The sequence below is a fragment of the Ursus americanus genome, chromosome 17, assembly GCF_024610735.1.
Source record: "Ursus americanus isolate L20-20 chromosome 17, mUrsAme1.1.p, whole genome shotgun sequence".
Taxonomy (NCBI): Eukaryota; Metazoa; Chordata; class Mammalia; order Carnivora; family Ursidae; genus Ursus; species Ursus americanus.
The window spans coordinates 40,091,945-40,354,109 of NC_142143.1; the positions used below are offsets into that span (position 1 = coordinate 40,091,945).

The 262,165-nt window shown below is 36.6% G+C and overlaps 2 protein-coding genes, 2 non-coding genes and 3 pseudogenes across 19 annotated transcripts; 3 read left to right on the forward strand and 4 right to left on the reverse strand.

Annotated features, from left to right (window-relative positions):
* Positions 1–16,633: 16,633 nt before the first annotated feature.
* On the reverse strand, positions 16,634–66,156 carry LOC123801235 (14-3-3 protein theta-like; annotated as a pseudogene).
* A 9,322-nt stretch (positions 66,157–75,478) lies between these two features.
* LOC123801223 (RNA-binding protein EWS-like) lies at positions 75,479–77,608 on the reverse strand (annotated as a pseudogene).
* A 6,569-nt stretch (positions 77,609–84,177) lies between these two features.
* Positions 84,178–241,947, forward strand: OSBPL8 (oxysterol binding protein like 8). 16 transcript variants are annotated; one of them, XM_045811149.2, is made up of 27 exons: positions 84,178–84,591; positions 133,790–133,898; positions 147,921–147,959; positions 153,556–153,592; positions 162,814–162,951; positions 168,122–168,154; positions 192,126–192,196; positions 198,399–198,476; positions 200,534–200,635; positions 202,816–203,019; positions 205,560–205,644; positions 207,522–207,693; positions 208,125–208,172; positions 210,719–210,956; positions 211,555–211,739; positions 215,057–215,138; positions 215,434–215,532; positions 217,330–217,426; positions 221,685–221,783; positions 224,300–224,397; positions 226,121–226,210; positions 227,470–227,606; positions 229,133–229,318; positions 229,649–229,736; positions 233,312–233,417; positions 235,534–235,636; positions 237,684–241,947. In XM_045811149.2, exons 2-27 carry the CDS (start codon positions 133,857–133,859, stop codon positions 237,814–237,816), a joined length of 2,790 nt encoding a protein of 929 aa, XP_045667105.2. In that variant the 5' UTR covers positions 84,178–84,591; positions 133,790–133,856; the 3' UTR covers positions 237,817–241,947. The 16 variants fall into 16 exon arrangements, with proteins under 16 accessions (XP_045667105.2, XP_045667109.2, XP_045667110.2 ...); XM_045811153.2 differs by lacking the exon at positions 147,921–147,959; XM_045811154.2 differs by lacking the exon at positions 147,921–147,959 and having other exon boundaries at positions 162,823–162,951.
* On the reverse strand, positions 104,113–104,211 carry LOC123801239 (small nucleolar RNA U13). The gene has a single exon (XR_006782166.1). It is a non-coding gene; the product is annotated as a small nucleolar RNA U13 (small nucleolar RNA).
* Positions 177,702–182,814, reverse strand: LOC123801219 (ras-related protein Rab-5A pseudogene; annotated as a pseudogene).
* LOC123801238 (small nucleolar RNA SNORA41) lies at positions 192,937–193,069 on the forward strand. The gene has a single exon (XR_006782165.1). It is a non-coding gene; the product is annotated as a small nucleolar RNA SNORA41 (small nucleolar RNA).
* A 1,852-nt stretch (positions 241,948–243,799) lies between the features above and the next one.
* Positions 243,800–247,291, forward strand: BBS10 (Bardet-Biedl syndrome 10). Its single transcript, XM_045811142.2, has 2 exons — positions 243,800–244,047; positions 244,475–247,291. Exons 1-2 carry the CDS (start codon positions 243,863–243,865, stop codon positions 246,453–246,455), a joined length of 2,166 nt encoding a protein of 721 aa, XP_045667098.1. The 5' UTR covers positions 243,800–243,862; the 3' UTR covers positions 246,456–247,291.
* The last annotated feature ends 14,874 nt before the right edge of the window (positions 247,292–262,165 follow it).

Genomic DNA, 262,165 nt, shown 5'->3' on the forward strand with positions numbered 1-262,165 from the left:
GGGCCACCACAGAGGCTTGACTTGACTGCAGCTTGACTGCAGTTGGCTTGGGCTATCATAAGAAACTGTCACTAAGAGCTGCCTGAAGCCCAGTTCAAAATTGTTATTTTTGTTTTGTTTCTCCATGAGACATTTAGGGATGCCTAGGTGTCTCAGTCAGTTAAGCATCTGTCTTCAGCTCACATCGTGATCCCACGGTCGTAAGATCGAATCCCACATTGGGGTCCTTGCTCAGTGGGGAGCCTGCTTCTCCCTCTGCCTGCCACTCCCTTGCTTGTGCTCTCTCTTTCTGACAAGTAAATAAATAAAATCTTTAAAAGAAAAAAAATGAGACATTTAGAGTTTCAAATATGGTAAAGATTCTAAATACGAACTAATGGTTTCTATAAATTGTTTTGAACTTTTCCTTCCTTCCTTCCTTCCTTCCTTCCTTCCTTCCTTCCTTCCTTCCTTCCTTCTTCTATCAGCAAAAGCCTCTCTGAATTACCACAACTAGAAATGATCTGTTTCTCTAGCCACTATAGTATGTAGACACTTGAAATGTGCTCATGCTCTTTTATTGAATAAATAGCTGTATACTTCTCTTGTCTATCTACCACATCAGATGCAGTGGTAACATGTGGTCTTCTGGAGCATAATCTTCAAAAGTGGCTCCTTTACAACAAAATTTTAAAGGTAAAATATTGATATGACAAAGGGATCACTTCTGTGTCATTCTTGCATTCCCTACCACACTTCAACAATACCTTGGCCATAATGGACCACTTCATGAAGTAGGTCATCACAGCTTTAGAGCAGATATATTGAGAAATAGTTACCATGTGGAGCCAAGTAGCACAGCCTAGCGTGTTTAATCCCTGCACCTGGGTTACTTTAAAATGAAGGAAAGAGGTGTTAAGAAAAAATACATCCAAAACTTAGAAATAAGGCAAAGGAAAAGGAGCATGTTCTTTCGATATTAAATAGTTTAACAAAGCCACGCAAGGATTATTTAAGTATCTAAGAGAATATACCTTTGTTTGACTCACCATCTAGCACTGATTTAAAAAACCCAGATTTTGTGAAGCCACGTCTTAACTTACAGATTTTTTTTCCTCTGGGACAGATACAAACAATTTCTGTCCAGTGGAAGAATTATCAATTTTATTGCCTTGTAGGATATTAACCAGTTTTATATCTAACCTAACAATCTTATTCTAATATTCTCTTTTTCTAATGTCTTAAAATATCCATTTACTTAAATGATCTTTGAATCAGCTTTCACATTTTACTGTTTCCTTCACTAATGATTGAACAAATCTCTGACACATGGCCATTCTATGTATGAGAGACATGGTTTTAAGTTTTTGAAAATTATACTTTGCCCAAGCAAACTACAGAGACGGAAGCCTCGTTTTCTGATAAGAGTACCGGATCTGGTTTTGGGGAATACAGTTTGGACTCCCATTATTTCCTATCCAAATCACAGGGCTCTATGTCGAAGTAATATGTAGTCCCACCTGCCCAAGATGGCCAAGAAGTCCCACTAACCTAGAGGAATTTTATCTAAGTCGGTAGTGCATCTAGGAGGAGAGCAAAGGTACCAAGCAGTGGACATAGGCACTCTTCACTCTTAAGAGTAGAGTACAGGGGAGAGGGAGGAACCTAAGGGAAAAAGGAAGCAGGAAAAAAAATGGAAAAGGAGAAAGAAGGCAAAGTAGGGAAACAAAAAAGTTTCCCAGGGCCAACAAGGGCCTAAGGATGGTACAAATGACTGGATTTCAAGCTCTTTGGAGAGAATTTTTGAATAACCCTGGACATGGACATCATAAGACTCAATAAGAGTAAATCTCCAGTTTGTTTAGGTGAGCCAACAAAAAGTAAAGAGAGGCATGAAAGAAGGGGATTTCATATATGACTGCTCAAGACCCACAGGCAGTTAAAGAAATACAAGAAATTTGTTATTAGTTGAACACAAATTCAAATGTTTTGTTAATCTAGATATAATTTTATCCACAGCATGTACACTAAGTATTAATCTTTTTGAGCACTCATTCACCCTCCCCCCAGCAATTCAAAATAGTTCAAAATACTTAGGGAAGAATTATGTTATTAAAACAAAGCAAAACCTGAATCAGAGTGAATCATACCAGCTATCTAGTCACTAAACCGATGCTAGACAAGGAAAGATGATGAACATCTGGGTTTGCTTGCCCGCAGGGAAGGGAGGGAAGACAGCAGAAGGCATCAGAAGGTGAAGCAGGCACTGCACTTGTTTCTCCTGAGCACCTTCTCCAAAAGTGACTTACTTTCACCAGTCCAGTTTTAATGCGCCAGAAATCACTGCCTTTCAGACCATAATGAAAAAATGTTGGAGGAATCAGAGTCAACCTCAGGAAAGAAGAGTCCAAGGGAGGTGCCTTCTTTATGAACCTCACCCCCACATGTCTACACAAACTATCCTCCCTCTGATGACAGACCTTTAGTAAATCTCTGCTTACTAGTGGGTAAAAAAGGAAAGTGTCTATAAAAGAACTGATGTTCCAAAAGAAATATTCAACTGGCTTTAAAAAAAAAAAAAAAAAAGGCTACCCCACCCACCAAAAAAATTGAACAGTGTTTCAAAGGTGTTCTTCAATGCACTTAGGTTAGTAAAAGGTTAGAAAGCAAACCTAGGCAGGACCTTTGTCTACAAAAGAATGCCCTTGGTATCACTGAATTCAATACTCAGATAGTAAAATTCCTATTTGGTAAACATTCTTCTACATAAGAAGCATTTCTGATTCTATTTGAGGACTATAGATTGTTGATGAAATTCAGAGACCACTGTCTCTTCTCCTTCTTTAAAGGATTCAGATTACCCCATCTTTTAAGCATCCGGTACAGTCTTTTGTAATCCTCAGGATAATCCGCAGGGAGGGGGAGGGGGGAAGCAAAGCCTCAGAACAGGTAGAATTGCTTTTATTGTTCTTTGTTGCCATGATGGGAATTGCATATTCAGCTCCAAATGCTGAATTCACCAAAGCAATGTTTTTCTCCCTCATAGGAATAAGACAAACTATTAAATCATTATTTCCTTTCCAGCTAAGGGTCCTTGTTATCCTGACCAGCTAAATGGACCATGCAGTATCTCCTTGGAAAAAATGTGTGGCAGAAATGTAGGTAGTTAAATGGTCACAGAAGCTGGGCTCTATGAGCTCACAGCTGATTGCACAGTCACTGTTTGCAATTCGCCGCTGGCTTCTGTTACCGTTCAGTGCAATGTTAATAGGCCACCCCTGGGAGTTAGCTGACGCTTTCTGAATAACTCAGCTCCAGAATCACCTAAGAAGTGAAGCAATGTTTATCTGCCAGCCTGAATGATGCCGCTGGTAAAAGTCATGAATCCATGTTGTTAAACCAATGTGGATTTACTCTAGTTTTGCATCACTCAGATTAATCAGGGATAAAAGGGCAAGCTGCTGTCGAGGGCCAGATAGCAACAGCTTTGGCTAGAATTAAAGACAAAAGGGGCCGGGCTGGCTCAGTTGGTAGAGCATATGACTCTTGATCTCAGGGTCATGAGTTTAAACCTCACGTTGGGTGTAGCGATTACTAAAAAAGAGAGAGAGAGAGAGAGAAGAAAGGAAAAAAAGAGAAGGAAAAGAAAAGAAAGAAAAGAAAAAAAAAGACAACAGGTAATTATCTCTGCAGAGAGCTGCCGAAATCAGCACCATTCAACCACAGAGTCATTAGCATGAAAAAGAAGGGCTTTTGAAATCCCACTGGTTTCTTGACTCCCGGCCTTTATTGGCTTACCTACGGGAACTGTTTGTTTTCTTTTACTGTGCTTGGACTTTCCTCCAACGGTGTAATCTTTGCTTTTTTTTTTCACCTCACCTAATAGAGGAGAGGCTGTCAATTTCCCTTTCCTGTGCAACAGGCACTGTCCACACCTCACATCCTTCTCTTTTGCAAAATGGCGTTTGGCAAAGGGAAAACACATCAGGAGCTATTTCTTAAATCTTTATTGCACTGAGTATTTGTTTTTTAAGATTTTATTTATTTATTTGACAGAGATAGAGACAGCCAGCAAGAGAGGGAACACAAGCAGGGGGAGTGGGAGAGGAAGAAGCAGGCTCATAGCGGAGGAGCCTGATGTGGGGCTCGATCCCATAACGCCAGGATCACGCCCTGAGCCGAAGGCAGACGCTTAACCGCTGTGCCACCCAGGCGCCCCTGCACTGAGTATTTAAATCTTTATTGCACATATCTAGATGACTCTTCTGTGCCCAAACAGCAAAGAGATGGGCTTCAAGGTTTCCAATGAAATTTGCTATTTACAGCGAGGTTGGGGGAGGAGCTGTGGCTCACAGTCAATGTCAGAAAACAGGGAGTATAATTTAATCTGTGCCTCCTCCTTCCTTAACTTGCTGCTGGGAGGTGTCCCACTTTGAACTCAAGTGGAATTCAGACATTTCAGGGCTCTTCTGGTGAGCAACATGGGTGGGGCTTCAAGAATTTGCAAGAGGAAGAGCCCTCTGGAGAGAATCATTCCCAGAGAAAAGGGAGTAGACATCACAGCTGCAGGAGGGGAGGGGCAATTCCGAGTACTACATAGTGTCCTCAACCCAGTCTTGCCCATCGGATCAGGCACCAAAGACTCACATTCCACCTAGGAAGTGGGAATGGCTAGTAGAGAAAACCTCTAAGTAAAAACTATTTGTTCACAAAAATTTGATGAGACAGCAGAACTGTATTGGCCATCATTAAAAGGAGAGACAATTTCCACACACCCTTGGTACTTACAGGGCTTCACTCTATTAGAAGCATCAAGTTTGAGGGATCTGTATTGCCCAGTAGGCACAGCCAGTGGAAGTGAGGGCAGGGTCTCTAAGACAAGTTCCATCTAGAGAAGGAGGTTGACATGCTCAGTGGAGGTGAGAGGATGGTAAGAAAATGGCTGTTTCTGTAGGTGAACTGACCAGCGTTGTTTGGAGACACCCTTGGGACCCTCATAAATACTTGGTTTGAAAGGAACACTTACAGAACACTGAGCCAGTGAAACCAGGAAGACAGTTGATTCTTTTCCTAAGCTTGGTTTGACTTTGCAGGGAATAACCAAGCAAACACCCTTAACTGTTTTTCTTTCAAAGGACAGATGGAGATCCATGTTGCTCAGGCCTAGCTCCTGACGAGCTTTGGCACCAGGAGTCAAAAACTGGAATGTGCTGCTTGCTTTTGGGGTGCTGCTGACCCACTGAAGATGTCACTGAGAACATTGCCAGGACTACTGATAAATTTAGCACTCCACTGAAGGAATTAAACTACAGTTATTAGTTATGGAGTATTGTTGAAAATTTGTTTTAACATTTAATTTCTGTAGCTCTTTATGTGTTTATTCTTTTGAGAGACTTGGTTCATCATTGGTGTTCAGTGAGAGCATCTTCTAAGAGCTCATATCTGAATCAATTCTCCATGTTTGTCTTCTATTGTATTTTGTGTATTTTATATTGAAATAATTGGTTCATATTCCTATCTCTCTTGGTGAAGCTATAGGCTCTTCATGGAACTTACAGGGACAGGGATTGTTATCAGACATTTGAATTATTTGAACTGAACTCTTCACAGCTTTCATCATTGTCAGAGTAAGCTCTGCCCCCCAAAAAACTCAGATCAAATTTTTCTGTGAATGTTCTACATCATGGCTAAGACTAGTAGTTATCACCAAACACTATTTCCCTCTTCTTCAAGAGTAACAGAAATCTTAGGTGGGCATAAAACTATCCAGTAAATACACTTCCCAGATTTTCTTGTAGCTAGATGTGGTCTTATGATGAAGTTTAGGCCATTGTGTTGTGAGCAAAGTATGCACTGTCCCTGCAGGTTTGTGCCAGGAAAGAGGAGAATACCTTCCTTCCTCCACATCCTGTATCTTACTATTTGGATGAAGGATAGAGTGATGAACCACCTCCACCCTTAAAGACAAAGACCCTCCTCTAGACATGGTAGAAAAAAAAGCTAGAAGGATTTTGGGACTTGAGAACACAGTTATCATAATAGCTCTAGACTGCTCACCCCTAAACTATGTATTATGTGAGGGGAAAAATAAACTTCTCTCTCATTCAAATCACTGAATAACCACTTTGGTGTGTGGTATACATTAAAATATTTATTCCATGGAACTTGCCAGTGTTATTTTCTTATTTGTCATACCTTACAAATGCTCTTGGCACAAAATAAGAAGTTTAATATCTAAATAATCATACTGGGGCACCTGGGTGGCACAGTTGGTTAAGGGTCCAACTCTTCGTATCAGCTCAGGTCGTTATCTTGGGGTCATGAGATGGAGCCCCATGTAGGGCTCCATGGTTAGCAGAGTCTGCTTGAGATTCTCTCTCCCTCTCCCTCTACCCCTCCCACTTGTGCTTTCTCTCTCTCAAATAAATAAAATCTTAAAAAAAAATAATCATATTAAGTCAGCAGCTGGTACATGAAATTGTCAGGATCTCTTTGATAAGCTATCAAATTCCTAAAATTTAAATATTTTAATTGTGAAGTGAGAGAAAAACCTCCCCTTTTCACATTCATTTCCACAGCCTATTTGTCTACCACATAAATATCCATTGGTCCAATTCCAAAAGGGCAGAAGTCAAATGTTCTAGTTCCTGTCCTTCTGTTGCCCTCAGGTCATTCAGGTATGGCTGCCTTCCTACTCTCAACATGCTTACTCTGAAACTCACAGATTACATGTGAACTCTGACCAACTGTAATGAGAAACAAACTTTAGTTTTTGTCATAGTCACCTCTTTTACTCCTTTCTCATTATTTTATGCTCCTCCCTTCACTCTTTAATCCTCTATCACCCAAACTTCAATTATTTCCCATCACCTGCCACCACCATTGCCTTGTTTCAGAAAAACTTGCTCACAGTATCCCTAAGAGACTTTTATATCACCAACCAACCCTGAGACCCCTGCTTACCCAAGATACTTTCCATGTACTGAGTGGTTCCACTTGTAGGTCCTCTATAGCCCAGCCACAGTGCCAGCTATGTGGGCTAGGGCAGAGTGGTAGGTCCCTGAAGGTCCAGGAGTATCCTATCCTGAGGTAATAAACATTCGTGAAACTGAGGGACATGTTTGGTAGAAAATCCTTTACAGAGAGCAGAAAGTCAAAGGCCTAGGGCATTTGAGGTGACATCATAAAAAGGCAACAGAGCTGAAAAATTAAGAAAAAAAAAAAAAGAATGAAAACAATTCAAATTGAAGTTGGAATTAGGGTTCATCTGTTTCAGACCATTTCAAGTTGCTTGCTGGAATGTGATCAAATCTACACTTTGTTGGTTTTGGTTTTGAACCTAAGGTAGAGAGAACTTATTTAGTCATGGCATACTGCTATCATCAGTCGGGCAAGGACTCCCCCTTATTTGGTTTTGTTTGATTTTCCTCTTTAACCCTTGATTCCCACCCTTGTTCCCCTCTCCAACATAAGGACCCACCCTAAAGTATAAACAATATATGTCCTTAAGTATGTCTACATCCCTGTAAAATATATAGTATCATTTTGTGTATTTGTAATTTGTAAATTCCAAATTATGTAAAGTGATTATGTGAAAGAACTAAATAGAGAATGCAGAGTTCCACATGATTTAGATAAGACCCCCATTCTCCTGACCTTTACAGTTTCGTTGTCGATAGTAAATATGTCCTGAATATGCCCAAAGGAAGATGGCACCTTGTGCTCCAGGAATGAATATGAGTTCCCAGAGCCCTGTGCATCTGGAAAGATTTCCACTCCTTACCTCACCGTACTCACTATAGTCTACCTATAGATAGACCAACAGAGCTAATCCCACATACCTGTGAGGTTTTTTCTCTGGCCCACATAACTTTCTCCACTGGGCTTGGAGGTGCCTAAGAATGTTCATGTCAAAAATTGTAAGGGACTGAGATTTTACCCCTACTTGCAAGCTAAAAGTTACCTTGGCACAGTTTCATGGATGTTGGCAGAAGACATGAGTCTCCCAGGTCAGGGACAAAGGACAGTTTATTATTCACAGCAATAGTAACCGCCAGAGTATTGTTGGGTTTTTTTTTGTACCAGTTTCCCAAAGACCAATTCCCGTACGGTATTGAGGGTCAGGTAATACCTGCACACATGGGGATACAGTAGAGGAGAGGAAACCTGAGCTTAGCGAACACAAATCTTTTAAAATGGATAATAAGCCTTTCTGATCTTTCCCATATAGGGAAACAGTATGTTTATTATAATGGACAGTAAACAAACCTGCCTTTGTTACCTATCTTCCAAAACTGTTCAGAGAATAACATCCTTAAAAAGATAGTCGAGAACAAAGGCAGTCTGCTCACAAGATATGCAAAATTAAAGAGACACTTGGAGATTGTCTCCCAAATCTCCTTCTGTGCAATTTTCTTTCTTTCTTAAACACCCCTCTGTGAAGTTTATAATATCAGATAACCCTTTCTTGTTGCAATCATTTACAAGCCTTATGTTACTCCCTCTCATTTTCTGAAGATTTCTGAAGAAATCAGTGTATTGATGATCCTTTACTACAATGGCCTTTCGGTTCCATGACTTCTCCTCCAATGATCTTTTTTTTTTTTTTTTTTAATGATTTTTTATTATATTATGTTAGTCACCATACAGTACATCCCCGGTTTCCGATGTAAGGCTCGATGATTCATTAGTTGCGTATAACACCCAGTGCACCATGCAATACGTGCCCTCCTTACTAACCATCACCGGTCTATTCCATTCCCCCCACCCCCCTCCCCTCTGAGGCCTTCAGTTTGTTTCTCATAGTCCGTAGTCTCTCATGTTTCATTCCCCCTTCTGATTACCCCCCCCTTTCTTTATCCCTTTCTTCCCCTACTGATCATCCTAGTTCTTATGTTCCATAGATGAGAGAAATCATATGATAGTTGTCTTTCTCTGCTTGACTTATTTCACTTAGCATTATCTCCTCCAGTGCCGTCCATGTTGCAGCAAATGTTGAGAACTCGTTCTTTCTGATAGCTGAGTAATATTCCATTGTATATATGGACCACAACTTCTTAATCCAGTCATCTGTTGAAGGGCATCTCGGCTCCTTCCACGATTTAGCTATTGTGGACATTGCTGCTATGAACATTGGGGTGCATATGGCCCTTCTCTTTACTACGTCTGTATCTTTTGGGTAAACACCCAGTAGTGCAATGGCTGGATCATAGGGTAGCTCAATTTTTAACTTTTTAACTTTTTAAGGGACCTCCACACTGTTTTCCAGAGTGGCTGTACCAACTTGCATTCCTACCAACAATGTAGGAGGGATCCCCTTTCTCCACATCCTCTCCAACAATTGTTGTTTCTTGCCTTGTCTATTTTTGCCATTCTAACTGGCATAAGGTGGTATCTCAGTGTGGTTTTGATTTGAATTTCCTTGATGGCTAATGATTTTGAACATTTTTTCATGTGTCTGTTAGCCATTTGTATGTCTTCATTGGAAAAGTGTCTGTTCATATCTTCTGCCCATTTTATGATTTGTTTGTTTCTCGTGTATTGAGTTTGAGAAGTTCTTTGTAGATCTTGGATACCAGTCCTTTATCTGTAGTGTCATTTGCAAATATATTCTCCCATTCCGTGGGCTGCCTCTTAGTTTTTCTGACTGTTTCCTTGGCTGTGCAGAAACTTTTAATCTTGATGAAGTCCCATAAATTCATTTTATCTTTTGTTTCTCTTGCCTTTGGGGATGTATCATGAAAAAGGTTGCTTTGGCCAATGTCGTAGAGGTTGCTGCCTATGTTCTCCTCTAGAATTTTGATGGATTCCTGTCTCACATTGAGGTCTTTCATCCATTTGGAGTTTATTTTTGTGTATGGTGTGAGATAGTGGTCAAGTTTCATTCTTTTGCATGTAGCTGTCCAATTTTCCCAGCACCATTTATTGAAGAGACTGTCTTTTTCCCACTGGATGTTTTTTCCTGCTTTATCAAATATTAGTTGCCCAAAGAGCCGAGGGTCCATTTCTGGGTTCTCTATTCTGTTCCATTGGTCTATGTGTCTGTTTTTGTGCCAGTACCATGCTGTCTTTGTGATCACAGCTTTGTAGTACAGCTCAAAATCCAGCATTGTGATGCCCCCAGCTTTGTTTTTCCTTTTCAACAGTTCCTTGGAGATTCGGGGCCTTTTCTGTTTCCATACAAATTTAAGGACTATTTGTTCCAGTTCTTTGAAAAATGTCCTCGGTATTTTGATCGGGATAGCATCGAAAGTGTAGATTGCTCTGGGTAGCATGGACATTTTAACTATGTTAATTCTTCCGATCCATGAGCATGGAATATCTTTCCATCTTTTTACGTCTTCCTCAATGTCTTTCAAGAGTGATTTATAGTTTCTAGAATATAGGTCCTTTACGCCTCTGGTTAATTCCAAGGTAACGTATGGTTTTTGGTGCTTTGTAAATGGGATGGATTCCCTAATTTCTCTTTCTTCGGTCTCGTTATTCGTGTATAGAAGTGCAACTGATTTCTGAGCATTGATTTTGTATCCCGCCACGTTACTGAATTGCTCTATAACTTCTAATAGTTTGGGAGTGGCTTCTTTTTGGTTTTCCATATAGAGTATCATGTCATCTGCGAAGAGAGACATTTTGACTTCTTCTTTGCCGATTTGAATACCTTTGATCCCTTTTTGTCGTCTGATTGCTGTTGCAACGACTTCTAGTACCACGTTGAATAATAGTGGTGCTCCTTCAATGATCTTAGCCTCTCTTTTCTGATTATTTTTGAAGTTGAAATGAGTATCACTTTATATGTTAGTTATTAGTGTCTCCCCTTTTTAAAAAAAGATTTTATTTATTTATTTGTCAGAGAGAGTGAGAGAGAGCACAAGCAGGGAGAGCAGCAAACAGTGGGAGAAGCAGGCTCACCGCTGAGCAAGGAGACTGATGCAGGACTCAATCCCAGGACCCTGAGATCATGAGTTGAGCTGAAGGCAGACACTTAACTGACTGAGCCACCCTGGCGTCCCTTCGTGTCTCCCCTTATGTGAAGGTCATGTTCATATCCTTCACCCATTTTTCTCTTAGGTTCACCATATTCTTTTCTTTTTCTTTATTTTTTTTTTAAGTTATTTATTTGACAGAGAGATAGAGAGCATGAGAGTACAAGCAACGGGAGCAGCAGGCAGAGGGAGAAGCAGGCTCCCCACTGAGCAAGGAGCAGATGCGGGACTCTAGCCCAGGACCTGGGATCATGACCTGAGCTGAAGGTGGACGCTTAACCGACCAAGCCACCCAGGCATCCCGGGTTTACCATTTGTAATTGTAATTACATTGTAATTAACAAGATGTCTTGTTTATTGTAGATATTTATCCCTTATTGACTTTAGTTATTTCAAATATTCCTTTCCAATCTGTGGTCTGTATATGAACTTTCCCTATTATATTTTTCAATGAAGCAAAGTCTTTAATTCTAATGTCTTTTCCATCCATTTCTTTTTTATCTTAGAGTTTGTGCTTTGGGGAATTGGTTTAAGAAGTTCTCCCACACCCCAAAGCCAGAAAAATAATCTATGTTTCTCTTTTTTCTTTTACCATTGACTTTTCAGATTTCCATTGTCCATTTAGGACTTTAATCCAACTAAATTTCACTCTCCCAAGGCATATAAACAGATATAGATATATAAATATTTGCAGTATTAAAATTTCATTGGAAAAGGTAGAAAATTAGGGGGAAAAGTCTAAAAAAGTTTAAGTAGACTATAATAAAAAAGGGTTGAGAAACACTGCTTGCTATAAGCTAGGAATCCAGTATTACTTTTCTCCATAAAATGACACTTTCCTAATATCATCTGTTAAATGCTTTATCAATCCTTTCTCCACCTGTACATATCAGTTGTCTGATACCTGCAGTAAGGCCCCTTTTCAAAACGAGGGTTGCCAAGCAACACTTTTTCAAAATTGCTTGAATCATTCATAACATATTTAGTCTTCTTATACATGGCAGTATAAGTGTGTTGAATTCATTTTTTAAAAAGTCCTAATAGAATTTTAACTGGGATTGAATTGAATTTGCAGATTAGTTTTAGAGAACTGACATTTTACCCTGTTGTCATCCATTCCATGAGCATGGTATATAGCACTCCATTTATTTAAGACCTTTATGTCCTTAATAAATTTAAAATTTTTTCTCCATAGAGATCATATACATTGTTTATTCCGTTAAATTCATACTTTATAGTTTTGATTATTAGTAGGAACAGCATCACAGAATGTTACATTTTTAGTTAGCTATTGCTGATGCAGAGGAACATTGCTGATCTTTGTAAATGGATCTTGTATCTGACATTCTTGTGAAATCCTTATTAGATCTATAGTTTTTCTGTTAATTCAGTTGGGATTATTTCATCTGGAAAAAAAAAAGAGGGGGGGGGGATACTTACCTGTCAGGAGAGTGGTTTTCCCAGGGCAAGGCTTATCCATTTCACTCTGGATGTGCTGATTTCTCCAAATGTGGGAAACTTGGCTGCATAATTTGTGGTAGCAGCAGACTGCATTAGCACTCTCCCATCCCTGTGCCACCACACGACAAAAAAAAAAAAAAAAAAAAAAAAGGAGAGGGGAGAAGAAGGAAAGAAAGAGAAAAGAAAAACAATTGATACTTTCTCTGAAGCAGATAGGGAGAAACCAATAATCTAGTAACCTGTATGTAGCAAGAAGAACAGAGAATTGAACGCTTGTGGAACACACTATAATAATCAGCTGGTCTGGGATGCCTGGGTGGCTTCATCGGTTAAGCATCTGCCTTCAGCTTACGTCATGATCCCAGGGTCCTGGAATTGAGTCCTGCATCGGGCTCCCTGCTCATCTGGGAGCCTGCTTCTCCCCCCTTCTCTTTCTGATAAATAAATAAATAAATAAATAATCTTTAAAAAAAATAATCAGGGGCACCTGGGTGGCACAGCAGTTAAGCGTCTGCCTTCGGCTCAGGGCGTGATCCCGGCGTTATGGGATCGAGCCCCACATCAGGCTCCTCTGCTATGAGCCTGCTTCTTCCTCTCCCACTCCCCCTGCTTGTGTTCCCTCTATCGCTGGCTGTCTCTATCTCTGTCAAATAGATAAACAAAATCTTTAAAAAAAATAAATAAATAATCAGCTGGGCGGTTTAATGGCACAGGTAATTTCTGCTTTGCGTTTATATTGATCAGCTTATTCAATTCTGCCTAATACCTATAATTACTTTTGGCTTCCTTATTCATATGCTCAGCCCTTTTTGCCCTACATAATTATGAATTTCAGAAATGTATTGTTATAAAAGGTTAGAAACACTTGTACTGCCTTATCTTGGTGAGCAGAGCAGTAATCAATATTCTGTGGCTTTCTTTGAATAGCTGTACTTAATAACTCTGAACATTCTCACCAGTACTCACAATGAAGAAAAACTTTAAGCATACGTATTAGAGGAGGAGAAAATCTCTTAAGTAGTTTCCTAAATGATGACCAAAAATGGCTAAGTCAAAATGATCATTTTTGCCTGATGATTCAAATTTCTTGCTTAATAAGAGCGTCAAGAAATTAGTTGCATCAAAATATACACACCATTCCCTAAATCAACAATAGCTACAAAATAAAATTATGCTCCATTGTAACAAACTTGGACAAAGTTTCTATGTGTCTGTAGAATCTGGAAATTTCCCAAAATAGCCACAAGAAACCTAGATGCCTTTAGAAACAAATTCCTGAAAATGATCATATCAATTGAACTGAAAATTTCTTCACCACCTAAAAAATCCAAGAAATCACTTGACCAACAAGTAGTTTCTACCAGAATAAAAGTATAGCACTTGGCAAAATTTAAGTATGTGTATTTTAATTTTTATAATAAAAAATTATTATTAAAAAAATTGGGTTTTTGGGGCACCTGGGTGGCTTAGTTGGTTAAGTGTCTGCCTTCAGCTCAGGTCATGATCAGGTCCTGGGATCAAGGCTTGTATAGGGCTCCCGGCTAAGCCTGCTTCTCCCTCTCCCTCTGTCCCTCCCCCACCTCATGCTCTCTCTCGCTCGCTCTCTCTCTCAAATAAATAAATAAAAACTTTTTAAAAAATAAAATAAAAAATAAAAAATTGGATTTTTCAAAGAAAGCTATATGCCCAACGTAGGGCTTGAACTTAACCCTGAGATCAAGAGTCACATGCTCTACTGACTGAGCTAGCCGGTATCCTAAGCATATGTATTTTAAACAGCGTGAATTGGATTTCTACATAAAGTTTTTTGTCAGCTAAATTAAATTCAGAGCTAAGGCATAAAAAGAAACACTAAGACTAGCTCTTATTAAAGAGAACAGACTCCTCTGTGTCCATTAAGTGGGACAGAGAGACAAATGTATAACAATGGGATAATCTTAGTTGCCCTTAGTAGAGTAGGACTCAAAGTAAAATATAATGGCTTAGCAAGAAGGGAGAAAATCATAATAGAAATATCTTTTTGAAGGTGATCATGTGTAATTCTAACAGGAAACGTGAGAACATGAGGTTTAATGGAAACATTTTTCAAACAGAACAGTAGTGACTTAATGTAGGTCATCATTAAAGGCAGTGGAGCTGTCGATGGTATTGTTAACTCATTCTACTTTGTACATATCTCTATGAAAACACAAATTCACCCTATGTCATAATCTTGAGCAATTGGCAGTCAGAAATTATCTCTTTCTCTCCTGTTTTGTTTGTTTTAAAATTTCCTGCATTCAGCATGGTACATAGGTGTACAGTAGATGTTCAGTCTTGGAGATGCTTTGTGTTTTAAAGTAATGTGATTATATGATTTAGGACTTTGCACTATTTCTAGACGTATTCATTATCACCGGGTTTGTCTAATAGCCATATGACTTACTCCGCTTGAGCCACAATACCCTGCATTAGTTTAGTCTAGACCAATTATTCTAACCTCCCACTTGGACTTTTAACTCTGCCAGATGCTATTTGACAGTAGATTCTCCAATACTGAAAATCTTGCCAAGCATACATTATGTAGTTGTATAATTACAGCTTTCTAGTACTCAGTATGGTATTATTAGCTCAAGCTGTAGCTCATTTAGTGTACATAATTACAGCACACTCAGCCCTGAGCACTGACCTACAAAAGGGGGGTGGTGGTGGTTTCTCGTGCTATTTTTTTTATCTACTTCAATTGACAATATATGTAGTTATTACTGAAGCTCCCAGTTTTGAGAAAGTTTGATATACTACATTTTCATGTATCTTTGGAATATCTAACATCACACTGATATTTTAGAGCTATTATTTCTGCTAATGATTATTGAATATTAATATTATTTGAATCACACTTTAATTTTTTAAATTCTTTCCTCTGGTAGGTGCCTGGTGGAAAACACATAGGGACCAAATGATACAAAAGAGTGCAAGTCTTAAAGAAATGTTCTGCTGGAGAGTTATCATTTGTTAAATTTTTATAGTGCCTAGGGCATAGTCACACCTTGAGAAATGACACTTTCTTGTCATCATTCCATTTACATATTAAACGTTCAAATATCCCTCTTTAAGAGGCACAGGAGTTAGCTCTTAAGCAAATGGTAGTCATAGGTGTATTCGCATAGGGATTGGGATTGTTCTGGACATGAGGTATTAAGTCTTGGAGGAACTTGGGAGTGGCAAGAAGGAAGTTTCAGTTGTCTGGACCTTTCCTCTAGCTTCACATCTTTTCTCCTGTGTCACTATTACACATCTCAGCAGAACTACTTTTCCTTTGCCTCCACGTTCCTCAAGGATTTACTTGCATTACAAGAAAGTTTAGAAGCTTAACCCCAACATACAGCACTTAACTGAAACTCACAATATCAATAATTGAAGAACTTTAATTTTTAAAAAAGATGTCCTGAAGACCGTTCTTTTACCTTTCCTTAACTGAATTGTCATAAATAACAAGAGCTAATGCTTTTGCACATTATTTCACACTTATAAATCTCTGTGAAACTTGAGAAGAAATCACTATAAGTGTGCAATATATTTTCCACTTTATTCAAGCACTCAGTATTTTAATTCAAAGAAACCGATTTTTAAGAAAGAAGCTTCAGTTTTCAAACTATTCATAATTTACATTTTAATTGGAATTTTAAATGTCCTGAAGGTGAAAGCCATGGCTGCTTCAATATTAAAGACCTCTTTCCATTTCCAAATACACATAAAAGTAATTTTCATTTATGTGGTTGAAAGTTCACATGCTAATGTAGACAGGAGAATTGATTTTAATTCCATAAAAGTCTTTTTGGTATTATGTAAAAAGATTCTTACCAGCATAATCAGTTAACAAAGTTATAAAGAGCTTTTATTTTATGTGGGCATTTTTCAGACTGTGGTTTGACCAATAACACACACACACACACACACACACACACACACACTTTTCTTTATGCTAAACCATGTTATAATATAGTTCTACTTAAAACATCTTGACATTTCCTTTTTAATGGTCTTGTGACCATTATAGAACCAAATGACTATTAGGAAATTCAGTGATAAATACATAAACAAAATGGTCCTCTCTTGATACATGTCAAGTACAGATATGTTAGAGATGTTTGAGATCATTTGGACTAGCATTGTCATTTACAAACAAAGGCTCAGAGACATCAACCTAACTTGTAACACTCACGCTGTCTCTAAAGGTAAAGTCTGATATCATCATCATCATCATCATCATCATCATCATCAAAGAGATAGCTAAAAGGAAAATCAACTAGTCGTTTGCAGAAAGAACTACTCTTACAGTGTTCATGTAGACACACACAGTATAGTCTCTAATGATTAAGGCCTACTGTCTCAAAATGTTTAATGAGAATACTTGGGGTCAACATATCAGCCTGAAATTTATTAGAAATGTTTTACCGGAAACATGTATATTAGATGCCATGAATGATTTTTAAAGTTAATAAAAAGAAGAAGGGAGGGAAGCAGGGAGGGGAGGAAGGAGGAAGGAAAGGTAAAAGCAATGCCTGTCTTCCAAAAACTTATTTTTACTTGGAAAGAAGGTATTGCTTTAAACACTTTGTTTAGCCTCTATAAACATTTTGATATTATACCTGTCTCTGCCATTAAATGAAAAGCTCTTCAAGGGCAGAGAACGTATCTTGTTTACTGATTTATCTCCCAGAATAAGTACCTTCCATTAATAGCATTTGCTCAGGAAATGCTTCTTGAAATGAATTCTGTTACTATTATGGTGCATCCAAACACCAATGATAGAAGGAAACCTTCATCCTTTATATACTATTTCAGCCTCGTTAATGTACATCCAACACATCTTTTCATAAACAATAATTAATATCTTTTTATATTATCTTATATTCTATTACCTTATATTATTATTTTATATTATCTTATATTATTTTTTAATATTATCTTTTATAGTTTGTACAAGTGAGTGAAAATACTTGAGGGAAAAGTCAATGATGAAATAATGACTGATTAGAAATACCCTCATTGACACTCTTGTTAGTCATTTAATTGTGATTTTATAGGTAAACGAGTAATCTCAGTTGAAGATGAATGCTTTGTTTCTGCATTCCTTTATTAGATTACACCAGGTTGAGAGAGAAAATATCTAAGAGAAAGGCAAGGAAGGGTGTTATAAATTGCATGAGGCCCCTGAAGAGAGATGATTCATTGATAGGCATTTGGTGGAGTTTGGTTGTCAAAAAGGGGGCTCTATTAGGAATCAGTCAAAGAAAGAACAGGAGCAAAGACACAGAGGTGAAAGGGTCAGGTTTGTGATACAGAAACGTATATGATTTTTTATTAGCATAATAAATGACTCGATGGAGCGACAGACCTAATAACTTCTGAAATTGCCAAATTATGCTGCGAATGATATTTTAAGATTTCTGGAACAACTGGAATGTGATATATAAATAGGTGTAATTTCTGTTGACAAATTCATAGGAACTGTTAAGACGGCTGTTGTTTGTTGCCTTCATTCATAATTGAAGGAAATCTGAATTTAATTAGAGATAAATGAAAATAAAGATGTCATTTTTTTTCTCATCTAGGTTCATGGACCCCTGAAATGAATGCATAGTTATCCTTGGCTCATGCCTTCTTTTCACCCACGCTGTGTAAGGACTATAAGGACCTGGTACTAGACTCATTCTGTACCATTCAAAAGAACGAATTATGCTCAGTGGGTTTATGTTATAAAAAGACAGATTTCTACCTGAAACTAATACAACATTGTATGTTAACTACACTGGAATTAAAAAAAAAAAAAAAAAAAAAAGCCCACACCAACCAGTAAAAGCATTTGAATAACAATGTGTTTCATTTCCAATGACTATTTTAGAAATAAATACCAGGATTATATAACTACCCCCCCAAAAAGACAGATTTCAGTTCATCATAATGGAGAGCCTCTCAACAATTAAAAATCCTGAAAAATAATACACCACTACAAACTTCAAATAGGTTGAATATGATTAAATAGGATTTCTGCATTGGAAATGAAATTGGGTCCCAATTTCATAAAATATAAGGAGAACGATGTTTTCTAGAGACTTGCAATGCAGAAGGTCTGGTAACATTTGCCAGGCATGGTGCTTTACATTCATCAACTCATTCATTTTTTTTTTTTTTTTTCTGAGAGACAGAGAAAGAGAGAGAGCACACGCATGGGGAGGGGCAGAGGAAGAAGGAGAGAGAGAATCCCAAGCAGGCCCCACGTCCAGCATGGAGCCTGACTCAGGGCTTGATCTTACCACCCTGACATCATGACCTAAACTGAAACAAGAGTCAGACACTAAACAGACTGAGCCACCCAGGCATCCCACAACTTATTCAATTCTAACAGAATACTGGGAAATAGGCATTATCTCATGAATATTAGCTCAGTTATTTTCAAATATCTTGGCCAGGCCAAACATCTAAGACGTAAAATTCAAATCAAGGTCTCCCAGGCCCCAAAGGTTAGTAGTTTCCATTTGAAAACTGGAGTTAATAACATGTACTTCTAGAGTTGTTATGAAGACTTCAAAAAATAATATATGACAAGTGCATATGCCAGATGATCACGGATAATAATATTTTAAGTGCTTTACGTGTATACATTCATTTCATCTTCACAGCAACTCTATGAGGTAGATATTATCATCCCCATTTTACAGAAGAGAACACAGAAACACTAGGATGTTGAACAGCTTGCCAAAAGTTATACAAGCAGTAATTGGATTTGAACCCAGAAAGTCTGACTCCAGATTCCAAGTTGGTAACTATGTTACAGGATTTCTATTCCTTTAGTGCCCATAGTTCTTGGTCACCCCACTTTGAAGAATGAAGAGGTGGACCAGATGAAGAGTGTTGGGTAGCAAAGCAAAGTTTACTGAGCAAGAGTACAAAGTTCCTAAAGAGGGAGGGGACCTGAGAGGGTTGCCCTTGGAGTGTCTACGTTTAGGGGTTTTTATGAGCTCTTTTGCAGAACCATCTTAAGCAATCAGGGTATGCTGAGTCATGCCAAACAGGGCTTTGATCACGTATCTGTCTACCTATTAGGTTAATGTTTATGTGCTAATTGTCTTTTTGGACTGACATCTGGGGGCTTATATCTTAATTGCCCCTTGCTCGTGATAGTGACAAATGCTTTGTGGTTAATTGTTTTATTTTGGGATGTTTTGCAGAAGTCATTTCTGCAAAGGCTGCAAAGCAGAATGCTAGTGTGTTCCTGTCTTAGCTGCAAAACAGAATGTTAGTGCTGTTTTGTCTTAGCTGTCCCACCTCCATATTTTCTTGTTGGGAACCATGGCCCTGATTACCTAACTCTCCAACTATCTCCTAACAACTACTATGCTATGCTAGCAGACATGGCGCTAAGCAATTTGTTTTATGTGTTTGCAAGATTTCTCTCCCCAACAAGACAGTTATTGTTCAAGGTTTAAAAATGGAAGTGCCTTAATAAAACTAGGCTTGTTTGGGACATATAAATTCAAAAGAGGCCTATAGTTTTTTATTTGTCACTGCACATCCCATAAATGTTCTGTACTGAAGATCTCAGACTGTCATCCTAACCTACATTTACTTTACATGCTAATATCTAAGCAGGATAGAGTTTCTCACTTCTTGATTCTTATTCCTCTACTTCTGTCAGGGCTGTTGGATGAGTCAAAAACAAATGACTTGGAGACAAAGCAAAAAAATCTGGGAGATCTGCTCTCCAATCTAGAGGTAGATCCAGCAACAAATATCAGCTTTACCTAAATCCCTTTGCAACACAGACTATAATCATTTAAAAGAAACTTACAATTTCATTGGTAGATTCCCCTGCCCTCCTGCCATATTGGCCTTATTCCCTCACCACAGCAGGGAAGACTCTTCAAAAGGAAACATGAAAATTTCAAAATAATGAAATAAAAGTACAAGACTTTTCAGGATCCATTCCTATCAGTTTGATTCAGAACCAACTTGTTTTGCCACTGTTGCCTGTTTCTTTTAATCATTAATGTTATTATTTATAATCTCTGAGGACTTTTTGTTCATGGTTGGTCACGGACAATGTATTCTTAGGAAGAAACAAGAACCACCCACTCTCAGGGAAGCTTTGTAAATTGGTGCTTTGATTGTTGCTAAGCCCGGTTTCTTTGTCCTATAGGGGACTCCAGAATGGTGATTCGCAAGCTGAGATTTATGACTTGCTAAGTTCAAAGAGACAAGCAAAATATTTATTTCTGTCATTTTTCTCAAGAAGTTATTTGAGTCACTCACATGTCTCTCTTGGTACTTAAAAGCTATAGTTTTAAGTAATTATATGACAATCTTCATACATGGATATAAGCTGAGAGCAAAGCAGTGTTACAATTCTACTTGCAAAGCAGTGTGTTAACATTCACATACATCTTCTCGTTTGATCCTTATAAAAATTTTGAGGTTTTAATATCTTTGGTCCCCATTTTATATGAATGAAACAAACAAAGCAGTCAAGCAATTTACCAAAGGGCCTGCCTTTGTTGAGTGGTAGAACTGGAATTCAATCCATGTCTGTCAGATGCCTTGCTCAAGTTCTTAACCCTCTATTTTCAACTATCAGGGACGTTTCTCAATAACCCAGACAGGCCTCTGGCAAATACTGCTGAAACACTGGTTTATAACTATATACTAAAGTCCTCTACCCACCTATAAAAATGTACCCCAAGCTACGTTTCCAGACACGCTCTGTGCCTTTCAATCCTTTCAGAGTGTTATTTTATCTCCTGAGCACCATCCATGTGCTGGTTAGTGCAAGAACAGTTACTTTTAGCAAGAAGTCTTTTTTGGGGGTCAATTTCATAAATGCAGCCACATCAGCTACCCTTCAATGGGATCCAGTTGAGTCTGGCTGAATCATCACTGGGATAATGAGCTGAATGCTGGCTTTGTCTCAATGACAGCTAAGACATCCTACAATACCCATCTCAGGATCTCCTGAGAGGAGGGAAACCACTAGGCCAAGTCACTGGACAGAGTGATTGGCGGGGAGTGAGGGGGTGGGTGGGTGCTGGTGATGGAATTTGGATCCCAGTAATTAGATTCAGACTGCTCAGTGTTTTTGGAAACTGGCGTTCACCTGTGGACAATATTTTCTTTGAGGATTCTTCGAGAAAAATCCTTTTAGTGCCTCCAGCTGTTCCTTGAACTTCTGGTCAGGTCTTCACAATTCAAAAATAACTGCCACAAGTTATTCAGGTAATTTTTGTTAGTTCAATTCAAGTACTTGCTTCCTCTTAAGCACCCTGTGGCTGCTTCACTAAAGGACTGTTTCATCAATAAACACTGGACTTTACCTAACAACTCTGTTGGCAGTGCAAATATCCAGAAATTTAATAGGACACTTGGTAGTAATGATTGTACTAAGAAGAATTTTGTGGGAATTTATTCTCTTTTTTAAAAGAAATATAGGCTATAAATACTAGACTCTGCCAGAAGAAAAAGAGTAAATCTTAGGTTGGCTGAATTGGAGAATTTTTGTGTTTTTATATTTCACTGTATCATTTTGATTTCAGTTTGCAAAGCTTTAGAAGTCTTTAAACAAATACAATTAAGAAGAAAACCTTTTCTGTGAGCCAAAGAAGCATTTTAGTATTTGTTCAGGTTTACTTTTAATTTCTTGCCTACTAAAAAACTATGAAAGGTATTTTCTTAAAATAAGAAGTAGTAATGGCTGATAAATGCCAAAAAATGTGTTGTATCTAATTATTGCAATTTTTTTTTAACTTGCCAATTAAAAATAAGAGAGAGAATGAAAAAAAGCCAATAAAATATGTGTCAGTGAACTCAATCCCCCAGGGAACCTTCTGAAAAACTGTGTGGAACCCACCTTAGTTGTCCCACCAGGGAATAGGAAAGCTGGTCCCACTAGTTGAAGATGGTGTTGACTGCATTTCTGATTCCAGTAGTACTAAGAGCACCTGTGGGGCAGGAGAAAGGCCTCCTGTAGAGAAGCAAAGACATAGGATGTCAGGAGGTGTCAGTCAGATGGAAGCTGTTCCTACAGCTGCAGACAGGTGAGCTTAGAGGTGGGGTGGCATATGGGGTGGGGTGTTAACAGTTTCTAATATTTCAACTATGAATTATGCCTACTTAGCTGCTCCATCACTGGCCTCAGGCACAGGGCAGACTCTGTCCCAGTAAGCTTGCTCATGGAATGGAAGCAGAAGGCACCTTGCCTCAGGCAGGTGCATGCAAGAGAAAAGAGGAGTGGACTGAGGCAGGCTGCTTGCTAGTCAGGTAAATCGCTCCTTCCTGGAAGAGGGAGCGTCAGAGGAGAGAGAGGGAAGGCCCCAGCAAAAATCAACATATAAAAGCTAATACTGCAATTAAAAAAAAAAAAAAGAAGAAGAAGAGGGGCGCCTGGGTGGTGCAGTCCTTAAGCGTCTGCCTTTGGCTCAGGGCGTGATCCCAGCGTTCTGGGATCCAGCCCCACATCAGGCTCCTCCACTGGAAGCCTGCTTCTTCCTCTCCAACTTCCCCTGCTTGTGTTCCCTCTCTTGCTGGCTGTTTCTCTCTGTCAAATTAATAAGTAAAATCTTAAAAAAAAAAAAGAAGAAGAAAGAAAATAGTGGTATTCACATGTTATTTCAGATTATCAAGGTATACACCCCCAAATAGTTAAAAAATTGCAAAAGAAGTTACCTGTTGGAGAATGGGAATTGGGATTAGGAACAATAGAAGAGGGACTGCCCTTTTTCACTACAAACTAAATCATGCTATTTGACTTTTTAAATCGGAATCCATGTATTATTTTGATAAAACATTAAATTTGAAAAAACTATATAGCAGACCCACCACATTGAGGAAGAAAAAGGTTTTGTTTTTTTTTAACAGATATGACAATAATCCTAATTATAAAAAAATCTGCATGAAGAGTTGTTATATAATCAGTAAAATACAAATACATACTAAAAATACTTTAAAATACATAAATAAAGCATATGTGAGTTGGACTCACTGATATGGTGCTTCCATGTATTAGGCACTTATTAAATTTATTTTATTTCAGTGATTAATTCTAAGAAGCAACAGTGAAAATAAATTTAAGAACACATACTATGCTAGTTCAGACACCCCTGTTTGAAAAGTCTGTGGCCCATTGGGATGTAAATAAAACTAGTGAGATACCAATGTGAAATGCAAGAAACTCTGGTTCTGGAACTAAAAAAAGGGGGGGGGCTAAATTGGAGTTCTAACCTGCCACCCACTAACTCTGATATTGGTTATGTTCTTGAAAATCACTGAGCCTTGGTTTCCCTCTGTAAAGAGGGTTAACAACACTGATGTCACAGGGATTATTTTTGAGATGAAGTGAAATAATGTATGAAAGCACTGTAAACAGTTACATAAATATAGATATCTATTTGAAAACTCTGTTTTAAATATTATATTTAAAAACAAAAAAACTAGGGGCACCTGAGTGGCTCAGATGGTTAAGCGTCTGCCTTTGTCTCAGGTCGTGATCTCCAGGTCCCGGGATTGAGACCCACATTTGGCCCGCAGCTCAGCGGGGAGTCTGATTTTCCCTCTCCCTCTGCCTCTCCCCCTGCTCATGTTCTTGCTCTCTCTGTAGCCCTCTGTCTCAAATGAATAAACAAAATCTTAAAAAAAAAAAACCAAACCCAAAGCGGTAATCATAGATAACCTATTAAAAGAAGAATTATAAGGGCATATTTTAAAACTAAAACTTCATTAGAAAATATATTTCAATTTAAGGTGTATATGAAGATAAATATTTCTATCACTACGTGCTGGTTAGGTAGTACCTTGGCACACTTAAAACAATTGTGTTTTTCACCTTACAATTTTTTATCTGATTATAAAAGTAATGTGTATTTCTTAATATATCCTCAAATGTATCTTTCCCCAAAAATGACTTTTGATGGTTACAAATCATTCCATCAAGCAGCTGTGCAGTAATTTGACATCTTCCTGTTGTTAAGACTGTTCAGTTGTTTCCAATTTTTCAGTATTATAATTAACCTGAGTTCAGTATGCTACTACACAAACTGTTACATTCGAAGTCAGAATTGCCTATTTCCTCATCTGTTTCCCCCACTGGACAATAAGTTTTGTGAGGGCCTTTTTTTTCTGCCACTGTTACTTAGTGCCTAGTATTTTGTCTAGGACATAGTATCTACTAATATAAGTATGTGCTGTGTGAATGAACAAAGGAACAAATTAATGAATGCTAGTATTTGCCCACAAAAGTTAAGTGGTATTGCAGGGATGCCTAACAAAATGAGATAACCTTTATGAAAGTGCTTTGTGTGTTTTAAACTTTATTATCTTATAGTCAACATTATTTTTGCTATTTAACTGTTACCATGAACCAGAACAATAAGAAAGAGACATTTGAGGGGCAGATGTGGGCGTCGGTGGGGACATGATATGGGAGAGAGGCGCGACACATGCCTCTTCCTAGACACTGGCAAGCAGGCTTTATTTAGAGCCCTTTGTCTGCCTTGGCAAGTACAAAGCTTTCATCTTAATAGAATCCTCTGTTGGCCGTGCAGTAAGTAGCTGTTTCAAAGCAGGAAGGAACAAGAGAAAAAGGAATGGCTGTGGGGGAGGGGAAATTATTTTTCTCATTTTCTATAAAATAGGAGTTGGAAATACACAAAGGGGAATATATGGAAAGAAATGCAAACTGCAGCATTGACTCCCTCTGTATACCTAAGCTCTATGCTTGAGGCCAACACAAATGTATTTGCTAGAATTCGATACAGTGTGCTGCTCCAGAGCAGTGCATTGAAATAACTGCAGAGGTTAGAAAGCCTTGGAAGCAGTGTATATTCCAGGACGAGCACTATATTAGGGTAATTTCTGATTTAAAGGGGGCACAAAGGAACCTTCTGGGTGATGGAAATAGTTCATATCTTGTTTGGTGTTACCCAGGTGTATACAACTGTTGCAACTCTGTGTATTTTATTGAATGTAAATTGTGGAGGCTGCTTTTAGGCAATCCACTTGAGCAACAGAAACATGAGTAAGGTAAAAGGGTCCACAGGGGCCACTGGGCTGAATACAAACAGGCCCATTAGGCAACCCACCGCAAAATACCCATAAGCCCTAGCTGACCAATGGGTTACTTACACCCAGCAACAGGTACAAGAAAAGGAAAATTCCATACGTTCCCATACCTCCTCACCTTCCCCCTAAACTACAGCCCCCAACCCCTCACTGCCTCCTGGCAGACTGTTGTTCTTTTGCTGTCCTGCCCCCTATTCCCTCTCAGTGTATTCTGTAAATTTCTTTCTCTTTTGTTCTGCTTAGGTTGAATTCTTTCACTGCCAGCCTTGCCGGCCTCCACTGGATCAGGTCGTGTCACATAAATTATACCTCAAATTTAAAAATTATTAAGTAATAGAGTTTTTCTGGTTGCAAAAATAACATGCTTTCATTCTAGAACGTTTAGAAAATGCTTATATGCACAAAAAAGGAAATAAAAATTACGTGGACTTTTATTGCCTGGAGACAATCATCCTTAACATTTGTGTTGTTGTTATCTGAGTTTCCATTATTTCACCATCCCATTTAGGAGGCTACCTAATAAAGCGGTAGTTATCATAATATGCACATATTCAACTAATGACCTAACCACTTATAAAAATTGTCCCCACCCAACATCCTCTGTCTTAACACAGGTTTTGTCCCCACCCATCCTGTCAAAGTGCTTGTCCGGCCACCACTGCCTGAATGTTGGATGTAAACATCCACAAATGTAATGGAAACTGACCCTAAAGTGGATTGTGAATTTTTAAAAAACTAGGTATACTTCATAAAGCCAGTGAACATAATGTTGGAAAACTGTGGAATCACGTAAAAGTCATGGGAAAAGCAAGGAGTTCCACCTGACCTGCATGTACTAAAAGAAAATAAATAGGTATGACGACAAACACTTCAAAAGAGAGTGATTCAGCTACAAAGATTAGAAGAAGCTCTTTGGAAATAATGAAGCCCTCAAATTATTTTTGTTACAGAAGTTATGATAGTACTACAAAAGTCAGCCATAAAATGGTGACCAATATACCATACTGCCATAGGATTTTATTCAAGAGAAAAAGTTAAAATATCAATATTTTAAGTTTTTCCCCAAACATTTTCTAAAGGTTTTATTTATTTGAGAGAAAGAGAGTGTACACACACACACACACACAAACACACAAGTAGGGGGGAGGGACGGAGAGAGAGAGAATCTCAAACAGACTCTGCACTGAGTGTGGAGCCAGACACAGGGCCTAGTCTCATGATTCTGAGATCATGACCTGAGCTGAAATCAACAGTTGGGTATTTAACCAACTGAGCCATCCAGGCACCCCTCCCAATCAAACATTTTAAAAACTATTTTCTATAACAGCATCACAAATATTAATGTGCATAGAAATCACCTGGAGATCTTGTTAAAATATAGATTATGATTCAACTAGGTCAGCAGAGGGGCCCTACAGTCCACATTTGTAACAAGCTCCCAGGAATGCTGATGCTTGTAGTCTCTGGTCTTTACTTTGAATAGTAAGACTGTTAAATTGTAGTTTAAGTAAATTCACCTTAAATGGTCTTTATCCAATACTAATTATCTTTGAGTATTGAGAAACTCCTCCCTATCCTTCCAGCTATTTCTAATTTAACTGTTCTAGACACATACAATATATGGTTCTCCAATAAAATCACCTGGAGTGCTTGTTTAAACAGAAATTGTTGGGCCCTATACCCAGAGTTTTTCTTTTAGTACATCTGGGGTGTGGTCCAAAAATTTGCCTTTCTTGCTAGTTCTCAGGTGATGCTAATGTTGTTTGTCCAGTATATACTCAGTTAATCACTAGTTTAGAATGATTGCAAATAACTTCCAGGGAGTTGCTTACAATACCCAAATTAGACATTCTGCTTGTAATATTTTCAAAACAAAGAGCAAGATGGGAATTGTACAGATCACAGGACAAGCCTCAAACATTTAACTATCTTAATGTTCCTGCTGTTTGCTGAACTCGCTGATCCAGCTCACTGCCCAACGTTCGTTTTTACTTTATATACGATGTATGTCAGTGTTCTCTGTTTTGACTCCATAATTATTTTATTAATGATTTTCTATAATTTTGTATATTTTTAATTATATTTCTAAAGAGAATAATAAAGCTACATATATGAGATAGGCTTAGATAGATGATCAATTGTTTTATCTCATTGCTGTTCACTAAGGATTGTCCTTCACTTTACAAGGAGTGGCTCTGCCATCATCTTGTTGATTGTGCTTACATTTTTAGAATGTGCAAATATATACATATTCATTTGTATGAACTACTCACCACACACAGGTTTTTTGTATGGATCCTTTCAGACAATCTTCTCATTTTGAAAAGATTAGTTAAAAGCAGATAATACAATCTCCACTTCCTGTATTTGTAATCTGCAATACAACGCAACAGGCAAAAAATGAACAATCAACCTAAGACTTCACTATAAACCTCTGTCCTCTGAGGACCTACCACTCAGGATACTGCAAACTTTTAATCACTACTTTCAGTGTTGTTATTCAGTAGGCAATGTAGTCACGTAGCTGCATTTTCATCCAGCACACAGATTTGCTATTAGCCCAGAGTGAAACCATGGGAAGCTGTGGCAGATACCCCAGGAGGAAGCAATTTGTAGTGGCTAAGCGCTCTGGCTCTAGAGCCAGATAGTATAATTCAGATCCTGGCTCTACCACCTACTATAAGTTCTGCGGTCTTAAGCAAGTAACTGGATCACTCTGTGCCTCAGTTTCCTCATCTGTAAAATGCGAATAGAAATAGAGTGTATTTCACAGTGTCATTGTGAAACTCAAGTTAATGCGGGTAAAGCATTTAGAACAGTTCCTGGCACAAATTAAGAAGGCAATAAACATAGCTATTTTATTATGCCCTGAGCACTGAATTGGAAGTCAGAAACCTGGGTTCAAATCTTGGCTAGTTTTAGGACTTTACATAAGCCACTTAATCTTTCTGAGACTTGTCCGCAAAACAGGGCTCACAATCCCTGCTTTGCCAAGCTGATAGAATTGTGATCTCTAATAAAATAGTACATGTAAATGTGCTTTGGAAAACTATAAAGCACTATCTAAATGTAAGAGTCAAAGTCCTCCTTTATAATTTTCTTTTATCATAAATCTTATTTTAATGCATTTATATTATATGAAGTATTTTATAAAATAGAAACATGATGAAAGCAGGAAAGTATTCTTAGTGAATACTTTTTCTTGCATTTTTATAGTCACTCATTTAGCAATTTATTTTAATTTCTTTTCTGAGATTTAAAATGAAACTCACTAGAGGGTGCCTGGGTGGCTCAGTTGGTTAAGTGTCTGCCTTCAGTTCAGGTCATGATCCCATGATCCTGGGATCAAGTCCTGCATCAAGCTCCCTGCTCAGCAGGGAGTCTGCTTCTCCCTCTACTCTTCCCTCCTGCTCGTGCTTTCTCTCTCTCTGTCAAATAAATGAATAAAATCTTTATAAAATGAAACTCACTAGAATAAAATTTCTAGTGTCCTTTTATCCACTAAAAAAAAAGAATCATTTTGCCATCACTCATCTTCTTGCTATCTGGTATGCTATAAAGAGCATGGGCTTTGAGAACAGAAGACCAATCCAAGTCCCATGTGAGCCTTGTAACCTTGCACAAGTTATTTAAATATTCTGAGCTTCCATTTTATCACAGTGATAAGAGTAGCTGCACAGCCCACCTCCCTGGGTAAGACCTGGAGAGGACCTAATGAAATACAAACTTTCACAGTTGTCATGGATTAGAGATAGCATCAGGTAGATATCTAGCCCATGAATCAGTGACCTTTTTTTCATAAAGACTAAATAGTAAATATTTTAGACTTTGCAGGCCATAAGCCTCTGTCAAACTACCCAACTCTCCCATTGATGCACAAAGGCAACCATACACAGTATGTAAACAAATGGGCATGGCTGTGTTCTAGTAAGACTTTGTGGACCCTGAAGTTTGGTTTTCATATAAATTTCACATGACATATTCTTGTTTTGATTTTTTTCAAACAATTTAATTTACCATTCTTAGCACAAATACAGGCAGTAGGCTGAAACTGGCCTACGAGCCATACTTTACTGACCTTTGGTCTAGTACAATGCCTAACATGTAGCACATACCAGTAGCTAATATTAGACATATAAAGTTGCTTTATAAAATGTTAATATTAGGTATAATCTATTGGCAACTTTCTTGTTCTTCATCATGATTTAAAGACTATACAGCTGTTGTCCCATTATTACATCTGTCCTCTCCCAATACCTTAGGCTATAATTCATCTGGAACTATGGACTTGGCATCATCTAAAGCATTGATTTGGACTCTTGCTAAATCTTTTATATATATCGAATTTTAATTCCTTGCTTTTCACTAAAATATTAAAAATCTTTTTTTAAGTAAAAGAAAGGTAATACTCATTCTAAAACTTTCAAAAAATGGAGAAAAGTAAAAATGAGGAGGATCTCTCATTTTCCTACTTAGTTATGTTTTCTACCTTCCCCTTTGAAGACCATTTTCTTTACTTAAACAACAAAAAGGAAATAAAACAATAGTTAAGTGGTTATACTTTCTCTGCCATCTGTCAGCATTACATCATTTTCTTCCTCCAAACATAGCTTTGTTTTGTTTTAGCTGAACTGTTTTTTTATCCTCAACTTCAGCTGGTTTGTACTTTATCCTTCCTGAGTTTTCCCTCCATCTGTGTCTTGGTTGTGCACATCTCTATCATCAGCATCTATCACAACAGAGCCCATTCTCTTTAGCCACATGTTGTTTCTTTGGTATTTTCTTCCTCAACAGCTTTATGTGTGGTTGTAATTTCTTATCACCCATTTCCCTAGCCACACCAACCTAAGGATAAAATGGAATCATATAACAGTAATAAATAGTGTTTTTTTCTGATTTTCACCCCAACCCTATTGCGGGACTTGCAGTTATTCTTAAAGTCTCATCCAATTGTCTCTATGAAGCTTATAGGTGATACGACACATGTGCTCATCGACAAGTCATGTCAGCTGTCCCCTCTGTCTGCCATGATTCTCTCCCACCCAGGCCACATTTGGAGATACCTGCTGACAAAACCTTTGCTTCCCATGAAGTTACTTGGTAGTGCCTGACCATTGCCACTATGGCAGGTGATATTCCTGCTAAGGGTATTTTCTTCTGAAGCCACAAACTATTAAATTCTCTCCCATTCTTGGAACTGGTTTTCATTGCTGCAGGGTGATGGGGGCTGGCCTCTACTGGCCACCACTATCAGGGCTGGTCACCATTTCAGACTCATTGAATGTTGAAGTTGGAGGAAGCAAATTTTAGAATCTTTAATGCACTGAAGCCTGCTGCACCAAAGTAGGGTCAAGGCTTTTCTCCTTTGTGCATTAGCATTAACAGATGAGTAACAAGATCTTGTTATTGTAGTACTTTACATAATTTATTGAAACAGAGCTTTCATCTCTTGTATTCCCCTCTCCTTAGGATTCTGAGATGGGTTTATAGCCTCTGGGTCAGAGGCTAAACCTGAGAGATAGACATCATGCTCTACTAATTGCCCCTCCTGTGTGACCAGCTATTGGTCCAAACCTAAGAGCACTGCTTTCTCTTCCTTTAGAATGAATTCTTTCCCAGGGGACTCCTTTTCCTGTCATGCACAATAATGGAGGACTCATGCCCTGACACTACACATGCAGGCATGTCTGAATGCCAATGGTGATTAAAATTTAGGTTCAAGCCAGAATCCCCCACTGCATCAGAATTCTACCCCTTAGTCTCTCTCAGTTTTCTTAATCTATTGTCCTTTTTAAATGATTTTGGCCATAAAAACATAGTTGTCTTTCTCTGGGCTTTTAGAAATCCGTTTTTCTAAAATCTCCCATATGTTTTTGTAGTGGACATCTGTTGTTTTGCATGTCTTCTCAAGAACATTGCTCCATCAACTCTACCTTTACTCTCCTAAATCATTAGTTTCCTCTCTTCACTGAATCAGTCTATAACATATAAATTTCTCCCATTTAAAAAAAAAATCTTCTCTTGAAATCCCTCTTCTAGCTACTGCCCCATTTCTCTGCTCTGCTTTATTGCAAAACACAAATATATAAACTATGTTGTAGTTTTTAATATTTGCAATCTCCTAATTCCCTTCTTCTCATTGTCTCTTGAACAGACTCTGTAGGGTTTTCTCATCTTCAGATCATTTAAACTGCTCATGGCAAGTCCTCCAAGTAGTTAAATCCAAAGGCCAGTCCTTATTTTCACTTGACCTCTCTTCATTTGACAGTCATCTCTCACTCTTTGAAGCATATTATTCTCTTTGCTTCCAGGATATCTCATCCTCTTAGATTGCCTCTTATCTCATTGGCTGCTGCTTCTCAGCCTGCAGTCTTCTTTAGGGATTTCTTATCATCATCTTGACATCTGAACATTGAAGTACTTCATTATTGGAGTTCTTTCTTCTATACTCTCTCTCTCCTTCAGTGATCTCATGCAGTCTCACAGCATTAAATATCATCTGTATACTGATAGACTCTGAAGCCAGGAACTCTAACCTGAATTCTAGACTCATATATTCAACTGCCCATCAACATCTCCATTTTGAATCATTAACAAATATCTCAAATTTAATAAGAATGCAGTGGAACTCCTTCTTCTACAAACCTGTTCCTCTAACAGTTTTCTCCATCTCAGTTAATGGCAACTCCAGCCTTCTGATCACTCTTGCCAAAAACCTCAGAGTTATCCTTGATACTTTTTTTAAATTCTCCTGCCCCCCACAATTCACTACCTTGAAAATATATCCAGAATCTGACCACTTTTAATCGAGTCCACTGTTATCATTTTGGTCTAAACTATTAATATCTCTAATCTGGATTACTGTACTGATCTCTTACCTAATCTCCTGCTTCCTTCCTTTGGTTTACATTTTTAAATGTCAGCTAGATCTTGTCATTACTCTGCTCAAGCTCTCCAGTGGCTTCTCGGCTCATTAAAATCAAAGACAATAGCCTTCAAGACCTTTTACAATCTTTGATCTCATCTCCTACTCTTCCTTGGCTCACTTTTTCAAGATACAAACCCACATATGCACTGCTTTCCTTCTCCCCTTTTACCCGGATATTTACAGAGCTCATTCTCTTGTCTGCTTTGGCTCAAATGTTCCCTTCTCAATAAGGCCTTCTCTGATGACCCTACATCAAATTGCAGCAATTTCTATTCCTCTTCCCTGATATTTTCCTACAGCACATATCACTACCTGAAATATTACATATTTTATTAATGTAGCTGTTTATTGTCCTTTTCACCCCAACTAGAGGGCAAGGTCCAATAAAACAAGGATTTTTAAATTTTTGTCTTTATTATTCACCATTTATATATGGAATCTAAAATAAGCCTACACTTCTGAGACAAACAACCAAATTGTTTTCCTGAAAAGATGTCCTTATTTATATTTACTCCAACAGAGCACACAAGAATTTGTGTCACCATACCTAAGCCGGTATGGAATATTTATCTAAAACAATTGCTACTTTAATTGGTGAAAATTAAAGCTTTTTAAATTTACATTCTTCTGATTATTCTTAGAGTTGAATACGTTTTTCTTATGTTTATTAGTCATTTTTCAAAGAGGGGGTGAACTAGTCTGTTGGTACCCTTTACCCACTTATAATTGGGCTATCACTACTTTTTCCTCATAGATTTGTATGCAATCTATACATACTAATTACATTAAGTTTTTGTCTTTATTATATATGGTAAATATTATTGTCAATTCTTTGTATTTTATTTCTATTTTGTGTTTTGATGTGTAAAACCTCTACATTTTTATGTAATCATATCTATCATCCCTCTGTTATTCTTACATTAAATGTAAGCTTGGGAACCAGAAAAATAAATAAATCTTTTAAAAACAAAACAACAACAAAAATAAAATAAAATAAAATAAAATAAAATAAGCCTACATATAGTAGGCACTGAGTAGATAGTTATTGAATGAATGACTCCCCAGCACCTGTAATTCTTGAAATAGCACCTCAATTTTCCTTCGTGGAACTATTCCTTTTTCATCGATTAGTACTGACTTTAGTTCCTCAGCGTCAGATGTAGTACGTGCCTAATACATTCCTACTCCCATCCCTCATACAGGTCATATCATTAGTTTAGGGATGGGCCCATAACACAAGGCTGCCAAATGACTCTCAAATCCCACACTTCTGTGAAAAATGTTCAGAAAGAGATGTTCTCTTTCTAATGAGCTTGCTAACCTTGTAGGACATAAGCTCAGAGCTATTGGAGGTCATCTTGCCACTATGAGAGGTGACCCTGTCTTAAGAATGAAGTCAGCAGACAGGAAAGCAAATAATAACAAAAGAGAAATACTGGTTCTTGATGACTTATTTTGAAAACCCGGATCCAACTGTGACTGAGTCAATTTGAATTGGATTCTTGCCACTGACAACTAAAAAATACTAACAAATTCGGACTCTTCTCCCAGTGTCCAACTCTAATGTGACACTGCCTCTTTTATTGATCTTTTTGTAGCTTCTGTATACTTCACTAACTGGTTTTTCCTTATTAGTAAAAGTTAAGTCTAGAGTGTAAGTTTCCCTAATTGCTGCTTTAGGCTTCTGAGTAAAATAATTATCAGGTAGGCAAGTAAAGAATTTTTCTAATTCTTTGCCTTTAGTAAAATGGAACATTCAATACACATTGGAATAGTTGCAGTCCCTCTTCTAAATTGCCAGTTTTGTAACTGGAATTAGAAAGCAGGATCTCAAACATCTGTCTAGTTAGGTGACATGCAGCATAATCCTACAGTAATATCACTTTCATTTCTCCCTTTTCATACTGAACAAAATTATTTTCATTATCTCTATCCTTAGATCTCCTTATAAGTGAAGATTATTTTTGAACTCTGGAAACATTTATTGAATCCAAACTTCATGCCTGGTACTTTTCTAGATGCTAGGAATATAAAGATGAAATTTTATCTTGTTATATAGTATTACCTTATGACACAGTAGGTGTTTGGTAAACATTTGTTGAGTTAGTAAATAAGTGGATGCATTGATATGTAGAACAACTTGAATATTCTTTGGATCTATTTCCTTTGAACAAGATTTACCTTTCTATTGACATATTTTAGTCCATTCCAACAATTCTTGGCAGTGATGATGACAGCAATAACGTTGATTTATAAAGTACTAACTGACAATAAAAACAATGTTTCATTTATGTTTTCACTATTCCAGTCAGTAATCTTTGGGTGGATAGGAACAAAGACTAATTCAAGTTAACTTAATTGAAAGGGGTTTATAGTACATTGCAACAAAAGTGTTGTCATATCAATCCAAGAATACCCATAAGTAATCGCTGTAATAGTGTCAGAGAGGAGTTCTGGATTCATGGCATTTCTTGGGACCTCAACAGCAAAAATTCATAAACACGATCCTTTTGTATTATTGTTAATTACCATGACTCACTGGTATTCCACATGCCTGCTTCTTTCTCTAGTACTCTGGTCAATTGGCCACTCCTGGTTCAAGCAGCTTATGGCCAATACAAAAACATGTCATTAAACGGCAATCCGCACTCAATATGGGAAAGACTGACAGTGATGGAGATGGGGGTGAATTTAAGGGAATTAAAGCCTTATTTAAAGGGGACTGCCAGTTGTTGCCTTGTGGGAAAATGAATCTATCGTTGCCACAATATCTGACTTTTCACAAGGATCTAGAAATCCTGAGTGAAATTTCTTAATTTTTGAAGGATGGCAACTAAGTTAAAAAAGAGGAAGAAGAAGAAGGAGGAGGAGGAGGAGGAGGAGGAGGAGGAGGAGGAGGAGGAGGAGGAGGAGGGGAAAGTTTAAAAAGCAAAGGAAAAAAAAACCCTGCATGGGCAAACCCTGTGTGTGCCTGTGCAAAAATGGATAACATAGCAGGTCGACCTGCTTATTCTTAGAAAGGCCTACTTACAGGTTGACCGTTGGCTGGCATTTGGGAACTTGAACTTTGGGAGGGTTCCCACCATTTCCCAAAACTGGTAAGAATGACTCACTGTGCCTGAACTGTTTGTACAAACAATGTGGTTTATACCAAGCACCTGCTTTCCTTCTGAGAGTCTGGAATTTTGGTATATGCCTGGCAGAAGCTGCCTACATGACCGGTCCCCAGTAAAAACTCAGGTGCTGAGTCTCTAATGAGCTTCTTGCTTGGCAGCATTTCATGTGTGTTGTCATAACTTATTGCTGGGGCAAACAGGCCCGTCTTGTGTGACTCCATGGGAAAGGACCCTTGAAAGCTTATTCCTGGTTTACCCTGGACTTTACCCCATGTGCTTTTTCTTTGCTGATCTGGCTGCATATCCTTTGCCATGATAAATCATAGCCATTGAGTACGACTGTATGCTTAGTCCTTTTAGTGAATTATCAAACCTAGGGATGGGCTTGGGGACCCTGACAGAGGCCATAACAAAACTTATATCTGAGCCAAGTCAGCCCACAGGGTATTACATTTTAATCTCTAATCTAAGAATTGGTCATGGGCAGGACAAGCACCATTCCAAAATGGAGCATTTTTCCATGCCTTATCTCTTTAATCTTCACAACCCTGCAAAATAAACATTTTTATAATCCCATTTTATACATGGGGAAACTGAGACTCAGAGAGCTTAAGCTTGCACAAAGTCATATAACCTGTAAGTGGAAGAGGCGGGACTCAAACAGAGCTAAATCCCATTTTATTTCCATATTGCCTCTATGAAATTATGTTAAAATTTCAGAATCACTATTTTCCATTCCTACATATAACATTTATATTTCTGGAGCTAAAAGTATTCTTATCACTCCTCTTCCTTGCATTATCTACCTTTCTCTTATTCCATTCCAATCTTCCCTTCCTATCAGCCGTGAATGAGGCTTTCTGAGCCAGTATGGAAGGTAGAAATGGGCACAGACAAGGGAAGGGAAGGATAACTCAGCAGCTTGACGAGCGTTTGTTGCCCTGTCAGAAATCCCAATAAGAGTCTGAAGTGGTGTGGGGAATGCAGGGATCCACATCCAAGAGGGGATGTGATGATTATTCCTGTCTCCTAGACTACAGAAGTTTTTGTCAAAGGGACAGTGATAGTTGTTCCAAAGGGATCCATGGTGTTTGAAGCAGACTCTCATCTAGCAGACTCTTATCTAGCATCCAAAAAGTATCATCTTACTCATTCGGCTCAGGTCATCTAAGGAAGGAACAGTGGCATATTTGGGGTATCAGGATAAGAGGGTAAGAAATGGATAGGTAGGTTGTCAAGGCCCTAGCTGGGGGTCCAGGACTGAGTGACATTCTCAGGAAACATTGACATGAAAACTAAGCATCTAGGTGGAAGCCCCACTCTAAGACCTGAACTCCCAGAGTCAAAATTTAGGAAAGGAAAATGTAGCTTGATGGCTAAGCAAGTAGTCTAGAGTCCTCAACTGGTCCACTGACTATCAAGCTTAGAACAGGAAGACTAATTTCAGCCTCTCTTTTGAGTAGCCTTCTAGGTAATGATAGAACTGAATTCATTAATCTGAGCAGAATAGAGCTGAACATTGTAGGGACTGGCCTTCTTACCTGAGGAATAAACTAAAATAAGTTTGCCTAGCTTTGTAATATTGATACCACACCTCTCTGGAAAGATTCAATGAAGTATACATAAACTCTACATGATACTCAGGGAGATACCATTTCTTTTTTTCTTTTTCTTTTTTTTTTAAGATTTTATTTATTCGACAGAGATAGAGACAGCCAGCGAGAGAGGGAACACAAGCAGGGGGAGTGGGAGAGGAAGAAGCAGGCTCACAGTGGAAGAGCCTGATATGGGGCTCGATCCCACAACACTAGGATCACGCCCTGAGCTGAAGGCAGACGCTCAACCACTGTGCCACCCAGGCGCCCCCGGGAGATACCATTTCAATGGACTCTTGAGATTATATACTTTTTTAAAAAATATTTTATTTTTAAGTAATCTCTACACCCAACATGGGGCTCAAACACATAATCCCAAGATCAGTCACATGCTCTACCAACTGAGCCAGCCAGGCACCCTGAGATTATATACTCTTTAAAGTAAAGTATCATATTACCAATGTGAACGATTATTCCCTTACCAATATGTTCTACATATATTTTAATGCTAGGTAGTCTCTGAGTTGTAACTATCAGGCTTATGTCTCCTGTCCGTTTATGCATCCACTAATACCTGCTGATATTACATGTGCCTACTATGTGCCTCAAGGTCATTGTGCAGTCATTCTGACTAACATTTATTGAACACTTACCCTGCAATCTGCATTGTTCATTTGCATGCATTAACTCTTCATTGCTCACAATAATCCTATGAGGTAGCTATCACTGTTATATTCATTTTAAAGGGAGAAAAATAAAGCACAGAAAAGTTCAGTACAACTTTTAGCTGTATGTGGAAATGTTCCTAGCTTCAGGCAATAAACAATTTAGAGAGATAAGACATAACTAAATATAGACAACAAGTCACACTGCCTCCCCACACATTCACCCAAAGGCTGCCTTGATCCTGAATATTTCCACCCTCTGTTCTAGTTGGCATCCAAGCTACTCTGATGCCACCTGTTGACCAGCATGGGGAACTGTCTGACTCAGTACCTTTCCTATAATCCTATTCTAGTGGGATTTTGTCCTACATCCCCCTCACCCCTTTATTTCTAGTTTTAAATATCCACTTTATTCTCCATGATACTCAACATATATCATTTACATCTGAAGAAGAGATGGCTTATGAGACATCTACGGTAAAACACCAACTCTAAGAAACATAATCCATTGTGAAATATCAAATGGACGATTCCATAAACATGAATGGGTTTCTTTGCTATAAAAAATCCAAGTGGAGTGGGGCACCTGGGTGGCTCAGTCAGTTAAGTGTCCAACTCTTGGTTTCGGCTCAGGTCATGATCTCAGGGTCATGCGATATGACCCAGCATGAGGCTCCATGCTCTGCATGGAGTCTGCTTGAGATTCTCTCTCTCCCTCTCCATCTGCCCCTCCCCTCACTTGTGTGCTCTCTCTGTCTCTCAAGTGAATGAACAAAATCTTTTTTAAAAAATACCTGTGTGGCTCGGTTAGTTAGGCATCTGGCTTCGGCTCAGGTCATTTTCCCAGAGACCTAGGATCGAGTCTCACATGGGCCTCCCTGCTCAGCAAGGAGTCTGCTTCTCCCTCTGCCCCTCCCCCCTGGCTTGTGGGCTCTCTCTCTCAAAAATAAAAAATTAAAATCTTTAATAAAATAATAAAATAAAGAAAAAAAAGAAAATCCAAGGAATAGAGATGTGTAAAAAGGTTTCTTGCAGGAAAAAAGGATAATTGTGTATACATTTAGTATACATTTAGTTTTCTGCCTCTTCTGCACCTCACCTTCTTCTTCTGCATTGTCCAATGTCCATAATGTTAGGTTGTCACTAAGCTACTGCATGATAAGTGTGCTGTCTTTGTATGAGTCTTCTTTCAATGCATTAAGTTCTGTGATGGCTTCATCAAAAGTGGTTTTAAGCATGGCACAAAAATAGACACATAGATCAATGGAACAGAATAGAGAGCTCAGAAATAAATCCACACTGATATGGTCAATTAATCTATAATGAAGGAGGCAGGAATATACAATGGGGAAAAGAAAGAATCTTCAATAAATGGTGCTGGAAAAACTGGACAGCTACATGCAAAAGAATAAAACAGGACCAGTTTCTTATACCATACACGAAAATAAACTTAAAATGGATTAAAGACCTAAATGTGAGGCCTGAAACCATAAAACTTCTAGGAAAAAACATAGGGAGTAATTTCTTCGATATTGGCCATAGAAATATTTTTTTCTAGATATGTCTCCTCTGGCAAGGGAAACAAAAGCAAACATAAACTATTGAGACTACATCAAACTAAAAAGCCTTTGCACAGCAAAGAAAACCATCAACAAAATGAAAAGGTAACCTACTGAATGGGAGAAGGTATTTGTAAATGATAGGTCCAGGAAAGGGTTCATATCCAAAATATATAAAGAACTTATACAACTGAGCACCAAAAAGAAAACAACAATCCAAATAAAAAGGCAGCAGACTCATATAGATATTTTCCCAAAAAAGTCATAGAGATGGCCAACAGACACATGAAAAGATACTCAACATCACTAATCATCAGGGAAATGCAAATCAAAAACACAATGCAATATCATTATCTTATACCTGTCAGAATGACTAGCATTAAGAAGACAAGAAACAAGTGTTGACAAAGATGATGAGAAAAAGGAACTCTCCTGCACTGTTGGTTGGAATACAAATTGGTATAGCCATTGTGGAAAACAGTTTGGAGGTGGCTTAAAAAATTAGAAATAGAATTACCATATTATCCAGTAATTCCACTAAATACTGGGTATTTACCCATGAATTCAAAAGGATATATGCACTCCTATGTTCTTTGCAGCATTACTTATAGTGGCCAAGATATGGAAACAACACAAGTGTCCATCAATAGATGAATGGATAAAGAAGATGTGGGGTAAAATATTACTTTGCCAAAAAAAAAAAAAAAAAAGAATGAGATCTTGCCATTTGCAACAATATAGATGATGGACCTAGAGGGTAGAATGCTAAGTGAAATAAGTAAGACAGAGAAAGACAAATACCACATGATTTCACTCATGTAGAATTTAAGAACTAAAACAAATGAACAAACAAAGAAAAAAGAGGCAACAAAAAAACAAAAAATACAGACTCCTGAAAGCAGAGAACAATCTGATGGTTGCCAGAGGGGAGTGCGTGGGGAGATGAGAGAAATACAGGGGATTAAAAGTGCACCTATAGTGGTGAGCACAGAGTAATGTATATAAATGTAAAATGATATTGTACAGCTGAAACTAATATAACACTGTATGTTAATTATGCTTCTATAAAACAATAAAACAACAACAAAAGTAGTTTTAGCCAGTGTGCAGGCAAGCTTTGGGTTATTAAGGATCTTATAGTAGAGTACAGAAAAGTTAAGAGCCAGCCCAATGTGGACTGGGTGTATGGGTTGCATCTCTTTATAGTTTATATCAAATGCCTTTTAGAAAGTTCCTCCAGAATTATCTATAGTTTGTTTTCAAACACCACCATGTGCAACAAAGGTTACTAGAAGTAAACTCCATTTTCAGATAAAAGACTTTACTTTTCAGATTAGTTTATTGGTTATTAAGTACTTATCCAACAATTGCAGGACAGTGGTACAGATGAATCTCAGTTCAGACTCTTTCTCCCAATAGTTCTTAATCAGTCACAACTTCTTGTCAGAGGTGTTTATCTTTTGCTCCATATTTGAGAAAATCCTCTGGGGGCACCTGCAGTCCCTGAAGATGTTCTTATAGACCACCTAGAACAGGTTATATTCTTGACTGGGCAGCTTGGTGCCGGGCTCAGTCATGGCCTTCATGAAGATGGACATGTCAGAGCACTCAGCCTGCTCAGCCAGCTTGCCTTCTGGATTCCTCTGCTCTCCTTGGTGAGCAGGCTGCACGCAGGGCTGGTGGGGTTCCAGGACCAGGACACAGAGGACAGGGAGGGCAAGGCATCAAAGGTGTGAGCACCAATAGGTTATGGCAGAGTCCTCCTCAAGAGAACTTCTCATCTCTGCAGCCACTTTGATCTACATTTGGCTTTAGCAGAGGACCCTCCTGGAGGCAAGGGGCAGGCCATGGCCTACACACCATTTTCAACTGGTCCTTTTGCTTCCAAATCTTGGCTCACTCATAGAAAAATTCCACTCCCACTTTCTTTGCTCCATTTACAAACTCAAAGAGTACTCTCCATGTACCTACCACCTTGAGGATCATGCTCTTGACCTTTCTGAAGTAGAGTCTCAATATTGGGGGTAAAATCAATGATAACAGAAAATTCGAATCTAATATATTTGAAAGTTGTTTAGAGTCCCCCTCAGAATTATCATGAAGTCCTTACTGACCACTTCATTCACTTTCACTTAAATATATATTTTGCTAAATACCAACATTCAAGGTAAAGATTTCTTATCCATCACATCTTAGAATATTAGAGTTGGAAGGAGCCGTAGAGACCATTTAGAGCTCAACCTTTTTTTTTTTTTTAAGATTTTTATTTATTTGAGAGAGAATGAGAGAGACAGCATGGAGGGAGATGGAGAAGCAGGCTCCCTGCTGAGCAGAGAGCCTGATGCAGGGCTCAGTTCCAGAGGCTCCATGCCAGGACCCCAAGATCATGACCTGAGCCAAAGGCAGACGCTTAACTGACTGAGCCACCTAGGTGCCCCTAGTGTTCAACACTTCTGTTTAAGGTTCTACTCTGTTTGCCACCTAAAATATATTTCACAGGGAACTATTTGTTAATTGTCTGGCTGGGCTGCCTTCCTGATTCTACATTTTTCTTCAACTGGGTGTCCAGAGTTCTCATGAGCAGAAATAAGGTGGTGTCTACTTCCATCTATGACAACTGTAACTGTAGCCAGAAAGAGAGTAACAGTCATGCTGTTGCTCATACTATTTGCCAAAGGGGTAATCCCGTCAGGGCTGGAACTTGGCTTTGCTCTTTGCCAGTACCAGTAATAATTATTTTGAGTCATGTCAAAACCTGCAAAACTCTCCTGTCCAGCCGTTAGAAGTTAGCCATGACATGGGTTAAATGCTAGGTTTCCATGGCCTCAATTCTCACTCCTCTTGTTACATTAGGGACACCAAGCAATATGCAAAGGATGGCTGCTCTGAGCTTGGGGCTTCAGCATTGTTTCCACTACTGCCCTCTAAGTAGTTTCTAAGAAGAAAAAATAAATTTCTTTTTTACTGAAGGCTTTCTCCTCCTATCCTATTGTTTTTGGCAATGGCAGAGCTGAAAGGTACCTAGGGATTGCTGGTCCCATAATTTCAGAGATATCCTTTCCCCAACTCTTTAATATTGAACGTTGATGTTTCCTCAGTCTGATATAAAGTGCTTTGCAAAATCAGCTTTAAGGCTCCCCTTCTAACCAATCTGCAGCCTCACATCCATCCTAAATAGAACTTCTAGATATGCCATTGTCTCCTAGAGATCTTAGCAAGGTAATGACTCAGAACATTTTGAGCTGTTTTTTAGCTGTTGTTCCTGAGGGCCACCCTCACTCCTCTAAACTGAATAGAGTCAGAGGTACCTCAATCTTATCTACATGGTTTACATTTGTGCAAGAGGAAGAGAACCGTATAACATAGCCTGGCTTCTCCGATAACTTGTGGATACTGTTCTTCAGAGTTTGCAGTATGAAGTTAGGGCATTTCCAAGTTTCAGTGTGGATAAAGTTGCCCTAATTAGCTTCTTTGAGTTCCTTTTAGTGGGTGTGGAATGGGAAGGAATTTTTTTTAAATAAAATTTTTCCACAACGTTTCCTACACTTTCATTTTTTAAATGAAGAAATTGAGGGCCAGTGAGGTAAAATGATTTGGTCAGATTCACACAGCCAGAGAATAGCAGAAGAGAGGACTGAACCCAGGGCTCCTGCTTCATAGACAAAGCTTGTTGTATTTAAAACCAATATTGTAACAGTTTTTTATAACTGTCTTTTTATTTTGTAATATTTGATATTTCAACTACATTATGGACTCAGTTAATGGCCTCACTTCAGAAATGAATCATTATTTAAAGCAAGTTTCCTATGGGAAAATGCATTTCTAAATCCAAATGTTCAATTTCCTTAGTGTCAGTCAATTCAAGCCACTAAAATACTGTAGACTGGGTGGCTTAAATAACAGACATTTATTTCTCACAGTTCTGGAGGCTAGGAATTCCAAGTTTAAGGTGCCAGTAGATTCTACAGTTTGTGGATGGTTGCCTTCTTGCTGTATCTTCATATGGGGAGTTGAGGGGTTCAGGGAGAGAGAGAAAAGGAGAGAGAGAAGGAGCACAAGTACTAATCTCATCATGAGAACCCCACCCTCATGTGGTCTTTAAGTAGAGGTTTCTGACTATTCCCTAAACTGTCCTTTCCTTGAGCACTTATTTATAGTACAGGCCTATGCTTGTCCCTTTCCTGTGTGTATCGTTATCCTGTTTCATTTAAACTGTTAACTCCTTGAAAGTAATTATGACTGTATTGAGTTTTTTTAGTAGTTTTGCAAAAACATGTAGGATTATTAAAACTAAAATGAAGTGTAAAACTTGTTAGAATTCACATTTTTAAAAAATGATTGAAATTTGAAGAGAAAGTCAATGTAAATAACAGAAATGTTTTTTTTTCCAGAGAGTAATTAACCCTTGCATGAAATGGAGGATTGGACTAGATGACTTTTGAGGTTCCTTTTCGGCCTATGATTCCATCATGATCTTATTACCAAAGAAGAGGCAGAAACCAATGAGATAACAGATCTTGGCAGTCTTGTGACTTGCTTGTAATTAAAGACAGTATATGACTTCTGAGCCTAAGTCATCAAAGGTGATGCTGTTTCTGTCTTTTTAGCTGGAACACTCTTGTTTTGTAACCCTAAAATACCCCAAATACTGTTACAACTTCAGTCAGTGTCTGATGTCACTACCATGAGAGTCTCTGAGACCGATTCATAGAAACCATAATAAAATGATTGTTGTTGTTTTACTCCACTAAGTTGGAGGTGGTTTCTTACACAGCAATTATGACTGGAACAGGTATGTTAGTATTACTGGAGAAATAAGCACTGGGAAGACCTGGGAGGGAAAGAACTGAAAATGAGAGATGTTTGCACTTTGGTAGTTTTTAAAGAGCTAATTACAGCATATGTCATATAAAGAATGGATTTGTGTGTGTCTGTGTGTGTGAGTGTGTGTGTGTGTGTGTGTGTGTGTGCACGTGCACATGCCTGCTCATGGGTATGTGCTTAGTTGGGGAGGAGGGTACCAATCTGCATGTTCTACTTTGGGAACTTAAAAAAAAAAAAAAGGTTACCTAAGAATTCTGTTTTCATGTAGACCCAAAAATCTATAAGAATAACGTATAAAGAAGATTTGGAATTGATATTAAGGTTCATAGTATTCCACAATTAATACTTACTACAAGACAGTGATGAAACAAAAACTGTACCCACCCTGCCTTTGTTTTTTTTTTTTAAACTAGCCTGCTGTATTACCCCATCTATTCTCAAGAGGATCCCTGAACTGGTGTTTGGAATAACTGCACTGGAACCTTTCTCCTATCTTCAGTCCTCTGCCTCATGCCCATCCCATGTCTGTTCTTTAGAAGAGGTACTAAAGTGACTAACACTCTAGGCTCTAGAAAGACACTGCCTGGTTTTGAATTATGGCTTCTTCATCTATTAGATAGGTGGCCTTGAAACTCTCAAGAAATGGGAATTTTTTTTTAAGATTTATTTATTTATTTATTTGAAAGAGAAAGAGTGAGCACAAGTGTGAGTGGGCGGGGGGGGGGTAGAGGGAGAGAATTTCAGTCAGACTCTCTGCTAAGCGAGTTCCAGCTAACTACCCTCAGATCATGACCTGAGCTGAAATCAAAGAGTTGGACCTTAACCGACTGAGCCACCCAGGTGCCCTTGGGAAATTCTTTTTAAAAAAGAGAAAAAAATCAAGATTATTGTTCAGAGCCTACATGTCTGGGAAAAAGAGACTGGTTAAGAATAAGCTTCAATGGGGGCGCCTGGGTGGCACAGCAGTTAAGCGTCTGCCTTCGGCTCAGGGCGTGATCCCGGCGTTCTGGGATCGAGCCCCGCATCAGGCTCCTCCCTGTGAGCCTGCTTCTTCCCCTCCCACTCCCCCTGCTTGTGTTCCCTCTCTCACTGGCTGTCTCTATCTCTGTCGAATAAATAAATAAAATCTTAAAAAAAAAAAAGAATAAGCTTCAATGAGTAAGAGACTTAAAGTGTGTAAGTATACAGGCTCGTTACAAGCTGCCATCAAATGAACTTCATTCTGAACCCAAAAGTTAACCTAGAAAAATAGAGAATGAAAGAAATCTCACTTCCTAGGAAGTCAGGAAAAGTAAGAAAGTTCTCTATATGGACTGGAAGCAAAAGAAGAAATTAGTTGTGAATCAGATTACCTTTTTATAAGTGTGTCAAGATTTCCCCTCATATATATTACAAAAGCTTTGTGCTTTAATTTCATGATTAAGATGTAATAGGTAGATGACCCAGTATGGACCAAGAGTAATAAAGAAAGGAGAAGACAAAATCCATTCTTTGGATAAACATGGCAAAAACAAAAACAACACCTACATTTGAGAAACGCTAGGCAGCCTTCATTTAAAGGATACCTGTGCCTAGTTTTACCAAAGATCCAAGGCCCCAGTTCACCAACAACTTAGCCCCCTTCCTTACTTTGTGTTCCCTAGGCCTGGACCATGTATTCAAACAATCCTAGAACCAAGCAGATCTCTAAAATTCAGGAGACACCATTCAAGTACACCAGATAAGATAAATAATATTAGGAGATGCACCCAAAAACAAGTTTGCTCTCCTGATAAAATGATTTTACAGAGAGTTTTATGCTTTTCTAAGAGACTGCAAAAATAAAATTATTTTTTCTTCAAGTGGCACTCATAGTCAGCCCCCTAGGATCCTGATAAGCAGTAAGTTTATACTACAGATATAAAAACACTTGTCTTTTAATATTGTTTGGGAAATAATAGGAAATAAAGACCCATGGAACTAAAATATTTTCCTTAGTATTAGAGATCAGTTAATGAAAATAAATTGGGCGATAACAAGATAAGTTTGAATTGGGAAGCAGTTGCAACCTTGACTGGTCTCAGTTAATGAGACAAAAGCTCTCACTTATTTGAATAAGGAAACCAAGGGTCAAAGATGCTATTCATTTGTGCATAAAGGGGAAAAGACATCCTTTTTTTTTTTTTAAGATTTTTAATTTATTTATATGACAGAGAGAGAGACAGCCAGCCAGAGAGGTAGCACAAGCAGGGGGAGTGGGAGAGGAAGAAGCAGGCTCCCAGCGGAGGAGTCTGATGGGGGGCTCGATCCCAGAACGCTGGGATCATGCCCTGAGCCAAAGGCAGATGCTTAACGACTGAGCCACCCAGGCACCCCAAGGGAAAAGACATTCTTGGGACATCTGTGTGGCTCAGTCAGTTAAGCGTCTGCCTTTGGCTCAGGTCATGATCCCAGGGTCCTGGGATGGAGTCCTGCATCAGGCTCCATGCTCAGTGGGGAGCCTGCTTCTCGCTCTGCCTGCTGCTCCCACAGCTTGTGCTTTCTCTCTCTCTCTCTGACAAATAAATAAATAAAATCTTTAAAAAATAAAAAAATTAAAATCAAGAGAAAAAAACATTCTAAAACTCTTTTTCTGGTTTAACAAAGACACCTCACAAATATTTAATTACCTTTTAAAAAGTAGAGATGTCATTTTTAAGATATTTACTAGGGAAGCAAATTTTTAAGATAACCAGTTAGATCTGCAGAGTGTCACAGGTTGTAGAGAACTTTTCAGAGGATATAGCAATGTCTCCTCAAGTCTACCCGCCTTTAAAAGACTCCTTTGTATCAATATCTTTCAGAGAGTTTTGTAACAACAGAAAACAGTACAGGATTATGGTTTTTTTTTTGTTTGTTTGTTTGTTTTTTAAGATTTATTTATTTGAGAAAGAGAAAGAGAGAGCATGCGAGTGAGAGCACATGAGCTGGGGGCCAGAGGGAGAGAATCTTCAAGCAAACTCCCCACTGAGGCTGGAGCCGGAAGCAGGGCTCAATCTCATGACCCATGAGATCATGACCTGAGCCGAAATTAAGAGTCCGACGCTTAACCAACTGAGCCACCCAGGTGCCCCCCGGATTACATTTTTATAAGTATCCTCAAATGGAACAGAAAAATTAGACTGATACTTTCCTGAACATCATTCAACCTTTTATCAGAAATACCTTTATGTTGCTGAGCCATGTCTGCTTCTCTATAACAGAAAAAAGAACACGTTTCCCCATTTTTGCTTTTCAGAAAAATCTCAGGGATAGTTAGAGGGAAAAGGGCAAAACCTAAAAATTACTAAAGAAAGACATGTTTGTTAGAACCTTTGATGGCAGGGCGACTGGGTGGCTCACCATTAAGCATCTGCCTTAGGCTCAGGTCATGATCCCAGGGTCCTGGGATCGAGCCCTGCATCGGGCTCCCTGCTAGAAGCCTGCTTCTCCCTCTCACATTCCCCTTCCTTGTGTTCCCTCTCTCACTGTCTCTCTCTGTCAAATAAATAAATAAAAATCTTAAAAAAAAAAAAAAAAGAACCTTTTATGGCAATTGATAGAAACCCAACTGAGCTACATGAAGAGAGAAAAAAGGGAAAAAGAGCAGAGATACAGGATTAAGGGGCCACAACCACCAATGGGAAATCAAAACCGGCCCTCAATCCTGGAGGGGGTCTCTTCTTACCTTCCAAGTCTCCATTCTTCTCTCTCTCTTCCTGCACACTAGGTGTCTCTGTTCTGTAGGCCACAGGACAGAAAATATCCACCATCAGAAGAGGTGCTAGTTTAAGTAGAGAGAATGGTCAAGCAAACCTCTTTGAGAAGGTGATACTTAACACAAATTTAAAGGAAACAAAGTGAGTAAACTATGTTAATATTTGGGAAACAATGAGTTTTGAAGCTCTGAATTTTTTTGCTTGGTTCCCAAATATACTCTAACAAGCTTCTTAACATCATCAAGTGAATTTTCCTACAGGACAATCTTAATTTAAGCAGTGAATGTTATTGGTTCATGGGCCCTCCATCAGCTCTTGAGGTTTCTGGTTCTGCCCCCATGATTATTCTCCTGCTCATCTTTGGCCACAAAACACCACCAACAATGCTAAGTGCCTCAGTTCTTTATAAGACTTTCTGGAGAATTCCGCAGCTCTTTCAGCCAACCTTAGATGGTTATCCTAAGAGTGACAAGTGGGGAGTGGGGGGATGTGTACATATACATGGGGTCTTTTATTCTCATTCCTTTATCTCCATCAGCTACCCAGACAAGCCCCACAAATAAATTTACAATGAAGTCATAGTGTACTTACAAGCAACTTCAAAAGAAGCCCCCAAAGTAAGTTCCTCTCCCCCACCCCAATATCCTTACACACACACACACACACACACACACACACACACAAAAACAAAACAAAAACAAAAAAACAAAAAAAACAGAATGCTGCTCCCAATGTGCCCAAATGGAAATTCTGGCAACGACACTGACTGGCCTTATATGGTTACAGTTTATATGACTCTCACTAGCTAGTCTTCCCTACTAAATTTACAGTTCCCTTGTTGTAAGCTGGGTCCCCCAGGAGTCAACTCTAAGACTAAGTTAATGTGTATGATGTTTATTGAGGAATGCCTTGGGATTAGCACCAGTGGAAGGGAAGGAAGCAACAGTAGACAGAGGGAGAAGTTGAGCTGTGATGCAGTCCCAGTGACAGACTTGGCTGATGCTACAGGGAGCTCTAGAGCTGTAATGGCCCTTCTGCTCTGTCCGGTTTGGCCCAAGATGGTCTTTATGCTTCCACGTTGATCAATTGTTTTGAAGAAGCCCAAACCACATAGAAAGGACATGTGTAGTTCTGTTTCAACTATGCTCAAATGCACATGTTTCCATAATGAAAATATCAGAAGAGAGCAGTCCAGACAATGCCCTCTGGAACCCAAAGAGTGGTGTGGGCTGGAGGGGGGGGAAATAAGAGTACAATCCAAGTTACAAATGTGCTCCTTCATTTCTTGTTTAATCAAAGTGTTTTTAATTTCCTTTAGCATCTTAACAGATTATTGCTCAGCCTTGCAGAAATGAAGATGTGCCTTATTTGTAAGGTTGCTGTGAAATGTCTGCCATCTGGTGGGCATAAATAAATAAAATTTAAATATAAATTTACCTCATCTAATGGAATAGAAACATTACTGTCAAGTTGAGCAACTTGAAGTTTTATTAGAAATCTTTCTAATATCATTGTCTTGCTAACAAACATTTATATCTTTATATTTCTTATTAGGGAAAACTGATTGCCACATTTAAACCTAAATCACATCAAAGTGTGCAGCATAGAAAAGATTTATAAAAGGAATCTCCAGTTTGATAAAATATTAAAACCAAACATAGGTATAATTCCAAAAACTGGATTTTCTAGGAACTACATCAGAAAAAGTGTAGTCTTGGGGCGCCTGGGTAGCGCAGTCGTTGGGCATCTGCCTTCAGCTCAGGGCATGATCCCGGTGTTCCGGGATCGAGTCCCGCATAGGGCTCCTCTGCTGGGAGCCTGCTTCTTCCTCTCCCACTCCCCCTGCTTGTGTTCCCTCTCTCGCTGGCTGTCTCTCTGTCACATAAATAAATAAAATCTTTAAAAAAAAAAAAAGAAAGAAAAAGTGTAGTCTTTAGGCTCCTTAACAGAAAATAAATTAACATTTATCTTTCCCCAGATCACAGTCAGTGGGTGCTGGAGCCAGCTTTCACAGGCTCATAAGAGCTGATTGTGCACATTTCTTCCAACTCTAAGTTCAGTGATTTTAGGTTGGTAACTTGAAAGACTTGAAATCAGAGTTGTTGGGTTTTTGTTTTTCAGAAAGTCATTTTACCAGCATACCATACATATCTCTGTCCACCAATTAAAAAAAAATAAAAAGCATTCCATGGAACAGTTGCTAACATTTTTATAATTTTATTTAAATACACATTCCCAAATTTGGGACACTATGGAATCTTTTAGGAAATGCTATTTGAGTTTTTGTATTTTTCTCTTCTTTTAGTTGGAGAAGCCCAGACTGAATTTTTAAAAGGTTATTCACTATTAAAATTATTGCATAAAGGCATATATCTCAAATTGTTGGAGTCTTAGTCGAACCTTTACCGATGCTGACATTTGAATTTCTTATACTGATGATTGTCAGCTAATAAATGTGATGAATGACTATGTAGCTCCAAAATTGAGACCAGAAACCTAAATGCTCTATATGCTCTGAGACTTTCCTGGTCTATTTTTCAGAGATATAAGAGATATAAGTTCTTATTGTATTTGTCTAATGACTCAGATATAGTTCCTCTGATGTTTTTTGAGGGCAGTATGCTTACCTTTGCCTCTAGTTATATTGCCTTAAAGAGGTCTAAACTATAAATGTGAGGTAATTCATTTCTTACAATCCAAAACTCTTGTTAACACATTAGCATATGTCCTAGACATGAAACTATTGGACCAGGGTCTTAATGTTCAGTTCTTCACTGTGCCATTTTCTGAAACAGGCTTTTCAGATAAACCCTCAGATAAAAGAAAATGCAGCTTTCTGCTTTCTGGAACAGAAACAAATAGGCCTGTTTCATGTCAGCTGAGGTTCAATATGGCAGAGAAATTCTGTTCGGTGGAAGAATCCACAGGCCCTTTCGATTAGCTTTCAGTGGTAATAAGTGATAGTATTCTATAACAGGTGCAAGTGGATTGAGATGGGGTTTTGAACAGAAAGAGGATTTGAGATGAATCATGTTATGAGGTAATGGAAATGTCCAGCATTACTGGGCACTGAAAGTAACAATTAGCGAAGTTTTACCAATGTAATGCATTCCCATTGAGTAGATTCAACTTTCACTTTCTTAAAGATGGTGATTTTGGTATCTTCTACACCTAGCCTAAAACCTCAAAAGATATCTGTTCATTTTTTACAAAGTTATAGAGGTAAAAATGAATGCATTGTTTACGTAATGCCTATTTTCCCAAGGAGACTACAAGTTCCATGAGGTCAGGGATCATATCCATCTTATAAACACTGTATCCTCAGTGCCTGGCATATAGCAGGGAATTTATACATATTGATTGAATGAACTAATAGAATATAGATATTAGGTATGATATATAGATATTGGATCCAATGCAGATCTACTTAAACTTTTTTTGCATGTATTCTAGCTTACTTAGAATGCCATTCTATTTTTTCTAGGTGATTATATAAAAGAGACTAGGAGGCTTAATTTAACTATCTCATGATATACAGGATTCTGATTTTTAAGGGTCTGAATTCTGTGTAGTAAGGGAATTCTCTTTCCCAGTGTCAGACACTAGTTGAGAGAATTCACCCATACTGTTCTTTTTCTTTCTTTCTTTAAAAGATTTTATTTATTTATTTGACAGAGAGACAGAGAGAGAGCACAAGCAGGGAGAGCAGCCGGGAGAGGGAAAGGGAGAAGCAGGATCCCTGCAGAGCAGGAAGCCTAATGTGGGGCTCAATCCCAGGACCCTGGAATCATGCCCAAGCCGAAGGCAGACACTTAATTGACTGAGCCACCCAGGCGCCCCTGTTCTTTTTTTTTTCTCAAAAGATTTTTTTTTCTACACCCCAGGTGGGGTTTCACAATCCTGAGATTGAGAGTCGCATGCTCTAACAACTGAGCCAGCCAGGCACCCCAATCATCCATTCTGTTCTGAGAGTTACTCTTCCTACTCTCCTTTAGAGAACATGAGGTCTGTGGTTCTCCTGAGTTACTCAGTCATTGTGCTTTCCTTCCCTTTTCTCTTCACAGAATGAAGGTGCATGAAATAAAGGCATAAGAACATGTCTTAAGTATATGGCTTTACTTGTAAATAATTTCTTTCCTTCTTAATAGTCAAATGTTTCTTAAATACATTACAGTCAAAATTTATAATTTTCCTGGTCAGTATCTTCTATCCATCTGAACTTTAAATATCTAGTTAACCTCATCTTCTATTTTCCTTTATGCTGTTTGCATGCAGGTCTCCTATGTGTGACGTGATCACACCATGCTTTGCTTTTCTTCATGTCTGATACACTTTCAAAGCTGTTTTTAACTTACACAAATGCTCAGTTCTAGAAACTCCACCTTCTCCACCTCATATCTGAGACTTTCTATAAGACTTTCTTTGAGAACTCTGTCGAATTAAACAACTGGTATATTTTTGCACTACAAAATGTTACCCATTCAACCCTAGGGATAAAGGGACTAACAGTAGTGTCCTCAGCCACTGCACAAGGGAAGTTCAGTGTTGTTACACAGAAAGTGTCTTGGGTCTTCACTTAAGTGGGAACCATGTTCAGTTCGGACTGTAAACAAGAAGAACTGTCCTATCAGACTTTCTGTCATTATCACAGCTAAGTGGTCAGAGGGACGCATGATCAATTCCTACATGATCAATCTAATAAATCTGGAACATTCAGTTTAGAGAGACCGAACTGCAGAATTATCAAGTTATTCTCAGCCTCAACACATAAAGATTCTTATATATCAGTACAATAAGAATAATGGTTTATTCCTTGGGATTTTCTTTTTAATATATAGAAAAATGAAATGAGATGTGTGGAAGTATTTTGTAAAATGCAAAAGGGAAAGGGACTTACATCCCTTGAGCACCAAATGCCAGGTGACGCATGTAAAGGACATAGCACAGGCATGTCTTTCTTGGATCACTGCTCATTGCACTCTGTGGGAGTATCTAAACATAATGTTAATTTCTAGACTCATCATCCTCTGTCTAGAGGAAGACTTCCACACTTGAATGTTCAAACTTGTTATTAAGAGCATTCTCTATTATTTGCCTAAATTTAAAGTGGCTTTAGAGGAACTTACCTAGCCCTTTATTATTTTCTAATGACTTTACTATAGTCATATTTTAAAACTTAAATAAAGGAGAGGAATTGTCATTCCAGTGGAAAAAGTGTGGTAGTTGCCCCAAGGACAGCCTCTCACTGGAGAAAAGAAAGTCTCTTCAATAAATACTTTTTGATATTCACATGTAAAAGATGATTCATTTTACATTCACATGTAAAAGATAAAAAAATTGATATTCACATGTAAAAGAATGAAACTAGACCCCTATCTTATACCATTCACAAAAATTAACTTGAAATGGATTTAAAACTTAAAAACAAGACCTGAAGCTATGTAACTCATAGAAAAAAAATTAGGATAAAAGCTCCTGTACATGGGTCTTGGCAATAATTTTTCAGATATGACACCTAAAGCACTAGCAACAAAATAAAAAATTAACAAGTAGAAATACATCAAACTATAAAGCTCTTGCACAGCAAAAATACAACCAACAAAATGAAAAGACAACACACAGAATGGGAAAAAAACATTTGCAAACCATATATCTGATAAGGGGTTAATATCCAAAAATATATAAAGAACTCATACAACTCAATAGCCATAATAATAATAATAATATCCAATTAAAAATAGACAAAAAATCTGAATAGACCTTTTTCCAAAGAAGATATATGAAAGGCCAAAAGGTACCTGAAGAGATGTTCAACATCACTAGTCATTAAGAAAATGCAAATAAAAACCGCAAATAAATATCACCTCAAGCTTGTTAGAATAGCCATCATCAAAAAGACAAGAGATAACAAATACTGGCAAGGATGCAGACAAAGGGGAACCCTTGTGCACTGTTGGTGAGATTGTAAACTGGTACAACCACTATGGAAAACAGTATGGAGGACTCTCAAAAAATTAAAAATAGAAATACCATATTATCCAGCAATTCAACTTCTGGGAATATATCCAAAGGAAACAAAAACACTAACTCAAAAGGCTATCTGTACCCCTATGTTCATCATAGCATTGTTTGCAATAGCCAAGACATGGAAACAACCTAAGTGTCCATCAATGGACGAATGGACAAAGAAGCTTGACATATATATACGATAGAATATGACTTAGCCATAAAAATGAGGGAATCCTGCTATATGTGGCATCATGGGTAGACCTTAAGGGCAATATGATATGGGAAATAAGACAGATTAAGACAAAGACTGTAAGATCTCACTTATATGCAGAATCTTTAAAAATAAAAATCAAACTTAAAAAAATTTAAAAATAGGGCGCCTAAGTGGCTCAGTCCATTAAGCGTCTACCTTAGGCTCGGGTCATGATCCCAGTCCTGGGATCAAGTCCTGCATCAGGCTCCATGCTCACTGGGGAGTCTGCTTCTCCCTCTGCCTCCGCCCCTCTCCTCTGCTCATACTCCTCTCTTTCTCAAATAAATAAATAAAATCTTCTAAAAAATAATTAATTAATTAAAAAATAAAATAAATTAATTAAACTCATTTTAAAAAATCAGATTTGTGGTTACCAAGGTAGGGGAGAAGGAGAAGGGAATTGGAGGATGATGGTCAAAAGGTAAAAACATCTAATTACAAGATAAATACTAACTAGAGATGTGATGTACATTATGATGACTATAGTCAACATGGCTGTATGATTTATGGAAAAGTTGTTAAAAGAGTAAATCCTAAGAGTTCGTCTCACCAAGGGAAAAAATGTTTGTTCATTTGTTTGTTTTACTTTCTCTTTTTATTTTATCCATATAAGATGATGGATGCTAACTAAACTTATTGCAGTAATAATTTTACAATATATGTAAGTGAAATCATTATGCCATACACCTTAAACTTACACAGTAATGTATATCAAATATATCTTGATAAAACTTAAAGGAAAAAAAGTCCTTGAGCACAAGCCTTTCTTAAGATAGATGTCCTAAGCAGGCATTAAATGTATCTCTGGATACAATCATATAGTAAGAACTAATAGTCCATGCTAAAAGGCACTATTTCTTTTTCATTTTGTGAAAAGGAAAAGGGAGAAAGGCAAATGAATACTTCAGCCACATAGAGTAGAAGAAACAAGAACTTTGAAACCACATAGAACCTGGTTTCAAATGTCATTCCACCATTTCTTGTTTGACCTTGAGAAAGTTACTTAACCTCTTTGCATCTTGATTTCTCTTATGAAAAATCCAGATACTACTACCTAAGTGTTGTTATGAGGACTGACTGGCAAAATTTAGCATAATAAATAATACATGCAAATCATTTGATAAATATGTATCACTTTATTAGAGCTATCTTTGTGTTACATGGACCACAAGAAAGCTACAGATGTCTAGAAAGAAACTCCACAGAGAATTAAAATACTGACTGCATTTTCCTCTTTACACTTATATTGTAAAGAGACAATATAAAGCCAGTCCAGCTATAACCACCATCTTCTAACATCCTAATATATTAGGTTTCAGTTCTTGTAAGTGCTATAAAATTAGCTCCCTCTTGAGCATAGCCACTTATACACCTAATAACCACAATCTTCTAATATCTGTTAGGTTCCAGTTCTTGTAAATGTATAAAATTAGTTCCCTTTGGGTATGCTACTTATATGCCTAATAGGTAGAAAACTGAACTCATCATTTTGCCTCACACAAACCATTCCTTTTTCTGACTTCCTGATTTCTGTGAAGAGCATCGCCGTTCTCCCAGTAACTCATACTTAAAGCTCTAATCATTTTTTCACAACCACTCTTCCCTCACCACCACTTACTGATCTTACTTCCTCACTGTTCTCAAAATCTATTTCCACACATCTCCACCTCTAGGGCCACCATCCTAGGTCAGGCCTCTAACCTGGTTTTCTTGCCTTAGGTCTCTTTTCTCCATCAAATTCTTTTCATCTGGAGTTGACAAATAAATCTTACACAAATAATGCTTTGATTATTGAGCCTGTTTTACCCCATTACCTCTGCCTCTTCTGAAACATCCCTGGTAGCTCCCCACTGCTTACAAAATGAACTCTAGGCATTCAACACCTTCCACGAGATGACCCCTTACTACCTTTCTGACTTGTCTTTCAATTATTCTATTATCTGCATCCTTCTTGCCTTTTCCTAAGCAGTCCCTATGCTTTTTTACCTTCGTACAACTATTATTATTTCTTATACTTTGAAAAAAGTACAGTCTCATTTCACCTGTCCAAATCATGTCACTCTTTAAGGCCCAAAGCAAATGCTATCTCTCTAGCAAGTGAAATAGTAGATCTGCAGAAAATTCATTTTAAAATCAATGAATTTATTCAATTCATTAAATACATACATACATGCATACATACAATGAAATAAAATTCTACCCTGAAGGGGTAGGTTGATTCCTGGCAATAAGGTTAAGAATTAAACTGGAATCATTAGAAAATAATGTGGGGTTTGATGAGGCAGACAAAAAGAGAGACCAGGAGTCTTTTTTTTGGCAAGAAGAATGGAGAGTTAGAAATGGGGAAATAAGCTAGAACCAGAAGAGAATATGATGGGTCATGATTACCACTAAGCAGAAAATGTTGGTGAGAGGAGTTAGGCCAGGACTGCTTAAAACACCATAGACTCTTCTCAGAGTGTGAAAAATTGTGTGTGATTGCAAGTTGTGTGAAAAATGGATTGCTACCACTTACAAGTTAGGTTTGCTCTTGGTCTCAAAATGGGTCTGTAGACCCCATGGAGTCCTTAAAAACCTTTCAAGTATCTGCAAGGTCAAAACAATTGTCAAAATAATACTAAGACATTATTTGCCTTTCAAGCTGTGTTGACATTTGTACTATAATACAAAGGTAATGGTGGGAAAAATTGCTGGTGCATTAATAGAAATCAAGACAGTAATACCAATCTAGACTAATAGTCATTGTATTGGTCACTGCTATATACTCACAAGAAAAAAAAAGAGTTTCATTTAATAATATGCTTGATAAAATAGCAACAATTACTAATTTTATTTAATTTGAACTGCTGATTCCATGTCTTTTAAAAATTCTATGATACAAAATGCACAAAACATTCCTGCTGAATACCAAGGCACAATGGTTGTCCTGAGAAAGAGGATTTATGTGACTCAGTTTTGGGGTTGAACAAGCCACTTTTTATATGTAACACCGTTTTTACTTGAAAGAATGACACACAAAATGAACTACTGGGACTTCATCAAGATAAAAAGCTTTTGCACAACAAAACAGTTGACAAAGCCTAAAAACAACATAGAGAAGGGAGAAGATATTTGCAAATGTCTTATCAGATAATGGGCTAGTGCCCAAGATCTATAAAGAACTTATCAAACTCAACATCCAAAAAACAAATAATCCAGTCAAGAAATAGAAGACATGAACAGATATTTCTCCAAATAAGACATACAAATGGCTGGGGTGCCTGGGTGGCTCAGTCGGTTAAGTGTCTGCCTTCGGCTCAGATTGTGATCCCAGGGTGCTGCTATCAAGCCCTACATGGGGCTCCTTGCTCAGTGGGGAACCTCCTTCTCCTTCTCCCTCTCCCTCTACTGCTCTCCCTGCTTGTGCTCTCTTGCTCTCTCTCAAATAAATGAATAAATAAATAAAATCTTTAAAAAAATATGGAAAAATTGTTCAACATCACTTGGAATCAGGGAAATACAGACCGAAACCACCATGAGATACCACCTCACACCAGTCAGAATGGCTAAAATTAACTAGTCAGGAAACAACAAATGTAGGTGAGAATGCAGAGAAAGGGGTATGCTCTTATACTGCTAGTGGGAATGCAAGCTGGTATAGCCACTCTGGGAAACAGCATGGAGGTTCCTCAAAAAGTTAAAAATTTGAGCTACCCTATGACCCAGAAATTGCATTACTAGGTATTTACCCAAAGGATACAAGCATAGTGATCCAAGGGGCATCTGCATGCCAATGTTTATAGCAGCAATGTCCACAATAACCAAACTATGGAAAGATCCCAGATATCTATCAACAGATGATGATGATGAAGATGAAAGAAGATATGTGTGTATGTGTGTGTGTGTGTGTGTGTGTCTATAATGGAATATTACTCAGACATCAAAAAAAATGAAATCTTACCCTTTGCAATGACATGGATGAAACTAGTGAGTATTATGCTAGGTGAAATAAGTCAATCAGAGAAAGACAGTTATCATGATTTCACTCATAGGTGGAATTTAAGAAACAAAAAAGAGGATCATAGGGGAAGGGAGGGAAAAATAAAATAAGACAAAATCAGAGACGGAGACAAACCATAACAGACTCTTAACTATAGGAAACAAATTGAGGGTTGCTGGAGGGTAGGTGGCTGAGGGGATGGGGTAACTGGGTGATGGGCATTAAGGAGGGCATGTGATGTAATGAGCACTGGGTGTTATATGCAACTGATGAATCACTGAACTCTACCTCTGAAAGTATTAATGAACTATATGATAACTAATTGAATTTAAATAAAATAAAAATTAAAAAAAGAATGACAGGCAAACAAAATATGGTTATTCAGACTTGGGTATTTGGCAGACATTGTCTCAAAACTTAGTGAAGTCTGTTACTTCAATGGAAACAACTTACAGCGTTTGTTGTTAAAGATAAAATTTGAGCTCTCAAGAAAAAACTCAGAATTTTGGAAAACTTCTATCTACCCATGAGTTTGACAATTTCCTAATTCTTAAGGACTTTCCTAATGAGATCAGTGGTGATAATCATGAATGTGAGTCTTGATATTTCAAATGAAATGTATCAACGTTTGGAAGATATGCATACCTCAGTAAACCACTATTTTCCAAATGACCAATGAATGATCTTACAAAATAATGCATAGGTAAAAGATCCATTCAAAATTCAAGATACACCATAATATATCAGTAGATTTTAATGTTACAGTATATAAGTGACCATACATATGATTTCAGATTCCACATTGCTACTAATCTTTAAGAAACTATCACTTGTAGGGTTTTCGCAGTATGATATCAAAGAAGAATATTCATAATTATATTTTTAAAAAACTATTAAAACATTCCTTCCTTTTCCAATTACATATATGTGTGAGACTGCATTTTCTAAACTTATTTCAACCAAAACAAATACCAGAACAGACTGAATACAGAAGTAGATATAAGAATTGAGTTGTCCTGAATTTGCTCTATGGCAACTGTACTCAGAAGGTAGCCTCATTTGGAAGTAAAATGTTAACAATACTCTCCTACTTAAATATTAACAATGATGATGTCTGAATAAGAATGATTTTAGGTTTCAGAAAGTAGAGTTTGCCAATAGGCAGGGGAAGATAGCAGAGTAGGAGGATCTTGAGCTGACCTCCTCCCATAGACATATTATGGCAAAAACTACATGTAATGTAATTCACTCTGAAAATGACCTGAAGGCTAGCAGAATGGATCTTCACAGTAAAGTCATAAAAAGAAGGTCATATCAAGAAGGATAGGAAGGGTAGAGACTTGATGAGGAACCAAACTACCAGTACAGCCAACCCACAGGTGTGGAGGAGCAAGAGATCAAGCCCCCCATTGAGCACCCAAGCGCTGGGGACCTGCACTGGGAAAACAAGCCACCACAATGTCTGGTTTTAAAAATCAGTGAGTTTACTTCCATGAACTATGAGAATCAGTGGGGCTTACCTCTGGAAGAGCCAGGGAACTACAGAAAACCAAGTCTCTGTTCCTAAAGGACCAGCATGCTGTATCAATAGGTCCGAGATCCAGGAGAGAAGCAGCAGTTTGAAACTGGCTACGTTATACATGGAGGAGATTTACTAATTTTAGGACATATGCCAGAGGGGCGGTAATTGCAAGAGTTTTTCTCAGGAACAGAAGTGCTATGGGAAATCTCACATAAATAATTTACCTTACATCTAAAGTAACTACCAAAAGAAAACAAAGTCCAAAGTTAGTAGAAGGCTCTAATTAAGTAACTAAAGATCAGAGCAGAAACAATGAAGTAGAGACTAAAAAAACAATAGAAATTGTCAATGAAACTAAGAGCTGGTTCTTCAAAAAGATAAACAAAATTGATAAACCTTTAACCAGATTCATCAAGAAAAACAGAGAGATAACATAAATAAAAACGGAAATGAAAGAATAGTTACAACCAATATCACAGAAATACAAAGGATTATAACAGACAACTATGAAGAATTATATGCCAACAAATTGGATAACCTAGAAGAAATAAACTCATAGAAACATACAATATCCCAAGACTGAATCAGAAAGAAATAGAGAATCTGAACAGACCAATTACTAGTAATGAAATCGGTTGGTAAAACAAACAAACAAACAAACAAACAAACAAACAAACAAACAAAAAAACCCTTTTGGGGACGCCTGGGTGGCTCAGTTGGTTAAGCATCTGCCTTTGGCTCAGGTCATGATCTCAGGGTCTTGATCCCACATCAGCCTCCCTGCTCAGCGGGGAGCCTGCTTTGCCCTCTACCTGCTGCTCCCCCTGCTTCTGCTCACTCTCTCTGACAAATAAATAAAATTTAAAAAAAGCAAATAAATAAAAATGAAAATAAAAAATAAAAAAAAAACTCTCAATAAACAAAAGTCCAGGACCAGATAGCTTCACAGGTGAATTCTACCAAACATTTAAAGAAGAATTAATGCCTATTCTTCTCAAACTATTTTTAAAAATAGAAGAGGAAGGAAATCTCCAAATTCATTCTACCAAAACCAGACAAAGAAAGAAACCAGTACAAAAAAAGAAAATTACAAACCAATATTCCTGATAAACCTAGATGCAAAAATCCTCAATAAAATATAATCAAACTGAATTTAAAAATATATTAATATGCTAACTAACTTGAATTATAATTAAAACTTTAAAAAAATACATCAAAAGGATCATTCAGCTTGTCAAGTGAGATTTAGTCTGGGGATGCAAGGATGGCTCAATATCAGCACATTAATCAATGTAATATACCACATTAACAAAATGAAGGATAAAAATCATATGATCACCTCAATAGATGCAGAAAAAACAGCTGACAAAATTTAACATCCACTCATGATAAAAAACTCTCAATAAAGTGGGTTTAGAGTGAACATGCCTCAACATAATAAAGGCCATATATGACACCCATAGCTAATACCATACTCAATGATGAAAGTTTGAAAGTGTTTTCTCTAAGATCAGGAACAAGACAAGGATGCCTACTCTCACTGTATTTACTCAACATAATACTGGAAGTCCTAGCCACAGAAATCAGATAAGAAAAGGAAATAAAAGGCATCCAAATTGGTGAGGAAAATGTGAAACTGTCACTATTTGCAGATAACATGATACAGGATGTACAGAACCCTAAAGACTCCACCAAAGACTATTAGAACTAATAAATGACTTCAGGTTGCAGGATACAAAATCAATTACACAGAAATCTGTTGCATTTTTAAACACTAATAACAAAGTAGCAGAAAAAGAAATTAAGAAAATCATCTCATTTACAATTGCATCCAAAAAAATACCTAGGAAAAAAATTAAGAAGGTGAAAGATCTGTACTCTGAAAATTATAAAACACTGATAAAAGAAATTGAAAATGACACAAATGAAAAGATACACCATGCTCATGGACTGGAATAATTAATATTGTTAAAATGTCCATACTACCCAAAGCAATCTATAGATTCAATGCAATCTTTATCAAAATACCAATAGTATTTTTTCACAGAACTAAAATAAATAATCCTAAAATTTGTATGGAATCCACAAATGATACTGAATTAGCAAAGCAATCTTGAGAAAGAAGAGCAAAGCTGGAGGTATCACAATCCCAGATTTCAAACTATACTGCAAAGCTATAGTGATCAAAACAATATGGTACTGGCACAAACAGACACATAGATCAATAGAACAGAATAGAGAGCCCAGAAATATGCTTATATAGTCTATTAATTTATGGTAAATATGACAAGAATATACAATGGGGAAAAGACAGTCTCTTCAATAAATGGTGTTGTGAAAACGGGATAGCTACATGCAAAAGAACAAAATGGGACCACTTTTTTACACCATACACAAAAATAAACTGAAAATGGATTAAAGACCTAAATGTAAGACCTGAAACCATAAAACTCCTAAAAGAAAACATAGGCAGTAAACTCTTAGAAATTGGACTTAGCATTATTTTTCCAGATCTGTCCCCTCAAGCAAGGGGAAAAAAAGTAAAAATTAAAAGTTGGGACTACATTAAACTAAAAAGCTTTTGCACAGTGAAGGAAATGATTTTTAAAAAATGGAAAAGGCAACCTACTGAATGAAAGAATATATTTGAAAATTATATATCTAATAGGAGGTTAACATCCAAAATACATAAAGAACTCATGCAACTCAACACACACATAAAAACAAATAATCCAATTAAAAAATGAGCAGAGAACCAGTATAGACATTCTTACAAAGAAGACATGCCAATGGTCAACAGACACATGAAAAGATATTCAACATCATTAATCATCAGGGAATTGCAAATCAAAACCATAGTGAGGTATTACCTTACACCAGTCTGAATGGTTAATATCAAAAAGATAAGAAATAACAAGTGTTGGCAAAGATGTGGAGAAAAGGGAACGCTTATGTATTATTTGTGGGAATGTAAATTTGTGGGAATGGACAACAGTATAAAGTTACCTCAAAAAATTAAAAATAGAAATACCTGGGCCGCCTGGGTGGCACAGTGAGTTAAGTGTCCAACTCTTGATTTTGACTTGGGTCATGATCTCAGTGTCATGGGATTGGCACCGGGTCAGCCTCCCTCATTGAGGAGGCTGCTTCTCTCCCTCTCTCAATACCCCTTCCCCCATTCATGTGCTCGCTCTCTGTCTCAAATAAATAAATAAATCTTTAAAAAAATAGAAATACCATACAACCCAGTAATTCCATTTCTGGGTATTTACCTAAAGAAACAAAAACACTAATTCAAAAAGATATATGCAGTCGTAGGCTTATTATAGCACTGTTTACAATAGCCAAGATATGGAAGCAACCTAAGTGTAAATAGATGACTGGATAAAGAAGATGTGATATATCTACACAATGGACTACTGCTCATCATAAAAAAGAATGAAATCTTGCCATTCACAATATGGATGGACATAGAGGGGTTTATGCTAAGTAAAATAAGTCAGAAAAAGACAAGTATCATATGATATACATGAAATCTAAAAAATAAAACAAACAGAAACAAACTCATAAAATGTAAAGAACAACTGGTGATGCCAGAGGGAAAGGGGTTGGGGGTATAAATGAAATAGTGGAAGAGCATTAAGAGGTACAAACTTCCAGTTATAAGTAAGTCACAGAAATGAAAATACAGCATAAGGAATATAGTCAATAATATTCTAATAACTTTGTATGATGAGAGATGGTAACCACATTTATTGTGGTGAGCATTTTGTAATGTATATAATTGTCACTATGTTGTACACATGAAACTAATATTGTATGTCAATTATATTTCATAAATATATAGAAGGGAGCACCTGGGTGGCTCAACTCTTAATTTCGGTTCAAGTCATGGTCTCAGGTTTGTGGGATGGAGCTCTGCATCGGGCTCTGCACTTAGCATCAAGTCTGCTTGTCCCTCGCCCTCCCACCCCCATGCTCTCTCTCTCTCTTTCAAACAAATAAATAAAATCTAAAAAAAAATAATAAAATAAAATAATAAAAGAATTGATCTGTCCTCTATAAAGCCAGTCATTAAAGGGACTTGCAAAAAAATGTAAAACCAATACTACTCTTTTCACTAAATTATTTTGGAAAATACAGTTAAATTTTATGAAATGTATGTTATTTATGTTAAAATATAATGGGTTTATTATTGTAAATTTTAAAGGAATCAATAAATTTTTTTAAAATTATGCTTTAAATTTATAACATGGTAAATATCAACAAATGTAATCCATATAAACAAAAGCTCTTTGGAATTCTCCATAATTTTTTAAAGTATAAGTGGGACCTAAGACCAAACATTTAAGAACTGCTGCCCTTGGCAGGCCTCCCCCAGCGCAGTCTTCTTAGGACTCTTAGGAAACAGAGGTTAAGGAATGGGTAGCTCCCCTGTGTAAATGACTATGTATTTTTGGTTCAGAAATTGTTCAAACTGGGGCGCCTGGATGGCTGAGCCGTTAAACCTCTGCCTTTGGCTCAGGTCGTGATCCCAGGGTCCTGGGATCAAGCCCTGCATTGGGCTCCCTGTTAGGCGGGAAGCCTGCTTCTCCCTCTCACGCTCCCTTTGCTTGTGTTCCCTCTCTCACTGTCAAATAAATAAATAAAATATTTTTTTAAAAAAAGAAATTGTTCAAATCTGTCTTTGGTCAAAGTAGCAGAGAGTCAGATGAGGTTAGGATTATCTGCATCCCCTGGTTTATTGATGTTTGATCCAAACTTTATCTCTATTTGGTCAGAGTTCTGATGCCCCCACCTCAAGGTAGCCCCTCCATGACAGACGGGGGCCTAGGCTTAATGGGAATAGAGCTCCCACACCGGCTGCAATGTGTGGATTTGGGTGCTGAGGTCCTAGGTCTGTTCTTCTGAAGCATACCCTTTCTAGTTAAGAAAACTATAATTATCTTCACTATAGTTAGGTGATCAGGTGGTCTAAGCTCATAATCTATATCATCCACTACAATTGGAGTGGAAATTGTGGGCTGCAAGAAACTGGGGTGCTTATCTTGCTTTAGAGGAAGACAGACTGATCGAATATGGGATAGATAGAGAAAATGAAGAGGAGTTTTAGCTTTATGATCTTGGTGGTGGGGAGGAGGCCCAAGAAGAGATTGGATAATGTATAGAGGGCTTTAGGAATGAGATTTTCATAACCAGCTCCAAATCTGGTCTCCTGTATGCAAGAGTTTCCCTGATATAAGTTGTAGTAGACCTTGGGAACTGCATCAATTTGATGCAAGAACATCTGTATGCCAGTTTAAATAGTTTGTTGCTCCCCAAACTAGTTGTACATGGCTAAAGTATAGCAAAAGAGATGAAGGACAAGGAAAATGGAAAATATAGGTAATGTGAAAAGGAGGGTTTGACATCTAAAGTGGTGGGCTATATTATTGCTATTGGGGGAATTCAATAATGAAAAGGAAAAATGGTCTAATTACTTGTCTTGATGGTAGACAATGGTCCCATCAATCAGACAAAGTCGATAAAGGAAAAAGCAAACGTTGACCTAAGATGTTAAAAAAAAAAAAAAACACTGACAAAAACAGGATAGAAATGGGAAGGAGGGTCTAATCTTTCATCAGAGAACAGACCAAATTAGAGCTGAGCTGTAACAAATTTCCAGATGTAAAAAGCTTTCTAAGTGCAGACTCTACAGTGGTCATTAGCCTATTTTCTCTCAGATCCATCCTTCCCAGACTCTTCCTTGCTCTACACTCTGAATCACAGGACATGACCAGGTTAAACCATACTTCCCAGTAACCATTTGCCAACTGGTTTCTAGTTAGGTTCAACCAATAGAAGGTACTGGTGGGAGACTAGAAGGGAGACTGAAGGGAGAAGTATTCTACCACTAGGAAAAAGGAACAGAGAACCGTCATGTACAACACTTGGGGTGACTTGGAAGGTTGCCAGTCTTGAGTAGACTCAGAAAAAGTTAGTTCCTGGGTACAATTACTCTTCATCTATGGGCCTGAGAAACTAAAGAAACAAGTGATCTGCCTCCAACATTAAGTGGTGGCACAGATTGAGTATAACAGTTAAAGACATTCAAGTTCAAACAGGGGAAATGAAAGGCTTAAAAAAAGGTAAAACGAAAGGTATATTTCTTGGTCCATAGCATTTTGTTTTGTTTTGTTTTTTAAAGATTTTATTTATTTATTTGAGAGAGAGCAAAATTGACTACAGAGGCAGAGGGAGAAGCAGACTTGTCACTGAGTGGAGAGCTTGATGCAGGGCTTGATCCCACGACCATGAGATCATGACCTGAGCCGAAGGCAGATGCTTAACCAACTGAGCCACCCAGGCACCCCCATAGCATTTTGAAATACAACTGGGTGAATGTTGGGAGTTTCTTGATTAGGTTCTTTGGCTTGGGAATAATCCTGCAAGGCTCCTGGCTCTGCCTCCTGGGTTCTTGGTTCAGCCCTCTGAGTCATCCTTCCTTTTTTATGGAAGGTAGCATGTGTTCACAGATGAGTAGGTTTATCAGACTACATCCTGCCAATAAAATTGGGGAGGGGCAGTCTGACAGCCTCCTTTTGTTTTACTCTCTTTCTCATTCCAAGCTGGCACTGCTTCTGCTGAAATAAATTTCTCAAGAACTTGGTGCGTCTTCAAGTATTTCAATGGGGTTCACTCTGTTAGACAAAGACCACTCAATCTACAGTTTGTTTCTATAAAATAATCTCATCTCTATCTTTGGCTCCTACTGAGAGCCTAGGGCTGAGGAAAGCACCTTTAAACTTCTTAGAGGCCCAATGGTTTGATTGAGAAGATCTGAGGCACAGCCTCAATCTCCTGAAATAGCCCTTTGTGTGAATAAGCACCTTGGTTTTTTATTTTTTTACTATGGCCAAGTTATTTGTCAAATCATAAAGGTGAAATGAGAAGACTGTCAGGTCATATGTGAGGTAGGGATGGAATTACAAAGAAATGAAAACTATGACACTTGGGGAAGGAGTTATGAGGAAAGAAAATCAATGAGATGCTTAAGAGAAGGACCTGAGTCAGAGTCATCTGGATATCATAGCTAGCACAGTGAATTATTCTCACGTAAAACTTCTAAAATGGTTGCCTTAAGATTACACTGGCTACATGGTGAAGGTTCTCATTTCCTTTTCTTAAAACTGGATTGGTGCTCTTTGAAATGTCTAGAGACATACGGCTACCATTGGTTGAGCGTATTATATTACAGGCCCAGCACTGAGCTAATTGTCTGCATGCAATTTCCCAACATCTTTATGGGGATAGATGATATTCTTATCCTTTCTCCTAAGTGTGGGAAACTGTTATCCTCGGAGTTAGGATGTTGAGTAACTTGACCAAGGTCACACAGCTAGTAAACAACATAGCCAAGACCCAAGCTTATATCTGTTGACTCTAAAGTTAAAGTCCTCTTTTTTAAGCTTTTTTTTAAAAGATTTTATGTATTTATTTGACACAGAGAGAGAGAACACGCAAAAGCAGGAGTAGTAGCAGGCAGAGGGAGGAGGAGAAGAGGGCTCCCCGCTGAGCAGAGAGCCTGATGAGGACTCAATCCTGGAACTCTGGGATCATGATCTGAGCTGAAGGCAGAAACTTAACCAACTGAGCCACCCAGGCACCCTCAAAATAAAGTTTTTAATATTTAAAAAGAATTTAAGTTTTTCCATACCTCATTTTAGTCTTTAAACTGGTGAGCTTAAAATTTGTTTTTCTCTGGAAGATGCAAAGTAATCTATAGTGACAGAGAGCACATCAGTGGTTACTGGAGGATGGGAGATGGATGGGAGGGGCAGGAGGCAGGAAGAAGGAAATATAAAGTGGCACAAAAAAACTTTTGGAAATAGGGTGTCTGGGTGGCTCAGTAAGTTAAGCCTCTGGTTCTTGAATTCAGCTCAGATCATGATCTCAGGGTCGTGGGATCCAGTCCTGCATTAGGCTCCCCTCTTGGCAGGGAGTCTGCTTGGGATTCTTTCTCTCCCTCTGCCCCTCCTCCTGCTCGCACGCACTCTCCCAATTTCCCTCTCAAAATAAATAATTAAAAAAAAAACTTTTGGGAATGATAAATATGTTCACTATCTTGAGCTATCTTTAACTATGGTAGCAATAGTTCACAGTTGAATACATATGTCAAACTTATCAAATTATACTTTAAATATGTACAGTTGATTGTATGTCAATTATTCTTCATATTACAGATGAGGAAATAAATACCAAGAAGTTAAAGTTCCTTGTCCAACATTAGCCAGAGAGGTGGTAGTAAAGACAGGATAAAAATAGTTTTTAAAATACTTAAACAAGGGGTGCCTGGGTGGCTCAGTCGTTAAGCGTCTGTCTCCTGCTCAGGGCGTGATCCCAGTGTTCTGGGATCAAGCCCCACATCAGGCTTCTCCGCTAGGAGCCTGCTTCTTCCTCTCCCACTCCCCCTGCTTGTGTTCCCTCTCTCGCTGACTGTCTCTCTCTGTCAAATAAATAAATAAAATCTTAAAAAAAAAAATACTTGAACAAGTGCTATTTTCCCCTCTCAATTTGATAATTTATCCCTACATGGTTCCAAAAAGGACCTGAAGAGACATAAAATATGAAATGCATATTATAGGAAGAAGATTGTATTTAAGAACTCTGGGTTAACTTATATATCTCAATTGAGCACTGGAAATCCACTGTGAATTCATTTGATGAAAAAGTTTAAAGCATCTCAGGAGTTTGTCATCACATGCAATCTGAGAAATACTTATCTTTAGGAATTTTATAATTATATGACCAGCAGGGGGCAACTAAATACTTCAGAAACAGCATCATGTATAGGAAAACACATTAAAATTGGAGAGACCCTGAGCATTCTCGGTTGTATAGAACTAAATTCCTTCAAAAATTATAATTAACACCGAGTCACACATTCTCACAATATTGAATTTGTGAAGATCATTAGAACACTCCCCTAAGTAAAATCTATATACTAAGGCCTATATTTGACAGATTGTTTTGGTTGTTCTTACAGTTCACAAGGTTCTTCGCAAAAATCTATATATTTCGTATCCAATGAGTTTTTTTTTAACTTTGTGTTGTAGAAAATACAATAAACATTGACTAATTTCTGTAGGTTATTCTAGGATTCTTCTATTTCAGTTGACATTCTAAGATCAAAGTAATTAAGATTTGCATAGGATCTCATTTTTAACTTAAAATTTAATAAAGTATCATTTCCTAACTTTCTTTTATAGAGACTAATTTTAAGGTTGTTGTATTAGTCATGGTTCTCCATAGAAATGGAAGCAGCTGTGTTGGAAGAGATCTATATGGTCAAATAATCCAACCTTCCTTCAGATGCAACTGCAATGACTGGCACAAAGAGAGCATTCAGTAAATGTATGTGGACTGAATTGAACTGAATTTATATAAATTGAATTAAATATCTCTAGTGGTGGTTGGACTCTGCCAGAGTTCCAGTGTGCAGTTGGGCAGTATTATAGGCTAGAGGTTAAGCATGAATTCTGGGGTCAGATTATCTAGGTTCACATAATGCTCCCTCTGCTTACTTTCTATGTAACCTTGAATGAGTTCCTTGACATTGCTAGTCCTCCATTTCCTCACCTATACAAAAAGAACAGTAATGATAGCTATTTATGGTACACATTGCTAATGTTAGTCAATATTCAGTTCTTTCTCTTCTGGGCATTCAGTGGATTGACTGTTCCTTCTCAGCACCCCAGCAACTGGATGGGTCCATGTGACTCAGTCTGGCAATGAAATACGGTGGAATTGACATGTGTCAGTTTCCGGATGAGGCCATGAAAAGCCAATATGAAACCCCCCAGTCCTTCTCCTACTGGGGCAATCATGGAAGAAGACTCATATATTACTCAGCTATCAAAAAGAACGATTTCTCAACATTTGCTGCAACATGGACGGCACTGGAGGAGATAATGCTAAGTGAAATAAGTCAAGCAGAGAAAGACAATTATCATATGGTTTCTCTCATCGATGGAACATAAGAACTAGGAAGATTGGTAGGAGAAGAAAGGGATAAAGAAAGGGGGGTAATCAGAAGGGGGAATGAAGCATGAGGGACTATGGACTCTGAGAAACTGAGGGCTTCAGAGAGGAGGGAGGTGGGGGAATGGGATAGGCTGGTGATGGGTAGTAAGGAGGGCACGTATTGCATGGTGCACCGGGTGTTATACGCAACTAATGAATCATTGAACTTTACATCAAAAAACCAGGGATGTACTGTATGGTGACTAACATAATATAATAAAAAAATATTATTAAAATTGAAAAAAAAAAAAAGATGGCGGCACCACAGGTTGAAAGAGCCTAGATTATCATGCCATTGCATGGAAGACAATTGTCTGCAGCCAGAGCCAACATTTTGGAGTAAGAAATAAATCTCTGTTCAGTTAAATCATTGACTTTTTTTTTTTTTCAATTCTGTTCTGCCTCATAGAGTTGTTTTGATGGTTCAATCAGATATGGTATGGGAATTGCTTGTTTGATAAACAAGTGCTCAGTGTTATAATTATGCTGAATCAATCATACTGGCTTTGAATATAAAGCATTGCTTTGTTGTTGATTATTATAATGATTCAAAACTCAGTCAAATTAGAGTACCAGGTAACTTTTTAAAAATCTATTTATATGAGAGAGAGAGGACATGAACAAATGTGCACTCAAGTGGGGGAAGGGACAGAGGGAGAGAATCTTCAAGCAGACTCCCTGCTGATCTCCATAGCCCGATAAAGCAGCGCTCAATCCCAGGACCCACGAGATCACAACTTGAGTGAAACACAAAAGTTGGGCACTTAACCAATAACCAGGCGCCCCATAGACTACCAGGTAACTTTTGTTTAAAGTATTCTAACTCTTTAAACTTCTTGAAACAATGCCTAACACAGAGTAGGCATTCGGGAATAAATGAACAAAGTCCTATTTTGCTGATTATCTGATAATTGCTATCATTTTATTCTAGGATCTTTTATTCCCTTGTTAGATTGGCAAGATTTCATTTTCCATTCCTTTTCTCAGACCTAGGTTCTCATTAAACAGCTATTTTTGGATAAAGTTGTCCTATCACTAGTGGGGCTTAGGCAGTGACAGCTGCTCCTATGTCTTAACTCTCTTCTGAATTCAAAACCAATTAATAGGGAGCCAGATAGAGAAAGATGAAAAACCACCTTCTTACTGATAAAGCTGCATGGACATTATGACTTCAATGTACAGCCACGACCGGGCTTTTCAATTCTCCTCCCCAAGTCCAAATGGGATATGGCATGATAAAAGGAAAATTGGGTCTGCAGGACAGATAAACTTGGGCAGAATCACTGCTCTCCACACTCAGTGAGGTCAACAGTGGAAAAAATGAGGGTTAGGACTCAGATCCGCCTCTAGAAGGCAAGCCTAGGCTCTGATCCATGTATGTTTAGTTTATTACATGGAATGAGAAACAGAACAGAACATAATCTGTCGTGGGTAAGTAGATTTGAAAAATATGGCAAGAAAGGGGCTGGGTCTTTATTCTCAGGGAAGGTGGCAGAAATAAAAATGGAAGTTACTCTTCCCTAAAGTTCTGAAAGTAGCATATTCCTATTCTAAGAGCCAGGCAGGGGAGCACCTCAATATGTAAATATATAAATTTATAAATATATAAATGTCTAACTAGAGAGTACAATAATTAGTGATTATATATATATGTATATATGTGTATATATATATATATATATATACATATATATATGATTTTGTTGCTCAGGAGAGAGGACGAGGCTAGAGCTACATATTAGATTAAAAAGAATCAGAACACAAGATCCATTTTCTCCTCTTTCCTAGGAAGAAGATGTAAAGTGGAAAGAGAAGAGGGCTGAGTATGAAATTTTGGAGCAACAAATAGCAGAGAAAGATAAACTTGTAGGAATGAAGAAGAGTCAGAAAGGTAAGAAAAAAACTAATATGATGACATAAAAACAAAAGGAGTTTCTGTCCAAGGCCAACAGAGGCACACAAATAAGCTGCCAATTTGTGAAGACAGCTACAGTGCAAAGGCTACATGATCTAGTGCTGAGGCAGCCCTATGAACCATGGGTAAGAGACAAAGGCAAAGGAAATCTGCAAGCAGAGAGGCTTTAAAGAAATAACCAGCTAGGCTGGTGCCCTGGTAGTCTCGCATGCTGGAATGTTTACAGTTTCATGTTGATGATGACTCAGAAGTTACATATAGGCCCAGTAGGAAATAGTGATTTTCTTAAAAAACAAACAAACAAACAAACAAAAACCGTCTGTTACTATGAAAGTAGTACATGCATGGTAGAAAGTTGGAAACTATATATAAGTAAAATAGAAAAATAAAAAAAAACATATTTCCCATCTATTACTATTGTTAACAGCTTACTGTATATCTTTCCATACCTTTATTTATCCCTATATATGCATATAAATATATATATGTATTTTTAACCAAAATGGTTTCATACCTGGTGTGCAGTTTTACAACATATTTACTTTTTTAAAATTAACAATCTCTACCTTTCCAAGTCAATGAATTTTCATCTTATCTAAAACCCAAATTCAGATTTCCCCATTTGTCTCCAAATTATCTTTACTCTGAAAATTACTAACTAAAAGTAAGGAATTATTTATTTTTCCTTTCCTGTATGAACCATATTTTAAGGTAATCAAACAGTTCTAGGTATAAAGGCAAGCTCTATTTTACTGGGAAAAAATGTCAGAATATAGAATGAATGACGGTATTAAAATTATTTTGCAATTCTGACTGAAATTATTGACTTGTACAAAGATTTTCAACAAGTGTTAAAACATGAGGTTTATGTTTGAAGAGGATCTAGTCATATGCATGGTATTAAAGTAATACCATACAAATTACTTCCTAGTCATGAGTTTATAAAGTAGGGATAAGACTGCCATATCAGGGGCGCCTGGGTGGCACATTGGTTAAAGCGTCTGCCTTCGGCTCAGGGCGTGATCCTGGCGTTATGGGATCGAGCCCCACATCAGGCTCCTCCGCTGGGAGCCTGTTTCTTCCTCTCCCACTCCCCCTGCTTGTGTTCCCTCTCTCGCTGGCTGTCTCTATCTCTGTTGAATAAATAAATAAAATCTTTAAAAAAAAAAAAAAAAAAAAAGACTGCCATATCATTATTTCAATATCAGTCTAAGCATCAATAATTGAGCATTAATCAAATAACATGAAAGATGCTATACAAAATATACTACATTACCTATAATTATTCTAGCCCAAAATGTTTAACTTGAATCCACCAAATCTTTACATCTAATATCTCTCAAAGGTTTCGAAAGGCCATTTTTATATCTACTGACTATCATAAATAAGATGTTCTGGATTGCTAAGTGACATTGCAAGGGCAGAAGAATAAGGAAATGTATACATTACTGCATTGTGCTTAGAGATGAATTTTGTTTTACTATGATTCATTGTACTTAAGAAATAAGTTTGGCAAGAGTGGACTGGCTTAGAGTGTTGACTTCATGTCTTGCAACACTCTAATGTCTGTTTGAAGTCTTATTTGAATGGAAAGTACAACTCTGAAATTGAGTCTATCTCCTGGCTGCCAAAGAAATGGCTTTCATTCTCACATCACATGTGAGACCTGATATTTGAATTGGGGATTGTAGAGAATCTTAAATAAATCTGCTTCCATGGCCTGAGGTTATGCCCATCTATGTATCTTCTATAATTCTCAGAATTAGGCCAGTTGCCACAAAGCTTTGGTATCAATGGAAGGTTGGTAGAGTATCGTCTGTAATTTTTTTACAACTGAGTAAAGTGAAAATACAGTTAGTAATATTGCGCATATTGTAATATTCCCCAAAGATAGTAATCATAACAGTTTATGTTTCTTGAGTTCTTTAATTCTTATTACAACACTGTAAAGTAAAAAAAAATTTTAATTCCACTTTACAGATGAGGAAAGAGCCTTGGTGAGGTCTCACAGCTAGTAAATGACAGGGCTAGGATTATATATCTGATGTTAGAGTTGGAGCTCAACCCCACTATACTATACTACTACAGTGAGTCAAATTTGTATTGATGAACTTTGTAATATTGATTACACTGATTTTTAAAAAAGATTTATTTATTTAGTTTTAAAGATTTTATTTATTTGTGAAAGAGAGAGAGAGAACACGAGCAGGGGAAGCAGCAAGCAGAGGGAGAAGCAGACTCCCCACTGAGCAAGGAGCCCAATGTGGGACTTGATTCCAGGACCTTGGGATCATGACCTGAGCCAAAGGCAGATGTTTAACCTACTGAGCCACCCAGGTGTCCCAAGACTTATTTTAAAGAGGGAAAGAGTGTGTGCATGAGAGAGGTGCAGAGGGAGAGACAGAATCCTCAAGCCGACTCCCCTGTGAGCATAGAGCCCAATGAGGGGCTTGATTCCAAGACCCTGAGATCACGACCTAAGCTGAAATCAAGAGTCAGTCATCTGCTTAACTGACTGAGCCACCCAGGTGCCCCTTTGATTAAATTGATTTTAAGATTTTCTTTCATCTTCATAGTAATATTAACTTATAACAGTTTCTGGATTATCACTGCTAACCTAATGGGAACATCTCTGCATAAACTGAAAGTACTTAGTTCTTGTCAAATATTAGCACCGAAGAAATAAAACATTAACAGAATACTTCCAACTATTTTCTTTCCAGAAAACAGTCAGTGCTAATCAAGGCAGAGCCTAAACTTTCACTTGACTTTTTTTGCTACTTTTTATGAATTTGACAGTTGTGCATTTGGAATCTGTTCAAATTCTATTTGTAGCTGAATCATGTGAATGCCAAGGAGATCAGTACATCTGCTTCTTAGCATCTCTAGAGTAATCTGTATTTGCAAATGCTTTATATAAATTTGAACATGTTAATGTGCTTAATCAGATTTATTTACCACACGTCATATGATATTTGGCCTTTCACAGTGGTTTAATAGAGGTCTGTAGCAAATAACAGATAGCATGAGTTGCTTTTGATTTGAATACTTTTACCAAAAAATAATCATAGACATGGGGCACCTGGGTGGCTCAGCCAATTAAGTGTTCAGTTCAGGTTGTGATCTTGGGGTCCTGGGATGGAGACCTGCATAGGGCTCCCTGCTTGGCAGGGAGTCTGCTTCTCCTCTCCCTGCTCATGATTTTTTCTCTTTTTCTCTCAAATAAATGAAAATCTTTAAAAAAAATGGACATGATAAAGAGGAAGTGATTACTATCTTAAAGGTAGAAAATAACAAGTAGTAGTTGTAGAGTACATTCCCATGGATTTGACCTATAGATAGAGAAAAGAAAGTGACATAATTTGAAGGTGGGTTTTTTTTTTCCCCTGAAGTAGGGGCCCAATTATACAGTATGTGTCTTTAAGAAATGAGACATTTAAATAAAAATAATCACATATCATTATCATGCCTAAGATGATTAATAATAATTCCTTGATATCATGTAATATCCAACCAGTATTAGTATTTCCCTGATTGTTTCATTAATGTCTTTTTATAAAAGTGATTTGAAACAGAATCTAAAAGAGGTCCATACATTGTGTTAGGTTGATATATCTGATGTCTTTTTTTTTTAAATAAACATTTGTAATTTTATTTAAAAAAAATAAAACATCACAACCATGAACATTATTACAGTTAGAGGCCCTCTTGGTTCTTCACAATGATACTGAGCATGTTCACAGGGGTTCCCATTGTTTAGTCTTAAACAACCATCTTTAAAAGAAGGAAAAAAACTCAGCACACTACCATTTAACTTGTTTTAATGTTTCTTTACAAATGATGAAAAATACTAAAGTACAGACAAGGAATAATCATAATGTTGTGGCCAACATTATATATATGGAATTATAAATTTAAAACACTTTCTGGTTTAAAAATAAATTTGGCAGTCAACGCAGCTGTGCGGGGTCTCTGTGTCTAGTAGGGCTGGTCTCTGCGTTCCTGACGGTGCTGGTCTTTTTCCATTTTTCCCGGTCCTCCATGCCCACCTCTTCTTCCTCCCATCTGTTCCATCAGAGGTCCAGGGGCCCACGAGGGCCGCTCCTCTTCCTCCACCAAAGCCACCTCAGTCCATGCCCCAGCCACCATGGAAGCCACCTCTTTCTCCACCATGACCACTTCTGAACATCCTACCGGGACCACCATGGTCCATGAGGCTGCCTCTTCCACCCTGCATGCCACCAGGGCCACCTCTGCCATGGTCACTGCCTAGGGTGTAGAAAGGGTGGTGGAAGGAAGCCTTCAGGCTTCAAGGCCTCACACTGGTTGCATTCTTCTCTCCAGGCCTAGTTCTGGTTTCCACAACCCAGACTGGGGCACTGTCAGTCTCTAGCTCAGTGCTGGACGTTTTCCTCCTCTGGGTGGGTTCCCTCAGGAATCCCGGGGCCCTCTTGGGGGAAAGCTACCTCTGTCTCCTCCATGGCCTCTTCTGTGACCCATGGGACCCCCAGGACCTCCACAGAGTGGCTGCAGCATCCCTCTGCCCTCACGGGGGGCATACCACCCTGCATGCTGTTCATCGGAGACTTCTTCTAGCAAGAGAAACCTTAAATTTGCTCCCTTGAAAATCTTTACCATCAAACCACTCCATGGCAACCTTGGCAGTTGGTGGGTCTTCATAGGACACTGTAGCAACACCTTTGGGCTTTCCTGTTTCCTTGTTCAAGTAGATATGGATCATGGGTTATCCGGTTCTCTTGTTTATCTTAACAACTCCACACTGCTTAACGAAGTCTGCCAGATCATCTAGGATCACATTGTCATTTAAGCCTTGCACATAAATTGCACTGTTGTCAGAGTCTTCATCTGGATCTACAGGTGGACCTAGATCAATATCTGGTCCTTCAACCATGGGTCCCTCAGGCTTACTGAAGCCACCTCGCTCTCCAGCACCCATTCCACTGTGTCCTCCTCCCTGTCCACCTCTGCACATGCCTCCACAATCAAATCCCCCTCTTCCCCTGCGCCGGTTATCAGGCCCACTCATGTTCCCATTCTCTCCTGGTCTGGAAAATCCTCCAGACTCCTGTCCATAAACACCCATGCTACTGGGGTGGTCCTGTCGGAATGAACTCTGCTGCCCATAGCTGCTGCTCTGCTGGCTATATTGATTTGGAGCCTGGCTGTAGGATCCAGTTTGTGGGGGATAACTAGTGGATGGCTGCTGTCCATAGCTGCTGTGTTGACCATAGCTACTCTGCTCTCCATAACTGCTGGGCTGCCCATAGGTGTTCTGCTGAGAGTAACTACTTTAATCATAACTAGTTGGCTATGGAATAGCTGGTAGGAGGAGTAGCTGGTAGGAGGATAAGAAGGTGGTGCCCTGACTGGCTCCGTGGGGTAGCTCCCAGGTACCTGGGGATACCTATTGTTACTCTGTCTGTATCCTAGGCTGGGCCGGTTTTAATCTCCTGTGCTAGATTGAGGTTGGCTCGTCTCAGCAGATTTGTTACATCCTGTGGTTTTGCAGGTTCAGTGGCCGCTGGCTGGTGCCCAAAGGCTGGGTAAGCAGCCTGAGTGCCATATGCGGACTGAGCTGCATAGGAGGCCTGGGTGGTAGTGACTGTAGCAGTGGTGGTATCATAAGCACCAATGCCGTACCCCTCAATAGGCAGACTGTACGCCTGGGGGGGCAGTCAGAGTAGTGTAACCAGCAGGAGGCTGTTCCATAAGAAGTTGCATAGGGGGTATGCCCATAGGTCACAGTGATCTGAGCCTGGGTATAGCTGACATCAGTGGGCTATCCATAGGTTCCATTACTTTGCTGCCCATATGCCTGGGTGGTCTGTGCATATCCTTGAGTGGGCTGCAGCTTGGCTGTAGGTACTGTAATCCGTGGAAGCCATTTTCTCTCCTTCCTTCTCATTGATGAGTCTATTTTAATACAAAATAGTGCCCCTTTTTCCCCTTGCTTTTGTTTATTGCATAAAGGTCTTTCTTTTAGAATTTTCCCTGTTTAGTTTAGATCATTGTATTCATATGGTATACTGCTTTTCTAATACTTTTAGGAAGGGGGGTTGGGAGGCAAATGATGTTAGGTCCAAGACTATTGGCTGACAGCAAAAGAAAGTTAGTCAAAGTAATCAACACAATGTCAGACCACAAGAGGCGAAGTGTTTGGCCATCTCTGGAAAGGAGTTGATATTTAAAAATAAAAAAAATAGATGTATCCCAACTCCAGTCCATTCCAGGAGGGTGTTATAGGGATTAAGGATTAAAGGAAACCGGGGGGGGGGATGGGATTGGGAGTCTGGTCTCAGCTGTCTGTGCATATAACACGGGCAAGTTAGGCTCCCATAGGAACTGAAAACAACTAGGGGAAAATATCAACAGGGCCTAGAACAAAGGGATGAACCTAACAAGAATGCTTTGGACAGACATTACTGGAATATAGGGTAGGTACCTTCTTTCTTCACCTTGTCACCTTTGGGCACCAGTGTTCTTAAGGAATAAGAAAGATAATAAATACCTAGGAGATTTGACAAAAGTCATCTAGGTAGCACTTGTCCTTGTTGGGAGGGGTGGATAGATGGCTGCTAGCTGATAATGTTGTATGTATGGCACCTTCATTGTCAGCAGAGAAGAACATAAATTGCAGTTTCGAAACACTGTTAGTTTATAGGGTGAGACCTCTTGCTAGCTTCCCATTTATTTCAGAAAAGAGGTGGAGCAACCTACAGATACTTAATAATTTTTTTGTAAACAGGATGGGCCTTGGACCCAGTAAAAACTGATAACTTATTAAATCGAAATAATTAATGTACAGTCTGGTTTATATGAATTACTTGTGAACTGTCAGAAAATTTATAGATGTATAAATACAGGTTGGACAAAGCTAACTGGAATTATCTATATTAGCAATATATAATCTCTTCTATGTTAAAAAATATAAAGTAATGAAAGTCATTTGGACATTATGCAGTGAAACTATAGATTTGGTTTTCTCAGGAAAGTATTATAGAAGTAAATATGTTTTGAATAATCTCATGTGGCTGAGGAAAAGAAAGAGTAAAACTTTGGGAAAAAAAAGTAAGGTATAATTTCTTTGCCTTGTAGTTACCACAACTTTGGAAATTTAAGGAATTATGTGTTCTATGCTTTTCATGTTTACATAATTGTGATAGCCACCTTTTTATATACTCTCTTGAAATTTAAATGAAAAACATAGTTACAACTGGGAATGTTTAGTCTAGGTAGATATCAGAAAGAAATGGGTCTTCTTCTTCTTCCTTTATAAAAATTTATTTGGAGTTCAGGTTGCCCTCTGAGCTGAATTAAAGCTCAGGAGTCAATCTTTACAGCCTGAGCATAGATTCCTAACTACTTCCAGAGATGGTGTTAAAAGTCATAGCATGCACCTAATTTTGAATAGGCAATGTGGGCGGAAACAGTAGGCAGAGCTTTTCAATAAGAGTTAATTGTTCTTAACCTGCGAATACATAATTATGTAATTTGTTATGATGAACTTTCATTTTTAGACTTCTATGGTGGGACTCATTAATGCTTCATAGTTATGTGAAAAATAGTATATAATTCTGTTTTTTGTTACTCTAAATCTCCTAAATATGTACTAATTTCTTAGCCTGATTATTAATAAACCATCTTCACTGGTACATTATGCAAATTTGAAATAAAAATGTCATGAAGAAAAACATTTAAAATGCTACATCAGTAGAGCTTTTAAAAAGAGAATACCAATAAAACATTAATACAGTTTTGCCCAAATGGATGAGAAAAGAGGGAAAAAAATGGAAATGTTTAGTATTTTTGCTTTTAAGGGCATATAGCAGATGGAAATAATAATACGAATGGATAAAATACTTGGTTTGGTGAGGTCTGTTTAATAGTAGGTATAAAGTGAAAATCTGATTGGACTTATTCTGATGTTAGGAATATGAGTGATTGCTATTTTTTCTTTTAAAATATTAAATAATTTTAACAATTCTGTTTTGCATAGTCAGTGGTTTTTAGATTCATGCAAATATTTAGCACTTTCAATGCTCTTCCTTTAGTCTTAACTTTAGGACCTTTTATCTGGGATCATTTCATTTTTTTCTGAAGAAAGAAATTTCTTTAGACTTTCTATTAGTGAGAATCAATATTAGCAGCAAACTCTGCTCTTGCTTCCTGAAAATGCCTTCGTTTTGGCTTCATTCTTAAAAGATCTCTTCAATGGGCACTGAATTCTAGGCCGATAGTCATTTTCTTTTAGCCCACTGAGGACAAAGTTATTCCACTATCTTCTGATTCTATTGTTACTGAGGAAAGCCAATTACCAGATACTTTGAGGATAATCTATTTTTTTCCTCTTCTACTCTTAAGTTTTTCTTTTTTTGCTTTTGGTGTTTTATAGTTTTATTATGATGTATATAAGTGTAGATTTATTATTCTTTAACTTGCTGGGGATTTCCTAAGTCTGTGGGTTAGAGTCTTCCATCAGTTCTCGAAAGTTTTCAACCATTACCTTATCAAATAATGCTTCTGCCACATTTTCTCTTTCCTATTCTTTTGGAGTACTGATTTATTTTAGACTTTCTCACAATGTTTTCCATGTCACTTAAAAGTCTCTTTTATATTTTTCTTTATTTTTTATATTTATATTATATATATTTTATATTTATATTTTCTTTTTTTTTCTATTGCATTTGGGCAATTTCTTCATCTCTGTCTCACAGTTCACTAAATTGTACTTCTGCTATGTCAAATAGACCATTAAATATGTCCACTTAGTTTTAAATTTTAATAATTTATATTTTTTAATTCTTTAAATTCTACTTTTTAAAAAAATATCTTATTCTTTGTACTTTCTTGTTCTCTGTACATATTTTCAAGGTTGTCTTTTATTCACATTTTATATAGTTATTTTAGTCTGTGTGTAATTTCAGTATCCGAAGTCCTTTTGAATATGTTTTTGCTATCTATGTTCATTGTTTCTCATTAATGATGTCTCATTTTCTTCTGTACTTGTTATTTTTTAAAATGTGAGGTGCTCGGGCACCAGGGTGGCTCAGTTGGTTAAGCACCCAACTCTTGGCTTCAGCTTAAGTCATGATCTCAGGGTCCTGGGATTGAGCCCTGCATCGATATGTACATATTTTGGAAGCAAATCTACAGATTTTATAAATAGACTCCTTTTTAATAGAAATTTTTAGTTGGGGGCTTACCAAATATCTAGGTGACTATTCTGTAGGTGCCTATTATTTTATTTTACTAAATAGGAGAATATTATTGTTCTACAGTGCATTTGGCCTTTGAACCATCTATCTGTTGGTTTACATTCACTTAAGCTGATTTGTGAGGTTATACTACATAATAATTGCAAAATCTCTGTGATTTAGAACAATAAATATTTATGATTTACTCTCGTTTCATGTTAGTAGCTGCAAGTCAGCTGCTGCTGTATTGCTCCAGGGTAAAGGTCAGTTGCAGGTCTGCTCCGTGTATTTTCTCATTCTGATAGCCTATTTGGAACATGCCTTTCTCATGGCAGGCAGCATGAGGCTAAGAGATTGACCTGAATGTTGCACTCAAATTTAAAGCAGGTAGCATGTATTACATCTGTTTATAAACCACTGGCTAGAGCAAGTTACATGGCCAAGAGTAATAATATAATCTACCACAGTCTTATTGTGTTGAATACCTTATTTATGTTTGAGGTTGCTCTTAATCTTCTCTGAGAAAATAAGGATTTTAACCTAAAATCCTCATCAGCAATTTTTGGCAACATAAATGTTTTAAATGGAAAGACTAAAGGTAAAACCTCAAGCCAATTTCTCTCATTCCAGGTCAAGGTTGATATATATTCTGTGGGAAAAATTATCACGCCTGTCAGTGCTTTCACTGATTTGGAAAAAGAACTTCTCATTCTCAGAAATGTATAATTAATTAAACACTAGGCAATAAGAGATTAATTCTCATTGGAGTTAAAATGGGGTAGTTATAATAAAAGTGGATAGTTTTAATAAAAAGTTTTGTTTAAAAATATTATTCTTAAAATCATTTTAAGAGTAGAAAACTTGTGGGGTATCTCAACATAGTAAATGGGAGTTACAGGGTATTTCTCAATTATAGTGCAGGATCACATATTACAGTTTCTGTTTATGTTGTGATTACATCACAAATGCTAGATTGAATGATCATTTCCTGGAATCATAGAATATTAGATTTGAAAGGATCTGAAAAGTATGTATTTCTGAATTTGAATATATTGATACATCATTTTGCTGCAATCAATTGTGAGGTATGTCAAAATCATCATTCATGGCAAGGAACTATTATTAGCAACAGTTAAAATACAGACAATTGCAAAAGATATACTTACATTTGTTGTTCTGTATCTTTACTTTCATGAACTTGCATTCTGATTTTTTTTTTTGGGGGGTGTGGTTGATAGGAGTTACAGCTAGTCTGACAAAAATTTGCACAATCCTGAGTATACAGTGACTATTTGTTTCAAATGTGAATATCATCACTGAAAAAAAAGGTTGAATAACGTTGGTTAAACAGCATATAGTCTGACTTCCTACTTTTATCAGAACTTGAAACGCAGAGAGTAATTCATCTAGGCAAACATCCGATTAACAAAGTCTATAACCTAGGCCACCTTGCTTCCAGAATAGTGCTTTCCGTTCCAGTAAAAGACCATTTATTTTCAACAGCCAATGTAAGAAATTTGGGCTGAGGCAGGAGAGGATTGTCAAGGCAATTTGCCTTCTCTTTCTAACCTTTAGTTTTAGTTCCCAAAGTAAAGGAAAAGCACCAGAGAAACACAGCCCAGAGCATATATTTTGCCTGTTACTTGTGCTCCAAGAACATTCTTCTTCAAATCTATTTGATTGCAACTCACAATAAGAAACAGTTTAAATCACAACATAGGACACACTCTTAACCTTCCCCACAAATGAAACAGAAATTTCACAAAGAAATTTCTTGTCCACACTAGATATGTACTCTGATCTTTATATTCTATTCCATTCTAGCTTATTTCATTAAAAAATAAAATTAATTTTTGAGTCAGTATAAAAAATACTGCTCTAGAAAATAGGAGACAGGTTTCAATCTGTTGACAAACTACAAAGTTACTAGCTTTGCTGAAGTAGTGTCATTCACAGAATAATAAATGGCTCTCATATTTATTTGAACTACAATATCTCAGACTTCAGAACAGAACCTGTAGAATCTTTTCCTCATTGGAACACCAGCTCATTACCAATCTCACAGATTCCAAGGCTCATTGTTTTTCGCGTTTTAACATCTCTGAATTCAAGATGTGTCCTAAAAATATCAGCGGCATGGCATAGTTTAATTGGCAGTGTTTTTCTGTCTTGAGTAACATGAAATAATGGTGAGTCTTAAAGTCCATGATTTCTTATTGTGCCCATAAAATACACAAATTATAACGATTATATAGGCCAAACTCTATTGCTTATTCATTTCAAACTATCCAGCTGATCAGAAAGCTTTTTGATGTCATGTTAAGAAAATGTAATGAGGGCATAAGACTTACTTAAGCAAAAACCCTTAGTTCTGGGCTAGAAGGAAAAATGACTTACAAACTGAGAAAGCTTTCTCATGTGCTTTCATTATCAGCAGGGTTTGATGATCTTTCTGCTTTTCTACCGCCTTATTTCTGTATTGTTGCTTTTCCTCTGATGACCAGCATATTCTTTTGTTCTCCTCACCAGGGTTGGTGGGTGGGGTAGAGAGTTCCTCGGACCATGGTTTAAAAGGAAGGCAAAAGGTATGTCCAGAAGCTAAGGTACTTGGGGGCGGGGGGAAGGATTAGTCTTTATTTTAAAAATGGAACGAACTGCCAAAATCCTGTGTTATCTGTTTAAACTGTCACCAACCTAACACATTGTAAGACTTAACGACTGTAAAACTGGCACGAAGGATGCTGAACCTGACTAGGAACAAAAATAAGTTTGCTAGGCTATTTTCATTCCAGCGTGATTGAAACGCACCAAACTTTCCTCAAAAATAAAAACCTCTAATGAGGAAAACAGTTAAATTAAATGCCACAATTAACGTGCTACAAGCCAGACACCATGATGCCTTCTTTTTCCCCATGTTCGGCTAAAACTTTAGTCAAGCCAGGGCTGAGGAGGCGGGTATCACGCTCGGGCCTCCGGGCCTCTGAGCCTCCGAGTGGGCGTGGGGGTCCTACGCTCTGACCAGGGAGCTGCATTGTGCAGTCTCCTCAGAGTAGGCAGGGCCCAGTAAGACAGGTCCAGAAGGCCTCGCCTTAGCAGGTCACAGGCGTGGGGCGGGCGGCGGTGGGCTCGGGTGTGCGGAGCCAAATCGGTGGCGATAAGACTCTGGCAGAACAAGGTGCTGACAGTTGCTCCCGCGCGACTCACTCCTGGCCCGCAGGGGAGGCGTCTCCGCGGCCGCCTCCGCGCGGTCACGTGACGGGAAGGTGGGTTGGCCGGCGCCCGCGAGCTGGGGGGCGGGGCGTGGAGGGGGAGGGCGCTCGGATGTGAAGGATCTTGGCGGCTCTAGGTGCCCAGAGAGGCGGCGACGCGGCCGATGACAACATTAGGCCGCGACACGCTCCGGGCCGGGCAGTGCTGGGAGCGGTAGCCCGAGCGGCTGCAGTGTTAGTTTTTACCGCGGCAGTAGCCGCAGCCAGTATTGGGCAGACGGGGGTAAGGTGGGGCCCGCCCTGGCCGGAGGATCGTGCGCCCGGAGTTCCCGTCCCCCTCGCGTGCAGAGGCGGCAGCGCCTCCGCGGCAGCGAGCCAGCGCCCTCGGTCTGGGCTCGCGCCCTAGCTACCGCCGGCGACAGCAGCCGAGAGAAGTTGGGGTCCGCCCGGGCGCGTGCAGAGCCTCGGAGGAACCGGCCCCCTGCTCCCCGCCTCTCCGGGGGTTCCGCAACGGTGAGTGTCACTCCGGTCCCTGAGTCGGGGTGGGGGGGGAGCGACGGGTCTGCACCCCTCCGGGCGGCTGCACTCCCTTATCCGCACGTTCTGAGCTCGGGCCGGCGGGGGCTCCCCGCGCCGGAGAGTTCCTTTTTGGCTCCTTTGTCCCCTTTTGGAGTGGGGGATTCCAAGGGTCGGCGGGGGTGGAGTGTTTTGGGGCCCACAGTACGTGCGTGTGCAAACCTTACAGAGCCGCGTCAGGGGCGGGGGGTGGTAAGAGCATTCTGACCGCCCTGAGTGCGTCCTCCCGAAGTTTGGGCGGACGGCGGGGTCTCGCCGGAAGCCCCCGCGCGGGGGGAGAGCTGGTGCTTTGTCACTTGGCGCGGTTAAGGCGAGGCTCCAGTTTTCCCTTGACAGCCCGAGGAGGCTGTGCCGCGCACCGCAGACCGCACCCGCCCTTGCAGAGACGAGTGACACGGTGTCGTTCCTCTAAACTGAGTTCCTGTGGCCCACTTGTAACGTAGGAGGAAGACGAAGCCTTTGCTGTACTTTTAAATGTAGTCCTTTCTCAGGAGTGGAATCAGGTTCTAAGGAGCTTCACAGGGAGCACGCTTCTGGTTCGTTGAGCCACCCACTCAAGACCAACTGAGTGAAGCAAGAGTATATGCAGATTTTCCATTCACAAAAGTCATTTAACACTCTTCTTTTTGAGAGACATTTGCGTTAGGGAACTTTCCTAATTTCATTTTATCTGAATACTGTCTGCAGTGATAGATAACTTGGTCTTCTCAAACAGATGGGAAAACTTATCTAACTGGTAAGTATATTTGCGTTAAATAATTTAATGAAGTTTTTGCCTTTCTAATGCTAGAGGACTTCAGTGACTTCTAATTAGTATGAGAGTACTATAGTAGGGTTATTAACTTCCCCTGAAACTTAGCCTCAAATTAGTGCCACTTTAGTAGGTCTTTTTAGATAATCATTTAAAGGTTTTTTTTGCCTCCCTTAGGATTCCCAGGAAAGCAAGGATTGTAGAGAGACTTGGGTGAATTGCTTCTTAGATTTTCTCCATTCCATCAGCTGTTGTCTAAACTTGATCATGTTGAGAGACTATGGTCAGTTTTTATGCTTGCTAGAAACCCGTTTTACAGTGAAGTTAAGATCATGCTAGTTTTATAAAACAGGTTGGGAAAGGACGAGTAAGAGTATGCAGTTTGTCCTTTATAGAAAGTACAGCCTAATTCAAGTGTTTGTTGCCCCTTTTTTGATAGCAGCTGTGTGTGGAATGACTACAAGATGCCTGTTCAAAGTACTGGGAAAAGGAATAGATGAAACATAAGTACTACCTTTAGGTCTTTAATTATGGAGATTAGGTTGTTGCGGTCAAATTCCATGTGAACTGTTTGAGCCACAATACATTGTACACAGCTGCTTAGAATTGGTTGTTTAATTAAAAAAGGTCATGGTTTCTTTCTTGCTGAGCGTTAATATGGTATCTGTGATCTGGAAAAGGTGCTGTCTTTTTTCAGTTGGAGTATTATTACATTTTAGAGGCAATCAAATATGTTTCTTACAGCAGCACGTTTATGGCACTTATAAATTTGGCAAGATCTAGTTTCTTGGTTCAATTTTTAATTGAAAACCCTTATACTCTGGGGACAAACATACAGTTCTGTGTAATGAAGTTATGTTTTAGTTTTGATTTAAGAAAAAAAATGATAAAATTATGATTTTTCCAAAGCTTCATCGCAAAAGGATGTCTTGTTAAAAGACAAATTGCAGAATTTCTTTAGTGAGTACTATTAGTACATTTATACTTGTTTTGGTTTATAAATAATTCTGTAAGAGCAGGTAACTTGGAGCATGAGTGACAGAATAAGGAATTGATACTTAGATGGAGTTTTCTGATTTTGTGGAAAAGTCTTATGCTAATAGCAATACCTGAAGTGTTATATTTGAATATATATAATATCCAAAGATGAACACAGTTATAGCAATGATCTTGGAGCATCAGGAGATTCAAAAGTAGAAGGCATAGGTCCTACCTTATTTTTATGAATCTGATGTACATGTAATCCATAAATACAACTTGAATTGAAAAGTCTCTGAGTACTGCATTAGTGCAAGGAGATTGGTGGAGATGCTTGATTGGAGCAATTGTGGCTGACGTATCATTTTCTTGTGGATGGAATTCAGGAAGGGATGTCTGGACCAATGTGTAGATGTACATTTCACATTCGTGTTTTGGAAACCCTTGAAAGATTTTAAATCTGTCCTTCTTTCTACCTTGGTTCCTCACTTCCTCATATTTCTTTGAAGGCCTGAAGTTGAAGGTCTCATCTGAAAGACATGATAGAAGGAATTTTTCCTCCCTGAAAAATGTAATCAAGTATGCAAGGGAGAAAGCTTTGTTCAGAGACCTTGTAGGGAAGGAATCCTTGTTGTAGAACATCATACCCTTATACCCCATGTTACTATCTTTTTAAAAGATGCAAACGACGTAAGTCATCTATGATAGCAAGGGTCTGTCTTTTTTGTTCGCCATTGACTCTAATTATGCTTAATAGTTAATGAAAAAATGTAGTTCCAGATATATTACAGGAGAACAAAGAGGAGTGTGTGATAATGTAGTCCAAAATAGATACAAGGAGTGAGATGATAAGGATGTTGGATTGGGAGGAAGGGAGCAGGTTATGACTGGGAAGCTCTTTTAGGGGAAGTAATTCTTTAATTAGGTTTTGCTTAAAGCTGTATATCTGAAGATAAGCAGGTGTTTTGAGGGGGTAGACAGCATTAGCAAAGCATTTACATCAGACTGGGTAATCATGTGGGATTAATAAGCACAGGTTTTTTTGGTGACATTATGAATAATATTTTTCTCCCCTTTGGTGGTGACATTGAATAATTTTTCTCCTCACGTTACGACTGTTGCCTCTCCCCGATGAAAAGATTGGTACACTTCATAAGAATTAAGATTTAGAGTACTTGAATTGTGGAAGTGATAGTGGTATAGTGAAAACAAGAGCATCAAACTGGGGCAGACGAAAATTTGAATTGGATTTCTGATTAAATCTTATATATGCAAGTGTAGGCAAATCACTGGGCCTTAGTATCCTCATTTGTAAAAGGAGGACAATAATCCTTATCCCATGTGGTTGTTGGGAAATAAAGTTACATAATGTATATGGAGGTGTTCTAACACCTAGGAGGACTTTACATTAAATTGTTTATTTTTTTATTTTTTTAAAGATTTTATTCATTTATTTGACAGAGATAGAGACAGCCAGTGAGAGAGGGAACACAAGCAGGGGGAGTGGGAGAGGAAGAAACAGGCTCATAGCGGAGGAGCCTGATGTGGGGCTCGATCCCAGAACGCCGGGATCACGCCCTGAGCCGAAGGCAGGCGCTTAACTGCTGTGCCACCCAGGTGCCCCTACATTAAATTGTTTAAAATAGATCTTGGTCAGGGGTGCCAGGGTGGCTCAGTCGGTTGAGTTCTGACTCTTGATTTTGGCTCAGGTCATGATCTCAGGGTTGTGGGATTGAGCCCCAATCCCTGCTTGGGATTCTCTCTCTCCCTCTCCCCCACCCCACCATGCTCCCTTGTGTGTGTGTGTGTGCGTGCGTGCGTGCATGCACGCACTCTCTCTCTCTCAAAAAAAAAAAATAGGTCTTTGTCTTTAGATTATTAAAAAAAATATTTTGGTGTATTTATCATGAACTCTAGTATTTACTTGACCTTTGAGTTGACCCTTTAAATTACCTTTAAATTTGTATCAAAATTTTAGATGCTTAGTTTTCTTTCAGTCAAGTATAATGTTTTCTGATAGAAATGAAGCTTAACTTTTTTACTTTAATGTTACCACAAAAAATGCTAGATGCCTCAGATTTTTAAAGCTTTTAGTAAGGGATGTGCGTGGCTGAAAATCTGAGCCTTTAGGCATTTCTTCTCTACAGAATTTGTTTTTGAAGAAATTGCCCATGCCTATCATGCTATCTATTCATTGTTGTGAAGAAACAGGGGATTTTCCTGCTAATAAGGAAAAAAAAATTACCAGAAGTATCCTCTATATGTTTTTAGTGATTTGAGTGACTATAAACCATGAAGGATCTCTACCTGCTGTGCTTTATTTTAGAATTCACTATTTTTTTGAGCAGGCTAATAGACTTCTGCATCATTTCTTATCTAAGCTTTTTGCTCTGGTAGCTGTTCTTTTATGAATCTCAAAATTTCATTATACTTTGTGAACTCTTTGTAGAGTTTATAATCCATGGAGCAATCTGCTTGTGTATAATATTTGGAAGGGAATTATTAAAAAACTAAAGAGAGTCTGGAGTCTTAAAATGAAAAAGAAGCCATTTACCCACCATCTTCCATATTCACAAAAGACTGAAAAAAAAGAGGAAATGGTTTTGAGCTTGAAGACTTTTCAGATAAAAAAGAGAAACTTTCTGATTTAGGGTTGTTAACATGATAGATTCAGAAGGAGATTGTTACAGTTCCCGAAGGTGTCTTAGTAGGCATTGTTGGTAGTAATAATAATAATAATAGCTCATAGGTGTTGATTACTATGTGTCATTTACTACCTCAGAAGTATTTGATGTGTTAGCACATTTAATCCTCACAATGGGTACTGCCCCCTCCCCATCAGATTATTATTTTTTCTTTTTTTTAAACCTCAGGCACCGAGAGATTAAGTGGTAGATAGTGGAGCCAGGATTTGGAATGTAAATCAGGGGGGAAGCTAAGTAGTGGGTGGTTGAGCCTACCGAAAGGATTTGAATGAGAAGTTTAACCTGAGGGGCGCCTGGTGGCACAGCGGTTAAGCATCTGCCTTTGGCTCAGGGCGTGATCCCAGCGTTCTGGGATCGAGCCCCACATCAGGCTCCTCCTCTATGAGCCTGCTTCTTCCTCTCCCACTCCCCCTGCTTGTGTTCCCTCTCTTGCTGGCTGTCTCTATCTCTGTCGAATAAATAAATAAAATCTTTTTTTTTTTAAAAAAAAAGTTTAACCTGAGCTTTAAGAGCCTGTCCATTTAACACCACATTATACTGCCTTGTATAGTTTATTTGCAGTTGTGTCACAAGACTTGTGACAAGTCTTGACCTTCATGATCTGAGTCTATTTCAGTTGTATGGTTTGATGAAAATACACTTCGTAAAAGATGCCGTATAGCCTCGTTTTTTTTTTTTTTTAATTTCACATGTATTTGGCATCCTATTTTTTTAAATCCTGGAAATATTTATAGTAAAACAAAAAATTCGTTATTGTTCATTCAGTTTCTCACTAGGAAATTCCAAACTAAACTGGAAATATAAGAACATAGTGGGTATGGTATTTTAAGGTGACTTCTTTAAGTTTTTAAAATTCATTCTTTCTAAGAGTAAGATGGATGCATAGACATGGTGTGGATAGGTTTTATGCAGTGATATTTGAGGGTCACAAATCTATGTAATTGAAATCTATTGAAATTTACACCACTAAAGTAACTTGTGTTTTGGCTGCCAAATGCCACATATTAGGAGGACTAGTTTATCAGATTACATAGTTTCATACGAAGAATTCTTGGCTCTGGCCTCTGTGGAAATTATGCAGTCTGGGTATGTAAGTTTTGATGGGGTGGGAGTATGGTAGATCTGGGGACAGAGCAGTCCACTCTAAGTAACATTATTACTGAGTAGGAGTAAGGAGGTGGAATGCCTTGAACATGAGGGCACAGGTACATTTTTAAAATACAGAGTGGGGTGAGGGAATCCCGAAGACCAGCTTTGCTTACTGTATAATTTTGCCTGTTGTTTCACTATAATAACATTTAAAATCAGCAATCCAGAAATAAAGAAAAATCGTGCTGTGCATCATAGTAGGGAATTTGTAATAGTTCCTAGATTGTTTGCAAGATGTGGATGCTTTGTAAATTGATCCTGGAAGGACTCTCTTACTACTATTATTTTAGAAATTTAAAGAGGCAGAATAACACAGGCTGTGGAGCTAGACTGCTTAAGTTCACAACCCGTATAGCCACTTATACTAGCTTATTGCCCAGTACCCAATAAAAAGATACCCCAGTATCTTTCCACCTGTGCCTGTAGTGGAAGAAGATGGTGTATTGAGGCAGAGTAAGGCCCAGAGATGTACCTCTTGAGTTTCCTGTGGTTCTTAGGTAGTATGAAAGAGATCTAGAAGTTCTCACAAAATCCTAGTGAAAGAAATAGAAATTGACAGAGTGGGGGGAGCCAGCAAGCTTGTTATTAGGTTACTATTGTGAAGGGAGAGACCACGCAGTAATGGTTGGGGGGAGGGCAGCTGCAGATTGAGCTCAATGCCCACCAGAATTTGTGTTTCCCCTTTCTGTAGTACAGTTAACACCAGGAAGTGGTTGCTCAGCCAGGCATACGTTTTTGTCATTCTCTCCTCTATCCTTGTTATCCCTCTCTGCATCTAGGTGGAACCATGTATGTGACTGATTTTTACTAGTGGAACGTGAATGGAAATGATGTGTTTTCACTTCTGGGTAGAAGTGACAGAAAAGCAGGTGTTCTTTCTCTAACTTCTTTATTCCAGTCCAAGGAACTTGGGGCACTTTGAGGGTGGAAGGATCTAGAGTCTTTAAATTACCATGTAGAAGAAAGTTGTGCACCAAAGAGGGGTACCCACAACAGATTGTAATTTTAATGAGAAATTTTAATTGTGTAAAATTACTGTGAGCATGGGCTGCGTAGAATGGGTAGTTGAGCTCCCAAGAATATTCATACCAACAGGAGCTGAGGCAGGCCAAGTTAATAGATCCCCTGAATGTTGTTCCAGTATATCATCAGCATGTGCCGTTATGACTCTCCTGAACCTCTGAAGCCCATGAGAACACAGAGGGCAGTCTGTGGATCTACATTCAGATCAATCATAAACACTTCCTGTACCCATGAAAACTTTCCTACTATGCCCAGATACCGTTATAAGAATGAAGAGCGGTGAGAAACTGTAAACATTTTTCTGTAAAAGTCTGAAAGTTCCTTTAAAGTAGGGTTTCTCCAACTTGGCACTATTGACGTTTTGGGGTGGTTAATTCTTTGCTGTGAGTGGCTGTCCTGTGCATTGTGGTATGTATAGCGGCAACCTGATCCTCTATCCATTAGATATCAGTAGCATCTCCCCTTAATTATACAACCAAAAATGTCTCCAGATGTTGTTAAATGTCCTCTCAGGGGCAGAATCGAATCACCCCTGGTAGAAAACCACTGCCTTAAAAATTGAGTTAACCTGAAAGAAATTATTTTAAGCTGAAAGACACTTATCTTTATTTAAAAAACCTTTTCTTCTCTTAGGAGATGGGTGGAGTTCATGGGGGAGGTTTGTTTGTGAATATGCAACAAAGGAAGCTCTGTTGTTTTTATAAAACACACTGCTTTTTGTTGAATGTTGATCTACACCTATTTATCGATTTAGACATTATCTGAATTTTCCATTTTTTCTTTCTTTCCTTTTCCTTCCAAACTTCTTATTGCCTAAACACATTACACCCTTTCCTCCCACCCCCATCTGTAACTCCAGCTGTCATGTCCACAGGTTCTCTTTAAATGATGAAAACCAATAAATAGTTTAAATATTATGACTATGTAAATATTAGTTAATGCTGGGTTGGGTAATATGCCCAGATTATGATTTCTACAGATTGTATTAAGCAGCCCTTGGGCCACCTAAAGGAACATGTCCATAATAACATCAAGGTCTAGTGGATTTTATTTTACTTATTTTATCAACTGCTCAAAATCTAGCAATTGAGTTAAAAAAAAAATTGGACGTGACTTACTGTTTTCTTGGTGTTTCTAACCACCCTTTTTCTTGTATGCCTTTATCATAGTTTCCCCCCTCCAACTCTTCAGCATATTGTTTTTTATATTGTGTTCCCTATTTTTCTGTAGTTGCCTCTAGTTCTGCCTCAGTTTGGACTAGCTGCCTTTTAAGTCCCTTCTGCGAACCTCCTTTTGCTGTACTCTTGAATTGAATCCATTTTATTTTAGATCTTTTTTTTTCTAAATTTATTTGATCTTTTTTTCAGGCACATTTTCTGAATTATTCTATGTACAAGTTGTCTTCATTCTATTCTAATATTTGATAGCTTGGCTGGGCACAGTACTGTAGGTTGCAAGTAATTTTCCTTTAGAACTCTGAAAGCACTGCATGGTTGTCTTGTAGCATCCAGGGATGCTGATTAGAAGCCATATGTCCTCTAATTCACTGTGGGCTTTTTTTTTTTTAAGGTGATCTGTTCTTTATTCTGTCTGAATAACGGTTTTTAATTTTGTTTTGGTTATTTGTTCTACGCACTCAGTTGTCCTTATTGTCTAAATGAGATTCTTCCAACTCTAGGAACTTCTCATATATTATGTCTTTGATATCTTTCTTCACTTTGTCTATTTGCTCTTCAGTAAGCAGATATTCTCTCTCTTGGATTCATCCTTTTTTCTCATTTTTACTTTCATATCTTGTGATTCTCTTTGCTCTATGTTCAGGGGAATTTTTTCCCCTTAGTTTTTTTGGCTGACTTTTTGGGGGCAGAAAATCTATGAATTTTCTTGTTCTCTTTCTTTTCTTCCTATCATTCCCTTCTGTTTTAGTTGTAATACTGTCTTTAGTCTTAGAATATGTAAAATAAAGGAACATGACAAGGATGCCCACTCTCGCCATTATTGTTCAACATAGTACTAGAAGTCCTAGCAACAGCAATCAGACAACAAAAAAGAATAAAAGGTATTCAAATTGGCAAAGAAGAAGTCAAACTCTCTCTCTTCACAGATGACATGATACTTCGTATGGAAAACCCAAAAGACTCCACTCCCAAATTACTAGAACTCATACAACAATTCAGTAATGTGGCAGGATACAAAATCAATGCTCAGAAATCAGTTGCTTTTCTATACACGAAGAAAGAGAAGTAGGGAATTGATTCCATTTACAATAGCACCAAAAACCATAAGGTATCTCGGAATAAACTTAACCAGAGAGGTAAAGGATCTATACTCTAGAAACTACAGAACACTGATAAAAGACATTGAAGAAGACACAAAAAGATGGAAAAACATTCCATGCTCATGGATCAGAAGAATAAACATAGTTAAAATGTTTATGCTACCCAGAGCAATCTACACTTTCAACACCATCCTGATCAAAGTACCAATGACATTTTTCAAAGAGCTGGAACAAACAATCCTAAAATTTGTGTGGAACCGGAAAAGACCCCGAATCGCCAAGGAAATGTTGAAAAAGAAAAACAAAGCTGGGGACATCACGCCTGATTTCAAGCTATACTACAAAGCTGTGATCACCAAGACAGCATGGTACTGGCAGAAAAACAGACATGTAGACCATTGTAACAGAATAGAGACTCCAGAAATGGACCCTCGACTTCATGGTCAACTAATCTTTGACAAAGCAGGAAAAAACATCCAGTGGAAAAAAGACAGTCTCTTCAATAAATGGTGCTGGGAAAATTGGACAGCTATATATAGAAGAATGAAACTTGACCACTCTCTCACACCATACACAAAGATAAACTCCAAATGGATGAAAGACCTCGATGTGAGACAGGAATCCATCAAAATCATAGAGGAGAACACAGGCTGTAACTTCTTTGACATCGGCCACAGCACCTTCTTTCATGACACGTCTCCAAAGGCAAGGGAAACAAAAGAAAAAAAATCAACTTTTGGGACCTCATCAGGACAAAAAGTTTGCATAGCAAAGGAAACAGTCAACAAAACAGAGGCAGCCCACGGAATGGGAGAAGATATTTGCAAATGAAACTACAGATAAAAGGCTGGTATCCAAGATCTATAAAGAACTTCTCAAACTCAATACACGAGAAACAAATAAACAAATCAAAAAATGGGCAGAAGATATGAACAGACACTCTTCTAATGAAGACATACAAATGGCTAACAGACACATGAAAAAATGTTCAAAATCATTAGCCATCAGGGAAATTCAAATCAAAACCACACTGAGATACCACCTTACGCCAGTTAGAATGGCAAAATTTGACAAGGCAAGAAACAAATGTTGGAGAGGATGCAGAGAAAGGGGAACCCTCTTACACTGTTGGTGGAATGCAAGATGGTACAGCCACTTTGGAAAACAGTATGGGGGTCCCTCAAAAAGTTAAAAATAGAGCTACCCTAGGACCCAGCAATTGCACTACTGGGTAGTTACCCCAAAGATACAGATGTAGTGAAGAGAAGGGCCATATGCACCCCAGTGTTCATAGCAGCATTGTCCACAATAGCTAAACTGTGGAAGGAGCCGAGATGCCCTTCAACAGACGAATGGATAAAGATGATGTGGTCCGTATATACAATGGAATGTTACTCAGCCATCAGAAAGAACGATTACCCAGCATTTGGAGCAACATGGACGGGACTGGAGGAGATTATGCTAAGTGAAATAAGTCAAGCAGAGAAAGACAATTATCATACGGTTTCACTCATTTGTTGAACATAACGAATAGCAGGGAGATCGGTAGGAGAAGGAAGGGAAGAATGAAGGGGGGTAAACAGAAGGGGGAATGAACCACGAGAGACTGTGGACTCTGGGAAACAAACTGAGGGTTTTGGGGGGGGGGGATGGACTAGCCCAGTGATGGGTATTAAGGAAGGCACATACTGCATGGTGCACTGGGTGTTCTATGCAAACAATGAATCATGGAACACTACATCAAAAACTAATGATGTACTGTGTGGTGACTAACAATAAAAAATTTTTAAAAAAAGAATATGTACAATAGATTTTTAAAAGATGTGGGGATGCTTGGGTGGCTCAGGCAGTTAAGCGGCTGCCTTCGGCTCAGGTCATGATCTAGGGTACTGAGATTGAGTGCCACATCAGGTTCCTTGCTCAGCGAGGGGCCTGCTTCTCTCTCTGCCTGCTGCTCCCGCAGTTTGTGTGTGTGCTCTCTCTCTCTCTGACAAATAAGTAAATAAAATCTTAAAAGAAAAAAAAAAGTGTTTCCTTAACTATCTGTTTTTCCACTCTGGCCACTTTCTATGTTTGTTTTTGTAATTCTTAATTTTCATGCTTAGTTTTCCTTAATATGCCTGATGTTTCCTGGTTGTCCATTCATGTTTCAGAAAGGACTAGGTTTCTGGTCTGGGTCTCCCCTCTCCCACCCTGTTCCTTGGACTGTTTTCTCTACTAGTTTTTCATTTGAATAGGAATTCCAGCCACAGCACTTAAGGGTCTAGACAGTACAGGGTAGGTAGGGCCTGTCTATTGGCAAACATTATTTTAGGGTAAAAGGGAAAGGAGCTAGCTTCAGACTGTGGGTCCTCTAAAATGCCAGATGAAAAGGGTTTATTACTTTGCCAGCATCCTCATTTTAGTCTTCTAGTCATTCATTTATTTTAGAGAAAAGCAGAGTATCTTTTTGCCTGGGGGTAAATGTCAGTTTTTTAGGTGTTGCCTGGAGATGGAGATAGGGGATGGGAAATGTAGTTGTTCTTATACAGTCAAGTAATATTTAATACTGGTTTTGGCCCTACCATTTTCACCCTTTGCTGTATCATTTAGTTTGCAAACATGCCTCTCTGGGGTCCTGTCAGACATATGGGTTCCCACCTTTTTGCATCACTTATTAGGGTATAAGAAGGGTGTAGTTTTCTCTGCTTGTTTGTCTGTCTGTCTGTCTGTATCTGTCCATCTACCTATCTATCTATCTATCTATCTACACACACACATATACATTCACATATACACATTGTACCCCAGTCTCCAATTTTAAATTTATTTGCTCTTAGGGTCCCCCCCCCCCCCGGTATGGATTGTTTTTATTTCAATGGGATAGTTGGAATAACTGGAGGGAAAATTTATATTTAGTCTACCATTTTTTATTAGAGTCCTTTTTTAGCTGCTTCTTAAACATAAGTTATATAGAACTATTGAACTATTTTTTAAATTTTTTAAATTTATTTTTTTGAACTGTTTAAAGCAGGCATATTCATAGGAATTATCATGATACTGTCAAAATACAGTCGTGTTTCTTAATTACTGATTTATATGGGTGTTTATATCTTTATGCCTGTTGGTCCTAAAACTTGTACTCTTTTTGAATTCTTGTTTGCCTCTTAGTTTTTCTGATTCCTCTTCTGTTGCCATGTACCCCAATTTGCATATGTCATTATGATTCTCTTGCCATTTCTACTTTGGTATTTGGAAACTGAGTAAGACCATTTAGAATTGTGCATAAAATAGTGACTTTGCTCTAGAGAATGGCCTATTAGCTTTATCACATGGCTTTTGCGATATTTTTATTATTATTATATCTTATTTTCTGTTTCTTAACTGTGTCCAGATAGGTGAAGTATTATTCTTTTTTATTTACTTCTCTGCCTTAATTGTTATAGCTACTTTGGTTCAGTAGTTATTCATATTTTTCTGTATTTTTCTTCTACCTTATAATCTCTGGTACTTTGTCGAATTTAAATTGCCTAGCTAGTTCATCCAAGGCCTTAGTTTTCATCTCCTCCTTTCATTTTATATTCATAAAAATTTCACAGCATTCTTATAAAATTTCTTTAACCTGTTCTCTTTTTTATTTTCCATTCTCCTTTCCTGAATCTTTAGGTACCACATTGATTGTAAATTATCCTGGGCAAATAAGTTTAAATTCATCTGTTTTTTTCTTCTCTCTTCTGTGGTATTGCTGCATTTCCCCATTAATCTTTTTAAGTCTTTTCTCATGAGACTTTGTAATTCTTTCTTCTATAGCTCTGGTTTCTACTGCCCGAATGTGTGTCTATGATTAGAGTTATAATTCTCCTGCAATCAGAAGTTTTTACAATCCAGATTTAAGAAATGCTGAGTACTTTGCAGTTGAAATCTTGTCAGAAGGGTTGTGTTCGGAAGGCTTGTTAAACCCCCAGATTTTGCCTGATTGTATAAGATATTATAGGACCTTCATAGTAAATACTTAATTGAAATTTAAAATAGTTTAGAAAATAAATAGGCTCTTGTGCAGTTTCTTTATTTGACTAATATAGAGGAAGTCAGTGTTGTAAGTATTCCCTAATGCAATGGGTATCTATTTACTGGTTATTTTGTGAATTTCTTTTACATTCTGTGAAACTCTTTATTTTTAGAATTCAGAGATTAGATTAGGTAGCGGTTGCCTTTCCTTAGGTCTCTTGCTTTACCCTTTTCACGTATCCTTAACATTTTTCCTTCCAGATATCTGTTGTCATCGTTAATTTCCTTCTTAATTCGCTCATTACAGTATCCTTTATTATTTGATTATGTTTATAGTTTTGGTACTTTTTCTTACTGTTCCTGAAATTTTAAAGTATAATCTTTAGCATTATATAGATAATATTTGACTATTTTCAAAGGATTGGTTGTTTGGAAAATTATGGTTTCTATATTTTCATTTTCCCAAGAATTTATCATTACGATGTAGGAATTAAAGAAAAAATAATACGCTGTCATTATTGACAAAAAATTCCTCAGGAAAAATAGAGATTCCTTTAAAAGGTTGATTACTTAACATATTTAGTATTTTAATGAGTAAAGTTTCATTTCTTTTGTTCTCTTAATTCATGGTAGTAGTAATTAGCCTTTTCAAACTCAAAAGTTGAAATTAATCAGTGATACATTTTGTGGCTATGAGGCAAATTATGATTTTAATTAAATTCAGAAAATATGTTTTTTAAGAATTCTCAAGAATTTTTTCATTGTCATAATGATCAGTTTTCTTTCTGGGACAGGATTTTAATATGAGAGTTATCTCCATAGTTTCACGTTTTTGGTAGTCATTCTTAAAGTATTAAAATTGTGTTGGTTCTCATAGATCCTTTTTGAATTGGCATGCAGAAGTGTAATTATGTGTCTTGGTTACTTACATGATAAATTAAAGATGATGAGTACTTTGGTTGTGGTAATTTATACCTAGAATTCAAAACCCAGGAGCATCTAGGCCAGAGTTTGGCACTCAGATACTCATTTGCTCTTTCATGTCCAAGATAGAAAGCCATTCTTAGTCTGTATCAAATATGAAGAAGCTGTTTTTGGGATTGAATATAAGAAAGTCAATAATAAAATTTTTTGAGATCATCTTGAGTTAATTTTAGATCTTGCATTTTAAGCTTTGATCCTTGATAAAGAACTCTTAGCTTAAGTATGAGCATTAATTTTACTTTTCGGAAGCTACGTAACTCTTTGGTTTATTATAACCGGTTACCATACTTAAAAAATGAGAAACACATTTATTTTTTTCCTAGAATCTTGATTTAAGACAAGGTGCATACTTTCCTTAGAAAAGAACCTTTCAAGAAAACTGAAAATTTATGCATAATCAGGTAGTTTTAGCTGTAATTTAGAATACCTAACTTTAAGAAAAAAGACAAAATCCAAGAGAGACATTTAATACATAGGACTAAATTATTAATATGTGATTGCCAGTATCATAATTGTAAGCACTGCCCTTAAGTGGTCTTGACTTATTACTGTCTAAGAAACCCTCTTTGAGACCCTCTGTCACGGGCTTGAGCCACATTAACATTACAAACACTAACTGATTTAGTAAACAGATGCTCTGGGAGAATAAGAAACCTGCCAAAGGTATTGTCTTTCCTGTGAAGTAACTGTGTGACCTTGGCAAACCACTTAAGTCGTGGGTCTTAGTAAAATGGAGAGCTTGGAATACATAGCCTCTTAGTTTCTTTTGAGGATTCCTTGAAGATGTCAGGGGCTGGAATTCCAATCGGACAATATACTATGTAATATCCTTATAATAGCTCTGAAATAGATGGCATTATTACCATTTTACCTATGGTATCATTCATGTTGTACAGACTTCATGTTCAAATAGCACGCTCAATCATGTAGCTACTAAGGGGCCAAGTAAGAAGTTGAACCTTGGCCTATCTCATTTTATATTCATATTCTATTTAATATGCCATATTACCTCCACAAGCCATGTTACAGTACACCACTGGATTTTATTCCTGAAACTTGTTTCATTTCTTAATCTTTTAGTTTATAGTAAATGTGCTTATGCTTTACTGCATCTATTATTTAGGAAAACCAGAAGTCATGGATCAGGCCGATCCATGAATTGTGCCCAAAGTGGAAATGGGACCAATTTTTAAATAAATATAGTAGAATTTATTTGTCCAAGAGATGATTGATGTGTTCAAAGTTATCTTGAATTTACTTCAGCAATGTCACTGTTGTTCAAAAACACTTTTGGAACTGTTCTTTCCTCAGCATCATTCTTTTTTTTTTTTTTGAGAGGCAGGTAGAGAGAGAGAATCTTAAACAGCTAGCGTGGAGCCTAGTGTGAGGCTCGATCTCACAACCCTAAGATCATGACCCTAGTGGAAATTAAAGAGTTGGATGCTTAACTGACTGAGCCACCCAGGTGCTGCCTTCTTCTTTTAATCTACATTCTGTGGTGGCAAATGAGATCTTTTGAGAATGGATTTGATCTGTGGAAAAAGTGGGAAGTCATTCTGAACCAAGTCTCAAACATAAAATTAGCATTCAAAATGAGGAATGCCATTTTTAATTAAAAATAAGTAGACCAAAGAAATGAAACCTGTTATCCTAATGTCACTTGTAAGGTGGTTAAGGAAGTAATTAGAGAAGACCAGTCCCAAAATTGTTTTGTGTGATGACAACTTGAAATAGCCTCTAAAAATGACTACTCTGAATGGAGTTTAACCTTTATTTGGCTATAAATTCTAGTATATTAAAGTTACATCTTAAGATGGTTACACCTGTTCTATATGCCACTTAGGTTAGTGCTGTGCTTGCTTAGCATGCACTTTAGAGAAGAAGAGTTGATGAATGAATTATAGACAGCAGATACTCTTTCCATTTTAAAGGAGATGAGAATCTATAGAACATTTGTTTGCATGGTAATTTAATTCTTGGTTATATTAATATTGTGTAATTTGTGGTAATCCACATATGGGTTTAATTCTAGACAGCTACCCCATCCCACTTCTTGGCATGAACTAAAACTACTTCTCTTGCTAAGCCTGAATATACTCTGATGCAAGTTTACATGTAAATTAATTTTTGTGCAAAAATTATCTTAGGCTGCCTTGTATACTTATATATTAGTGAATAACTTTTAGATATTAATACTTTATTAGTGCAGTTAATAAAGAGTAATTTATATATCTGGCTGCACAGAAACTTGTGGAAGATTTCATTTTACCTTTTGAAGGTATTATTTTTCTTGATTTTAAACTCCCAGATAGTGGAGTTTAATGAAGCTTCATCATTTGTAGGTATTAGAGGATAGTAAAAAAAAAAAAAGGCTTCTAATCCTTTTTTAATAATACTTTTCCTTTTGGGGTTTCAAAATAATGTTATAAGACCATTAATTCAACAGATATTTCAGTGCAGGTCACTGTGCAAGGGGCTAAAAATTCAGTGGGAACTGGATAGACATGTGACCTCTTTTAGCTTGTATGTGTGGGAAGGTGTGGAATAGATAGTAAACTAATTGCACAATTCACTGTGTAATTACCATGTGGAGAGTGCTAAAAGCAAGAAATGCAGGGCGGTGTAAGAATTTGCTGACCTAGTGGGGGAGGGGAGCCAAGGAAGATGACTTGAGCTGAGGAAAAAAAGAATATTTCTGGCAGAACATCTTGTTTAAATATCCTGGAACAGCAAGGAACTTGGCTTTTGCTAGGAACTGAAAGAGTCCACTGTGGCTGGGGTGTTAAAAAAAAAAGGAATGATAACAGTGTGGTGCAGTAGGCAAAGGTTGGGTCATGTAAGGCTTGATGGGTCATGTAAGGCTTGATAGATCATGTTAAGGATTTTGATTTTTGTCTCAAGATCCTTAGGAAACCATTAGAATATTTTAAACAAAGGATCATGAAATGATCAGGATTAGAATGATCACTCTGGATGCTGTGTAAAGAATGGTTTGGAGGCAGCCAGGCAGGATGCTGGGAGACCCATTAGGTTGTGTTGAAATTAAGGTGTCTGTAATTTATCTAAGGGAGAATCATGTAGGCCAGTGGTTCTCAAAGTGTGTGTCACCTGGGAACTAATTAGAAATGCAGATTCTTAGGTTTCTGCTCAGACCCACTGAATCAAAAATTTTGGAGGTGGGGCTCAGAAATCTGTTTTTTGAGCAAGCCCTCTAAATGGTTCTGATGCATCCTAAAAGTTTTTCAACTTCTGCAGGTGTCGTTAGATATGTAGCTTTGAATGTAGGGGAGAGTTCTAGGGTGGTAATATGGATAGGGAGCTACTGCGTGGGAGTGGTAGTTGAAAGTGAGGGAGAGGCTCCAATAGAATGAAACCCTGAGACACTTTAGTCCCGGACAGAGTGAAAGGAGCTAGTGAAAGAACCACAAAAGGATTGATTAGGGGGACTAGAAGGTCAGGAGAGTCTTCGGATAAGGGTATGGCAAATTAAGCATTAAATTTGTCAATAAATGATCTTTGTATAGTTGTAGTGGAATTACAAGGGTGGTCACCAGTGTCAACAGGTTGAAAAAGAAATGGGGAGAGGAGTGAAGGAAATACAATTTACTCATTTAAGACATCCCTTACTCTTTGGACAGATATTTAATATTCCATAATTATGGGAAATAAAAAATAACTTTGAGGGACACCGTAAATAACCTTGAGGGACAGCACAAGAGTCTGTGGAGAACTCTGTAATAAAATATCTTTGTTTGGACTTACCGATTCTGAAATTCATAATTTACATAGAGGAATGAGCTCAAGCTTATCATTGTCTTTACCATCTTGTGAGGAATACCATAGTAAAATAATAGTTAAACTATGTGGGGTATGGGGGCATGGGGAGGATGTTTAGCCTACCAAGAATGATGTTTTTTAACATGATTAAAACCACTTTAGCAGTATGCATTTATATAAAAATAATTTTTAAATTACAAGTACTCTTACTCATTACAAATAAATTCACTTTTTATTACTTCTGTGTATCTCAAGGAAAATGTCTTTAAATGAATTTTGTAATTCAGTCTTTTACTTAAATTACCTTAACTATTAATGTTATGCTATTCTTAGGGGAAGACCACATTTAATGTGAAGACAAATTAAGATGATTTGAAGGTGAACCCCAATTGCATAGTCATATCTTCGGAGTGAATGTGTGTGTGTGTGTGTGTGTGTGTGTGTGTGTGTGTGTGTGAGAGCATGCATGTTGTGCACATACACTAACATACAGCAGTGGGATGGAGGAGAGACAGAGAGAGAGGGAGACTGAGACTTAAACCCTTTCGAGATGCATTTTCTTTTCAGGGTGAATTATGTATTTGTATGTCTAAATTTTTTATTCATTTTTTAAAATTTTAGGTAGGCTCCATGCCCAGCCCGACTCAAAATCCTGAGACAGGAGTCTCATGCTCTACCAAATGAGCCAGCCAGGCACACTAATTTTTTTTTTTTTAATGAAAAAATTAGGTTATTACATCAACATGTGTTGACTATAAAATTCAGCAGCTACAGACACTCATAAAGTTAGTTTCTGCTGCTACTAGACCACAGTTTATGTTCAAAATAGCCATTTATTAGCAGTTTGGTATTCTTCTAGACTGTCTTACTCCCTACTCCCCATGCCCTGCCTGTATGGATACTTGTATGTTTAATTCTTTCAAAAAAAGAAAAGAACTAGTATTATACTATTCTGCAGGTTTTTCTTTTTCTTTACTTTTTTTTTTTTTAAGATTTTATTTATTTATATGACAGAGAGAGACAGCCAGCTAGAAAGGGAACATAGGTAGGGGGAGTGGGAGAGGAAGAAGCAGGCTCCCAGCGGAGAAGCCTGATGTGGGGCTTGCCCCACGACTCCGGGATCACGCCCTGAGCCGAAGGCAGACGCTTAATGACTGAGCCACCCAGGTGCCCCTCTTTTTCTTTTTTTAAAACCATGTACATCTTAAATCTAAAAGGCTAAATTCTAATAATTCCTTCCATTGACTTCATATTTTGTTCTTAGAATGTTAGTCCAGGACTTTAGAGACTTGCATTCTGGTTTCTTTTGGCTTCATGATCTTGGGCGAGTTACTTAGCCCTTCTGTTTTTAGTTTCTTCATCTGTAAAATTTAGAGATGGTGAGTGGTTGACTTGAAGGTTTCTAATAGCTCTAAAATTTGTTTAGGAATGCTAGGATTTCAAAGGGCAGACATTTCCTTCAATTTTATATGAAAAGTGATTATCTTAACCCACCTGTGAACGCCTCATGGGAGAAGTTCTTGCCAAGTTAAAAATATAGTAGTTCAGGGAGGAAGCATATTAGAAACAAGATTAAAAAAAATAATATCCCATCATTTACCAGTGTACTTAGTAGGCATACCTGATGCTTTTAGGGTAGCGCTGACCAAAGCAGAACAGAAACAAAAAGGCTTTCTCAGAACTGATTACGTTTTTGCACTAAAAATTTATATCACTTTTTTGGGGGGTGTGGGATGTAGGTGGGTCAGGGTTTGGTTGTACCCCCTGAGTACTAATGGCAGATAAGACAAATGGGACTTACGGCCTGCTCAGTACTTTTTTCCCCACATCAGATGGGTAATGTGCTGAGGTGGTAACAAGGTTTGAGGGAGGCACATGTCACACAATGGTGTGAGCATCCAGTCGTCATGCTTACTGCACAGCATTTTTTAAGGAATTGTGTCACCTTCTCACTTAAGTGTTTTATAAAAGCCAGGGTACTAGGAATAGGAGTCATTGGTATGAGGCTAGGAGCTGTGTTAAGTTTTCAGGAAACATTGAGAAGGCAAAGAAGTCTTTGTTTAAAGAATTTTTTTTTTTTAAGATTTTATTTGTCAGAGAGAGAGAGCATGCACAAGCAGGGGGAGCAGTAGGCAGAGGGAGAAGCAGGCTTCCTGCTGAGCAAAGAGCCGGATGTGAGACTTGATCCCAGGACTCTGGGATCATGACCTGAGCTGAAGGCGGCAGATGCTTAACTGACTGAGCCACCCAGGCATCCCTCCCCCGTTTTTGTTTTTTTTTTTTTTTTTAAGATTTATTTAGTTTTGAAGGGGGTGCGGAGGGGCAGAGAGAGAGAATCTCCAGTAGACTTCCCACTGAGCGTGGAGCTTGACATAGGGCTCGATTCCACACCCTGAACTGAAACCAAGAGTTGGATGCTCAAGCAACTGAGCCACCCCCACTTAGTTTAAAGAATCTTTGAGTGAAGGTGTTCAGCTCTTGAATTAGCATTGTTATGTTCTTATTATTAATATTATATTGATTAAAAGATAGTTTTTGTTTCTCTGCTCTCAGTGTCTTAAGTTGCTGATTTTATTTCCCTTTAGTTTTTACCTGTCTTTTGTTGCTTTCATCTTTTTTGTCCATAGTGTGTCCACTAACATTTTATGTACTCTTATTCCTAATCTTTAGCTTTTATTTTTCTAATATTTCTTGTTACTTTTATATATTTTAAATTTCTCTGCCCATTTTATTTGATTTTTTTGCTTAAATTCTTTTTTAAAATTTAAGGTTTTTTTTTCCCTCTCAAATAGGATTTTAGTAAGGCAAAACCACAAAAAGGTATGAAGAAGAATCATTGAGAAAACTAGTGACTCCAGCAGTAGCTTGCCCAGGGAGAGCTTTAATTTAATTTTACTTTTTATTGTGTGTATTCTTTTTTCTATATAGCTGGTTGTTGGGTGGCATGTTTCTACGATGAATAACCAAAAAGATACTTCACACCGTTAGCAAGAGAATCAGGCTACTTTTATTCCCCTTCCACTTATCTAATAGTAGCTTTTAGGGGTTTTTATAAGAGACTTTCTTATTCTTTTAAACTTTGAACCTCCTCCTCAAATCTTTAATCTGAGTAATGCAGATGCAACATGGGCAAATTTCCCACCCCTACATAAAATGTTTATTTACAGTGATAAAGCCTTTGCAGTACACTAAAAGAGACTGTTCTCATGTTGATTGTCATCCCTTTAGTCATTTTGAAGGTGCTTGACTTAAAAAGTTTTACAATCCTCATTTTAAAAGGAATATTTTTTAGCAGTATCAGCCTCCTAAAATCTTTCAACAAAGAAACAAAAACAGAAAAACAGTGGCAGGTCTTTTATTTTTTTTAATATAATTATTTATTTGAGAAAGAGAGTGAAAGAGCACGACTGCAGGGTGAGGGGCAGGGGGAGAAGCAGACTCCCCGCTGAGCAGGGAATCCGATGTGGGGCTCCACCCCCCCCCCAATTACGACCTGAGCTGAAGGCGGATGCTTAACCCACTGAGCCACCCAGGCATCCCAAACAGTGGCGGGTCTTAACTAATATTTTATTGCCAATCTTATTATTAAAAACTTTTTTAAAAATTTGTTTCTTAAAATAGTAACTTCCTTTTTTTAGTGTGTGTGTATGTATATATGAAATACTTTAAAAGGTATTTTAGAGTATAAAATATAATCATCAAAAGAAATTTTAAAGGGAAAATCATGATTCTGGATGATATAGCACATTAATAATTTTTTATGCATTCATAATTATTTCACGTATTACATTGATGTATATATCGTGGGCCCAAGAAAGCAAAAGTAGATAAGTTCATTCTTTAGTCTCTACATGTTCTACTTTGAGCCAAAGCCTCTAACTGGGTATTGCTTGGTGTAAATGGAGCAGATGAAATCTTGTGTTAGTTCATTGTCACTACATTACATCCTTCCTCAACAAAGAGACTTGAGTTAATTTAATCTTGTAGCTTTGTTGTCCTCGCCATAGCTATACTGCTGCTACTTTGTTCAAAGGTCAGTAGTATTGCCCTTTTATATTTCCTTTTTTGTGCATCTCATTCTTTTTCTACATTTCTGTACATTTCTCTCATTCTGGGAACTAAATTAGCCTAAGTTATTACTAGCGATCTTGGCTGTCTCTTCCCAGAATTAAAACCTGAAATGACACTTAAGTGTTTTATGTATAAAATATAGAAAGGAGTTACTCTGCTGAATATGTAAAATCTTAAGGATTTAAGTTAGTTTGAATGCTGCAAGAATGCTAACCCTGCATTCTTTTTATTAAACACACTTAAATGCATACATGTAATAACATGTCAGAATTATGTTAAGTGCTCAAGAATCCTGATCTTGGTCACTTCAGGTCTCTTGGAATATAACTCTAGCATTCTGACATTAAGTAGCATGCCATGAGATAATTTTTGTTGTAGCTGATTAGTTCTTTTGAGGAGATTTTTTTATATCTTGTTTTTCAAAGTGATCACTTACAGATTTTAGATTGTGGAAAGTGTAGCTTTCATAATTTTAGGAGTGCAATGACAGCTGCACAGCAAGTCCATATGTTGCTTTGCTATATTTATATTTTAATAATTTTTTCTTTAGGGAGAGAACTATGGCTAACCTCCAAGAGACTGAAGTTGATGATTGTAATCATTCATATTTTTCCAACAGAAAGACAAATTTTTTTTTCTTATTTTAAATAGTTGAATTTATTTTCCTTGTGAAGTTGAGTTTATTTATGTTGTGTCATAGCATCAACTGGATAAAGTTACTATTCTGGATCCTACTGTAAAATTTAAATGAATATTTATATCAGATGGGAAGATTACCCTGCTTTTTTTGTTATTCCCGTATATGGACTTGCTGCCATAGGCATGCTAATTTTTCCATCTCCTACATGCGACTTGCTTCTTGCCGCCTCGCCTCTGTTCTTCTGCATATTACCATTCCCTCGACCGGCAATGCCCTCCTTCCTTTTCATCCATTTCCTTTTAAAATTGACATCTAAAATTATTTCCTCTACAAGTTTTTTTATGATTTAATCCATGTAACTGTTACTTATTTTCTTGGTTTTACCTTAACAACATGGATAGATACGGAGTCAACCAATCTGTTTCTGTGATATACCAGGTACAGTGTTAACTATCTCGTTTAATTTTCGCAGCTATCCTGTGAATTATGCTCATTTTACATTGAAATTAAATAAATTCCATTACATTCCTGGTTTTAGCTATGCTAGAATTTGAGCTTTTCCTATCATTTAAAAAAGTTGCTTTTAACAGTGTCATTCTGCCTTATCTCTGTAGTCTTTCCTTTCTTGCTATCACTTAAGCTACCAACAGCACTTAAAAGAAAAAACCCAAACCAAACACTATTTTGATATAATTTGCATAGAATAAAATGCACCCATTTTATGTATATAATGTGATGCATTTTGACAAATGCATACGCCCCTGTAACTATCACTACCATCAAGATATAGAACATTTTCATTAGTCCCCAAAATCGCTTGTGCCCTTTTCCCACTTAATATTTCCCCATCTCCACGCTCCCCACTTTCCCAGCTCTTCAGGCAACAGCTGATCTGAGTTCTATACACTACACATTGTTTTTTGTCTGTTTTAGAATTTCATGTAAATGAAATCATAGAATATGTACTCTTATATGGCTTCTTTTGCTCAGAACGTTTTTGAGATTGTTCCTTTTTATTGCTGGATAGTATTCTGTTGTATGAATGTACTGCAATTTGTTTGTTCATTCGCCTATTGGTAGATAATTTGACTTGGCTATTACAAATGAAAATGCTATGAGGAGCACCTGGGTGGCTCAGTTAAGTCTGCCTTCGGCTCAAGTCAGGATCCCAGAGTCCTGGGATTGAGTCCTGCATCAGACTTACTGCTCAGCGGGGAGAGCCTGCTCCCCCCCCCCCCCCCGTGCGTGCACTTGGGAGCTCTCTACCTCTCTCAAGTAAATAAAATCTTTAAAAAGACTGCTATGAAAAATCCTTGTGCAAGTCTTTGAGCAGACATATTTCCATTTCTCTTGGGTAAATACCTAGGAAATGGTTCTACTGTTTTCCATTTCCACCAACAGTGTATGAGAGTTCAGTTGTTCCTCCTCATCAACAGTTTAAAACATTTTAGTGTTTCTAGTGGTTGTGTAGTAGTATCTCATTGTGGTTTTTCATTTGCATTTTACATTGAGCATCTTTTTGTTTGTTGGTCATTTGTCTTATTTATTGTTTAAATCTTTTGTCTATTTAAAAACTTTTGCTTTTTTTCTTATTGACTTTTAAAAGTTCTTCTTATGGTCTGGATCCTAGTTCTTTGTCAAATGTATGTATTGTGTATATTTTATCTGTGACTTACCTTTTCATTTTCTTAACTCTGTTTTTGAAGAGAAGCTTTTAATTTTTATGGAATCTAGCATACCAGTTTTTTCTTTTATGACTTGTGTTTTTTAGTCTCCTAAGAAATTTTTGCCTACCCCAAATTTGTGAAGATTTTCTCTATTTTATTCTTAAAGTTTTATATTGAAATATTTATGTTGGCTTTTATATTTAGGTCTGTGATTTATTTTGGGTTAATTTTTGTGTTTTAGTGCAAGTCAGGTTTATTTTTTTCTCTCTTTTAATGAGATTTTTATTTAAAATATTTTCCTTTTTATTGGGTTTCCTTGGCACTTCTGTTACAAATTAATTGACCATGGATGTGTGGCCATTTCTGGACTTTCTGTTCTGTTCCACTGGTAAATTATGGTATGCCAATATCACACTCTTTTGCTTTATTTTTTATAGTAAATTTTGGAGGTAGTATAAATCCCCTAACCCAGAATCATTTTGAAAATAGAAAAAAACTCTTTTGCCCTCACTGCTTCTGTTTGTGTACATGGTGATTTTTGTTTTCATTTACTTGTTTTTGTTGGTTTATGTTTTCAAAATGTTGCCACCAACAGGGCTTTTGTGCTTGATATTTTCTGGGGCAGATACTGTTTGTATTAAGGAAGATGCTAAGTACTTTCAGCTGGTGAGGAAGAATTAGCAGTTGATGTTCTTTCCTTTTCCTCAAAATCATTGGTAGTAAGCAACACTAGGTTTCAATGGTATATCTATATGATTTTGGATAAGGTCAGTAAATAGGGTCTGCAATAGCAAAAGCATGTGCAAGAAGCCAAGTGTTTAAATACCAAATCTGAAATCAGTTGGGAAATCAGTTGGGAAATGAAATTGTAACACTTTTCAGTTACTTTAAAATCATGTTTCTTTTTCTCCCTCTCCTGTCTCGTTAACAAAAACATCTTAGCTTTGCCTAAAGCAGTCTTTTGCATGAATATTTGAGAAACACTAATGGCAGTTGCCAAAACTTAAGTGTGTCTAAGTGGGAACATGTTGAATTGAAGAAAAATGTTAGATACAGATTGCATTTAATTTAACTACATGTAAATGGAAGTAAAAAAATGAATACTATTTGTGGTTTCAAAATAGTGCCCAGATGCTTTCATTTTTCTTCTTGAACTGCTTTACTTTAGAATAAAAATAATAGGAGAAATGATGAATGTAACATATTCAATTTTGTATTGATTTTTATTTATCAGTGTTTTGTTTCATTTCTCTCTCTCTCTCTCTCTCTCTCTCTCTCTCTCTGGTCCTTCCAGGTTCCCCCCGCCATTTTTTTGTTGTTGTTGTTGTTGGGGATTTTATCTTCTATTTATTCTGTATCCTTTTTCTTTACTTCTCACATATTGGAAATGTTGATGAGCCTTGATTATGCATTTTAATTAACTTGTTCTTGTGAGTAATAAGTCCTAGGCTATGGTAGAAATATGTGTGTATTTTTTCTTCCTATGGAAATCACAGTTATCATCTGAAAGATGTTTTTAAGCTTTGCACTTGACACAACTTAATTTTAGAAACCAGGTAGGTGATGAGATAGAGGTAGAGTTATAGCTCCCCTTTTTTTTTAAGTTGTTAGGATGGGTTAATTATGGTCTAGGGCCTTAGAAGGATTGGTCATACACTTTGTTTCCACTCTTGTTATTTACTTCACAAAGACTGCATAGATTATAAGATCAGTCAGACAAATGAAACTGTCAGCTACTCAAATAGATATTTTTAGATATGTTTCTCCTCTTAATACTAATGCAGTTGACCACAAATCCTTCATTTGATAGGGGATGAGAAAATAAGATGCAAGAATTCCAGAGGAGGCATTTTGGATAGTAAGACCGAACTAAAATTGAAGTAGAGATCACATTTCTGATTAAACACAGTTTTTTCTCCTTATCATTGTGGCCAAAACCTGGTCATGATGATGTTTATATGATTTTCTTATTAATGGAATTAAAACATCTAGCTAGAAACACATAGATGAATATTATGCTATTGTTTTTTTTTTTTTTCTTATAGTGTATATGGTGTTTTATATTTTCAGGTCTCACGTTTCACTTTGTGGATTCATTTGAAGTTAACCTTGACTTTTGTTATTCAAGGCTTATTTTAGTTGTACATGGCTGAAATGTGTTCATTTAGGGTTCTTTGGTTCAAGTGGTAAGAAACTTTTGCTAACTTAAAAAATATACCAGAATGATAAGCTCATTTTCTTGAAGTAAAGGTTGAAAAACCAAGTTCGAGATAGAACGGGCACTTAATGCAGCTCCAGGGATCTAGAGGGCAGGAAGTAATGGATAGTCTTTGTGGAGCCTCCATTAAGCTAGATAGTTCTCTAATTGTTTTCCATTCATGTGATCCGCTCTGCTCCTGAGTCAGATGTCTCAGAGAGTGAATCAGAGAGGGACCGATTTGACTTGGTTTGGGTTTATTGTTTACTCTTTGCTAGGAGAGAGCAGGGTACCAAGCAAGTTTGCATACATTGGAGGAGGGTTGCTTTCTTCAAGGGAAGATCAAGGTACATGTTATTACAGGAAGGGGAAGTGAATGTGTAAAGGTTTAAAAAATCCATTACTGCTATAGTTTCTAGGTTGACATAAGATTTCTTTAATCTTATAATGCAGTGTTAACATTTCTTGGCTGAATCCAAACCTTTCATCCTTTATAGATTTGCCATGATCATTTATTAAATGCCCATGAAGGCTACTCTGCTTTATACTTCAGTTGTTTTTCCTCTTTTTTTCATACCCTTAAGTGACTGAATGATTTAAACAATGTAGTCTTAATAACTTGTGAAGAAAGGTTTTCTTTGTTTCCATTATTCACTGAATGAATTTTTTTTCAGTGCTTGCTATGTGGCACATACTGTGCAAGAAGCTGAGGTTTCAAAAATGAATAAGAGCAGACATACCTCCCCAGCCTTGAGATATAATTGACATATTACATTGTGTAAGTTTAAGGTACACAGTGTGATGATTTGATACATGTATATGCTGCAGGGTGTTTACCACGATTATGTGTTAAACACATTCTTAATCTCACAGAACGCGGAATTATGTGTTAAACACATTCTTAATCTCATGGAACGCGGAATTACCATTTTGTTGTGTTGTTGTTTTAAGAACATTAAAGCTCTGCTGTCCTAGCAGGTTTCAAATATACAATACAGTATTGTCAACTATAGTCACCATGCTGTACATTATATTCTTGGAACTTACTCATCTTACACCTGGAAGTTTGTACACTTTGACCAACATCTCCTCATTTCCCCTACACCTGAGGCCCCTGGCAACCACCATTCTGCACTTATGAGTTCAGTGTTTTTAGATTCCACATATAATTGAGGTCATACAGTATTTGTCTTTCTCTGTCTGATTTGATTTCACTTAGCATAATGTCCTCGAGGTCCATCCATGTTGTTGCAAATGGCAGGATTTCCTTTTCTTAATGGCTGAATAATTTTATAAAAAAATTTCCATGTTTTGGCTGTTGTGAATAATGCTGTGTGAACATGGGAGCAATGCTGTAGTGAACATGGAATATCTCTTCAAGATAATAATTTTGTTTCCTTCAGATAAATACCTAGTAATGAAATTGCTGGATTGTATGGTAGTCCTATTTTTAACTTTCTGAGGAATCTCCATACTGTTTTCCATAGCGGCTGTACCAATTTATATTCCTGGCAACAGTGCACTGGGATTCCCTTTTCTCCATATCCTCACCAACATTTGTTGTCTTTTGTTTTTTTTTGATAATAGTCATTCTAACAGGTGCGAGATGATGTATCATTGTGGTTTTGATTTGTATTTCGTCTATGATTAGTGATGTTGAGCACCTTTTCATATAGTTGTTGGTCATTTTTATGTCTTTAGAAAAATGTCTGTTCAAGTCCTCCACCTGTATTTAAATCAGATTTTTTTTCTTTTTCTTTTTTCTTTCTTTCTTTCTTTCTTTCTTTTTTTTCTTTCTTTCTTTTTTTGCTATCAAGTTGTACAAGTTCCTTATGTATTTTGGATATTAATCCTTTATCAGACATATGGTTCACAAATACTTTCTCACATTTTGTAGATTGCCGTTTCATGTTTATTGTCTGTTTTGCTGTGCAAGAGCTTTTTAGTTTCATATAGTTCAGCCTTATACCTATAAAAATAAGGTATACCAACATATACCTTATTTTTGCTTTTGCTGCATGTGTATTTGATACATAGCCAAAAAAAAAAAAAAATCAATGCCAAGACTGATGTCAAGGAGCTTTTTCCCTTTGTTTTCTTCTAGGAGTTATTGGGTTTCAGGTCTTATGTTTAAGTCTTAATCTATTTTGAGTTGATTTTTGTATATGGTGTAAGATAGGGATCCAGTTTCATTCTTTTGCATAATGACTTTCCAGTTTTCCCGACATAATTTACTGAAGGGACTATTCTTTCCCCACTGGGTATTTTTGACTTCCTTGTCAAATAATTGACCACATGTGTGTGAGGTTATTACTGAGTTCTCTGTTCCATTGGTCTGTGTCTATTTTTATGCCAGGACCATATTGTTTTGATTATTAATAGCTTTGTAATGTAATTTGAAAAGAAGAATTGTGATGCCTCCGACTTTGTTCTTTCTTCTGAAGATTGCTTTGGCTGCTTGGGGTATTTTATAGTTCCATATGAATTTCAGAGTTGTTTTTCTTTTTTTGTGTTTGAAATAATGGTAGGGATTGCACTGAATCAGTGATAACTTTGGATAGTATGGACAGATAACAATATTTCTTCTGATCCACGAACATGGGATGTCTCCATTTTTTGTGTCTTGTTTGATTTCTTTCCTTGGTGTCTTACAGTGTTCAGTATATAGATCTCTCATTTCCTTGGTTAAATTTATTCCTAAGTAGCGTGCCTGGCTGGCTCAGTCAGTAGACCATGTGACTCTTGATTTTGGGGTCGTGAGTTCAAGCACCACTTTGGGTGTAGAGCTTACTTGAAAAAAAATAAGAGTAAAGTAAAGCCGGGTCACCTAGGTGGCTCAGTCATTAAGCGTCTGCCATTGGCTCAGGTCATGATCCCAGAGTCCTAGGATCGAACCCTGCATTGGGCTCTCTGCTCAGTGGGAAGCCTGCTTCTCCCTCTCCCACTCCCTCTGCTTGTGTTCTCTCTCTTGCTGTGTCTCTGTCAAATAAATGAAATAAAATCTTAAAAAAAATAAAACTAATTCTTTAAAAAAATTATTCCTAAGTATTTTATTCTTTTTGATGCTATCACAAATGGGATTGACTTCCTTGTTTCTTTTTCAGACAGTTTATTGTACTATAGAAATGCAACTGATTTTTGTATATTGATTTTTGTGTCTTGCAATTTTCCTGAATTTATTAGACCTATCAATTTTTTAACTAGAGTGTTTTTGATTTTCTATATACAAGATTATATTATCAGCAAAGACACTTTTTTAAAAAAGATTTTATTTATTTTCAAGAGAGAGTGAGAGAGCGAGCATGACAGGGATGAGGGGCAAAGGGAGAAGCCAACTCCCAACTGAGCAGGGAGCCTGACTTGGGGCTCAATCCCAGGACCTGGAAATCATGACCTGAGTCAAAGGCAGACACTTAACCATCTGAGCCACCCAGATGCCCTGAGACACTTTTGCTTTTTCCTTTCCAGTTTGGATGCCTTTTATTTCTTTTTCTTGCCTAATTGCTCTGGCTGGGACTGGAAATACTATATCAAATAGAAATCGTGAGAATGGGCACCCTTGTATTGTTCCCGATCTTGAAAGGAAAACTTTCAGCCTTTCACCACCGAATATGTTAGCTCTGGGTTTTTCATATATGATCTTTATGTTGAGATATGTTACCTTCTATACCCAGTTTGTTGAGCTTCTATTTTTTTAAGTTAATTATAGAAGGATGTTAAATTTTGTCAACTGTTTTTTCTGCAGCTGTTGAGATGACCATATGATTTTTGCCCTTCATTTTAGTAATGTAGTGTATCACATTTATTAATTTGCATATGTTGAACTATCCTTGCATCCTAGGGATAAATCCTATTTGACATTGTGTAGGCTCTCCTAAATGTGCTATTGAATTCTGTTTACTAGTATTTTGTTGAGCCTTTTTGTGTTTTTAGTCATCAGGATATTGGCCTGTTTTCTTGTAGTATCTTTATCTTTGGTATCAGGATAATGCTGACCTCATTAAATTAGTTTGGGAGTGTTCCCTTCTCTTTAGCTTTTTGGAAGGGTTTGAGAAGAATTGGTGTTATCTCTTTAAAATTTTGATAGAATTTACCTATGTAGGCATCAAATCCTAGGCTTTTCTTTATTGGGGGTTTTTAAATATTGCCTCAGTTGCCCTAACTTGTTACTTGGTCTGCTCAGAATTTTTATTTCTTTATGATTTGGACTTAGTAGTTTGTATGCTTCTAGGAATTGATCCATTTCTTGTAAGTTGTTCAATTTGTTGGTGTATAATTGTTCATCTTAGTGTCTTGTGGGCCTTTGTGTTTCTGTGGTATCTGTTGTAATGTCTCTTTTCATTTCTAATTTGTTTTTTCTTGTTTATTTTTTCAAAAAACCAATTCTTAGTTTCATTTGTCTTTGTATTGTTTTTCTATTCTCTGTTTCATTTATTTCACCTCTGATCTTTAGCTTCTTTCTTTCTTCTGCTAATTTTGGGCTTAGTTCTTGTTTTTTTCGTTCTTTGAATTGTAAAGTTAGGTTGCTTGAGATCATTCTTTTTTCTTAATTTAGGCATTTATCACTATAAACTTCTCTTTTGCTGTATTCCATAAATTTGGTATGTTGTATTTACGGTTTCATTTATTTCAAGATACTTCTTTATTTCCCTGTTAATTTCCTCTTTGACTTTTGGTTTTTCAGGAGTGGGTTATTTAAATTCCACATATTTGTGAATTTTCCACGTTTCTTCTTGTTACTGATTTCTAGTTTCAAACCTTTATGGTTAGAAGAGATACTAGCATGATTTCAGTCTTTTAAAATTTGCTAAGACTTGTTTTGTAACCTAACATATGATTTATCTTGGAGAATGTTACGTGTGCACTTGAGAAAAATGTGTATTCTGCTGTTGTTGGGTGAAATATTCTGTATATGTCTGTTAGGTAACATTTGGTCTAAAGTATAGTTCAGGGGCACCTGGTGGTTCAGTCGGTTTAAGCGTCTGCCTTCAGCTTGGGTCATGATCCCGGGATCTGGGATCAGGCCCTGCGTTGGGCTCCTGGTTCAGTGGGGAGCCTGCTTCTCTCTCTCCTCCCAGCTTGTGTTCTCTCTCCCTATCTCTGTCTCTCTCTCAAATAAATAAATAAAATCTTTAAAAAATATATGTATATAGTTCAAGTCCATTGTTTCCTTATTGATTTTCTATCTGGATGACTTATCCATTTTTGAAAGTGGGGTATTGAAGTCTCCTCTGATTACTTTATTGCTGTCTGTTACTTTCTTCAAATCTGTTAGTATTTGCTTAATATATTTAGCTGCTTCAATGTTGGGTGCATATATATTTACAATTGTTATATCCTCATAATGAATTGACCTCTTTTCTATTATATAATGACCTTTTTGTCTCATTACAATTTTTGACTTCCAAGTCTGTTTTCTCTGATATAACTAATTATAGCTACCCCTGCTCTCTTTTGATTTCCATTTGCATAAAATGTTTTTCCATCCCTTCTCTTTGAGCCTATGTGTGTCTTTGAAGCTGAAGTGAGTCTCTTGTAGGCAACATATAGTTGGGTCATTTCTTTTTTTTAATCAATTCAGCCACTCTATGCCTTCTCATTGGAGTGTTTATTTACATTTAAAGTAATTATTGATAAATAAGGACTTATTATTGCCATTTTCCAAATTGTTTTCTGGCTGTTTTATAGTTTCTTTGTTCCTTCCTCTCTTGTTCTCCTTCTATGTAAATTAATGATTTTCTGTAGTGGTACACTTTGATTACTGTCTCTTTATTTTGTGTGTACCTTCTTTAAGTTTTTGTTTTTGGTTACCCTGAGGCTTACTTGAAACATCTTATAGATATAACAGTCTATTTTAAGCTGATATCAACTTAACTTTAGTCTCATAAAAAACAAAAAGCAACCAACAAACAAAAAAAAAACTGCTTTCATTCCTCTCCCTCACATTTTGTGTTTTTGATGTCACACTTTACATCTTTATATATTGTGTATCAATTTACAAATTATTATAGCTGTAACTATTTTCGTCCTTCAACCTTTATATTAGAGTTAACAGTTAACACATGACCATATTACAGTGTTAGAGTATTCTGAATTAGACGACTTACTTGCCTTTACCAATGGGCTGTTTATTTTCATAAGTTTTCTGTGTTACTGGTTAGTGTCCTTTAGCTTCAGCTTGAAGAACTCCTTTCAGTATTTCTTGTAACACAGGTCTTGTGGTGAAGAACTCCCTCAGCTTTTGTTTGTTTGGGAAGGTCTTTATCTTGCTTTCATTTCTGAAGGACAACCTTGCTGGGTAAAACATTCTTGGTTGGCAATTTCTTTCTTTCCATACTTTGAATATATCACCCTGTTCTCTCCTGGCCTGCAAGGTCTCTGCTGAGAAATCCACTGATAGACAGGGGCGTTCCCTTATATGCAAGAACTTTTTTTTCTCTTGCTGCTTTTAAAATTCTCTTTGATTTTGCCAATTTTATTATAATGTGTTTGAAGAACATTGTTTGGATTGAAAATGTGGGTGACCTATTAGCTTAATGAACTGGGATGTCCAGATAATCTCCCAAATTTGAGTAGTTCTCAGCCCTTATTTCTTTAAATGAACTTTCTATTCTATTTTCTCTTGTTTTTCTTTTGAGGACTCCCATAATGTACACCTTGTTTCTCTTATTGGTGTCTTACAAGACCCAAAGATTTCGGCATACCTCTTTTTTTTTTTTTTTTTTTGCTTTTCTGACTGGATAATTTCAAAAAATCTGTCTTCAGGTTCACTGATTATTTCTTTTACTTGCTCTGGTCTGCTGTTGAAGCTCTCTTTTGGATTCTTTAGTTTAGTTACTGTATTCTTCAGTTCCAAATTTGTTTGTTCTTTTTTGTTTTCTCTCTCTTTGCCGAACTTTTCAACTTCTTGTATTGTTTCCCTGATATTGTTATATTTTTTTGTGTGTTCTTTTGTAGCTCTCTGAGCATCTTCAGAATGATTATTTTGAGTTCTTTGTTGGGCAATTCCTGGATCTCCATTTTTTTAGGGCCAGTTTGTTACTGGAGGTTTACTATATTACTTTGGTTGAGCTATGTTTTTTTGATATTTTGTAAGCCTTGTAGCTTTGTGTCTGTGCATTTGAAGAATCAGTCTCCCCTTCCTGACTTTATAGCCTGATTTCAGTAAGGGAAGACTTTCATCAACAGGTGGGGCATGCCAGAGCATGCTGTGTCCCTGAGCCTCATGGTATAGGGTACCAGGTGCAGGGGCATGTGGCAGCACTGGGTCCTCAGTGGCCATTGTGGCTCATTGGCTAAAGCCATTGGGGTCCATAGCATCAACAAATGTGTGGTTTTTGTTTAGCATTGTGGGGGATCTGGAGAGTCATTGAGGACTGTTGAGGTCCTCAGTAGCACCTCCAGGCTCAGCAGCGAGGGTCCAGGGCAAGCAGTGGTAGTGGCTGGAACTTGTGATATTCACACACTCAGTTGCAAGGACGAGCTAGGGGTGTAGCTAGTGGCAGGTGTGGTTGCAAACACACATGTAATGAGGAGCACAGGGCAGGTAAATAGCTGCAGGGGCCTTGGCTGTAGGTGTGTACTGTCATGCTTGCTGTGTTTTGCTATGGGTGCATGGCAGTGGAGGACAGTGATGGGATTGGGCCAGGGTGTGCAGGTGCACAGCTCAAGGGGCTAGCTGTAAGTGATTCAGTGGTACCGACCAGTGACAGAAGATAGGGCCTGATCTGGACCCACAAGAAGCAGTGATGGCCCTGGCTGTTGGTGTGCTCTTCTTTGGTTGCATTCTCCAAAATGGGCATGTTTGTGCATGTGATAGTGGAAGCTGGTACCAGCTGGTGCAAGTACACAACTGGAGGGGCTAATCTGAGCACATGCGTATCAGGAGAGGTTAGCCGTGGGAGTCTAGGCTTGTATCTTGAACTCAGCAGCCACAGATGCTTGGGCTGGCTGCTGGTGTGGTTCCCAGGCTCTGGAGAGGGCACGTGAGAGAAGGGGGAGTGTATGTGTATGTGGGGGACTCAGGCTAATTTCTGTGAACTCAAATACCTGTGGGGCAAAAGCTAGTGAAATCTGTCTCTGTGCTGGCTATTGGTCTGGTCAGCTTTGGTCTTGTCTTCTTTTATTTTTTTAAGTAGGCCCCACACCTGGTGTGGAGCCCAAAGAGGGGCTTGAACTCCTGACCCTGAGAGAAAGACTGAGCTGGGATCAAGAGTCAGATACTTAACTGACTGAGCCACCCAGGTGCCCTGGCTGTTGGTTTCTTCAATGGAGAAAGTTTTCTAGGGTCCTCTGCAGAGCAGGTCACTGCGAACTGTGGTTGATCCCACTGTATGGCTGCTATTGGTAGCCCCTGTTTTTCTTCCTTATTTCTAGCCATACCTGTATGTTTCAGCTTTGCCAGTCTCTTCTTGGGGTAAAATGGAAGCAGGTCCTTTGTGGAGTGTCCAGAAGGGCTGGGGAAGCTGATAGTTCACTTTGCTCTCCCTTTCCTGGCAAGAGGAATTCTTTCTAGCTAGGGAGTTCCCTCTTGGTACTGAGCAAAGCTGAGCTAGGGGAACGGATGATGCAGGCAAAATGAAACTCTTTTCCTTCCCTTTTTGTAAAGTTATTCTCCATTTTTCAGTTTTGTTGCTAAAGTTTTTAAAATAGATATAAGATCTTTCCTAAAGCTGTTTTTTATTCATAGATAGCTAGGTAGTATAAGATGAAATGTTAACAGAGTATTGTATTGGATGGTAGTGAAGTAGACAGGGATGAACAAGTTTTAGAAGACAATTCTCTATCGATGTCTTGTATTTCTGCATATCTTGTAAGTAAAGCACTAACTGCGCTTTGTTCTGGACTATCTTTTCGAGGATGTTTTTGTAATGAATAGTCTTGGAAGACAGAGATAGTGTCTTCCTTCCAAGGAAAGGGCAGGCATACTTATTCCCATTATAAAAAATACGGAATTCCTAAGCTCAGAGTTTACCTGCATTGTAACCCACTGTTTCTATAGGCATCTATTGTACCTATGCACATGGCTTCCTTGGGACTTGGTATGGCTAAGGTAACTAGATAACTAGAAAAAATGGGAAGAGTAATTGTAAACATTTAGGAGGATTCTCTAAATTGATGGCTGTACAAATACTTTTAAGTTTTCCTTCATTTTTAGAACTAACACTAGAGATCTCAGATGATGTACCATAGCTGTGGTTTAAGCAAGAATGATGCTCAGCTCTGATATGCAGACCCAGAATTTGAAAACAACATAGAAAACTGTAGTATGTTTATTGGTTTGTTGTGGCTATTGTAGGTTGCCTTGCATTCTTTTGTCTCATATATACATATAAATATTATATAGATAATATATGTATTATATGTGCATACAATATATATGAATAATATACATATATATATTATTAGACAAGTGGTAAAACCACTGGCTGTCGTGTTATAGAATATTAGAGTTGTAGGGAATCTCAGTAGTGGCCATTTTAGCTTCACAATCTTACAAGGGAACTGCGGTCCAGAGATAAATGTAAAATAGTTTGTCTAAAGGTCCATAGCTAGTTCTCAAAGAAATGTGGACTTGAAATGAGGTTTACTAATATTCTTTCTGTCTCATCATGCTACATCAGGACAGGGAAAGTGAATTCCCTGAGAATGGACCAAGAGATGAAACAGTCTGTGTTAAAGTCTACAATTTTTGGTATGGTGATGCGAGAGGACTTTAGTACATTGATGAGCATTTAAACTTTATAGAGTTATATATTATATGTATTAGAAAAAATGGAACTTGGACTCAAATCAGTAAATTTGTGGATTTTATTAGATAAGGCTAATTAAATTTAAAATCAAAGATGAGTAAAAAAATTAACTGTATGCTGGTAGTACTGGCAAAAATTGTGAAGTTGCTATACCGATGACTATTGAGAAACAGTGATAGAAAAATAGTTAAGTTCATATCTGGCAGCATAATTATGTGACTGATGGAGAAATAAACATTTTTAAAAATTCAGTTAATACTTTTGTGTTATATATTAATAGAATTCAGTGGTTATTTGCCTATTAATGGTAATATTCTTTTTAATACAGGCATCTGTTTTCTCCTCTTGGGTTATTTAAAACTTTGCCATCACAGTGAGACATGTAGTAAGTACCCTTTGGCTATGCCAGAAATTTGTTGCAAGGTTTCTATGAATTAAAATCAAAGTAGTATGTATAAGAATAGTTAGCAATAATAGAAGGCAACACAAATGAACTTTCACAAAAAAATTGATATACAGCTTACACTAAAGTGCACAAATTGTACGTGTACAGCTAAGTGAATGTTTATGTATGGATAAACGCAGGTCACCACTACACAGGTTGAGGTATAGCCCCCCAGTAGGTTTTCTTATGCCCCCTCTGGTCAGTAATCCCCCTCCAAGGACGAACATACTCTGACTAATTCTTAAGTTTCCAGAACAGTGGCACATGGTAAGTGTGCAATAATGTTAAATAAATGAATGAGGTCTTAAGATTTTATATGCTTAAAGGGATTTTTTTGGGGGGTATATTATGATTATTAAACTAATAATTTTTCTTTCTTTTTTCCTTTATAATTTTTATTATTTTTTAATGTTCTAAATGTTACTATATCTGACCATTTTCCTGTATTTCTTATGCACCCCTTAAAGATAGGCTGTTTCTTCATTCTTCATGCATTAGGTAAATATTCATTCCATTTTCAATCCCCTCTCATAATTTGATCTAAAATATTTGTCTTATTTGATCTGCAATTAATTTTGTTGTCCTAATTTTTTTTTCTTTCAATTTAAAAGTAGACATTTTAAAGTTCAAGTAAGTCAGGTATCACCTTAGGACCTTGTTCATATACCTTAACCATGTCACGTTTCTTTTCAGATGTTATAGTTGTATTTTATTTAGGCAATTTTTTTCTCCTTTAAAACTTCGGGAGTTTTAGGACTACTTAATTTATAGGCAGTTCTAAAAAGTGGCACAGTTACAGTTCAGTTGACTTGAAAGATTTAAGATTTAACCTGTGTATAGGAAGGGCAAGGTAATTTGCTCACAAATGAGACAAGAGGTCATTAAGTTCAAATGATTCAGTGTGAATAACTAGTTTATCATGGAAAGGGATTACAGTGCCACCATAATTGATTTATTTTTAAACAGAACCTGACAAATCTGTCGTTTTTGACGAAAGTTCCTATATCTTGAATCTGATCTCTAATTTTGGTATTTCTAAGTAGCTTCTAAATGGTTTTCTGTTGGTTTTATTTGATTGGGTAGATTTTCTTTTCTTTTCTTTTTTAATTATTTTTTTTTTTTATGGGTAGGTTTTCTTCTATTCAAGTTTGGTAAGAGTTTTTTGTCATGAATAGGTTTAAATTGCCCCAATTCTTTTCAGCATTTATTACAACAAATGTGATTTTTCTCATTTTATTATAATGTGGGTTGTATAGATCGATTTTTTTTTTAATTTTATTTATTTTTATGAGAGAGAGCACGTGCATGCACACTCACATGCATAAGTCTGGGGGAGGGAGGCAGAGGGACAAGCAGACTCCCCGATGAGCAGGGATCCTGGTTCAGGGCTCCATCCCAGGACCCTGGAATCATGACCTGACCTGAAGGCAGATGCTTAACTGACCCAGGCACCTTGATGGGTTTTGTTTTTTTTTTTTAAACAGATAAACCTAACTTGATTATAGTGGTGGCCCTTTTTATATATTACTAGATTTGGCTTTCAGATACTTTTTTTTTTTTTATAGGATTTTGACATCCATATCTCAAGTCATAATTTCCCTTCTTTCACATGTCCTTGTCAAGTTTTATATGTCTGATCAAACAACTTGGGTCATGTTCTTTCATTTTGTTTTTCTGGAAAAATTTGTGTAAGATTTCTATCCTCCCCATCACCCTGACCCCCATTGTTGGGTAAAATTCACTAGTGAAGTAAACTGATGATGAGAATTTTCTTTGTTGTAGAGTTATTATTATGGATTCCATACGATTTTTCTCATTTTCTGTTTCTTTTTGTGGAAGTTTCAATAAGTTGGATTTTTCTAGAAATTTCTTTTTCTTACAGATTTTCAAATTTATTGGTATAAAGTTATTTATAATTTTCTTTCAGGTTATCTTTAATGTTTGGAAAATTTTTTATGATGTCTCCTTTATCAGTCATAATATTGGTTATTTTTGCAGTCTCATTTTTTATACCCCTTGTTTTACCTAGCCTTCATCAATTTGAATCTTTTTAAAGAACTTCTGACTTTGTAGATTTTCTCTTTGTATTTTTGTTTTCTGTGTCATATTTATGCTCTTTGTTATTTCCTTCCTTTTACTTTTTTAGGTTTAATTTGCTCCTATTTCTAATTTTTTGAAATGGATGATTAGCCCTTTGATTTTCAAGCTGCATTTTATAGATATAAATTTTCTCTATAACATGGTCCTATCTTTGGCTCTTGGGAGCCCTTTTGAATTGGCTCCTAAGTCTTCATTATGTAACTCCCGAAATCTTTTATAGCATTTTTGCTTGGATATGCAAGATACTGGAATGTAAGATTATCTAGGCATACCTTGTGTATTTGTTGTCTTAGACCTAGAATATGCCATTTCTCCAAGAAGCCCTTGTGTCTTTTAATGAGAAATGATAGAGATCACAGACTGGGTGCTGGGTCTGGTTGCTGCTGGGTTGGTTATTGTCTCTGTGTGCTGTTTTGCTATTTCCTTTTATTTATTTATTTATTTATTTTTTATTATTATTTTTAAAGATTTTATTTATTTATTCGACAGAGATAGAGACAGCCAGCGAGAGAGGGAACACAAGCAGGGGGAGTGGGAGAGGAAGAAGCAGGCTCATAGCAGAAGAGCCTGATGTGGGGCTCGATCCCATAACTCCGGGATCACGCCCTGAGCCGAAGGCAGACGCTTAACCGCTGTGCCACCCAGGCCCCCTGCTATTTCCTTTTAAACCCATACAACTATATATTTCACTTTGGAATGATGATATAGTAAGAGGAGTCTTACACAGTTCTCTATAGATTGGCTTACTTTTAAGGAAACGTATTACCTTGAGTTACATTCTATCATTCATACTTTCTTCTCTGTATCCAACTCTGCAAAATGTCTATCTGTCTATCTATGTATATATTAGAATCTTGCTGTGACCAAAATTTGTATATTTTTAAACTAGGAAGTTACCTTTCTAATCTATTCCTTTTCCACATGTATTTTTTAGAAAAATTGTAAACTATACAGTAATCCGTTTGAGATTACTTCAGTTCTTTATTTTATTTTTTGTAGTATTAGGTATTTATTGGGAGATAAGGTATACAAATTTTGTTTCTAAGTCTAAAACCAAATAGATGAATCTCAAAAAAATGTAAACCAAAGTTCAAAATAGACTGCATAAGTTAAGAAAGCCATTAGATTATAAAGATTTATAAAAGATTCTGCATTAGTTAATCTTAGTTAGATTTATTTATATATTCTTCTGGTAGTTAATTTGTTTTATTTACTATAAAAGGGCTTTGCAAAGTTTTGTTTTTTGTGTTCTTACTCTACTACCTCCAGAAGGCTGAGTTTAATATCATTATGTGCTACTGTAGGTAACATCATGCATGTAGCTTTGTCGTAAGGCTCATTGCATTGTAGTATACTAGTCAGTTTATTTTGCCTTCTTTTGGCTAGGATAGGAATGATGTTTATTGTTCCACATATGTCAGAATCTTCAACAGTGTCTCTTACAAGAAGTAAATAAATATTTGATGAATGTGTTTTGAGCTCTACAAAGGACACATAATTGATGGTGAAGCGATATAGGTATAAAGGCTTATTTTAAGCCTTAAAAGTTATGAATTATGTATATTAATGGTTGGTCTAAAGAAAATGGGAAATGAAATTTGTTTTGTACCTTCCCAGAAATTTAGTAGTAGTGATTTTCCGCTTTTCATTGAACTTAGTCTAACGCTGTTGGTTTTCCTCTGGGCAAATTGCTAATGATATTGTTTTGGCTGAACTCTACATATTGTGTATTTTATCGTCATTGTTGTTCTTATTATCATTTTTAGATTGGGAGGAACTTTTAACATAATTCATAGGTGCCAAAGTATTATTATACTGAGAAACATATGTACTGCACTGTTCTGCAAGAATTTAGATGAAAGCCATTTGGATAGACGACTGCTTTAATCCAGCAATCTATTTACATAAATTTTTTTTTTTTTTTTTTTTTTGGTCAAAGTGCTTATGAATACGATGTTGGTGCTGGCTTGCTTTTTGGGAACTGTCACATTCATGTGATGACTTTCTCATATTAGGCTTTCCTTAAGGATTTGACTTAGTGTAGATACTGTAGATCAGGTCAGACTAGCTAAACAATTTTTTTCTTATTTGCAATCTATTTTTTTTTTTTTCTGGTCAAATTGGCAGTGAGTGAGGTTAAGATTATTGAATCTAATACTCCTTTCCAGTTATGTTATTCTTTAGAAGTATGGTGTGTTCATTGATAAGCATTCTTGCTTTTGAGAGTTTTTGTTTTTGTTACATATTCATGTAACAAAACAACAAATAACTTCTGGGGCATCCTGTGAAATAGGAAATACTAATCCTGTACAATTTGTTGATGCCTTCAGAGGCAGCCATCATTCATTACAGCATCATAAAGTTGTTAAGATTAAACAAGGGGCACTTGGGTAGCTCAGTTGGTTAAGTGTCTGCCTTTGGCTCAGGTCATGATTCTGGGATCCAGGTCCTGGGGCGGGGCTCCCTGCTCAGCGGGGAGTCTGTTTGTCCCTCTCGCTGTGCCCCTCCCCCTGCTTGTGCTCTGTCTCTCTCAAATAAATAAATAAAATCTTTTTTTTAAAGATAAATGACATGTGTTAAAGATGTTAGCCTTGCTTAGTAGTTTCTCCTTCCTTTTCTCTGTGACAGAAATAGCAATTTAAGCCCACAATAAAGAAGAATTATTATAAAAATTACTTTTTCTAGGAACTTTTTAAGTTTAAGTGTAGACAATGAGACACCAATTCCCCAAACAATGGCTAGAGTACTGATAACAAAAGGAACAAAAGAGGGAACAAAGTCTTCTTTAAACTTTGCATTTGACTAGTAATTATGTTTAAATTTGGATGCAGGCCTACCTTTAGCCTTGCAGTTTGGGGAAAGGAGTTTTTAGGATTATGACACATTGTACTCTTTTACAAGAATTTTATTACACTTTCTGATTGTATTTATAACATAGACTGTTTAAACATTTTTTTAAATGGCAGAAAAGGTTGTCTTCCCTAGTGCCTACTGCCATTAAGTTTGTGATTAATTACCATTTTTGACTTTAAGAAATAAACTTTTTAATTCTTAGATTATCATTTTGATGAGGGAGCAGGAGGCAAGCTGAGGACAAAGCACAAGCTGATAACCCCCCCCCCATGGGATATGCATGACATTCTTCCAGGAAACTTCCAACTATTTTAATGATAATGCTTTGTTAGACGGGAAAACAACCTTAGTTTGACAATAGCCAGGCCTCCAGTATCCTGAGAGTCTTCTTTAGCATATCAAAATCTTTTTGGACACCTCCCTTTTTCTTTACCTCCCCTAACTCCGTCATCAGCCATTCCTCACAACCCCAGTGTAGCGGCTCTTTCTGTCCATGTGTCCTGTCTCCAGGCTTTAATAAAATCACCTTTTTGCACCAAAGATGTCTGAAAAATTCTTTCTTGGCTGTTGGCTCTGGACCTCACTACATTCCAAAACGACATCAATTTATAAACATCTTTTGACTTTCACCTCTGAAAGATGGGAAAATTACTGTGCTTATCCTTTAAGCCTGTAATCAATCACCTTTTCCCTCTAGGATTTTTTTTGTTTTATATGTTGCAGTCTTTGGCTTCAGAGAAAATAACGAAAAACTTGTTTCTTGACATTGCTTTTTGTATTAGTTAAATCAGTCTTTACATAATGTGATTGATGTGAAATGTTGGTGTTTAAGAGCGAACAGTCAAAAAAGAATTCTTGAGATGTCTTAGGTGCAAAAAGGGTAGTTTTATTAAAGCACGAGGATAGGACCTGAGGGCAGAAAGAGCAGCACTGGAGTTATGAGAAGTGGCTGATTATATACTTTGAATTTGGGAGGGGGTTAGGGATAGTTAAGTCTCTAAGAAATTTGGAAGCAGGGTTTCCAGGACCTTGAGGGGCTAGCTGTTTTTTAGGAAAGGTTTCATTTACTACTGGCTAGTAAAACCGTCCTCCTGAGATCCCTTCAGATGTATATCAGTGTGCTATATGTTTGGATGATGATTGCTAACATATATCTTGGGGGGGGGGGTGTTGGGTAGAGATAAGGGAAGTTTCCAAAGGGATTTTTTTTTGTTTTTACGGGATCCTGGAGGTTGGGCTAATGTCTAGCCAAGGTTGCCTTTTGCCTTGGGCAAAGTGTTAACATTGAGGCAACTTAGCTAAGCTTCCTTGGGAAAGGTTGGTCTGCCTGTCTCAAAGAATTGTCTTGTGGGCTATAGTTATAAGGAAGTTTAATTTTTTTCTTTTGCCTTTATTCTCCACCTCAGTAATTACATGGAGTAATTTTGCAAATTGAGAAGCAAAAATTGGGATTCATTCATTCTATAAATATTGATCCTTTAATATTGAAGTACCCCAGGGATCTGAACTTGGTCCTTTTTTTCTACCTGCACAGATAACCCAGGAACTCTTATCCAGTTTTATGGTTTTAAAATTTTTAAATATGGGAGGGTGGGATGGGGGTAAAAATGATAAGCTTTACCGGATCAAACTTAAGTTGTTATCAATTTAAAATACACTGCTGTAGTTAGGAGTTGTTATATGTAAGCCTCACGACAACCACAAAATAAAAACCTATAGTAAATATACAAAAGATGATGAGAAAGGAATGTAAGCATTCCATTAAAGAAAGTCAACCAAACCACAAAGGAAGGGAGTAAGAGAAGAGAGGAATTACGAAAATAGCCAGAAAGTAGTTAACAAAATGTCAATAAGCACACACTTATCAATAATTATTTTAAAAACATAAAAAAATATTATTTTAAATCTGATTGGACTAAATTCTCCAATCAGAGATTGGAGAGTGGCTGAATAGATAAAACAACAATAACAACAACAAAAAAACAAGACCCATTGGTATGCTACCAGAAGAGCCTCACTTTAGTTGTTAGGACAGACAAAAGTCTGAGAGGGGAGGGATGGAAAAAGATATTCCATGAAAATGGAAACTAAAAGAAAGCTGGAGTAGCTGTACTCAAACAAAATACACTTTAAAACAAAAACTGTAATAAGACAAAGATGGGCATCATATAATGATAAAGGGATCAATCCAACAGGAGGATGTAACATTTGTAAATATTTATACACCAACATCGGAGCATTTACATATATAAAGCAAGTATTAACAAGACCTAAAGAGAAGTAGACAGCAATACAATAATAAGTGATGTTAATACCCCAATATCAGTGGATAGATGATCCAGACAGAAAAGCAGTAGGAAAACACTGCCCTTAAATAACATGTTAACCAGATGGAATTAATAAACATAATCAGAACATTCTATCCAAAAGCAACAGAATGCACATTCTTCACAAGTACACATGGAATGTTCTCCGGAATAGATCATATGTTAAGCTACAAGTGTTTTTTTTTCATTTATTTTATTTTTTAAATATTTTTATTATTATGTTCAATTAGCCAGCATATAGTGCATCATTAGCAAAACAAGTCTTAATCTATTAAAGAGTATTGAAAGCATATCAAGCATCATTTTTACCACAGTGGTTAAGAACTAGAAATTACATGAAAAAAACAGGAAAATTTACAAATATGTGGAGGTTAAACAACATGCTACTGAACAACCATATGAGTCAAGAAGAAATCAAAAGAGAAAAAAATACCTCATGACAAACAAAAATGGAAATATACTAAAATTTGTGGGATACATCAAAAACCATCCTAATGGGACTTCTCTGGAAGTTCACAGTGATAAATGCTGTAGCTCAAGAAACAAGAAAAATCTCACAAACAACCTAACTTTACATCTTGAGGAAATATAAAAAGAACAAACTATGTCCAAAGTTGTTAGAAGGAAGGAAATAACAAAGATTAGGGCAGAAATAATGAAATGGAGACTAAACGACCGTAGAAAAGATCAATGAAACTAAGAGCTGATTCTTTGAAAAGATAAACAAAATTGGCAAGACTTTAGCTAAAACTCACTAAGGGAAAAAGAGGACTCAAATAAATAAAATCAGAAATGAAAGAGGAGATATTATAGCTGATACCACAGAAAAACAAAGGATCACAAGAAACTACTGTGAACAATTATAACTATATGCCAACAGATTGGACAATCTAGAGGAAATGGACAAAGTCCTAGAAATATACAAGCTATCCAGACTAAATCATGATGAAATAGAAAATCTGAACAGATCATTTACTAGTAAAGAGATTGAATCAGCAATTTAAAAACTTCCTACAAATGAGAGTCCAAGATCATATGGCTTCACTTGTATATTCTCCCAAACATTCAAAGAATGAATATCAATCCTTCTCAAACTCTTCCAAAGTATAAAAGAGGAGAAAATTCTTCCAAATTCATTTTACAAGGCCAGCATTTCCCTGATACCAAACCAGACAAGGATGCCACAAGAAAAGAAAATTACAGGTCAATATCCCTGAGGAACATAGATGCAAAAAATCTTGAAAAAAAATATTAGCAAACTGAACTAAACAATACTTCAAAAGGATCATACACCATGATCAAGTGAGTTTATTCCAGGGCTGCAAGGATGGTTCAACATCCACAAATTAGTCAGTATGGTATACTATATTAATAAACTACAGTATAAAAAATCATCTGATCATTTCCATAGATGCAGAAAGAGCATTTGACAAAGTTCAACATTCATTTCATCTCAACAACGCAGATAAGTGGGACTATACCTTAGTATAATAAAAGCCATATATGACAAACCCACAGTTAACAATATATTCAGTGGTGAAAAGCTGACAGCTTTCCCCCTGAGGTCAGGAACAAGACAAGGATACCCGCTCTTGCCCCTTTATTCCATATAGCATGGAAAGATTCAGCTAAGTGAAAATTATATTGGGAGGAAATCTGCATTTCCAGACAATGATGGCTAAGGAAGGCTGAGCATTTTATTTGATCATAAATTGGGATAAAGTCAGGAAAACATTAATAAGTCACCAAAAGCTGTACATACAACAGACATACACATACATGCACATCTGTGCTTTGTATTAACCTAGGTGTAGAACCAACATAATGTAGGCATGAATGCAGGGGGAAGAAATAGAGGAAATGAATGTGTGAACATTTGTGAAATTTTCGAGTGGAAGTAAAACACCGGAGGGTAGCTTTCAGGAAAGTAGAACTGAGAGAGGACTTTTTTAACAGTCGGGGCGGTTTGAGCATTATGGACAAACAGAAGGACTGACAGGACAAATTCTTTTCGTAGAGCCCTGTCCTGTCATTAGGTGCTGGTCAAAAATGTGGGTAGAAAGCTTAGTCACAGAAAAGATGGTGGCTGATAGAGAAGAAATCCAAAAGGGGAGCTTATAAAATTGCTCTTTTTTAAAAGCAGTTGTTTATGTTATTGAACATTTCTTTGTTTTAGAAAGTGTTCTGTACAGGTAACTTTAAATCAGTCAGAACTTAAGTACTTACAGAACCTAGGCAGTTGGCAAAAATGAGTGAGGTGGTCAAAGTACAGATGCAGATATGGTGTGAGAGGTGGGTGCAAACTGGAGAATGTTGCCCCTTGTAAAGTGGATGACTGCTGCTCGGCTCTGATCAGTTATTGTTCAGTGTTGCCACATCTTCCAGAGTTTTAGGACAAGTCTTAAATCTACATTGTTAGATGTATAAGTTTTCACTCTTAAAATATTGGTTGCAAAGAAGAGCCAAAATCACAGCCGGTTGCCTTACATTTTGTTACCTGTTTTACCTATTGAATTCCTTGTCATGTATGGTTTCCTTACTGTTTTGTTCACATAAAGCTTTCGAGGAGGGCTGCTTATTGCTAAAGTATAAATATAAGCATAATGGAACCAAATCTCCTCTTATAAAATTATTGCAAAACCAAATACTGGTTTAAAAAATCATTTGAGAAATACTTAAATGCTATTCACAGGCTAACAAACATTTATCACATGCCTGCTACTAAGAATACATTCATGTCTTTAAAAATTAAATGTGTTCAAACACTTTCCTTCTCATTTTGTTATCTTAGACTTCACTGTGCTATATTTCCAGCTGCTTGCTCAACATGCCCACTTGAATATCAGATAGACATCTCAAACTTAACATACCTCAAGCTAAATGTGTTTACCCCCCCAAGTGCCCCCAAAGAACAAACCTTACCTCCCTCATCAGTCTTCCCCGTCTCATCTGATGGCCATCTTTTCAGTCATTCAGTCCAAAAATCTTTGTGATTACGGATTCCTTTCTCTTCCCACGTCATAGTCAGTCCTTTAGGAAATCCTGTTCCTTCTACTTTCTAAATATATATGGTATTCTACTTCTGAATATCTTTATGGCTGTCATTCATCCTAGTATCATTGTATCATCCTAGTATCTCCTGGATTACTGCAGTAGCATCTTAACTGAATTCCCAGTTTCTACCCTTTCCCCACTACTACAGTTATTGTCAACACAGAGAAACTTTAAAAATGTAAGTCAAATCATGTTGTTCCTTCCTCTGAACCCGCCAGTGAGTTCTCATATTACTTAGAATTAAAGGCCAAGATCTATAGTGGCCTGCTCAACCTACTGGATCTGCTTCTACTTTTGTTCCCTTACTTCTGTGATTATATCTCCCATTACTCTTTCATCCCTTTGCTCACATTGTTCTAGCCACATTGCTTTCTTGCTATTCCTCAGACTTACAGGTTAGGCACTTAAGACCTTCTGCACTGGCTCTTCCCTCTGACCTGAAACTCTTTTTCAGATATCTACATGGCTAATTCCCTCCCTACTTCAAATGTTTGATCAGATATCATCTTTTCAGTGAGACCTATCATGAACATCCTATATAAAATTGTAACCCTTTCCTCCCTGGTTTTTCTTAGCCTGCCTTATTTTTTTCTCATAACATCACCTCTAACATATAACCTTTTAAAAAATTTTTTACTTAGTTAACATATAGTGCAATATTGGTTTCTAACAAAAGACTTCTAATTTATTGTATTTATTGTTTGTCTCTTTCTAGAATATAAGCTCCATGAGATTAGGGTGTTTTGTTTATTGATGTATTTTATTATTTTAAAGATCCAGTTGGTTTTATTAAATGACTCATGAATCAGGCAGCATCCCATCTAGCAAGTAGAGGGGGACTCCTCCATTGATGTATTTTAAGTAACTAGTACAATGTCTAGGAATAAATAAACCCTTAAAATGGAATGGATAGGATGAAAAAAATTGGTAAAATACTTTTGACGTTGAAGCTTCCTATGGGTGTTTTATTATTTTGTTTTTAGTATTGCTAATTTCTAGCATAATGACTGTCAGTATTCAAATATGAATTTTAGTGTGCATTTCATAGGTGTAGTAGTTTTTGTATGATTTGTTTTGGATTATTATTTATTCATACAGGTAATTGAGGTGACAAGTGCAACAAGTGTTTCTTAAATGTCTACTGTGAACTAGCACTGTGAGTAGACAGATGAGTAGAATGCAGTCTTTGTCCCTGAAGAGAATTAGATCATGAGAACAAATAATTACAATGCATTGTAATACATATAGTAAGGAAGTGTACCCAAGGTTTATAAATTGAAAGTCCACTTAGCTTGGGCTAATTGTATTGGTTATATCAAAGAAACCAAAAGCCCAGTTAAAAAGTATTGTCTCCAGTGTTTATACTTCAGTGCAGCCTTTTATACTTGCAGAAACAGGAAAATGGTTTTCAAACTTCAAGAAATGACCAGAATTCTGCTGACTTACTGATTTTGGTTTTGTTAGCCCTTTTAAGGAAGGATTATTGGAGAGGTTATTAGAGACTTTTGAATATATATAGTTATTATAAGTTTAGTCTGGAGGTTTTGTTAGTTAAATAAGTTCAGAAGAAAAAGACTTGTGATGAAGACATGCTTCTAAGACTTCCAAAATAAAAACTATAAAAGTGATATATATTCCTTGTAAAAATGGGAAGACACAGAAACACAAAGAGTATTTTATATGTAATGTTCTATAATTTGCCTTTTCCACCTAATGTGGCCTTCTTTCTAGTTTATATATAAAGTAAATACACAAAGAGTATGTAAAGACCTACCTAATTTTTAGAAGTTGCTACATGGTATTCCATTGTATTTATGGTATAATTTAAGCAAACTCCTAATGATTCACATTAAGGTTGTTCCAGTTTTCTCATCATATCTATTACTTTGTTGGAAGTGTTTATATATCTTCGTGCATTTGTATAAACAAATAAATGTGGCATAATTATTAGCCTCAAAATTACTGGATTAAAGTATACATATTTTAAATTGCCCTTCCAAAAATTGTTATGATTTATATTCTTCTCACAAAAGTATATGAGAATACTTTTTCCTACATTCTTGCCAGGGTTGGCAATATTAGCACACTTTTTAGTTTTTGCCAGTGTAATCATAAAAAAAAGAGCATTTATTTCCTTAATTGTAAGTAGATTTAAATATCTTTTTAAACTTCGAACAGTCTCATATCTGTAACCTTTCTCTTGCTGTTCTTCAGTTGGTATATTTTCTTTTCTTCCATTTTTTTCTCTGAACCTTTACCATTCTTTGCCCATGTCAAAATCTGTTTTCTCCCTGATTGGATTTCCCAGTAACCTCATCCTAAAATGATTTCTCCTTCCTAATACACGTACTGCTTTATTTTCTAGTCCTAATACATACGATTTTTTTTTTCTTCTAGGTTTTTCAAATTTACAGGATGGCTAAACATTAACGGAAAGAGAAGCATAAACTTACCTTCTTTCACTATGGATGCAGGTTTGGCAGATGGAGAACTGGATCAAACTTTGGTGAGTGGTTCAAATATAGTATAATAAGGTACTATCACCTACAGCTGTGAAGTGTTTGATGTAAGCCATCATTTTATTTAAAAAAAATGTATTTAAAACTCAAAAAAATTTTTTAAATAATTCTTGAACTCCTGCTGATGTGAAAATGACAGATACTTTAAAGCTTGTTGAAGCCAAACCCAGTCAGTTTTCTGACATTTCTGTCCTATGTCTTCCTCTGCTTACTTGTATTAACTTGGTCCCAGCCCTTGGGATGGTAAATTCTTTGGGATAATGCAGAGGCCAACTTTTTTGTTTCATATTGCTATGAAATTATATTGAGATGCTTGTAAATTTTTAATTTAGTGAAAGTCCTTCATTCAAACTCAAATGTAGGAACAGTCTAATGATTGATAGCAAAATGCAATTTTGTTTACTTGTGTTAACTTGTTCCCAACCTTTTTTGAATTTCTGGTTCAAACTTGTCTTAGTTTCTTAAAGGGTCAAAAAAAGTTAAACGTTAAAATAACTTGTTAATAGAAAATAAAATGGGCATGGAAGTAATTTGGTTTACAAAGGTTATTGTCACAGCGATTATAAAAGGAAAACTGATGGTAGGTTATTTTATTTTCACTATGATTTCAGCAAAATCAAGATTAAAGCCTTGTCTTAGAACATGTATACTTTGCCATAAATATCTTATTTAAGGTTAATGGACTTTTTAAACTCTTTTAGCTGAAATATTTTTAATCTCTTACTGATAATAAAAATGCCAGTAATAACAACAATTGCTGTTCTCTAAGTGTATACTTTGTCAGACTGCCCTCACAATAGCCATTAAAGGTAGGTATTTGTTTATTCTCACATTTATAGTTAGAGAAAAGGGCTCTGAGCGGAGGTTAATTATCTTCTCTAAGAGCTCACAGCTTGAGGGGTGTTTCAATACTTTGCCACTAATGTGTTGACTCTGTGCCTGTCTTTCTGAATAGAATTGCTTAAAATTTACTGTTACCTTTTAAACTAATGTCTAAACAGATAGTATTAAATTCTATCCCAGAATACCTGTGCTGTATTAATAAAATTTTATTCATTTTTTATTCTAAATCCTGTTGATAGAGATTGGAGCAAGATATTTAAAAAGCAGTGAGAACAATTTTCTTTTTCTTGTTCATTAAATTTCTTTTGTGAAATATTGTAGCTTATTTTACCAATAGTTTCAGTTGCATTACTGAAATATTCTGTATTTGAAACTAATCTTGAGATCTGCTTTTGAGTTACCTATTTATAAAATACCACCTTTGAACTACACTGCCTAAGCTGGTTACTATTTAGACCTAGGAGAAGTGGATAAGAACATGGGCTCTATAGGTATTTAACTACATGTTAAAATCTAAGCTCTGTTGCTTAGTTGTACGACTTGGGTGATTAATTAAATTCTCTAAGTTTTCAGTTTCCTCATATATTATATAAAGATAATAGTAATATCTACCTTCCAGAATTGTTTTGAGGTTTTTTTTTTTTTTAAGATTTTATTTGTCAGAGAGAGGGAGAGAGAGAGAGAGCACAAGCAGGAAGAGCCATAGGCAGAGGGAGAAGCAGGCTCCCATCTGAGCAGGGAGCCCAATGTGGGACTCGATCCCAGGACCCTGGCATCATGACCTGAGCTGAAGGCAGACGCTTAACCAGCTGAGCCACCCAGGCGACCCTATTTTAAGTTTTGATTGAGATAATGTATCTGTAAAGTGCCTATTACAAAGCCACAGACATTATAAACATCCAATAAATAAAAGCTACTACTATTATTGTTGATATAACTAGTTGTATCAAGCCCTTCTCTCCAAAAAGATAAATAATTAGAAGGCAAGAGATGCAGTAAAACACATTGAAAAAGCCCTAGGCTATTCAGTAATTTTGGCTTTATACTTTCTCAGAATCTCAGTTTTTCTTCCTAAAATATTTAGGCAAATATTCTACTTCAGTAAAAAATACATAGGCAGGAATACTCATTCTGACTACTTGATAGAGACAGTATGATCTAGAGAAACCAGAAAGTTCTTTGAAAATATGAAGTAGTGTGTCAATATGAGTTGGTAGTGTTTTTAAAAAATTATTGCATGTACTAGTTTTTAAAATATCAGTAAACTTTTTTTTAATTGCAGCCTTTGTACAAAGTACTATGCCTGGTGAAGGGGATGCCAAGAGATGCACATTATAGTCTGTCTGAATTGGGTTTATTTTGGGAAGACTAAAGAGATGGATAAATAAGGCAATACAGATTTACTCAGTGTTAAATGATGGACATAAACAAGGCAGAGTTTACAAGCTGTGAAGAGTGGGTGGTTGTTAAACACTGGGGTAGTTAGAAAAGCTTTCTTAAGAGAACATACACTTTGACTAGCACAAGTAAATAGTGAACATAGGATTGAAAATGAGCAAGGAATGCATTCTAGGAAGGGAGGATAACAAGAGACAAAGCTAAATGGGGGAGGTAATTGCTTATGGCTTTTTTTTTGGGGGGGAGAAATGAATTAGAAAAATTAAGGTAGATTGGAAGGTGGTGTTATTTACAGGAATCATTGATTCATGAGGCAGATAGAGACCAAAATTGTAGAAGGTTTTGAGTGCCAGACCCGGGATTTTGAACTTGGAAAGCCATAGTATGTCACTGAATGTTTTTATGTAGATAGATGAATCTGGAAGCAGGATATAAAAAATTAGGAAGAGTAAAAGATATTAAGAGACTATTATAGTAGTCTTGGTGTGAGGTTGTAAAAACTTGGATTCAATATGACTGTCAGTGTCCATTAATTTAATATTCTTCTTCCATAGGAGATTACTTTTTCTATATATTTTTTTAAGTAAGCTCCACACCCAATGTGGAGCCCAACATGAAGCTTGAACTTACAACCCTGAAATCAAGACCTAAACTGAAATCAAGAGTTGGACAGTTAACCGATTGAGCCGCCCAGGCGACCCTACTTTCTCTTTTTTTAAAAACTTCTTTTGCCCATTCATTATTCCACTTGTGTATAGTTCAATTTTTGTGGTAGTGTTAAGTAGTAAATATTGAAAAATATGGATTGAATATCTGTACATGGAACTAATATATTTCAGAACACAAGTATACATTTAATATGTGTCTTAAATGATATTTTGTAAAAGTCCAGAACTTAGATCACTTTAGCAATTAACCACTAAGAAATGCTTTAAGTGCAGGAGTTACATTTTTATTAATAGATTGAGGTAGACTATGTGAAACCTTTTTTTATTAGGAAAATTGAATGTGTTTTTCATCTTAAGGACAGTCATTATATCTTTTGAATATTTTATATATTATTTCTGTTGCCAGAAGAAACCTTTCTTAAGAAGGTCTGTTAGAGGTAAAAATCTTTTGTTGTATTATAAATGAATTATATAAATGACTTTTCAGAAGAGAATACATTTTTTAAAATATGTGTGAATCTTTTGTATTGTAAGGCGCTCTCAACTGAAGTAATCTTTCTAAAGATTCTATTATAAATTGGGTACTTTGAATCAAAGGATTTCTGAAATGTAAGGAAATGCAAAGGTGATTTAGTTCAGTAATTCTTAGAATGTAGTAAATGAGTCTTTCTAATGGGCCTAGCTAGAGATTATCCAGCTTCCTGAAATTTTTATTTTTAGGTACTTACTAGGTGGGTGTTTCATGATTACTGTAATTTGGTGTTCACAAAGTAAATTGGTATGTTACTAGACTTAACTGAGAGCTTTAAATCATATTCTAAGAAGTGTGGCTACTGTATATAATATTTGGCAACATTATATAGCTTGTCTATTTGGCCATGCCAGTTAATGGAATTGCCCCAGTGTTTGGTAACATCAAGTATTATTTTGAGTGGTCCTAAATCATGTAAATTCTTAGGTTGCAGAAATCTTCTTACATAAAATAATAAAACAACTAGAAATTTTAGTCACCAATTTGTTACTTACATACTCATTCTCTCTTATATTAAAAGAGTTCTAATAGCTGCTTGCTAACTGTAAGAATTTATATTTTAATCACATTTAAGAATGATGCTATCTTTCTTGAACTTTTTATTATGGAAATTTTCAAATATATTTTTTTAAAAGATGGACTAGGGTAGTGAATCATCATGTACTTATCACTTGTCTTCAGCAATTACCAATTCTGGTCAGTCTTGCATCATCTGTAGTCCCACCTTCCCATCCCATGTTTTTTTTTGGAGCAAATCCTGGATAAATCATTTTTTTTTTTGTAAGTATTTCAGTAAATATCTCTAAAATATCAAGACTTTTCTTTAAACTTTAACCATAAATACCATTAGTATCCTAAAAACGAGTAATTCTTTAATCAAATAACTAGTCAATGCTTTAATTTCCCTGGTTGTCTCATAAATATTATTTTTTATAATCCTTATGTTGGCCTTGGTTGGTAAGTCATTGAGATCTTTTTTAATCTTGCGAGTCTCTCTTGTATCTGTTTTTAATTTTTCCTTTTCAGTTTATTGAAATAAATAAATAAGGTAATTTGTCTTGTAGAATTTCTCACAATCTGCATTTTCCCCCATGGTGATTATTTAATGTGTTCCTCAGTCACTTCTGTTTCTCACAAGTTGGTATTAGAGACTTGCTCAGACTCTTTTTTGACAAGTATACTTTATTGAGGGTCTTGTGTATTATACACCATCAGGAGGCATATAATGTCTGTCTCTCTTCTTGTGATAATAGCAGCCTTGATGATCATTGCCTAGATATGTTAATTCACTAAGGGTATAAATTAGTATCCTAAGTGGCTTACAAAAATGGGGGCTGGAGAGAATAACTGTGACTAGTCCCTACCTTTCACACGAACCAACCCACCTATATTTTGTCTTCTAGACTATTAATCTTTTTGCCATTTTATAACTTTATTGAACCTTCTAAAGGGAGACATTTTTTAAAAGGATAAAACAATTTGACAAATATGCTTTATTATCATCTTTAATTTATTAACCTTACAGTTAGTAGTATTTATTTATTTATTTTTCTCTCTCTTTTTTTTTTTTAATTTTTTTAATTATATTATGTTAGTCACCATACAGTACATCCCCGGTTTTCGATGTAAAGTTCGATGATTCATTAGTTGCGTGTAACACCCAGTGCACCATGCAATACGTGCGCTCCTTACTACCCATCACCAGTCTATCCCATTCCCCCACCATCCTCCCCTCTGAGGCCCCCAGTTTGTTTCTCATAGTCTATAGTCTCTCATGCTTCATTCCCCCTTCTGATCACCCCCCCTTTCTTTACCCCTTTCTTCCCCTACCGATCTTCCCAGTTCTTATGTTCCATAGATGAGAGAAATCATATGATAATTGTCTTTCTCTGCTTGACTTATTTCACTTAGCATTATCTCCTCCAGTGCCGTCCATGTTGCAGCAAATGTAGTTAGTAGTATTTAAATATTTGTAATGTTTGAACTTCCCAAGTGAGAAAATATCACTCAGTTATTTCTTATTGTATGGTACTTAGATTCTGTCTTACTATAGCTTCATTTTTTTGACTTGTTAAATGTTCTTATTAGAAGCTTGAATAATATAATGTAAAAACTTTGTAGATATATAACGGCACTCTAATAAACTCTAATGGGAATTGAAAAAAGAGTTAGCTTTTTTTAAATTAAGATTTTATTTATTTATTTGAGATAGAGCACAAGCAGTGGCAGAGGGAGAGGGAAAAGCAGCAGGGAGCCAGACTCCGCACGCTATGCCAGGACCCTGAGATCATGACCTGAGCCGAAGGCAGATGCTTAACTGACTGAGCCTCCCATGCACCCAAGAGTTAGCTTTGAAAAAGAAAAGTAGCCAGTGATTTACACAGTACGTCAGCAGAATTCTAAGCCAGAAATCTTTTGTATTTCCATTATGCATGGAGAGCTTCTCCAGTTAATGGTATCTGATGTTATTCACCCATTTTCTCATTCTCTCATGAGTGTACAGTGCACTTTTCCAGAGACTACATGAGGTGATGATGTCATCAGTCTTCTGGCTAATGGAGTGTGTGCTTGTATATTCTTGTGTTTTCAAGTTTTCTTAGTTTAATTTTTTCCTAAGCAGTATTTTTTTATTTAAATTAACTTTATTTTTTAGAATAGTTTTAGACATAGAAAAAAATTACAGAGTTCCCCTCTACTTTGTTCTCAATTTCCCCTATTACTAACACATTTATGGTACATTTGATATAATTAATGAATCTAGGTTGAGACATTATTAACTAAAGTCCATACGTGATTCAGATTCCCTTAGTTTTTACCTATTGTCCTTTTCTGTTCCAGGATCCCATTTGGAATAGCACATTATATTTACTAGTCATGTTTCCTTAGGGTCCTCTTGACTGTGATTTCCTTGTTTTTGATGACCTTGACAATTTTGAGGAGTACTGGCTAGATATTTTGCACAATGTCCTTCAGTTGAGATTTGTCTGTTTTTCTCCGATTAGACAGGTCCTTACGGGTTTTGGGGAAGAGACCACAAAGGTAAAATGCCATTTCATCACATCATTGCCAAGGGTATATACTGTCAACCTGCCTTGTCATTTCTGATGTTGACTTTGATTACATGGCTGAAATAGTGAGTTTCTCATTTTTAATTTATAATAGGGCAAATAACGGGTATAATGCACATTAAACAGCAGCTCTTTGGAGTCTTCAGTAATTTCTGGGACAGTGAAGGGATCTGGAGACCCAAAAGTTTGAAAATTCCTCAAGCCTTTAGCAATTAACACTTTAAGGAAGAATACTTTATAGCTACCTGATATGAAAGGAGGGATCCAGAAGGTGATGGGGGTGGGGGCAGGGTAGAAAGAAGAAATGATAGGGCCTTCAGGAATGAGGGAGTGATGATCAAGATAAAATCTGACTACTACAGAATTGTACCTAGCATTATGATCTGTATCTTTCAAGGAGTTTTGTTTTTGTTTTGTTTCTGTTTTCATTTTGACATTTACAGATATTGGTTGAATGCTTACCTATTTTGTCTTTTATGAGTTTTAATGTTTTGTCTGATTCATATCATCTGCAAATAATAGTTTATTTCTTTCCGGTCCTTATACAGTTAGGACTGTGGTTTTGTGTATGTATGCCTGCAGGTGAAAGTTGGTGGGTGTTTACAGCCTTTTATAGTTTTCCAGAAATTCATCTATTTTGTGTAATTTTCAAAATTATTTAAGATTCATTATTATATGAAGATAAAATTTGATTAAAAGTTCAAGAAAATCTCTGCCTGTTCAGCTATTTAAGAGAATAGAGCAATTAAGAGATTTTTATCCAGACCTCAAGTCACTTTAGTAGGTTTTCATTAAGACTGCTTCAGAAGTCACCTTAAGGTGAAAACACTTTATGGTGAAAACAACAGCAATGGTGCAAAAAAAAAAAAAAAAAAAAAAAACCATGGGAAGGGAAATGAATTTGTGTGTGTGTGTGTGTGTGTGTGTGTGTATACACATAAAACTTAATTTTACTTTTGGTCAAACATTTATTGAGTTTAGAAAACTAACCTACCTTCACAGAGCACATCTATGCACATGCTACCTTACACTTGTGTTTAGGTCTCACAGACAGTATTGTTTGCTGCTTAGGGTAATTGGTAGAAGATAAAACTATAAGATGGGGGCGCCTGGGTGGCTCAGTCAGTTAAGTGTCTGCCTTTGGCTCAGGTCATGATCCCAGGGTCCTGGGATTGAGTCCTGCATTGGGCTCCCTGCTCAGGAGGAAGCCTGCTTCTCCCTCTGCCTTTTCCCTCTGCTTGTGCTCTCTCTCTCAAATAAATAAATAAAGTCTTTTTTTTTTTTTCCCAAAAAAATAAAACTGTAAGAAGTGAATAGCAACTAACATTTATTAAATTTCTATCACATGCCAGAAACTATTCCAAGTGCTTTTCAGGTAAGCTTACATAATTTTCTAATAACCTTATGAGATAGTAGTATTACCCTCATTTAATAGAAGCGAACACAGAAATAGGGACGTTGCTCAGGGTCATACCACTAGTAAGTGGCAGAACTGGATACGTTTTGGCTCCATAGGCCAAGCTTTCATTATTTTCCTATACTGCATCTCAACCTAGTTAGAATCAGAATATAAAGATCCTTGAATACTATTTTTACACTTTGAAATTTTTGTTTTTAAGGTAACGTCAAACCAGAGTTTTTTGTTCTTGTTTTTTGGGAGTCAGTAAACAACCTGTTTAGAATTGTGACTTGGGAAAATGATCTTGGCAGAATTATGGAATATTGCAGGGACAACCAGCTGAACATTATAGAGCTATCTCTGAGGTATCTTGAAAAATCCCAGTGCCCAGGTTGCACCCCTGTTCAATTGAATTAGAGTCTTAGTAGAGGGTGAAATGCAGACATCAGTACTTTTTAAAAGTCTCGCAGGTGATTTTAATGCATGGCCAAAGTTGAGAACTATAGAAATAGAGGCTATTAGCCCAGGGAATAAGTTAGCATGCAGTTGTATAATCTAGGTAGAAGGCAGTTAAAACTTATACGGTAGTAGTAGCTGAATAGAAAATATGTCCCTTTTGGATTTTGCTTTTTTTCCTGGATTTTTAGAATTTGCACTTTCCATATTTGGTTTAATTTATTGGAACGGAGAACAACAACAACAAAAAAAACCAAAAACAAACCAAAACAACCTCCCCCCACCAAAACCCCAAAAAACAAAAACCAACCTTATTTTTGCACACTTACTGGTGTCCTGATCTTGGCTTGGTATCTCACATACTTTCTCATTTAATCTCCATAATACTGTGGGGTAGATATTACTCTGTTTTTAGAGGTGAAGAAATTGAGACTCTGAGGGAGTTAGTAATTTTTCTAAGGTCACATGGCTAATCAGTGGGCCATGTTAGGATTTAAATATCCATACTCTTAATTTTGTTATTCTTGTCATTGAATGCAAAGGCTAATGTTTTTATATTATAATTTGATCTGTGTCATACCCAGCCTTTTAAAATTTTTATGTGCATTACCTAGTATAATAGTATGCTTTGAAAAGTATGTGATACATGATCTATTTTATTTAACTCAAAGCTTTGTTCTCCTATAACTAATTTTGAGTTTTCTACCTGGAGTCAGTATTTTGGCATTTAGGCAGTATGTAGTTGAAGAATAGTTGCTAACTGCATTTTTATGTTTGGTAGATATTATGAGTCATGAAAATTGACATTTCCATAATATTAGCAGTCTTTCCTGTGGCTTGATACTGAACAACATGATACGCTGATCAATGATTTGTTAGAAATAGACCTCTAGAAGGAAAGAAGGTATTTGTTATACAGTCCTTATGTCCTAATTGAGATCCTGGTCATGATTCAATAAAGAATGTGGGCTTATATATCTGTGTGAGGAATTGGCCAAAATGAAATTCCAAGTAACATAAACTCTTATTTCAGACTGAAAATCAAAGTTATTTAAGTAGGTCATAATCTTAAGCATCATACACTGAAATATTTTTGTATATGAGCTGTTTCTTACAATCAGTTGTCATATCTAACCTGGCATTATTGTGATGTGATTACATGGTTTCTGTTGTGCTGATCAGGTGACTAAGTATGGTTAGATCAGACACAGAGGAGAATGTTAATGAGCTCAAAGGCCAAGGTTTAATTCCTTTAATGGACAGTTCACTTTTTTCTTGTTTCATAACCACAGACTTCACCAGTAGTCTCACCAGATTCATGACATTAGTTGCAACTGACACAATCGATTTTTGAACTTCCCCTGTATGTGAAGTCCTTGATGAATGAGGTTGGTTTCATCATGGCAAGAGACCACCATTACCAGAAGAAATATAACTTATGCTCCATTACCAAAAACAGGTGGTAAATCTGTAACAGTGTTATTTATGAAGGACAGAATTATTTAAGAAAAATGATGGGGAGGGGCACCTGGGTGGCTCAGTCGTTAAGCGTCTGCCTTCGGCTCAGGGCGTGATCCCGGCGTTATGGGATCGAGCCCCACATCAGGCTCCTCCACTGGGAGTCTGCTTCTTCCTCTCTCACTCCCCCTGCTTGTGTTCCCTCTCTCGCTGGCTGTCTCTCTCTGTCAAATAAATAAATAAAATCTTTAAAAAAGAAAAGAAAAGAAAAATGATGGGGGAATTCCTAACAAAGGAATGTGGACATATGATAGCCAGAGACTAATAGTGGAAGAAAATATGAATATGCTTTACATTACAACTAAAGATGTTCTCAGGCATGGAGGTGATTTTCTATGTTGAGTTGTTATTATAACAGAATTTGAGGACTATAATAGATCTTATGAGCAAATAAAAAAGCTAAATTCAAGATATTTAATCAGGTTTACCCAGGGAATATTGAGAGAGCTAGGCTTAGAACTTAGATTTCAGAATTCAAGTCCATATTAGTTCTTTGTGTATCTATGTTAAGCATGCAGAATGTTAAGGTTTGGAAAATACAAAGAGAGAAGTAAGACTTTTTTTTACTGTTAGAGAATTTAAACCAATTCATTTCATAAACGGAGGAGCTCAGCGAACTACATATAAGAAATTCTTTGCTAGGTATTAGAGTTATAATGACTAAATCTTTTTTTCATTCATGCATTTGTCATTCAGTATTTGTTGATTGCCTACCATGTGCCAGGCTCTGTTCTAGTCTTAAGGGATACAACAGTAACCAAAACAAACTAACTTCTTACTTCAGTGGAGCTAACCTTCCAGTGGAGGAAGACAAAAACAAACAAACAAACAACAACAACAAAAAAAACAAAACCAAACATAAATACGTACTGTTAAGTGGTGATTGTTGTGATGAAAAATAAAGCAGGGTAAGATGGATAGAGAATCCAGAATAGGGGATGGGTGTTGCTATTTTCTGGGAATACTATGGAAGTCTTAAGATGAAGTTACTTTTTTTTTTTTCCTAGAATGGGGGATGGGGCAGAAGGAGAGAAAGAATCTTTTTCTTTTTTCTAAGATTTTATTTATTAGAGAGAGAGAGCACAAGCAGGAGTGTAGAGGGAGAAGGAGAAGCACACTCACCGCTGAGCAGGGAGCCCAACACAGGACTTAATCCCAGGACCTTGAGATCATGACCTGAGCTGAAGGCAGACACTTAACCAACTGAGCCACCCAGGCGCCCCGAGAGAGAGAGAGAGAGAGAGAGAGAGAGAGAGAGCGCGTGAGAGAGAGAGAATCTTAAGCAGGCTCCATGCCCAGCATAGAGCCGCATGTGGGGCTCCATCTCAACAACCCTGAGATCATGACCTGAGCTGAAATCAAGAGTTGATGCTTAACTGACTGAACCACCCGGGTGTGCGTGATGAAGTTACTTTTGAACAGTCTTGAAGGATAAAAGCCAGTGCGGAGCTTGCAGGTCTGTTAGGCAGACTGTGGTGGTTAGGCTGTTAAGTGTTGAGGTTTGTGAGGAAGGTGAGTTAGGGGTCTTTTACCTCCTCAGTCAGGACAATGGCGGTGTGGTGCAGGGGCACTCTCCCTAGGAGCGCATGGAACTCTGCGGGCTCTTCCCTACAGTTCGGCTTGATAGAAAGATGCAGTGGCAACACAGATGTAGTATCCCTTTGTCTTACCTGGTGTGGGAGGTCAGGAAATCCCTGAGCGAGGATGTGATATTTTATCTGAGATAAGAAGACTGAGTGCAGCAGGAGGGTGATTGGGGAAACCTTTAAGGATCTGGAGTTCAGGAGAGGTTAAGGTGGGAAACTAATTTGGGAAGTCGTTAGCGAATAGAGCCCATTTGAAAATTAAGTTAGTGGAATCATCTGGAAAAAGCATGTTGAATGGGGACAAAAGAGATTCTAGGATGCAACCTGGGGGGCAGGGACAGAAGGGGAAGGGAGCCAAGCAACAAGAAGGAAGAAGAGAAAGGAGAGAAAATAGCTTGGAAACTGGGGAATGGGAGAGAGTTGAGAAAAGGAGTGATCAGTGGTGGCCAGTCCTAAAGAGTGGTCAGTTAGGTTTAGCTGGAAAAGGTAAGGTTGGCTAGACTTGAAATGTCTAATAGTATAGCCAGTTATGACTAATTTACATTCAAATTAAATAAATTCGGCTCCTCGGTTTTCACTAGCTGCATTTCAAGAATTTAACAGCTACATGTAGTTAGTAGCTACTCTATTGGATAGTGTGGATATAAACTATTTCCATCATTGAAGAAAGTTCTATTTGATAGCAGTATACTAGACCATTATAATATTAGGGAAAAGTTAAATAAAAATTCATTTCTTAACTTATTTGTGATAGCAATAGAGAAAATATTATGAGACCACTAATTATGTATTACCAAAGAACTGATGTTAGGAAGTCAGAGTTTTATCTTGAACTGTGGTAGCAGAATTGGCAATTTGAGTTGAGCCTTCAAGGTCAGGGAACTTTCAAGCTATTGAACATGGAAGCAGAAAGAAAGGGTGAAAATTGCAGATCGCTCTGAGCACAATCAATTTACTAGACAGAGAATTTAGGTAAGTTGCAAAGCTATCCCATGGGGGATCGGAATACCTCTGTGGCATGGATAATTGGTCCATGCTGTAGACAATTTAAATATCAGGGTTTGGGGCTTATTTTCTAAAGAATGGGTACTATCAAATGTTTTTGAGTGGAGGAGTAACATGGCCAGTGTGATAGTTTGTGGTTAATTTGGTAAATTAAGTTCTTGGTTTTTCTTAGTCTTTGTCACTTGTTGCACTCCTAAGTAATCCTGCCTATGTCTACATACTGCTTTAAAAAAAAAATCTATAAAAGTACACTCATGTAAACTGTACCACTCACGTAAACTATTATTAAGCCTCACAACGATTCTGGAGAGTTGTAACATTTATAATTATATGTTCACATAGAAAAAAAATCTCAGAGTTCAATAACTTGCTGCTGATGGCGCTAGCTTGAAGAATGAGCAATATTGGGTAGACAAGATAATTTACCTCAATTTCACATAAATTACTATACAGTACATACCATATATGTATATATGTATATGTATATGTATATATGGTCATCTTGTCGGCAGTAGGGACCATGTCTTTATTGTGTTTTTGAGTTCCAGTACCTACCAGAGTAAATGAGTGAGGTGAGACTTAATGCAGGGACATCTATTGAAAGGGAGATGAGAAATGAGATGATGTGGGTCTGGCCTAGGTAATAGTATTAATGAGAATTGAAGGAAAGGACTAGATGTGAGGTAGACATTTTCTAGGTAAAAATAATCAGAACTTAATAATTTCATGAGATGTTGGGGGGAAAGAGTCTCAATGACTCAAGGGTTTAGGTCTGAGTGAAAGAGAGATGCTACCATTGAAAGACTTGGGCAAATTGCCATGAAAACTGGTTTCTAAGAGAAGCTAGTGAGTGCTGTTTTTGACTTAAAGATGCTTTCTAAAACCAGCTTAGAGCCCTTCCTTTGTTTACAGAATTTTAGAACCAGAAGTTAATTTGTAGTAATGTCTGAACATATAGGTAGCAATGTCTTGGAGTGGAGTTTTGGAGCTAGGGAAGGACTTGGAAGTCGTCTGAATAAAGGTAATAAATTACGCCTTAAGCATGAATGCAATCTGCAGGAAAGGAGCAGATTGAGAGAAAAAAAAAAAAGAAAGTTGAGGACTGAGCACTGGTTATGGCCACTCACTTACTGAATGAGAAGATGAAGTGGAGCCAGGAAAACAGGAGAAGGGAAGGCAGAGGAGTAGAGTACTTTAGAAACCAAGAGAGGAGAAAGTTTACATGGGGAAAAGGCTGATAGAATTAAATACATGCAGGGAGGATAAGAACTGTGAAAAAGCCCCAGAGCATGCCAGAGAGGACTTCACAGATTGACAGATTGACTGGAATTTCCCAAAGCCTCAGAGGTTTTTTTGTTTTGTTTTTTAAAAGGATTTAGTTTCCAGTGTAAACATATTATTGCACTTTTTTTTTTTTTGCTACTTCTTAAAAGATTAATGCACCACTTAATTCATTTGATACACTGGGTGCTCTCTAAATTCAGATTCAAGTATTTGACATTAAATCACTCCTGAGAAAATTTGTTTTTTTTTTAGATCTTGCCATATTCAGAAGTTGCTGAAGTTCAAGAGACAGTGAGTAATATATGGTGCTATGTTTGAAATGTTAACATTTTTGCATTTTTTGAGGATTTTGGGTTGGATTCTTAAAATCTATTTTTCACTATATTTTATCATAGATGATTATGTCATTATACTAAGTAACTCATGTAGATTGAAAAGATCACTTGTAAAATGTTTTCATTTTTTCCAAAATGTGTATGGATTTTTTTTTTTACTGTAAAAATAATCCATACCAATGGGGACATAGTTAAACAATACAGAAGAATATAATAAATAAAATTCTACCTTCTGGAGGCAACCACTTTTAATATTCTGGTGGCCTCTTTACTAAGTTTCTTCATATGTATATGTCTTACACATGAAATTTTATAGAAGTGGAGTCATACAAACTTCTGTAGCCTATTTTTAAAAGTCAATGTATAATGAATGCTGTTCAGTCAGTGAAAAAAAAACTTTAACGGCTACATAGTATTTCATTGTATAAATGTACTATTTAATAATAGATGGCTGTTTTAGATTACTGTAAGTGATGTGATAAAAATCTGTGGACACGTCTTTTTAAATATTTTAGATGATCACCTCAGTGTACATTCCTAGAAGTGCATTTGCTGAATCAAAAGTCTGATTAGATTATTTTAAAATAACTGCCTGGCATGCCAGTTAATATTCTCTAAGAGTGATAAGCTCTAGTTCCTAGAAAATATTTCCATAAAATATCTCCTGTAAAACTCAGGGATAAAATGTACACAATGTGTGTTTTGCAGTTCATTGCAAGAATATGAAAAGTTGAGTGTAGAAAGAGGACTCCTGTAGGAAGAAGAAATAAATCTCAGCTGCTGCATCTCTTACTGAAGACTCTTACTCTAAGGGCCGAAGATAGCACTAAATAGAGCACTCTTAGGATGTTTTATATAATCCTCCTTCCAAATTGTGCCAGCAGCATTGCTTGTACAATGAACACAACTTGATGAACTTTGTTGGGGGAAGAGGTGCAACTTGCTTGAAACTTTATTTTCAAGTTGTATCAAAGCTGTTTGTGCTTTGGCATAAGCTCAAAAGATGGCCTAAGTCAAATATGTATGTTGAGAGGGAGGTGCTTTGCTTAAGGCAATGGAATCAAGCTATAGCTCTTATGGGATTGTTTCTGTGTTATAAGGTGGCCATCTGTCCTGAATTGCTTAGGACTGAGGGGTTTCCCAGGATGAAGGGTGTGATTATGAACTTACTCCGTTACACTTCTGAAAGATAGTGGGTTTTATGCTAATTATAGATGGCGTGGCAAATATTTAGAAGTACATTAAATAAAATCCCATTTTTGCGTAATGCTCTTTTCCTGAGATTTGTAGACTAAATTCAGTAAAGATTTAGGTAATGGCTGTACTTCATGCTTTTAGTTAAAATAGTTGATAGTATACTAAATGATAAATAGAAAAACTCTCTAGGCATGTTACTATTATTTTATCACTTTCAGCCCGTACTTTCTGCCAAAATAGAGTATCTGTTTATATGACAAAGAAATTATTGAAATGACTGTGTGGACATTGTTGAAGTGATAATGACAAATATGATGTTATTCAGTTAGAGAAAATGTTTCCATCATATCTTTAATGGTCTTTTTTTGAACAGGCTGAAAGAAAGTTCCTGGATTCTTTGAGTTTCTAGTAGTATTTTGGTTCTCTAAGAAAAGCCAAGAAGAGTTGGCTAGCTTTTTATTTTTTAAACTATCTAACAAGATACTTATGTAGAATGTTTCCACATCAGTAATTTCACATTGTCTTTATTCATGTGTTATACAACATGGAACTGTGCAAATTAGGCGCTGGTCCTAAAAGCAGTAAAAGTAAGAAGTGTAGTATGCAATTTAGCCGTGTACACAAGTGATACAAGTTACCTGATAAAATTAATATATCCCATTTCCCGTTGGCATTACTTACACGCAACTCTGGGAGGATAGTTTCACTGTCCCAGTTTAATGCCTTTGCATCCACAACGTTCTGGGAAGGTTTCTGAAGTCTTGCTTTTTTTTTTTTTTTTTTTTTTTTATGTATTTCCACTTTTATTTAGAGTGTTTCAGCTTAATTCTTAGTTCTATTGTTCCATTATAATGTATGTTTTCTTTATAATGCCAGTTCTTTTTATTCTGTCGCATTTTTTAGTCTCCTGTGATTAAGCTCTTCAGGTCATATAACCTAACTGTCACACATACCATAATTTATACTGTTTCTTACCAGCCTGAACCTTTCTCTGTGCAGGTTTGTATGTCCAATTGCCTACTTGATATTTTGACTTGGATGTCTAACAGACATTTCAGAGTTAATCTATCTCAAACTTAGGACTTTTGTTTCTTTCTGTAAATTCACCCCTCTCACTGTCCTTTCCGTCTCAGACAATGACAGTTCCATCCTTCCAGGTGCTCAGACCCCAACGCTTATATCACTTTAATTCCTCTTTTTTTTTTTTTTTAAATTCATACTTGGTCTGTTTGGAAATCCTATTGGCTCTACTTTCAAAATATGTTCAGAGAACTCAACCGTTTTTTCTCACCCTCACTGCTACCACCTGGATCAAGTCTCCTTCATCTCTCCCCTAGATTATTACAGTAACTTCCTAACTGACTGTACTCATGCCCCTCTAGTCCATTCTCCACATAGCAGCCAGAACAATCATGTTAAAACATAATCAGATTATGTCACTCCTTTTCTCAGAAATCCAGTGGCTCCCCATCTCATTCAGAATAAAGCTAAAGTCCTGACGAGGTCCTGCATAATCTGGCACCCATTTACTTCTTTGACTTCATTTCCTACTACTCTCCTACTTGTATTTCAGCCTCTCTGGACTATTTACTATCCTCCATGCCCTCCAGACTTGCTTCCATCCCAGTCCTCCACTCTATACTCATTCCTCCCTCTGCCTTGAATACTCTTCCCCTTCATGTCCTTCTGGTAAACTTACTCATTTTATTCAGTCAATTCTGTAGTGAAGTCTTGTTAGTGAAGTCTATCTTAAATTATAACTCCCTCTTCTTTAACATTTTGTGTGTCCTTGTTCTCTGCTTATTTTTTCCTTAGTATTTATATTATATAATATGCAACAAATTTTTACTTGTTTAGTATGGTATTGTTCATCTCTCCCGCTAGAACATAACTACCACAAAGGGTAAAATATTTGTCTTTTTTATTCACTGCTATATCCCTTGGTGCCTGAAATGACACCTGTCTATATAATAGGTACTTATAAATATTTGGATGGATCGATCAGTGATAGGAATAGACAGTGTTTACTTTGATTCTTGAGTGTCTCAATATGAAAAAAATTAGATTAATAGAATCAGATATATATGACAAACATGCTTGAAGTTATAATGTTGAAAACATTTGAAACGAATATCAGAAGTTGCTGTATATGCTAGGGATTATTTTCTGGAAGCAGACAGGCAAGGAATACAGCTGCAAAGAAGTTGACATAATGCTGTTAATTAACAAAATTTGAGAATATATATGTTGAAAGTGAACTTAATCATTTATCCTAAATAGAAGACCAACTAAAAAACCTTCAAAAATGACTGGCCTTGTGAAATTAGAAAGTCCCATTGTGCATATATGGTTAGAACCATTGTTCTCCTTCAAGAAATTCAGATTTACTGGTGATTTAAATCTAAGGAAATCAGTTAATTATTCATATCAATACAAAAAGATATATTTAGAGACTGTCTATGAAATATTTGTCAGGTTTACCATGGTTGACTCTCCGTTTCCTTCTTTCCGTTTTCCAGTATCACATTAGTTATTTATTGGTACATAGCAAATCATCCAAAAATTAAGTGGTATAAAACAACAAGTATTTGTTATTTTATAATTTCTGTGGGTCAGGAATCCAAGAGCGGTTTACTAGGTGTCTCTGGCTCAGAATCTCTCAAATGGTTGTAGTCAGGCTACTGGGGAGGGTGTGTCCTGCAGTCTCATTTGAAAGCTTGACTGGGTGGATGGGAGGGCAAGGAGGGCCAAAGCAGGAGATTTATTTACAAACTCAAGTAGTAGTTGTTGACAGACATCGTTCCTTCACCTCATGGGCCTACCTACAAGGCTGCCTCATGACTGCAGTTGGCTTTCCCCAGGGAGAGCAAGAGACTATAAATAAGTTGGAGGTCATAGTCTTTTTACTGCGTAATCTTGGAAGTGACATCCGTTCACTTCTGCCATATTCTATTCATTAGAAGTGATTCAGTGAGTCCAGAATACTCTCAAAGAGAAGGGATTATACACAAAGACATGGGATCACTGGACTTTGTAGAGATCTCCTACCACAAATACTTTATAATCTTTTCCCACATACTTGCTAGTTGTGGTAACATGGCCATCAGTTATAAGGACTTGAGCACAATTAGTTTATTGTCATTACAGCTGTATTTTTTTTTTTTTTTTTTTTTTACCTGTGAAGCTGAAATCAGTTTATAGAAGAATGGGCAACTACAGAAAAATGACTAGAGCAAATACCTTTAAAGGAATTAAAACACAATTTCGATCATTAGGGAAGCAACAGGGCCAAGATTTTTCCGAAGGAGGCAAAGCAAACAACTGCTACCTTTCTTTTTGGTCAGATAATTAGGATTCCTTCATTCCCTTTAAATAAAAAAGCAAACAATAATGTCATCAGTGGAAATTTTTAATTCTTGTTGTAACTTTGATTTTGATGTTACTATACTTGGTATTTGAAATGAAGGAACCCTAGGGACTCTGTTTCTACCAAGGGAGACCAAAACACTTGCCGTAGGCAACATTTAGGATAATGTTGTATGTTAAAATAGTTACTAGACAAATGGTCAGTCTTTTACCCTTTCTTTTAGTGGATTGTGAGTTATTCATTTCAGAATTGGGCCTTCTTACTTCCTAACGACCAGTAGTAGCTCCACGTGCTAACACATCATATTTAGTGGGTCCAAGAAAATTTGTCTGACAATAAAACTTATCAGTTTATCATTCTAATCAATATTCCTCTTTGTGTTTTTTTTGCCATTTGAGAAAAAATTTGTTCTGCTTTGTTGATGTCTTTGTAAAAGCTCTTTGCACAATGCTTGGCATATAATAAGCACTCAGTAAATGTTCCTTTCTTTTTATAGAAGAAATAGACTGAATTTCTATGTAGTGTTAAGTGCTTTCATGGCATGCAGAACTAATATTTAATAGTGCATGGGTGTTATAGATTTTTAAACCATTTAAATTTAAAGAGTGAACAACATTGGGCTGTCCTTTACGTTTCCAAATAATTTCACCACTCCTAACCCATATCTTGTTAAAATTGAAAGTAATTTTTGATTTGAGTAATTTTCAAAACGAAATACTTAGTTGATTTCATTTTTGTCTTTCCATCTTTGTTTTCCAAAATTTAAACAAATATTTGATAATGCTTAAGCCAAGATCTTTTTATGTGTGGCAAAGGAAATTCCTTGTGAATTATGATTATTAGGATTGATGTGCATGTGCTTTCTATTTATAAACTAATGCTTATTTTCCTTGTCCTTTCGTTTCACTGCTGCTTCAACCCTGATGCATTTTGCTTCTTCCTGGTTTGGATTGTATTTGTTTGCTGCTCAATTACCCTGCATTTAAAGCTTCTTGGTGATAGCAAAGATGTCCTTGGGCCATCAAGTAAGTAGCCAAAGTTTGGCATATTTGGAGACGTGATATTTTGCTGTGTACTTATAAAAAGCATACGGTACTTCTCTTTTGATTATTAAGTCTTCTGCTTTTCTTTCTAGGCACTGAAATGCTAAGCAAAGAATGTAAATGGTCATTCAGTGCCCATCTAAGATTGATAGTGTTTGTATATTTACTTCTTGATTGTCTAAAGATAGATTATTTACTTAGCTAATTATCTACTTCATAATTCAGGACCTCTTCTTCATAGTATTCCTTTCTACAATCATCATAAAGCATAGATCAGACTTCTTTGAGACTGGACGTGGTACAAGAAATTCACTACCATTTGAAAATGAGAAATATTGTTTTATTTTTTCATAATCTTTACATAATAATTTGGTTATGAAACACATTTATTTGTACTTTGGGGATTTCATAAATGAAACATGTTTCATCTTAGGGATTTAGAAGGTGTACCCATTAAATTTATTTCTGAAAAAAGTTTTTTTGACCAGACACTGTGCTAGCTTTGGGGAGGATATATGAATAAAACATGTGCCCTACCCTTAAGGATCATGATAGTCTAGCAGGGGAGTTATACTCATTAATATATAATTTGAGAGCATTGTAACAGAGGCAACTTTTGTATTGAAAAATCATAAAATTACTGAGGTGAAAGGAACCACAGATATCATCTAATAAATCATTAAGTTTGTAGATAAAGAGCTGGAAGCTAAGAACTTAAATGATCAAGGAGTTAGAATTGGGTACTAACCCAGTGTGTTCTTTTCTGGTTTTAAAACATCATCATGAAACCATCAGTTTGCTGAATTCACATCTAACCAAATAATTAAAATATTATTGTGTCATAAATCAGATAGAGACTTAAACTTTACTGAAGGGCAATGTAGAAATTACATTGATTTAGAAAATTTTAGTATTTATTCCTGAACAGGTATCTGACCACTGCAAGTCAGTTCTCTGGGGCTCTTTTTTTTTTTTTTTTTCCATTGACTAAAGAAGGAGACTTCTTCGCCACGGTAATGGCAGCATTTTTCTAGTTGTAAAATTCTTTGGTATGGATTGGTTGCTATTTGTCTTTAATACTGATTATAGTATGTATGTAATTTTTTTCTAAAAAGAGACAATTTAAAGTAATATGCTAAAATTCCTTTTAAAGGTGCGCCTAGCTGGCTCAGTCTGTAGAGATTGAGCATGCAACTCTTGATTTTGGGGTTGTAACTTTGAGCCCCATGTTGGGTGTAGAGATTACTTTTTAAAATTTTTTATTATTTTTTAATATTTATTTGAGAGACTGAAAGAGAGAGCACAAGCAGGGGGAGTGGCAGGCAGGAGACGGAGGCTTCCCACTGAGCAAGGAACCTGTTATGGGACTCAGTCCTAGCACCTTGGAATCATGACCTGAGCCGAAGGCAGACACTTAACCAGCTGAGCCACCCAAGCATCCCGGGTGTAGATACTACTTAAAAGTAAAAATAAAATGTTTAAAAAAAAAAATCCTTTTTAAAATTCTGAATTGCAGCAGTTCATAGTATTTTAAATATATTGTTTATTATACAACCAGCATTATTAGAATAGTAGAAATTTTAAAAGTTGAAAGAAGTATACAGACATCAGAATATTTTTATGTTTTCTTGGCAGCCTTACTTGTGATACCTGGCAGATATTTTTAGTGGATTTTCCAATTACTGTAATTACCTCATATATTTAGATGTCAGGTGAACTGATTGGCAGTGCTGAACTGAAACATAGAGTTGAATTTTTTTTTTTAAAGATTTTATTTATTTATTTGACAGTGAGAGAGACAGCCAGTGAAAGAGGGAACACAAGCAGGGGGAGTGGGAGAGGAAGAAGCAGGCTCCAAGCGGAGGAGCCCAATGTGGGGCCAGATCCCAGGACCCTGGGATCACGCCCTGAGCCGAAGGCAGACACTTAACGACTGAGCCACCCAGGCGCCCCAGAGTTAAATTTTTAAGACCAATTACAATGGTTCTGTTTTAGTAATTGGATTTTATAAACAGAGGTCTTTAATTTCTATTTGGAATAGAAGAGATTTATTGTGGGTACATATTTTCTGCATACACAAATAAGAATATGCAATATATATTAGAGATGAGCTTATATTATACTCTGCCAGCTACTAAAAGGCTGAAGCTATATAGTTATTTACTAGAGATCATATATCTTTTAGAGTGAAAAGTGATTTCCTTAATATTAGGATCTGTATTGAATGAAAAAAACTATAATAATATATACCCAAACATACTTAGATTCTTTAAGTATTTGAGAATAGGTACACCATCTGTAAGGGGAGTCTTAGGATTTACATAGAGATTATTTATGACTTTAATTAACTTTATCTTAGCTTCCTTAGATTAAGAGCAAACACCAGACTATGAAACAGATTTTATATTGATGACTTGACTTAATAAAGTAAAGATGGTAGTTATAGAATCATATTCTCCTTAGAAGTTACAGCTGGTATGTTAATTATCTAACTATTAATTATTCCAGCATGGTTAGTTTCTATTATACTTAAGATAATAATGCAATATGAATAGCAAAGGTTACTTTATTTCCACTATAAAGTAGAACCAGCAGAGGGCACTGTTATGCTATCTTTAGTAGGTGAAGCAATTGTGTCAGAAACTATTCTGACAACTAATAACGCAGTGATTCATTTGTCAACTATCTATCTAGTCCTTTAGCAAGTATTTATTGTCAGTTTTAGGCCAAGGGGTACAGATAAAAACAAAGTGAATGCCCTTCTCAAGCTTACATTCAAATAGTCTGAGATTGTACAAATGACGTAGGACATCAAAATGATTTTTATGTTTTGCAAATCCTGTTGTCTGTACAGTTAATGTTTGCAAATAGGGGTAAGAGAATAAATAGGGGAAAAAATCCTAAATTTTTTCTAAATATACAGCATATTCTCTATATTGCTATTTCTATAAACTCTGACTTCAAGGTTCTCAAAATCATAAATAGTAATACCTCAACTATTAAGGGTTAGAAAGAGATGAATACAACTAAATTTGCACTTCTCAGACTATTTCCTTCTTTATATGTGTGGTTATTCGAGATACAGATACCTATATCTTACTGATGGAATACTGAAGCATACTTTAATTCTATTAGTTGTTCTTCTATAATGTATTTTAAATTAGCCTAAAATGTACTGATGTCTGATACTACAAAAGAATATATGTACTACAAGAGATACTGCATATATAAATCATATATGATACTACAAAAGAATATATGTAGCATATATAAATTATAAAGCATAATCATCCAGAGAGTATGTGTTGAACCTACCACTCAAGAACTTGAATCTTTAAAATCCCTCATGTTCACCTGTGTGCTTCTTCTCTCCTGCTTCTTCTCTCCTCTATCCCTGTTGCCTGCCCCCCAAGAAGTGATGACTAGTTTTTATTTTTTATCATTTGCTTTTTTAAGAAATATATTTTTTGATATTTTTAAATTCCATATGTGTCACTAAGTTTTGCTTGGTTAATTTTTTGAGTGGTATCATGCTGTATGTCATATTCTAGAACTTGTTTTTTGTGTTAATACTTTGAAGATTCAACCGTGTTTTGGGGTATAGATATAGATCATTCCTTTTCAGTGCTATATGCTATTCCATTATAGGCATATGCCACAATCTGTTCATCCATTTTATTTTCAGTTGATGAGTATTTAAGTTTTGATTTTTGCTCTTATGAACATTCTTGTCTCTTGGTAAATGCAATAAAAGAGTACTGTTCTAGGTATAAAGCTAAAAGTGGAATTGTTGGACCCATAGGGTATACTGAAATTCAGTTTTGTAAGGTAGTTCTATATTGTTCTCCACAGTGCTTATATCCGTTTACTTTCCAGCAGCAGTGCTTCAAATGTCTCATTGATTCCCATCCCTCAGACTTACTAATTTTTGCCAGTTTTACTGAATTAAACATACTTACTTCATTGTGATTTTAGTATGTCTTTTTCTGGTTACCAAAGAGGATGAATATCTTTTTGCATATTTATTGGCCATATTTATTGACACTTCCTCTTTCATGAATTCACTGTTCAAGTCTATCCATCCCCCCATTTTTCTTTTTCTTTAATTAAAAAAAAATTTTATATTGAGATAAAAGTCTATTAGTTTCAGGTATACAATGATGATTCAGTATTTGCATATTTTGCAAAATGGTCACCACAGTAAGTCTAGTTAACATCCATCACCATATATAGTTACAGGTTATTTTTTTCTTATGAGAACGTTTAAGATTTATTCTCTTAGCAACTTTCAAATATGCAGTATGGTATTAACTATAGTCATCATGCTGAACATTGCATTCACATTACTTATTTATTCTATAACTGAAAGTTTGTACCCTTTGATTCCCTTCACCCTTGTTGCCCACTCACTACCCCGCTGCCTGTGCCTGTTCTCTGTATCTATGAACTTGGTTTTTGAACTTGAATCCTATCATATTTGACTGTCTCTGTCAGACTTATTTTAGTTAGCATAGTTCCCTCAAGGTCCATCCCGTGTTATAAATGGCAAAGTTTCATACTTTATGGCTAAGTAGTATTCCATTCATTTGTCAGTGGTAACTCAGGTTGTTTCCATGTCTTGGTTATGGTAAATAATACAATGCTATGGTGAACATAGGGGTGCATATATCTTTTTGAATTTGTGTTTTCATTTTCTTCAGAAAAATATGCAGAAGTTGAATTGCTAGATTATATGGTAGTTTGTTATTAACTTCTTGAGGACCTTCCATACTGTTTTCCATCGTGGCTACAACAATTTACAGTCCCACCAACTGTGCACAGGCAGTCGGGTTTCTCCATATCCTAGCCAACACTTGTTATTTCCTTTCTTTTTGATAATAGCCATTCTGATAGGTGTGAGAAGATAGCTCATTATGGTTTTGATTTTCATTTCCCTGATGATTAGTGGTGTGAAGCATCTTTTCATGTACCTGTTGGCTATTATTTCTTTGGAAAAATGTTTATTCAGCCCTTCTGCCCATTTTAAGTCAAATTGTTTGATTTTTGCTGATGAGTTGTATAAGCTCTTGATGTATTTTGGACATTAACCCCTTATCAGATATATCACTTGCAAGTATTTTCTCCCATTCAGTAGGTTGCCTTTTCATTTTGTTGATGGCTTCCTTTGTGGTGCAGAAGCTTTTTAGTTTGATGGAGTCCTATTGTTTATTTTTGCTTTTGTTGCCTCTGCTTTAGGTGTCAGATTTAAAAAGCCATCATCAATTCTGATGTCAAGGAGCTTACTGATTGTGTTTTCTTTCAGGAGTTTTAGGGCTTCAGGTCTTATATTCAAGTCTTTGATCCATTTCGAGTTAATTTTTTAATATGATGTAAGATAGTGGTCCAGTTTCATTCTTCTGCATGTGGTTGTCCAGTTTCCCCAGTACCACTTATTGAAGAGACTGCCCTTTTCCCCATTGTGTATTCTTGGCTCCTTTGTCATAAATTAATTTGACCGTATATGCATAGGTGTATTTTTGGGCCCTCTGTTCTATCTATTGTGTCTTGTTTTTATGCCAGTACCATATCGTTTTGATTACTTCGATTATTGTTTTGCTTAGCTCTTTTATAGTTTGAAAGTGGGGAGCATGATGCCTTCAGCTTTGTTCTTCTCCTTTTTTTTTTTTTCAAAGATTTTATTTATTTGACAGAGAGAGAGACAGCCAGTGAGAGAGGGAACACAAGCAGGGGGAGTGGGAGAGGAAGAAGCAGGCTCCCATCAGACGAGCCCAATGTGGGGCTCGATCCCAGGACCCTGGGATCACGTCCTGAGCCAAAGGCAGACACTTAACGACTGAGCCACCCAGGTGCCCTGCAGCTTTGTTCTTCTGTTTCAAGGTTATTTTGATTATTCAGGGTCTTTTGTGGCTCCATATAAATTTTAGAATTTTTTGCTCTGTTTCTGTGAAAAATGCCATTGGAATTAAAAAAAAAATTTTTTTTTAAAGATTTTATTTATTTATTTTAGAGAGTTCATGTGCAACCTTGGGAGGAACAGAAGGGGAGGGGAAGGGAGTGGGGAAAGAATCCCAAGCTCAACGTGGAGCCTGATGTGGGGCTCAATCTCATGACCTGAGCTGAAACCAAGAGTTGGACACTTAGCTGACTGAGTCACCCAGGTACTCTGTCATTGAAATTTTGATAGGGGTTACATTGAATCTGTAGGTTGCTTTGGGTAGTATGGACATTTTAACAATATTAATTATTCCATTCTATGAGCATGGAATGCTTTTCCATTTATTTGTGTCTTCTTCAATTTCTTTTATCACTGTCTTATTGTTTTCAGTGTACAGATCTTTAATCTCCTTGGTTAAATGTATTCCTAGGTATTTTATTCATTTTGATAGATCCCTAAATTTTCCTGTTGTTTGTCTTTTTCCAGTTGATACACAGGGTTATTATTATTTTTTAACATACTCTAGATACCAACCCTTTGTTAATTATATATGTTGCAAATATCCTGTTTTTCTTTTTAAATTTTTATGGTACCTTTTGATTAAAATCTTAATTTTAATATGGTGGAATTTATCAGTTCTTTCTATTTTGGTTAATGCTCTGTTGTGCCTTTTTAAAGGAATCATTCCCTACCCCAAGTTTATGAAGATACTCTTTTTATATATTCTTCTAAAAGGTTTTAAGTTTTGCTTTTTACATTTATGTCTTTAATTTTCATAAAACTATTTCTTTGTGCACGGTATGAGGATAGGGAGCTAATTTTCCAATACTCAGTTTTCCTAGTGTCATTAATGGAGTAGTCTTTTTTATCCGTACCTCTTTTGTTTGTCTAGGCTCAACATATGCATGGGTTTGATTATGAGAGCTCTCTGTTATGTTCTTTAGGTCAGTGTGTCTCTTCCTACATCAGTACCATACATATTTAATTTTACTAACAATTTTTAGGAATTAAATGGATCTTGGATTTAGTGACCAAAGGAGCTGCCATTTACTTTATGATAATGAAGTTTCATAAAAATATAAAATTTATTGATAGGTTCCTTCAGCAAGATTCTGTTGAACACCTTCACTATGCCAGAACTATACCAGGACTTGAGGATTTATGGAAATACAAGGCAGACAAAACTCCCTTCCCTTGTGGAACTTATGGTCTAGTGGAGAAGGCAGATAAAAAACAAACAAATGATATAATTTCAGACAGTGATAAGAGCTACAATGAAAATCATGTTTGATAAGGTGATAGATTATAATTGTGGCAGAGTGCACAATAACCAAAAATTTATAAATTGTATTATATTAAAATTAACTTATTTATCACAGGTACCATGAAGAGTTTTTCTGAAGAGATGACATTTGAACACAGACAACAAATGATGCGAGGGGTCAATAGTGTGAACATCTGGGGTGGGAGTTTTCCAGGTAGATGGAACCAGAGATTTAAAGGCCCAGAGCCTGGGGCAAAATGGCATATTTTGAGGAATACCAAGAAGGCCATTATAGCTAGAGCCAAGTGACTAAAGAGGAGAGAAGTAGAGAATGAGGTTGGAAAGGTACGCAGGGGGCCAGCCACTTTTGAGTTCTTATGCCATGGAATTTATTGCAAGTATAATAGCCATTTATGATATTTCTGCATGGTGTAAATCTGATTCATGATTTACAAAGATTGTTCAGGCTTCTACGTAGAGAATGAATTCTATACAAGCAAGGAGTGAGGCAGTAAGTCTGGAGACTAGGTAAAAATCTGTTGCTATGATCCAGTGGAAAAGCAATGGTTGGCTTAGAACAGGGTGGTAGTTGTGGAAGTGGGGAGAAGTAAAAGGATTCCATATAAATTTTGAAGGTAGACTACAAAGATCCCACAGATGAATTGGATGTGAAGCATGAAAGAAAGAGGAAAAATAGGAGAATATATCTAAGGTTTCTGACCTGAGAAAGGGGGGAGGAGAGTAGTAATTCCACTAACTGAGATGCAGCAGAGGCAGGTTTGGAGAATAAGCAGAATCAAGAATTATACTCTGGATAATAGATGCCTGTTAAGGAATAGAGGTATTATAAGGCAGGCAGTTGGACATGAGTTTAGTTCAGGAAGAGATACAAATTCAGGAGTGTATAGATTCTTTTTTTATGGACTTGATGGGACTATACATTTTTTTATATCTTGGGTGTTAAGTGAAAGTTTTTTTGAATTTTTACATTGAAATGTATAGAGCTAAAATATCATTCTTTAACTTTAGCACAATGGGACACAATTTGAATTTAAAGCAACTGATTTAAAAGATATGGTGATAAAAATGTGAATGTGAAATTCCAGTTAAGTTAAAAATTAAATCTGTAGTGAAGAGAGAATCATTCTCCCTCAAGATAAAGCTAAAGTTTTTGTAGGCAGAAAGCACAGAAACATAAAATGGAAGGACATGGAGACCCTAGGGCACTATTTGGTGACAATTTGCCCTATTCCTTCATTGAGTGTGTTTCTCTTTTCTGTCCTCTCTGCAACTGGGCATTGCTCATCTTTATTAGTAGCTTGGCCAAATAGGTGAATAACAACCTTAAACACTACTTAAATTGATTTTTGGGGCAGCAAGCTTTTAAGAGATTAGGCTTTGGAACGAAATGCTTCTGAGTTAGACATCTTACCTCTATTACATAGTCTTAGGCAGGACAGTCTCTGAATGAACCTCAAGTTTTCTAATCTCTAAAATGGAAATCATACCTACTTTTTATGAAAATTAGAAATTAGAGTAGAAATTATAGTGAATGTAAATATTGTATGCTGCTACTAATTTGTATTTTTTCTGATTACTAATGATGGTTGATTATCTTCATATGTTTATTAACCGTTTGTATTTCTTTTATGAAATGACTTTGTCTCTTGTTTATTGCTTTATTGGCAAATATAGTTAATAGAACAATGAAAAGTCCATAGTAGCCTTGGAGTACCTTTCATTATCAGTTGACTACGTATTTTCATTTTTATAATGTCCAGATTTTTTGTAATTTGACTCATGCATACCTATCAGTTTCTCTTGGGTTGATGGCAAACTACATATAACAGAAAACAAAGCAATTATGCAAACCAAAGTATGGAGTTGGTAAAATGAATATAACCATTGAGGCTCTTTCGATCTTAGTTCTATTCCATGTTATTAACTGTGCCATTTTGTAAATCTATAACATAGGTACTAATTCTTTTTTCCTTTTTCCTTGAGCTGTGGTAGCAAACAGTGACGAATCTCAACTTCTGACACCAGGAAAGATGAGTCAGCGCCAAGGGAAAGAGGCTTACCCAACGCCAACCAAAGATTTGTATCAGCCATCTTTTAGTCCAGCAAGTCCTCATAGTCAGGGTAAGAAATTGTGCTTTTAATTTTGTTGTTGTTGTTGTTGCTTAAAGGGGAGAATGACATTTTAGGTCTACCATAACTTTTTTCTTTATAACTGTTCGATTTTATAGTGTTTTTTTATTTGTTTTGGTCATCCATTATACTCTTGAAATGAGTTTATTTTTGTTTAGAGTGCTTTTAATTCCTCTTCTATTCTCCACTGTACTTGGTTAGTTACACTTTCCTTCTAATTGAGTGATTCTCAAACTTGGTGGTCTCAAGACTACTTTACAATGTGAAAAATTATTGAAGACCTCAAAGAACTTTTACATGGGTTAACCTATTGATATTTATTGTAAATTAGAATGAAGAAATTTTTAAAATGTTTAAATTAATTCATCTAAAATTATAATAATAAACCCATTACAGGTCAATATGAATAACATTTTTATTAAAAAACAACTATGTTCCTCCTTCCCTTTTCCTCAAAAAAAAAAAAAAATTGAGAAGAGTGGTATTCTTTTCCCTTCTGGTTGCTCAGATTTGGCACTTTTGACATTTTGGGCTGGATAATTCTTTGTTGTGGGGGGCTGTCTTGTGATATTTAGTAGCATCTTTGGCCTGTACCCACTAGATGATAAAGGCACTTTGTCCAGTTGTATACAATCAGAAATAGTTCTAGACTTTGCCAAATGTCCCAAATTGTCTTTGGTTGAGAACTACTGTCATACAATTTTTGCAAATCTCTTTAATATCTAGCTTAAGAAAAGACACCTGCATTTTCAGATCTGCTTCAGCAATTCATCTGTTATTATGTGATGATTTGATTGAAGCATATGAATAAAATCCAGCCTTATGTAGTCAGAAAAAGGAGGATTACATTAATGGCTTTATACATAATTGCAGATATTCTTCTTTGATACTACACCAAAATTTGACAAGTGGTAGTTTCTTAAATATTCGTTGCAAAATGGAATCTGAAACATATCAATAATCTTCATACTCTCTTAAGTTAAAGTCTATTGATCTGTGTTGAACTTTGAATGGCTCTTTACTCATGCATGAGCTTTTAACATCATGCATTAATCATTTGGAAAGTAGTTGCTTACGGAGTTATGCAGATCTATTAAGTGTTGACACATTTTAAAATACAATGCAAAGATGTGCCTTATGCATACTTCTCTTGTCATACAGAAATTAAAACCATGTGTACTCCAGGTTTAAGATTAATAATTTTTACTGTTTCATCAAGAACATCTATAAGTGAAACTGGCCTTTTACTTTAAGTGCATGGCAATGAAGAAATAGTGACTGCTACAGGTTGGTGCCTCTACCTTGATTTGTGCTAAGGTGCCAGCAGTTTTATCCAGCATTGCTTTTGTACCATCAGTGAAAATGTATTATGTTTTGACCTTGCAGACTCTCTAAAAGAGTCTTGGGGACTCCTGGGGATTATGGACCTCGCTTCCAAATTCATAACTGATAAATTTTGTGTATTGAATTCTGCTTCTTAGTAAAGTTTATTTGATCAAATGCTTTGAACTCTTGCAGTACTACAATAGGTATGGTGGAAAGACTTTTAAAACAGAGCACTTTAAAACGGAGCACTTAAATTTGGTGTTTGAAAGCTAATATACACTTATGTGTCTGTTTTTATACCAGTACATACTGTTTTGATTACCATAGCTCTGTTTATAGTTTGAAACCAGGGACCGTGATGCCTTCAGCTTTGTTGTTCTTTTTCAGGATATTTTGATTATTCAGGGTCTTTCATGGTTCTGTACAAATTTTAGAATTTTTTCTATTTCTGTGAAAAATGCCACTGGAATTTTTTTTTAATATTTTATTTATTTAAGAGAGAGAGAGCGTGCGTGAGGGGTTGGGAGGAACAGAGGGTGAGGGAAAGAGAGAGCAAAGAGAGTCCCAAGCAGGCTCCACTCAACAGAAGTTATCAAATACTTTAAAAAATTTAATTTGGAGTCTTAACTATCACAATATCTTTGTATAATTAGTCAGGCTTTGGTGTTCTGACTTTATTATCTTTGAAAGATTTTATTTGAGAGAGAGCGTGCATGTGCACACAAGCAAGGGGGAGAGGCAGAGGGAGTGGGAGAAGCAGACTCTCTCTGAGCAGGGAGCCCAGCACGGGGCTCCATCCCAGGACCCTGGGATCATGACCTGAGCTGAAGGCAGCCGCTTAACTGAGTGAGCCACCCAGGTGCCCCAATGGTGTTGTGACTTTATGAATTATTCTTTGAAAGTAGGATTAATTACTTCTTTTTAGATGAATATTAGTTGGTAAAAAGTAAGTTACATGATCATTTTCTGCTTTATTTCAGTGGAAAATGCTTTTCTAGTCAAGTGTTTGTTGGGAAATTTTTATTTACTATTGTTGGAACTGGAAAAGGTATATAAAAACAAAAATAATTACTTTGTCAACATTTATTGTATAGTTGTTGAATATATTTTGGAAAGTTAACATTTTTGTTGCCAAAATGCTTTTTGAAGCTTGCAAGTGGATATATGGTACACACTCGTATAAATAACCTTCATTAAGGTAAAATTCTCTGAAAGGATGTAGCTTATGTGGCTTTTCCATTCAGTGTGCCACAATTTTGACTGTAGTAGATTCATCTAATTCATGTATCTGCGTACTAGAATATTTAGAGGAATTCTTTAACTTGGGACTTAAGCAAGAAAGGTTAGTTACTAATAATTAAAACTACCCTCATTTATATTTATCATGAACATTTTCAGGCAAACAGAATTTGAGAGAAAATAGTACAGTGAACACTAATATACCCATTAGGTAGATTTAAGAAAATTTTAACTGTTTCTTGTATTTGTTTCATTTATTTGAGGGTGAGGCTGGAATATTTAGAGTAAGTTATAGATCTCATGATATTGTACCCCAAAATACTTAATGCAATTAAAAACATTTTCTTACATAACCATTCAAGTCTCTGTTTAACAGAATTAGTGATAATTACTTAATATAGGCTAATACCTAGTCCATATTCAGATTTCCCCAATTGTTCCCACATCTTTTTACAGTTGGCTTATTACAGTAGGCTGATCCAAGAAAGGTTCATAGATTATATTTGGTTGTTATGTCATTATATTTCCTTTAATCCCAAAGAGTCTCCTTGTTTACTTTTATTTTCTCTTGTTGCTTTTGACTTTTTTTTTATAAAACTGGGTCAGTGTTCCTATGGAATGTTTGACCTTTTACATTTAATCACCTTCTTGAAGGATTAATTTGTTTTTCTATCTTGTATATATTCTGTAAACTGGAAGTTAAATGCAACATTGATTACATGCAGGTTGAACATTTATGGCGAGATTATTTTGTAGGAGATGTGTACTGTGGGAGAATGTATGCTGCATCACATGAGAATTCACTTAATGTTTGATTGTCCCACTGTTAGTGACTTAAGATTGATCAGTAGGTTCAGGTGGTGACAGCGCTGTCCTCTTCATTGAAAGTTGCATTCTTTCTCCTCTTCTGACCTAAAAGTAAAATAGATCTAGTTGGCAGCTGATAAATAGTCTTTTTCCCCATCAAGTTTTTCTTTAAAGGTGTTAAGTACCCTTTGATGACCATTTAATCAGTTAAAATATTAGGGGTTGAAAAAATGGTGATTTTCTAATTCTGTCATTCTTTTTACATTTGTTACTAAAATTTTTCTGTAAAGAAGAGATCTTAATTGTCATAGAGTTACTTGGTAAACACTGAAATATAGTTCCTGTAGGAAAGGCAGGATAAATGGTTGTTTCCTCCTGAGAACCCGTTTTTATATTAAAGAGATGATATAAAGTCTTTTTCCAGTGGTGACACATAAATTTTTTTGTCCTTTAAAATTTTTTTAATATGATAAAGAACTCATACATTTTAATACATTCATTGTGTTTCAATCATTGGTTTTAAAATGAAGATAATAGTAGTACCTAGCACATAAGATTTTTATAAGGCTTAAAATGTTAATACATGTAAAAAGCCTAGAACATAGTGTAGTAAATAATAATTATGACAGCTGATTAATAAATGACTATTATTACTATTACTATTATTTTAAACAAATGATTTTGTTTGGGTTGAAAGCTGATATTTCAGTTGTTGCTGTACTTCAGCATCTTACAGAGGCTCATTTAGAAATCTTTTAACATGGATGGCCCATGTAAACCTCTAATTTTTGCATTTAAAGCAGCTGCAGTGTCAGTTATATCTTGATTTGCACCTTAATGTTCCTGCATTAATTATGGGTAAATTAATATTTGTGGAGTGAATTACATACTGAATGTTCTTATTTATTAAAGTCAACCTGTTGGCTTTAGAATTTGAGAGATATCTCCCTCTGGTTTAACTACTGAAATTCTGTATCATAGTTTCCAGCTGTCAAATTTGCTTAAAATAAGATATATCAATTAACTTTTAAAAAATAAAAGATCTGTTTGTTTATTTTAGAGAGAGCGAGAAAGAGTGTGTTCATGAGTAGGGGGAGGGACAGAGAGAGAGGGAGAGATATAATCTCAAGCCGTCTCCCCGCTGAGACGAGCCCCACACAGGGCTGGATCTCACAACCCTAATCATGACCAGAGCTGAAACCAAGAGTCAGATGCTCAACAGACTGAGCCACTCAGGCGCCCCTATATCCATAAACTCTTGATTATGATGAGGATAAACTGCTGGAAGAGATTAACAAATGTCCTGTGAACCTCTTTGAATTAATTGTCTACCATGTCTCAAATACTCTTGCTTAGTATTATCAGCTTCTGAATGGAAAGAATTAAGAGTTCCAGAAACTTATTGACAGTAATAATGACTAACATTTAATGATGCTCTTTATGTCTCTAAGAGCTTTTTACACGCATTAGTTCCTGGGATTCTTGCAAGAACCTTATGGTGTATAAATCATTCTCCCTGCTTCACAAGTGAGGAAATTGAGCAATTGGTAAGGATAATTTCCTTGCCCCAGTTCACACAATTAATATATGATAGAGTTCAAATTTGAACCTAGGTATGATTCCAGAACTTGTTTTTTATTGTTTTTTTAGTTTCAGTGAATTAGTGATTAGGTGTTTTGAGGCTTAAATTTTCTAAACTTTTAACTTTGGCTCCTGTGTCTTTTGATAGAACCCCATTATGTGTAGAATGCTTTCTGTGGAGATTTTGATTTTTTTTTTTTTTTTTGAGGAATATGTAACGGTGCAGTTTTGGAGTCAGGTGGTGAGTATATGTTTTACTTTATAAGAAATTGGCCAAACTAGTTCCAAAGTAGTACCATTTTATATTTCTATTAGCAGCATATGAACATTTCAGTTGCTCCGTATTCTCAACCTTTTTTATTTAGCCATTCTAGTGAGCGTGTAGTGGTATCACATTGTGGTTTTAATTTGCATTTCTCTTAAAACTAATGATGTACATCTTTTCACATACTCATTGGCCACTGGTATATTTGAAGTATAAGTTCAGAGTTTTTACACATTTAAACAACTGGTGTGTTTATCTTATTAGTGAGTTTTAAGAGTTCTTTGTATATTTCAGTATCATGCTTTGCTAGCTGTGTGTATTGTATTTGCTTCAAGTTTTGGCATACGTTTTCATTGTACAAATGATTTCTTTCAAAGAGCAGATGTTTTTTAATTTTGATGAAGCCCAGTTTATCATTTTTTACCCTATGATTCAAGCTTTTTTTCTCCTCTCTCTACTAAAGAAATCTTTGTGTACCTTAAAGTTGCAGAGAACGTTTTCTGTGATCTCCTCCAGAAGTGTTACAGCATTAAGGCTCTGATCTCTCTTTATTTTCATTCTTACTCTTACATATTAAGCCAGGTCCTTATCATTTCATACCTATGTTACATAGTACCACACCCTCCTAATTCTATTAGGACTTTGCCCTCCAGTATACCAGTTACATCTTTCTTTCTTTTTCTTTTTTTAAAGATTTATTTTGGAGAAAGAGTGTGTGCGCGTGTGCAAGTGGGGTGAGGGGCAGAGGGAGAGAATCTTTAAGCAGACTCCCAGCTGAACAAGGAGCCTCATGCGGAGCTCAGTCCCATTACCCATGAGATCATGACCTGAGCCGAAACCGAGAGTAGGATGTTGAACCAACTGAGCCACCCAGGCTCCCCTCAGGCTCATGTTTCTTAACAAAACAACCAAACAAAATTATCGTTTATGTGTTAAGGTGAGATTATTATGGGAATGGGGCTTTTATAGATGTATATAGGCCAAGAGTACATAGATCCTCTGAAGTAAGTGTCTGAGGGAAATAATATGAATAAAGAGAAATAGAAAATTACAAATGAAAATACAACTTTTAATTATTCAAGCTTGTAACCAAAAAGTTCACTAGATGCCTGTATTTCTGTGGCTCCCATTCTCAAAAAGTTGACAGTTGACTGTTGCCTGAAGCAGTGGCTGCTGAGTCTGGGTGTGTCTGAGAATCACCTGGGAGCTTTGCTTAGATACAGATTTCTACTCCAGCCTTATAAAATCTCTAGGAGCTTTTTTTTTCTCCCTCTAGGGCGAGACTGTGTATTTATAAAGCTCTCCAAGTGTCTCCAATGTAGTAACATTTGGACAAATAGTCTAGAGCATAAATTCCAAATCCCATGATCTGGTAGTCAGGACTCTTTGTCTGATTTTACTGTACCTTTCCAATTTCATTTTGTGTTTCCCACCATCATGAACCCAGCAAGATGGCTTTCTTCCCTGTTCCTCAGCTTGACCATGCTTTTATTAATCCTGGTCCTCCATTATGGACTGTCCTCTCCCTTCCCTTTGCTTATCTGACTACTTCTCAGATCCTAGGGTGCCATTAGTAAAAAATGGCCTCAGAGTAAGGATCAGATTAAGAGTGCTTCTATAAGATTTTATGTTGAGACTTCAGAAGGATTTAAGGCAATGTCTCTTGGTTCCTTTCAGCTAGACAAAGAGCTTCAAAGGGTCTTAAAGGTGTATCTTCTAGAATGTGTCAGCTAACCAAAAGAGCTTCTAACGCTCTTAAGTCTGCTGTCCTATAGCACCATTGACATAGCCCAAAGTAGTGAATGGTCTATCTCAAAGAAATTTGTGGTTGTGGCATCTGTTTCATTGAGGTTATTCTAATAAAATTCATAAGAAACTCACAAAGTTTTTACAAGAATGATGCTAATGGAAGCACCACCAGCTGAGATGGAAAAGGATAGACATAGTCTAGTTCAGCTAAGTAGAGCCTTTGCGTGTGTGTGTGGGGGGAAATCCCAGTCTTGTGCGGGCATGAAGCAGGCTGAGAAAGCTCCACTATTGAAAACATGGACCATTTCTTAAGAAATTGGAAGACTGACTCAGAGAATGGAGCCAGGAGCCCAGAGGGCAGAGTCAGGATCCACAAAGGACTATTTTCAAAGAACATGACTGTATTCTAATCAAACTGCTAATGATGTGCCCAGCAGATTGCGCCGTTGCTATGGCACTGCTGTGCCTTCTGTGTAACTCATTATCCTCTGCATCTTTTGAACTCAAGTGTCCGTTGCAGTCCTATCCCTCGCTTACTGCAGTGGGCCAAATAAGTTATCTTTTGAGGTGATAGGATTTTGGTTTAAGAGGAGCTATATCTGAAGAGCTGTATGTGAGGAACTAAACCCAAGGAGTACCATTTGCACTTGAACCTGATTTAAATAACTAGATCCTGGCCTTACAGCCAGTGCTATAATAGGGTGACATTTTGGTTAGGGGGAGACGATGAGTATATTTTACATCTGGAAGGAATGTGAATTAGGTGGATTGTGGTGTATTTCATTTTTAAAGATGACTGCAATAATGTCTTTCATCTTACATGCCTTTTTTTTTAATGTGTCTTTGCAATTTTCCCATCAAGAAATTGACTTTATTCTTACTCTATCCCTACCCCCCCCTTTTTTAAAGATTTTATTTATGTATTTGACAGAGAGACAGCCAGCAAGAGAGGGAACACAAGCAGGGGGAGTGGGAGAGGAAGAAGCAGGCTCCCAGCAGAGAAGCCTGATGCGGGGCTCAGTCCCAGGACCCTGGGATCACACACTGAGCCAAAGGCAGACGCTTAATGACCAAGCCACCCAGGCACCCCTACCCCTACCCCCTTTCAATCTAGAATGGCCATGTGACTGCTATGACCAATAGAATATGACAGAAGTGACATTCTAGGACTTTTGAGACCGGACATTAAAAACACCTGGTAACTTCTGCTTTTGCATATTAGAGGAAACCAGCTTCCAGGTAAGGAGTCTCACTATCCAGATACTACCATGCTGTGTGGAAGCCTATACTGGCTCGCTCCCACTTGTAGTCATCCCAGATATATGAGTGAAGGATCAGATATATGAGTGAGGAAGCCGTATTGGGTGTTCTAGCAGATACTCTGTGAATCAGAGACAAGCCCCCTCCTCCCCCCCCAACTTGCCTAAATTGCAGAATTGGGAGCAGATAATTTAGCATTTTAAACCATTAAGTTTTGGGTAGTTGAAGCTATAGCAATAATAGTAAGCAACACAAAGTGATTAGAATTACATTTATAATTTTGGAAGAATACAGTAAAAGAAGATTCATTACCAGACTGTACTGTCAAGGTGAGGTGAATGCAGCCTGGATGAGAGTGACAGTGATGGGAATTTGTCAAGGATTAGTGATTGATTGGGTGGGGGTGACAGTGGAGAGTGTGAAGAAAGAATGAGCAGTGACTTCTAGATATTTTGCTTGGGAAACTAGTTAAAAGTTTACCAAGATAGGGAACTATGAGGAAAACCAAATTTGGGGGAAAGATGCTGGGAACTCCAATTTTGGACATGGTGAGATTGAAGTATGTTAGAGCTACTATGTGGCATGTTAAGGAGGAAATTGGCCTTATGAGTTTGGGATTTAGTAGAAACTTTCACTCTGGAAATGTTGATTTGGAAGTCCATCAGCATAGACAGTGTAATTGAAGACAGTTAAAACAATCGTGTACATCAGTTGAGAGATTCCCAAACAGTATTGTTTTTTAAATGAAGTAGAACAGAATCAAAAGATCAGAGCTTATCTGACCTGTGAAATTTTTATCTGATACTCATGTGTGTGCTTACACACACACTTGATGTAAAATATATTTCTTGTCGTGAGTTATAAAAAGTTTGGGAAGAATTGAAGCTTGAAAAAAAGTCTTTAAAAAGTCAACATTTGAGGGTCTGGTGGAGAAAGAATTGGTAAAGGAGTCTTGTATCCCAGAAAAATAATTGATAAGGAATTGGAGATAGTTCAGATAGCAGACTCTTTCAGGAATTGTGCCCTTGAAGGCGCTGACAGTGTATGGTAGCTAGAGAAAGACATGGGGCAAGAAGGGAATTTAAGAAAGGAGATAAAATTTGAGCATATCCAAACATTGACAGGATAAAGTCAATAGAAATACAAAACATGTGAGAAAGATGGGGGAATTAATAGGTTGGTCACAGAGGAGGCAGCAGGGATAGGATCTAGTGTGCAAGTGAAGGATTGACAGGACTAAGAATACAACTGGAAAGTAGAGGAACCATGATAGTGGGGGTGCCAAGTAGTGTTCAGGCTTTAGTTGAGGTTGGTATTAATCTGCCTTACTGTGAGATTTTCTTCTGTAAGGTTAGGCTTTACTGGGTATGTGCAATAAAAGTAATCGTGGCAGAGTAGGCATGGGATGCTGGCAGGGGAGTGGAGGTTTGATGGGTAAGTTTGGTGAATGCTTTGGCGGAGGATGGGGAAGGGAAGATCTGTAGGAGGAAATGTCCGAATTAATGGACAGCTTAGAGGCATTGTGTAGCTAAGTGGTTGTGGGGGCTGAGGCAAGGGTTCTCCAATAGATGAATACTGAAATGATAAAATAATTGAGCGTTAATGTAAAAGGAAGAAAGGTAGAGAGTAAATGTCATTTGTCATTAAACTCCTCATGATAGCTTGTCCTTTTTCTTTTTTCTTTTCTTTTCTTTTCTTTTTTTTTAATATTCGTCTCTTCCTAGCACACATAGTAGGTACTTTTGTGTTGAGTAAATGAATGAATGTCTTTACGGAGCACCTTCTATGTGCTAGTCCCTGCCCTTGTGAAGCTTTAGTCTCATTTTTTAATGAATAGATGCAAGTTTGGAAGTGATATTCATGTACTAAAACCTGTATATGAATATGACATGAACATCACGTATAATATTGTTCCTGTGTTTGCTAAAGAGAGTCCTACAAGAGAGCGGAAGAGCATGCATCAGGAAAAAACGTCATTTATATTGATCCTATATCCTGGACTCATGCTAATAGCTACCATTCATCAAGCACTTAACCAGTTTGGCTAATATGCTGAAAGTTGTATGTGCAAAACTATATTAAGCTGTTGAAATAATCCCATAAGACATAGGCACAGTTACTAGATCAGTTTTACAAGTGAGAAAACTAAGGATTAGGGATGTTAAGAAATTTGTTCAAATTACAAAACTGATTTGTCTGAGGCAGTTTTCAATCTCAGAACTGTCAAAGCCCATAGTCTTACTACACTCTATTGGAGTGAATTATAATGCCAGCTATTTTCCTTTTGTTTTATACCTGCTATTGTGTTAGAAGTTTGTTTTGCCAGTGCTTGAAGATGGCAAAGATTTCGATTGTTCCTGTTTTCTAGCTGAGTCTCTTTCACGGATATTGATTCATACCAATTTAATGTAGGTCATTATCCCTTAAAAACAGTTAAATGCCCCTGCCCCCCCACTCCCACAGCGTGGTTTCCTTCCATTGTATTAGGATTTTCTTTTCTTTTTTTGAAGGAACTAGGGAGACTGATTCTCCTTACTAGAGCCCACACACATCAAGGTAGTCTTTTATTTGTCATATGTTTAGGTTATGGTAATGAATCAGATTATTCCAGAAATTATTTATGTGTCAGATTTTTTTACCTTATTCAAAGTTAAGTATACCAGTTTACTTAAAAAATACTTTTAACTTCAATATGATTACTGAATGTCTCTTAAATAGAACGGTATTTGCTTTATGCTGACTTCTTTGACCTTTATTTCAGCTTTTTATCAAGAAAGAAGGACATGTATATTAATTAGGCTTGTTGTCTGCCTTCCACCCCCCCCCCCCACTTTTGAATAACAGCAGTGCCAAGGGAGCCTAAAGACTAAATTAAAGCTCATGTCATGGATAGATACTCTGTTCTCATTACATGACATTTGAGATTGTTATCAAAGCTTGATGAGTTACTATAATTCATCTTGTAATTCTTCGGTCATAAAAAGCTATTTTGCGTGCTTTTAGTTTTACAAAACCATCTTTCAGTTGTAGTGCTTTGTAAGAGAATGTAAAATGCTTCTTTGCCAAAGCTTAAAGGAGTCTGTTTCAAACTAATTTTTAAATGTTTAAAATTTAAAAACTTTTAAAACTGAAAGTTACCCACTTAATCAGTTCCCTGCTTAACCAGTTCTATCAAAATGAATTTAGACCATGCTAGCTTTATCTAGACTCGAATTAAAATGTATATGCTTATTTAGTATTTTGTTTCTCTTATCCTTCAGCAAATTCTCTTAACTCTGCCAAATCCCTTCACTTGAATTCCCTGGTAGCATTAAACATGACATGATGGGTCTGTATCTACAACTTAATGGAAAAACTTTGGGGTTTTTCTTTGCAGATTTTGCTAGTGTGGAGATAGATTCCCTAGGGTGACAGTTTTAGACCTTGCTGGTATAATCTCAGGTGGCACCTTCATTAAAATGGTTTTTAGACAAAAGGAGACCAAGAAATCAGTTTCCACCATGAATCGAAGCAATTCTTCCTTCCTTGGTAAGATATTTCTAGGATCAATTCTTGAACGTTTATGAGAATACACACACATAACAAATGTGTCTTGAATATATGTGTTCTGTTTCATGAAAATTGTTTTACCAGAAAGAGTACTAGAATTTATCCCCATTACCTTTAATTTTTTTTCTCCTAAATGCTATGCTTTGGCTTGTAGCCATAGGTTGTTTTTATTACAGATAGTATACACTAGAGGTTATGTTAATTTTCTTCTGAGTTACTGAATCCTCACTGTTAGATTTTTGAAGTTATTTCTTAAGACACAGTTGTTTTCTGTTTGAAATTCGTTGTGTTAGAATAGTTGCTTCTTAGGTGTGAAAGTATCTAATAAGTAATGAACAAAGGGTATAATACTTGGAAAATTAAAAAAATCAGAATGAAATATTTTCTTAAATCTCTCTTGTGAAATGTTGCAATATCTTTGTTTTTCAAATGTTCCTATGCTCCTGTTGGGGAAACTGAAATACTTTCAAAACGTTTATTGAAAACTGAGAATGAATAATTTAGCTGTTTTAAACATCTTTACAAAGATAAGAGGAGTCTGTCTTACCCTTGCCAGGCCTTATTAGTTGCTTCTTATCAAAGCAGTAAGATGAGCATAAAGAATACTGAAGAACACTTTTTTCCCTGTAAATGTTCTCTGCATGTATCTAATTAAAATACATATGTGTGTGTGTACATATATATATTTACTTACAGATGTGTGTGTGTGTGTGTTTAAGATAACATTAAAGGATTATCAGGTACTACTTGCACTAGTTTCTCAGCTCTTTTTTTTTTTTTAAGATTTTATTTATTTATTTGACGGAGATAGAGACAGCCAGTGAGAGAGGGAACACAAGCAGGGGGAGTGGGAGAGGAAGAGCAGGCTCCCAGCAGAGGAGCCTGATGTGGGGCTCGATCCCATAACGCCGGGATCACGCCCTGAGCCGAAGGCAGGCGCTTAACCGCTGTACCACCCAGGCGCCCCTCTCAGCTCTTTTCTGTTGGGATTTCCTCCCATTTGTTTCCAGAGTCTGAGAGGTTGAGATCACCTTCTTAGCAAGAGTGGTAAAATAGTTCCACCTATAGAGTTAACCGCTACGATTTTCCTTTCCTTATTTAAGGCATGGAGATGCCTTATTGTATTGTTAGTAAATAAATAGCAAGATAATAACAACTTAATTTACCAATATTGGCATAATATCTGAGAGAAGATAAAGAGTTTCATAGAAATTTTTCTGTTTTCATTTTGGTTGTTGTAATTTTGAACATACATAGATTTTATTTAAGAATGACACAGTGAAGTTTAGCAAACTCCTATTTTCCAAGTAAAGGAGCGGTGTGTGACAGATGGACAAATTCCTCCCAGGGATTACAGGATTTTCCAGGGGTCTCCTCCATCAAGCTGGCCTTTATTCTGTTCGGCACAGAGTTCTGTACTAGAAAGCAGGAACAAACCAGAAATGATATTCTCAGGCCCAATTTGTAATTGGGAAATTTAGGGATAGGAAGTAGGGAAACATAAGGAAACATGAAAACATGTAAGTGAACTTTAGATGTTACAGTTCCAGTAATACAGCAAACTAGACATTCAGAAAAAACCTTCCTAGTAAGAACATCAAAATGATGGATATGGTGGGGGGGGTTGTTTTATATTTTTGGTTTTGTTTCTGTTTTTTATACCACTTTATCCCAACCTGAGCACTATAATATAAAACTAGAGACTGGTGAATGGTTTTACTTACTAATTCTGAATTGCTGTAAATGTACAAGTTCTGCTAGCAGTTCAACACTTAGATTCAATCATCTCTGACACAAGGTAGATTTCATATAATGAAAATACCTAAAATAATTAGTGCAGTATACTGAACTGATAAAAATAAAATGAACTTTGGGAAACAATGTTACAGGATTATTACTAATACACTGCAATACTTACTTATGTTACAAATTACTGATACATTGTTTATTGTGGTTGTAGCCCTGTAGGAACAACTAGACCCCCTCCTTTTAAAGGGAGAGAAAAGGAAAAATTAGCTGTTTTAGTAACTACATTTTGTATACTATTAAGCAACTCTTAAATATTACAGAAAAGTAATATATATGGAGACTGAAGTGCAGTACCTTATTTATAGTACCACTGAATTTAAAATAACCAAGTTTAAATGTACATAATTGTTAGTGCCTTGTCTATATTATGTCCAAAGAGAACAAAAGGCTGCTCCCTGCCCCAAACAACAAAACCTATGTAATGACCAGCTGTGATTAAACAGAAATCACGGACACCTTATAATGTTTCATTTCTGTTGAAGAGCTCACATGTTTGAAGGGAACACTATCCATTAAGGGACATTTATCAGTTTTCATATACCTAGAACAAGATGAGCATACATTTGACTTTTTTTAATCCCACTAAAATACTAAAACTAGCTATAATTTCGATGACGTTAATGTTTGTTTTTTTCCCCCCTGAAGATGTGGGACTGTTTTCTTGTGGTTAATTTGTTAAAATGTGGAATGTTCATCTTAAGTATGCATACTAAGAGAAATTACCAGTAGCCTGAATACTATAGCTAAGCATAAATATCTTTAGAATCTCCTTCTAAAAAAAAAGAATGTTTTTGAAAAGCCTAAATTAATAAGTTCCAAATCTTTTTCATAGAACTGGCTAGTTAACTGTGGGTTTACGTCATCATTTGTCTCTATCCCTGGTGGTGAGAAATGATTCCCCCTAACCATCTAAGGAAACAAGCATACACACACAGCTCTCATTTCCCTCTTCTCCTTCTAAAACATTAATCAGAGGGTCACATATATGTTATTAAAAATTAAGCTCAAAACACTTAAAATAATTCATTATTAGAAATTGACTCTGTCATAAGTCTCTTCTTTTTGAAAGTCATATTGGGCCAGTTAAATGCTCCAGTTGCACTCTCATTAACATTGAGGAAGCAGAAGAATATTCCAGCAAGTTCAAACTGGAGGTTTAGTTATCACAACACTGACTCCTAGTTGGCTGTGTGGGTTCAGTGGTTCTGCTCCTCTTCCTTTGGCAGAATTTGCTCCTGGATTCAGTCATTCATTCTTTGGCAACTTTTTAGCTGTTGCCATGAATATTTTCGTTTACATTCATTGATGTATTACTCCATGAGTAATAAATACACTGTTGTCAGCTACATAGGACTGTGCTTCCTGGAAATTGATAGCTCTTTCATTTGCAGAGTCAGCCTTGTTTCCTGATAAAGCTATTACATCATTAGGATCGGCTTGCCTTTTAAGTTCTTTAATCCGTTTTTTGGCTCTGGCAGAGGACTTGTCATTTGTGATATCATCTACAACCACGGCTGCTTTGGTCCTCTGTAGTACATTGGTGCTAGACTGTGGTATTGTTCTCGATTAGCTGCATCCTGTATTTCAAACTTTACTGTTGTGTCATCAAGAGACACAGTTTGGGAGGACGCCTGGGTGGCTTAGTTGGTTAAGTGTCTGCCTTCAGCTCAGGTCATGATCCCAGGGTCCTGGGATCGAGTCCTGCATCAGGCTCCCTGCTCAGTGGGGAGTCTGCTTCTCCCTCTGACCCTCCCCCCTCTCGTGCTCTCTCTCTCTCTCTCTCTCACACACACACACACTCTCTCTCCCTTTCTCCCTTTCTCCCTCCCTCCGTCTCGGAAATTAATTAATTTTATTTTTAAAGTGTGGTTGAGGGGCGCCTGGGCGCCTCAGTTAGTTGGGCACCTGACTCTTGATTTCAGCTCAGGTCATAATCCCAGGGTCATAACATCAAGGCCCATGTCACTCTGCGCTCAGTGGAGTCTGCTTGAGATTTTCTCCTCTCCCTTCCTCCCCCCCCGGCTCATTCTCTCTCTCTCTTTCAAATAAATATTTATTTTAAAAACTCTTTTAAAAAATGAAGTATGGTTGAACTGTCAACAAAGTAAGGGAATTGGTAGGTGGAGCAGAATTATCGAGAGTGGGAGTCCAGAGAGGTGATGAGTTCTGGAGCCAGCATTTGTCCTGACTAGCACTTGTTACTTTCTGAAGGTCTAAAGCTTGAGTTTAATGAGAAAAAGGGAGAGAATGCCTGTGGCCCATTCATGATAGAAATTTGGATTAGAGATCTCTCCATGTGAAATTAGGAGTCCTTCTTAGTTAAAAACAAAAACAAAAACAAAAACAAAACCCCTGAAAAACATAGCCATAGAGAAAGATGCTGGTGTTTTTGCCTATCTTGGTTGTGACTCCAGGTAGAATGGGGGAGAGAGGGACTCTTCTTTGAGAAGCACAAACATACACTCCTGTATGTTTGGGGCCAGAAGTCATCCTATCTCTGTGGCAAAAACAAAAACACGCCTCAGTTTAGTTTAAAATGTTCTTGGGTTATTAGTATTCCCAGGTGCCCGAAAGAATCGACACAGATACTTGTTAGAGTATCTCCTTCTAAACACATGCCTCCAAACATTTAAACACATGCCTCCAAAAATTATTGATTTTTAGTTATGAGCTCATACATAAACAATACAACAAGATAGCATTGTGATGTGGAAAAATCAGTAAACACATGAGGTAATAAGCCACCATCAGAGAGAATCTGCATAAACCACCATCCAGACCAGTGTCTGCACCAATTAGAATTATAAATGCCAGAATGTGATTTAATGGTTAAAGGCAGTATCGAAAGATAATGCTGGGAACCTTTCAGAAGGATGAAAGACAGGGCACCTGGGTGGCTCATTCAGTTAAGCATCTGACTCAATTTTGACTCAGGTCATGATCTCAGGCTTGTGAGATCGAGCCCCACACTGGGCTCCATGCTCAGCACAGAGTCCGCCTGGGAGTCTCTTTTCCTCTCCCTCTGCCCCTCCTCTTGTGTGCACATGCTCCTTCTCTCCCTCTCTCTCTCTCTCTCTCTTTCTCTCTCTCAATAAATAAAATCTTTTAAAAAAAAGGGATGAAAGGCAACAACCCTCTGATTAAGGATGCCTCAGAATTCCCAAGCAGGAAATCTAAATAATAGTTTTATTTATTTATTTATTTATTTATTTATTTATTTATTTATTTATTTAAGATTTAACTTATTTATTTGCGAGCGAGAGAGCATAGAGGGAGAGGGAGAGGGAGAAGCAGACTCCTCACTGAGCAGAGAGCCCAATGCAGGACTCAGTCCCAGGATCCTGAGATCATGACCTAAGCTGAAAGCAGACGCTTAACCAACTGAGCCACCAATGTGCCCTAAACAGTAATAGTTTTAATGCTGATTCTTGACAAGAAGGGGGGCTGAAAAGTTAAGAATTAAGTAAGCATTTAACTTAGTGTTAGAAAAGTGATAGAATAAATCCAAAGTAGATAGAAGGAAGGAAATAATAAAGCTAAGAGAACAGATGTAGGTTAGCACAAGAAAGACAAAGTTGGTTGTTTGAAAAGGCTAATAAAAATCATCAAAACTTGAGTGAGATTAAGGGAAATAAATATCATTTGGAATAAAAAGACATAACTAAAAATATAGGCAGATGTTTAAAAGACAGTATAAACAACTCTAGCCAATAAATTTGAAAAACTAGATGAACAAATTTTTAGAAAGATCATACTTCCCAGAATTTATTCAGTAATAGGAAATTCTAGTGATTTTTGTACTCTAATTAGTAATATAAATTATCTTTACAAAGACGTCATAGGCCAAGATAGATTTACATACAGGTTGTGAACATTTAGGGAAAAATATAACTCCATTCTCACCTTAGAACTGTATTTCATTAAGTCTAAAAAAGTACCCCTCCTCCTACTTTCACATCTCTGAAGTTGGGTTAGATCTTTTTTTTTTTTTTTTTTAAGAGAGGGAGGAAAAAGGTTGGGGGGGGGTAGGAGCAGAGGCAGAGGGACAGAGGGAGAGGAGAGAGACAGTCTTACGCAGGCTCCATGCTGGGGCAGGGGGCCTCGATTTCATGGTTTTGGCTCACGTCATGATCTTGTGGTTGTGGGATTGAGTCCTGAGTTGGGCTCTGTGCCCAGCCCAGAGTCAGCTTCAGATTCTCTCTCCCTCTCCCTCCCATTCTCTCTTTCTCTGTCTCTCAAATAAATAAATAAAATCTTAAAAAAAAAAAACAAACTATGATGTCATTTAACACACAGATTAAAGAAGAGAAACTATGTTATTACCCCATTAATAAAATGTATTTGAAAATTTTAACATCTGTTCATGATACAAAATTTTTTTAGCAAATTAGAAATAGAAGGGAACTCTTTCTTAACCTTATAAAGTTAGAATTGGGAACAAAGAAAGGGTGTGTATCATGTATACTTCATTTCAACATTGTACTTGGAATTTAGCTAGTGAATAAGGTAAAAAGAAATAAAAGTAAAGGAGCAAACGAATTTTATTTGTAGTTAGTATAATCGTTTACACAAGCTCTCCCAAATTCACAGATAAATTATTAAAGTTATTAAGAAATTACTGGATGCATGTTAACTGTGGTTGTGTGTACCCGTAACAAATGTTTAGAAGAATGCAGTTCAAAAAATACCACTTGAAGTAACAGAAAGTAAGGTACATAGCAATAAGTCTAAGAAATCTAACATAGTATCTTCAGGTAGCAAAGTATAACACTAAGATGGTGTATTCTCAATAAATGGAGAGACATACCATGTTTCCAGTAGGAAAATTCAATATTATTAGTATGTCAGTTCTCAAATTGATTTTATCTCTTCAAGGTGTTTTGAATCCATATCTCAACAGGGTTTTTTCATGGTACTGGATAAAATTATCCTTAACTGTCTAGGGAGAGCAAAGGGCAAAGAAGAGTCAAGACCCTGTCGAAGAAGCAGAGCCAGGTAAAGGTCATTAGAGTTCTACATGACATTGTGGCAAAAGCAAAACTATGGAAAAACAGTAAAAAGATCAGTGCTTTCCAGGAGTTAGCAGGGAGGCAACAGTGAATAAGCAGAGCACAGGTTTTTATGGCAGTGAAAATACTCAGTATGCTACTATAATGATAGATACATGTCGTTATGCATTTGTCCAAACCCATGGCATGTACAACATCAAAAAGTGAACCCTAAGATAAAGTATGGAATTTGAGTGATTATTATGTGTCAGTGTAGGTTCATCAGTTCGAACAAATGTACCACTCTGGTGAGGGGAATTGATAATAGGGGAGGCCATGCATATGTGGAGGCAGGGGGTATATGGGAGATCTCTCTACCTTCCTCTCAATTTTGCTGTGAACCTAAAACTGCTCTAAAAGATAAAATCTTGAAAAAAAGAAAAAAAAAAGAACACATAAGTGTACTGAAAGTGTACTCCTTGTCCAAACATCATGGTATGGGAGAGCAGAGAAGAAACTTCATCAGCATACTATCAAGACAAGCCAAAGTCAGAAAAAAAAATTGAGCAAAGTTCACCTGAACAGTTTGTCCTTGGTTTACAAAGAGATGGTACAGTGGTAGGGGACTTTCTCGTGATGACAGTTCTTTTATATTGAGTATCCTGTTACCTGTATCCCATGCATTCTTACTTTTGCTATCACTTTTTGGTAAAATATATGTTCTAGTACAGCCATTCTCAAGTGGGGTCATATGAGGGAAGTAAGGCCTATAGAAAATAATTTTGGTGAATATTTTCTCAGTTCTCCCAAGGATTATGGTACATGGGTAGAGCCATTATAGATGTATGGGAGAAAAGGTTAATTCATTTTGAAAAGTGGATGTTTCAATGCAGTAGGCCTAATGAATCCCAGGTGAAAAGGACTCTAGTTAATACTTTGAAAATATTCATGGAAAGTAAATTTTAGACCTTACATGTCTAAAAATATCTTTATTTTACCCTGATATGTAACTGATAGTTACATATGGTATGGTATGGAATTTTCAGTTGGAAGTCATTTTCCTTCCAGTTTTGAAAACATTGCATATATTTTGTCCTGATTCCAGAATTATTGGTGATGTCAATAGCTTATTTGATTCCTGATCTAGAGGAACTTGGTGTTGTGAATTATATGCAAAAGGATTCTTCAGTATAAATAGGGGTGGTTCTCAGTTTTTACCTTTCCTGGTTTGTGATTCAGTTCTCTGGGATCTGCAAGACAGTGACTACTTGTTAATCTCATGCTTTCCAAAGTCAGATATATGTTGTTATTGTATCCTGTCCTGGATCCATACTTGTGGAATACATACCCATATTTGTTTATATTTTTAAGAAATTACCCCTTTCTTTTAATTTTAGTTTTAGGAGAGAACACATGAGGTTAGTGTCTTCATTCTGACATTTTAACCTGAAACCCTTTTAGATTTTACATATATTATCCAATTTGATCCTAATAACAATCTGATAATATAGGTAATATTATTAGCATTTTATAGATGAGGAAACAGAGACCCACAGAAGTTAACATAATTGCTAAAATGCATTCAGCTGGGATTAGAACCCAGGCAGTTTAATTTCAAATCCTGCTTAACCATTAACACTAAATGCCCTGAGAGTCAAATACCATTGCATGAATTATAATTATTTCTCTCTTGTCTGTAATTAATGGTCATTTATATTTCATGACATGGAGAAAAGCAAAACAAAACAACCCAAATCCCTGTTGTAGTTGTACTACAAACTTATTTTTACCATTATTTGATTTTTTAAATGCCTTTGCCCAATAAAGAACATGTTACATAAAGGAAATTAAATTTGTTGTTAGTAAAGAGAAACAGAGTTAGGTTATATAGGATGCTATTGTATAGGAGTGGAGAACTAGCCTTGAATTGTATGCATAACAGTAGGAAGGAAACTGAGATCCTATAGTAAGATACCTGTAAAAATGAACCACTGTCACTTGAAATTTTAAAGGTTAGTTATAAAGAGATAGCATAGTGTATAAATATGGCTATTGTACTTTACTGTTAGATTTAATAATGTGAGATTATACCAGTAACTTAATTTTAACCTAGTTAAGAAAAATATTCCATTTGTTATTGTGATAATAAAGCTGCATTTTTCTTTAAATAGGAGCGTTTTAAGTGGAAGATCCTTATTGGTAGATGATATATTTTGAAAAGTTTAAATATAATGAACAGGAACTATAGCAGCTCATATCTGTTTCAAGAGAACATGTATTAGAGCACTCAGCATTATTATGGTGTCTTTTCAGTCTTCCCTCTGGATTGGTTTGCATTAACATTGTCTTAATGACTTCTATATCCTTGCTAGAGGTAAAACCTAAATATTTATTTTCCACTTTAGCTGTTAGAATCCATCAAAATTGTACTTGCAAAAATATCTTTCCTTATGAATTCTTAAACATGGCTGAGGCAAGCAGTGGATTAGATATAGATGTAGAGCTTCAGGAGAGATAAATAGTGTTATATTTCTATCCATTTATGAAGTAAGCAAAAACTGGAAAGAATCGGAAGAGGTGGGAAGTGTGGCAGATACTGCAAAAACATAACGGGTATGAGAAAAGGGTTGCATTTTATTTTACTTCATCCTGAATCTCTTAAGTATTGATCTTGCTTTGTTTTACTAAAGCAGCAATTCAGTTCAGGGCATTGCTGGTTTGATGAAGAGGCAAAACATTAGCGGAATAGCCTTTCTTGTTTATCAGTTGATTAAAAAAAAAAACCAACAACAACCACCCACTAGCAAGGCTTAATGCCTTTTCTGTTTATTGCTGATTTGACAGTCTCTGGTCCTTCTCCTTTGCTGTTAAATGTGTGTGTCCTTTGTTTGTGCTGGTGGGTTTCGCTACATTTGGATGTGAGAGAAAAGCCTCTCATTGCTATACTGATCTAATTAGCCTTCTGGGCAAGCATATACGTTAAATAGACCTCCTAAGCCATGAAAGAAGAGAGCTCACAACAACGTAGATTTTCTTCTTGTACTGTGGTTTCGCCTGTTTTATTTCCTCCACGAATTGATGGCCGAAAGCTTGTCCGGAATGCTTCATTTGGAGGATACAATGAACTTTCTCCTTCGTTGTCAGGTTTGTTTGTTTAATCTTGCATTCTTTTCTTAATTTCTTGCAGGCTTTTCATTAAACTAGATATTCCAACATCTTAAAACTGCTTTTGTTTAAACAAAACAGTTTCTATAGTGAAATGTTCAGTTTTAGTGACTGCTGCTTTTTATGGCTTGGCTTTTCCATGTTTTCTCTTAAAATCTCTTAAGCCCAAACTTGAGAACTAGTGATTCAGTGAATTACAAATCTTGCATTGCTGATAGCATGAATTTTTGCTTTAATCATAGAAATAAATATTATGACTCTCTGATAAAATTAAAACCTTTTCTGGACTTGAGATAAATGTAAAATTCTATAAATAAGCAAATCAATTCGGTTTTTGCAAATGGAATCCGGATATTTAATATTGATACTTGTTTGGCTGTTTTCTGCCGAACAGTAACTATGTTAAAATTGATGTTTAGTTTAAGCTTTAGTAGTTCAGGTCCTGACTAAAGTGAAGTTTTCTGTCCAAGTATAATTTTTGAAATAGCCTTCTTGTTGTTAGATGTGTCTTTGTATAATTAGTTTGTGCTAAGAAATTGTTATTTTTAAGATAACATCTTTAAAATGAAATTAAGCATTTGACAGCTATGATTTAGACATTAATAGTTAATGAAATAGTTAATAGAAGTATATCTTAAATTTAATTGTATGAAAAAGATTTATTAGAGCAAATATTTGGATATATATTTTAAAATATTTTAAAATCTGTTTTCCATTCAAAATTTTAAATTGCAACATAATTTGGTCTACTCTTTTGAGGTTATATTTCTTCTTTTAAAATGAAAGTATTCTTTTAATACTCATGGCAAAGAAATCACTGAAACTGGTGCTTGCTTTAACCATCTATAGATTTTTCTGACACTTACATTTTGTTAAATTTGAATTATGTTTTCTGCTTTCACACTAACATTTATTCTTGGCTTTTTGTGAATATTCATGCTGATAGGTGGTATATGCATTATTTTGAGATAGTGAAACACCTTATAGAAGGTGCTACCTGAACAATTAAATAAATTATCATAAATTCACTGATTACATTTTCTTTTCTGATAGTGTTTCAAAAAAGAATCGGATACCATAGTCCTGAACTGTTGCCTAAGTAGCACAAGCTATAAACAGCATTCATAATCTGTATTTCATCTTCTCAGTATAGCATGGTTACCGTCATGCTTCTTATGTTCTCAAAATGGTGTACATTTTAGTTTTTGGCTTTGTTCAGAAGTAGCTTTGAAAATACAACATACTGAAATTTTTTAAAGTTGTTAAATACTCTGTTTGCTTTTACAGTGTGACTTAGTTTATTTCTGTGTCTCTGTATTTCATTTTTTAAGCTAGCAAGCTTGATAGCAAGTGTTTGCTGACTTTCATATAGTGAATCTACTTAATATTAAAGAATAATCATGTGACTGTACCAAACAGAAAACTTCACTTTTTAGAAGTTTGGTATTTACTTAATTAGGTAACTAAAGGCAGAATTGTCAGTTTATCTTGTCAAAGAATATATTGAAGGTTACCCTGGATTGATTTATTTGAATGGAAAAGTAAATGGTTGGCTTTGTTTTCTAATTCTTGAAATAAAATCATATTCATAGGGATGCTTCCATATTCCCCTTTTTACAACCAACAGTTGTACTGCAAACAGCCATGAAAGAAAGCTCTTTAAAATATGTTGCATTTTGTCAGGTAAGAAATAGAATGAAATTAGGTACTTGAAAGAAGTGGCTTTTATGTTGTTGTTTTTCCAGTTAAAAAATAAAACATATATTTCTTCTGGGACCTTCCATTGTACTGAAAAAATTTTTTAGATACATTTGTTTTTACTTGACATTATTAGAGGAGAGGTTCTACATTAGTGATATTGAGAGATCATTTTGCCTTACTACTTTGAACATTACTTTCTTTTCATTTTAGTTTCCTTAGAAAAAAATTACTTTTTGTCACTTCTACCTTAAGAAATATACTGGTATGGCCTTTTTCTTTATGATGAGCTATAATGTTGAAATGATACCACCTGCCCATGTATTTTCCAGTAACACCATAGTGCATTTTTTTTTTTAAGTTCATGTCTGCTTATCTGTTTCTTACCCCAACCTCAGGTATAACTTCTAGATAGGCTTATTGGACCAATCTCTAGAATAGTACCAGAAAATTGGAGTAAATAAAATTTGAGCAAATAAATCACTTATGGACAAACTGTGTGAGCTTTAGTGCACAAATAGGTTTCTTTTTAGTATAGTTTGACTTCTCAGAGGTTTTTTTTTCTTTAGTCCAATTTCTTGATTCTTGGCTGTGTTCAGTATAGTTAATATTAATATAGCTATATTTTATAAATACCTGTTAAATCTGCATTTGTAGATAATGTATGTATAATCTCATTTTAGCAAGACTGAAGCAGCATAAAGCTTGTTTATTATATCTAAACATCGTTGGACCAAATTTATTATGGAAGTACGTGAAAAAGATACTTTGTCAATGATGATAGCACTTGTATTCTGTTAACAAATTAGAAGTTAGGGACACGATGTTATTTGGGGATAATATTCCATTGGGTTAGTAGGAGGAAGTAAACTCTGTGTATTACTACACTACTTAAAAATATTTTTATGACCACAGATTTAGGAAAGACTTTCTTAAGACCAAAAAGCACTAACCATTAAAGAATGAGATGGCTAAATTCGACTACCTTAAAATTAAGAGTGGTTTATTTAAAAAATGCAGGTATAAAAAGACAAGAATAGGGAGTTATTTGTAACATACAGCTTGCAAAGGACCAGTATCTGGAATACATCAAGAATTCCTATATAAATCAATAAGAAAAAGATAGACTAGATATAGATATAGATTTTAAATGCACAAAGGATTGGGGCACTTGGGTGGCTCAGTTAGTGAAGTATCTGACTGTTGGTTTTGGCTCAGGTCATGACATCATGGGTCGTGGAGATTGAGCCCCTTCTCAGGCTCTACACTCGGTGGTGAGCCGCTTGAAGATTCTCTCCCTCTGCCCCTCCCTCTGGGTGCACAAGCATATGCATATGTGCACTCTCTCAAATAAATAGATCTTTAGGAAAAAAAAAAGGCACAAAGGATCTGAGGAGGTCCTTCACAAACAGAAAGTTAAAATGGCTAATTAACATGAGAAAGTGCTCAAACATCGTTAATAGTCAGGACCACACAAACTAGAACCTCATTATACCATTGATATACACACCCCACAGATTAGCAAAAATATTAAAAATTTGTCAATATTGATGTTACCATGGATATGGAGAAAGGAGAACTCTTACACACTATTAGTAGAAAAATAAACAATTTGGTATCCTTAAAGTTGAAGATACACATATACTGTAACCCAGAAATTCTTCTAGAATTTAGAGAAACTCACAGGTGTGTGCATATAATGTGTGTGTGTGTGTGTGTGTGTGTGTGTGTGTGTGTGTGTGTAGGATACACTTTCAAGAATATTTGTGGCACCATTGTTCATAAGAGGGATAAATTAGGAACAACCCAAATGTTTATCTACAGTAAATGAATAAATAGTGGTATAGTCATGCAATGAGATTCTAATCCCCAATGAAAATGAATGAAATTCCTGCTTGACAGGCTGGTAAAGAATGTTTACAAAAGTCAAGATAGTTGCCTTTGAGGAGAAGATTAGATTGTGATCAAGAATGGTGCTAGGAAGTGGGGAGGATCTTATGGGATTTTGACATTTCTTTGTTTTTTTATTTGGGTGGTGGTTATGCCAGTATTCACTGTATACGTTAAATTATACATTTGTATTTTATGCATTTTCTGAAGCTGTTCTTTATTTTACATATTTAATAAAATAATTACAAATAACAGTGGAGTCCAGTTTTGTTAATTTTTGGCTCAAATTATGAAATTTTTATGTTTGAAAGGGTGAATAAGGATTAGAGCTTTCTTTTCAGGAATTCACAGTCAATTAAGAAATATGAACATGAAAACAAATAATTGAAGTATATTGTGATAAATAGGGTAGTACAAATATCTATGAAATACTATATATATCAGAGAAGGAGAGAGCTAACTATGCCTACACGATCAGGGCAAGACCACCCAGAAGAGGTGGCCTTGGGTCTTAAAAGGCACCTAGCATTCTAAAAATAGCATGAATTTTAAAGTTAGACCTAAATTTGAATCAGTTCTGAGACTTTTACTTACTGACATTAGTCAAGTTAATTTCTGTGAACCTTGGTTTTTTCAATTATATAAATTATAGTTAATACTTGTGGCTTTTGTGTGGTGTTATTTTAAAGATTATTATTAAGTAAAGCGTCTAACATAGTGTCATAATCACAAGTGTTCTTACAAATGGATATTGGTTCCTTTATTGTTTTCATTAATATTATTATGTTAATTGTTATTGATAAATTAATCAGAATTAGCCAGGTGCAAAATAAGTGAAAGGATGGGTGTCAAAGGATGTTCCAAGTGAGGAAGGATGTCAAAGCAGGAGAGGTCTAATAAAGTGAAAGAATAGAGAAGTCTATCTGAGTTTTTATTTTTTTATTGAGGCATAACTTACATATAGTTAAATGCACAACTTTTTGAATTTTAAGTTATATATAGACCATGTAACCACTTCCCAAATCCACAGAAGACTGCCTCTTGCCCCTCCCAGTCAATTCCTTCTACAACAAAGGTAAACCATCATATCAACCTCTAACCTTATAGATTAGGTTTTCCAGTTCCTGAACTGTATATAAATGAAGTCATACAGTATGTGCTTTTTTTTTTTTTAATGGAAAGACATGGCTTTTTTCACTCAATATTGTGTCTGTTGTTTTCTGTAGTAGTTATTGGTTCTTTTAATTACTACTACATTGCTGTATAACATTCCATTGTGCAAATATGTTCATTCATTCAACTCTTAATAACCATTTGAGTTGGCTTCAGACTTTGGCTATTATGAATAAAGCACCTATGAACATTTTTGTATCTTACTTTGATGGACATACACAACCATTTCTGTCGGGTATATCTAGGATTAAATTGTTTATTGTTAGAATACCCATAAATTCCGCTTTAGTACATACTTTCAAATGGTTTTCCAATGTGGTTATACCCCATTATACTCTCCACCAGTAGTGAATAGAGTTCCAGTTGCTGCACATTCTCATCTATACTTGGAAGGTAGTATCCCTTTAATTTTAGGCATTTTGATGGTGATATAGGTTTCTGTATCATTGAGGCAGAGGGGGGGATAGTAGGAAGACAATTTACTACCTAGAATCACTAACAAGCAAACTTGGTAAAAAGTCATGATCTGACACTGCTCTGCATTATTAATAGTCAAAAATGTGTTATAGGCTTCAGATTTTTGTCTATAAATACCACTTTAAAAAAATATAGGAGTAATTTTAAAGTAATTTTGAATCCCCACACATGGTAGAAAATAATAATTCATTAATATTAAGAATTACTTTTATAGGGGCGCCTGGGTGGCTCAGTTGGTTAAGCATCTGCCTTCAGCTCAGGTCATGATCCCAGAGTTCTGGGATCAAGCCCCAAATCAGTCTCCCTGCTTGGTAGGGAGCCTGCTTCTCCTTCTTCTCTGCCACTCCCCCTGCTTGTGCTTACTCGCTCGCTCTCTGTCAAATAAATAAATAAAATCTTTAAAGAATATATATATATATCTCTCCCTCACCATCTGCACCCCATCCCCCATGTTCAGGCTCTCTCTCTCTCTAAAATAAATATATCTTAAAAAAGAATTACTTAATTATAAAATGTTACTACTCTGAATAAATATTTTAGAATTTTTTTAACTGAATTAAGTAACTTTGGTTTGCTTTATACTAAAGTCTAAAATTGTCTAAAATTTTGGTAGGTTATTTAAAATTTAATGTTGCATTTATGAAATAGTTTTGTTTCCCCCTAGTATTGGGATTGAGTGATCCTCCTTACCAGAGTTGGGGGGTGGGGGGAGATACCTTCTTCATATAACAGAAAACAATTCAATAAAATCTCTGGATTAGGAAATTGGAATGGATTTGTTTTTAGCTAATATAAGCCAAACAGAAAAATGGTATAATTAATATGTTAGAAGTGGTTTTTAAATGCTTTAGGCACTGGTGCTACTGATGATTTTTTAAGTGCTGCTTAATGAATAATCATGTATATATTTTTAATATAGGCTTTTATTGGACTTAGAACAAATAATTATAGGGAAGAGTTCATAATACTTGCCCTCAGAAGTAGAAGGAACATCTTTAAATTGAGTACTGCTCCTTTTATACATGCACACAAATTTCAGTATTAACATTTCTCTAATTGTACTCCTAATTAACAGTCTGTTAATTGCTTTTGACATAGTGTTAATGTTAATGTGTTACATGATTGCAGGGATCTATGCATGTTCATCCCAGTGCATTCATGTATTTTAGATGCATCGTTTTAGAATTTGTATACAATAGTGCCATGATCATCTTAAGAGTCAACATGAATGGAATGTATACTATGTGGAAAATACTACGCTAGATGCTTTCTAATGGATCCTCTTTTAATTCTCACAGTGCACATTGTTAGGTTTTTTTTTAAGTCTGTCCCTCAGTCTAGATTTATTTTCTCTAGTCTTTTATCACCAATTCTAGAATTGTTTCCGATTTGGCAAGAGGTGTTAAAAGTATGCTGGGGGGCGCCTGGGTGGCATAGCGGTTAAGCGTCTGCCTTCGGCTCAGGGCGTGATCCCTGTGTTATGGGATCGAGCCCCACATCAGGCTCCTCCGCTGTGAGCCTGCTTCTTCCTCTCCCACTTCCCCTGCTTGTGTTCCCTCTCTCGCTGGCTGTCTCTCTCTCTGTCAAATAAATAAATAAAATCTTTAAAAAAAAAAAAGTATGCTGGGTTGGTTCTTTCAGTTGGAATTCTTCATTAGAAAAGAGCTCACTAGAGGGGCACCAACCAACCCTTGGTTTCAGCTCAGGTCTTGATCTCAGGGTCCTGAGATTGAACCCCGACCACGTCGGGCACTGCACTTGGGGAAGTCTGCTTCTCTTTCTCTCTCTCTCTCTCTCTCTCTCTCAAAATAAATAAATAAATCTTAAAAAAAAAAAAAAGAAAAAAGAAAAGGAGGTCACTAGAATAAAAGCTCCAGGAAGCCTGAGTTCATGCAAAGTGCTCTAAGGGCACAGAAAAGAGGTATTTAGCTTGATGTTGATGGGTACAGGAAAAGACTTCATTGCTTGTGTAAGCCTTAATCTGTTCTAAAGGGTTATTGTATTACGTATTGATCCCTTAGAAATCTTTTAAACTATAATAGTGTAACACTGTATGTTTAGTCTAGGCTTTTTGTACCAGTATACATCAAATATAACGTATATTTGAAATTGGATGACTTACATGCATTTGCTTCTTCATGTCTGTATACTATATAGTAATACTGAAATAATAACAATGTTTTTTAAAGGTTTTGAAAGAGGAAAGGAAGACATTTCTCAAAATAAAGATGAATCTTCACTTTCTATGTCAAAGAGCAAGGTAAGCAAGTGTTGTCCCCACATACATGACTATGGCATTTTTCTAATATCTAAGAAGAAGAACTAACAAAATTCTGTCAGATTTTTATGGGATGTTTTTATGTTGGTATATCTAAATCATGCAGTATATATGAAAAAAGAAAAGTTCCCTGGGTTATGTCAGTCCTGTTGGTTACTTGGAAATACAGCCTATTGGTAACCAGTGTGTTCTCTCCAGAATGACATTGTTTCTGATATGTCTGCTATTGTAGTACTTCTCAGACTAAGAGTTCCATTCAGAGAAGTCCTCAGGATTTATTGTTTGTTTGTTTTTAAGTCTTAAGAGTTTTGAGTTTATTTGAATGACAATCAAAATACATATATTTTACTGTTAAAGGCCAAAGGTCTCTTGCAGTAATAGCCTGCAATTGAAAGACATGTTCTTAGAATAAGATACAGTTTCCTAAATTAGTAATTCTCAAATTGGAATACTTGTACATATTTTTACTGTTGAGAACTTTTTAAGAGTATATATTCAAATGTAAGAAACATGTAATACATTGGTTTTCCTATGGGTTTATAATTCACTAGATTTGCTATAATTTGTTAAGGATTTGACTTCTGACTGTTCTTTCAGGTCAGGTTCAATAGAAGAAGCTTTTTGTGGAATCAAACTTCAGTGACTGTCAGAAAATCTGTTTCTTAAGCTAGTAAATTCTCTGCTGTTCTCAGCTACTGAGAGCTACTACCCATTATTTTTTCTGCCACAGCTACTAGTCTCTAGCTGTCCTTATGGTAGCAGTTGTGGCATTCCACTGTGGGAAAGAAACCATTATGCGATGAAACACCTCTTTCTTAGCAAAATAGAAGTTGGGCATATGTGTGATGAACAGAACATGAAAAAACCCTACATTTTTGTTTCCATTCATGGCAATGGTTGAGAAGAGTCCATGATTTTTTTTAATGTATAATTTTACCAAATTTTATCCACACTTTTCGAGTATTCATTACTTAAATATCTATCATATGTGTAAAAGTACTTAGGATAGTTTAATAGTACCTTGTGTGTATGTATGTATATATACATGTGTGTGTGTGTATGTATGTATATATACATGTGTGTGTATGTGTGTATATATATATGTGTATATATATATATAACATACAAGTAAGAAATTCCTTGATCATTTTATGAGATGTGTAATTAAAGAGAAAATCATTTATCTTGAGTCTTTAATAGCTAGAAATATAATGAAATTTATAGAACTTTTAAAAACCCATTTTCAAGCAGTTAATACCAGAATTGGTGAACATGTGGTAGTACAGTATTCCTACTCAGAAGTCCAAATACTTAACCCACACACTTATATATCACAGCCACCTATAAGTAGTCTCTAAATTGGAGGGAGGGGAAGTGGGAGAGCAGGGAGCCTGAAAAGAAATTTTACATACCTTAATGAAACAGGGTGGATTGATGAAAAGAAAAATATAGGCTTTAGAACTGTGCCTTTAATAGCACCAATTTTATTTGACTCTTTAAATTTAAATTAACTAAAATCAAATGAAATTAGAAGTTTAGTTCCTCGGGGCGCCTGGGTGGCACAGTCATTGAGGCGTCTGCCTTCGGCTCAGGGCATGATCCCGGCGTTCTGGGATCGAGCCCCACATCAGGCTCCTCCTCTGGGAGCCTGCTTCTTCCTCTCCCACTCCCCCTGCTTGTGTTCCCTCTCTCACTGGCTGTCTCTATCTCTGTCAAATAAATAAATAAAATCTTTTAAAAAAAAAATGTTTAGTTCCTCAGTTATACTAGCCATATCTCAAGTACTCAGTAGCCACATATGGCATTTTTGTCATTCAGAAAGTTCTTCTGGACAGCACTGCTTTAAAGTAAAAAAAAAAAGCAAGTTTGAATCTTGATTCATATACATTACCTTTGACTTCTTAGATACTAATTACAGTGATATTAATAGCTGTTTTGTATTAAGAGCTTACTATGTGTCGCCTTAACTCTCCTAACAATACTAGAAGGTGGTAGGTATTATTGGCTCCATTTTCTAAGTGAACAAACTGAAGCTTAGAGAAATTAAATCAGGGTCAGAGTGGTAAAGCTGGGATTCAGAATGGCTTCAGTTTTCTTATCTGTACAAAGGAGATAAGATCCACATCCCAGATTGTGATACTCCGAGTACCTAACAGAGTAGTAGGTATTTGAGAATTCATCTTCTTTCTTTGAATAAGAATTACGGTGAGGAAACCTGGCTGGCTCAGTTGGTCGAGCATGTGACTCTTAATCGTGGGGTCATGAGTTCAGGCCCTACATTGGATACAGTGCTTATTTTAAAAAGGGGGGGGGGGGCGGGGATTACAGTGAATGAGTGGGATTCTTAACATGGTAACTAGTGTAAGTAAAATTGTACTTAAATACTGATATTTTCCAACAGTTGAAACCTATTGATTTTATCTTAACTTAGATTTAATCCTTGTTTATTCTGTTAGCTTAAGAGATGCATAGTCACGTTTATCTTTAAATATTTTAACACATAACCCACTCTTGTTTTTCACAACAATCCTAAAATTTATACATTTATCATTAAACCACATTCTCATGGAATTCTTAACATTTTAACCCTATTTACGTAACTTCAGGAAATGTTTTGTTATTCCTTCTGTAATCAGCGTGCATAACTGAGACCATCATAATTTTAACTTTATATTTTTCTGAATTTGATGCAAAAAGTATTAATACTGCCATTTTGGTCATAGGATTTGGGATTATTTCTTAAAATACATGATTAAGACCAGTAAGCACAATGGAATATACTCCCCCCCATTTTTAAAAAATAAAGGCAGTTTCTATTTCTCATGCATCCTATAAATGAGTGAATTGGAAAAGTCAGTTAATCAGATCCATCCCATCTTGCTGTTAGCATTTTAAATGAATTTTTAGTAGTCCATCCCAACAAAAGGAATTACCAGCATGGGTACTGTGTCTAGTGGGATAAAAGTAATCCTATATTACAAGGATGGTGGTTTTTGAGCCCAGATCTATTTATTGACTTGATTCTCCAGCTGTACGCAAATCTGCTTTTCTATAGGGATGCTAAATGTCTATCGCTTGCAGTAAAAAACATATTTACCTGGACATTTAAAAAACCCTTCCAAATCAGGATATCTGATCTAGTCATATTAACATTATTATTATTATTATTTTCCCTTATATCTGTAGTATTTTATAGTTTCCAAACCAAGAGGAAAGTATTCTTATATGTTAATGTTCCATTTATTTAAAGGTCAGATTTTTGACAGCATAGTCACAAACCTGATAGTCACAAACCTGAAACACAATATATACCAAGTAGTATGTTAAACACATCATGCACACTACCTCAACCCTACAAATTAATAGGAGTAACCTCATTTTACAAACAAAGAAACTAAGACTGAAAGAGATTGAATGACCTTCGAAGTCATACAGCCCATAAGAGGACAGTAGTTACAGGGGAGGAGATGAAAAGAAGGAAGGAAAAAGAAAACATAACATACTGAGCGTTCTAAGGCCATTTAATGAAGAAACAAACAGTACTATACATTAAACCCTGTGGTCATCATTAAGATAGTGTTCAGTAAGGTTATAAAAGAAGGACAAGTTAGTTTAGTAAAATATTTCCAACAAAAATAGTTTGAGTTTTGGTGTTTAAAAGGAAACCTGTAGATTCAGAAAACTTAGGTGTAGTGTATTGAAAAAGCTTGTAGAACTTGGGCAGTGGATTCCCCACCCCCACCCCGCCCCGCCCCAAACTGGCTATACACAATGGCAAAGATTCCTTGAAATGTGTGTTCTCTAAAATTTACCAAGCTCAAGTGACCCTCTTCTGCCCTGCCGGTGCCTTATATACTAGAATCTTTTAGGAATCACCGAGCCAGATCTTGTCAGGGAAACATATTTCCTGTTGATAAATCTTAAATTTGAGTCTGGCTAAAATTGTGTGAATAGTTTTAGAAGGTGAGAAATCATTACAGTGAAATGGCTAAGAGCATGAGACTGGGAATTAGGTAGACCAGGTTACAAATCCCAGCTCATCTACTTACTGGCTTTGTGACTTTGGGAAGTTATTTTTTCATTGGTTAGTCTTGGTTTTCTTAATAGCAAAAGGGAGATACTATTACTATCTCATAGGTTTGCTTGGAGGATTAAATGAGGTAGTGCACATTGAAGTGTTTAGAAAAGTACTTGGTAAAGAATAAGCAGCCATTAATTTCCATTAGCATTTATTCTTCATTTATTAGTGTCTAAGAAGTACATTATAATACACATTCTCCTATTAAGCTGTGAGAAATAGAAATCATCCTAGTCTTCTGACAATAGTTGTGCCATTTTTAGGTTTTCGGGGGCAAGGAGAACACAGAGACCATTTGGCTTGAGCAACTTTGTAAAATTGTTTTGGTTATCACGATCAGTGCCATTGCCATGAGAGTAAGTAGTATGATGTTTCAAGTTCAGTTCTTAAAGGAGTGACCTTAACAAAAATTTAATTGGGTTAATCCCCACCTTCTGCATTGAGCATAGTTTGTCGTTCCCTTCTATCTAGTGCAACCAGTTATTGTCATCATCACCATAATAACCCATATTTTTTACCAAGTAGCAGAGGTGTTTTTTCAGAGAGATAAAAGAAATGAGTTGGAAATGCTAGTTTAATTTTCATTTTATTAATTCATCAGATATTTAGTGAGCCCTTTCTTTTCCCCAGGTGATAGCTGGGTTTCATTGGTAAATAAGTATGGTCCCTGCCTTCATGGTTCTTCAAATTGAGTGAGGGAGTTTTGTTATCTGTAACAAACCCAAAGTTTTGTTATCTATAATCACACCTAGTGCTTTGCAGGTCTAGCCAGTCAACATTTGAAAGCCACCATTTGGATTAAACCCCATATACTTTCTTGGCACCAGGAGTCATGCTAAGAACTTTAAATACCTTCTCCTATGTCTAACAATAGATAAAACAATAGATAAAAATGAAAATCATAGGACACGGGACACTAAATGTGTTTAATTTTATTGTCCAAGATTTATAGAAGCAGTTTTCACATTTATGTTCTTTTACTCTGGTGAAAGCATGTAGTCTCTTCAAAAGAGTGCTGGATTAGGAGACCTAGATTCCAATCCCTGTGATATTATTGTTAGTTTAGAAAATCAACCTCCAGAGCCTCCCTGTCATGATTTGTAAAATGGAGATAAAACCACTTGTTATGTCTATTTTTAAGGTTCTTTTTTTTTTTTTTTTAAGATATATTTATTTGAGAGAGGGAGAGAGAGTGCGAGTGCACCTATGGGGAGGGGCAGAGGGAAAGAAATGAACTCCAGTAAGCACAGACCCCAATGTGGGGCTCAATCTCACACCCTGAGATCATAAGCTGAGCCAAAATCAAGAGTCAGATGCTTAACTGACTGAGCCACCCAGGCGCCTCTATTTGTCAAGGTTCTAATGAAGATCAAATAAAAATAAGTATAAGCAGAGTCCGGAAACCAGTTTAAGGCAATAATACTTTAGGGTCACTGGATAGATAGGAAGAAGTAGATGCTAGGAATATTGGTTTTTAAGCACTACAAATTAGATAGTATTTTAATACTAATTTCTGAAGATATACATATTTCTTTCTATTGGAGAAGTAGCAATAGGGCAATGTGTGCAGTAACTTGCTAGAATGCACATGGCTTTGTTGATTTAGAATATTTTAACTGTTAAAAATTACATTGCTTTGGATACTTTCAAGAATAAATCATTGCATGTGTTTCTTAGAAATATTCTGGAAAATAGAATGCAAACATTTACAAATGATCTTATTTAACCTCGCATTGTAGATTAATTTATTGATTAGGGTTTTTTTTTTTTTTAAGTTTGGTTTTGGTTTTTTTTTAGTAGTCTCTACATCCAACGTAAGGCTTGAAGTCATGACCCCAAGATCACGAATTGCATCTGAGCCAGCCAGATACCCCTGATTAGTGTTTATTTTGTGCTTTTGTGAGTTTAACATGGATTAGCTTTTAAACTAAAGGTATCTATATAGGGAAACCTGGCATTTGAAAATTTATTTTTGCCTAAATCACAGCAATAAATGGGAAGAATTCACAAACATAGCTTTAACATTAATTTTTATATGCTGTATGTGTAGAATAAGTGAAGATTTTAATTATTATTTCTCTTTTGTTCATTTCTATGTGATTTCAGTCTGAATCTAAACTTTACAATGGCTCGGAGAAAGATAGTTCTGCTTCAAGCAAGCTCACAAAAAAAGAATCTCTCAAGGTTAGTTTCCACAGTTATTTCATAAATAACATTATGCTTTGCATGTGCTTTTGTAAGTAGGCTAACAAGATAAATATGTGTCTCCTGAAGAAAAATAATATCCAGAAAGGCACACATAAAGAATGTTAATATTTGTATGGCACACTGGAGTCAAGAGGCTGCTTGGTGACTGTCCAGTGCTGTCTCAGGCCTCAACTGGCCATTCCTTTGCCTGAGGACTGGATAGTTCTGCACAGTTGTACCTAGTTAGGCACATCACTGTGTTGTAGAACGTGTAATGGGAAGCTCTGGTGCTTTTTGAAATTCAGGTTTACTAACTGCAGGGTCGTGGGGTGAATTTGGCCCACAGGTAGATATATTTGTTTGATTTATACAATGTTTTAAAAATTTGAGGTAACAAATACAAGTTCAGCTTTCCAACCTCTCTTTAAGAAATATGCACTTTGGGGGGCGCCTGGGTGGCACAGCGGTTAGGCGTCTGCCCTCGGTTCAGGGTGTGATCCCGGCATTATGGGATCAAGCCCCACATCAGGCTCCTCCGATATGAGCCTGCTTCTTCCTCTCCCACTCCCCCTGCTTGTGTTCCCTCTCTCGCTGGCTGTCCCTATCTCTGTCAAATAAATAAATAAAATCTTTTTTAAAAAAATGAAAAAAAAAAAAAGGAAATATGCACTTTGGGCTTGCCTTCCAGAATGGCCACAGATCCTGGATCTTAAGAAACACATGCTTTCTAATTGACTCTGATCCCTACATGGTCTATTTTACCCCTTTTTTCTTATATCTGATCCTGTATGCATTTGCATTTGCAATCCCATATTAAATCTACTGTTATTCAGATATGCATATTAATAGAGACCAAAAGTCTGAAGCTTTTTGGCTGTAGAATTATTTAAATTTTGTTAGGTGTATGTAGTCTTTTTGTCATTAAGTGCAACTAGGAAGGTTTTATAACTAAAAGAAATGTATCACTGGTAGACCACTCTTCTCCCATCCATATAATAACAACAAAATAATAACAAGACTATATTAATCCACTGCAGCCTTCCCAGATTATCTCATAGGTAACTTATGAAGGTAAAACTTTGATATTTTAAATGAATTAATATCATTTTATGATTTCTTAAGTATTTATATCTTAGTATCAGGAAAGAGCAAAATTGCCAGTTGCAAACAAATGCAGCATTGTTTGTAATATGAAAAAGCTGATAACAGTGGATTTCCATCAGTAAGAAAACTTGAGAAAAATTATAGAAGCAGTAATAGCATGGGTGGTTAAGAGCATGTCTTTTTGAGCCAGTCTGCCTTTGATGAATCGTGCCTCCATGACTTACTAGCTGTGTGATCCTTGGCAAGTTACTCTTCGTGCCTCAGTTTTCTCATCTGTAAAAGAAGGATAGTAATTGTCTTTCTGGGGTTATTGTGAAGATTAAATGAGGTAGTACTGGTAAAGTGCTTAGAACAGGAACTGGTATGCAGAATGTGTCCAGTAAAAGTTAACTCTTACTGTTTTATTCATACTGAGAAGCTTATATAGCAATTAAATGAGTGAGGTAGGCATGCAAATTCTCCAAAATATATTGAATGGGAGAACCTTTTTTTAAAAACAATACGTTTAAAAAAACAAAACCACAAAAGCTATATATTTCTATAGGTTGTATACATAGAAAAAGCCTAAAAGGATAGTGTTTTCCAAAAGTGTTAATAGTGGTCAATTCTGGGAATTGGAATAGGGTAGGGTATAATAAAGACAGCTGTTAGCTTTATTTGTGTTGCTGGAAATTCATACCATGAGATTGGATGCATGTAGTATTATGTAATTTTTGAAAAAGGTAAAATTCTTCAAAAAGATACAGAGAACTAGTGATCAGAAAAACTGGATTCTAACCTCTAAAAACTCCTACAAGCTCTTAAAAAAAAAAGTTCTTTTATCCTAAGATGCTAGAATTCTGAAAGAGGCTTAGAATCTTACAGTCTACATATTATAGACCTCAAAAATTTGGATAGAAATTGCCCGTTTCTAATGAATTTTTAATTTTTCTATTATTTCTGTAAAATAGGTGCAAAAGAAAAATTACCGAGAAGAAAAGAAAAGAGCCACAAAGGAGTTACTCAGTACAATCACAGATCCTTCTGTTATTGTTATGGCTGATTGGTTGAAGGTCAGTTTGTATTGAAGTTTAAATTCGAATTGCTGGATGTTTACCTACTGAAATAGGAAAGCCCAGAGTGCACCTGAAGCCTTCAAGACAGAAACAACTCCTGGGATGATTGTTTTTCACTGGTAACCTATTAATTGTATCCCAGAGGTTCTATGTTCCAGTCTTAATGGGGAGAAGGAAACTTAATGTTGTCTGTCTTGAAATAACATCAAATGTGGATAGCAGTTCTTTTTGAAAGAATTTTTGGTTTGTGTGAATTATGTAGTCTAAAGAAATATTTTGCTGTTCAAACTATCTTATTGAGAAGATATGAAACAAAGTTAATATAAAAGTTATCATTTGGAAAGGATTAATTTTCAGAAAAACATGCTGTTTCCATACCTTATTTTGGCCTCCGGTTATTTCCACTTACTTTCCTTTTTTATCATCCCCCACTATCCTCTTTTTCATTCTTATCTGAAGAATATTTAGTAGGAATCTCTCAGACTAATGCTAAGTTTAAGAATGATCTCCCAGGAAATTTTAGTACCTGGCATTAATCTAAAAATCACCCCAGCCCTGAGCATTTTCCACTCTCCCAAAAAGTTGATACAACCTCCAACGTAAAATCCTTAGGAGATCTTTTGTGGAAGTTCTCTCACTAAAATGGGAGCCTAATGAAAGTTTCCTTGTTAGTTCAGGTGTACTAGGGTCTTCTTCAGTGTTGTACAGAAAACAAATTCTGACTTACTTTGACTCTACTTAAAAGTCTTTAAGCTTCACATCTCACTTGGGTTTTTCAGAACTAAACTTCTTCCTCTTGTCTTCTGACATTGGATTCCTGCAGCTAATCCCCTAAAAGTCCCCAACACATCCCCTGGCTGACTTTCTAAATCATACCTTCATTCTGATATTTGCCATCCATGTTCTATTGTCATATGTCCCAGATCCAGAATGTTATCTTAAGATAACTCTTCCTTTTGCTTTTCTTGTTTTTCCATTTCTTTTATATAAACAAATACTTTTCTCAAAGATTTTCTCTTTTCTTCATTCCTGGCCCCAAACTCCCCCTTACTATTTTTTTTTTTTTAATTTACACTTACTGTGGTATGCCTGTTTCAGGGGCTAGGGAGTCCTATATTTATTTCATAATTCATAAAAGTGCATTGAGAGAGCAGATGTTTTACAGGAAATAAAGTGAAGATAATTCCTAGTTTTTATTCTAAATATATTAGCGTTCTTTTCAGTGTTGTGAATTCAGTGACTTGCATAGAAACATTTTTAAAGGATGACAGAAATAGAAATTGATAGGAAAAAACAGTTATAGACCTGTTATTGACATAACATTAAGTCCTGGGACAAGGAACATTTTGGGACTAGAGGGAGAGATTCAGGTAACTGTCTTTTAAAATTCCCCCAAGAACTTAAATGGCACACTTTATCTAATTACTAAGAACAAGGTAACTTAGAGAAGGTAATTTTAGGGGTTGGAAGAGAGTTCTCCCCTCTTCCTACCACTCAATGAATATTTAGGGAATGCCTGATGTTTGTGCTAGCAGTGATTTCAACACTGTTGATGTAGTGGTAGGGGGGAAAAATCTTAAAAGGTGGAATTATCTTGGGATCTCTGGATGGCTCAGTCGGTTAAGCGGCTTCCTTGGGCTCAGGTCATGATCCCAGGGTCCTGGGATCAAGATCCACCTTGGGCTCTCTGCTCAGCAGGGAGCCTTCTTCTGCCTGTGCCTGCTGCTCCCCCTGCTTGTTCTCTCTCTCTATCTCTCTCTGACAAATAAATAAATAAAAATCTTTCAAAAAGGTGGAATTTTCTTATACTCCCACAAATAAAATTATGGTAGTTGCTAAGAAGAGGAGAATCTTGGTACTACGAAAGTATATTTTAATGGCTCCTGAGCTGGCCGGGTGGGTTAGGAAACCCATTCTACTTGGCACATTATTTTGAAACTGTTGACGTAGTCTCTGGCTAGACTTTAAGTTCCTCAGAGGCAAGAACCGCGCTATTTTTATCTTTGTGTGCAGTGCTTACCATCTAGTAGCTGGAAAAAAAAAATCTACTGAATTTAAAATGTATATTTTGTGGAAATTTTAGATTAAAACATCCTGTTTGCCATTACTGAGGTTTTATATTGTGGAGCAAAAAGAGAAAAGAGCTTTTTTTCCTAAATAAACTTGTCTTTCTGTAGATTCGTGGAACTCTAAAGAGCTGGACCAAGTTGTGGTGTGTTTTGAAACCCGGGGTGCTACTGATTTATAAAACGCAAAAAAATGGTCAGTGGGTAGGAACAGTCCTTCTGAATGCCTGTGAAATCATTGAACGTCCATCAAAAAAGGATGGCTTTTGTTTCAAACTTTTTCATCCTTTGGAACAGTCTATTTGGGCAGTGAAGGTAAGTAAGCACTTGTTACGTAGGTAAAAGGTAAAGATGACAACCTGTGAGTTTCAGAATGGAGATAAAAATCAATTAATCTAATGATTTCTGACCCCTGCCAGGACTTCCAAATTTGCTTCTGTTTTCAAGTGCATTAGTCCTCTTTTTGTCTCTACCTACAATGAACTGTGAACCAGAAGGCTTTGTTTACCTTTAAGATCTAAATTTAAAATTTTTGCAGGAAATTTCTCAAATTTTTATTGTACCTTATAATGTCTTCTCTGTGGCGATTCAGTTTGTACTGTTTTTTTTATTGCAATTACTAACTTTGCTTTGTAATAGTGTATCATATTTATAGGGAGTGTTTTTGTTTCCATCAAAATTATAAGATCCTCTAGAACAGAGCTGCCATTTATTTTTGTGGTCTTTCCTATAGTGATGTAAATATGTGACAAGAAGGGTATAAATAGAAGCAGTCATACTTACTCTTGAGATTCAGCATTCTTTGAAGATGGAGCTTTGTTTTAAAACTAAAAAGTATTACCATGGTCACTCTTGTGTGTAAAAGCAGAAACTTAGGAAAATAGTAATGCAGGGCACCTGGGTGGCTCAGTCTGTTAAGCGTCTGCCTTCTGCTCAGGTCATGATCCCAAGGTCCTGGGATCCAGCCCCATATCAGGCTCCTTGCTCAGCAGGGAGCCCACTTCTCCCTCTGCCTGCCCTTCTTCTCCCTGCTTGTGCTCTCTTTCTCTGTCAAATAAATAAATAAAATCATAAAAAATAAAAGAAAATAGGAATGCCTTATTTGATTAACTACCAAGGAGTTCTACAGACATTAGGCATGCACTAAATGTTAATGGAATAAGTGGATTTAGTTTAAATTTTTACAAAGCAATCATTATTTTAGTTTCTCAGAAGGTCAGTTATACATGAATAAAGGGTATAGAGGTTCTTCTTTAAGGCAAGCCACCTAACTGAGACTTAGGGTTAAACAAAAGTAACTCAGCTTTTAAATATCTTTTGGTATTGCTTAATTAGGCAATATACATACGCCTATAAAATACCTGGACTTTTAACCTTCATTTCAGTAGCCTATAGTCATAGCAGAAGTAGATTTAGGATTAGAGAATTAGTTCCATTCTGGGATTAGGCACTTCCCACAGGGAAAGAATTTAACCCAAAGAACCTCTGTTAGTTATATATCATGTGATTCTCAAGTGAAAAAAACAACTTTTAAAATGTTTTCTGTATAGTATTTATTCTTTACTGCTACTCTTAGGAATTGTAAGAATTATAATGAATTTTTAAATTATCAAAAAAGATTTTTAATGTCAAATTTATTGAATTCCCAGTATTGTTGGGAGGGAGGGAAATTTGTCCAATTAGATGATTTTCAGAACATTCTCCACAAGCAAAATATGCTTAGGATATTATTTAAACAGCTTCAGAGTATCTATGATAAGGTAAAAGTAGAATTTATCAGTTCTTAACTTTGTATCTGGGACTCTTGAGCACTTTATGTGGACTCTTTTAAAAATTCTCATACCTTTAAGGAGGTTATAATTTTCCCTGTTACCCAGATAAAGAAATTGAGGCCTACAGAAGTTACTTAAGTAATTTTTCTAGCACAGAACCAAGCTCAAAACCCAAGCAGTCTGACTAGATCCTACTCTATGCTGGTTGTAGGAACTGGGCAATAAATTATAAAGCTATTTGAAAATATCACCCAAGTGATACTACAGGATTTGTTAAAATTATATTGATTTTTTCTGCTTTTTCATGTTGAATCTATATCTTCTTTATGTTTATGCTTCTCAAATTCATTTTATTCTTTGATCTTGCAACTTAAAAGTAGGCTTTGTCTGTCAAAATTATACTATTAGTTCTATCCTCAGATTTTCTTTCCAGGGAAGAACTGGGTTCACCTAAATTTAGCCTTGGTGATACTAATTACTATAGAGTTCTTGGTGTTGTATACTCCTAAAACAAATAACCCTGGCCAACAACAACGACAAAATTCCTCTTTCTTTCTGGAAAAATAAAATGAGCTTTTTTCATTGGTATTTTATAACAAGTATTTTATAACCATTATATCAATGGTTGTAAAATAGAGATTTTCCCTAGACCTAGACCTAGTCATTTCTCTTTTTCTTGTAAATTATAACTATATTTCCAGCTTTTTTTTTTTAGGTCTCTAGAAATTTAATATTATTTATCTTAGTAGTATCTGTGGGATGGAAATTTCTCTATTAAATTAAAATTTGGTCTAGTGTAATTAAGTGCAGGTTTCTCTTTACTATGTGAACAATAAGTAGGGATGTTTAATGATAGCTATAAGTTGTTCAGTTTTCTTGTAAGGAGGTATATTTGTTGGAAGAGGAAAACTTTTATTAATACTTACCATCTGCTTTCTTAAGAAGCATGAGATTAAAGCTTGTTTGCTTTTAGATTATAATCCATGCCTATGTTAGATTGTTACAGGTAATAGTGGATAATATGAAGTTGAGATTTCATAGTACTTACGGTATACCATTTATTTTATTTTAATTTATTTTAAGGGTCCAAAAGGTGAAGCAGTTGGATCTATAACTCAGCCCTTACCTAGCAGTTATCTGATCATCCGAGCTACTTCAGAGTCAGATGGTAAATATAGATTTTGATGGATTTGATTTTGGTCCTCATTTTTAAGGGTTTATTTTATATGCCACTGTGTATTTTCCTTTGGGGAAAATCTCTTTAGTATGGTATTTGCAGCAAAGGTATTGTAATCATAAATTGCTTTTGATACTAAAATATCATTAACTTTGTAGACAGGGAAATCTGATCGGAAGGAAGCACTGTAAAATGAAGTGACAAATTGGCAGCCTAAAGTTTTCTTTTTCATCCTCCATTGACATATTAACACCTTTTGACTTGGTGTTCTTTGTGGTAATTCATTAAGTTTTATAATTTTAGAGGTACATTTAATATACTATTTGTATTTTATTATAAAAATTAACATTTGTGGGCTGCCTGGGTGGCTCAGTTGGCTGAGCATCCAACTGTTGGCTTCAGCTTGACTGGGAGATCAAGTCCCATGTCAGGCTCCGCACTCAGCAGGGAGTCTGTTTACCTTCTGCCCCTCCTCCCTGCTCTCACACACACGCTCTCTCTCAAATAAGTAAACCTTTTTTTAAAAAAAATTAACATTTAGGGGTGCCTAGGTGGCTCAGTTAGTTGAGCATCTGCCTTTGGCTTAGGTCCTGGTCTCAGGGTCCTGGGATAGAGCCCCACATCAGGCTCCCTGCTCAGCAGGGAGTCTGCTTCTCCCTCTCCCTCTGCCTGCCACTCGGCCTGCTTGTACTTGCTGTCAAATAAATAAAATATTTTTAAAATTAACATTTATAACACATATACACTGTTTTGAGTTTTTTTATATAAGAGATTGAAGCAATCTGGAAAAAGCAGAACTTACTTATGTGAAAGCAAACCTAACTTTAAAACCTTAATAATTGGGGGCACCTGGGTGGCACAGTCGTTAAGCGTCTGCCTTCAGCTCAGGGTGTGATCCCAGCCTTCTGGGATCAAGCCCCACATCAGGCTCCTCTGCTGGGAGCCTGCTTCTTCATCTCCCACTCCCCCTGCTTGTGTTCCCTCTCTCTCTGGCTGTCTGTCTGTCAAATAAATAAATGAAATCTTTAAAAAAAATTAAAAAAAATAAAACCTTAATAATTGATAATGGATTTTTTCCTCACTTTTATGTTTTATAATTTAGCTTAGCCTAGCGAATCTTGTGACCTTTCAAAGTTTACTTTTACCTGATGATTATTTTTAAAATTAAAATACCACAGGCACAAGGTTACATTATGAAAGTGTTTTACTTAACTGATATTTATGGCAGACATTGAAACATACATATACATTTTTAAGAGCAACTAACAGGTTTTGTTGTTTTGTTGGGGTTTTTTTTGGTTTGTTTTTGTTTTGTTTGCTAATACAGTTCTAAATTTTAATTTAAAAAATAAAGTTATTAGTGTTTCTACTAATATGGCAGTTCTTGACAATACTGTACAGGCATTTCCATGACTCAGAAATTTCATACATATGAGTAGATTGGATGGTAAACCTGGGGATAGACCTTTAACAACAACAAAACATCATTTTAATAAATTTGTTTATAGTAGAAACATAATGTCTTCAGTATATTTTATGTTCCTTCTTTGGTAGTTGCAAATTGTACTACCTGTTACTATTCTAAGATTTTAAAAATAAAGTACATTTATTTTAGATTAGGTGTACTTTCTAATGCATCCTATATGCTATTTACCAGTGGTTTCTAGATGCTTTGTAAAAAGCACTTGTTAAACTGAAAAATCGCATTAAAAAAATCCTTGCAAGACTTTATATTCAAATTAACTTTGACAGTTCATGTTTCTGAAAGAAATAATAGTATGCTTAAAGGTTAATGGCGTTAAATTAAGATGGCTGCTGGTTTTTACAGTTTCTTGAACTACACTGCTTACAAATCTGTGTTCTTCTAGGAAGGTGCTGGATGGATGCTTTGGAGTTGGCTTTGAAATGTTCTAGTCTTCTTAAACGTACAATGATCAGGGAAGGAAAGGAACATGACCTGAGCATTTCATCAGACAGTACACATGTGACTTTGTATGGCTTATTACGTGCTAACAATCTCCACAGTGGTGACAACTTTCAGTGAGTAGCTACTGTCACTGATTTTTATAAGGGATTATGTTGTTCACTAGGTGAGTTGGTGGGCCTAGAATTTTTATAGTGTATCTAAAATTGAGCTTGGCTGTTTTCTTCCTATTTTATGGCCTCAGGCCTGATTTGAGATCTGTTTAGTTGCTGTTACAAGGTATAGAAAGTTATTTCCTTGATTTCAGCTAATGTGAATTAATTATTCTTTCCCAAATATATACCTTGTCTTTGTACATTTGTACATGGTGTTCCCTCCATTAAGAATGTTTCCTGGTCCTCATTGCTCTTTTCTCCTGTTATAATCATGTTCTTCAAGACCAGTCTCAAATATTATATCAAGTGCAAAGCCTTTCCTGCTTCATGACAGTAAGATGTAATCTGTTCTTCTATTGCTGTTCTTTAACACTTTTTAATTTTTTTGGTAGTGGCACTTACTCTACATGGTATTTGTGGAATTCTCCCGTTACTATATTGTAAGTGTTTCAGGTTGGAACTGTATCCTGTTTGTGGTTTTATCCTCTGAAATATTCATTGTAGTTAATACTAAAAAAAATATTTCCCTAAGGAAACTAACAAATACTTTGTTTGAGGTTCACATCGCTTGTTGCTTTGTAGGAAGAATTTTAGATTTCCCTTCTCCTCCCTTGTCCCAGTACTCAACTTCTGCTCTGAAACTACTTATTCCCATCAACATTGAGGTTACTTTCCTCAAAGTTAAGAACGAATGTTTGGAGGGGCCTCTTCCCAAGATTTTTCCCTCGAAGCTCCTCAGCTGTAAATAGTCCATTGTTTTTATTGAATCCCAGGTAATTTTTAAGTGCTATTATTTTGCAGTCCTAAAACTTCTTCTGCTTCACATTTTTATTAATTTAAATTTTTTGAGCCTCTTTTCTATATAAGACATTATACATACTTTTCTGTATTATTCACTGCATTATATAGGAAGATCAGATATGATCCTAAATTTGAATCCAGTACAACAGTTTACTAGCTCTTTGATCCTAAAGAGACATTTTATTTTGTTTTGTTTGAAACCTGTAAAATGCCAGGCAACTATAAATAATAGGAAGATAAGAATGACATAAACAACCAAAGGGGAGGGATGCTTTAGGGTAATATAGGACCAGGAGAATTTAAAGGATGGAAAGATAACATTCAGCTAGGGAATCAGGAAACAGATTTTTACAAAGGTAGAATCAACATAGCAATGTGTTCATTTGGCTATATGACAGAACATGAGCTAAGAGCTGATGATGCAGAGATAAAGGGAATGGAGGCCTACCTTTGTCTGCTTGGATGTAAGGGACAGGGAGTGGGTGAAGTTAAAGATTACAAGTTTTAAGGCTGAGTGACTAGTAAGACAATGGTAAAATTTTTAAAAAGGACCATGTTGGGAGATGATTATTTATTAAATATTGGACATGTTGAGGATGCATTGGTCCCAGGACATATAGATGATATCAGCCAAGCATTTAAAAACATGGGCCTGAAGCTTATTCATGCATGGGTTTGAAAATAAAATAGAAATGATGGTGAAGGCTTGAAATTGGCAAGCTTGCCAAAAGAAAGAGAGGATAGAGAAAATAAGAGGACCAAGGAAGATTAAAATATCTTAAGGATGAAAGGAAGTAAGGGATCAGAGAGCTTAAAGAGTCAAAGCATAGTTAGTGCAACCTGAGCACTAAGACCATTTCAAGGAAATTAATCATCAAAATCGCAGAGAAGTCACAGAAGATGAAGATTAGACAAGGCCTTGGATTTGTCAACTAAGCCATCATTAGTGACCTTTAAGGGAACAGATTCAGTGGATTCAGGGGAGTGAAAACCAGATCATGAGAGGCTAAGAAGTGTAGATGGTAAGAAAACAGGGACAGAATTTGAGACTACATTTTTAAAATACATGATTATAAAGGGAAAGAAAGAAAATAAGTACTATAAAAATGAATTTCTGTTAGAAATTTTTTGGTTAGGGGAGCCTGGGTGCCTCTGTCAATGAAGCGTGCAGCTCTTGATTTCAGCTCAGATGGTGATCTCAGAGTTGTGGGATCTATGTCTGGTTCTGTGCTCAGAACAGAGTCTGCTTGAGATTCTCTCTCCCTCCCTCTGCCCCTGCCCCCACTCACACACTCCCTCTCTATTTATTTATTTATGTATATATGTATGTATGTATGTATTTAAAAGATTCTTTGGTTAAAATCCAAACAAATGAATATTTTGGAAAAAAAAATTTTTACACCTTTGTTTTATTCTGGAAGTGAGGGTTTTTGTTTTTTTTGTTTTTTTGTTTTTTTTTAAGATTTTATTTATTTATTTGACAGAGAGAGAGAGTGAGCATGCACAAGCAGGGAGGTTTTTTTAAATTCCTTTTTGTACAGATTATTAACCCTAATCACCATAAGTAAGAATAGGGTTGGGGTACAGTAACTTAATCAATTATAGGCAATAGGTTTATTTCCATAAACTGAAATTTCCATTAGCAATTCTTCTTGAACTTTTTTCTCAAGATAAGCCTATGAGTCAAGTATTAGAGAGGATTACTTTAATATTTTCACTTACTTTGAGTGACTTTGGAGAGACCTTTACAGGGGGAAAGCCATAATTCATTTGAGCTCACTTGAAAATCTGATGGTCTTGACTTGAAGTTTTTCTTTAGACCAGAAGTGATAGCGAGGTTGATTCAAATGATGTTTATAAAACGAAAAAAAAATCTGACAAGGGGAAGTCTAAAATTTTGCTTTTGGAAGCTTTTACAGCTTTTAAAGAGGCAAAGAACTCAGAATGTCTTCTTTAAATATTTCCCAGGTTTTTATTTAATTTCTCTGTGCCTTTGTTTACTAATCTGTAAAGTAAGAATAGTAATATTACTTACAGTGTTATTTTTGAGGGTTAACTGAGTAAAACAGTAAATCACAGAACAGTGCCTGACACTTAAAGTCTCAATAAATGTTATATTTCATTCTGATTTACAAATTAAATATTCTTAATCTCCTTTATTCTTCCTCCTAATCTTTCCCTCAAGGTTAAATGATAGTGAAATTGAACGACAGCATTTTAAGGACCAAGATATGTATTCTGATAAATCTGATAAAGAAAATGATCAAGAGCATGATGAGTCTGATAATGAGGTGATGGGGAAAAGTGAAGAAAGTGACACAGATACATCAGAAAGGCAAGATGACTCTTACATAGAACCTGAGCCCATTGAGCCTTTAAAGGAGACTACCTACACTGAACAGAGCCATGAAGAACTTGGAGAGGTAAAAGTCTAATATTCAGATATTCTGATTTTCTAATTCTTAGGAATTTCCAAGTGAAATTGAAGATATTTCTTTGATCTATTGCTTATTTTCCTGAAAGAGAATATTTGTATGATACCTATTTTATTTTTAAAGTCACATACATATGAAATGTATTAGAATTTATAAACAGTTAAATACGTATACTCACACGAGTACCAATACATTCTGTTAAAGTTTACATTTTCTTCAAGTTTGTTTTTGAAATAGGATAGTACTACTTGATGTCATTGCCAGGTACAATGTAAATTACAAGGATACATGAGCTTATAACTTTCTTGTTATTGCTAGTGCATAGAAATAAATATAGTATAAAATAATAGCATGTAATGGTTTTTGTAATGAATTCTTCGTATATATCCTTCACTTTGCAATTACTCTTTTTAACGTAAGTTTTATAGCTATAGACTTATTATCTTATGAGTTATTTCCACTCATATTAAGAATGCTTGAAATAGTTCTATGGCGTATTCGGATTTCAACATCAGCTGTCTTACCTACATACCTAATATGTCTGAAATAAATATGATATTTCAGCATTTTTTGTTAATTACTAAAGGCAGGTGAGGCTTCTCAAACTGAAACTGTGTCTGAAGAAAACAAAAGCCTTATCTGGACACTGCTGAAACAAGTCCGTCCTGGCATGGACCTGTCCCGGGTGGTTCTGCCTACATTTATTTTGGAACCTCGTTCTTTCCTGGATAAACTTTCAGATTACTACTATCATGCAGATTTCCTATCTGAGTAAGTAAATTCTCACTTTTTAAAATGAAAGACACTTTATAGTTTAAAAAGATTTTTCAGAAGTCTAAATACAGTGGTTAGGCCTTTCCAAAATCAGGCTCTAATGAGATATCACTCTTCACTCTCTTCACCATTTCTACAGTTGACCTAAATAAGAATTTTTAATACTTTAGTATAATGTTTCCATTTATGAAGTTGAGTTGAGAGATCACAAGGTTGAGGAAGACAAGGAGTCTACCCCTAATGACAGCACTGCTTTCTCAGGCTCTTTGACCTGTTCACTGACCTAACATAGGGAGAGGTGGTTGGCATTTCTTGTGCACCACCGCCCTCCTCCCCCCGCCCCCGGTCCACTAAGCTCTTGTTCAGGTCCCATCTGGGGCTTATACTCTTGTTTATATGTATCCTCTCTGTATGCTTGTGAGGCACGTGCAGCTTACCACAGCCAGGCTAGTTGCTGGCTTATGATATAAATCCCCACTTCCATCTTTGCTTTTCTTCCTGCCAGCTGATCCTGGATATAATTCTGAGGAAGGCATGCATAAAGGAGGTGGAGGAGGAACTGCCCATCTCTTTCCCAGCAGTTTCTTGGAGAACCAGTAAAAGACAGCAACTTTATGCATACCTTTCCAAGCTTTGCTTGCTGCCCCCATTCCAGCTATTCGAGACACTGTTTTCTAAGATACTGAGTTCTGGTATTATGACCGGATTTTTAGATTCTGCATCTATATCTATATTCAGTTTAGTAATTACATTATTAGTCTATTAGTTGCTTACTGAACATTGCAAAAAAAATAAGCTGAATCAAAAGATAATTGAGAAACTAGGATATTTTGGCAAAATAAGGCATACCCAAAGTGTTAATCTCCCTAAAATAAAAAGAGCTCTTAGAAATTTAATGAAATGATCAGCTACCTCATAGAAAAAGAAGTGGAAGAAATGACCAGGTGGTTCAAAAGTGAATAGAAACAGTCCTTAAACATGTAAATCTCACTCAAAATAAGAAAACTGCAGATTCAAATTATTAGCTATTATTTTTTATCCATCACAGTGACCAAAATCCCAAAGCTTTTATACCCCAATTCTGCTTTACATCTTATTATCGTTCTTTTATCTGTCTAGAAATTCATTTCTCTCAGAATATGAGGCAGGTTCCTGTGAATCTCACAGTAAGATCTTCTTGAGAGATGCGCATTTTCCCAAATTGTTCTGGCTACACATACTGTTGCCAAGGCTTTGTGGGGCAACAGGCACTTGTATGCTGCTGCCGCTGCATGATAAAAACTAGCACAGTGCTTTTGAAGGGAATCTGGCAATATTTACCAAAATTATAGATCCATTCAATCCCTTGATCCAGTAATCCTCCTTCTGGTAATAACTCCTACAAATATATCTCTGCATATTCAAAATGATATATATGCAAGATTGTTGTAGCACAGCTTGTAATAGTAAAAGATTAGATAACCCAGGTAGTCAGCCGTAGTTGACTGGTGGTTAAATAATGTATGATACATTTACACATAGGAAGTCTATAACCTGATTTGGAGGGATCTTTAGGATTATGTATGTGTGGAAAAATCAAGGTCCAACTTTTCTTTGTGCATAAGTGTTCCGGCTGCATAATTTTATTTGTTTTTTTATACTTAAAGAAAACTATTTATCTAAAAAAAATTTTTAAAAATTGCCTATATGGAGAGATGGGACAAGCAAGACATGTATACTTCTTCATATTGCTATGAGTTTTGAACCACGTATATGTAAAATATAAAATAAAATTGCATAGTAAGAGAATTTAAACCACGATAGGAGGAGTACAGTCAGACAGTTGTTACTCCTGATAAGGGCAAGTTTTTGACTCAGCACAGTTGTCAGTAAGCCTAAGCCCGGTCTCTTCCATTTCACACTTTTTCAGAAATCACTAGGGGTGCCTGGGTAGCTCAGTCAGTTAAGCGTCTGACAGGTCATGATGTCAGGGTTGTGAGATTGAGCCCCACAAGATGGAGCCCTGAGTCAGACTGGGCCTGGAGCCTGCTTAAGTTCTTTCTCTCCCTCTCGCACTCCCCACCCCCCACCCGGCATGCATCGTGCACTCTTTCTCTCTCTCAGAAAAAAGTCATGACACTGAACTTTCAGACATGCTTGAGGGAAATAATAAATAGTTAAAGAATAATTATTGTAATTATTGTTCATATATATATATGTTATGTACGTATGAAAACTCGATAGAATTCACTTCTGATGTACACGGTCAATGTTTTATAGTGTTTATAGCAACAGCAGAAAGCCAAGGGGGTTGCTGAGTCATGGCTTCTAAAAATTTCTTCTTTATTTATTTTATTTTATTTTATTTATTTGGGGGAGAGAGAGTGAGAGAGAGCACGAGCAGGGTGAGGGGCAGAGGGAGAAGCAGACTCCCTGCTAAGCAGGGAGCCCGATATGGGGCTCAATCCCAGAACTCCAGGACCATGACCTGAGCCAAAGGCAGACACCCAAGCAGCTGAGCCACCCAGGCACCCCTATAATTTCTTCTTTAAAGTGAAAATTGTTCTTTGTTTATCTGCTACATTGATGGAATTTATTCACTGGAAAATCACTTGGTAGCACATAGGATTAAAGGCTAAGAATAGATTAAATCCTTTTTGATTGACTTAAATTATCTTAAAACTTCCATATTTGTGATTTGAAACTTCTGTATTTTGTACTAGGAACTAAAAAGCATACAATCCTGTTCTTAAGGGAGCATTTTTCATGGGAGAGGTTAATACCAGCCTGTCGTCCTCCCAGTTATTGTTGGAGGATGGCACTCACCAGTTATTGTTGATTTCCTCTAACATCAGCGACTGAGAATAGACTAAATCAGGTGGACACGATCTTTCTCTGATATAGGGAACTGAAGACCTCTATTGAAATTGTTAATGAGGCTGCTTGGCCCCATCATTGCAAATGCTAGGAATTATGCAATCTTTGAATCTCAAAATGTGGTTTTTTTTTTTTTTTTTTGGTTTTTTTTTTTTTTTCCGATCATAGTTTCTTACAGAACTCCTAGCAATATCTAGGTCTCTAAGAACCCCACTTAAAAAACCTTGGTTTGGAGAATTTCCAAAAACTATTTGAGCAAAGACCTGGGCAGTATATCAAACAATAGGAAAAATGGGGAGAAAAGCAACCAGATTATGAAAAGTTATTCTTACAGATTGATTTACATGGTTGTTTTGCCATCTATTTTAAATATGACTTAGGTTTTCCAGTAATATCTCATACTCAGTTGTTTACTTGATAAATACAAGGGAGAATTTGTGATACATTTTGTGTTATAGGGCTGCTCTTGAAGAAAATCCTTATTTCCGTTTGAAGAAAGTAGTGAAATGGTATTTATCAGGATTCTATAAAAAGCCAAAGGTAATGTTTATATTTTACTTTCCTTGACCTTATCTGAGTTCTTTATTTTTTATGTTATCTTTAGTTTATTTATTGATAAGCATTACAGGACCTCTTTGAGTAAGCAGAATTGCAAATTACTTAATCATTTAGACCTATATTGTGCATTGAAGTGATTTCATTTTATTTCATGTCTCTACTGTGAAATTTTATAAGGATAGCTCCCAGATGACACAACTAAATCCATTTTGACTGGTTTAAGCTATTTTGAGTCTTCCAGATTTGTATTTTGAAACTTGTATCTTTTTTTTACCAGGGACTGAAGAAACCTTACAATCCTATACTTGGTGAGACTTTCCGTTGTTTGTGGATTCATCCCAGAACAAACAGCAAAACTTTTTATATTGCTGAACAGGTATTAGAAGTGCATGTTACAGAAACAAAACTGGTTCGGAAGTTATTGGAATATTTTAATAAAAAATATTAACTCAGTAAATTCACTGTTGATTAACATTTCTTATTAGTGAATATTTGGTAAGCATTTAACCTTTTAGTACTGAATACTACTAAATATCATATTTATAAGTATTACTGTTTACAGTCATGGAATCCTGTGACCAAAAATAAATCTTTATTTTTCCTGTGTCTCCCCCCACACACACCACGGATTTTGTTTCCTTTATGACCAAAATTGTCCAGTGGTTTCTGAGTTCCTAAATCAGATTTACACCCACTCGTCTGCCATTCAAGGTCTTCCATATCTTTCTAAATAAATCTCAAATTAGATGCCTTTCTTAATCTTCTATAGTAATCAGACCTCTGCATTCATAATTAGGTAACCTGATATTGCACTTTTTTGCCTCATTATTTTATAGTTTAATTCTCCCATTCCAATATTTCTTCTCAGCTATTCTCCATCTAAACCATCCCTGACCTGCTCCCCTTTCATGATCAGGGTGACTCCAGTAAGCTGTTATTTTAACACACTGTTTAACTGTTTACAGGATATTTATTTCCTAATTGAATTGTCAGCTCCTTGAAGGAATTCCCTTCCTGTAAATTTCTCTTTCTGTTGTACACATAGTAGGCAGTCAAAAATATTTCTTAGTTTTAATCTTTCATTAATTTAGACTTATATGCATTTATATTCATGATTCTCAGTCTTTTCCCCTCATCCTTCTTTTCCCCCTGGTCCTGAGGAATATGACATTTTTTTTCTCAATTACAATGACGCATTACTATAATAATTCTCACCTAGAGTGTAAGAAGGATGAGGAGACTATGTGTCATTTGAAAAACCTTCCTCTTCCCTAGAGATTTTGATATACCTCTCAAGTGGAGATGACTTATCTGTATATTAATTTTTTAAAAAATTATTGATTATACCACCTTGCATTTTAGTTCACTATAATTCCTCAGTAAATTGAGAAGCTTGAGAAGGCTTTGATTTTAGCTTTGACTCATTTCAGACAACATAAGGTGTATCTATCTATCTATCTATATAGAAAGTGTTAGATTACTAAAGTAAAATATTTGTCAAAGCTTTTGTTTCCTATCGCCTATTTAGTAATCCATATGAAGAAGAGCCACTAATGTGTTAGTTATCCATTGCTATATAATAAGTGACTGCCAGAACTTAAAACAACAAACATTTATTAGCTCCTACAATGAAATTTAGGAATCTGAGAGCTGCTTAGCTGGATGGTTCTGGCTCAGGGTCTCTCATGAGAGTGCAGTTAAGATGTCAGCCAGCTTTGCAATCATCTGAACACTTACCTGGGCTAGAAGATTTCACTTCCAAGCTCATCACATGGCTTTTGACAAGAGCACTCAATTTCCTTCCACATGGGTTTCTCCATAGGGTTGTTCACAACATGGAATCTGGTTTCTCGGAGCTAATGATCTGAGAGAGAGAGAGAGACCAAAATGGATAGTGCATTATAACTTAATTTCAGAAGTGATATATGTCACTTTTACACAAAGTAACTTTGGTACAGTGTAAGAGGAGCCCACCTAATGGTGTGAATACCAGGAGGTGGTTTCCTTGGGAGATATCTTGGAGGCTAGTTACTATAATCACCAGTTTAATTTTACCACTTACCAAACATTGCCTCTTATTATTAGAGTATATTTTTAAGACTTGAAACTTTTGATAATAGCATAATAATATGCTTATGTTATTATAGTTTACATTTTTTTCTTGTGTTCAAAGGTGTCCCATCATCCACCAATATCTGCCTTTTATGTTAGTAACCGAAAGGATGGATTTTGCCTTAGTGGTAGTATCCTGGCTAAGTCCAAGTTCTATGGTGAGTTTCTCCTTGTCTCAGTCTGCATGCACCCTTTTCTGGAAGGTAGTATTTTCTGGTGAGCTTTCCTATAGACAATGTCTTGGGCTGTTTTCAGTAAGGAATTTATATGTCATTTTAAGTATCATCCTTAACTTGAATAATGGCCTCTCCTTATTGTGTTTCTCTTTGCCTGTTCATAAGTATGACTTGTAAATATGACCCATTTTCTTTTTTACATATGTGTAAATTCATGGCAAACACCATTTACCCAAAAGACAGAATGATTGACCACTGTAGCTAGCCATTTTAGCGCATAATGTATTTCTTTTACCTTTAGTCCCGCTGAGCTTTTTTGTTCCATCTCATTATACCTGAGGGCTTGCTTGATCATTCTATTTTGGTCTTTGAATAGAGAGAGAAAGAATCCAAGTGCAGTTAGAATCCTTGGTCCAGGGTCAATCAGCAATGATATATAATCTTGGGCCAATAACATACTAATAAAAACTTTTGTTAATACAAGAGAAAATAGAGAAATATGGTTATTGTAGGAAACCATAATCTGAAAACTATAATTCAAACAAACAAATGGCCAAAACTGTATACTAGTAGAAAGTATTTAACCTTAAATACTTTTGTTTTTTTAAATTAATTTTTAAATGGAGAAAAATCAATGAATTAAATGAAGAATTCTAAACCTGAGAGAAAAAAAAATTATGGTAAAATTAGAAAAATATGGCAACAGAAACCAAGGGTCTGGTTACTGATAGAATGGAGAACTGTAGATAAGTCTGTAACAGGGAAATCTAACAATAGTTTTTGGTAAAAGAATATGGTATATGCTTTTATTTTCTTCAAGGTGTCTTTTATTTCTTTTGATGTTTGTTTTGGGTTTTGGTTTTGGTTTTTTGCCTACTTTTATTTTGCTTATTTTAGAACATGATTGTTTTCTTCTGAAGGTTACATATATTTGTAACCTATATTTGTATTTGTACCTATATTGTAATATATATTTGTAACCTATATTTGTATCTGTACCTGTATTGTAACATACATTTGTAAGTTTACTTCCCATTCCTTCATGCCCCTCTGACTATAATGTAAACAGCTTTTATGAGTGTGTGTTATATGCTTGGAGAAATTTTTGAGTACCAAGTACATAGCTTACTTTCTGGGATTACTTCAGCAATTAGCCTTCTTTTTGCCATGTTATATTACAGTTTGTGTACATCAGAGCTATCTGTTTCTTTATATTTTGAAAAAATATACTAAATTCAGGCTTTGTAGGGGAACTTTTTTGATAACTTCTTCCTTTGGTTTATTGACTTGTTCATATAGAAATTGCTTAGGTGAGTTGATATTGGTGAGTTTATATTGGTCTAGGAATTAGTTCATTTTTTTTAAGTCTAAATTAAGCTAAATTTAAAGACATCTGGACAGAATATATTCCTCTCAACAAGTAGTCTCTTTCTTGACATTTTGATGTGGTTAACAAAAAAGTTAAAAGGTAAATTATACATTAAGTACAATTGAGTGGCTATATGAATAAAATAAATTTTAAGACAAAGTGTTAACAGAGGTAAAGAGGAACATTTCATAATGATAAAAAGTTTAGTACATCAGCATAATCATAAATGTCTGTATGCCTAATCACAGAACTTCAAAATACATGAAGCAAAAATTGATTAAGGGGAGAAATAGGAATTCTAAAATCATAGTCATACACTAACCTTCTCTCCTCAGCAAATGATGAGACAACTAGATGAAATATAAGCAAAGACACATAAGACCTGAAGAACACTATCAACCACCTTACCCTAATTGATATTTCTAGAATATTACAACCAGTTACAGGATACACATTATTTTTAAGTACATTTATGGTGTTTTCAGTGATAATAACCATGATAATAACCAGTGATAATAACCAAAACTCTTCCTTCAAAAATATACTCTGGGGCACCTGGGTGGCTCAGTCATTTAAGCATCTGACTCTTGATTTCGCCTCAGGGCATGATCTCAGGGCCTTGAAAACTAGCCCCCTGAGATCCAGCCCTGTGTCAGGCTCCATCTCAGCAGGGAATGTGCTTGAGATTCCCTCTCCCTCTTCCTCTCCCTCTGTCCCTCCACCCCACTCTCTCTTTCTCTCTCTCAAATAAATAAATCTTTAAAGAAACGTATATACCAATTTCATAATGTCTTGAGTTCTTCTAAATATTTAAAGAAGAAATAATACCAAAACAACAACGACAACAAAAACCACCAAACTAATTCTGTATAACATTTTACAGAAAAGAGGAGAGGAGGAAATATTTCTCAGCTCATTTTATGAGGCCTACAGTACCCTAATCCCAAGACCAGACAGTACAAGGAAAGTATAGATCCTTATCTCTCATGAATATACACGTAAAAATCCTTACCAAATTAGTAACAAATCAGTATATATAAAGGGTAATAGACACACACATAAAAGGATATATTAAAAGGGTATATATCATGATCAATGTATCAAGGGGAGTTTATCTTGGAGACATAAGGTTGGTATATCATTGAAAATCACTGTAGTTCATATTGAATGAGGGAAAACCATATCATTTTAATAAATGCAGAAAAAGCATTTGACAGATTTCAACACCCATTCATGATAAAAGCTCTTAACAAAGTAGGACTAGATTAAAGGTATCTGTGAAAAATACATAGCCAATTTCATACTCTTAAGGTGAAAATTAAATAATTTTTACTTAAGATCAGGAACAAGGCAAAAATGTTCATTCTCACTACTTCTGTACAAAATTGCATTAGAAGTCATAGCTAATGCAGCAGGCAAGTTAAAGAAAAAGCATACAGATGAGAAAGGAGGAAGTTAAAAACCATATACATACCTGATCTATAGAGAAAATTCTCAAGAATATTCAAAAACTGCTAGAACTAATAAGTGAATTTAGTAAGGTTGCTGGATACAAGGTCAAAATACAAAAGCCAATTGTATTTCTATATACTAAAAATGAATACTTGCAGAATGAAATTTAAAAAACATCTCCAGGGGCGCCTGGGTGGCACAGCGGTTAAGCGTCTGCCTTTGGCTCAGGGCGTGATCCCGGCGTTACGAGATCGAGCCCCACGTCAGGCTCCTCCGCTATGAGCCTGCTTCTTCCTCTCCCACTCCCCCTGCTTGTGTTCCCTCTCTCACTGGCTGTCTCTATCTCTGTCGAATAAATAAAATCTTTAAAAAAAATAAAAATAAATAAAAAATAAAAAACATCTCCAATTATAATAGTATGTGAAAAATAAAATAGGTATAAAATAAAAATTGTGTAGCACTTGTACACTGAAAAACTACAAAGCATTGCTGAGGAAAATTAAACAAGATTTAAATAAATAGATATACTATCTTCATATATTAGATTTTTAAAAATTGTTACAATGGCATGAAGTGTTGATACAACAGCATGGGTGAACGTGAAAAACATTTGGGTAAGTAAAAGAAGTCAAACAATAAACTACATATTCTGTGATGCCATCTGTACAAATTCTAGAATAAGTAGAACTACAGTGACAAAAACCAAACCCATGGTTTCCTGAGGCTGGAGGAAAGGACTTACTGTCAAGAAACGAGGGGGAGCTTTTTGGGTTGATGCAAAGTTCTGTATCTTAATTGTGTGATGATGGTTACATGACTGTATACAGTTGTCAAGATTATCGAAATACACACTTAAAGTGGGTCACATGTTGAATGTAAATTATGCCTCAATAAAACTGGTGATGGGGGAAAGAAAAATACACATGGGAGAAAAACTAGAAGAAAATACCATGGAATTTTATCAATGATTGCATTTTGATGGGTTATGCTTATGTTTTCTTTTTTCAAATTATTTATAGTATTATATCAATTTTAAGTACTAAAAGCTTGGGACTTAACTGTGTAACTTATAAGAAATGTTTTTATTCAAACACAGATTTGTTATTAAGCCATACCATAAAACAGTGTTTTATTGAATGTTCTATGTGTTTAAGATTTTTAAGAACCCCATATAAAATAACATAACAAGCACATAACTGTACCTTTTAAAAGTACTAATTTTGTAAAATTAGTAATATGTGTCACATATTCACATATGTTTTGTATATAAGATAACAAATATACATTTGGGCACATTGAGATTGAGACATTTTTAAGACATTCCACTGTAGATGTATGGTAGGTGTCCTGAGTATATTTTGTTTATTTTGAATTGGTTGCATTAGTTTTGTGAAATTTAATAAACGATATTTATTCTAGGAAACTCCTTATCTGCAATATTAGAAGGAGAAGCACGATTAACTTTCTTGAATAGAGGTGAAGATTATGTCATGACAATGCCATATGCTCATTGTAAAGGTAAAGTATTTTCCATACTTGAGTTAGATATTCCGTAAACCTTTTTAAGTAAATGTATATGGCTATAATTTGTTGTGTTTTGTGATTGATGTAGTCAGCCTTTTGTTTGAAAGTGTCCTTGGTTTACAAATATTTAAGATTATTGCTTCATCTACTGAATATTTCTGTGGTGAATTAATTCACCTACAACAGACTTTTATGACACATACATCAGTTGGAAAAGGCTGATTTATAATAATGGAATTTCATTTACCTAATGTACAGGTTTTAAAATTGATGAAATTGCCCATTATTTAAATCTTTTTAAAAATCATTTTCATTTTCTTGTACCTTCACCCCTTTTTAAAATGTTAATTTGCTGCTTTTCAGTATACTGAGTCCTTTAAAAAATTTTCTTATCCTCATTTGGCAATTTCTTAAAAACTAATGTATTATACTTTTCCCCCATTATTTAAGATACAGATAAAGATACTATCATTTACAGCAGACCGGGGACCTAACCATTCTGTGCACCTTACATTTTTATAAACTCATTTAATCATTCCTACAGCACTGTAAAGTAGGTAATATTGTCTGTTTTATGGATGTGGAAAGTGAGGCACACAGAGGTTAATTTGCCTGAGATCACACAGCCAGGTCAAGATCTCTGTGTCGGCATCAGCTTCAACATTCAATATCTGTATTGATATTTCCAACCCATTTTTTTTAAAATAACTTTTTTGGGTAATAATTATCCTCTTTTAGAAACTGATTCATGAAAACATGGTAATTATTTAATGTGGCCTCATTTCACAGTTGTAGAAACTGAGAGGGTTAAGAATCTTACCTAAAGGGGCGCCTGGGTTGTGCAGTCCTTAAGCGTCTGCCTTCAGGTCTCCCTTCAGCTCAGGGCGTGATCCCAGGGTCCTGGGATCGAGCCTCACATCAGGCTCCTCCGCTAGGGGCCCGCTTCTCCCTCTCCAGCTCCCCCTGTTTGTGTTCCCTCTCTCACTGACTGTCTCTCTCTGTCAAATAAATAAATAAAATCTTAAAAAAAAAAAAAAAAAAAAAAAGAATCTTACCTAAGGCCAAACCAGTGAGAACTCTTGAGACTAAACTCTAGGCTTGTTGACTCCCATCCATTGTAACATGGACCTACCTTGTTTGAAGTATGAGAGTGGCCACCTTGTGGCCTCAGGCTTGATAATTCTTAGAGCTTCATGTGTGGTTCTTGAAATAGGCATGGAGTGAAATATCTGAAGTTATGAACTAAATTGATAAGAAATATATTTTAAAATCTTATATCATTTAGAATAAAGAATATTATTTTATGTAGATACCCAGTGCCAATGTTTTTTTTTTTTCTTGTGGCGTGGAAAAAACGAGATTATAATAACCCCTTGTGAATGAGCATAGGAAATAATGATTGTTTTCTACCTTTGTGTATTTTCTATGATGTGTTCCTCAAATCATTAATCTCACAAACTGTTTTACAAAGTGAGTTCCATAGCCAAGTAAGTATGAGACACATTGCATAGTCTGTTGAAATTAACATTGTGCATTTGCATTTTAAAAGCTCCCTTAACAATTTAGTCCAAGAACAGATTATGCACACACACACACACACACACACACACACACACACACACTTAACAAAGTCAAATGAATTCTCTGAACTTCTAGCCACAGAACCTATCTTGAGGGGTTTTTTTTTTACATGTTTGTCTTACTTACATAGTTGATTCTTGTGATTAGCAGTAGTTATGTTCCATAAAGTCACCACAAACACATTTTAATGAATACTAAGCCATTGCTCCTAGGGGAAACACAAGATTAGGTTCCTCACCTTTTCATCAACCAATCAATACATAACCTTGTTTCTATTTAAAGTCACCTTGTTTTATATTATCGATTCAATAACATTGAACTAGCAGCCAACAGCACTATAACTCATGCCTGAACCAAGCTTTAACAAACATTTTCTCCATAAGGTATATTATAGCCTTCTGTGCTTAGGAATGCTAGGTAGCACTTTAGCACTATATTTGGAGGTCATTTTAAACCATAAAATTACTAACAAAAATCACCAAACTGTGAAAAATGTGGCTCTTAAATATACTGCAAAAACAGCACTTGTTTACCAAAGGAGGGATGAAACCTTGTTCAGTCTCAGCTGGCAATTTGCACATGGGACAGCTCAAGTTTTTCACCACTTTCTGCATATCCATGAAGGATTACAAAAGTGCTGTGGGTATTTATTTTGGGATTGCTGAACATGTTTTAGTGAGAGTGTGAATTCGCAAATAATTGGATCTACAAATGGAATGGAATCTGCAAGTAATCTTATCCTCTGTTATCTGTTTAAGTCCTACAGAAACAACTTCATGTGTATGTTACAGATTGTTGTTGGGTGGGACAGAATACCCTTGAATTATTGCTTTCTCCTAGAAGGAGAGTAGATTGTAAAGTTCTGCTTGTTATTATTAGCCAGTATCTCTCTTCAGCCTTTTGTCAAAATTGTTTTTTTTTTCCTTTAGGAATTCTTTATGGCACAATGACACTGGAGCTTGGTGGAATAGTCAATATTACGTGTCAGAAAACTGGATACAGTGCAATACTTGAATTCAAACTAAAGGTTAGTGCAGATAGAAGGTGTCACCTAATTAAAGAGGGTCTTGCTATAAATATTGAACAAAGAGCACAGTTTAGTTCCTTATTAAAAAATAAATTTAAGAACACAGAATTCATCACAGGGCAGCCTTGGCAGATCCAAATCAACAGAAAGACTTCTTTTATTGATTTTAATTAATAAAACTATTGGTATTTTATGGGAGATGAGATACATGAAGTGAATGGATAGAAATTCCTCAGTAAATTAAAGCATTTCTTTACAAAAGACCACAAAGTATGTATCAGCTTGAGCTAACGTTGTGTACGGTAAGAGTTGTATTGGTTAGTTTCTGCCTAACAGTATCCTCAACCTCACAGTCTTAAAAACAACCTTGCTCTGATATGTAGGGGTTCTATCAGTCGGGAACTTGGACAGAGCATAATGGGGATGGCTTACATCTGCCATGTAATGTTTGGGGCCTCAGGAAGACTTGCAGGTTGTGAGTGACTCAACATTTGGGGCCGGAATTATCTGAAGGCTCATCACTTATATGTCCAGTGCGTGAGCTGGGACAACCTAAAGACTAAAGCTAGGACTGCTGATCTGAGCATCTGTATGTTTGGCCCTTCCATGTGGTTTGGCTTCCTCACAGCACAGTGGCTTCAAGGTAGTCAGACTTCTTACTTGGCAGCTCACGATTCCAAGTGCAAGTGTTCTTGTGAGCAAGGGGGAAGCTGCATTGCCATCCATGACCTGGTTGCAGAAAAGTCAAATTATATCATTTCCACCATTTTCTGTTATTTGAAGAGTTACAAGCCCACCCAAACGCAAGGGGAAAGAATGCAGACCCCTCTTCTCAGGGGAAGATGGCTATCTTTGGAAAATTTTGCGTCTACGTGAAAGGGAAATTTAAGACCTTTTTATTGTGGCAGTTATTGGTTTAGGACAATACATTATGTTCAGATGAGAATATTTCTATGAACTGTTTAATATTTGTTACTAGATTTCTCCGATGTTGATAATCCAACTGATCAGCAACTTTGTTCCGAGAAAAAGTATCACTTCAGTATTATTTGGTGCAGTGCCCCTCCCCCTTTTTTTAATCTTAGCAAATTTTTGCTTGTATGGTGATAATATCTGAAAATCTAAAGATGTCTTAAGTAATTTCTGACACCTTTAAGGGCTAAACTGGAACATCAAAATTTTGTCACTGACGAGAGACATCAGTAAGGCAATATAGTAACTCAAAGTATATTTCTTCTAATTTAATTTTTGGAGGATTTTTTTGGTTAAGTATTGTTTTACTGTTTTGTTTTGAAGGAAGGGCTGTTCTAATAGATGAATTAAGTCCCTCAAATCCCCTGAATTGTTATTGCTTTAAATAGACTACAACACTGATGGACCATAGTTGAGTCAGAAGAGAGCACAGGGTGCAATCATCGTTTGTGATCTCAGTATGTTCACTCTCACTATTTTCTGCATTATAATAAGCAGAAAATGATGGGAAATGTGATGAGAAAATGAAACTGCATCTAGAGACTCACACACTCTGTTTGATTTTACCTATTTATTCCACAGCAACAAATCGCAGTTTCTTTTCATTGAACATTTCTGACTAAAATATCACCCTTTTTGCCTACAGTAGCACTGTAACTATACAGTTATGTCTTTCATTCCCTTTTGTCTACATTAAATGTAAATACTAGTAAAAAGCAGAATATTTCTGTAACATTTTCTCTTTTAAAAGCCATTTCTAGGTAGTAGTGACTGTGTTAATCAAATATCAGGGAAACTTAAATTGGGAAAAGAAGTCCTAGCTACTTTGGAAGGCCATTGGGTAAGTATTTTTGTATTTTAGCTTTGCGAAAAGAATTTTATTCTGTGAAAAAAATTAAAAATAACATTTTATAAGTTCACTTATTCAATTGCTAAAAGCATCATCACTATTCAACATAAGCTTCAGCTTAACAAATATCTTGGCATTGAGCTATTATCAACAGTATTTAGTTTCATGCAATACTTTATCTTTCCAAAACTTTAATTCAATAAAAATAGCTAACATTTACCACCTATAATATTCTGCACTGTTTTAAAATGTTACTCATATTAACTCATTTAATACTTAGTAACTGTATGAGGTGGGTACTGTTAACTGTCTCTGTTTTACAGAGGAGGACACTGAGGTACAGAGTTTAATTGCTCAAAGTGATGGAGCAGTATTCCAGCCTGTGCTCTCTGGCTCCAGGGCTATGCTTCTACTCAGAGCAGTATACTGCCTCTCACCTCGAAGAAAGAGGCTTTTCCAGTTAGACTTACATTTCCTTTTGAGGAACATGGAAAGGATACAGTGGTATTTGAGAGCAATGGCTTTTATTTATTTCTCTACTGATGTAAATTCACATATATGTAATTTTGTTCAGAAGAGCTTAAATGAATAAGAAGGATATATCGTGGTACTGCCTAGATGCACTCGCACTGTCACACAGAATATATGCTATTTTCTGCATTATAATAAGCAGAAAATGATGAGAAATGTGATGAGAAAATGAAACTGTATCTAGAGACTCAACCAAGAGACCACATATGCTTTGTAATTTTAAAAATGTACTTTTCCAAAAATCATTTGGAAAAAAGATAAAACTATATTTAAAAAATGAAATTTCTGAGATTGTGCTCAAATTTTTAATGCTAAGAACAGCTCGTTGAGGTTTTTGTATATATATATATTGAGTACGTAGATAGTCAACAGCATCTCACTATAGTTCTAGCAAATACTGTGCTCTACTTTGACAATTCAGAAATGGTTGTTGAGGTTTTTGCAAGTAATTATTGAAATTTGTTTATTAAATAAAACCTGTGAAATCTCATAAACTTTTTGTGTGTTCAAAGTTTTTAAATGACTAGTATTACATATTTAATCTAATGGTTTTATAAAATGACAAGATATTTGGGACTTTTAGAAAAGTGCTAGTTGTATTTGTTTTCAAAATATGTTTAACTGTGGGATTAAGTATCAGGAAGAAAGTATTGTTACATTAAATAATCCTCTTTTAAATGACAATTCTCTGTATTAATGTTTAACTTCTTTAAATATAGGATAGTGAAGTTTTTATTAATGACAAAAAGACTGATAATTCAGAGGTTTTCTGGAATCCAACACCAGACATTAAGCAGTGGAGATTAATAAGGCACACTGTAAAATTTGAAGAGCAGGGAGATTTTGAATCAGAGAAGTAAGTACACGATTTTTCAGCCAACTTCATAAATATTGAAGAGTGTTTTTTAATCCTTCAGTAGTGTGGATACTTTCCTCTGTCACTTTTCAGTCATATTTTAATTCAGCAAAATAACATTTGTGGGATGTGACAGGACTTTTTTTTTTTTTTTTTTGGTATATGTGAATGTCAAATAAATATACAAATCATACTGGTTAAAAAATCATACTGGTTTTCTGCAGTTCTAAACTAAAGCTTCCCATTTTTTCCTTTCTCTTCTTATTTGCTCCAAGGCCTATTAAAAACAAAACCAAAAAACTTCTGTTTTGTTTGTATAAAATCATGGGACTGATTACTCTTGGTTTTCAAATTACAAGAATTATGCCACAGGATATGCAGGCTTCTAGAGGACTTAACATTAGTTGGGTAATAATTACGACCATAGTTTCTGCTCTTAAGTCATGGAATTCTTGCTTGATGTCTTACACTTTTGAACCAAAAATATTGTTTAAGTATTGCCCAGTTCTATTCTTATTATATTTCTTTGTGTTAGAAGGTTTCTATGTAAAAGACACTCTACCAGGTACTTTATATACATTATACAGTTTAGTTCTCACGACATGTTCTCATATGCATATCATTCTCATGTCTCATTGTCATGAGGATTCATGTCTGTGTACTTTCCTTCTACATTCAAAATTGAGATTGTCAAAAATGGAAGAATGTGTATGCACCAGTTCTAAAAATTGTTTCAGCTATAACCACATGATGCTCTCTATCAAGAATGAAGCTTTGCCAAGGTATAAACAATTCTTGAGGTGTGAATATAATTTAACATATTTTAAAGATGAGGAAACGAGTCTTGGGATACGTAACTTTTAGTTCACCAGCCAAGAATTCATCCCAACTCTGATTCCAAAGCTTGTGTTCTTTCAGTCACAACATGCTGTCTTCTTAGGTAGCTGGGATATAGATAGTATATTTTTATTTGATAAAAAACTAAACTTTAGTAGGGGAAAAGATTTTACCCAGTCTTTTCTGTTATATCATTGGTTCTCAACACTGGCTATGATTTAAAATCACCTGGAAAACATCTAAAAAACCAATACATGGGCCTATCCCCAAGATTTTATTTTAAAAGTTGCTGATGATTCCTGCATCCAAGGTTGAGAAGCACGGCATTACAGTATTGGATCTTTGAGGCCTGTGAATCTTAAACAGTGATAAGAATCATCCAGGGAGCTTAAAATATAGATTCTTGAGCCTTCATTACATTCTCATCATCTTGGGTCAGCACCATTCATTGCCATGTGTTTAAGAATCCAGGTAATATCTCTGTCCTGACAAGAAAAAAAATTAGTCTCCACTGTGATCTCTCTACTCAGGCACCGCTTTTTGTATCTTGACACATTCCGAAGCCTGTGAGCATAAGCTTTGTCAAAGCCAAAAACCCACATGGGCACCATTTTCTTTCAAGGGGATTCAAGTCTATTCTATGTAGATTTGATTTTCTCTTTTTAATGCTGTTTTTACACATGTATTAGACTCTGGCAGCGGGTAACTCGAGCCATAAATGCCAAAGACCAAACAGAAGCTACTCAAGAGAAGTATGTTTTAGAAGAAGCTCAAAGACAAGCTGCCAGAGATCGGAAAACAAAAAGTGAAGAGTGGACATGCAAGTTATTTGAGCTTGATCCACTCACAGGGGAATGGCATTACAAGTTTGCAGAGTAAGTAATTAAAAAGAGTATATTACAAACAATACACCAACATAGTTTTTTGCCTTTATTTCTGTAACTTTTACTGTTAGTTGGAGTAGTATTTCATTAAGCCATATATATAATTTAGTGTGAGATTTTAAACTTGATGTTCCATCCATTATAAATCTGACAAAAGAAGCTGAGGATCAGAAGAAATTAGATATGACAAATCTTAATCTTAGAGCTAGGTTCATAATTGCTAATATAAATCTATAGAATACATTTTTGGAAAAGTATTTGAGTGTTTTGTTCAGTTATTAAACAAATGGGGTTTGTTTTTTTTTTTTTTCATTTATGCAGTACTAGACCATGGGACCCCCTTAATGATATGATACAGTTCGAAAAAGATGGTGTTATCCAGACCAAAGTGAAACATCGCACTCCAATGGTATGTAATAAAAAAGTAACACGATCTGCTAAGCATACAAATTTTTCTTTTAAGGGTTTATTTATTTTTTAGAAAGAGCGAGCAGGGGGAGGGGCAGAGGGAGAGGGAGAGAGAATTTCAAGCAGACTCCGCCCTGAGCATGGTACCTGACTCAGGGCCCGATCCCACAACCCATGAGTTCATGACCTGAGCCAAAACCAAGAGTTGGACACTTAACCGTATGTGCCACCCAGGTACCCCTAGACCTACAAATTTTTTAAGCCCTTAGTATCTTTGGCCACCAAAGTTTAAAATTTGGCTTCAAAATTTAAAATTTGAGGTCAGCAAAATGGCAGAGTAGTCAGCTCCAAGCCCTTGTCCCTTCAAAGAAACAAAAATAGCAAGCAAAAATGGTCAGAAGTAAATTTGCCAGAACTATGGAAAATAGTCAGAGGTTTGCAGCAACAAAGTGAATGCTAAATCAAGACAGAGGTGACTTCAGAGCCATAGGAAAGCTTTATGGCATTTTTACTTGCCCTTACCCCAACTCCTCACAGGTGCACAGGTAGTCTTGAAGGGTCCACACATTCCCAGTGCAAGTCCTGGTTCCAGAGGGAGCAGAGCAGACCTTATTCACAAATTGTGTCTGTCTATTCTAATCTTTCTGGGGGCTACCTGAAGGATGCCTGTTTTCACTAACTCAGAGCTCACCCAGAAAGGCTGCAGGCATTGCTTGGAAGTACTGTGAGCCATACTGACAACCGGCACAATCCTGGGGCAAAAGATTCCCACTGAAACAAAACGATAGACTGTAGAAGGTGAGAAACAAAAGCTGGGGAGAAAATCTTTGGGAAACTAGGGAATCAGGAATTTTAGAAAACCTTGGAAAGGTCCAAGGCAAAATGCTTATGCTCAGAAAAGACCTGTGCAAGCCTGGCGTAGAGCTGAAAGAGGGCCGCTACACAGAGCCAGTCTGCTAATGCTGGAGAGTATTTTTTTTGTTTTTGTCTTTTGTTTTTATTTGTTTAGCTACTGGTGTTCAAGGAAGCTTCTGTCAAAGTGCTAGCTGAACACAAGCTAAGGAACAGAGATTTCAGTAACCATGAACAAGGAATACAGTCTTTGCAAAAACAATTTAGGGATTTTACTGAACAAATGTAGTACTATAGCTTTCATCAGTCCAGAAGACAGCAAGCCCTGGGGAAGGTGGAGAATCTGATTTCCTGAATTACCACATTATAACAATCAGATGTCCAGTTTTCTTTAAAGAATAACCAGGCATAGAAAGAAGCATAAAAGGATGACCCATTAAAAGGAACAAAATAAATTGACAGAAACCATCCCTGATGAAATCCAGACACCAGACTCAACAGACAGAGTTGTTAGAACAGTTGTCTCAAATGTGCCCACAGAGTTAAACAGGAACAGGAACAAAGAACTAAAGAAAACCAAGAAAAAGATACATAAATAAAATTAGAATATCAATAAAGAGAAATTATACAAAGGAACCAAACAAATTCTGGAGCTCAAAAATAGAATAACTAAAGTGAAAAAGAAGCTATAGGGACTGAGGGGAAGAGAGAATGAGAAGTCGTTGCTTAATTATTACAGTCTCTCTCTGGTACGATGAAAATGTTTTAGAAGTAGCTATTTGCACAACATTTGCACAGTATTGTGAATCTACTTAATACTACTGAATTGTACACTTAAAAATGGCTGAGGTGGCAAAATTTATTATATATATATGTGTATCTGTACATACACATGGTATCACTATTTAGAAACTGTAAAACATTTTAGAGGCGCCTGGGTGGCTCAGTCATTTAAGCATTTGACTCGATTTCAGCTCAGGTCATAATCTCAGGGTTGTGAAATTGATCTCTGCATTGGGCTCCGTGCTGGGCGTGGAGCCTGCCTAAGATTTCTCTCTCTTTCCCCTCCCTCTCTCTCTCCCCCTCTGCCCCCCCTTCTCAAAAAAAAATTTTTTTTTAAACATTGTTTCTGCCTTTAACAATAAAAACATGATAGAGACAGGGCATCTGTATTTCCTCCTAAAGGTAGAGTTTACTGAGAGATAGATTGGTGACTCCCTTTGTCATTTTAAATACTTCTCACCAGTCTTCATCAATCTCCAATTTGAACCTACTCTAAGAATGTGGATTTAGATTCTAATGCTATAATGTTCAGTCTCTGTGACTTGAAGTAGGAGGGCATAGTGTAAGCTGAATCTAGAACCTACCTGCTCATTGCTTATTTTCTATAACAAAATTGCAGAAATTTTATTTTAATTTGTCTTTCGAATAAGATTTTGCAAAAGAATGGGTAATTGTAGATAATTCCTATTTAGAATGGTATGAATAGAATCCAGGAGTTATGATGACTGGTTCCCTGTTTTTATAAGCATGTAAATTATCTTACCCTTTTGATTCTAGTTTCTTCTCTTGAATTTGAGTTTTTAACCTTAGGATTGACCTCCAAAATTGCAAGCCTATTTGTTAATAGAGTAGAGTCTGAAGTACATTATTCTAAGAAAAATTTAGTCTTAGTTGATCATCTGATATACTTCTGAATCTTGTGCATGCATTCAAATACTTTATATAAGTTTAAATCATGCTCTGCAACGGGGCGGGCACCTGGGTGGCTCAGTCGGTTAAGCATCTGTCTTCAGCTCAGGTCATGATCTCAGGGTCCTAGGATTGAGCCCCATGTCACGCTCCCTGCTCATCAGGGAGTCTTCTCTCCCTTTGCCATTCCCCCTTCCCACCTCCCTACTGCTTGTGCTCTCTGTCTCTCAAATAAATAAATAAAAGCATGTTTTAAAAAATCACGCTCTGCAGAATAATACTTCCATTTATTATAAGATACTATCTAGGGGCGCCTGGGTGGCTCATTCGGTTGAGTGTCTGCCTTCACCTCAAGTCCTGATCCCAGGGTCCTAGGATTGAGTTCTGTGTCAGGCTCCCTGCTCACTGGGGAGTCTGCTTCTCCCTCTCCCTCTGCCCCTCCCCCTGCTATGCTTGCTCACTGTCTCTCTCTCTCTCTCAAATAAATAAAATCTTAAAAAAAGAAGATGCTCTCTACAGTATCCAGATATTATTAAAAGTAAGTTAATAATTTTATGGGAAACCCAATATCATTCAATGGGAATATTTCTAGTGTTGAGAACAAGATAAATATGATTGAAAAAGAACACTAATATTTGACATTGAACTAGAGATACTGACTGGTGCAATTAGAAGTTTGGGGGGTCTATATTCATATTTGTGTGTGACATAAAAATGTCCCTTGAAGGATATACAGAGTAATAGTATTTAGAGAAAATGGGTTGATAGAGCTCAGCAGTGAAGAGAAACTCTTCATTGCATATTTTTAAAATATTTTTTGTTATTTGTGCCAAATTAATGTTTCCTATTACAATTTAATCATTTGATTGTATAAGTGTATCACATGTTGTTAAGTTTTAATTAGACTATTTCATCTTTATTTTTATTTCAGTGTACTGTACCCATGAACAGATAGCTTTGACAGTTATACAACATTGGTCTTTAATTTAAAAATTCACTGCAAATTCACATAGCATGGCTTTTTTTTTTCAGGTTAGTGTCCCAAAAATGAAACATAAGCCAACCAGGCAACAGAAGAAAGTGGCAAAAGGCTATTCTTCCCCAGAACCTGATATCCAGGACTCATCTGGAAGTGAAGGTAAAAATATTTACTGCAGACTCTTCACTACAAGCACCTAAACTTTTAAAAGGATATTACAGTATTATGTTTAATATATGAAAAGTGTTTTTCATATTAACTCAGGAAGATAATGTAGGAGTTTGGGTGGAGACAGAGATGGCATGCAAAAAAAAAGCTATTTTAGATTATAGATAAGTTTCAAGACCAGGCCACAAGGGAAAGGCAAGTGGAGAACATGCAAATCAAGAATCACACTGTAGGGGCGCCTGGGTAGCGCAGTCGTTAAAGCGTCTGCCTTCGACTCAGGGCGTGATCCCGGCGTTCCGGGATCGAGTCCCACATCAGGCTCCTCCGCTGGGAGCCTGCTTCTTCCTCTCCCACTCCCCTGCTGTGTTCCCTCTCTCGCTGGCTGTCTCTCTGTCACATAAATAAATAAAATCTTAAAAAAAAAAAAAAAAAGAACCACACTGTAGTACTAGTTCTTGTTAGCTTCTGAAAAATTGTTGATGGTTTCCTAGATTCAATGCAGGAAGCATTTTTTGAGCTTTGAGCTCATTTCCATGCTTTAAAGAAAGTTTTCCATTTTTAGAATAAATTCTTGCAGTGTTTAGAAGTCACAGAGAAGTAAAAATATATCAGAATTATGGACTAAATTAACTAGTATGCCATTCTTGTTCAAGTCAGATAATGTGTAAAATGTCTTGAATTACATTGAGATATAATCAAGAAAGGATTAAGGTAATGTCTGAGAAAATAAAGGTTTTTTTTTAAAGCCATAGTTCTCTACTAAGCTAGGGAGCTTATTTTTATAGCAATAACACTAGAGGTGAATAAATGATAAATGCCAGGAAATTAGTAGACAACAAATAACAATTTAAAGGAAAGGGAGCTGAATTCAGTTTGAGGTAGGTTCTTAGAGATGAACCCTGATGAATTAAGATTTCTAATGGATTACAGCAATCTAGGCTTGAGGGATGTTGGTGGGGGGGCAAGATGACCAGTGTAAAAGAGGAATAAAATCAATAAACGTTTAAAAGTATGAGTCACAGGGTACCGGTGTGCTAGAGGGGGTTATTAGTTATACTGTTTTGTTCCCATTTTACAGAAAAGGAAATTGAGACACAGGTTTGCTCAAGGTCACGTATCCCATAAGGCAGTATGTATATGTAATATATGCAGATATTTTGGTTCCTTAATTCACTCTCTTATCCACTCCACTATTTACCTGTAATTTATCAGTTGACATTCACTGAGTACATAATGTGTGCCAAGCTAGATGTTTAATACACTGTACTACCACCATGTGAAGTTTGAATGGTGGTATTGTTATTCCTCTTTTACAAATAAGAAAGCTGAGACCTGGAGAAAGGTTAAGATCTGAACAAAAACAGGATATGAGAGGAATGGATATGAGAGGTTTGAAGGGGAAAAAAATACAGTGTAATGGTTGACAGTAAAAATTTATAGAAAAGGTAGCAAAACCAACTGAAAAGATATAAAATTTAGGTGACTATAACATCAACAATAAAACACTGAAAAGGGGGCTCAAAAAACTGACTTCTTCAGATGTAGGCAAATAGACAAGAGATAAAAGAGAGTAATACCTTCCCCCAAATTAATATATGTATTTTTAATGGATTATTTTTGTCTATTTTAATGAGTATTAAAAAACTGATGTAGGGGCGCCTGGGTAGCGCAGTCGTTAAAGCGTCTGCCTTCGGCTCAGGGCGTGATCCCAGCGTACCGAGATCGAGTCCCACATCAGGCTCCTCTGCTATGAGCCTGCTTCTTCCTCTCCCACTCCCCCTGCTGTGTTCCCTCTCTCGCTGGCTGTCTCTATCTCTGTCAAATAAATAAATAAAATCTTTAAAAAAAAAAAAAAAAAACTGATGCCATCCAAAATATAACTAATTTGTAGTTACTTTAAATATATTTGTAGTATTCTAGTTTTGAAATGATATGATTGAAACTTAAAAAAATGCAGAATACTAGTATTGTTACATTACTCTCTAAGCCATAAAAGTAATGCTTAGGAAAATTTTTATTACACGAGAATCGTTATGTTGAAATGTAAATTGTTTATAATTGTATGTATTCGGTATTTTCACCAACTTCATTCCAAATGTCTTTTCAGCTCAGTCAGTAAAACCAAATACAAGAAGAAAGAAAGGGATAGAACTGGGAGACATTCAAAATTCCATCGAATCTATAAAACAAACACAGGAAGAAATTAAAAGGTAATATATATGGACAGTGGCTGTTCATTTAAGTCTAGAGGGATAGTTAAGAATCCTGTTATGTAGGAAATTATATGCAAACTTTACAGTTTTAAAACATTGTTGGGCTAAAATAGAACCTTGGCTTCTGTTACCTGATGACTAACACTTATGAAATTCCTTCACCACTAAAATATTGGTAGAGAGTGGTGGTTTTTCCTCATCCGTGAGGGTAGGATTGGAATCTTACTGCTGTAGCATACCTGAAATATAGCTGGGTTAGGTGTGGAAGTGGGGTGGTTTCTGAGAAAGTTGGCTAACAAAGGCTTCTGCCATCCCTTTGTATGTAGCTAATTTTTAATTGGAGTGCCTCAGTTGTTGAAATACTGAAATACTTCACAGCAATGGTTGAATAGCCTGAGACCTTTGAATGCTCTTTTTGTAGTCCCACGCCATTCCTCACGCATACCTCTCCGTGATCCAGCAGCACAAGATTTTTTTTTTTGATGTAAAGTTCGATGATTCATTAGTTGCATATAACACCCAGTGCACCATGCAATACGTGCCCTCCTTACTACCCATCACCAGTCTATCCCATTCCCCCACCCCTCTCCTCTCTGAAGCCCTCAGTTTGTTTCTCAGAGTCCATAGTCTCTCATGGTTCATTCCCCCTTCTGATTACCCCCCCTTTCTTTATCCCTTTCTTCTCCTACCGATCTTCTTAGTTTTTATGTTCCATAGATGAAAGAAACCATATGATATTGTCTTTCTCCCAGCAGCACAAGATTAACACCTAGGAAGGCTCCTTGGAGGGAGAAGGGTCCTGATCTCTCCTGCTCCATTGCTAAGCTAGCATGAGTGCAGATTGGTTGCCTCCCATTGCTATATCAGAGAATTTTTTTTAAGGTGATTTTTCTCGTTCTTAGTGATCTTACAGCTTACATTTAGTTGCTGTTTTCATTTACAGCCTCACCTCCTGCCATTCCCCTACACCTGTCCCATGTTCTAGTTCTTTGAAACTCCTCACATCTCCAGGATACACTTTCTGTGTCATTTCTGGAGCTTTGTCAACACGGAATTGCTCTTCCTCCCACCCTGCCCATTAAGAAAATCCCTGTTTATCCTTCAGAATATAATTCAAATACTATCCTTTCAGTAACATTTCTAATTACTCACCCTGCCCTGTAGAGTTATTAATCTCTCCACTTTTCTTATACAATTCTCTATACATACTGCTTTTGAGCATTTACTAGACTACAGAGTTGTTATTGTGTGTGTCTGCTTACCTCGCCCCTGCAGCCCCCACTGGACCATGAGCTCCGTTAGAGGAGGGGGCATGTCTTCTGCATCTTGGTGTCATCAGCCCTTATATAAAATTTTTGTTTCCTAGTTTAATTAGATTTATAAATTAATGAGCCTACTAGTTCATTTGCTTCCTTTCTTTCTCTATACTGGTAAAACACTTTAATAGAAGAAGTTGGGGTGGGGGCGGGGTGGGATGTCTTCACTAACCAGTTTTTTTCTTTTTAGCCAAAAGCATTTAGGATGGCATGAGGATAGTGTAAGCTCATTACATGACTAAGTTAATATTTTGTTAGCATAGGAAGTGCCTGTGTAGCATTTTTCAAGTTAGGAATGTCATGAGATCCGTTGTATTATTTTTTCCTGGAGAATTTAGGATTTTTCTCCAACTCTACTTCTATCATCCCTAAAGTAAAGGTAAAAAGAATCTTAATTAGGCCAACTTAAAAAACACAATTTTTGTTAAAAAAAAAACCACTGTGATACAGAGAAAGGTGATATATTTTTTGTATCAAATTTTAATTATGTTTGGTGCACATCATTGAGTAATGTATTTGGTTTAACGTGGAATGTAGATTTAGACAATAATGGCTTCACGTAAGATAATCAGGTTCCTGTTCAAGTAGTTGTAATTGATTGAACTAGTTACTTTAGATAGTGTAATTAAGTGTTCTCTTAACTAAGACTTTACTAATAAGTCTCATATCAAATTATGAGTTCTGTGGTAACATTTTTGACATAAAACTTACTGTTTTTATTTTTGCAGAAATATTATGGCTCTTCGAAATCATTTAGTTTCAAGCACACCTGCCACGGATTATTTTCTGCAACAAAAAGACTACTTCATCATTTTCCTCCTGATTTTGCTTCAAGTTATAATAAACTTCATGTTCAAGTAGAAGTTCCTTACAGTTGAATCAGTGAACTGGAATGATCAGATTTGGCCTGGGACCAAATGTTCAAGTTGCTTTGGTCTTTATTAAAACGTCACAATATTTCTAAAACAAAAATCTTAGAGATAAATGTAGAGGTGTTGACCTTTCATACCTTTTATCCTTAACCTGAAATAAGAACTATTGGTTATTAAAGTGAGCTATGTGTTAAGTGCCAGAACATTTCTAGCTTTTGTGACAATGTGTTTACATGTGAGTGTGATAAATCCACATGTATACACAATTGTGTCTTATGTATACCTGACAGTAGTCTTTGTATTCTGTAGTATGTTCTGAGATATAGCATTAACATTCTTATGAAATATATATAGCAGTCTATTTTCTTCATAAAATAGGCACAAGACTTTTATCAATAAGGAATTACAGAATGGGAAATGATGGCATAATTGACATAAATAGTTTAAAACACTGTCCTGTTTCAAAAAAAAAAAATCATTTCCAAAGCACCCAGATCAGTTGTCTTCTTAGAAACAGCAAGAAAAAAGTGTAGTCAAAATTGATGTACTGAGAGAGACAAGATGGCAAACTGCTTTTTTAAAAGTTTACACATGACTTTTTTTAACCCCTAGAATTTAATATTTATAGATACAGGTATAAATGTATGTGTGTGTATATCAACATAAAAATTGGTATGCGGCTATTTGGATCTGTTCATTATATCTTTCTTATACCTATATAATACCACCTTAATCACTTGCTTAAAAAAGTGTGGTCAAAATTTATTGCTGTCCTTTTTTCTTATTTCTGTTTTTTGTAACTCCATTGGTCCAATAGCATAGGTCAAATTCTAGAGATGTTTATAGGACATATGAAATTCTGATAATTTACGTTTTTTCATTATGAAAAATATATTTTAGCTTTTGTTTAGACCCTAGTGTGTTCAGTGAACAAATAGAATAGAAAAAATTATAACCAATATTTTATTTCAAAAGCCAAATAAGAGAAAGGCGATAAGAAAAGACACTTTGTGTGGTAGCATTTATGTGTATATTAAAATTGGTTTCTTTAAAATGTGCAATAAGTTGAGCATTTAAGAAGAACATCAAGTTCTGAGGTTTAATTCCTTACTCTCCTGTTCTGAGCAACTTCATTCTGTGATAAAACAACAATTCTTCAAGATTTTTTTTGTTCAGGCTCAGACAAACTTTTTCCTAATTTTTGGGGGGAGGGGTTAATATTTTTACTTTTTGTCATAAATATTTACAGTCCTCAGAAGCAATGTTTGCAAATGTAGTTAAGCTTAGGAACATGTTGTCCTAAGATATATCTCAGAATCCTGAAAGTGTAGATTTCGAAGTGGCTATTAATGAAAATAAAAGTCAGAATAACTATTCTGGCTACATTTGCCTTTGATTAAGAAGAGAGTGTGAGACACTAGCAAGATTACAATCATCTATGCCATGATAAATATAAAATCAAGGAATGATTGCTAAATTACAAAAACTGAAAGTGATAAAAAAAGAGCCTGTCTTTCCCCCTAACTAATATAGCTATCTTAAGTAGCCGTAGGTTTTAAGAAGAGCAATTTTCCCATGTAGTTTTGGCAAAATAATGCTGTATTCCATATGTACATGTGAAAACATTTTTTAATTGACTGAAATGTAAGTGAGATATACCTATACCTGGTGTAAGTATAGGTTTATTATGACTACACAGAACAGGTGGGATCTGTTTGTATTTCATGCTTGTCAATATAATTTTTATACTCACTTTCTGTTACCAATGTTAATGCCCAACTGCCTATTCATTGATGGATGATATTTTGTAAATATTGTACAATTTGATCCTTTTTATGGTTTAAATTAGTATTTATATAAGTTGATTGGCTGATCACAAAAATCATTTCATCATTAAACCCTGAGAACTTAAAATTTTTTGTTGGTAACCCCCCTTTGCAGTTTTAGTCTTACCCACTTGTGTGTTATTTTCATTTGGTCTAAATAGTGTTTTATTTGTATAGGTATCGTCTAAGACTGGAAAGGTAGTTATTTTCTTTTTTTAAGGCAGATATTTTGGGTTCTTTACTTGAGTCAAAAACTATTTCATGAAAAAGAGCAGGGTTACTCATGACTGTTTCTTATACACTGAAAGCATATATCTAATCTAAGTCTTCTTATGCTTTTAGTTGTATGAGTTCCTTTCTGTGAACTGAACACAAAACTCAGGAATTGGTGGTTTAGTTTTAGATCAGTGCTTATACTAGGCTTAGTATGTGAATCCTTTAAAACACATAATTAACTTTGTATGTAGCCATATATGTAATTGACTTTGAATGTTCTCTACCTGAGATTAATATTCCTTCAACCATGGATTCATAAAAATTGTGATTACAGTTCCCAGTTGTCTGAGAACCTCATGATGGTTTCTAGGATTTAAGATCTTATGACCACTTTTTTTTCATTTGATCAAAAATTTTACTTTTTCACATGAAAATTTAGATGAGTAATAATTATTGACATGTGCATTTGTTTTAATTATTAAATGTACTATGCCTTCAATTATCCACCATTTAGTGAGGTATAGCTGGCCCAGGAATAGACAGTAAATAGGGCATGTGAAACAAGTAAGTTTCAGCAATAGATATTTTACTTGTATTTCATGTTAGTACTTTTTTGTATCACTTATAAAGGTACAGTGTAGTCCTTGTCACCATTCCATTGAAAAAGTTGGCCTTGTAAAATACAACACTCATTTAGTATTCACGCTTTTGTGCCTTTAAGAAAATACTTTTTGTTATTTTTGTGTTACAGAACTCTCCAATATGATTCGAAGTGTTTATAGGCTTACTTGTCATAAAGGGTCATTTCTCTGTGTTGTTTTATTTCCTTTTATATAGCTATAGTATATTTAAACAGTAATGCTGTACTTTTATAAGGGTTTGTCTGTTTAACTATTTCAAATATATTCACTCTTAGACATCATTGAAGTAGACTTGTCAGATTATTCTGAGTATTGTAAACAGTGCCTTTTTGATGGAATTCACACTGTTTTGGGTGTCAACTTGTGCCATATACACATAAAATTCTGTAGAAGGCAGTTTTAACTTTTTGAATATCTTAGTCAAATATTTAAGAAAACAAATGTATAAAATTCCATTTTTTCCAGTGTTTAGTATTTCTAATGAGTAATGAATATATTTTTGGGGGTTTTTTGGTTGATACACAGTGATGATGGCAATATTGATGAGCCATACGTGATGCTGTAGATTATTTTGAATTATGTTAAATGTACAGAAATAAAATACTAATATTAGCATTTATACCAAATTTTCCAATTTGAACCAATAAGGGGTAACACCATACAAATCACTAAGTTTACATTTCAACTTCTGTCTCATTTGACTACATGGATAAAGAAATTCTTTAAAATGTATAACCTGCCACTATTATGTAATTTGGTTTCATTTTGTTTACGTACAGTGTGTGAATTTAGTATATTTAAGTTACTTTTTGTTACTCTTTAACATACTGTTTGTTTTGTTACAGTTTTTAATTGAAGATGGACTGTTAAAATTGTATAGGACCAGTGTCTCCTTAATATGATTAACATATTTAGAAGAGCCACAAGAAACCCATGACAAAATGAATGTGAATATACTTTCTAAAATGTTTAGAAAACTTTATCTTTTTGCATTTATCATGTAAAATTATTTTAGTATTACAGTATTGAAATTTATTTTAAAAAAATGCCATGAAACATTAGAACTGATGAGCCACAGAACTTCGGTTGAAAAATTTTCACTTTTTAGCATGCTAAATATACATTTAAGTTAAATATCCTGTTGAATGGCCATTTATAAATTCAAACACTACCACTGGTCGGTTTTGTATAATAGAATAAAAGTATGTTATCTGCAGTGTAAGTTCAGCACACTGTCAAATCCTTTCCCTGAGGTGCATAGTAGATGTACAGATAGTCATAGGCAACTGTTTTGTAATGTATTACATTTCTAATCTATTATTCCTAACCTGTTATAAATGTTTGCAGAGACAAAAAAAAATCGAATTTTTCTAATCTGTAAAATTATGCTAACTTCTACAGGTAGGCATTCTGAATAAAATTCTTAAAAAGAGCAAACTATGATCAAAGACTTTGAATATAACATATGGTGACTAACTTACTTTGTCCTAGTTTTTAAATTTAAAAGATAATCAGTAGGGGTAGTTGTGAAGGATGGTGAAGGGCTGGGAAGGGTTTAATAGTTAGAATCCCTAATGTATGCTTTCCTTGGTGCTTTATATTCATTCTTCTTAAATACTCATAATAACCTTAAGGTAAGTGGAAGTTAGCCCAACTTTATAAACAAAGAATCTGAGACTCAGAGCTCTAAGTTAAATGATTCCAGAAGCTACACAGTAAGAGTGATGGCAAGCACAAGTTTAAATCCATGTCTAACTTCAATGTCCATTCTTCCACAGTACACTTAAATAGAACTTTGATGGTAGCACTTTACTTTTAAAAGTTTGGAGTAATCCACTGCTCCAATCTATATATCATAGCTATATCCACCACTGTTTTGTGATGGGTGGAACCAGGAAATAAACCTACTATTAAACAAGTATATATAGAAAAAGTTTTTTCCCCTCAAATCATTTATTAGTCCATACCCAGTCAACATCAGGTGAGTTCCAAATCATTCCTGTCTGTTTTCCTCTCTTTTCTTCCATCCTCTTTCCTCTTCCATTCTTGCTCTCTCCCCAGGGTCTACTTGCTTCTGGCTAATAGTTGGTTTTGTCTTATTAATTGGTTGGGGGGCAGAGGGAAAGGAGGGCTTACAGGTTTCCCCTGTCCTATGCGTAGGAATAAGAGGTAAGGGGAACAGCCCCTCATTGTTCAACCTCAATGAAAAATCTACAAGATAATTTTCTTACTAATATTGACTGCACTCTCGTAGGTGTCCTGTGTTGTGCTATCATCCTAATTGGCTCTTCTGCACTTTACAAAATAATCCTTCCCTTGTAGAGAGAGTGGGTCCATACACTAGTGAATATCACAGTACTTGGAGGGGGTGTGCTGTAAATAGTTGACTGTTGAGTGCTTAGTATTATATGCCAGGCACCATGCAAAAAAAGCTCTTTGCAAACATTCTGACTGCAAAACCTTGTGAGGTTTTTCCTTTATTATCTCCATTTTTTAAGATAACAGAAGAGTTTACTTACTGAATGTCACAGATAAGTGTCAGCAAACCGAGGTCTAAATCTTAAGCCCTACCTACCTGTTTACCATTTAAACCCTGAGAGAGAGAATATGTGTGTTTTGATGTATTGAAACAGTATATTTTCTGCCTGTGTTTTCTTATGCAGTTGTATCCAATAATCTTAGGCCACTGTGTTTTTAAAGCATACTAGTGATCGCCAGTGTAGCTAAGTTTTCACATCTGTCCCCTCTGCTAAAGAAAAAGTAAACTGTGGTGGCTGGGGGTTTCATAGTAATACCCGTACCCAGGAGATGTGGCAAAGTTACTGCGGAAAGCATAAAGTCTACTGCTGTCCTGTTTTTGTGATGGTTAGGAGAGCAACTGATGATAACGTAGACAGAATACTCCTGAGTCCAACGCAGAGGTTTTGTCAGGGGTGGGGCACGAACGCGGTTCCACCCGCGGGACCCATTCCCGCCTCCACATAGGCTCCCCTAGCATGCCGACTTCCCGAGAGGAAGGACGTTTCCTGGGAGACAGATTTGGTGGCAGCTGAAGGCACTGCAGGGAATAAATTCACCCAGGGACCAGGGGAAGGGCTGGCAGTTTCCGCTCCAGGAACAGCTCCGGAGAAGTTCTGACCGCTTGCCCAGCTTCGCGGACTATTGGAACGCCTGTCCCTGGTGGCTGAACAGCTGGCTACTCCGGAGGGTGCGCTGGGGGAGGAGGCCCAGCTACCCACCGCGCGCGGCCTCCTCCCCGCCTCTTCCGCTTCCGCCCGCTCCGCCTCGCTCCTTCCTGGCGGTGAAAGTGTCCCACAGCCCGCGGCCGGAAGCCCTTCGAACCTTACGGGCCATGGCCGCTGTGGGGTCCGCTAAGGTGGCGTTGCAGGTGGCGGAAGTGCTGGAGACCATCGTGAGCTGCTGCGTGGGGCCCGAGGGGCGACAAGTTCTGTGTACGAAGCCCACCGGCGAGGTGCTGATCAGCCGGGATGGAGGCTGCCTCCTGGAGGCGCTACATTTAGAGCATCCCATAGCCAGGTACCGGCGTCCCACATTCCAGCTCGTTAGAGCGTCCCATAGCCAGGTACTCCTGTCCCACTCTCCTACCCAGAGTCGGGCACCCCAGGCCATCTCCCTGAACCCTTAACCTGTGCTCCTACGAAGACTCACCTTGGGCGAAACCAATGTATGCTTAGAGTTAGAGAGCTGTTCAGTGGAACGTTCTTTTAAAAATCAAATCTTAGCAAATACCCAAGAACATTTATTTCCCTCCTCCTCGCTCCACCCAACCCCAGAATCTTGAAATAGAGCAAAGTAAAACTTTGTAGAAAGTAAAACTAAAAACATCAGTCAAAAAAGACCGTCTTTTATGACTTTAATTGTGAAATTATGGTTTCAACTTGATTTACATGTGGGAAGGCAGCCCTCTGAAAATCTGAGTTGCTTTGTTTCTTTTTTTGTACAGGATGGTGGTGGCCTGTGTTTCCAGTCATCTAAGAAAAACAGGAGATGGTGCTAAAACATTTATTATCTTTCTTTGTCATTTACTCAGAGGACTTCATACAATCACAGACAAAGAACAGGATTCTTTGATTTCCAAAAATATTCAAACATATAGAAGGCATTGGAAAAATTGTTGTCAGTGGAAATTTATTTCTCAAGCTCTTCTAACGTTTCAGACACAAATATTAGATTATATTATGGACCACTACTTAAGTAAACACTTTTTGTCCATCTTTTCTTCATCCACTAAAGAGAGAACATTGTGTAGGAGCTCTTTAGAGCTGCTCTTAGAAGCATACTTTTGTGGAAGAGTGGGGAGAAATAATCACAACTTTATTTCACAATTGATGTGTAACTACTTTTTCAAGTGTATGGCTTGTGAAAGTGGATTTGAAGAAGTATTTGACTTAGTGGATGACTATTTTGTAGAGTTGAATGTTGGTGTCACCGGCCTTCCTGTCTCAGATTCCAGGATCGTAGCTGGGCTTGTGCTTCACAGAGATTTTTCTGTATACTGTCCAGCAGATGGTGACATAAGAATAGTGATAGTAACAGAAACCATTCAGCCTCTTTTTTCAACTTCTGGATCAGAGTTTATTCTAAATTCGGAAGCACAGTTTCAGACCTCTCAGTTTTGGATTATGGGAAGGACAAAAGCAATAATGACACATTTACAGAGTCAGAATGTAAAATTGCTCCTGTCTAGTGTGAAACAACCGGAGTTAGTTATTTATTATGCAGGACTGAATGGCATATCAGTGGTAGAGTGTTTATCACCTGAAGAAGTTTCTCTTATCCAGAGGATCATGGGTCTTTCTCCCTTTGTACTACCACAGGCCTCTTCACAGTATGAAATCTGTAACACTGCTTTGGTGAAATTTTGTAAGCCCCTTATCTTGAGATCCAAAAGGTATGTTCATCTTGGTTTGATTAGCACATGTTCATTTATACCACACTGTATAGTTCTTTGTGGACCAGTGCAGGGTCTTGTTGAACAACATGAAAATGCTTTACATGGAGCATTTAAAATGCTTCGACAGTTATTTAAAGATCTTGATCTAAATTACATGATACAAACCAGTGATCAAAATCATACGTCAAGTCCTCTTACTTGTAAGAATAGCAGAGAAAGTAATCCACTGCCAGAAAGTGTTAATGGCTTAATACAAAGGCCGTATCAGGGCACAATTGTAAAGAACAAAGGTAAACTGGCAAAAACTCAAACATATTTAAAAGTATATTCAAATCTGGTAGATCCAAGTATAGAATTAGAAACATACACTCCATGTTCAACACCAAAAGTGATATCAGCAGATACATACCAAACAGATGAAACACTGAGATGTTTATCTCCAACCAAAACCAGTATAATTGATGACAATGAGCCATTTATTGAGAGTAATTCTGCTAATTCAACAGCAGAAAACACTAGAATAGAAATTTCTTACGAAAATTTACAAGTCACAAAAATTGCTGGAAGGGGAAACATTTTGCCAGTGAGAGATAAGTCACTGGAGATGTGTTCTTCCCAGAGTTACTACTGCTCCACTCTACCAGCAGGTTGTGTTTTGCCAGTGGGTGGTAATTTTGAGATCTTGTTACATTACTATCTTCTCAACTATGCCAGAAAATGTCAGCAATCAGAAGAAACCATGGTTAGCATGATAATAGCTAATGCTCTTTTAGGCATTCCCCAAATCCTATATAAGTCTAAGAAAGGAAAGGACAGCTTTTCACAAATATATATAAGAACTCTCCATGCACTGCAAACCAATCAACCCATCGTGAGCAGTCAGACAGGTTTGGAATCAGTAGCTGGTAAATACCAGTTACTAACTTCAGTTCTTCAGTGTTTAACAAAAATTTTAACCATTGATTTGGTAATCAATATTAAGAGACAGCCTCAGGAAATGTATGATCAAGATTCAGAAGAGGAAATGTAAAATTGGAAGTTTTTTATTAACCAAAATTGTAATTCAACTCAAGCAATAAAGAAGGATGTGACAACTGATTCTCAAATCAATTCAATCTAGTTAGGAAAACATCAAAACTTAAAAAGTCTATAGAAGAAGTACACTGAGGCTAGCAGACATTCAGACAAATATTGGAAAACATGGAACAATTCTGGGGAGGAAGCCTTCCACATGGGGGAAGCCAAGATCCAGCTATGTCTTTCTTCCCCTTACAGGTGCCTATCTCAGCTCTGTATTAGTTCGTGTGTATGTTGGAGGGTGTTTACTTATAGCTCCTTTTTACTTGTCTGTATCTTTTTTTCACTCTCTTCATCCGTCCTCACCTTTCTGTATTTAGTTAGTTCATAGAATCATTTAATCTGAAATTTAGATGGGATCTTCAGATGTCATCCTATTTTAATGGTTTAAAATATAAAATATAGTGTTTACTTCATGTAAAATTTTTCTCTCATAATTTCTAGAGCAATGAATAAAAGTCTTGATTTTTTTTCTTAAACATATAAATTAAATTAGTTTTTACTTTTATATGTCCGCTTATTTATATCCGTTTTATGTGGAAAAGCCTGGATATATTTTTTCACTATCCGTACACCACTGAATATGTAACCGGAAATATGACTTTGTGCACTGTAAACTTACTTTCATTTCTGTAGTTAAAAGTTAGTTTCAGAAAGGCTATGAAATGCATACTATCATTTTCTCCTGTCCCCTAAGAGCTTGTAAAAATAATTCATGTATGTGCTGGCTTTTCTTGTATTTGGTGCATATAGTTCAGAGTTCAATAGTAATAAATAGTTCGAAAATCTTTCTTTCTTTTTTTTTTTTTGTACTTCAGCCAATTGGTTTATTTAAAAAACAAACAAACAAACAATCAAAGATGGGTAAAAGTGCATAGTTCACGCCATCATTCTGCAACAAGATCTGCCGTTTTTTGGCCTTCATGAAAAGTTCCTATTTCACTTAACTTTTTATACAGAGTTATTGTTTTATCTTCTGTTGTAAGAAATACTAAGTTAACATACTGTGCTTATACCTTCTTCAAATACTTGAAAAAAAAAACTTTTACTGAAAAAAAAGTTTGAGACTTTGACATTCATTTCTGCACAACATTTAAATAAAGATTTGATTATGCAGTGGTAAGCTTCCACCTATACTTTTAGAAAAGGGGTCTAACACCAAATTCTCACTTAAGTTTTGAGTGCACAGAAGTTAATCATGCTGTGAATTTTCCCTGAAGACCTTGACAGCTTTGCAGAGGGTGGTTTCAATGCTACACCCAAAATGAAAGTTATGATGATTTACATATACTTTGCTTTCCCAACTTAGTGTTCAAACATTACATAGACTGAAGAACAACTTCATTCCAAAGACTTTCCATTTGAACAATGCAATCATGAATGCATTCCAGGGAGACAACTCTAATGTTGTTTAGGGTTAATTCAGAGTTACTAAGGTAAAAGGATGTAATATACTCTATACATAGTTGCAAAACAAACAAAACACAACACTTAAAGCATTATGTTCTCAGAGAACACGAGTCTTGCTGTACCCTTGCACACAGGATTCCCTGCACCCTGGCTTGAGACCTTTATCAGCAATAAGCCAAGTATGTGAGGAACGGCAAGCGCTAACCGTGGTATACACAGTGCAAGAACGGATTTCCTTCGCCAGCTGGACTTATTAGTATTTTCAGTCTTTTTAAGTCTTTCAAATTCTGGAGAACAATGAATGTAACATGTTATATTCCCATAAAAAACTGGTATGACCATGCCCAATATTTTTTTTTTAACCCAGGCCAGAAAACAGAAATCAGTCACTGCAATTATTGCAATATAAAATTTAAGTAGGAAAGTAGAAAATTTCTACGTTTCGGGCAAGTATGACATCTGATTGAGACTTTCACAGTCACGATCTTAGTCACTAACAATGTCACAAGACCTGAGAGTCTCGGGATGGCTTTTCATTAGGAAAAAGTCATATGTGGAGTAGCACTGCAGCAGCTCCCAGATACCAGGGTCTCCTAAGTTTGGAGCCTACCTTTCCTGCTGCCTTTTTTGCCCTCCTTTCCACTCTTGCGGGAGCAGGTTTAGCTGATGACCTCCTCTTAGACTCCTCCTTTGCCACTGGGTCTGCGGAGCTGACCTTCCTCTTGGGCATCGTGGCAGCGGAGCAGGCGCGGGCTGGGTCGCACCTGAGCCTTTGCGAAGCTGGGCTGCCTGCTCGCAGCCGCCATCCGCAGAAAATTCTTTATTTCTAGTGTGAGTTTTACAATATATTTCATTTTAAAGGTTTATAAGCGCATGTAATACTATAGTTCTCTGCAACACCCAAAGCACAGCTATGTTTGTACCAAGTATTCAGAAGCTCCTGTTGTATAAAACCACTACCTTCAATCCATTCTCTTAAATACATGTTTCCAACTGATAAATTCAACAAATTTTTTTTAAATTTATTTTAGAGGGAAAGAGAGTGGGGTAGAGGAACAGAGACAGAGGGAGAGAGGGTCTGAAGCCGACTCCACCCTGAGCTTAGGGTTTGTGGCTGGGCTGGATCTCACCAGCCTGAGATCACAACCTGAGCTGAAACCAAGAGTCCAGACTTAACCGTCTGCACCACCCAGGCGCCCCACGAATTCAACAAATTCTTAATGAGTGCCTACTCTGCCAGATGCTGAAGACACAGGGGTAAAGAAATAGCTGTGGTTTCAGCCTTCATGCCCCTGTCCTGAAAAGTTAATGGATATGACTACTTGGATTGAGATTAAAGTTAGGAAACCAGATTTTGAAATTCTAATTACAGTAAAACTTGAAAAAGTGGTGACTAAGAATGTATTAAACTGTAACATCTTTAAAAAAAAAAAGAAAGAAACTAACATCCTGTGGTAGCTCATGATCTTTTACATTAACTGTAACTTCATTTTTAAGGTTAATATGATAATATTTCATTTCTGTGATTATGGGGAGAATAAATTAGCTCTGGTGTTTTTGTTTTTTGTTTTTAAGGAGGTGCCACACCCAGCATGGAGCCCAACATGGGGCTTGAACTCACAACCCTGAGATCAAGACCTGAGCTGAGATCAAGAGTCAGACGCTTGACTGAATGAGCCACACAGGTGCCCCAATTAGCTCTGTTTCTTATACTGAATTCGTAGATGTACGAACCTACTGTAAAATTGCTGTACAATTTTTTTCCATTCACTTTTTAAATTACCTGTCAGATCATCTGATAGTTTTGCTTTACTTTGTTGTTGTTACTTTAAATACTTCATCACTGAAGGCATTCAAAGACTTCCAGACGTGCCCGGACATATGACCTTGCATATGATACACATTTTATTAACTATAAGTCATCAGGAGCCCAGAAGTCCCGTTGTAAGCTGGGCCTGGGTGCTTGTATGTTTGGCACCTGGTCTAATATCTAGCACATAATAGTAGCCAATAAATGTCTATTGAAGAACTGTTTGTTGACTGAATTGATCCTCGTAGATGAGGTCATAATTATTTCCATCAAAGTTTCATGGGGAAGGATCTGTTTTGGGGGAGAAAGAGCAGAAAATATAAAATAGGTCCACACAAAGCAATCTTTTCTCTTTTAAATCTCTTCTAATCTCTTTTTTTAAAAATCCCTAAAAGTGGTGATAGAGCTTTCATGGATTATCTCTATCATTTACAGAATAATACCAGCGAGTTTACATCACCAAGGTAGACAGAAGAGCTCTTTATTTTATTTTTTTTTAAGATTTTATTTATTTATTTGACAGCGACAGAGCACAAGCAGGGGGAGCAGAGGCAGAGGGAGAAGCAGACCCCCACTGAGCAAAGCCAGATGCAGGACTTGATCCCAGGACCCTGGGATCATGACCTGAGCTGAAGGCAGACACTTAACCGACTGAGCCACCCCAGTGCCCCCAGAAGAGCACTTTAAAAAGTTTGTTCACATTGTACTTAAACCCTCTTCCACAAAGGATTTGAAGTGACCTACAATAAGATCAGACAAAATTACTGTAAAATCTAAATATAAAGAATCAAGACCAAAGAAAACGTAAAGATAATTAAAAGTCAAGACCATGTTCCTGTTTTCTGTTGCTGCATAATGAATAACCTCAAAACTTACCAGATTTGAACTACTATATTATTACCTCTCATGCTTGTGGGAGTTGCCTGGCCTTAGGGGGACAGCTTCCACTGTATTCTGTTGGTTCAGGCCATCACAAAGGTCAGCTGAAGTTCAAAGACAGAGATCATAGGCCCCACCACTCAAGGGGAAGAGTGTCAATGTCACATTTGTAGAAGAGCATGTGGGATGAGATATGTTGAAGCAGCTATTTTGGAAAATAGGATCTACCACACCATGGAAGGGGGAAAAGGACAAATATGCATTAACTTCTCAACTGAATTTTTTATTACTGTGTTCTGAGGTTACATGACCACCTCCCACAAATACATTTACCCAATAACTTTTATGAACCTCCTGATTTTTTTTTAATTGGGCCAGCACAAGCTATTTTTATTCTCCAAACAATAGGCATTAGATTGTTGAATAGCCATAACTATGTTAGCCAGGGAAGCTGTTTAATCATATTATACTAGAAGTGGAGCGGCATGTTATCCATGTTTCAGACTAAGAGAGAGGAAAGGGGGATGCAATTTGAGCCTAAACTTTTATCAAATATTGTTTACCCCTCTCAAAAGTAATAGAATATGTCAGCATGGCCAGCAGAGAAAATGAAACCTACAGCTCAGGAACCATCTCTCTGTTCCTGCTTTATGTTATAGTTATTCAATGCAGCTTTGTAATAAAGGGATTGGTAGCAACCTAAGCTCTAAGTGAATACACAAACTAAGGGGGTAGGGGCAGTAATTTGGCGGGGGGAGAGGACATACATAGGGAAGGGGTGGAAAGGTGATTTCTCAGTATACCACTACATGCTGATAATTCCAGATTTATTCTCCTAGCCAACCTCTTCTATGAAGCCCCAGCTCACTCACTGAACTGCCAACCCAGTCTCTACTTGAAGACTCACCCTTAACTTGTATAGAACAGAATTGCTATTTCCCATCCCCTAAAAGTGTCCCATCTCGGTTAATGGCATCCACCACTCTCCCACATGCTCAGGACAAAAACCTAAGAGACACCTTGACTCTAAACTTTACTTCACATTCCATAGCCAGTCTGTCAGCAAATCCTTCTGGCTTCACGTATAAATTAGATTTCAAATCCACCCATTCTCACAATTGTTGTCCCAGCCCAAATCACCTCATCTCTTATCCACAGCAGCCCTCCTGTGGCCTTTGCTTCTATCTCATCTTATAATTCTCGAGAGTGATTTCCCTGCAACTTTTTATTTAAAAACATTTTTTTGAACGATTTATTTGAGAGAGAGGGAAAGAGAGAGCGCATGAGAGCATGCACGCATGCACCTGTAGCAGATGAGGGGCAGACAAGAGGGAGAGAGAATCTGAAACAGACTCCCCGCTGAGCCCGGATCCCCACGCGGGGCTCCATCCCACAACCCCCAGATCACAACCTGAGCTGAAATCTAGAGTCAGATGCTCAACCAACTGAGCCACCACCTAAGGGCCCCTATTTAAACAATTTTAAACCCACGGGGTGCCTGGGTAGCGCAGTCATTAGGCGTCTGCCTTCGGTTCAGGGCGTGATCCCAGCGTTCTGGGATCGAATCCCACATCGGGCTCTTCCACTGGGAGCCTGCTTCTTCCTCTCCCACTCTCCCTGCTTGTGTTCCCTCTCTCGCTGGCTGTCTATCTCTGTCAAATAAATAAATAAATAATCTTAAAAAAATTATTAAAAAAAGTTTTAAACCCACAAAAAAAGTTGAAAAAGCAAACAATGAACACCTACATACCCTTCTTCTAGATTTATCGATTACCATTTTACCCCTTGTTCATGTGCACACAGCCACACTCACAAACACACATTTTTACTGAACCATTTACTGAAAGTGAGTTGAGGACATTATACTTTATCCCTAAATACCTCACTATGTATTTCCCATGAATAAGGACTTCCCCTACATGACTGAATGATTCTTTTTAAATGCAAATCATCATGTCATTACCCTGCTGGAAACTCTCCAGAGTTTTTCTTTCACACAGAATGAAACCCAAATGTATCATAATCTGCAAGGCTCTACACCATCCGTCCACTGCTTATCCTTTAGATGACATCTCCTACCTGCCTCCCTCTAGCTCTCTCCCCACCAGTTACACTGACTGTATCGGTCAGGACAGGTGATGCCATACTGAGGTAACAACTCCAAACCTCAGAGGCTTGACACAATACAAATTTATTTCTTGTTCACAATTATGTCTTCTAAGGGTCAGTCAGCGACCTTGCCCACCTTGTTGTCTTCCTCACTCTTAGATTGTGGTTGACGGAGCAGTCACTGTCTGAAGCATTACCAATCTTGCCAGAAAGAGAAAAAAGAGCTCTATACAGCCTGTTGGCTCTGTCCGTAAATGGCACGTGTCATTTCTACTCATGCCTTATTGTCCAAAATAAGTCACATAGTCCAACCCATCCACAGAAGAAGCAGTTAATGCAGTCTTACCTTATGCCTGAAAGGAGAGAGAACCAGAACATTTGGCAAACGACGCTGCTAATGAGTCCCCACACTGGCCTTTCTGTTCCTCGAACATGCAGGTACATGCCAACCTCTGAGCTTTCTACTTGCTGTTCTGTCCACTTAGAACTCTCTTCCCCACTAATCTTCATATGGCTCACCTTCTTACTTCATTCAGATATTTCTGCCTTAATGTCACCTCCTCAGATATGCCTTTCTTGCCCTTTCCATCTAGAATAATACCATATTCCTTCCCCTCACCTCCCTCATTCACTGTCTTCCTACCTTGTGAAGCTTTTCTTGAAGCACAGACCTCATGTTACTAGCATGTGTGTTTATTTTTTTTGTATTGGCTGCCTTCCCCACTAGAATGGAAACTCCATGAGGATTTTGACTTATTCACTTTCATATTCCCAGCATGTAGGATAATGCCTGGCCAGGTAGGCACTTGAGAAAGTTCAGTGAATGAATGAATAAGACCATACTGTCTAAAATGGTCCATACCATCTAAAAGACTAAGTCTTCCTTCTCTTGAGCAATGATCAGATAGACCCAACCAACATTTGCCTCAGTGACTCCATTTTTGTTTGTTTTCAATGCTACCTAAATTCTGATGGACACAGTGTTTTCCTAAAATAGTAAATCACTGCAGAGCCCTACTGGCCTAGAAGTCATTCTCTTTCCTCCAGGTGACTTAGCATGTTTCTATTCTACACAATCATTTGTTCATTTTAAAGGGTAGGCCTCAGTAGGAAATGTGCATTTCCAAGTCAGTGTCAGAAGCCTCTCAGTAGCCCCATGTATTGATGACATACTGTGTTAGGGTTGAATTGCATTTATGCTTAGGTTAACAGTGTGGTAAAATATGTGTCTTCCTTTCAGTCTCTCTCATTCACTACTCCTTTGGGTATTTGCATTTAGCACCAGGTAAAAGAGAGGCATTCTAATCCCCCCCATCACCTATGCCAGATCTTATTATAAACAGGTATCTCAGTGAAAACCTCCCTGATCATTCCAACAGGCGTCCTTACGCCCAGATTAAACACACCTAGTTAATGATTGGGGAGTTCTAATTATGATGAACTCCATTATCTGTCCCCACTATAGAGAAATCCCTGCTGCAACGCCAGAAATGTCCATTTTCTTTAAACAGGGAGTCCCATGGTATAATTAATATTAGTACATATTCCAGGAGTGCTTGGGTGGCTCAGTCGGTTGAGCATCTCTTGATTTCGGCTCAGGTCATGATCTCAGGGTCATAAGATCAAACCCCAGGCTCCATGCTCAGTGGGGAGTCTGCTTCTCTCCTTCTCCCTCTCCCTCTGCCCTTCCCCCCAACCCCAGGTGTGAACGCTCGCTCTCTCTCTCAAATTAAATAAATAAATAAATCTTTAAAAAATATATTAATACATATACCAAAAGTAGATTTATGCAGAACCTCTTGAGACTTCACTTGTATCACAATGCACCCATCATTTTGTACTTAATAAACTCCCATACTGAATTCCACTATATGTCTTAACATTTATATTACCTTGTAATATCATTAGCTTAATAATTAGTAAGCTTATATAATTCCCCAGCTAATAATTTCTACATTCCTACATGGACAAATGATAACTCGGGCATTAACTAAAAAGGAAGTTACCTAATGTGCTCCTTCAGAAGACTTTGTCGGTTATTTGGTAAAAAGAAGCCCATTTATACATTTCTACTATTTGCCACATTTTATTCTAACCCTTTTGACAAGTAAAAAAGGAGATTTTTTGTATATACAGAAGAAGAAACAAAATGAACTGCGTAGCAAAAATAAAATAGGGACATTTTATAGAATGTGTTTATGTGTTACACTCTGAGGCACAGTATCGCACCATACATTCTGGGTTTTGGTGATTTTTTCCCCCTGTTCTGCTTATCTCTATACTCTCTTCCCCTCCTCGTTTCACATTGTATCCCACCCCACCCTCCCGAACTAGGCAATCCTGTGAGCCACCTACCAGGTATCCTTCCTTATCTTTCACTATGCTGCTTATAAAATTAAATAAAAATGTGCATGCATATTGATACATGTGCATTCTGATTGGTTTTGACCTATTTGGTTGAGACTTCTCTCCACTTCTTGCTTCACACACAGCCCATCCCAGGAGGCAGAGGGACAGCACCCACATGGCCTGAACCCTTTCCCCAGACTCCACTCATCCCACCAATGGGGAAGCAGGCCCCGAGAGAGGAATAGAGAAGAGAGGCCAAGTGCCATGTCACAGACCGCTGACCTCCCACTGGGGGGTAGTGGGATGGGCTTGAACTGGACAGGAGGCCGAGATTTTAGTAATCTGCTCTCAAAACAACCACTGGAATGGGCTTCATTTAGCCAAAAAGACCCAGGTGCTGTTACTTGGCATTATTAATTTTTTTTTTCCAGCTCCAGGGTGAATGGAGATTCTTAAAAGCAAAGTTATTGAGAAAACCAGTGTTCCATGTTCTTTGCCACTGAATAGCAATTCTTAAATCTCCACAGACATAAGGTGGGATCACTGACAAGAGATGGAGAGACATCTCTCTGCAGAACTTTCCATGGCCCAGCAACATTCCTGCTTCCAGGTGCCAGAAGACCTCAACGTAAATTGGCTGAAAGAGTCCAATACTCGTGAGGAAGGAACTCGTGGCAATGCTTTAATAAAGAAAGACAATAGAGGTGAGTGGAGTGATTAGATGAAAGGAATGTTTTATTAATTTGGGAAAATGGAAGCAATAGAAGGAGAAAGGGAAATGAGTCAGTGTTTCTAGAGTGATGGGATGAAGATATTCGGTCTAATCAGCATAGACAGCAATACCACTGGGTACCATGCAGATAAACAGCTTGCAGTGGCTAATTAAGCTTGTATGTTGAGATTTGTGCTTTTATGTCCTATTTAAGAAATCTTTGCCTACTGCAAGGTATGAGCCTTTGGAATGGTAACTAGGAAATCTGAGCAAAATACTGAATTTCACTAATTCCTTCATATATATACTAAATATAAATATTTACACTATTAAAGTTGTATAACATGTGAAATATTAAACAAATATATGGAATATATTAAAAATGAGCATTCTAGGAAAATGCATTCACACTGTGAAAACTAGTGTACAATACGATAATAATGAGTTAAAGAATAAAGAAAAAAGTTGTCTCTGTTTTAATTTATAACAAACTTGCCTCAATCTACTCTTCCAACAAATTGTCTTCACAGAGACTCTTGAAATAGTTCAAGACTATAACGTCTTCATTAGAATTGCCTTTTTACTTACCATTCTCCCAGAAACTCCCCCAGTCAGCGGCGTCTTTGGGAATCCAGAAAGCAACCTCCTGAAACTGTCACATGAACCAGTCTGCGAAGATTTCATAATAGCAGCCAGATGATTTTGCATTTGCCATGCTAAGCATCTTTAGGAGACAGCGCGGTGTGGTACAGAGAACGTGCACTTCGGAGTCACATGACCTGCGTGGGGATCCTGCACCTGCCATTGCCTGGTGGTCTGACCTTAAACAAGCTACTTACGCTTGCTGTTCTTTATTTCCCCTATCAGTTCTGTCAGCTACTATTGTGTAACAAATGATCCTCAGACTTAGCCGAGTGAAACAGCAAACATCTGTCCTCTCACACAGTTTCCCTGGGTTAGGAATCTGAGAGGGACTTAGCTGGATTGTTCTGGCTCAGGGTCTTTCGTGAGTGTGCAGTGAAGACGTTGGCTAGGACTGGAGGCTTGACGGGGGCTGAAGGATCCAATTCCCTCACTGACATGGCTGTTGGCAGAAGGCCTCGGTAACTCACTACGTGGGCTTTTTCATAAGGCTGCTCACGTGTCTGCATGACATGGCAGCTGGCTTCCCCCCGACTGGGTGACCCCAGGGGAAGCAAGGAGAAAGTGCAATGCCTTCTATGATACCGTCACTTCTGCTGCATTCTATTCATTAGAAGTGAGTCACCGAGTCAGTGGGAGGGAATTAGAGTCCACCTTTTAGACGAAGGAATGTCAAAGAATTTATGGTTTAAGATTATCACATCAGAAAAAAAAATCATATCAGTAAAACAGCAATAATAATATTGATTTTACTGCACTCTTAAAGAATCAAAAGCAAATATCTAGAACACTGCTGGTTTCAAAGTATATATTCATTTACTTAGTCTTTATTGAGTACCTACTACCATACTCTGTGCTCAGCATAAGATCATGGTCCCTGCCCTCACGAAGCTCACACTTTAAGGGGAAGATAGACATCAATCAAAGAATACACAAACAAACGTAAGGTCTCTGTGCTCAATGCAATGTAGAGGGATTGGAACTACTCAGGAAAGGTTTCTTTGAGGAAAAGATGTCAAAGCTGAGATCTCAAGGATGAGTAGGGGTTGCCCAGGTGCAGAAGAAAGAGAAGAGTATTCTAGCTGAAAGGGACGACAGGGTTAGACCTTGTGGGTAGGAGTGCAGAGAGGACAAGGAACCGGTCGGGCTGGTGTGGCCATGGCGGAGGACGAACCATGTGTAGGGCAGGGGGTGTAACCAGGAGCCAGCCTCTGCTCTGCTTACCTCTGTCTGTCATGAGAGCGCTGATGGCCAGGGAGTAGGGTTGACCACAAAGGGTGTGAAAGAACTTTTGGGGATGATGGACTGTTCTGTATCTTGATCACAGTGGTGGTTGTAAGACTCTATGCATTTGTTCAAACTCAGAACTGTAGACTAAAGAGAGGGTAAGTTTTACTCTATGTAAATTACCTCTCAGTACACCTGAGTTTAAAACAGTATGCTTTCATGCAAGCACTTTATTGGACATTTAATTTTTCTATAATATGGGTTTGGATGTCTTCCAAACAGGTTTAATGCCCACAGTATCAACAGAAGAGTGTCACACTGAAGTCTGACCTATCTGTCTAGTGTTTTTGTAGCTAAGCCCTGCATGCAGTCCGTGGGAGTGAGCTCTATGTGAGTGTGTGTGTGTTCTGGTGGGGGAATAGACACATATCAGAGTAAACTAAATATAGTATAGTTTTTGGCACTAAAAGGAACATGTTTTCACAACTATGTAAAGTATGATAGGAGGGAAAATTTCAGAGGTAATAAATTAAGTGCTTTAATGTAAATGCTGACTTTTTGGTTGCTCTATTTCTATTCTGAAAAGATGTTGCTGTGTGAATGCAGTTCTAAGATCAACAATAATACTTAACAATGGAATTTAAGAGACTGTTATTTTGTTGCAAAACCAATAACAGGTATGAAGCCAAACAGGGTTCCCTGTTACTACTCCCCTCATCCCATGAGCCATTGGGGAGTTTGCTGTGGCTATTGGCACAAGGTATGTCAAACTGGGTGGTTGTACCACAAACAGAACTGTATTGTCTCACAGTTCTGGGGGTCAAAGTCTAAAATAGGAATCAATAGGGCTGTGGTCCCTCTGATGACTCCAGGGGAGAATCTATCCCTTGCCCCTTTCAGCTTCTGGTGGCCACAGCACTCCACTCTTTGCCTCCATGGTCACATTGCTGCCACCAATCCTGCCACATTCGCATAAGGACACTTGTCATTGGATTATTTAGAGCCCACGTGGATAATCCTGGATAAACACCTTCTTGAAAAGTCCTTAACGTAATCACATCATTTGCCATATCAGTAACACATCTGGGGTTTTTGCCATAAAGGTAATATTCACAGGTTTTGGGCATTAGAATGTAGACAGATTTTCTCTTTTAGATTTTATTTCTTTATTTGAGAGAAACAGAGAGCACAGGCAGGGGGAAGGACCGAGGGAGAGGGAGAAGAAGACTTCCCACCAATGTGGAGCTCAATCCTAGGACCCTGAGATCATGACAGGAGCTGAAGGCAGATCATTAACCGACTGAGGCTCCCAGGCACCCCTGAATGTGGACAGATGGTTTTGGCTCAGTCTACCACAATCGCTGAGTTCTCTAAAGGTTCTAGCATAGTCATTTTTACAGTGATATAAATTGAACTGAGTTGTTCTCTGCACAGAAGTAATGGTGGAAGCTGTGAACACGTAGGTGGGGCAGAGTTATGCCAGATTCAAACACAGCCTATAGGACTCCAAAGTTCGTGCTTTAAACCACTAACCAGTATCGTCACCTTCTTGCCCTTTTTTGGTGTTAGCTGTCAGTATGTTCAAAAGTGTGCAGTTACAGAAAGGAAGCATGGGCTACAGTCGCTCCAGTATCCCCTGGAGCTTGGTTTGGCAAGGGTTCCGTGGACATAAGAAGCCCTTTTCATGCCCACCACCACTCCCAGAAAAGATGCCCCCTACGGAAAAGATTCCCCCTACTGTGCACAGGATGGCCTGCAATTGAGTAACCAGGAAGCCGAATTCTTTCTTTCCAGTTCCTTTCGATTTGCAGCTCAGAGCTCAGAGTTTCAGTCTGGCAAGTAAAAACGACCCTGACAAGCGTCTGCCTTCCCAATGGTTCTTAAGGGGGGGTGGCGCAATCTAGTGAGAGCAGCCCTGATCGGGGGCATTCATAATCAGCTGCTAATCTCGAAGCAGAGAATCTCTGCCCTGCAGGCCTTGTAAGAACACAGGAACATAAATCCTGAAGACTTATGAGGCACTTTATATTTCATATGCACTTAGCTAAAATTAATTACCCAATTAATCTCCAAGGATGATAACAAAATGAGTTCTTCTACAAATTATCATTATTTATTAACAGATCAGAAAGCTGATGAAGATATTCTGCATGAGTTTCCACAGGGTAAACGAGTCACCGAGAAACCAAATTCCAGTCCCTTCAAGGTCTCCCAGTGGAAAAGCAACAGAAGCCAAAGTCACTGTGGAAGTAGGCTTCACGGAGGCAGGACGCTGGGATCTGTCCATATTGCTGTGTGAAAATCATGAGTAATGGAGACCCCTGGAGGCTTCTATGTCTCTGTCAACCACAACACTAGAGTTCTGCCCCTGCTTCTCTTGCTGAGTTGACAAGGAAGTCTTCGTGGAAATGAAGTCTTCATGAAAATGAAAATGTTATATTCTGGAAACGTTGATTGACTTGCATATTAAGTTAATTTAAAATAAATTATAATTAAGCAGGAATGTTTTTTATTTTTATTTTTTTTAAGATTTTATTTTTAAGTAATCTCTATCCCCAACGTGGGGCCTAAACTCACGACCCCAAGATCAAGAGTCGCATGCTCTGCTGACTGAACCAGCCAGGCATCCCAAGCAAGAATGTTTTTAAATCATGGATCCCTTAACAATTGTTTATTACATAACTGGCTTTGCTGGTGATATGTCATGGCTGAGAACACAGGATCTACAATGAGATGGCAGGATTTGAATCTCACTATCTGAGTGACTTTGGAAAAGTTACATGCCTCAGTTTCCTTTTCCATAATATGGGTATCATGATAGTACCTGCCCGCTGGTGTCATTTTGGGGATTCAATGAGTCAATATAGGTAAAAGCACTTAGCCTGGTTCCAGGTGCATAGCAGATGCCCACTTAACAAATCATATCTACACTGCGCATTAAGGTCATGGAAATTTCAGCACAACAAAGAGGTCATGGATGTATCTCCCCACGTCTCCACAGCCTGGTACTGACCGAGCATCCAGCAGACTCATGAACCGCCTTATACCCTTTTTCCCTTTCCCTGACACCTCGATGTCTATCTGTCTTTCCCCATCTCTCTGTTTTTCTATGCTTTGTCTATCTCTCTTCTTTCTACCTTCCATTTCTTTTCACCTCACTCCTCCTGTTTCCTCGCCATCCAGGATAATGAGGAACCCTATGATTGTCTGGGTCTGTTTCTGGGAACTATTTTGTCTCATAAATTATCAGAGACAATCAACCAGCCCTGAGAAGGCATATGAATTCATTTTCCTTGCTGAACTGTGTCTGTGCCTTTACCCCCACTTGTATCTCTCTATCTCTGTCTACTTCCTTTTCTGTTGCCACCTCTCTCTGTCTCTCTGAATCTGCTGCACCTCTCTTTCTGTCTCCTTGTTTCTTGGTCTGCATGTCTTTACTTATCTCTCTGTTGCTATCTCTTGCTCTGTGTGTTTGTGTGTCCCCTCAGGAGGGGTGAGATGAACTCCCTGGGCATGCTGAAGACCTTCTGGTGGGGAAGAAGAGGAGAAAAAACCTCAGATCCTTTGTGCCTCCTCCTGCTTTAGGATATGATTCAGAAAACTGGTTTCTCTAGTTTGAGAAAGTCCCTCTTGTTAGCCCCCGAAGTAGCAATGACTTTAAGCAATGTGTCTCTGAACAGGTGTCTAAGTGGACCAGAGATGTTGATTCTAATCAAGACAACGTACATGAAAGTTAACTGGGCATATATTTAATGACATGCATGATTATGATTGTGCAGCATGGTAATTAGCATAAATGGTAAGGGGCTAATGTAAATGACTGTAATTAGTATTACTTTTTCACAGCTAAGCCAAATTTCATTTCCCCTTTCTACACTGCTAATTCGCCAGTATCTGTAATCAGTGTCAATGTTGATAATTTCTTGATGTCACATTCCATTTAATCTTCACATCCCATCAACATACACAGATCCAGACACACAGGCATACATGGATACGTACACCACACACACACACACACACACACACACACACACCTTCCTGGCCTTGGAGCAACAGAGATCTCTCTAGAGAGGCTTGACCACTGGCTGAGGTCATCCATGAATTCCCTTCTAATACTGAAATTCTATTTTAAAATTAGTAATGAAGGGTGTAAACGTATAGATAAGTAGGTTCTAGTGCCTTCATAATTATCACCATCATCATCATCACAAAAAATGATAATAATTGGATTTTAATATATTCCATATGTTCTTCACATGCATAATCCCTTTCAATTTTGAAGAAGGTGTTATTCCTCATTTCCCAAATGAGAAAACTGGAACTTATGGAGGTTAAGTATTTGCCCACAGTCATGGAGCAAGTAAGTGGGAAGTCAAGACGCAAATTCAGGGGATTTGTATGTTAAAGTCCAAGATATGTTACCAATTTGTTCTAGCCAAATTAAAAATGATAAAGACAGGTATTTCCTTCCCCCGAATCTTAATTATCTTAACTATGTTCATAGAGCAGATTTGTCTTATTT

Excerpts from the sequence above, each read along its gene's own strand:
- BBS10 (XM_045811142.2), top strand. The coding sequence starts at position 243,863 with ATGGCCGCTGTGGGGTCCGCTAAGGTGGCGTTGCAGGTGGCGGAAGTG. Across the intron at positions 244,048-244,474 it reads TTAGAGCATCCCATAGCCAG|GATGGTGGTGGCCTGTGTTT; the intron begins GTACCGGCGTCC and ends TTTTTTGTACAG.
- OSBPL8 (XM_045811146.2), top strand. The coding sequence starts at position 134,426 with ATGGGCATGGAAGTAATTTGGTTTACAAAGGTTATTGTCACAGCGATT. Across the intron at positions 153,593-162,813 it reads AGATGTCCTTGGGCCATCAA|CTGTGGTAGCAAACAGTGAC; the intron begins GTAAGTAGCCAA and ends TTTTTCCTTGAG. Across the intron at positions 229,319-229,648 it reads TGGCATTACAAGTTTGCAGA|TACTAGACCATGGGACCCCC; the intron begins GTAAGTAATTAA and ends TCATTTATGCAG.